At 39.6% G+C, this 249108-nt stretch overlaps 2 protein-coding genes and 1 pseudogene across 10 annotated transcripts; 2 read left to right on the top strand and 1 right to left on the bottom strand.

Moving 5' to 3' along the window:
- Window positions 1-56232: 56232 nt before the first annotated feature.
- SEH1L (SEH1 like nucleoporin) lies at window positions 56233-83149 on the top strand. Of its 2 annotated transcripts, none has more exons than XM_055323544.1 (9): window positions 56233-56519; window positions 60089-60139; window positions 62178-62324; window positions 69002-69213; window positions 74455-74553; window positions 76662-76802; window positions 77723-77880; window positions 79413-79563; window positions 82235-83149. In XM_055323544.1, the coding sequence occupies exons 1-9, from the start codon at window positions 56409-56411 to the stop codon at window positions 82425-82427; spliced, it is 1263 nt and encodes a 420-aa protein (XP_055179519.1). In that variant the 5' UTR covers window positions 56233-56408; the 3' UTR covers window positions 82428-83149. The 2 variants fall into 2 exon arrangements, with proteins under 2 accessions (XP_055179519.1, XP_055179520.1); XM_055323545.1 differs by lacking the exon at window positions 82235-83149 and adding an exon at window positions 80625-81106 and having other exon boundaries at window positions 56236-56519.
- A 3316-nt stretch (window positions 83150-86465) lies between these two features.
- CEP192 (centrosomal protein 192) lies at window positions 86466-242848 on the top strand. Of its 8 annotated transcripts, XM_055323540.1 has the most exons (47): window positions 86466-86548; window positions 87215-87385; window positions 93920-94087; window positions 95031-95156; window positions 103426-103601; window positions 106860-106912; window positions 108894-109014; window positions 124476-124624; window positions 125902-126046; window positions 126481-126614; window positions 141000-141360; window positions 141959-142102; window positions 148355-148419; window positions 148850-149059; window positions 151751-151877; window positions 153461-153579; window positions 166106-166934; window positions 167018-167135; window positions 175181-175349; window positions 177688-177778; window positions 178505-178582; window positions 179911-180059; window positions 181406-181636; window positions 191541-191666; window positions 191857-192000; window positions 192124-192187; window positions 192808-192947; window positions 193043-193135; window positions 193672-193790; window positions 194681-194857; window positions 198802-198892; window positions 199045-199221; window positions 203353-203613; window positions 203861-203976; window positions 205487-205596; window positions 209060-209210; window positions 214339-214517; window positions 215114-215237; window positions 217355-217460; window positions 217925-218129; window positions 227787-227866; window positions 228801-228896; window positions 233271-233390; window positions 234041-234159; window positions 236583-236712; window positions 237415-237473; window positions 242439-242848. In XM_055323540.1, exons 2-47 carry the CDS (start codon window positions 87276-87278, stop codon window positions 242578-242580), a joined length of 7002 nt encoding a protein of 2333 aa, XP_055179515.1. In that variant the 5' UTR covers window positions 86466-86548; window positions 87215-87275; the 3' UTR covers window positions 242581-242848. The 8 variants fall into 8 exon arrangements, with proteins under 8 accessions (XP_055179515.1, XP_055179510.1, XP_055179512.1 ...); XM_055323535.1 differs by having other exon boundaries at window positions 177688-178582; XM_055323537.1 differs by having other exon boundaries at window positions 177688-178582; window positions 236586-236712.
- On the bottom strand, window positions 133249-134136 carry LOC129508995 (U1 small nuclear ribonucleoprotein A-like; annotated as a pseudogene).
- Window positions 242849-249108: the final 6260 nt, after the last annotated feature.

The raw sequence follows: 249108 nt of genomic DNA on the forward strand, positions 1-249108 counted from the left end.
AACTTGTCTTCTATGTCACTCACTCGTTCTTCCACCTCGTTAACCCTCGTCGTTAGGACTTGTAGTTTGGATTGCATCTCATTCAATTGATTTTTAATTTCTGCCTGACTGGATCTAAATTCTGCAGTCATGAAGTCTCGTGAGTCCTTAATGCTTTTTTCTAGAGCCACCAGTAGCTGTAGAATAGTGCTTCTGAATTGGCTTTCTGACATTGAAGTGTAATCCAGATTTTGTAACTCTGTGGGAGAGAGGACTGTTTCTGATTCTTTCTTTTGAGGTGAGGTTTTCCTTCTAGTCATTTTGCTCAGTGCAGAGTGGCCAAAAACAAGTTGTATTGGAACACGGGGGAGTATCACAGGTCCGTCCAGCTGGTCTTCTGGGGGAGGGGCCTGCTGTGCTGATTTTCAGGTGTTAGCACTTGGGGGAGCTGCTCTGCCCCTGCCTGCTGCAGGGCTCAGCGGGGGTTGTTTACCCCGTGGGGCCCCAGGAGGAACAGCCGCAGTTGCTATGGCAACTCTGGAAGCCTGGATTCAGCCTCCGCAGGAACTACGGGGCTCGGGGCTCTCGGTTCTCCGTCTGCAGGGCCTGGAGGCTCCGGGGCGGGGCCGCTGATCTGCTCAGCTCGGGGCAGGAGCGTCCTCGCTGTCCTGGGCCCTCCCGGCCTCTGCCTGTCCCGGGGGAGGCCGGATCCTGGGCTGTGTCCCGGCGCCCTGTGCTCCGGGGCCTGCGCTGTTGGATTCGCGCTCCCGCCCCGCAGCCCCCTCCGCGGAGCCGCCGCCCGAGCCCCTCCGAGCTGCTCCGGCCCCGCCGTGCGCGCTGCAGCCCTTAGGGAGCTCGGCGCACTCTCCCGGGGCGCAGGTGTCTGTTAGTGTCCCCGGGAGCCCGAGGGCATCCCCGCCCTCCCGGGTCCTGCTCTAACTCCCTGCGAGCCCCTTTCCCCCGGGAAGGTTGGTGCAGCTCCTGCTCCTCCGGGACGGGGCTCTCCTGTCCTGGGGACACTCGCCCCGGCCTCAGCCCGGCTCCTCGCGGGGCCCCTCCCCCTTGGAGGCCTTTTGTTTCTTTATTTCTTTTTCCCCGTCTTCCTACCTCGATAGAAGCGCGGACTCTTCTCACTGTAGCATTCCAGCTGGTCTCTCTTTAAATCTCAGGCCGAATTCGTAGATTTTCAGGATGGTTTGAAGGTTATCTAGGTAATTTGGTGGGGACAGGTGATTTGGGGACCCTGCTCTTCCGCCATCTTGCCCCTCCCAAGTCCTCCTTTTCAAAAGAGTTTTAATCAGTCTTTGGCCCTTCCAGACCTCTCCTGGTTCAGCGACTAGCAGTTCCCGGCTCCTCCGGGCAGCCTTGGCCTTGCCAATCGTCGGTTCCCGGTACCCAGAGCCTATTTTGACCTCCGCGGGGTCCGTCTCGCGCACCGCCCTCGGGCCCCTCCGGATTCCCCGCCTCTTATATCTTTATAATACGTTGTAATTACTGGTGGGCCAAAACCTCCCTTCTTTTTTAAAAAAACTTGTACCAAATATTTAACATTTTATGATCTAGATGTACTTGAGAATAAAATTTAAAGGCCCACAAAAATCTTATTGGTGTTTGGTTGAAACTGTTTTAAATACATGGATTATTTTGAGGGGAAAAATGACTTTACAATATTGAATCTTCTCATATAGAAAAACAGTATTTCTTTCCATTTTTTCTTTTTTTTTTTTTAATTTTTATTTATTTATGATAGTCACACACAGAGAGAGAGAGAGGCAGAGACACAGGCAGAGGGAGAAGCAGGCTCCATGCACCGGGAGCCCAACGTGGGATTCGATCCCGGGTCTCCAGGATCGCGCCCTGGGCCAAAGACCGGCGCTAAACCGCTGCGCCACCCAGGGATCCCTCTTTCCATTTTTTCAATTCACTTGTGTAGAGTGCAGCACTTCAGTAAAGTTTAGAACTCTTATTATGTAAATCCTGCATATTTTTTCTTCTTAATTAACAGTGAATATTTATTGACTTCCTACTACTTTAAATGTATTCACATAATTTAATGCACACAGTCATATAGAGAGGTACATTTACTACCATTATTCCTAAATAATTTATATTTTATTGTATTTATTGTTATGCTGAATGAGATGATTTCCTTTTGCATTTTCCAGCACCTTAAATATAGGAAAGCTATTAATTTTTATAGATATACTTTGTAACTGGGGCATGTCTGGTTTTTAAAAAATAAGTTAAAGTAATTACCAGCCTGATTTAAGAATGCTGCTCTATGATAAATAACATGATTATGCACACCCACATTCACAGAACTTTAGTAAACTTTAAGGATTTATCATTAATCATATTTAACAATAAGAATTATAATTCTCAGGGCACCTGGGTGGTTCAGTTGGTTACGTGTCTGCCTTTGGTTGAGGTCATGATCCTGTAGTCCTTGGATTGAGCCCTGACTCAATCTCCCTTCTTAGCAGGGAGTCTGCTCATGCTCGCTCTCTCTCTTGAAATAAACAAAGTCTTAAAAAAAATAAACAAAAAAGAATTACTACTATATAAGAAGATCCCATTATGTGACAAACACTATGTTTAATAATTTACATATGTGAGCTCTTCTAATCCTTGGCTATAATAAGAAGTATTATAATAAGTAATAGTAAGAAGTATTATACCCATTTTACAGATGAGAAAACTGAGACTCAGAGAGATTAAGTAATTTCTCCTAGTTCACATATTTCTACTCTGCTGCTTTAAATTTAACTTATACATATAACAACTGTTTTGATTTTTAAAAGTTAAATGTTTAAAACTGGGTCACTGGAGTGGCTTAGTTGGGTGAGTATCAGGCTCTTGGATGCAGCTTAGGTCATGACCTCCAGGTCCTGGGATTGAGCCCTATTTTGGGCTCCATGCCCAGTGGGAAGTCTGTTTGAGGTTCTCTCTCCCTCTGCTCCTATCCCCTGTTCATGCATGCATACTCTCTCTCAAATGAATAAATAAGTACTTTTTAAGTTAATTATATAAAACTATAATTAGATTTTGATAGTATAAGATAAATATAAATGTGAAGAGTCAAATATGGTATGAATTTCTGCACTCTTAAAATTTTTATTTTGGGGATCCCTGGGTGGCTCAGTGGTTTAGTGCCTGCCTTTGGCCCAGGGTGCGATCCTGGAGTTCCTGGATCGAGTCCCGCATCGGGCTTCGGCATGGAGCCTGCTTCTCCCTCCTCCTGTGTCTCTGCCTCTCTCTCTCTCTCTCGCTCTCTCTCTCTCTCTATGTCTATCATGAATAAATAAATAAATCTTTAAAAAAATTTTATTTTGGAGTAAAGGTGTTTATCTCTTTATGCAATTTTACTACACTTTGGGAGGGAGATGTGATGCTATTTGAAGGTAGCTTCTGATTTCATACTCCTATGAATGTTTTGTTTCTCAAAAAGCTTTAATTTCTCAGAGTAGTGAGAAAAAAAACCTCAAAAGAAAATTATGTGTAATAAGATACCAAGGAATAAACTTAACCAAAGAGGTGAAAGACCTGTATACTGAAAACAATAAAACATTGATGAAAGAAATTAAAGAGGACACAAAGAAATGGAAAGACATTCCTTGCTCATGGACTGGAAGAACAAATAATGTTAAGATGTCTGTACTACCCAAAGCAATCTACAGATTTAATGCATTCGCTATCAAAATACCAACAGAACTTTTCACAGACCTAGAACAAAAAAATCCTAAAATTTATATATCCACAAAAGACCCTAAATAGCCAAAGCAATTTTGAAAAAGAAAAACAAAGCTGGAAGTATTACAATTCCAGACTTCAAGTTATATTACAAAGCTGTGTAATCAAAACAGTATGGGACTGGCATAAAAATAGACACATAAATAACCAGAAATAAACCCAGAAATAAACTCGTAATTATACGGTCAATTAATCTTTGACAAAGCAAGAAAGAATATCCAATGGAAAAAAGACTCATCAACAAATGGCAGTGGGAAAATGACTCAGCTACATGCAAAAGAATTAAACTGGACCACTTTCTTACACCATACACAATAAATAAATTCAAGATGGATGAAAGACCTAAATGTGAGAACTAAAACCATAAAAATCCTAGAAGAGAGCACAGGCAGTAATATCTCTGATGTGGGCTGTAGCAACATTTTTCTAGATATGTCTCATGAAGCAAGGGAAACAAAAGCAAAAATGAGCTATTGGGATCATCAAGATAAAAAGCTTCTGTACAGTGAAGGAAATAATGAACGAAACTAAAAGACGTGATACAGAAACAGAATAGGAGAAGATATTTGCAAATGACATATTGAATAAAGGGTTAGTAACCAAAATATATAAAGAACTTATAAAACTCAAGGCCCCTAAAACAAATACTCCAACTTAAAAAATGGGCAGAATACATAAACAGACATTTCTCCAAAGAAAACATACAGACACATGAAAAGATGCTCAATATCACTTATCATCAAGGAAATGCAGACCAAAAGTGCAGTGAGATTACCTAGTCACTCACATCTGTTAGAATGGCTAAAATAAAAAACACAAGAAAAATAAATGTTAGCGAGGATATGGAGAAAAAGGAACCCTCTTGTACTGTGGGTGGGAATGCAAACTGGTGCAGCCGCTCTGGAAAACAGTGTGGAGGTTCCTCAAAAAGTTAAAAATAAAACTACCCTAAGATCCAGTAATTACACTACCGAGTGTAATTACAAATACAAAAACACTAATTCAGCAGGATATATGTACCCCTATGTTTATGGCATCATTATTTACAATAAGGCAAATTGTGGATGCAGCCCATGTCCATCGATGGATGGATAAAGAAGATTATATAATATATATGTTTTATATATATATTTATATGTTTGTGTGTATATATATATATATACACACAAACACACACAAGGGAATATCATTTAGCCACGAAAAGACTGAAATCTTGCCATTTGCAACAACATGGATGGAGCTAGAAATATTATGCTAAGCAAAATAAGTCAGAGAAAGACGAATACCATATGATTTCAATCATATATGGAATTTAAGAAACAAAAACAAGCAAAGGGGGAAAAAGAAAGAGGCAAAGCAAGAAAGAGACTCATCTATACAGGACAAAAAAAAAATGGTTTAAATAGGTGATGGGAATTAAGGAGTGCACTTGTGATGAGAGCACCAGGTGATGTATGGAAGTGTTGAATCACTCTATTGTACACCTGAAAGCAATATAACATTAATAACTATACTGGAATTTAAAATAAAATTTAATTTAATTTAAAAAAGAGAAAAGTCTGTGGCTAACTCCCCAGCCCCAGAAGTGTTTGCCTTTACTCTCAAAGTCTATTTTAAGCTATAGGAAGGCTTTATTTCAAGCTGTCTCATACACTTTACTTTTCTCCTCCATTTTAAATTTTGCTCAATTTGAATTAATTCACTAAGACCATTATCACTGTCACTATTAAGTTCTTCCATTCTCTTGAACCTGCCAGCACTCAGGCAGAAATTATGACAAATCTGTAAGGTTGTGCTATTTCTGGTACATAATGCTTAGTGCTTCTTTTTCTCTCTATCCAACACTTTTAGAAATTTTATCATATAGGAAATCTATCATTTTATCATTTTGCTTATAATGGAATACTCAACTCCCATTTTTCATAGCATTCCATGTATGGAACCAAAAAAAAAATCCTTTTCTTCTGCTTAGAAACTATAATCTCTTTCTTTAAGAAAACTCTAGGGGCACCTAGGGTAGCTCAGTCAGTTAAATGTCCCACTCTTGGTTTTGGCTCAGGTCATAATTTCAGGGTTGTGGGATTGAGCCCAATGTCAGGCTCCCTGCTCAGCAAGAAATCTGCTTATCTCCCTCTCCCTGTGCCCCTCCTCCTACTCTCTCCCTCTCCCTCTCTAAAGTAAATAAATAATCTTTAAAAAAAGAAAACTCTATGTCACAGGATTATTTTATAATTTACATATTTTCATGACAGTCTCAACGAAAAGCTGTCTTTACTGGCAAAATAGATGTAGAACACTACTAATCACTAGGGAAATGCAAATTATAACTGTACTGAGACACTGCCTCACACCCTTTAGGGTTATTACTATATTAAAAAACAGAAAACAAGTACTGGTAAGGATGTGGAGAAACTGTCTTTTGCACTATTGGTGGCAATGTAAAATGCTATAGCCACTGTGGGAAACAGTATAGAAGTTCCTCAAAAGACTAAAAATAATGTTACTATATGACCCAGAAATTCCACTTCTGGGTATATACCCAAAAGAATTGAAAGCAGGTCTTGATTAGATGACTAAAACATGGTTGCAACCCGTGTCCATCGACTACTGAATGGATTACCAAAATGTACTGTATTCATACAACTCAATATTATTCAGTCCTAAAAAGGGAGGAAATTCTGCAATATGTTACAATATGAATGAATCTTGAGGACAACACTGAGTGAAATAAACCAGTCACAAAAAGTCAAATACCATATGATTCTACTTACATGAAATACTTAAGTAGTCAAAATCATAAAGGAGTAATTTTGGTTGCCAGGTCTGGGGAGGAAGGGAGAATGAGGCGTTATTATTTAACCAATATAGAGTTTCAGATTTACAAGATGAAAAGAGTTACGGGGTTAGATAGTAGTGGTAGTTGCACAAGAATATAAATGTATTATGAATACATTTATTGTATTATGAATATAAATGTATAAATGTAACCACTGAACTGGGGGCACCTGGGTGGCTCAGTCAGCTGAGTGGCTGACTCTTGGTTTCAGCTCAGGTCATGATCTCATGGGTCGCAGAGTTGAGTGCCACATGGAGCTCTGCACTCTATGGGGAGTCTGCTTGAAGATGCTCTCCATCCGCCCCTCCCCCTGCTCATGCATGCACACACACTCTCTCTCTCTCAATTAAACAAATAAATCTTAAAGACAACAGCACTGAACTATTAAAAATGGTTAAGATAAGCAAGCAGAGTGAGGCACTGGAAGCATGCTGGGCCCATAACCCAGAGGTCAATGGATTGAAAAATGGCTAAAATGGTAAGTGATGTTATGTATATTTTAAAAATTAAAATTAAAAATTGAAATAAAGGGGATCCCTGGGTGGCGCAGCGGTTTGGCGCCTGTCTTTGGCCCAGGGCGCGATCCTGGAGACCCGGGATCGAGTCCCACGTCGGGCTCCCGGTGCATGGAGCCTGCTTTTCCCTCTGCCTGTGTCTCTGCCTCTCTCTCTCTCTCTCTCTCTCTCTCTCTCTGTGACTATCATAAGTAAATAAAAAAAAAAAGAAGAAAAGCTTTGTTTTTAAAAAAAAATTGAAATAAAGAATTAGAGTCCATCAGTCATCTAAGTTATTTGCCTTTCTGTAGATAATTAGGAAAGGCTGATTTTACTGAACCCAGGCAGGCCGTTTCGTGTGGATAGAATGCCTAAATCTAGCCAATGATAACTTCCATTCCACCTTTGCTGAGAATTAGTTAATAGCCTTCAGCATGATTTATTTATATAGCTAAATAAATTTGACTCCTTGGTATTGGAAACTCACAGACACGTTACTAGTATAGAGAAAAGAACAATGAGCTATGGTTTTGTAAAATGTCACATTAAAGAAGCATTATTTTATTAATTTAATGGCTTTTTGTGAAAGCTCCTGAGATCACTCAGACTCCTTCATAATGAAAGAGGTGTTGTGTCCCTCATTCCCATCTGCAAGCTTTGTGCCAAACTAAATGTTAAGAAGAACCGTAAAGGAAAGTTTCACTGCCAAACCACAAACTATGCTCTGAAAGTGCAAAAGAGCAAAGAAGTAAAAAGTCAAACAAAAACAAACAAGCTTAGGGTCCTATGCAGCCAGAATAAACCACAGAACATAGAAAAACACTTTCCCTTCCACGGCCTCACTATCATCATAGTAGAGGAGCATAGTGAGCAGGGATTTTTGGGTCCAGCCAACCACCATCTTGGGGCCTCAAACCTATCCATCATTTCCCCTCTCAGTGGGGAAGATAGAAGTTAAGTGAAGATAGAGTGTATTCATGGCTGTGAGTGGTCATTGTTGCTTCTCCTTCCACGATGGCATCCAGAGTCTTCCTGTTGGCTATCATCGTCTCTGAATTGTTCAGAAAGAACATCAAAGGAACTACCTCCTCAAGCAACTCAAATGAATCACAAGTTTGCATAACAAGTTGGTTATTTTCCAGCTGGGTAGCATTGATTAGGAAAGGAGTAAAAGACTCCATTTGTACCATCAAGTTGCTCCTTTCAGAATAATCTCTTAAACATTTTAATAGCAAAATAGATAGCTATTTACCAAAAAGCTCCTATATGCACATAAAATTCCACATTTTAGTGGCTTAAGAAAAAGACATTTATCCATGGGACACTTACATGAACAATAAATATTTTGTTTTAATTAATAGTTTCTATCATTGAAAGGAATAAAGTTTGGCATTAAGCAGCTCAGGATCATATTCAAAGATCTATAATAAATTTTCCTCTAATGATGAGACGCCTGGGTGGCTCAGCGGTTGAGTTTCTGCCTTCTGCTCAGGGCGTGATCCTGAGACCCAGGAGCCTGACTCTCTCTCTCTGCCTGTGTTTCTGCCTCTCTCTGTGTCTCTCATGAATAAATAAAAATTTTTTAAAAATTTCCTCTAATGAGAAACAGTATGTCAGTAAGCTTAGTAAAGAAGCATGCATTGACAAAAAAAATACACATCTAGAAAATAAATTTAAAAAAAAAAATTCTGACTCATCATTCAGGAAATATAAACTTTGTTCTTTTACCTAAAGTAGGGTGTAACTCAAAACATAATAGACGTAAAAATGAGATCTAAGGAAACACCACACAGTCCAGAAAACAGGTGGGATATTTCAACTGTAGTTGGGAACAAACTCCAGGTGTTTGGCAAAATATTTGTCAAATATTTCAAACATATTTATCAAACATTTGGCATGCCTCATTGGATGAAAGCACCTTATTTGATCAAATTTATTGGTTTACTCTCCTGGTGGGCCAATGTTCATATTCATATCTTCACTCATCTCTCAAAAGTGAGAAATGAGACAATGGTGAAGCCAGGTCAATGTAAACCCATTGCCAAGGGCAAAATAGTAACACAGGGAGTTCCAGCTGTACACACAAGTGATCCATGTCATCACATTTGCATATGAACACCAAATTGTTATTGAAAACTGCTAAATTGCTAGCATTCTACCCGGGTTTGTGGACAGGAGAGAATGAAAAGTCCCATCTTTCTCTTAAATTGTGGATAGTCTGGCATCAAGTAAATCAAATGCATGTGAAACAATATGAGGAGAAACTACAAATCAATGGATCAGCAACTGAAAAATGATAGAATGCAAATTTATGAGTATCATAAATCCCAAGAGTGATGGAATCTATGGTCCAGTGGTCCAGATACTTTATTTTCCAGCAAAGCCAACTGAGACCCAAAAAGGGCCAACATGTAATAGCCAGAACTCTAACTCATAGAGACACATAAACAGATGCAGGGGAGTAGGGGAAAAGGTTATTTTAACAGGTATTGTTACCAACTAGACCCCATGACCTGCTCTTTACTCCCTACCCGCTGTTCCCACTGATTTTTGTCCCACAATTATCCTTAAGCTCTTCTTTCTAGTTTATCTGAACTGAGGCAAAAGAACCAAGGGGCATACCATCCCATGATGGAAACTGAAACTACTCCTCAAGCAATACCACTGCCCATATGAAGAGCTCAGATCAGTTTGAACTCAACCCCTGACTCACACCTGTGCACATGGGCCATGTAATGACTAACCTTTACCTCCTTGTAATACTAAAATCTCCACTCAAGGAGGAGCTTCAGCCTCATTTACATAACATACAATGTACATTTAGGCGTGTTCCCTTAAGGCACATGTGTGACCTTATGCCTACCTCTACATACCATGACAAGGCTTCCCTATCTAAATATTCATCCTGTTCCTAAATAAAAGGAACCCACTTACCCTCTTTCTGGGAATCATGGCTTTGGAGTTCTTCCCTGCAATCTCTTTATTTGCTGAAAAGGAAGTTTCCTTTCTGTGAAAACTCTAGTTTCTATCTGTGACTCACCAAAGAGCAAACTTTTGTTAGTTTGACTACTGTGCACCAAAAAGCCTTTGGGGTAAAGGTGAGACCTAAATGCATGGTCTATAGGAGGGAGCAGAACAAAGTAGCTAGATGGTCTCTAAAGAAGTTAACAGGAGTTTCACAAACAAAACTTTATTTTAGAATAGTTCCAGATTTGCAAAATAATTGGTAAGGTAATGCCAGAAGTTCCCACATGCCACATACCCAGCTTTCCCTCTATTATTAACATCTTAACGTTTGTATTGTGCATTGGTCACAGCTAATGAGTCAATATTGACTCATTATTAAAGTTCATATTTTACTCGGATTTCCTCAGTTTTGTTTAAAAAAATAACAACAACACAAAATTCAACTGAGTAAACTGAAGATCTTAGTGGCTTTATTCAGTGATTTATAAATCAGGCACCATCTTACCTTGTAGATAGAAAGGTCAGAAGACCTGAGCAAAATGGAGACTACTAGAGGCAGAAGGGGGCAAGGACAAAGAAGGAGAAATTTACCTTCTCTTTCTCTGGGGTCAGAAAGGGTCCATCAGGTGGGTTCCCTCGCAAGTACTGACTAGGTGATTCCAGATTGACTGGTTAGAGGTAACATACCTGGGAAAATGCAAATAGGTTACTTATCAAGTCTTGGTTTGTTAATGTGGTGCTTAGCACAAGTGACTTCATTTTGGGTCTGTTGTCTCTCTTTTTTCTAAAAACAGTTTTTTTCTAATATCATTTTTCTGCTTCAGGATCCCATCCAAGAAACTACATCACATTTGGTCATCATGTCTCCCTAGGTTCTTTGGGACAATATCTCAGACTTTCCGTGCTTTTAATGAACCTACCAACCAGTTTTGAGGGATAAAAGGAGGTATTCTGTGGAATGTCCTTCTCTTGGGGCTTATCTTTTTTTTTTTTTTAAGATTCTATTTATTTATTCATGAGAGACCCAGAGAGAGAGAGGCAGAGACACAGGCAGAGGGAGAAGCAGGCCCCATGCAGGGAGCCTGATGTGGGATTCGATCCTGGGTCTCCAGGATCACACCCTGGGCTTAAGGCAGCGCTAAACCGCCAAGCCACCCAGGCTGCCCAGGGCTTCTTTTTCTCATGAGTAGACTGGGGTTATGTGTTGCTGGATGGATAGAGGAGACCACAGAGATAAAGTGCCGTTTTCATCACATTGGAACAAGGGAACACACTGTCAATATGATTTATCACTGTTGATGCTAACCTTGATCACCTGGCTGAGCCTTGTCTGTCAGGGTTCTCTGGTATTAAATTAGTTTTTTTTCCTCCTGGATATACTGTTCTCTTTTAAAGAATTCACTATGTACAGTCCACAATTATGGATTGGAGAGCAATGCCCCACCTCTTTAAGGATGGAGTACCTACATAAATTATTTGGAATTCTTCAGCATGGGAGAGTTGTCTATATTCTTTCTTGTTTATTTATTTTTCAATTATTTATTAATATTGGGATAGATGCATGGATTTTATACTTTGAGTTATAATCTAATACTACTTTACTTACTTTATTGCTCCAATTTTTCCATTGTTGGCCACGGGAGTTCCTTCAGCTAGCTGTTGTGTCCTTTGAACTGATACTAGACCAAGATGTGGATGCTATATCTGCTTATTGCTCCTGGGCTGTTGCTGCCTTTAGGTGGCAGAACAAGAAAATACATATGTGTATGCTGATATCTAGAAATATTTCTATGTGTAACTATTTGTATCTATATTAAGCTAAAGAGGTGTCCATACTGGTGTCTCCATCTCTATTTCATTATCATATGAATCATTGTAGCCTCTTCCTTTTTCTTATCTGAGACCTCCTACTTCAACAGAGAGAGACCTGTTTCACACCATATATCATCCAGTTATTAAATTGTTTAAAACATGTTTAATATATGTTTAATTATTAACCCCTACCCCCTGAAAGGAATTTTGAGGTAGACTTGAGCAACTAGAGAAAGAAGGGAAGGTTTGGGAAGAGCCAAAAGGGCCACAATGTGGTAGAAGTTGTAAGTAGGCATGAGGGACCCAGGAAAGTTTCTGGTGACAATGCCAGATTTATAAGAGCAAAGAGTTCTCCAACAAATGTGGAGAGATGTACAACCTCACTTAAAAATAGAGAAATGCAGAGTTAAACAATAAGGACATTGTTACTTATCATATGGGGATAAAACAGAAAAGCAAGATGACATCCCACTATTGTCTGGTGGCATGGGGAGGCAGTTGCCAAGACTATGAACTGGCGTGAGCACTGAGAGAGATAATCTGTCAGTGCCATCATTTATGATGTATGTGCCCTTTGGTCCAGCAGTTTCACACTATGTTCATAATTGCACTGTATATAATAGCAACAAACTAGAATTAAACATCCATCCATAGGAGACTGGTTAAAATGCCTGGCACATAGCAAACACTCACTAAATGTTTATTGGATGAATGAGTGCATATGTAAATATATAAAATGCAACATATATAGCAGCTTATATACATACATATATACGCATATACACATACACACATATATACATGTACATAAAGAAGGCCAAGATAAATGAGTAAAAAGAGCAAATCACAAAATAATTTTATTCATAATAGGAGCCAACTTTTGAAAATAATGTTTATATATGCATAACAAATTTCTGGAAGGATACATAAAAATCAATTCTGACACTTTCTGGAGAGTAGAAATGGTAGGAAAAAGTGCTAAAGGTATATCTACCTTTCCTTTTTTTTTTTGAATTTTTAAATCACATGTGTTGATTACTTTTACAATAAAAAGAACAAACAATCTTGGAGCTCCTGAGTGGCTCAGTCAGTTAAGTGATTAAGTATCCAACTCTTTATTTCATTTCAGGTCATGGGATTGATCCCTGCATCAGGCTCTGCACTCAGTGGGGAGTCTGCTTGAGTTTCTTTCTCCCTCTCCCTCTGCCCAACCCCCAGATGCTCTCTCTCATTGAAATAAATAAATAAATCATTAAAAAAAAGAACAAACAGGGGATCCCTGGGTGGCTCAACGGTTTGGCGCCTGCCTTTGGCCCAGGGCATGATCCTGGAGTCTCGGGATCGAGTCCCAAGTTGGGCTCCCGGCATGGAGCCTGCTTCTCCCTCCTCCTGTGTCTCTGACTCTCTCTCTCTCTCTACGTCTATCATAAATAAATAAATAAATAAATAAATAAATAAATAAATAAATAAATCTTTTTTTAAAAAAAAGAACAACAATCTCATTTCTACATCACTTCCTTTGTGTTTGTATGGCTCTTCGTATTCAAACTGTTTATATAAAGGTTACACAAGAAAAAATAGGTTTGCTATTTAATTTTAAGTGGTATTTTCATGACGTAAATGTTCTCTGTAACCCCAAATCTTAGTTGAACTCGGCCAGTCACTTAAATGCTTTGTGTGCATTTATTTTAGGGAAACCAAGGAAAAAGGGCTGTGCTTTCATCAACATAGCAAAGAACAGAACACAGCACAGGAAGTGGGTGTGAGAGAGGTTGAGGGTCCTGGGCAGTGACCCTTGGAAAAAAGGCGACTATAAGAAATGTTGGCTTGTGGGAACACTGAAACATGAAAGAAGCAGTTTTAGCTGTATCAGCCATACTAAACGGGGTCCTAGTTTGAGCCATATTTTACTCACATCCAAAAGAAAGGATGGGCCCAGCTGAGATTTAGGTTGCAAGTTAAAACACATAGGTTGGGCCAGGGGCCATGTTAGAGATGTACACCAAGGCTTCTGAGAGCACCCAGGAGCACGTGGCTGGCACCTTTCTCCACACAGTGAAGAGAACTTCACAAAGGATGGGGCATTGAGGCTCAATGGTGAGAAGTGGATGGGAAAGTCTGGTAGGGAGAGGGGTGTCAGGGGCACTTCAAGAATAGGAGCCATCATGTGGTGGTGGACATTAATAGTGCTCACTGACTGCTGGTGACAGTGCATCCTGGCAACCTTGCAGTTAGTCGGTGATCAGTCATTTTCAATGGACCATGAAAGAAAGTGAGGTGTTTCAGCTGCAGACTGAGGTAATGAAAAGTCCCTATACAGCCCGCTAGCTTTCTCCTATCCTGTGAGGGCTGCCTGGAAACCATGTGTTGGTGTGACGGAGCCACAGGGCATAAGTGTACTGAATCCCTGAGTTCTTACATGGAAACAGCTGTCATGGAAAGCCGAGGAAGACTGAATAAACAAAAAATGTAGACTATAAAGTTCATTTGCTGATATTTCAGGGTTAAAATGTGGCTTTAGGGTAATTTGGGCTACCCTGGTTAATAGACATATGCTGTTGTTCCAGGGTTTGACTCCTCATTGTCTAGCATCCAGCCGAAGCATCTTTGTGTAGACAAGATCACTCCTATGGTGTGCTCTTTGCTACCATCTCTGTTGCCTTCAAAAGTCTGTTGGTTCCCATCTATCTTCCAAGTCAGATCCTCCACCTCCTGTTGATTCTGTGAGCCCCGATACCTCTTCAACAAATTTTCCCCATGTTTAAGATTGCAACCAAGAAATCTAATGGATCTGTACATTAAATATGGTAAAACAAACAAATTCGCTGTATACCAGATTCCACTTACAGCAAGCAGTATTCTATTTCAGTTCTAGTATAATTGTAGAGGTATAGCTTTTGAAATACTTTGGTTATTTCCTAATAGACCAAACAAATCACATCAGCCCATAAGTGGTTTGGGAATGAAATGAGATCTCATCACTTGATATGGATGTCAGAATGGAGCTTGGTAATTAGAAAGGCTTCTCGAAGATCAGAGGCTTCAGCTGAGAGAGATATCCCAGGTATTTCACAAATGAATAAAGGTACGTCAATAATAAGATGCTCAAAGTTGCTAGTAGGCCTATTGATTTAGTTGCAGTGGATCAGCTAAGGAGGACAGTAAATCAAGGAAATTACAGAAACACAAGGAAATTACAAAAGCAAGTGGAGGGTAATTCTTCTCCATGGGGCTTAACATAATAAGCACTAGGGAAACCCAAGCGATTGTGCTATTCAAAATCAGACCTGAAGAAGAGAAAATGCAGGAGAATAATTATACACAGTGACATTACACTCCACAAAACACTATCATCTAAGTAATTGTATTTATTTACTGTTGTATTTTAAGACATATTTATTGAGAGAGAGAGAGCACACACGTGTGAGCAGGGGGAGAGGCACGGGGAGAGGGAGACGGGGAGAATCCTAGGCAGACTCAGAACTGAACATAGAGCTGGCTTGGGGCTCCATCTCACCATGAAATCATGCCCTGAGCCAAAACCAGGAGTCAGATGCTTAACTGACAGCCACCCAGGCGCCCCAGTAATCTGTATTTAATCTTCAGTGTAACTCTGTGACCTAGGTATTATGCATTTTGAAAATGAGGAAAGCAAGCCTCAATCAAAGGAATATATTTGTTTTTACCTGGAAGGCATAAAAAGCAAGCCCTGTGGTGAAGGCTAAGTGCTCTATGTATTAAGAAGTGCAGTTATGAAGAGCAGGAGTAAAGGCCTGGGGGAACCTTTACTCAGAGGGGTCGATCTGGGATAATGGTTAAGTTGGCCCTGCTGAATGCAGGTCGTGGTCTGTGGGGACAGTCCTGTGAGCTGCTGCACGACTAAATATAGGAAAGCAGGGGGAGCAAATGTCCACAGTTCCTGTGTCCTATTGGATGAAACTTCACCTTACAGGGAGTTAATGCCCCCACACGTCTGGGTTGTGCACATGTGGGCACAGAGGGGTGGGTTCACTCTTTCCACGCCTCATCATCAACTGAGAACCTGGGCAGGAGGCAAGAGGGACAGAGAGAGAGAGAGAGAGGAAAAGTGCTCTAAGGATGCACTTGCTGGAGCTCAGCTGGAGCCATGTGGAACTGATCCTGCAGAGGACACTGGAGCCAGAGACAAGCATATAGAGAAGACCAGGGGTGTTGGGCAGCTGTCGAGAGGGATCTTGCTTGTTCCCAATCTTCCATTATATCCAGAGAATGGGTGCATATGCAAAAATAGAGGAGGTGGTGGCCAAGTTAAATCCTAGGCCATAGGTAGTTTAAGATCCTAGAGGGCTTATATCATTTATGAGAATCCCAGGATTAGCTTTGGTATGATGTAGGACTTTCCATTTGTCTTAAAGTCTCTGTCTTAGTCAGAAACTGGATAAATTGTAGACATATATGAGTGCAATAAAAAATTTTAGCATAAAAGAGCATAGAAAGCTTTCACTCATTTATGATTTGAACAAATACATTTCCAAAATGTATTAATCATAAGTTCCAGTTGGATGAAACTACAATCTGGGTACTGCGAGTATTGAAAAACTTTGGCAGAATTTGCCTTCATGTTTCCGAGGGATAAGTAAATTGTTTCTAGGTGGGAGTTCCTGATTACAAACCTCTCCTCTGGAAGTAAACTTCAGTGGAGTATAAAAATCTTCCTTCTCACCTCCATCTTACACTCATAGGATAAATAGGGGTCCCACGTTAAAAACGCTTTTGATGTAATGGGAGAAACGGAATCAATATGCCGATGGATGAGTCACAAAAATATGTGTAGCCTGAGGTTTATTTTTAATTGAATTTCATCACTATTGCAGATTATTCAATGAAGATTGAGTTATTATTAGCAAGTTCTATCAGTTGCCTGGAAAACATCCATCACCAGGGATAACAGGCACTAACGGGCAGACTTAGATGCTGTGCAGAAGAACCCATTACACTCTCCCACGTCACCGGAGAAAAATGACTGGTGATTCACGGCAAAGGCCTGCACTCTACAAGGACTTTATAAATACAATGTCAGCATATTCATTCATCACATATAGTGGCTAATATGTATTATTTCATGCAATTTTCTAAGAATTAGAATTTACTCAGATAGAAAAATATCTGTCATTTGTTTTTGTTAGCATTCTAGTTTATAATCATGAAAACCAATGATTTAATTTGAATTTCCTTGCCCTTCTTACCATCATCTAAATCATTATTAAATGAAACCAAATGATATGCTTCACTTTATCTCTAAGTGGAACTGCACATTCAATTTATTTTAAAACATTTAGCAAAGCAACATCACTTTCGGAAAGCACTTAATAATTGCCTGGCAAATTATTCCTGATGGTGCAGCGCTATTCTTGTCATATCCAGGAGCATCTTGATGCAGGAAAACCTCAGGGGACTGAATAAGCAACAGCCTCCCTGCTCTAAGGTTGGGCTGGAGGGAAAGAAGCCCAGAGTCCTTGCTTTCTCCATAAACTTAAACGTTAAATTAGCTGCGCTTCTGCTGCCTGGCTCCCTCTGCTCCCGTCTCTCTGTTGCACACGAACCCATCCCTGCAGCATAGATACAGCCACAGAGAGGTGGCTGGGGTGCGGGCATCCTAGTTTCCAGTACTGCCTGCAAACTTGTGTTCAACACAAGTTCTACACAGGAGCTGCTTGCATGCCTTCTGTGTCTGCAATGCAGGGGAGATGGTAAGAAATACGGAAGGGCCAGGACAGCAGGGGCACTGACAAACAGGACAGATGTGCCCCAGCGGGCTGCACCAGGGCCTCCTGGCTATGGTCAGCCCTGCTCAAACCCCCGACTTGCCTCCTGAGCACTCCATCCACCTGGCCCCCAGACGATGTTTCTAGGTACAAAAGAGGAGCCAGAGAACTTTAGCGGACATGGCCTTGGGAAAGAAACATGGGAGTAGTGTTCTAATCTGGACAGATAACGGTAGGCGCCTCAAGGAAGATGGCAGGAGAAAAGAGAAATGACAGAGAAAGGAGAATAAAGAAGAGAGACAAGGACACACACGCACAGAGCAGTGGGACAGGTGCTGAGGGAGGCCCAGGATCTGCTCTGGGTCCTGCCAGGTAGCTGGGAGTTAGACTTTGCCTCCCCCAGCCAGTGGTGAAGGGGCAGGAAGAGCTGGGCTATTCTGCACCCCTGTAACTGGCAGGCACAGTCTCTGGGAACAGTTAGAAGGGGTGAAGCGGATATGAAGCCCCCTCCGAATGTCCAAGGGTCTGCTTCCCGTGCTTGACAATACTGTCCTCCACAGGGAGTTTTTAGTTGGCCGCAGGGTGTCCCCAGGAGGATTTGGGGGAGAACCTTCATGTACAGCTGGGAGGAGGTCACCTTATTTTTCCCTCTGTGTAGTCTTTTCAGTGCAGAAAAGTTTGATTTTCAGAGAAATCTGATGCCTTTTTACGTTGTTTGCATTTTTTGGTCAATTTTGTATGTTGTGACACCAATAGAGCATTCACACATTTGTGGGTAGATCCCAGAATAAGAATGGTAATCTATAGGCCATAGCAGTGCCCTACCTGAAGCCAGAAATCACATTTCTCCAGCATTTCATGTTTCTTTCTGTGAGGAATCAGGCCTACTCACTGCCAGAGTTCTTGACAAAGGTTAGGAGATTTTTCTGATACCAGGACCTTTTTATCACCTGAAGAATTCTTCTTCTGTTTTCCCCTAGTTGGTCTCAGGAAAGGAGGAATAGTCTAAGGAAGTCAACCAAGGATTGGCTAATTAGTGAGGCTTACTCTTTGAGGGTGCACCTGGCCCGAAAGCCAACGTGTACTTGATTTTTGTTCAGAGGTCAGCTGTGTATGGTGATGATGATGACAGTGAGGATGGAGCCCTGTGGCTAGTTGATTCACTAGAACGTGTGGTGTAGTGCCTGGCCACTGAGTGTGGCCCATGGGTCAGTATCAGTATCACCTGGAAGCTCAACCTTCTTAAATACAAGAACTTGGCCCCTACAAAACCTACTAAATCAGAATCTGCATTTAATAGCTTCCCGCTCACTCCCCACCCCCACCAGGTGATGCAGACCCAAGTTTGAGATGCCCTGTGTAGTGAGTAGGGTCCTGGACTTGGACCTGGAAAATTTGACTTCCGGTGACATTTCCGAGCTTTTCCAATTGTGTATGCTCTGAGGCCCAGCTATATCATCCACAAACTGGAGAAGATGGTCCTTTCTACTCCTGCCTCACAAGATTATTATAAGGTAAGTCCACCTAAAATAAATATATAAAAGCACCTATAAACTATACATCACTTTGACTAAAGCACAATGAAAATAAGGCCATGCTGCTTTTAACATTCAATGTTGACTAAACTCATTATGATCACTTTGCAACATACATATATGAAATAACTCTTATATACCTCAAACTTTGTATGTTATACGATTATATCTCAATAAAATGGAGAAAATTAAATTAAATTGAAAATTTTTAAATAAAATAACATAAAAATTTATTACCTCAAATATGGGTTCAATTCCTATATTGATCTGTTACCTACATCTGTGTGTCATCATTCTTAGCCAGTTGTCATGCAGACATAAGCCTTGATCCCAAAAGAAGCCAGGTATGAGAGTGACCTGGTTTAGCACTATTGAATAGTTGACATACCTAGTGCCAATTTTAGTTGAAACTGCATTTGGAAAACCTGCAGTGCCAGATTCTGTGTCACTGTCCGCCAATGCTGACCATCCTACATCTCCTCCCTCCTTTCCCTTCCCTTATTTACTGGAAACAATCTAAAGCACAAGGAGTTTAAAAAACAAACACCTAGTGGAGATATTATTTTTAAGGATTTCCTTATATATCTATTTTTTTAAGATTTTATTTATTTATTCATGAGAGACACAGAGAGGCAGAGACACAGGCAGAGGGAGAAGCAGGCTCCATGCCAGGAGCCCGATGTGGGACTTGATCCCGGGACTCCAGGATCATGCCCTGGGCGGAAGGCAGGTGCCAAACCACTGAACCACCCAGGCATCCCAATTTCCTTATATATCTAAAGTATTACAACCATCCCCTCCTCCCACACTAGTCTTTTATACAGGGCACACTATTTATTAATGGCCTGAAAACTTTGCCTAACATAGAATATTGTCTGTAATTATGGGAAATTTTAAAATGGAAGCTTGCTATTGTCCTGGAGATCCATATGTTAGATCCAAGATGCCATAGTCCATGCATGTGGTGTCAGTTACTAACAGTTCTGCATTTGATCTCCTTTAATCATTATGGCCCTCTTCATGGGTCTATTATTAACTCCATTTTAGAGATAAGAAAATGAGGTACACAGCTGTGAAGTGACTGGCAAAATAATTAAGCAAGGAGGCCATTAGACTGGGGTGGCTCCAATGCCTTGGCAGCCCACATAAATAAACCAAAACCAAAGCCAGAGTCAATGAACTCTAATCCAAGAAAATGAGACTTCTGAACAACCAATCACAGACAACTGGACTTTCCCAAATAGGGCAACTGTTTAAGCTACAGTCAGTCAAATCATTTCCTCACTTTGCTTCAGTGTCTTCACTATAAAAACCTCTCCCCTGACTCCTGTGGTGGAGCATTCCTACCCAGCTTCCTTTGTGCTGCTCCTTTTGGATTGCTGTACAAACTATTGAAAAAAATTTTTTTTAAGATTTTGTTTATTTATTTATGAGAGGCACACGGCGGGGCGGGGTGCAGAGACACAAGCAAGCTCCACGCAGGGAGCCTGATGTGGGACTCGATCCTGGGACTCCAGGACCATGCCCTGAGCTGAAGGCAGGCGCTTAACCGCTGAGTCACTCAGGCATCGCAATCCTGAAATTTTCATGTGTCTCATTTTCTCTTTTAACATGACTCACCAAAGGTCACGCAGCAGGTGATTATGAAAGCCATGTCAACACCACGCAGTCTGACTCCAAACCCTGCATGGTGAGCCCCAATTTTGCCTTCCAAAGAAAAGGAAGTAAGTGCTAGATCAGTGGTCTCAACCTTCGCTACATCGTGGAATCATCTTGGAATCATGCAAATGTCACACAGACCAGGAAAAAATATTCAGTTTATCTGACAAAAGCATTATATCCAAAATATACAAAGAATTCTCATAAATGAACAATAAAAAGATGAGCAAACTAGTGTTTAAAAATAGACGAAAGATTTGAACAGATGTTTCACAAAAGTAGGTGTGTGAATGGTCAATAAGCACATGAAAAGGTTTCCAATATTATTAGTAACAGAAGGACTGAAAATAAAACAAGAGTGAGATGCCTTGTCACACCCAGCAGGGCGGTTACCATCAAAAAGAAGGATAACACCAAGTGTTGGCAAATATGTAGAGCAACTGAAACTCTTGGTTGGGTGTGTAAACTAATACAACCACATTGGAGAACTGTAGCAAAATGTGGGATTAAAGAAAAAACACATTTAATCTTTAACCTAGCAATTCTATCTGACATACTTAATGGACAGAAAAGAATGAATAGTTTCCCAAGACAGACTTCTCCAAGAATGCTCATGGTAGCACTATGCTAGTTATTCAGTACAACTAAAACATCACCCCAAAGTTGATGACATACAGCCACCATTTTTCATAACCAATTCTGTGGTCAGGGATAGAGTAGGTACACAGTGGACCGGCTCCTCTGTGCCCCAACATGGACAATATCTGACACACCATTCCCAGATGGCTCTCCACTCACTCATATCCAACTTGGCTGGAATGGTTGAAGTCTGGGCTTAGCTGGGACTTTCTTTTTTTTTTTTTTTAATTTTTATTTATGATAGTCACAGAGAGAGAGAGAGAGAGAGAGAGAGAGAGAGAGAGAGAGGCAGAGACACAGGCAGAGGGAGAAGCAGGCTCCATGCACCGGGAGCCCAACATGGGACTCGATCCCGGGTCTCCAGGATCGCGCCCTGGGCCAAAGGCAGGCGCCAAACCGCTGCGCCACCCAGGGATCCCCTTAGCTGGGACTTTCAACCAGAGTGTCTATAGTAGCCTTTTAGCATGGGGGTCTCAGGGTAGCCAGGCTTCTTCTATGGCAGCTCAAGGCTTTCAAATAGGTGTTCCCAGAGAACTTCCCGGTTTTGGGAAGCTGCATGACCTTTTACATATTTTTTAAAAGATTTTATGTATTTTTTTGACAGAGAGAGAGCACACAAGTAAGGGGAGTGGCAGAGGGAGAGGGGGAAGCAGGTTCCCTGTTGAGCAGGGAGCCTGACATGGGACTTGATCCCAGAACCCTGAGATCATGACCTGAGCCAAAAACAGAGGCTTACCCAACTAAGCCACCCAGGTGCCCCATGACCTTTTACTTTAAAGTCTCAGAAATAAAGTCTGTATTAGTCTGCTAGGGTTGCCATAACCGTAAAGGTGCCAAATACTGCAGTCTTAAACAAGAGACATTTATTTTCTCATAGTTCCAGAAGCTGGAAAGTCCAAGATTGAGGGTTGGTGTTTGGTGAGGCCTCTCTTTTCCTGGCTTGCAGGTGGTCACCTTCTCACTGTGTCCTCACAAGGCCTTTCTATCAGATTAGGGCCATGGGATGCCTGGGTGGCTCAGTGGTTGAGCGCCTGCCTTCCACCCAGGGCATGATCCTGGAGTCCCAGGATTGAGTCCCACATCAGGCTCCCTGCATGGAGCCTGCTTTTCTCTCTGCCTCTCTCTCTCTCTCTCTCTCTCTGTCTCCCAAGAATAAATAAATAAAATATTAAAACAAAAGATTAGAGCCCTAGCCTTTTGATCTCATTTAACCTTAATGACCTCCCTACAGGCCCCATCTCCAAATCACACTGGGGTTTAGGGCTTCCACAAAGGACTTTCGGGGCCACAGTTTAAGTCTAGAACAACATTGCTTCCACTGTTCTCTACTAGTAGAAGTAGTCACAAGCCTGCCCAGCTTCAGCAGGAGGGGATAAGAAGACCATTTCTCATGTTTTAAAATCACTATATAACCTTACTCATAACAACCCAGAACTGTAAACAGCTACAAAATCCAACAACTTCAAAATAATTAAATAAATTGCAATGTATTTGTATAACCAAATACTAATCAGCAATCGAAAGGAATGTACAAGCACATGGATGAATACCAAAAACATCATTTTGAAGAAATCAAACCTATCCAAAAATATGTATTCTATTTACATGAAGTCCAAGAACAGGCAAAACTCACCTGTGGTAATAAAAGTTGGGAAGTGGCTTCCTCTTGGAGGTGGGAGGTGGTCAGAATTCACTGTAATGAGACATATAACTTTCTCTTGCAGTAGAAATATTCTATATAGGGGCAGCCCATGTGGCTCAGCGGTTTAGCACCGCCTTCAGTCCAGGGTGTGATCCCGGAGAGCCAGGATTGAGTACCACATCGGGCTTCCTGCATGGAGCCTGCTTCTCCCTCTGCCTGTGTCTCTGCCTCTCTTTCTCTGTGTCTCTCATGAATAAATAAATAAAATCTTTAAAAAAAGAAAAAGAAATATTCTATATATTGTTCTGGGCAGTGGTTGCACAGGTGTATACAACTGTGAAAACCCTTTGAACTGAAGACCCAAGACATGGACATTTTATTGTCAGGTGGACTGTTTCTCTATTTTCTCTATTTTCTCTATTTTTGTTTCTCTATTTCTTATATTTACATATATATAATGTATATATATATACTTATGTATGTATATATATACATACACAAATAAATATAATATACAAATAAATATATTACAAATATACAAATAAATATATATATTACAAATATATATATATACTATATTTATATATAATGATAATGCCTGGGTGCTACTCCCAGGGATTCTGATTCAATTACTCTGAATTATATCCTTGGTAAAAGGAGCTTCAAAAGTTCACTATGAGATTCCAATGTGAAGAAAAGGTCAAGGCCCTCTGCATCAGGCCAGTATAAGTTTCTTAGTGGAGGGAGAAGCCTGTGTAATAAAAGAACCCAGTGTTTGCTGTGTGTATGTGTTCCTACTGCTGCTGTAACAAATTATAACAAATTAAATTGCTTAAAATAACCTAAGTTTATTCTTCTGCAGTTCTGGATGTCAGTACTTCAAAATGAGTCTTAAGGGGCTAAAATCTGGGCTATGTCCCTCAGAGACATTCCAGGAGGGATATGTGCCTCACCTCTCACAGTCTCCAGAGACTGTCCACATTCCTTGGCTCCAATCTCTGTTTCTCATCACATCACCTTTTCCTGTGACTCTGGTCCTCCTACAACCTTCTCATAAGGACTGCTATCATGAGATCAGACCCACCTGCATCATCTGGGGTCATCTCCCCATCTCAAGACCCTTACCTTAATTCCATCTGCCCAGCTCCTTTACTATGTGAGGCAACCTATTCCCAGGTCTCGGGGATTGGGACAAGGACATATCTGGGGGCCTACTACTCTGCTATTCATAATACAGTTTTTCAAGGCCACTTGGCTGGCTCAGTTGGTGGATCATGCAACTCTTGATCTCAGGGTCTTGAGTTCAAGGCCCACATTGGGGGCAGAGATTACTTTTACAAATTTTTTTTTTCTAAATGCAGTTTTTCAGATATCAGAGAGAGGACTGACTCCTCACTTAGAATGTTAGGACTCAAAGGGCTGAAGAAGGTCCCATAGCCATCTCAAACTATTTTTAAAAACTGACCTGCAAAAATTTTCATTTTCTCTCTAGACTATATAGCATTGCACGTCAGCTGTCCCAAATAACCAGGCCCTGGGGTAGTGATCGAATTAGGAGAAAACTCAATTTCCTTTTTCAGGTCCCAAGACAACAAGCCCCATTACAGTGTGAAAACTTGAGAAGAATAACTGCCCTCTATTGTGAGGAAAGAGAAAGTGCAAACATTAGTTAAAAGTGCAGTAAGAAGGGGCACCTGGGTGGCTGAGTGGTTGTGTGCCTTCCTTTTGGTTCAGGTCGTGATCCCAGGGTCCTGAGATCGAGTCCCTCTGCCTGTGTCTCTGCCTCTCTCTGTGTGTCTCTCATGAAGTTCAGTGAGGAATATTTGTAGAGGCATATATATTCCCCCCTAAACTGTGATGGTAGATTCTTAGAAAGCTGACTCTTAGAACAATGTATGTTGGTAGAACCAAGTGTGAGACCTTCATTCTCTCTCTCCCCAAATGTTTTTGAGGGCTTGCCATGTGCCAAGTGACAAATAGGAAGAAGTGGCTCTTCCTTCTCCCCTCTCATTCTTCCAGTTCCCTCAAGAGGCATGATCATTCCTAGGACACATTTTTCTATGTTGTTTCCCTGCTGGTGGAGCACTGGTAGCTCTCTCCTGCCTAGGGGATGAAGACTTTGGTCTCTGTCTGATGTTTGGAGTCCTGTCCTGACTACCTAATATTCTCCCCCAAGACTCACAAAATGAACTTCACACTCCAGCAGAATCTATCTAGAGATACTGAACTCTTTTCTATTTTGTCACTTAAAGTCTTGACCTAAAATATCATAAAGGATCCTTCCTGTGTGTTACAGTGAAGGATATCAAGGCTGCTGGATTCCACCACTGCAGCGTGTGGCTATTTCCAGACACTCACAGTGCATGATGCCTCATCCCTTATCCTGCTCAAGGCCACTACCTCCCACCTGGACACACCAGCCAACCCAGGCACACCAGGATACACCAATCTCTTCTTGTTCAAACTCCTATCTATTCTATTTGATCCCCAGTCAAAAGGTGAACATCCAGAGGGCCAAATGAGTAATGCTAGGAGAGGGTTGGACCCCTGCAACCTATCCATAATGGTCTGAGGAGCCCTAGAACCTCAGTTAAAAAATTCTTGGAGAAGGCCATCTCTGAGGTCCTTTCTACTAATAAAATCTGTTGTCCTCTAATGTTACTCTTATTGTGTCCTTTTAATAAATAATACAAATTATAGTGTAAGTATAGATCCTAGAGAAGTGACCATGGAAAACCTGTGCTGCCCACAATCACAGGCATCCTTGTCCTGAAACACAGACCCTTGTTGGCAGTTCAATTCCCTCTGAACCCTTTTCAGGAAAGAGATTGAATGCTCAAATGGGGAGAGAGGCTAGACTAGCAAGTTTCCCTCTAAAACCTAGCCAATGTTCTGGAAACAGTCTCTATTCTCACTAACCCGTTGTTGGACCTACATAGGAAGGTGACCTTCCTGGGTTCCTACCATCTTCCTCTGCCTTTCTTAGCATGACTGCTGCCTCTGCTGCAGCCACAAATTACCACCTTCTCTCTCTTCCCTAGCCCAAATCAGAAAGGAAAACATGTCCCCTAGCTCTCTACACCCAGTTTAGACAGGCTATCCCTTCCAAAAGTCAGAAGAAGAGCAGCAAAGGAAGTCTGCATGCCTGGATTCTCCATAACCCATTGAAGGGAGATAAGAGGGAGATGCCACCTTCTTGAATCCTCAGGAGGAAAACACCATGAGAGGCCACACACCTTTTACCCCGAGGACCAATGTCAGTGCTCAGAAGCCATCTTCTTATTTCTAGAGGTGCACCTCTTTCTCCTTCGCCAAATCTTCCAGCTGGAGAGGACCTCCCTTGCCCTCTGCAATCCTTGCATGTTTTACAAGCAAGATGCTGGTTTTTCTTTGCTCTGGATTATCTTTTCAAGAACATTTGTGTAGTGAACAGCCCTTTTCCAGAGCAAGGGGAGATTTGTTTGCACCATTAGTATGTAGAATGTCTTCCTCTGAAACAAAGGGATAGGCAGGTTTACTGCCCATTATCACATATTCAGAGTCCCTATGCTCAGAATTCCTTCTGAATTGCAGCCCCTTGAGTGTGCTAGTGTCACCTGGCTCAGGGAAATGATGCAACAGAATGTAGGTGCTGGGGCGATTTCTTCTGTCGTAAGTAATAACATGGCTTCTGCCAGTCTCCATGAGACTGAGACAGCCTCACTTGTTTTCTTGCAAGTAGGGTAAAATCTCAGTCCCTTTCCAGATGTGGACACTCCCTAGTGCTGGATTAAGATCAAACCCCTGCCCCGGCTTCGTGCCTTTTCTGTCAAGGCCTTTAAGTCTTGAGCACTTCAAGTTGATTGAGTCAGTTAGCAGTGAATTTAGGAACATAAAGATTTTATTTCCAATTTCATGATATGCTGTTTGTCTGTTGTAGACTACGGAAAATTTGGGACTTTGCCTACACCTAAGAATCTGCAGTTACAGGGCATTTCAAAGTTTGCCCTTCAAACATAAGTTGTTTTAGTGCCACCTACAGGCTACTGTCTAGTGAGGAGCTCTAGACAACCAAGTGGCCTACTTCTGCAGTCTAACCACAATGGGATGGAGGGACCTATGCAAAGTAGCAATGAATCTCACAAATGTAACACAGAGTGAAAGAAGCTAGATAGAAAAAAAAATGTATATTGTACCATTAACAGAAAATACAAAAGCATGTGAAACTAAATGTGTCAGTTTTTCAGAGAAACAGAACCAATAGAATATATATAGTACTTAAATTCCTTCAATCTTCTTTATATAAAATTAGTGATATATAATAATTTATATAAACTAAACCCATATATAAGCAGGGAGATAAGAAGGATAATACCGATATTTATATTAGGGATTTATTTTGAGGAATTGGCTCATGTGATTGCAGGGGATTGGCAAGTCTGAAATTTTTAAGTCAGGCTGACAGGCTGGAAATTCAGGCAGGATTTCTGTGTTACAATATTGAGGTTTCCCTGTGAAACCTGTCTTTGCTGGTAAATCTTTCATCTGAATAGACATGCCCCATCTACGTTATCAAGGGTAATCTTTACTTAAAGCAAGTGATTATAGATTTAATCATATATACCAAATACCTTCACAACAACATCTAGACTGGTATTTTACCTTACAACTAGACACTATAGTCTAGCCAAGTTGACACATAAAATTAACCATTGCAGTCAACCAATTGTCAACTTGGTACCATAATTAATTTCCAAATAAAGATAATAACAAGGCCATAATTCTGCCTAGCATGATACAACTATCCTGCATGCAAGCAATCCCTCCCCCAAGAGAGGACACCAAGTATTTGAGTGGCATTTACTCCTCTCTTTAAGTATTATGATATAAAAGTCTAAATACTATAATGTAAAGTTAATACATTTTATGTTACACCAAAGGGAATAGGAGGGGAAGATGACAAAGGTATTTTATACACATGCACAAACACACATATTTTAACCAAATAGGGAAGAAATACTCATTATAATCACCATCCCCATTTCTGCAACTGATAATGTGGTGATAGCTGTTATTTGTAACTATCTTCCTCCACTGCTCATTCTGCATTTCCTTTGCCTTTAGAAAGTATCTCAGCTGGTCATGATTCTTTGCCTGGTGGGGTGACCCAAACCTTCATGCTTGCTCTGCCTGAATTGCATTATTGAAGTTTTCCACTGATCTTAATCTAGGGCATGATAATACTAAGAGGCACCCTAAGGGGTCTCCAGCATTTCAAACATAACTCTTTCCTACCTCCACTGTAGAGTAGCAGCTCAATTTTCCCTTAGTAGTCATGACCAATCACCCAGTCAGCACAGTAATCCCTTCTTTGTCCACCGCATTAGAGACATGAGGAGCCCCCCTCATTAAGGCAGTAGTCTTAATTTCCAGTTCAATGGAATCATTTCTGCGTCTCTGGGTGGAAGCACTCCTTCCTCTGAAACTAAGATTTCTAAACAAGCAGAGAGTAAAAATTTCTTAGTGGGTCACTATGGGCAATGGCAAGTGATGCCCCTCTCATTCCCACCCCTTGACTCCTGGTTATGGGAAAAATAGCACCATGTATTGGATACTGACTCAGAACAATACAGCCTCCTAGAGAACATTGCCCCTGCCCTGCCAGGTTTTCCTGCCTAGCTCACTACCTAGTCACTGACTGTAACGGAGTCTTTAAAGGCCGTGTCACCATTCTATGACTGCTGCTTCTGGATGTTTTTTTTTTTTTTTTTTTTTTTATAAATTAATTTTTATTGGTGTTCAATTTACCAACATACAGAATAACACCCAGTGCTCATCCCGTCAAGTGTACCCCTCAGTGCCCGTCACCCATTCACCCCCACCCCCCACCCTCCTCCCCCTCCACCACCCCCAGTTCATTTCCCAGAGTTAGGAGTCTCTATGTTCTGTCTCCCTTTCTGATATTTCTCACACATTTCTTCTCCCTTCCCTTATATTCCCTTTCGCTATTATTCATATTCCCCAAATGAATGAGAACATACACTGTTTGTCCTTCTCCGGTTACTGTGGCCAAGTTAAAAAAGGGTGTTGCCTGAGTTCTTCTCTGGGATTTTGATGGAATCTTGTCTCACATTTAGATCTTTCATCTATTTTGAGTTTATCTTTGTGTATGGTGCAAGAGAGTGGTCCAGTTTCATTCTTCTGCATGTGGATGTCCAATTTTCCCAGCACCATTTATTGAAGAGACTGTCTTTCTTCTAGTGGATCGTCTTTCCTCCTTTATCGTATATTAGTTGAGCATAAAGTTCAGGGTCCACTTCTGGGTTCTCTGTTCTGTTCCATTGATCTATGTGTCTGTTTTTGTGCCAGTACCACACTGTCTTGATGAACACAGCTTTGTAGTACAACCTGAAATCTGGCATTGTGATGCCCCCAGATATGGTTTTCTTTTTTTAAAATTCCCCTGGCTGTTTGGGGTCTTTTCTGATTCCACACAAATCTTAAAATAATTTGTTCTAAGTCTCTGAAGAAAGTCCATGGTATTTTGATAGGGATTGCATTATACGTGTAAATTGCCCTGGGTAACATTGACATTTTCACAATATTAATTCTGCCAATCCATGAGCATGGAATATTTTTCCAACTCTTTGTGTCTTCCTCAATTTCTTTCAGAAGTGTTCTGTAGTTTTTAGGGTATATTTTGAGAACCATTTGAATGGTAAATGGTTCTCCAACCTTTTATTTTCAGGTTGTAGGTGTCCTTCTGTCTAAAATGAGTCTCTTGTAGACAGCAAATAGATGGGTCCTGTTTTTTTATCCAGTCTGAAACTCTGCGCCTTTTGATGGGGTCATTAAGCCCATTCATGTTCAGAGTTACTTGAACTTCTTCTTAAAGGGGAGTTTTAAGAGTCCCCCTTAAAATTTCTTGCAGAGCTGGTTTGGAGGTCACATATTCTTTCAGTTCCTGCCTGTCTTGGAAGCTCTTTATCTCTCCTTCCATTTTGAATGAGAGCCTTGCTGGATAAAGTATTCTTGGTTGCATGTTCTTCTCATTTAGGACCCTGAATATATCCTGCCAGCCCTTTCTGGCCTGCCAGGTCTCTGTGGAGAGGTCTGCTGTTACCCTAATATTCCTCCCCATGAAAGTCAGGGACTTCTTGTCTCTTGCTGCTTTAAGGATCTTCTCTTTATCTTTGGAATTTGCAAGCTTCACTATTAGATGTCGAGGTGTTGAACGGTTTTTATTGATTTTAGGGGGGGATCTCTCTATTTCCTGGATCTGAATGCCTGTTTCCCTTCCCAGATTGGGAAAGTTTTCAGCTAGGATTTGTTCAAATACATATTCTGGCCCTCTGTCCCTTTCGGCGCCCTCGGGAACCCCAATTAAACGTAGGTTTTTCTTCCTTAGAGTGTCATTTATTTGCCTTAATCTGTCTTCATGGTTCTTTAATTGTTTATCTCTTTTTTCCTCAGTTTCCCTCTTTGCCATTAACTTGTCTTCTATGTCACTCACTCGTTCTTCCACCTCGTTAACCCTCGTCGTTAGGACTTCTAGTTTGGATTGCATCTCATTCAATTGATTTTTAATTTCTGCCTGATTGGATCTAAATTCTGCAGTCATGAAGTCTCGTGAGGCCTTAATGCTTTTTTCTAGAGCCACCAGTAGCTGTAGAATAGTGCTTCTGAATTGGCTTTCTGACATTGAAGTGTAATCCAGATTTTGTAACTCTGTGGGAGAGAGGGCTGTTTCTGATTCTTTCTTTTGAAGTGAGGTTTTCCTTCTAGTCATTTTGCTCAGTGCAGAGTGGCCAAAAACAAGTTGTATTGGAACACGGGGGAGTATCACTGGTCCCTCTAGCTGGTCTTCTGGGGGAGGGGCCTGTTGCGCTGATTCTCAGGTGTTAGCACTTGGGGGAGCTGCTCTGCCCCTGCCTGCTGCAGGGCTCAGCGGGGGTTGTTTACCCCGTGAGGTCTCAGGAGGAACAGTTGCAGTTGCTATGGCAACTCTGGAAGCCTGGATTCAGCCTCCGCAGGAACTACGGGCTCGGGGCTCTCGGCTCTCCGTCCGCAGGGCCTGGAGGCTCCGGGGCGGGGCCGCTGATCTGCTCAGCTCCGGGCAGGAGCGTCCTTGCTGTCCTGGGCCCTCCCGGCCTCTGCCTGTCCCGGGGGGAGGCCGGATCCTGGGCTGTGTCCCGGCGCCCTGTGCTCCGGGCCTGTGTTGTTGGATTTGCGCTCCCGCCCCGCAGCTCCCTCCCTGGAGCCGCTCCCGAGCCCCTCCGAACTGCTCCGGTGCGTGCTGCAGCCCTTAGGGAGCTCGGAGCACTCTCCTGCGCTCGCAGGTGTCTGTTAGTGTCCCAGGGAGCCTGAGGGCATCCCCGCTCTCCTGGGTCCTGCTCCAACTCCCTGCGGGCCCCTTTCCGCCCGCCCGGGAAGGTTGGTGCAGCTCCTGCTCCTCCGGGACGGGGCTCTCCTGTCCTGGGGACACTCGCCCCGGCCTCAGCCCGGCTCCTCGCGGGGCCCCTCCCCCTCGGAGGCCTTTTGTTCCTTTATTTCTTTTTCCCCGTCTTCCTACCTTGATAGAAGCGCGGACTTTTCTCACTGTAGCATTCCAGCTGGTCTCTCTTTACATCTCAGGCCGAATTCGTAAATTTTCAGGATGGTTTGAAGGTTATCTAGGTAATTTGGTGGGGACAGGTGATTTGGGGACCCTGCTCTTCCGCCATCTTGCCCCTCCCTAATGTGGAAATTGTTAAAGTAAATTATGGGTTTCAAGCAGAGCTCTCTCTCTCTCTACCTGTGTTAATGAAATACATGTTTGCATCATGAAATAAATCCAGTACTCTAGAACTCACCTTTTCCACACTCTAGTTTCACAGCATCAGGGTCTATGTCCCCAAAATAAGTTTTCTGACTCATTCATCTGTGTTTCCGTATACATAAATAGAGTACAATCCTGGAAATGGATTTTCTCTTCCTTGTTTTTCTTAATAACATTTTCTTTTCTATGGCTGACTTTAAGGTCTGCACATGGCATTGTAGAGGCCCAGGGCCGCTGCTTCTGGATGTTACAGAACATAGTAAGACCAGTCAGTTCCATGAGCACAGGCCTATTGCCACCCTTCATTTGCTATTAAGTGAATTCCTAAATCCGAAGAAATGCTGTGTGAAATGTCATTATGATGAATAAGACATTCTATAACTTCACAGATAGTAGTTTTGGCAGAAGCATGGTGTGCAAGGAAGGCAAATCCATATCCAGAATGTCTCTTCCAGTAAGAATAAAACACTGACTCTTCCATGGTGAAAGTAGTCCATCGTAATCAACTTGTCACTAGATAGTTGGCCAATTACCCAGGGGAATGATGCCAAATAAGGGACTCAACATTGGTCTCTGCTGTTGACAGATTGGGCATTCAGCAGTGGCTATATGCAGGGCATCCTTGTTGAGTGGCAACCCATGTTTATGAGTCCCTGCATAATCTCCATCCCTGCCACTTTAGGAATATTCATGAGCCCACTGGGCAATGACAGGGTGGCTAGGACAAAAAGCTGACTGGTGTCCACAGAACATGTCATCCTATCCACTTGAATATTAAAATTCTTCTCCGCTGAGGTCACCATTTGGTGACATAGGACACAAATATCTTCATGACTTTTTTTCCCATGCAGAGAGGTCTATCCATACATCTTTTCACCAAGTTTCCTTGTCACCAGTTTTCCTATCATGTTTCTTCATATCTCTGACCTTCAAGCCACAGATTATGAACTGGTATAAAATTGTATTCCTGGCCATTTCTCTTTCCAAGCAAAAGGAACAATCAGATGTATTGCTGGAAGTTCTGCACACTGGGAGGATATACCTTCTCCATTGTCCTTCGGGGATGTGCCAGAAGGGAGCAGTAGTCCTGTAGCAGTCCGCTTTTGACTGATGCCTGCTTTTTAGGCAGAACCTCTGTATACATGGCTCAACTTTTCTCTTTCTCAGTCAGTTGGTTATACGCAACTCCCCATGAGTTCACCAGTGGTGGTTGCAACAAGAAAGTAATGTAACAAGAGTGGGAACCAAGGGGTCCACTCAATAATAGCTACTTTTGGGGTCTTTCAGTAAATAGGCTAGAGTGATATACCCACATGAAGAATATATTGCCTCCAAAGTCCATCCAAAAAAGCTCACTACACCTTATACCTCTTTTTCAGTTGTAGGTGGAGGAAGATGCAACAATTTATCCTTGATCATATAAGGGATAACTATGAATGTCCCACTCCACTGGACTCCTGGAAATTTTTTCTTTTTTAAGTTCATTTGCCAACATATAGTATAACATCCATTGCTCAACCCATCAAGTGCCCCCCTCAGTGCTCATCACCCAGTCACCCCATCCCCCCGCCCACCTCCCCTTCCACTACCTCTTGTTCGTTTCCCAGAGTTAGGAGTCTCTCATGTTTTGTCACCCTCTCTAATTTGTCCCCACTCAGTTCCCCTCCTTTCCCTTATAATCCCTTTCACTATTTCTATATTCCACATATGAGTGAAACCATATAATGTTTGGCCTTCTACAAATGACTTACTTCACTCAGCATCATACCCTCCAGTTCCATCCACATCAAAGCAAATGGTGGGTATTCGTCATTGCTAATGGCTGAGTAATATTTCATTGTACATATAGACCACATCTTCTTTATCCATTCATCTTTTGATGGACACCAAGGCTCCTTCCACAGTTTGGCTACTGTGGACATTGCTGCTATGAACATTGGGGTGCAGGTGTTTTGGTGTTTCACTGCTTCTGTATCTTTGGGGTAAATCCCCAACAGTGCAATTGCTGGGTCGTAGGGCAGATATATTTTTAACTCTTTGAGGAACCTCCACACTGTTTTCCAGAATGGCTGCACCAGTTCACATTCCCACCAACAGTGGAAGAGGGTTCTCCTTTCTCCACATCCTCTTCAACAGTTGTTGTTTCCTGTCTTGTTAACTTTCACCATTCTCACTGGTGTGAGGTGGGATCTCGTTGTGGTTTTCATTCGTATTTACCTGATGGCAAGGATGAGGAGTATTTTTTCATGTGCTTGTTAGCCATGTGTCTGTCTTCTTTGGTGAAATCTCTGTTCATGCTTTCTGCCTATGTCATGATTGGATTTTTTTGTTTCTTGGGTGTTGAGTTTAATAAGTTCTTTATAGATCTTGGATACTATCTGATTTGTCATTTGCAAATATCTTCTCCCATTCTGTAGGTTGTCTTTTAGTTTTGTTGACTGTTTCTTTTGCTGTGCAGAAGCTTTTTATCTAACTTAAGTCCCATAGTTCATTTTTGCTTTTGTTTCCCTTAACTTCATAGATGTATCCTGCAAGAAGTTGCTGTGGCCAAAATAAAAAAGGGTGTTGCCTGTGTTTTCCTCTAGGATTTTGATGGATTCTTGTTTCACATTAAGATCTTTCAACCATTTTGAGTTTCTTTTTGTGTCTGGTGTAAGAGAATGGTCTAGTTTCATTCTTCTGCACGTGACTGTCCAATTTTCCCAGCCCCATTTATTGAAGAGACTGTCCTTTTTCCTGTGGATATTCTTTCCTGTTTTATTGAATATTAGTTGACCATAGAGTTGAGGGCCCATTCTCTATTCTGTTCCATTGATCTATGTGTCTGTTTTTGTGCCGGTACCACACTGTCTTGATGATCACAGCTTTGTAGTACAGCTTGAAATCTGGCATTGTGATGCTCTAGGCATTGGTTTTCTTTTTCAATATTCCCCTGGCTATTTGGGGTCTTTCTGACTCCACACAAATCTTAAGATGATTTGTTCCAACTCTCTGAAGAAAGTCCATGGTATTTTGATAGGGATTGCATTGAAGGTATAAGTTGCCCTGGGTTGCATAGACATTTTCACAATATTAATTCTTCCAATCCATGAGCATGGAGTGTTTTTCCATCTCTTTGTGTCTTCCTCAATTTCTTTCAGAAGTGTTCTGTAGCTTTTAGGGTATAGATCCTTTACCTCCTTATGGTTTTGGGTGCAGTTATAAATGGGATTCATTCCTTAATTTCTCTTTCTTCAGTCTTCTTGTCAGTGTATAGAAATGCCACTGATTTCTGGGCATTGAATTTGTAACCTGCCACATTGCTGAATTGCTGTATGAGTTCTAGCAATCTTGGGGTGGAATCTTTTGGGTTTTCTATATACAGTATCATGTCATCTGTGAAGAGAGGGAGTTTAACTTCTTCTTGGCCAATTTAAATGCCTTTCATTTCTTTTTGTTGTCTGATTGCTGAGGCTAGGACTTCTAATACTATGTTGACTAACAATGGTGAGAGTGGACATCCCTGTCTTGTTCCTGAACTTAGGGGAAAGGCTCCCAGTGTTTCCCCATTGAGAATGATATCACTGTGGGCTTTTCATAGATGGCTTTTAAGGTATTGAGGAAAGTCCCTCTATCCCTACATTCTGAAGAGTTTTGATCAGGAATGGATGCTGTATTTTGTCAAATGCTTTCTCTTTATCTATTGAGAGGATCATAGGTTCTTGCTTTTTCTCTTGTTGATGTGCTCTATCACGTTGATTGTTTTAGGAGTATTGAGCCCACCTTGCATCCTGGGGATAAATCCCACTTGGTCGTGGTGAATAATCTTCTTAATGTACTGTTGGATCCTATTGGCTAGTATCTTGGTGAGAATTTTTGCATCTGTGTTCATCGGGGATATTGGTCTATAATTCTCCTTTTTGGTGGGGTTTTTGTCTGGTTTTGGAATCAAGCTGATGCTGGCCTATTAAAATGAGTTTGGAAGTATTGCATCCCTTTCTATCCTGTGGACAGCTTTAGTAGAATAGGTATTATTTCTTCTTCTTTTCTTAAAGATTTGATTTATTTATTCATGAGAGACAGAGAGAGAGAGAGAGAGAGAGAAGCAGAGACACAGGCAGAGGGAAAAAAGGCTCCATGCAGGGAGCCCAACATGGGACTCGATCGCGGGACTCCAGGATCACGCCCTGGGCCAAAGGGCAGGCACCAAACCGCCAAGGCACCCAGGGATCCCGGTATTATTTCTTCTTTAAACATTTGGCAGAATTCCCCCAGGAAGCCATCTGGCCTTGGACTTTGGTGTGTTGGGAGGTTTTTGAGGACTGCTTCAATTTCCTCCCGGGTTATCAGCCTGTTCAAGTTTTCTATTTCTTCCTGTTCTAGTTTTGGTAATTTGTGGTCTTCCAGAAATGCATCCATATTTTGTAGATTGCCTAATTTGTTGGCATATAACTGCTCATAGTATGTTTCTAAAATCATTTGTATTTCCTTGGTATTGGTTGTGATCTCTCCTTTTTCATTCGTGATTTTATTAATTTGAGTATTTTTTCTTTTTAATAAGACTGGCTAGGGGTTTGTCTATCTTATTAATTCTTTCAAAGAACCTCTTCCTGGTTTTGTTGATCTGTTCTACAGTTCTTCTGGTCTCTATTTCATTGAGTTCTGTTCAAATCTTTCTTATCTCCCTTCTGCCTTGTGTAGGTTTTATTTCCTGTTCTTTCTTCAATTTCTTTAGGTGCAAGGTTAGCTTGTGTATTTGAGTCTTTTCCAATTTTTTGAGGGAGCCTTGTATTGCAATATATTTCCCTCTTAGGACTGCTTTTGCTGTATCCCAAAGATTTTGAATGGTTGTTTCTTCATTTTCATTAATTTCCATGAATCTTCTTAATTCTTCTCTAATTTCCTGGTTGACCCATTCATCTTTTAGTAGGATGCTCTTTAATCTCCACATGTTTGAGTTTCTTCCAAAATTCTTCTTGTGATTGCATTCTAGTTTTAAAGCATTGTGGTCTGAGAATAAGCAGAGGACAATCCTAATCTTTTGGTATCCATTGAGACTAAATTTGTGACACAACATGTGGTCTATTCTGGAGAAAGTTCCATGTGCATTTGAGAAGAATGTGTATTCATTTGCATTCAGATGGAAAGTTCTGTATATATCTGTGAAATCCATCTGGTACAGTGTATCATTTAAGGCTCTTGTTTCTTTGGTGATGTTGTGTTTAGAATATCTGTCTTTTCCTGAAAGTGCCATGTTGAAGTCTCCCACTATTAGTGTATTATTATCTAAGTATTTCTTTACTTTGGTTATTAATTGATTGACATACTGGGCAGCGCTCATATTAGGGGCATAAATATTCATGATTGTTAGGTTGTCTTGTTGGATAGACCCTTTAAGTATGACATAGTGTCCCTCTTCATCTCTTACTACAGTCTTTGGGATAAACTTTAATTTATCTGATATGAAGATTGCTACTCCAGCATTCCTTTGAGGACCATTTGAATGGTAACTGGTTCTCCACCCTTTCTTTTTCAGGCTGGAGGTGTCCTTAGGTCTAGAATGAGTCTCTTTTAGACAGCAAATAGATGGGTCTTGCTCTTTTATCCAGTCCAATACCCTGCATCTTTTAATGGGATCATTTAGCCCATTCGTGTTCAGAGTAACCATTGAAAGATGTGAATTTAGTGTCATTGTAATACCTATTCAGTTCCTGTTTTGTGGATTATTTCTTTGGGCTTCCTCTTTGTTTTATAGGGTCCCCCTTAATTTTTCTTGCAGAGCTGGTTTGCTGGTCATATATTCTTTCAGTTTCTGCCTATCCTGGAAGCTCTTTATCTCTCCTTCTATTCTGAATGACAGCCCTGCTGGATATAGTATTCTTGGTGGCATTTGGTGGCATGTTCTTCTCACTTAGTACCCCAAATAGAACATGCCAGCTCTTTCTGGCCTGTCAGTTCTCTGTGGAGAGGTCTGTATAATCTAATATTTCTCCCCACGTAAGTTAAGAATCTCTTGTCTTGAGTTTCTTTAAATATTTTCTCTTTATCTTTGGAATTTGCAAGTTTCACTATTAAATGTTGAAGTGTTCAACGGTTTTTATTGATTTTCGGGGGGGGGGTCCTCTCTATCTCTTGGATCTGAATGCCTGTTTCCTTCCCCAGATTTGGGAAGTTCTCAGCTATGATTTGTTCAAATATACTTTGTGGCCCTCTATCCTTCTCGGCCTCTTCTGGAATCACAATTAAATGTATATTCTTCCTTCTGAGGCTGTTATTTTTTTTTCCCTCAGCCTTTCCTCGTGGTCTCTTGATTGTTTTTCTCTTTTTTTCCTCAGCTTCCTTCCTTTTCATCAAGTTGCCTTCTATGTCACTCACTCTTTCTTCCACCTCATTAACCCTAGCAGTTAGGACATCCAGTTTGGATTGCATCTCATTTAATTGATTTTTAATTTCGGCCTGATTAGATCTCAATTCTGCAGTAATGAAGTCTCTAGAGTCTTTTATGTTTTTTTCCAGAGCCCCCAGTAGCTTTATTTTTTTAAATTTTTATTTATTTATGATAGTCACAGAGAGAGAGAGAGAGAGAGGCAGAGACACAGGCAGAGGGAAAGCAGGCCCCATGCACCGGGAACCCGACGTGGGACTCGATCCCGGGTCTCCAGGATCACGCCCTGAACCAAAGGCAGGCGCCAAACTGCTGTGCCACCCAGGGATCCCCCCCAGTAGCTTTATAATTGTGCTTCAGAACTGGCTTTTTCACATGGAATAAAATCCATATTCTGTAACTGTGGCAGAGTACTGCTTCTGATTCTTTCTTTTGCGGTGAATTTTTCCTTCTAGTCATTTTGTCCAGTGCAGAGTGGCTGTATGAGTAGGATGAGTCAAAATTATCAGCCACAACCTAAGTAAACTCCATTCTAGATGATTCTGATGAGGTCAGAGACCCGAAAATGAAAAAGAAGATCAGAGGACCACTAAAGTGAAAAACAATTTTTAAAACAAAGTATCAAAAAATAAAAGGCCAAAAATCCCAAAGAAGAAGAAAAAAGAGAAAGAAAAGAAGAAGAAGAAAAAGAAGTAAAGAGGAAAAAGAGAAAAAAGAAAAAAGTGGGGGGCTGAGGGCTGGTGGTGGTGAAGAAGTTGTAGTGGAGAGAGAATGTAGTCTACCTGAGAGGTCCTAGAGGGTGATCCTTTTGGTTCTGAGTGTATTTTGTTCTGTAAGAAGATGCTCAATCCCAAATTTATACAAATCAGCAATACTTGTAGAAAGCCCTAACATTGACCATCAAAACATAAACGAGATAAAAGAGGGGGGAAGAATGGGAATGAAGGGAGAATATAATCTCACAGAATGAACCAGCACGATATTCCCCTTGGTTCTGGGTGCACACTGGTCATGTTTTAGAAGATATTAACTTCCACCATTGTAGAACAAAACAAGGCAGAGAAAACAAAACAAAACAAAAAAACAAACAAAAACCCATATCTCATATATCTCCCAAAAGTAAATTGAATATGTTGAAGGGAATCCAGAAGTGAAAAATGTATCTAAGACATGTAATTGTAGAAACATGAAAGGCAAAAGGAAAACTCAACAATGCAGAGCTGGTAAAATATTGTAGTTACGGTGGAAAAGGAGAAAAGATATTGCAAATTTTTAGTCTGATATAAAGAAGAGTTGTAATGGAAAAAGGAAAAGAAATTTTAAAAAGGGGAGGACCTTCTCATTCTATATACTATATTCCCTGATTTTCCCTCAGTCCTGAACTTTCTAGTGCTGCTTGGTCCAGAACTTGCTCTTCCCCTGTCCTTCCAGCTGGTCCTCTGGGAGAGGGGCCTACTGTGCTGATTCTTACGTGTGTGTACCTGGGGGAGATGTCTTGCCCCCTGCCAGGTGCCGGGCTCAGTGGGAGCTGTTTACCCCATGAGGCCCCTGTCCCCCAGGCAGCTCCGCCCCTTGCAGGCACAGGGTGACTCCAGGAGGAACAACAACACTGGCAGCGCCCAGATCTCCAGTTCTGGAGTCAGCTCTCCGCGGGTAACTACCCACAGCCTCCCAGTCCACACTGGCCTAGGTGCTCTGGGGTGGTGGGGGAGGGGTGCTGATCTTCACAGCTTGGGGGTGCCAGGCAGCAGGAGAGTCCTTGCTGTCCCGTGCCCTCCCCGATTCTGCCTTTCCCCAAGGGGAGTGCAGGACTGTGGGCTGTGTCTTCTCGGGGCCCCTGAGATCCAGGGACCTGCTCTGCTGAAATCATGCTCTTAGGGTCTGCCTCTCCCGAAGGAAATGGGGTTCAGCTGCCTCCGACCGGAGCCACCAGACTAACTGACTGGCTTCTCCCAAATGTCCTGAGAGCTGCGGTGCTCCAGCCCTTTATGGAGATAAGACCGTGGTTTGCAGTGCGCTCTCCCCTGGGCACCCCTCCTCTATTAGTGACTCCAGGAATCTGGAGGCTTCACTGTCCCTCCTGCGATTCTGCACGATTTCCCTGCTGAGCACTTTTCCATCAGGGAAAACTCTGTCATGGATTTTTAAAGTTCTGCTGCTCCAGGGCTGGGCTCTCCCGACCGGAGGCTCTGCTTTAGCCTGGCTCCTTGCGGGGCCCCTCTCCACTTGATTCTTTTGTATTTATTTATTTATTCTACCTTCCAACCTTGCTAGAAGTGAAAACCCTTCTCTCTGTAGCATTCTGGCTGTTCTCTCTTTAAATCTCAGGTCGAATTCGTAGGTGTTCAGGATGTTTTGAAAGTTACCTAGGTAAGTTGGTGGGACAGGGTGAGTTGAGGACCCCTACTCTTCCGCCATCTTGCCCCTCCCCTAGAAATTTCACTAAGGTGGAAATCTCCTGAATTTTTGTCAGATTTATTTCCTCTGACATAAAATGTCTTACCAATAAGTCTACAGTAGCTGCTTCTTGTCACTCACTGGGTCCAATCAGCATAATATCATCAATTTAATGAGTGAGTGTGATATTTAATGGAAGAGAAAGGTAATTAAGATCCTGGTGAGCTCAAACTTCCCAAAATAAACATGTCTCCAGCACCAGGAATCTTTTTTTTTTTTTTAAGATTTTATTTATTTATTCATAGAGACAGAGAGAGAGGCAGAGACACAGGCAGAAGGAGAAGCAGGCACCATACAGAGAGCCCGATGTGGGACTTGATCCCGGGTCTTCAGGATCACGCCCCAGGCTGCAGGCGGCACTAAACCGCTGTGCCACCAGGGCTGCCCACCAGGAATCTTTTCTAAGTGAACTTTGGCAAGATAGTTAAGACGTACAGTGCATGTAGGAAATGTGGTTTGTTTAGAAAATCTCAAAATAAGATATTTGATTAGCTTTACTGCATTTTAGTTGTTATTATAGCCAAGAACTATAGATTATAATAAAGTTACTTAATTTAAAAATATATTTTATTTATTTGAGAGAGAGAGAGAGAAAGGATAGAGAAGGAGCAGGGGAAGGGCAAAGGGAATGGGAGAAGCAGACTCCCCACTGATCAGGGAGCCCAACATGCCGCTCTGTCCCAGGACTCCAGGATCATGACCTGAGCTTTTGAAAGGCAGATGCCCAACTGACTGAGCCACCCAAGTGCACCATAAAATTACTTTATTAAAAGAAATCCCTGTGAACTAGGAGTGCCTGGCTGGCTCAGTCAGTGTAGTATGCAACTCTTAATCTCAGGATCATGAGTTCAAGCTCCATGTGGGGTGTAGAGATTACAAAGAAAAGAAAAGAAAAAATCCCTGTGAACTAAAACATGCCATAAAGCTGGAGAGCTAATATACTCCTGAGGTAGGATTGTAAAGGTGTATTGCTGGTCTTGCCAGGTGAAAGCAAATTGCTTCTGGTAGTCTCTTTTGACAGATATAGAGAAAAAGCATTTGTCAGATCAATAGCTTCATGCTAGGTATCAGGGGATGTATTAATTTGCTCAAGCAATGAAGTCATATCTGGTATTGCAGCTGCAAGTGGAACTACCAATGCACCGGGGGTTGGGGCTACAACATATAAGTTATAGGGACTTGATATGACTGTGTTTGGAGATTGGGTCTATAGGGAAGTAATTAAGGTTAAATAGGGTCATAGAAATGGGACCTAATCTAATAAGACTGGGATTCTTATATGAAGAAGAAGAGACACCAAAGATATCCCTGTGTTTTCATGCACATAGAGGAAAGATCAGGTAAGGACAGAGTGAGAGGGTGGATGTCTGAAAGGAAGACAAGCTCTTACTAGAAATTCAATTTTCTTATATCTTGATCTGAGACTTCTAACCTCCAGGCAGAACTGTAAGAGAATAACTTACACTTATAACTTAACTTTAAGGGATCCCTGGGTGGCGCAGCGGTTTGGCGCCTGCCTTTGGCCCAGGGCGCGATCCTGGAGACCCGGGATCGAATCCCACGTCGGGCTCCTGGTGCATGGAGCCTGCTTCTCCCTCTGCCTGTGTCTCTGCCTCTCTCTCTCTCTGTATGACTATCGTAAATAAAAAAAAAAAAAAAAAAAAAATAACTTAACTTTAAGCCACACTTATAACTTAACTTTAAGCCACACAATCTGGGATATTTTATTGTGGCCAACTAGGCAGACTTACACAATAGTGAAGGTTCATTATTGGTCTTGTTGGCTGAAGGCAAGTTGTTTCTAAAGGAAGTATTCTTAGGGACGCCTGGGTGGCTCAGCAGTTGAGTGTGTCTGCCTTTGGCTCAGGGTGTGATCCCGGGTGCAGGATCGAGTCCCACATCAGGCTCCCAAAAGGGAGCCTGCTTCTCCCTCTGCCTATGTCTCTGCCTCTCTCTGTGTATATCTTATGAATAAATAAAATCTTTTAAAAAAATAAAGGAAATATTTTTAATAAGTATTGAGGAAAAAGCAATTGCTTGATCAATAGCTGCAAATCAGGTACCAGTGATGTGCTAATTTCCTCAAGCAATGAAAACACATCTGTAACAGTAACTTCAAATGTACTGACTGCCCAGGTAAGTTTATGATAATCCCCTGTCGTTCTCCAGGATCCCTTTGTTTTCTGTACCGGCTAAATAGGTGAGTTGAAGGGGGATGTGGTAGGAATCACCACTCCTCATTCTTCAAGTGCCTGATGGTGGCACTAATCTCTGCAATCCCAGGAATACAGTATTGCCTTTGCTGTTCTGTTTTCCTAGGTAGAGTCAGGTCTGTGGCTTCCACTGTACTCCCTCTACTGGTCAGAACACCCACGTGAAGATTCTCTATGTCTATTCCAATATGCATTCCAGAACTGGGGAAGTAACCATGGAATGGGCTTGGGGACCCACTGTGAGATAAACCCCAGCCTAAAACTCCTCTGATTTCCCTAAACCCCTACTCTGACTGGTGGGCCAGTGATGTTTTGGGTCTCCTGGAATTAGTGTCAGTTCAGAGCTAGTGTTTAGCAATTCCTGTAAAGTCTACTTATTTCCTTTTCCCCAATGCATAATCACTATGGTAAAAGGCCATAGGTCCCTGAGGGAAGGCTGAGAGGAAGATTAACAGTACATATTTCTGGCAGTGCAGCACGGTCCTTCCTCAAGGGGATCTGGCCTCCCTTTTAATTCAAGGGTTTGTAGGTCTGTAAAGTGGGTCAAGTCAGGAATGGATTGAAAGTCTGTGACTCTTGGTTTTACGATATAAATTAGGCTTTTGTGCACTTGACCTAGAACTCTTCCACTTTTACAGAACAAGGAAGAATTTGATAGAATACCTATTTTCTTCCAGGGACACCATGATCTTCTAGCCAATGCCATAGGTCTCTGCCAGTGAGACTATTCTGATTACTACTTTGAATCTGTTGTCAATTATGGTAACTAGTCTCACTTTGTCTTTGGCAATTATCTCTATATCCTGGGATTCAATTATTCCCGTTGCATATAGGGATCCTAGTTTGGAGACAGCAGTTCCCAAGTGTTGTTTCTTTTTTCTTTTTTTAGTTTTTATTCAAATTTCAGTTAGTTAACATACAGTGTAATATTAGTTTCAGGTGTACAATTTAGTGATTCAACACCAGGTGCTCATCACAACAAATACCCTACTTAAGTCCTGTCATCTGTTTAACCCACCCACCCATCCCCACCTCTCCTCTGGTGGTCATTGGTTTGTTCTCTATAATTAAGAATCTGTTTATTGGTTTGCCTCTTTTTTTTTCTTGCCCCTATGATCGATCATCTGTTTAGTTTCCTAAATTCCACATGTAAGTGAAATCATATGGTATTTGTTTTTTTTTTGACTTATTTCACTCTTTCCAGCTCCATTCAGATCATTGCAAATGGCAAGATGTCACTCTTTTTGAGAATAGCTGAGTAATGTATATATTAGCCATGAAACCTGAAACCACCCCTCAGGTGAAGCCCTGACAAGACCTCCTGCTGGCCAGACCACTCAGACCTAGTTGAGTTAAACCCCTGACTCCCACCTGTGCAGATTGACCCTGGAGTGACCCCTTGAATGATTGGCAATTGCCTTTACCTCCTTATAATACTAAAATCTCCACTCAAGGAGGAGCCTCAGCCTCATTACATAACATAGAATGTATGTATAGGTATGTTTCCTTAAGGCACATGTGTGACCTTATGCTGGCCTCTGTGTACAATGACAAGGCTTCCCCATCTAAATTTTCATCCTAACCCTGAACAAAAGGAACCCATTCACCCTCTTGGTGAGTCATGGCTTTGGAAGCTATTTCCTGTGATCTCTTTATTTGCTTCAAATAAAGTTTACTTTGTGTGACAACTCCTGGTGTATTTGTGACTCACCAAGGAGAGAACTCAAGTTGGTTTGATTACAGTGATAAGAGATAAAACGTTCTTTCAGGGCCAGATATAGACACTTGCCAGTTATGTGGTGCTTGAGCTGGGAATTTAAAGCCTCGAACTCATCTTTTCTTTTCCCTATTTTTCCAGCACAGAGAAGAGCAAACAGCCAATGTCATTATACTCGTTAGTTTAACAAAAAGATTCTAAGATATCAAATATATGGTAAACCTCAGAACTTTGTTTCTCATACGTATTTGAGTAGGAGTGTCCAATCTTGGTATTCTGGGCAACTGTTTTATAACATCATGCCATGGAAAACTGATGTCCCCTTCCCCTCTGGAAATAAAGTGATTATAGCCTTTAAATTGATTTGGATTAGATAACCAATTCAGAAATTCATCTTTAAGATTCTCTTCCTTTATTAGAACCACTCTTGGTATTAAAATCTATATTATGGGATCCCTGGGTGGCTCAGTGGTTTAGCGCCTGCCTTCAGCCCAGAGCATGATCCTGGAGTCCCGGGATCGAGTCCCACATCAGGCTCCCTACTTGGGGCCTGCTTCTGTCTCTGCCTCTCTCTCTCTGTGTCTCTCATGAATAAATAAATAAAATCTTTTAATAAAATCTATATTAGAGTTCTTCAGATATATATTTTCTATCAGTTCTGATCTCTGTATATTTTAGGGAATTGGCTTATGTGATTGTGGGGGTTGGCAAGTCTGAAATCCATAGAACAGGGAGGCAAACTGGGAGCTCAGGTAGGGTTTGTGCATTATAGTCTCAAGGCAAACATCCTTATTTTCCCATGGGAAACTTTGGTCTTTGCTGATGAGCTTTTCAACTGAATGGATGAAGCACATTCACATTATTGATGGCAATCTCTTCTACTTAAAGTCAACTGAGATGTTAATCACATCTACAAAATACCCTCACAGCAACATCTAGACTAGTGTTTGAACAAACAACTGGGTGCCATAGCTTAGCCAAGTTGACACATAAAATTAACCATATTAACTTAGACTTTTGGAAATGAGGATGGTGGTTACCCTTGGGGCAAGGGTATAAGGACCAGAAGGGAGCATAAGTAAGCCTTCTGGAGTGCTGGTCATGTACTATTTCTCAATCTAATAATGATTGCATGGATGTGTTCAGTTTAGAAAATTCAGCAAGCTGTACACTTATGATTATGTGTACATTTTGGAATATATATTTTACTTCATTAAAAAGAGTAAAATGTCAAGAAAAAAGACAATAGAAACAAGAAAAAAGCATTACATCAATAATGTTTTTTTAATTATAAGAAATTACCAGATGTAACTTTATATTGATACATTTAAATATCTTGGTGAAATGATTAATTTTTAAAGGAAAATAATATTCAAAATAGATTTGGAATGGTGGAAAATCTAGAGACCAATATTTTTTTTAAAAAAGATTTTATTTATTTATTCATGAGAGACAGAGAGAGATGCAGAGACACAGGCAGAGGGAGAAAGAGGCTCCATGCAGGGAGCCCAATGTGGGACTCGATCCCGGGACTCCAGGATCATGCCCTGGGCCAAAGGTAGGCGCCAAACTGCTGAGCCACCCAGGGATCCCCAAGACCAATAATTTAAAAAAAATTTATTTTATTTTTTTTTTAAATTTTTTATTTATTCATGATAGACATAGAGAGAGAGAGAGAGGCAGAGACACAGGCAGAGGAAGAAGCAGGCTCCATGCCGGGAGCCCGACGTGGGACTCGATCCCAGGACTCCAGGACCGCACCCTGGGCCAAAGGCAGGCGCTAAACCGCTGAGCCACCCAGGGATCCCCCTTAAAAAATTTTTAAAGATAATTAAAATCAACCACTCCCTCACTACCATAAGTGTCAGGCCTATATAATTTTGTGCATGTCATCTACAAAATCTTTGCAGAATAGCAGTTCCTATGTTTTTGTTTTTTTGTTTTGCCAAACAATAGAGCTTTATTGATAAAAGGTTACCTTCAATGGATACAAAATTGCTGTGTAAAATAAGTTTTCAAAATACATTTCTATAGGTAAAGATCTCTTAGTAAAACCAATTATCTATAAGTAAAAGTATTTCTTTAGATTTGGACTGCAAAACAAAGGCGGATTTAGAAGTGGGACAGTGTGGGTCCACCACCCCTGCAGAACCCTTATCAGGTGGCAGCTGGGCCTAGTAGTTTTACTCGAGCGTACACAGACCCTGCATTCAACACTTGCATATGTGCCCCCAGCTCCACATTTTAGACAGCTTTTACTAGGGTAGTTAATGACACAACAACCCAAATAATTGGCCTTGCATCGAGGTTCTCTAATGTCATTGAACATTTTCTCTTAATAAGAACTTTGTACACCTGCGTGTAAACCTAAGGCCTGTGATTCGTCACCATTATGGGACAGTGAGAAGACCAAGTTCTTGAGATATTGATTATTGTCTGTAGCCCACCTCTGTGACTAATATGTTTTAACCATGTCACTTTATTTGGTCTGGCCCAAACAAAAAGTCTTCCCATCTTCAAGGGAGGTGTTTTCTGCATCTCAATCCCTCTTGTTAGAGCAAAACGAAAACACTGAGCCAGTACCTGCTCCCTGTGGCTCTCCTTTCACCCATCACTTTCTGGCGACTACTTTCCTGATATCAGTATAAATGCTGAAAAAAGCAAGCCTGGGAACCTCAGCACCCCTTGGAGGAAGGGAAGGGCTACTGTCACAGAGCACAGGAAACTGATCTACTGATGGTGTCTAGGGTCAGACCACGGTGCAGATATGAAATCTCATTCAGTCTCACCCGATACACAGGGAAGTTTGTAGGACACATAACAAAGGACATGATGGTGGCTGAAAATGGCCAAGTCTGCACATAAAAAAAAAAATTGCTTGGGATCCCTGGGTGGCGCAGCGGTTTGGTGCCTGCCTTTGGCCCAGGGCGCGATCCTGGAGACCCGGGATCGAATCCCACATCGGGCTTCCGGTGCATGGAGCCTGCTTCTCCCTCTGCCTGTGTCTCTGCCTCTCTCTCTCTCTGTGACTATCATAAATAAATAAAAATTTTAAAAAAAAATTGCTGCTATTTGCCTCCTTTCAGAAAACTATTAAAAATTTTAAAGAACGAGTCACCTGGGTGGCTCAGTGGTTGAGTGTCTACCCAAGCCAAAGGTCCTGGGACGGAGTCCTCCATTGGGCTCCCCACAGGGAACCTGCTTCTCCCTCTATGTCTCTGCCTTTCTCTGTGTCTTTCATAAACAAATAAAATCTTTTAAAAAATTAAGGAACTAGTTAAAGGAAAGCCAAATCAGGAAAACCTGGTCAACATTCAGGCATCATGGGCCATGGGCCTCACATCGGTCTGGGTTCACAGGGCTACCACCAAAGTACCCTGATTCTCTCCCCTCAGGCACATCTCATACACCTGTATTAGGAGAGCACATTAAAATGCTAGATACAAGTATAAAAAGTCTAGCTTCTATTTTTTTTCTTTCTTTTTTTTGGAGTTCAATTTGCCAACATATAGCATAACAGTGCTCATCCTGTCAAGTGCCCCCCTCAGTGCCCGTCACCCAGTCACCCCAACACCCCTGCCCACCTCCCCTTCCACTACCCCTTGTTTGTTTCCCAGAGTTAGGAGTTTCTCATGGTTTGTCACCTTCTCTGATTTTCTGATTTTTCCCACTCATTTTCTCTCCTTTCCCTTATAATCCCTTTCACTATTTCTTATATTCGCCGTATGAGTGAAACCACATAATGTTTGTCCCCCGATTGACTTACTTCACCCAGCATAATACCCTCCAGTTCCATCCATGTTGAAGCAAATGGTGGGTATTCGTCGTTTCTAATGGCTGAGTAATATTCCATTGTATACATAGACCACATCTTCTTTATCCATCATCTTTCGATGGACACCGAGGCTCCTTCCACAGTTTGGCTGTTGTGGACATTGCTGCTATAAACATTGGGGTGCAGGTGTCTTGGCATTTCACTGTTTCTGTATCTTTGGGGTAAATCCCCAGCAGTGCAATTGCTGGGTTGTAGGGAAGCTCTAATTTTAACTCTTTGAGGAACTTCCACACAGTTTTCCAGAGTGGCTGCACCAGTTCACATTCCCACCAACAGTGGAAGAGGGCTGAGCCACCTGGGCTGCCCTTGTCGATTGTTTTAAAGTGTTGAACCAACCTTGCATCCTGGGGATAAATCCCACTTGGTCGTGGTGCATAATCTTCTTAATGTACTGTTGGATTCTATTGGCTAGTATCTTGGTGAGAATTTTTGCATCCATGTTCATCAAGGATATTGGTCTATAATTTCCTTCTTTGTTGGGTCTTTGCCTGGTTTTAGAATCAAGGTGATGCTGGCTTCATAGAATGAGTTTGGAAGTATTCCATCCCTTTCTATCCTTCAAAACAGCTTGGATAGAGTAGGTATTATTTCTTCTTCAAACATTTGATAGAATTCCCCTAGGAAGCCATCTAGCCCTGGACTTTATGTCTTGGGAGGTTTTTGATGACTGCTTCAATTTACTTGCTGGTTATTGCCTGTTCAGGTTTTCTATTTCTTCCTGTTCCAGTTTTGGTAATTTGTGGTCTTCCAGAATTGCATCCATATTTTCTAGATAGCCTAATTTCTTGGCATATAGATGCTCATAATACATTTTTTAAATCATTTGTATTTCCTTGGTATTGGTTGTGATCTCTCCTCTTTCATTCGTGGTTTTATTGATTTTAGTCTTTTTCTTTTTAATAAGACTGGCTAGGGGTTTGTCTATCTTATTAATTCTTTCAAAGAACCTCTTCCTGGTTTTGTTGATCTGTTCTACAGTTCTTCTGGTCTCTATTTCATTGAGTTCTGTTCAAATCTTTCTTATCTCCCTTCTGCCTGGTGTAGGTTTTATTTCCTGTTCTTTCTCAAATTCCTTTAGGTGCAAGGTTAGCTTGTGTATTTGAGTCTTTTCCAATTTTTTGAGGGAGCCTTGTATTGTGATGTATTTCCCTCTTAGGACTGCTTTTGCTGTATCCCAAAGATTTTGAATGGTTGTATCTTCATTTTCATTAGTTTCCATGAATCTTTTTAATTCTTCTCTAATTTCCTGGTTTACCTATTCATCTTCTGGTAAATGCTCTTTAACCTCGACGTATTTGAGTTTTTTCCAAATTTCTTCTTGTGATTGAGTTCAAGTTTCAAAGCATTGTGGTCTGAAAATATGCAGGGGACAATCCTAATCTTTTGGTAGCAGTTGAGACCAGATTTGTGACATAGCATGTGGTCTATTCTGGAGAAAGTTCCATGTGCACTTGAGAAGAATGTGTATTCATTTGCATTCAAATGGAAAGTTCTGCATATATCTGTGAAATCCATCATTCAAGGCCCTTGTTTCTTTGGTGATGTTCTGCTTAATAGATCTGTCTTTTGCTGAAAGTGCCGTATTGAAGTGTATTACACTAGGGTATTACTAATACACTATTAGTGTATTAGTATCTAGGGTGAGATAAAGTAAAAGCAGCAGTCCACCCTGTTATAGATGATGTGCTGCCTGTTCGTGCAGACACCATTCAAATGTACATCAATGTAGGAGATAATTTTCTTAAAACAATCCCTGTAGTGAATGGCATCCCCATAGCTGGGTGTGTCTACCACTGTCAGGTGCAGCTTGACCCCTTGATCCTCAGTTTCCACAGACAAAGCCTCAATCTGGACAGTTCTTTAAATTTTCTCTGTGGCTCCAGGTATGATTCATTCCATGTAAAGATCAGTCAGGAAAAGGCTGTTTATGAGAGTTGATCTTCCTAGACCTGATTCACCAACCACCATTAGTGTGAACTTAAAACCTTTCTTCACTGTTTTTTTTTTTTTTTTTTTTTTTTAGATTTCATTATTTATTCATGAGAGACACAGAGAGAAAGAGGCAGAGACACATGCAGAGGGAGAAGCAAGCTCCATGCAGGGAGCCCGATGTGGGACTTGATCCCCGGTTGGGGATCACACCCTGAGCTGAAGGCAGATGCTCAACCAGTGATGGTCGGCTCTATTTTCTCCTTCATATTTCCTGCTCTAAGAGTGAGAACAGTTTCCTACAGTTATTAATCTCTGGGTTCCCTTTTTGCTCTTAATTTATGCTTCCAAGATATTTATAACCATTTTCCTGTGTTGAGTTCCCTTTTCAAATACCTTGAATGGATACTGTTTTTGTGATTGAATACTGATACAAAGTATCTATACCTCAGTATTTGCACTTATATGATTTTTTTTAACCTATGTACCCAAGAAATTCAATGTAGAAGCTAATTGAACTAGAGGCCCAATAAGAGAATACAAAATAAGCATACAAAATTTAGGTGTGCCTAGGTGGTTTAGTTGATGGGGCATCTGACTCTTGGTTTTGGCTCAGGTCCTGATCTCATGGAACCCTGCATCAGGATCTGTGCTCAGTGGAAGTCCGCTTGGATATTTTCTCTCTATGCCCCTTTCTCCACTCTCTCTGTCAAATAAGTGAATAAATCTTTCAAAAAGTAATCATATAGAATTAAATAGCTTTCTTATAAACAATATAGAAAAGAAGAGTTCTCTCTGCCAAAAAAAAAAAAAAACCCATTCACAACAGTTTCTTAAAACTGTTAAGGGGTCCTTGGGTGGCTCAGTAGACTAAGCATTGCCTCTGGCTCAGGTTGTGATCCCAGGGTACTGGGATCAGGCCCCACATTGAGTCTCACAGCAGACTCCCTGCTCAGTGGGAAGCCTTCTTCTCCCTCTCCTCCCCACTCCTGCTCTCTCTCACTATCTCTGTTGCTATCTCTCTTTCTCAAATAAATAAATAAAATCTTAAAAAAAAGGAAACTGTGAAAAGATTTAATATACTTAATGAGAAACATGTACAATTATATGAAGAAAAACTTTGGAACTATAAATCAGCACATATAATTAAACTTACATGAACTTGCTATGGCGATCTTCACATGTTAGTACATTAGCAGGAAAATGGTTAAATAAACCACAATTCATCCATGTTTTGGACTGCAAAGGTAACAAGACTGAAAAAATGAACTGGGGCCATGTAGAAAGATCTCCAAGACATATTGGATATTTTTTAAAATGCAAAAAATGGTATAGTATTTGTAAATTTATTTTCAAAACCCCAAACTTTCTGATACTAGGTACATATATATATATTTTATGTTCTGTAAATCTATAGAAAATGTGTGAAAAGGTAACAGAGTAACAATCCCATTCTTTGGGCAGGAAGATTAGATTGTGGGGTAAAAGGGAACTTTTTTTTTTTTTTTTGTAACAGTGAACTTTAACTTTTTACTCTATATAAACTTGTATTTTCAAATATTTCTTGTAATAAATAGTCTCATAATAATCATGTAAGAAATGGCCAACAGAGTGAGAAGTCACAAAATGGGAGAACATATTTGCAAAAGAGACATCTGATAAAGTACTATTACTAAAATATACAAAGAATTCTTAAAACTCAGAAATAAAACAAAAACCTGGCGTAGAAGAGGAGGCAAAAGCCTTGGGCACTTCATCAAAGATATACAGGCAGCAAATAAGAAAAGATGCTCCATATTGTATGTCATCAGGAAATGGAAATTAAAACAATAATGAGATACCACTACACACCTATTCAAATGATGAAAATCTAAAACACAACACCAAATGCTGGTGATGATGTGGAACAATAAGAACTCTTATTCACTACTGGCGTGGATGCAAAATGTTATAGCCAGTTTGAAAGACAGTTTGGTGGTTTCTTATAAAACTAAACATACAGGAAGCCCGGGTGGCTTGGCAATTTAGCGCCACCTTCAGCCCAGGGCGTGATCCTGGAGACCTAGGATTGAGTCCTATGTCAGGCTCCCTGCATGAGGCCTGCTTCTTCCTCTGCCTGTGTCTCTCCTCTCTCTCTGTGTGTGTCTGAGTAAATAAATAAAATCTTAAAAAAAAAAAAATAAATAAACATACTTTTACCATATAACACCTCAATCACAGTCCTTGGTATATATCCAAAGACTTGAAAATTTATGTCCACATAAAACTTGGACATGGATATTTCCAGCAGCTTAATTTATACTTGCCAAAACTTGGACACAAGCAAGATGCCCTTCAATAGGTGAATGGATTGATAAACTTCAGTATATCTAGACAATGGAATTCAGCACTTCAACGATACTTCAAAAATTTTTTAAAACGTCTGCTATACATCAATAAAAAAATACTATTTGGTGCTAAAAAAATGAGCTATCAAGCCCTGAAAAGACAGGGAGGAAACCTAAATGTGTATTACTAAGTGAAAAAAGATGATCTGAAAAAGCTATATATGATTCCAACTTTACAACATTCTGGAAAAGAAAATATTTGGTAACAATGAATGGCAGGTGGTTGTAAGGGATGGGGGAGGGGGCGGAAAGTGGGATGAATAGGCAAAGCACAGAGAATTTGTAAGTCAGTGAAACTATTCTGTATGATACTAAAGTTGTGGGTCTATGTCACCATGCATTTGTCAAAGCCCATAGAGTGTACAATACCCAGCATTAACCCCAAAGTAAACTATAGACTCTGGGTGATAGGATGATGAGTCAACACAGGTTCATCAGCTGCAAAAACTATACCACTGTGTTGCTAGCAATTGATAGTGGGGGATGCTGTGTGTGGGCTAGAGGAGGCTTGTATATGAGAACTCTTTATTTCCTGCTCAATTTTACTGTGAACCTAAAACTGCTCTAACAAAGTATTGAAAAAAAAATCCTATTCAACCTTCACCTATTCAGCCCTCCACCTGGAAAATCTCTGGCAAATATTAATCTGTTTACTGTCTCTGAACTTTATTTTTTTTTTAAGATTTTATTTATTCACGAGAGACACACAGAGAGGGAGAGATATAGAAAAAGGGAGAAGCATGCTCCCTGCAGGGAGCTGATTGCAGGACTCCATTCCAGGACCCTGGGATCATGCCCTGAGCCAAAGGTAGACGCTCAACCACTGAGCCACCCGGGTAATCCTGTCCTCTGAACTTTAAAAAGTTCTTTTAATTTAAAACATATTTTAAAGTTTTAGAGCTTTTAGGGGCACTTGGCTGGCTCCTACAACTCCTGATCTTGGAGTAGTGAATTTGAGCCCCACACTGAGTGCAGAGCTTATTTACAAAAAAGTTAAAAAAATAAAGTTTTAGAGCTTTTCTAAATTGGAATTTGTAGAAAGTGAGTATGTTTTTTGGAAATAAGTGTCTTTTACCTTAAAGCAGTTACAGTTGTTATTCATAATCACACTTGCAACTCAAAGATTTGGGGCCTGTCAAAGTACCAATTGTATCTCTTTCTCTCTTTTTTAGAGACGGGGGGGTTGTGGGGGAAGAAGGGCAGAGAGAGAATCTTAAGCAGGCTCCATGCTCAGCACTGAGCCCTACATGGGGCTCGATCTCACAGATCATTATCTGAGCCAAAAACAAGCTGGACGCTTAACCAATGGAGCCACCTGAGCATCCAACGTCTTACCATTTGTAGTTTAAAAAAAAAAAAAAGGCAAGTAATGAAATTTCCAGAAAGGCTAAGTCATTTCTCCACCTACTTTTGCAGGTTTCTGTGCAATTCATCAGGGGATAGCCGGGACTAATTATTTTGAAAACTTTCTAGCCTGCTAATTTCACCATGCCCCACATTCTTGTCATTTCTCATTCCTGGCCATAATCCAAAATATAAAACGTTTTTGGAGGTTTATTTATTTTTTTTTCTATTTTCATTCCCTTGACCTAATATTCCACCCTTTCCCATCCTAATTTTGTCACTAAACCCTCTGGAACGCCTGTAACCCGAAATACCCTGAATCTCTAAACTCTGCAGAATACTGGTATCCCTTGTTTTTCTAAAGTTCATGTTACACCACCTTGCTTTTATGCAAGACCTACATCAGTACTCGTTTTTGCTAACAGAAAAAAAAATACAGATTTTTACTGTTACAGAAAGATGTGAAAAGTGAAAATAGCATTCCGTGTGTGTTCTGCAGCTAGCTGTTACAGACGCAGCAGTAACCCTGGGCATCAGTTGCACCGCAGTGCTCCTTTCCTGGGAAATATAAGGCATCTGAACATCAAGCCCTCAGGGCTCTGACCCCTGTGAGCATCTGCACCTTAGGTTATTTTGTGCATCCATTAACATGAAGGTATCAAAAAAGCTTAAGAGAATTTATTTGTTGGGTCTGGGGCAGCTCAGAAAAAGTTTCCATGGAAACTTACGGTAATTGATTCTTTTATGCCATTTGAGCTTAGGAAAGGTTTTATCGGAACCTCTACTTTCTGACAGGCCAGGGAAACCTGTACCCCTCCACTTCCCGGGCCTGACAGAACCTTTGATTGGAGGGCTCTTCTCCACTGGCTGCTTCCCAGGGTTCTGGGTGTTTGACTTACTTCTTACTGAGAACTCTGGCTCCGTACTCCGGAGTTTTCCAGTTCATTCTGGATCCTGCCATTCTCCTGGGTGACTTTCTTATTCACAAAGAACTTTTTTTTTTTTTTTAAGATTTATTTATTTATTCATGGAAGACACAGAGAAAGAGAGGGTCAGAGACACAGGCAGAGGGAGAAGCAGGCTCCACGCAGGGGGCCGCGCGGGACTCGATCCCAGGTCTCCAGGATCACGCCCTGGGCTGAAGGCGGCGCTCAACCGCTGAGCTACCCCGGCTGCCCAAGAACTTTCTCATTTCTAGAGTCCCAGCGCTCCTTATGTTGACGCCCCAAGCCTTCTGACGACTTTGGGTCCTTCTCTGTTGTCCGCGCACCTGCCCCTCGACCTTTGCACCGCCTAGGTTTCCCGTCCCCGCCGTCCCCCGGTTTTCACTCCCGGCCGAGCCTGCACCCCTCAGGCATACCTCCCCCCACCCTTCCTCGCTCCTGTCCCAGCAAAGCTCCCTTCCGTTTTCTTTTTCTTTCTTTTCTTTTTCTTTCTCTCTTTCTTTCTCTCTCTTTTTCTTTTTCTTTTCTTTTCTTTTTTCTTTTCTTTCTTCATTCAGAGAGAGAGAGAGAGAGGCAGAGACACAGGCAGAGGGAGAAGCAGGCTCCATGCAGGGAGCCTGACGGGGGGCACGATCCCGGGCCTCCAGGATCACACCCCGGGCTGCAGGCGGCGCTAAACCTCTGCGCCACCGGGGCTGCCCTCCCTTCCGTTTTCAAGCCCGCCAATGTCCCTGGGTGGGGGTTGGACATTGACCTATCCTGACTTGGGGCCCAGGAACTGTGGATGGTTTCTCCGTTTTTCTCGCTTTCCCGGTTATATTTCTTTTTTTTTTAAACCTTTAAAGATTTTATTTATTTATTCATGATAGTCACAGAGAGAGAGAGAGAGAGAGGCAGAGACACAGGCAGAAGGAAAAGCAGGCTCCATGCCGGGAGCCCGACGCGGGACTCGATCTCCGGACTCCAGGATCACGCCCTGGGCCAAAGGCAGGCGCCAAACCGCTGAGCTGCTGAGCCACCCAGGGCTTCCCCTCCCGGTTATATTTCAACAACAAATTCTCCTCGTCTTCATTACAGCAACAGCAACGCCCACGCAGCCGAGAGCCGGGCCCTCCCGCGGCGACGCGCTCCCGGGAAGCGCATGCGCAGTCGCCGTCACCTCTCCGGGCGTGAAGGGCAGAGGGGCGGGGCGAGCGCGGCGGCGCGCGGGCAGCTGGCGCGTGTGCAGTGCGCGCCCTGGCAGCCGCGGGGTCCGGGTGGGCTGCGGTCCGGACGCCGCCGCCGCCGCCGCCGCCGCCGCCGCCGCGTCCGCCCTCTTCGGAGGTGGGCGGGGCCGGCGAAAGGGACGGGCCCTGTCGGAAGCCATGTTTGTGGCGCGCAGCATTGCGGCGGACCATAAAGATCTCATCCACGATGTCTCTTTCGACTTCCATGGGCGACGGATGGCTACCTGCTCCAGCGACCAGAGCGTCAAGGTGTGCGCGAGGCTTTGGGCGGGGCGGAGCTCGGAAGGGGGGTTGGGAGAGCGTGCACACCTGGCGGTTAGAGCGGAGGGAGCGGCGCTTGGAGAGGGGACTCCTCCCTTCCCCATTTTGAGGTGCGCCGCTGGGCACGACGTCTGGAGCCCAAGGCGGGCGGGCGGGCGGCGGCGTCGCCCGCCATCCTTGTCCGCGTATTGTGGGGTCACAGACACCCCGGGGCGAAGGCACGTGGCCCCGCGCCTGCGCGGAGGGGGAGGGCGGGCGTCGTCGCCACGTGCGCGCCGCCGCCGCTGGGGCCTTGGGCACCTCGTTCCGGGCGCAGGCTCGGCTTCCGGAGGGCGGGAGCCCCTCGGCGTCGTCAGACGGCGCGGTCCGGCCGAGCCCTCTCCCGCGCGCCGCTTGGGCTGGCGGACCTTGCCCGGCGGACCTTGCCCTGCGGCCCGCCGTGCGGTTAGCTCGCCTGGTCCCTGTTTGGGGGATGGTCGTCTTGTGCTTAGGGAGGAAGCTCAGCTCTCTTCGCGATGGAAGGAACATGAACCCATGTACCTCCGGTGACGGTCTCCCCTCGCGATTGAGAAAGTGGAGTGTCGGTGTCTGTACCCTGCTCTGACTTTCTGGATGTAGGAACTGCAGATAGTGTGGAAAATGGTAATGGACTTGAAGACGGAAGCCGGAGTGTGGATGACGTGCGGCCTCGAGGACTTGGAGATCACACGATCTGAAGGACGGTTTAGACCGCCTGTGTCTCACTCACAGACGAGTCGGATAGCACTGATTCCCGCGGAGAGCCTTACTACCAACAGGAGCTTTCCGGGGCCTGGGCGGCTCGGGCGGAGCGCGGCACCCCGCATCTCAGCTCTCGGGGTCCTGACCCGAGGCGCCCCGCCCCCGCCCCCGCCCCGCCCCCCTCGCTCCGCCCCGCTGCCCTTGGGCGTCAGTGCTTTGGCTCATTCTCTCCCTAAGTAAAGAAGCATCGTCCGCTGTTTTCTTCTGAAAAATAGTGTCGCCAAATCTATGGAATAACTGTAGCGTTGTGATTCTTTCTAAAAGGTGTAAAGTCACTTAAATCTTTTGAAATTGTGGTAAACTAGTCATCTCAATACGCCATAGTTAGCACAGCATCACGTTGTGCTGTCATCGCCACTGTACATCTCTGGAACTTAAACTAAAACTCCTTCCCCACAACCCCCAGCCGCTAGTCACTTCTCATCCTCTTTCTTTATAAATTTCACTGCTTGGTAGCTCATATAAATGTAACCATCCAATATTTATTCTTTTGTTAGTGGTTCATTACATTTATCAAGATGTTTTCAAGGTTCATCCATATTTGTAGCATGTACCTTAATTTCATTAAGATTGAATATTTTGTATGTGTGCACATTTTGTTTATATATTCATTTAATTGTCGAATATTGCATTAATGTCTGTGAAGTGAATAAGCCAAACATTTTTTTCCTTATCCATTTATTATGGAGTCTTTTAATCTTTCGATTTGTAGGTTTTGTCCGTCTGAAGTAGCATTGCACCGAAAATCTTCATTATTTTAGGTTTTCATGTGTTTTGAAGGATTTCTTTAACCTCGTTCAAGTAGAGAAATTAGTGAATATTTTAAAAGCTTTTGTGAATAATTGCCAGATTGCCTTTTCCAAGGTTATACTATTTTACACTGCCAGTTAATAGGGTCATTATCCATGTTAGCCATTATTAACATTTTTTTCTTTAATTTTGTGGTAAAGGGGATCCCTGGGTGGCTCAGCGGTTCAGTGCCTGCCTTTGGCCGGGGGCGTGATCCTGGAGTCCTGGGATCGAGTGCCCCCGGTCAGGCTCCCTCCATGGAGCCTGCTTCTCCTTCTGCCTGTCTCTGCCTCTCTTTCTCTCTCTCTCTCTCTATATATATATGTATATCATGAATAAATAAAATCTTAAAATAATTTTGTAGTAAAATACACACAATTTACTATCATGACCATGTTTAAGTGTATAGTTAAGTGGTATTGAGTACATTCATGTCTGTGCAACTATCGCCACCATTCTATGGACAGGACCTTTTCGTTTTGCAAGACTGACTCTGTACCCATTCTCCCTGTCATCACCCCCTGGCAACCACCATCCTTCTTTCAGTCTCTATAAATTTGACTACACTAGGGAATCTCATGTAAGTCGAATCATACAATAGTTGTCTTTCTTTGTGGCTGGCTTATTTCACTTAGCATGGGGTCTTTGAAGTTTGCACATGTTGAAACGTGTTAGAATTTTCTTCCTTTTTAAGGCTGAATATTCCATTATATGTATTATAAATACTTTTTAAATTTTGCTTATATGTCAGTGGACTTGGGTTGGTTCTAGGTTTTTTTTTTTTTTGTTTATTTTGTTTTGTTTTAATTGAAGTCGATTTGCCAACATACAGTATTATAACACCCAGTACTTACCCCATGAAGTTGCCCTCCTCAGTGCCTGTCACCCAGTTAGCCCTCCCACCCCGCCTTGCTTCTAGGTTTTTGGTATTATGGGTAATTTTGCTAAGACTGTGAGCGTACAAATACTTCTTTGAGACCCTGCTTTCAACTCTCTTGGATATATACCCAGAAGTGGAATTGCTGGATCATGTGGTAATCCTATTTTTAGTTTTTTGAGGAGTTTATCACTACATTCTTTAAGAAGTTAAAATGTCTCATTATTTTAATGTATATTTTTTGTTGGTGGTTAAGATTCTATTTTGCTTTTGTTTATTACATATACAGTTGGTCCTCATTATCAGCAAATTCTGTATTTGTGAATTTACCTGCACTCTACAATTTATTTATAACCTCAAAATCAGTTCTCACAGTTATTTGTTGACATGAGCAGAGTAGCAAAAAATTGAGGTTGCCTGATGTACATTTTCCAAGCTGAGGTTAAACAGAGTGATGCTGCTTTCTTATTTGGGCTTTCATTCTGTAAACAAGTATCCTTTTCATTGTCTATTTTGTGCTGCATTTTTCACATTTTTATTTGTTGATTTCACCGTCTAAAATTGTCCCCAAGTTAGTGCTGCTTAGTGTTCTTATGTGCAAGAAGGCTGTGATATGCTTCACGGGGAAAATGTATGTGTTAGGAAAACTTCATTCGGACAGGAGTTGCTGTTATTCCAGCGTTAATGAATCTGTAATGTACACTTAAAAGGTGTCTTTAAACAGGTACATTGATTGACAAATATCTTGTGACCATAGGCTCCTATGAATCTCACCTTGTATTTTTCCCTTGGCTGGGAGCAGTGGTTCCTTACTTGCTGATTCAATTTTTACAGCAACATTGTAAAACACTACTTCTACAATAAGAAGACTTGACTGCAACTGTATTTGTCTTTGTTACCTATTAGAGCAGAGATCCTTGATGCCCTCAATGCTTGGCCTGATTTCTGGCACTCACCAGGTTCTCAAGTCTCTGAATGAATGAATATTTACTTACTGGATGTGTTGTTTTGTGAATTTATGTTCACTTCTTTTGCCCTAATACTGATTCCATATTAATTTTTTCATGTTTGTAGGAATATTTTGTATAAAATATATCTTATTTTCTTATAGGTCTGGGATAAAAGTGAAAGTGGGGATTGGCATTGTACTGCTAGCTGGAAGGTTAGTATTTTTACAGTACTTTTTTTAAAAAATTGAGATGTTCACTATTTGATGGCATCATTGACTTGCTCTTCATCTCTGAGAAAATTATAAAATGAATACTTCTTTTCCTAAAATATTTTTTAACTATTAAAGTAACAAAAATATACTTAAGAAAATTTGAGAGTAGGAAAATGTGCGGTTCTCTAGCATTCTAATATAACTATTTTTAGTATCTTGGTATTATTTTTTTTCTTTGAACATGTATATATTTTTTAAGCCCCAACACAGGGCTTGAATTCACTTTCCTGAGATAAAGATCTGAGTTGAGATCAAGAGTAAGACTCTTAACTGACTGAGCTATTCTGCATATTTTTAATAGTTGTGATGTTTTGTGCAGGTTCTATTTCTTTTTTAAAAACTGCTTTACTCAGGTAGAATTTTACCTAGCCCTAGGCACCACTGAACTATTTTCTTTCTCTGTAGTTTTGCCTTTTCTAGACATTGTATATAAGTGGAATTCTACAATGTGTAGTTCTTTATGCTTGGCTACTTTCCTTTTCCTTGAGGTTCCTTTATGTTGTGGTGTGTATCAGTAGTTTGATCTTTTATAAACAATTAATAGCACTTACTACATTACAGTGTTTACCACCAACTCTATTCCAAAACTACATCACTCTGAAAGGAAACCCCTATTTCTTGCTTTTCAGTTTAGCAGCTTATTTCAGAAATACTTTTTTTTTTAAGATTTTTAAAATTTATTTATTCATGAGAGGCAACACAGAGAGAGACAGACACACAGGAAGAGGGAGGAGAAGCAGGCTCCATGCAGAGAGCCTGATTTGGGACTCGATCCCGGAACCCCGGGATTACACCCATAGCCAAAGGCAGACGCTCAACTGCTGAGCCACCCAGGTGTCCCCAGAAATACTTTGGTAGATTTTAAAGTCTCTTAAAAAAACATGAGTATAGCAGTAAAACATAAGTATACCAGTCAATATGCCCTGTTCTGTTCAACTGATAACAGATTTCCTTTTTATTTTGATGAACATCTCTGTGTAATCTTTATGTCTTTAGTTAGATTGCGCTTTATTGGAAATCTAATAATTAACAAAATCGCGCCACTCTAGTGCATTTTTTTACCTAATAGCCTGTATAAGAATTAAAAGTGAAACAAAAAAGACTAGACAAAATAGAGGATAAAAAATAAGGGTACAAAGTTTGCCTTTGGATGACATAATTTACCATGTAGAAATTACACGATTATGAAAGTGTCCTGAGATTGTTGAGTGTAAAAGTGTTAGATATATGATAGTGTAAAACAAACTTTACCAACATTATTGATGGGCTGATGCTATCTATTGTCATGTTGTGTCTTTACTGGAAAGTACAAATGAAATTCTGTGGATGTGAATTGCTTTAAGACCTATCTGTTCTTTGCTTTTTTGGTCAACATGAAGAGTTGAATAGTAATTTGACAGTTTTCAAATAAAGGTAATGGTACTGAGCTTTAAAATATTTTCTCAGAATACCAGAATTTGGGCTTTTCTAAGTTTGATCATTCATTGCCTCTTTTCCTAGAGTAGTCCATTGTGTAGCCAAGTATCAGAATCATTGTTTCATTGCTACAGGTTCTATTTATATGTTAGGCTTTTAAAGCAAATAATTTTGATTAGTCTTATTTATTTTATCAGGTGGCTGTTTCCTATCGAGAGAATTTGCAAGTAAAAACAAAAATGATGAACTGGTAGATCTTCTTTTTAAACCCTGGTTAGGATAAACTCTGAAGAAGTTACCCTGTTAGTGTTGGAAGAGGTCAGCTTTATCCAGCTGGATTTTTCTTCATTAGTAAAATGTTAGAAGAATTTGACTCTAGAAGGGCCACAATCCTATCTAAAAGTTAAAAATTTCTGGAACTTAACCTTTTTATTTAAACGTGAAATTGAATAGCTTTCTGTTCTTATTGAAGTAAAAATATCTGTACTGTTTACTCAAGTAAAACTTTATATGTGTGAAATGTAAAGTCAGGTTTGTTTGGTTTTTTTTTATAATTCCTCAGACACATAGTGGATCTGTGTGGCGTGTGACGTGGGCCCATCCTGAATTTGGACAGGTTTTGGCTTCTTGTTCTTTTGACCGAACAGCTGCTGTATGGGAAGAAATAGTAGGAGAATCAAATGATAAACTGCGAGGACAGAGTCATTGGGTGAGACATTTGTTGGTTTTCTGGGGTTGGGAGGGTAGAGTGGGGGAGAGGAGTGCATGATGAACATCCCAGGAGCATCACTTTCCAAGAATGCTTCAGGCACTTGATGAGAAGAGTGGTAACATCTTTATATTTACTAGTTCCATTTTTTCTCTTCTGTGTTTTTCTCCTACTTGTTTATTTAATTTTTTAAAAAAGATTTTATTTATTTATTCATGAGAGACACAGAGAGAGAGAGGCAGAGACATAGGCAGAGGGAGAAGCAGGCTCCCTGAAGGGGACCTGATGTGGGACTGGATCCCAGGACCAGGGATTATGCCCTGAGCCAAAGGCAGACTCTAAACCACTGACTGAGCCACTCAGGCGTCCCATGTAAATTTAATTTTGTCTTGGGCCTGAAATGGTACTCAGGAGTACTCATGGCATTGTTTAATTATAACTTTTATGATGAATCTGCAGTATTTGCTTTGTCATACAGTGAGTGCCTTTTTTTTTTTTAATAAAGATTTTATTTATTCATGATAGAGAGAGAGGCAGAGACACAGGCAGAGGGAGAAGCAGGCTCCATGCAGGGAGCCCGATGTGGGACTTGATCCCTGGTCTCCAGGATCGCGTCCTGGGCCAAAGGCAGGTGCTAAACTGCTGCGCCACGCAGGGATCCCCCAGTGAGTCCTTTCTGAAAAGCCATTAAAAATTTGCTTTTTCTCTTTTGTGGTTACCTTTGCTTTCTTATATACTCTTTGCTTCTGCTGTTCTAGCTCTCTCCTAATTGGATGTTTGAATTTTAACAAGAGTGTAGTGTATGTATTAGTCATGTTCCTTGTTTATAAAGTGAGAGAATTGAATTAGATTATCTTTAAGACTCATTCCAATGTTTTCTTTTTTTTCCCTCTTTGTTAGAATAGGTGCAAGGTATGAAATGCAGAAGGTGCAAATGAATGTATACGGTGATAACTTCCTCCCTTTGGCCTCACAATTTGCTTTCTAGAGGCAACCACTATTAGGAATTTTTTCTGTATTCTAGATATATTCTCTGCTTTTTGAAGGGTATAAATACACCTTTTTTAAGGGTATTTTCTTCTCTGTTCCTAATAGTCCTCTCCTCCTTTCTCCCAATACTAAAGCTTGCATGTTGTCAATACTACTATTTTTTTTTGCTGCATTTTAGAAAATGTAGAATGTACATATTTATTGTGTAACTGCAAGTGTACAGTTGAGAGGCATTCATAACATTCACAATGCTGTCACCAATATCTATATCAAAACTTTTCATCATTCCCAACAGAAGCTCTTTACCATTAAATAGTACCTCCTCCTTCCATTCCCCCAATACCTGGTAACCTCTATTCTACTTTCTCTATCAGTTTGACTGCTCTAGGTACCTCATAGGTGGAATCATACAGTATTTGTTCTTGTGTATTTGGCTTATTTCACTAGGCAAAATGTTTTCAAGGTCTATCCATGTTGTTACATATACCAATTTCATTCCTACTGTGGCTGAATAACATTCCATTATGTGTATATCCCACATTTTGTTTAGCCATTTATTTGTAGATAGACTGTTGGATTGTTCCTACTTTTTAGCTATTGTAAATAATGCTGTAACTGAATTCAAGGGATTTGTCACTTAGGGTGCATCAAATTGAACACAACACAAGAAGTATTGAAAACAAAAAGCTTTTTATTATTTATCATAAGTAAGTAGACAAAGAGATAGCTTCCAAAGCACTGTCTCGTATGGGGTTAGTACAGGAAACTTTTATTCATTGCATTGGGGGCAGGGGCAGGGAACTTGCATAAACACTTGAGTTGCACATGCCTAGCATGTCAGCATGCTAGTGCATACATCCATGTTCAAAAAATGGTGCAGGGGCACCTGTGTGGCTCAGTGGTTGAACATGTCTGCCTTCTCAGGTTGTGATCCTGGGGTCCTGGGCTTGAGTCCTGCATCAGGCTCACCACAAGGAGCCTGCTTAAGTCTCTCTCTCTCTCTCTCTCTCTGTCTCATGAATAAATAATTAAGATCTTAAAAAAAAAATGGTGGAAAACTCTGCCCATAGAAGATCTTAATATAGGGATCCCTGGGTGGCGCAGCGGTTTAGCGCCTGTCTTTGGCCCAGGGTGCGATCCTGGAGACCCGGGATCGAATCCCATGTCGGGCTCCCGGTGCATGGAGCCTGCTTCTCCCTCTGCCTGTGTCTCTGCCTCTCTCTCTCTCTCTCTGTGACTATCATAAATAAAATAAATAAATAAATAAATAAAAAAGATCTTAATATAATGAGCTAAAGGTCAGGGGCTTCTCTGAAGCTCCAATCCAGCTCAGACTGGCTTACGTTAGGGGCTATCAGGTGAGGCACACTTAGTAAAGGACTATCAGGTGAAACACTTAGCTGAATATCTCTTTGGCTGGAACTGTTGGTTCTCCAAAACAAAATATATTCCTTCGCTGCTTTTCTCCCTTCCCCTCTCCCTTCTGTTGATGGCTTTCAGATTTTGTTTTTGTTTTGTTTTGTTTTGCTTTGCTTTCAGCCTAGTTATTTGTGTAAATTCCCATTGCATCCTAGCTAATATTGCTATTGTGAACATTATCATATAGATACCTGTCTGAGACCTTGCATTCAATCCTTTTGGGTGTGTGCCCAGGAGTAGGATTGCTGGCTTATATGGTAGTTCTGTGGTTAACTTCTGCGAAACTACTAAATTATTTTTCAGAATGGCTGTACCACTTTACATTCTCATTAGCAATGCACGAGTGTTCCGGTTTCTCCAGGTCCTTGTCAGTGTTTGCGGTTTTTTGTGTTTTCATTATAGCTATCCTAGTAGGTGTCAAATGATGTCTTTTTGTTGAGGTTTGGTGTTTTTTGTTTTTTTGTGTTTTTTTTTTGCATTTCTCTAATGGTTTGTGATGTCGAACATCTTTTTATGTGCTAATTGGCCATTTGTATATCTTTTTTGCAATGTTTTGATTTATAAGAAATCTGTTTTTTAAAAACACAGAGATACAGGCAGAGGGAGAAGAAGGCTCCCTGTAAGGACCCTGATGTGGGTCTTGGTCCCAGACCCTGGAATCACGCCCTGAGCTGAAGGCAGACACTCCAACTGCTGAGCCACCTGGTGTCCCTATGAGAAAATTTTTCAGATACTTTTGGTCTTCCTAACACAGTTCCTGACTTACAGCTCCCAGAACCCTTGGAATTTTTTGAGTGTTGAAAGTGATAAGAGATCTCTTTTGTTATGTTAATGAGGTAACTTTGGAAAAGGCCCGAGGTTGGGGACTGGTTGTCTTTGTAGCTAACCATGTGATTAGAGGCCTGGAACTTTCAGTGCCATCCCCTGACCTCTGGGGATGGCAGAGGGGCTAGAGGTTGAAAACAATTACCAATGGTCAATATGTTAATCAAATCATGCCTCTGTAATGAAGTCTCCTTAAAAACCCCAAAGAACATGGGTTTAGAGTTTTTTGGGTTGATGAACGGGTGGAGATGTGAGAAGAGTGGTAAGCCTGAAGAGGGCATAGCACTCCTCATGCTTTTTGTTACCTTACTCTATGCATCTCTTCCACTTGGCTGTTTCTGAGTTATATTGTTTTGTAATACATTGGTAATAAGCAGACTATCTGCCTGAGTTTTGAGAGCTTCTCAGGTTTCTGAAGTGCAGGCAGTCTTACAGAATTGAACCCTTTACTGGTGGAATCTGATGTTATTTCTGGGTAAATAGTGTCAGAATTGAGTTGAATTCTTGGACAGCCTGCTATTCGAGAATTATTTGTTGGGGGGGATACGCCCTCTCCTTCATCCCCTGAATTGGTATTGGGACCAGAATCCTTTACTTTTTTAGGGAAATGTCTGTTCAAATCCTTTGCCCATTTTTAAAATTTGGGTGTTTTTTTTTTTTTTTTTTTTGCTGTTGAATTGCAGTTCTTTATATTCTGGATATTAGTGCTTTCTCAGGTATATGATTTGCAAATATTTTCTCCCATTCTCTCTTGACTGTGTCCTTTAATGCACAAAATTTAAAAATTGTCATGAAGTCCAATTTATTTTTTGCTTCTTTCCTGTGTTTTTGGTGTCATATTCAAGAAATCATGGCCAAATCCAATGTCATAAAGACTTCCCCCAAAGTTTTATATTGAGTATTAAAATTTTAGCTCTTACTTTAAGGTCTTTTGTTCATTTTTACTTAACTTTTGTATATGGTGTAAGTTAAGTGTGCAACTTTTTTTAAAGTATTCTCTACCCACCACGTGGGCCGAAACTCATGACCTTGAGATCGAGTCACAGTCTACCAATTGAGCGAGCCAGGAGCCTCCAACTTTATTCTTTTGTATGTTAATACCTAGTTTTCCCATTATCTTTTATTGGAATGACTGCTGTAGGTAGAGATTGCTTTCAGACCATAGGCTTGAGCAATGGAATGTAAAGCAAGGCAAAAGGGCCCACTTAAAATCCCTCGCTGAATACAAACAGGCCCAGAGAGGCCACTTACCTCAAAATATCCACAGGCTCTAACTAACCAATGGGCTACCTAAAACCAAGTCAGTTACCCAATAAGGAAGGATTCCAAATGTCTCCATACCTCCTTAGCCTTCCTTAAATGCAGCTCCCACCCACTGCAGCTGAGCAGGCAACCTCTACTTTGCTATCCTGCCCCCCACATCTACCTCCTTTGTTCTGGCTCTGGTGAATCCTTTTACTGCCCGTGCCTTAGACTTCCACCCAGTCGGTTTACGCCACGTTTGGGGACTCCCACCCAATTGGGAGAGATGCCACCGGTTCCCCTTTGAATGGTCTTGGCATCATCATTGAAAATCAGTTGACCATATATAGAGAGAAGGTTTATTTCTGGACTATATTCTCTTCCATTGGTCTATGTCTCTTAATGCCTTTATCATACTCTTTTTAATTAGGTTTATAGTTTGCATGCTATTCACAGTTTTACAAAGTTTTTTAAAGATTCATTTAAGTAATCTCTACACCAAACTTGGGGCTTGAAGTCATGGCCCCTGAGATCAAGAGTCCACAGCCACATGCCCCTACAATTTTTTATTATTGGGTGGGATTGGTCTCATTGCCTTCCCTCACACCTAAGGCAAACAGCTGCTTGAGGGGAGGGGAGAAGAGAAACGTATGTAGTTGGAGGGATTTTTCTTTTAAAGGTTTTATTTATTCATGAGAGATAGAGGCAGAGACCTAGGCCGAGGGAGAAGCAGGCTTCCTGCGGGGAGCCCGATGTAGAAGTCTGTACCAGAACCCCAGGATCACACCCTGAGCCAAAGGCAGACACTCAACCACTGAGCCACCCAGGCGTCCCTGAAGGGATTTTTCTAATAGAGGTGAGTCAGTTAGTATACTGTAGGTTGGGTTGAGGAGTAGTGGCATATAAAGGCTTTTTATTTGAACTTAAACATTAAAGATTTCCCCCATTATATGAAAGAGCATTCTTAAGACAACTTGCATAAGCTGAAATGGCATAAAGTAGAGAATCAGTTACCACTAACTTAATGGAAACATTTTTGAGTATTCCCGAGCCAAAAAATAACCTCTTTTAGGCTTTTCTGATGCCTTAGGACACACTTTGCTAATGTTTGCACTACATAAATCAAGATAAAGCATAGATGCTCAAAGACTCAGTTCAAAGTTATTGAGGCTTGATGCTGAGATGCTGTGTATTCCCATGGAAGGAGCTAGGCAGGGCCAACATTGCATATAAGGGTGTGTGCTGCCTCTATGACGACTTGGAAAATGGACAATGCATGCTATTTTCATTTGTTACAAAAGCAAAAACCCTCTTCAGATTTCTTTTGGTTAGGAAAGGTACTAAAGTAGATTTTTTTGTAAAATGCAAAGTGATATAACATACACCTTTGAAAGCCGGAGGATATCTGCATATTTATTTGTATTTAGTTAAATCAACTGTCATTAATACATTTAATAGTTCAGCTATTGTCTTGATATTGATTATTCATTGGTGTTTATAGACAAAAGTTTGCAAGGATGCGATCTTTGGAGTTTATGTGATATTTTTTTAATATTGAGACTCCTTCAAATGTTATTTTAGTATCCATAGACAGTAAAATGTTGATTTCTATGTTTTGTTGATATTTTCAGTCAGAAGTCTAGATGCCAGAAAGTGGCTTGTACATGCTCTGTTGGCTTTCTGTAACTATCACAATGCCAGCTTCGTGCCATTCTCTTGGTCTCCAATAAACACCTTTTCTTGTGAGTAGATGGTAGGAATCTAAGTAGGGCTAACTAGCATTTATGCTTGAAGGAACAAGTTACATGCTTTCCATTTTACTGCTAAAGAATCTTAATTCCTTTAATTTACTGCTTGCAACATACTTTGTAAGACAAAAACCACCTAAGTGAAAATTTGAACATTTTTCTAGTTTAGTGACTGGTCAGCTCAAGGGAGAGTACTTAATCAAGTTATACTTCTAAGGCCAACTTTTTTTTCTACCTTAAAAGGAATAATTGATTATAGGTCACTAATTTGTTACGGATTGTGACTTGTGTATGTGTGGTATTTTGCTGTGGAGGAAATTGAGACCTAGGTGGTTTTTAAATAACTTATTCAAGGTTATATACCAAGTAAAATAGCAGTGTAATTCCAGTGTTCTCCTCACTGTATCGTCCTTTCTTTTTGTATATAAATAATCTTCTTCCCCCCCCCCCCAGGTTAAAAGGACAACTCTAGTGGATAGCAGAACATCTGTTACCGATGTGAAATTTGCTCCTAAGCATATGGGTCTTATGTTAGCAACCTGTTCAGCAGATGGTATTGTAAGAATATATGAAGCGCCAGATGTTATGAATCTCAGCCAGTGGTCTCTGCAACATGAGATTTCATGTAAGCTAAGCTGTAGTTGTATTTCTTGGAACCCTTCAAGGTAAGCTTACCCAGCAAACCTGACAATAAAATCCTTGTAAAACAAGTTAGTAATTTTTAAGCCAAGTATTTGATGGTTTAATTTCCTTAAAATGCTTTCCTTAAGAAGTCATGTTTATTATTTTTAAAAATATGTCTCGTAGAATCAAGATTCTCCTAATCTACTCTTACCCTGTCATGTCTCTTGTACCCTATTTTTATTCCTTAGAAGAAGCTAACTATTGTAAATATTTAGGTGTGCAACTTCTGGGCTTATTCTGTGTAAATACAAATACTTAATGTTGTTTATAAATACACAAATATATACCAATACACATTTATACTATCGTGTAAAGTTAGACACAAAACACACAGATGTATATAAACATACATTCTCCTTACTTGAAATTTGCCTTTTTCATTTACAAATACACTGTGGTTATTTTCCAGTGCATTAGTATATTTTGTCCTACCTTATTTTTTTAACTTCTGTATAGAGTGTGACAATATCATACTTGCTTTTTATGAAATTATTTCTTAAAAATTGAAAGAATAATGAATCACTTGGTAAAGAAAGAAATTTCAGGGGCACCTGGATATCTCGGTTAAGCGTCTGCCTTTGGCTTGGGTCATGATCCCAGGACCCTGGGATGGAGGTGTCCTGTGTACCCCCGAAGTCCCCACCCCCGTGTTGGGCTCCCTGCTCAATAGGGAGTCTACTTGTCCTTCTTCCTCTGCCTCTCCTCCCCCACTTCGTGCTCTCGCTTTCTCTCTCTGAAATAAAATCTTTAAAAAGAATTCAGATAATCTAAAAGGATAGAAAATAAAAAGTAAAAGTTCCCCTATGTGCTAAAAATGCTCTTAATAGTTTAGATTTTAGATTTTAATTTTGCTAATTGCTATTTTTATTTATTTATTTATTTATTTATTTATTTATTTATATTTTTTAAGGGTTTAAATTTTTAAGTAATCTCTATACTCAGCATGGGGCTTGAATCCACAGCCCCAAAATCAAAGGTCACGTGCCCTTCCAACTGAGCCAGCCAGACACCCCAGTTGCTATTATATTTTTTAATGATTTACTTAGGCCTCTACTTTGTGTTATGTTAGCTTTAAACGGTTTTTATACTCACTATACAAAAGGTGAATTTAGCACACTTCCAAAGCTTTCCACCTCCCAAAGTAAGACTAGATATCTTTTTTTTTTTTTTTGGAAGAATTTATTTTTAAGTAATCTCTACCTCTAATTTGGGGCTTGAAGTTACAGCCCTGAGGTCAAGAGTTGCATGCTCTACCGACTGAGCCAGCCAGATCTCTTATTTGTGGAAATGTTGATGGTTTTTTAGTTATATTGGTAATTATCATAATTTCAAATGATATATTCATTTTCTATATAATTTTTCAAGTTTTGGATTACATATGGCCTCACCTCTTTAAGAAGAAAAGGAAATTGGTTAATTTTGCTTCTACCTCCCATTCACCTATTTTCTAATATTTTTTTACATTGCTTATAACTGTTAACGGGACAACTATTTCACTCCTTGAGGAGAAGTGGGGGCCTTTGATCACATTTTTGTCATCTGATAAATACTTAACCTTGTTTTATGAGTGTTTTTTTTTTTAAGATTTTATTTATTTATTTATTTATTTATGAGAGAGACAGAGAGAGAGAGAGAGAGAGAGGGGCAAAGACACAGGCAGAGGGAGAAACAATCTTCATGTAGGGAGCCCAATGTGGGACTCAATCCTGGGACTCCAGGATCAGGCCCTGGGTCAAAGGCAGGCGCTAAACTGCTGAGCCACCCAGGGAATCCCGAGTGTTTATGTTTAAAGGTACTTTTTTTTTTTTTAAGATTTTATTTATTTTTATTTATTTGAGAGAGAGACACAGAATGCACGCATGAGGGGGCAGGGGAGGAGCAAAGGGAGAAGTAGATTCTCTGACATGGGGCTCCCATCTCAGGGCTCCAGGATGATGACCTGAGTGGAAGGCAGATGCATAACTGCTTAACCCACTGAGCCTCTCAGGCACCCTTAAAGATACCTTATTTAGCATATGTTGCTGATTCATTAACCTTGAACTCCGCCAACGGCATTAAAACTCATACCTGAACACAGCTTATCTAACACAGTATTTTCTCCGTAAGGCACATCATAGCCTTCTTGCTAAGCTTAGAAACACTAGGCCGCACTTTAGTACACCATGTTTGGGGACCATTTTAAGCAGTGAAATCACCAACACAAGCACAAAAATGCAAAAATCAAGGTGGTAAATAGAGTGCAACACTTGTTTTCAGTGTGAGACCTGAAACAGGCAGCAGAGCCTCACCTGGTTTGACCTCAGCATGGAATGTGTGGGGTCAGAAGACTCAGCGTTTTTATAGAGCTGCTCCCGGCATATTCATGAGTGACCATGAAAGCCTGAAGTATTGGATTTTGGGGGTTACAAATTTTAGTAAGCAGTCCAATTTAGAAATAAAGAACCTGCAAACAATGAGGATCGGCTGTGTCTGCTTTCTCAGAGATCCATTTGTATACCTCGGTGTTTATTTTCATGCATCTTGTTCTCCTTACGTGTTAGTCTTTGCTTAATCTTTTTGTAGTTCCGATTATATTGGTATTTTTCTCCTGTTCTATTTTCTTAGTAGCTCACTCTCTTACCTAGGGCTTGGCTGAGTTTCATCTGAGTAGGTGGAGTGAGTGCATTGGCAGAATTTCCTTATAGGGAGTATAGTATATATATATATATGTGTGTGGCCAAAGCGAGCACTACTTGTAGGGAGTACAGACAAAAGGAACCGGCAGGCTGGGGTACCCCCAGATTGACTCAGTCAAAAGGACTTGATTTTGAGGATGGAGCCCCTTAACATATTTGTTCCTTCTTGTCCCTCTCCCTGCTAGTTTTAAGATATTTGTTCCTTCTTGTCCCTCTCCCTGCTAGTTTTAAGAGTGCTGTTTTACTTCAGGTTCTTACCTGTCCTCAAGTTCTGATCATCTTACTAGGGTCCTTTCTCAGACTGTCTAGCCAGAGCAGAGTCAGCTGCCAGCCAAAGAGTCTTCTTTTTATTTTTTATTTTTGGAGTTTTTTTTCTATGTATATATTTTTTAATTGAAGTTTGGTTTTTGCCAACACATAGTGTAACACCCAGTGTTTATCCTGTCAAGTGTCCCCCTCAGTGCCCGTCACCTAGTCACGCCATGTCCCCTCCCACCTCCCCTTCCACTACCCCTTGTTTGTTTCCCAGAGTTAGAAGTCTCTCATGTTCTGTCACCCTCTCTAATTTTTCCTACCTAATTTTTCCTACTCCTTTTCCCTCCTTTCCCCTATAATCCCTTTCACTATTTCTTATATTCCCAAGGAGTCTTCTGATTGCAATTCTTTAAATGAGTCACTTCATGATTACCCCATTACTCATTCCTATTTGCCTTTTTTTCTCCTATTTACATTTATAGATTGGAGGTTGGAGCTTGTGGATTTTACCCTTGCTGATACCAATAGGACTCTTTTCTTATCCCCTTGAGCATATTCTCTGTCTTCTCTCTGCTTCCTATTTTCCTGGAATTCCTTTAAATTTCTTAATTTCTGATGGCACACCAATTTCTAGCACTGTTACAGTGTTATTCTTTCATCATTTCCATGGAGTCTTAGGAGGGAGAAGAAAGAGGTTTAAGTGATCAATCTACTTCAACTGGAGAACTGGATGGTTTGTCTCACTTTTAATTGTGAGTCATATTTGAGACACTGTTAAAATGTGAACAGCTTATTTCTGGATGTACAAATGAGGTAATCCTCAATTCAAGTTGTTACCTAGATGTTTTATAATTCCGTTTAAAATTGCTTTTTTAAAAGATTTATATTTTCAATAATTTTAGAATATGTTATTATAAATGTATCTTGTACCTTGCTCAAATATTTAACATTGAAAAAAACAAAGTTACATTTGAACACTGAAAAAAGGAAGTTTGTGAGATACAGAAACTACTTGGAATTTATATGTCTTTGGTCAAGATTTATTGTAACTTGTGGTTTATTTTATTACTGCAGCATTTTGTAGTTTACTAGGTATTTTTCTCTTATTAGACTTGATCTCATTTATCAGAAGCTTTAGTAGTAAAGCTTTAGCAATAAAGAACTAAACCTTTTTTTAAAATTACTATATTCTGTGTTCAGCTTAATGAGGTTGCCATATGACAACAGTATCAAGATCAGAGGTTAAACAAGGGGTCACTACTTAATCTGGATGAAGGAGGCAAAGGAAATCAATATTGATGTAATTAGGCATAGAAATAAAAAAAAATTTATTTAACCTAGAACTCACTTCAGTAGAGTTCATTCTCTTCTTACTTATCCTTTGCCTTTTTAAAAATGAAGTTGACCACAAATGAGAAGAGAATGACATGTAGGGAACATGCCTTCTTGAGGTCTTTTTTTTACTTTTTGTCCCTCTATCAGGGTTTCTTCATTTTGTACAAAGCACTTAAAATCCTTTTGCCATGAATTGGTCACGATAGTATTACTTTTTATTTCATAGTTAATAACCATATCTTTCAGGAAGAAAAATTCTAAGAGCTCTTAGCTGTCTCTCTATATATGTATTTATTTTTTAAAAAGATTTTATTATTCATGAGAGACACAAAGAGGCACACATAGGCAGAAGGAGAAGCAAGCTCTCTGTGGGGAGCCTGATGTGGGACTCCATCCCAGGACCCTGGGATCACATCCTGAGCAGAAGGCAGACAGACGCTCAACTGCTGAGTCACCCAGGCATTCCCCCCCCCTTTTTTTTAATCTGCTGAATGCTTGAAATCATTTGGGAAAAGAGCTACTTTTTTTTTTTAAGATTTTTTTTAATCTATTTATTTTAGAGAGAGAGTGCATGATCTGGGAGAGGGGCAGAGGGAGGAGGAAAGAGAGAATGTCAAGCAGACTCTGTGCTGAATGCGGAGCCTGACATAGGGCTCACCCTCACTACCTGAACCAAAATCATGAGTTGGATGCTTAACCGACTTAATCACTCAGGCACCTCAAGAGCTACTTTCTATCAGCAAATAGTGATATCATTTGTCCCCATGTTGAGCATTCTCAAGGACATACCCGCCCAAGGTGTGGCTGTGTCAGATGGATGGCAAGGCTCTAGTCATGGTAGTGGCATGCTTTTTTGTGAAGTTGTAGAGTTACTTGATACCAGGTTTTTCTAATTCTCTGAATTAGATGTATATAAATTTATAATTGTGTAAAACAGTTTTTACTTTTCATTTCTAGCTCTCGTGCTCATTCCCCCATGATAGCTGTAGGAAGTGATGACAGTAGTCCAAATGCAATGGCCAAGGTTCAGATTTTTGAATATAATGAAAATACCAGGTTAGTACTACTTTGGTTTTAATTATTGTTCCAAATTGCATTTAATTTTTAAAAATGTTATTTCTTTATTCATTGAATTATGCATGATTAATTACATATTTAATAATTTCCTATGATATGCTAAGTTCTGTGCTAGGCTCTGATAATACAAAGTTGAATTATACAGAGGAGAAGATGACTGATTTCCCAGTATGTACCTTTTCACAGGGAAAACAAAAATATTAAAAAGTGGTGATGAGTTTTATATTTATAAACTGGGAGAATCAGGATGTGAAGGGTTTACTACACCTAAGGGGAGAGGGCCAGGAAGGTTTACTCCAGACAAGATTTATAAGATGAGTAAAAGTTAGCTGAAGAGGCAAAATGTTCCAAATGGAGAAAACTATAGATGGTAAGGTATGTGAACAAGAGAGAACCGATACGTTTTCATTCTAGTTGAAACTGTATAGGCGAAAGGGAGTGTAGTGAGAAATACAGGTCTGTAAGACCTTGTGTTCTATGTGTAGATTTTATTTTATGGGTAATGTGAAGCCATTGAAAGATTTTAAGTTGGGGAATGATAGCCTTGAATGGTAGTTTAACTATTCCATAGGTATGGAAAGTATTTTGGAGGGCAACAGTCCAGGTGGAAGATTGGGATAGAGTAGTGGCAATGGGGATTGAGAGAAGTGGACAATTTGAAAATAATTTAAGAAATATTATCAATGCTGACTGATGACTGCATGTGGAAGGTGAAGGACAGGGGGAGCTATTGAAATGATATTCAAAGTCTGGTTTAATAGTTGAATGAATGGTATGTAATTTCTTGATAAGGACATCTGGAAACAGGACAGATTTGGATAGAATAGCAGCATGTGAAGGAAAATTTATGTTGCATCATGTTGAGATACCTGCAACACCTCTGAGAACTATAAGCTCTGTGTCAGAGGTGTACTCCGAGTTTTATAGGAGAAAAGAGCACCCATCCATTGATCAGGTGGGCTTCACATGTGCTGGACACCATCTTGGATGTAGGAGTCAGATATTGGATAGGGCCAGAAGCAGAAGAGAACTAGAGTTGTCACCCTTATCTGCAGGGGATATGTTCGAAGACCTCCAGTGGTTGCCTGAAACCTAAAAATAGTTTCAAGCTGTGTATATACTGTTTTTTTTTTGCTGTGTGTATATATACACCTATGGTAAAGTTTATAAATTCAGCAGAGTATGAGGTGAACTACAGTAGCTAGTGATAGAAGAATTAAAATAATACATAAAAGTTACACAAATGCAGTCTTCTCTCTCTCAAAATATCTTACTTTTTCCTCCTGTGATGTGAGTCGATAAAATCTCTATGTGATGAGATGAAGTGAGGTGAGTGATGTAGGTATGTGACATATAGTGTTAGGCTACTGCTAACCTTTTGACAGCACATCAGGAGGATTGTCTTCTAGATGGCAGTTTGATCGTGGGTAACAAACCGTGGGAAGCAAGACCGGCTAAGGGGAGGGGACCGCTGTATTTTAATTCCTGTGGGCTCTGCAATTCAGAGTGTTACTAGGGTGTTTGAGGGGTTCTTCGATCAGCCCTCTACCTTCCCAAATTCTCAATTTCTTCAGAGAGGCTCTGTCTACAGCAGTGCTGTCCAGTAGAACTTGCTGTACTGATGGAAATGCCCCATACCTGTGCCAACTAAGAACTGCAGTTGTTCATTTTTACAAATTGAAATTTAGGCACATGTGGCAAGTGGCTGCAGTATTGGCCAGCATAGTTCTAGAATATAGGAGCCTTCCTCTAGAACTTTTTGAGGCTTTTGTAACCTTTTCAGCTATTAAAGCTATGAACCACCTGAATAGCACGTTGTTGTTTTTTATTGTTTTTCTTATAAACTTTTTTTTTTAAAGATTTATTTATTGGGGGGATCCCTGAGTGGCTTAGCGGTTCAGCGCCTGCCTTTGGCCCAGGGTGTGATCCTGGAGTCCCAGGATCGAGTCCCGCGTTGGGCTCCCAGCATGGAGCCTGCTTCTCCCTCTGCCTATGTCTCTGCCTCTCTCTCTCTTTCTGTGTGACTATAATTAATTAATTAATTAATTAATTAATAAAATTTTGAACGTCAATTGTTTTTCCATTAGGAAATATGCAAAAGCTGAAACCCTCATGACCGTCACAGATCCTGTACATGATATTGCCTTTGCTCCAAACTTGGGAAGGTCTTTCCATATTCTAGCCATAGCAACCAAAGATGTGAGAATTTTTACATTAAAGCCTGTGAGGTGAGTTTTTGAAGCAATCACTAATTAAAAATGCTCTTAACTCATGATTATTTTCGTTTGTGGAGGAGAGTGAAGAGGCAACTGTGATCTAAAGAATGGATTCTTTATTGAACATTTTATCTATAAATATATGAGTGTTGGGACTGGGGAATGAATAAAGACAGGAGATTTGTGTTTTCTTACTTGCATTTTTTTAGGCTGATATGAATTTGTTCCTCTGAATATGATTGGTACTCTGTAAATGTCTGAACAATTGAGAAGTGGCAGTTTACTTAGAGACAGTTAAATTAGGACCGAGACATTGTTGCGAATAGCCTGTTCAAGTTTTAATTTTGGAATTGTGAGTTTCAGTTCTTTTCCCTTCTTCCTTCCTTCTCCCCCTCTATTCTTCCCCTCTTATTGCTTTCCTTTTAAAATTAATTGTTACGTATTTTATTTCTCAGTCTTGTTTGAAGGAATACAATCCTCTTTTGTTCTTTCTTTCTTTAGAGAGTTGGGGGGCAGGGAGGGGCAGAGGGAGAGAGAATCTTAAGCAGGCTCCATGTCTAGCATAGAGCCCAACGCAGGGCTCGATTTCACAACCCTGAGATCATGACCTGAGCCGAAATCAAGAGTTGGACACTTAACTGACTGAGTCACCAGGTGCCCCTGTTGTTTCTTTCTTCCATGAACTAATTGCTGAATAATTTTTACATGGTAGGATTATGCCAGGTACTGGTGAGTTAAATGAAAGTGACATGGCCCAGTTCTCAATGAGTAAAGGTGACGGTGTGTGGAAGGGAAGGTGGTGGCTATGGATATGCGCGTTTTTATAAAATAATATGGTAAATATGTGAGACTGTATTATTTTTTATTTAGAACTGTGTGTGTGTATATGAAATCTGTTCTCAGAATTTCTCAAGAAAATTTTTTATTGATAGGAAAGAACTTACTTCCTCTGGTGGACCAACAAAATTTGAAATCCATATAGTGGCTCAGTTTGATAATCATAATTCCCAGGTTTGGCGAGTGAGTTGGAATATAACAGGAACAGTGCTAGCATCTTCAGGAGATGATGGCTGTGTAAGATTGTGGAAAGGTAAGATTTTAATGAAGGAATTGTTACTCTATGTTGCTACGTCAGAATTGTCACTTAGAAATGTAAATTCAGAAATCTTTTGGGGAAAGTTATCTTTCTACAGTTACTTTAAAACTAATGTCTTACGTTAATTTGTGTAATTTTGAACCTCCATCAGTTTATCTAGTTCATAGCAGTGATGACTGATGGAATTTTATAAGTTTCCATGTGGAACAAAGCAACTTTTATTTTTTATTCTTTTATTTTTTTTAATTTAAAAAAATTATTTATTCATGAGAGACACAGATAGAGGCAGGCTCCCCACAGGGAGCCCGATGCAGGACTCGATCCCAGGACCAGGATCCTGCCCTGAGCCAAAGGCAGAAGCTCAACCGCTGAGCCACCCAGGCATCCCACAAAGCAACTTTTAAAACTAAAAGTAATTGTGAAAATGTGCATTATGTCGGAAAGGTACAGATTACTATTTGTGTAACCTGTGTAATTGCTCTACAAACTTAGAATAAGACCACAGACATCTCTTACTAAATAATTGCTTTAGCCAACCTGTCCTTAATAGAAAATCCAGTATCTTCCCTACTTCCTCCCTGCAACTTTCAGAAGGTCAAGAATGTTCTGGTTACTGATTGTGAAAGTTTCCTGTAAGTGCCGTGCTGATTGAGAATTGTGTCTAATAACTTGATGCTGACTGTGTTTGTTGTGGCATGGCGTCTTCACTTGTCCATGGACGTTTATTCACTGGCTGAGGTGTCCTTGGCCCTTGGGCCACTCTAATCAGTGGTGTCCCACACTTACGATCCAAACTTAAATAGCTTGGTTTGTGTACCCCAAGCAATTATTCTTTCTCAAAATGCAGTTTGGCTGAGTCTCCCTAGGTCAGTTTTAGGCTGTGGTAGAACCAGCCCAGACCTCAATTTCCACAGTGTCTTTTGATATCAAGGGCTTTGCTTCCTTTTCTTGTCTCTGGGCTTTAGTCAGGACCACCCAATTTCGCCCCAGCACGCTCACTCACTTGGGCTTCGGGACCCAGTGTCTCCAGTGACCTATTTTGCATTTGAAGAATTAGGCCATGTTGGGTAAGCCACTCAAACCCCAACCTTACTTATGTCATCTCTGACGACATTAGATTCCCCCATGACTTACACTTGTGTAAAAAGAAGACACCTCCATTACCCCACATATGCACATAATTGAAATCTATTTTCATGAAGATATTTATTTTGATACTAATGTTAATGTGGCAAATTAGAGAACTTTGTTAATACTTATCTTGTAAGGAAGAGAAATGGTAAAAACTTTGTTTTATAAATTAATAATTCTTATAAAACTTAAAAATAATTGTTAAAATTGAGATATATGTATTTCATTTTATTTTATTATTTTGTTTTTTATTTCATCTTAAATGTCTATAACATTTATCTTGAGAGAAATGTAGTCTTCTGTTTTCTTAATTGTAGTTTAAGGACTTGACCACAAATTTATGCCCTTGAACACAGCTATTGGTCATGTTAATGTATTTGACCATTTCTTTTCAGCTAATTATATGGACAATTGGAAGTGTACTGGTATTTTGAAAGGTAATGGGAGCCCTGTCAATGGGAATTCTCAGCAGGGAAACTCAAATCCTTCCCTAGGTCCAAGTATCCCAAATCTTCAAAATTCATTAAATGGATCTTCTTCTAGCAGGTAGGCTGTTTTGTGGGAAAACTAGAAATTGTCTCCTTTTTAAATCATTTGGTAGGCGTACTAAATGTGTGTGATTTCATGGGTTTTAAGATTGAATGAAGAATTTCATACATAATTATGATAGTAGAAATTACTTTGTTAACTCTAGCTTATCTGGTCATAATATTTATAGGTAGATTATTAAGTCCTCAAACTAAATTATATTCTGAATATATATATATCTATATATATCTGAATTATAGTCTGTCAGAAATGTTTATGACTTTAAGATTTTACTTTGCTTTTAAAGTGAGATGAAGAGGAATTCTAGGATAATGCTAATTCATCCTAGATGAGCATTAGTATGTTAGTGGTAGCTGTGCAGCCTTTGAATTCAGGTCAAGCTGAAATTTTAAATAATGTACGTTAACTAAGGCTTCATAGGAGAGAGTGAGTTAGGTGTGTTTTGTGTGTATGTTTAAAACTTTAATAGAGATTGTAAGAGGAAATGCTAAATTCTGATTTCTTGATTTTTAGAATCTTTAACATATTTTAGATTCCTGTTTATCTCAATAAACATGTTTGATGTGATATCAAGAGTCATCCTTTGTTTTCATAATCAAATTTCAAATACATGAATTTGTAAGATAAACTTATTTTAGTATGGCTTTGTGAATAATTTGGAATACAATTCAGGAAACTTCAAAGCACAGCCTTAGCAAATTGTTCTGTGGTTATCCTGTTGTCATCTTAAATAACAGAATTCTATTTAAAATTTCAACTATTTTTATATTGTTATATTTTTATTTGAAAATTCCTGCTATTTGATTTTGAGGTTTAAGTATTTGTATGAAAACAATTTCAGGTTACCACAAAAGATAGCAGATGATAAAGATGATTTCATGAAACAAAGGATACTACTGTTAATCAGAAAAAAATAATCTAGTTTTTGTTGTTGCCTATATTGCATATATTGTAAAGAGCTTTGAAGTTTTGATCTGTATTCTTATTGTGCCAATAACCATGCGTGTTAGATCTGTGATGCATTTTCCCTTCTCCATTTGTATTATGTCCTTTAACAGAAAGCACAGCTGAGTACCAGCTAACTGGAGTAACTTTGCTGTTTTGCTGCTTGTTGCATGCACACAGGAATGGAAAGCGAGCTCCTTTTCCCCTTCCCCAGCGCCGTTTGACCTCTCCCAAGATACACCAGCAGCCTGCTTACTACTAAACGCAATCCAAAGGCCTTTAAAAATACAGTGTATATCATTTTTTTTTGTACTAGCCAGTTTATTGACACTATTTGAAGCTTTTGAAATATAAATGGAGAGGCTTTTTGTTGAGACGTTGTCACCAAAACAATTTTTTGAAATGTTCCTGAAACTAACATGGGTTTTAAAATTAAAAGGATTGTTACTATCCTTATAAATAGTTGGGAGGAGGGAAAATATCACTTTATTCCACTTGGAGAATATAGGTTTAGTTCTTTTGTTTTCTGAAACATCTACAATGATGAATTTTTATAATTTTAATTTGAAGGTTGAATAAATATTTTTCATAAAGATTGTTTTGAGTGCTAATTTGTTTACCTTTTGTAGAATTGGTTTATACATGATATTATTTAGTACAACTCTGTCATTTCTTTGTAATACTTAAAAAATATCAGTAAAGGAGTGAGAGAAGTAGTCGTAGAATTAAAGTGATTTTGATTGTACAGTTTGTGGCCAAATTAAACATTTGGTAGTGCTTCATTTTATAATTTGGTAGTAAAATGAAGATATCTGTAAATTTTCAATTCATATTTACTAAAGAGCTAAACGTTTCTAATATGTGCTTGTATATTTTTTATGGTATGATTCCATGGCTTAAGTTTTCCTTCAAAATTTGGAAACCTACTGTAAGAGGAGCAGTTAAAAACTTGCTAAAATTGTGCATGCATATTAACCTCCACATTCCAAGGCTCAGGAATTTAATTTAGTTGACTGCTTCATTTAGTTCATATTCTGTAGAACTTTGACTTTGATGATAAAGCTGTAAGTCTTTGCTAAAATGCTTAAGTATTACGGGTAAGTTATAAAATGGCAAAAGAATAACAGTAAGACATGTTCTTTGAGCTCTTTTATCAAAATTTTGTACTATTTAAGGTTTTTGCAGAAAAGCAGTTAAGTATTTTCAAAGACTGTAATTCTTCAGAAGTACATTGCAATAGTTGGCCATACTTAATTGAAAGTATATTTCAGTTGGTTCTCAGTGTCATGTATGCACTAAAAAACATGTGCCTGCTGCTACTACAAATGAAGCATTGCTCAAATAAAAAGCTTATTAGATTTGTAAATTTACAGGATAGCATCACATATGTTCCCGAAAGTTTAGAAAATGTTTTAAATTATGTCTTTTTTTGTAACATTCATACTGATAATTTTTTTAACATTTTAAGTTTAACAGATTGTATTTCTTTCTTTAAAGTTTCTATACTTGCTTAAGCAAGCCTGATTTGAGTAAGGGTCTTGATTTTTGCAATTATGTTCTGTTAGTTTTGGCATGAATATACTAAAGCTTTTTTTTTCAGCATGTGTTTTCTCTTTGGTTCTCTTTGTATTTACTACTTTTCTCTTTTTCTTCTGTTTTTTCTTTTTTTTTTCTGTTGTTTTTGTTTTGTTTTGGTGTTTTGTTCCTGTCTTCATTGTTTCAGGTATTTCTTTCCCCCTCTGGATTCCCCACGGGCTGGATCGAGATGGTCCAGTTATGCCCAGCTCCTTCCTCCTCCTCCTCCTCTGGTAGAGCACTCTTGCGATGCTGACACTGCCAACCTCCAGTATCCTCACCCTCGCAGACGATCTCTCTCTCGGCCTCTTAATCCCTTACCTGAGAATGAAGGGGTTTAAAACACTGATTTAACACTTAAAGGCCTTATTCAAGTGCTTGTAAATGCTTTCATTCCTGGCTGCTTTTCGTTTTTCTTCATTTTCTTTTAGAAGATTTTTCTAATTTAGGGTCTGTCTTGCATGTATTACAACCAGAACACAGTGTTTGGAACCTAAATGTGTTTGTGCTTCTGCATCAAAGGAACATTTGCCTCACTGGTTGATAACCTTTGATGAATGAGATAAGTACAAGTAACACAAATTGTGAGTTACAGTAGCTGATTTCAATTTCAAAGTGCCTATTCTATAAGTTTTATTTTGAATTGTTACGGAGTTAATTTTATTATGGTTTGTCATTCTGGTTAATGTGAAAGGATTATCATCAAGTTCACTTTGCCTTTGAGACATATTAAGAAATGTTTTACATTTGACAGGCTAATGTTGCAACTGACTAGTTTGTAAAATAAATCATTCCTGTGTATAAAGCAGCAAAACATAATAATGGACTGTTTGGTCTTTTTTTTTTTTTAAGGAAATTTTAAACTACTTGGAATTACTGTTTAAAGCTTTTGTAATTATTCTCCAAGTAGATTATTTAATAAAATATATTTTAAAAGATATGAATCTCTTGCCTTACGAAAACAGAATGTACAGCTGGCCCTTGAACAACATCTGTTTGAATTGCACTGGTCCACTTATACATAGATTTCTTTTTTTTTCAATAAATGCAGTACAATAATGGAGTTTCTTTTCGTTCTGACTTTCTTAATAACCTTGTCTCTAGCATGCATTATTGTAAAAACATCGTAATTTGTATAACATACAAAATAGGTGTTAATTGACTATTACTGGTAAAGCTTCTAGTCAAGGACAGGCTATCAAGTTTTTGGGGAGTCTAAAGTTAGACTCAGATTTTTAACTGCAAGTATATTGGTACCACCTAACCCCTCAGTTGTTCAAGGGTCAACTATATTCTATTTGAGAGATGGTAAAGCTTATATCCCCTTATAATATGTTGCAAAAAAAACCCCAAACAATAAAAAATTAGGAGATGAGTGGGACGTTTATTTAAAAGGTAGACAAATCAGTATGTAGTCTAACATCTACAACTGACAGATACTGACTTCCAACCTAATTACACATTATATTATACTTTTAAAATTTGAAATCAGAAAATGACAATAATTATGGTAAAGTGATTATGAGACTAGCAATATTCTTTTTGGTTCAGTTTTCTCAAGAATTGCCAAGGATTTAATATTCTTTAGGACTAGAGAAGATATAATTTGAGCAGCATTTCATATGTGTCTCAGTTAATCGCATGTACATAATTGTTATAACCATATAATTTATAATTAATTTTCAAAGACACCTTCCCTCTGTATAGTGTCATATCCTTGAAACTTCTTAACATGCAAAGGATAAAAAGCTGGGAAGAAATTAACTTTTCTTGAGATTAATTAAAACATTTTGCCTGTAAAGTTAGCATTTTAGCATTCCAATCTATGAAGAAAAATCTTTTCCAAGTAATTCTCAAGTCTTCTGTTAAAGGACTTGTTTTAGACTTGCTGGTTTATTTAGGTTCAAAGCAAGGGATCTAACTTCAGGCTGAATCTAGCTCGGAATTAAGAATTCACGTCTTTGAGATTTCGATCACTGTAGGGGTGCTTGGGATTAGAATGGGATGATGAAATGAGACAGATTCTCCAATTAACGAATATTGAACATCTTCTATGTGCCAGATACTGTACTAAACACTCTGGGCTGTGTAAGAAATAGGTAGTCTATAGTGGGAGAAGGCATTTAGAAATTACAGAATTTGCAAAAGATAATGAGGATTTAGTTTCATAATAAAGGTTGAAACAGTGATTTATTTGATTTGCTCAGGTGTGGAAGCAATGTGGGATTTCTACAGATAGTGGAGTAGTTGAAGTGGAGGAGGATAGGAGTTCCAGGGTGATGGCCCAGAGGTAAGAGGACGGGGGTGTGTTCAGGCAGCAGGATATAAATATTAGACTGATGTAAGGTTCATTTGGGGAGCTGGTGGAAGATAAATCTAGACTCAAACTTTGTGTCACATTGTATATGGCTTTGGATATCTGCAGCTGAGGTTTGCCACTTGAAGCAGTTGGTAAAGGGAAACTGGGAGATGACTGCCCTTTTTTTTTTTAACTGGATAGACATTACTTCTCTAATTAATTCCCTGGGAAGCATCCCTAGCCTTGGGACTTCTCCAAGATCTACGCAATATCTAAGGAGATTTGAAATTCATTGGGAGCTCTATGCCTCCTTTTCAGATGGCAAGTGAGTTTGGATATTTGTACTTGTTGAGTACACCCATGTGCCAGTGCTCTCCTAGATACTAAATGTAAATTAGCTAGTTAATCCTTGCATTAAACGTCTGAGGCAAATGTTCCAATTACTCCTATTATACATGTGAGGAAATCGGCAGGTTAAAGCTACTTGCCCAAGGCTGCACAGCTAGGAATTGAGAGCCAGGATTGAGGTTTTGGCAGTCTGGCTTCAGTCTATGCTGTCCTGCCTGCAGATATTTTGGATTATAGGTCATTAGTGTCCCAGCAAGTTTCTAGGTGTCATGGGGAGAGCTCTGGTTACTTGATTTTTATGGAGGAAGGACATTTTATTGACTTGGGTAAAAGGATACAGGGTGACTGAATAGATACATTCCAGTAGTTCACCTTCAATGTATGATCATGGTGTAGATAGTTAAGATACTTTGTGAAACAGGATTGCTCATTACACTCAAATAGCATCCTTTCAGTTCTAAAGCTAATAGGTTTATTTTTCAGGATTCAGAAAATCTTGAGATTTTCTCCACTTACGTTTGTTCATGGAGTGTAGACAAAGGTAGAATTGGGATATTTATAGTTTGCAATTGCCACGGTTGGAAGGTTTCAAGAAAAAAATGCCACGAGAATTGTAGAGACATCAACTGAATTTGACAGGAGACTAGTCCACATAAAGTGTTAGAATAGTACCAGGAAAAAAAAAAATAGTACGCAGGACCAAAGCAGATACCATCGGATGAATGACAATAAGGTGTGAAGGTGGAGGTAGTTAAGGGAAGGAGAAACAATCAAGGAAGGCTGAGTTGGTTTAGGTTTTGAGGGGAAAGATGCAGCATTTCTAATGGCAGGAATCAGTAGAGAAGGTATCCAGGTTGCGCAGTGGTTTAGAGGATGCAGAAAAGTAAAGAGAGGGGATAAACAGATGTCCTTCCCCAACAGGCTAAATTAGGAGCAGCTGTTAAACTCTACTCCCAGGTTTGCTGATGGGCCTTAATGCAAGAACTTGCATGAATGAAGTTAGTTAGCTTTGTGGAAGAAATTTTGACATGAAGGTGAGAGGCAGAGTTGAAGTATCCCAATGGTTTCAGTAAAGTCGTAAAGTCGTTCTAAGCAGATGTCAGTGGTGGTATCGGTGGCCTTGAGAACAGAAGAACGGATTACGGGCGAATTAGGTCTCCTCAGCTCTTTCCACCCCGGGTCAACCTTACTCCGGCACAGAGGCGGTTAAGGTGGAGCGAACTATCCCGAAGCTCGGATCTCGAGACATGATGTCCTCGTTGAAGCGTTACTGCAGTGTGTAACAAGGCGAACGAGGACACATTTCAGCGTCTGCTGAGCAGCAAAACGTCTGAAGACGGATTGACAAACAGTACTAAAGTCAACGTAGTGTCTGGAAATATTGTATGAGGTGACCGACGACATTTTGGGGTTGTAGACCGAAACGGTAGGCGTTTTGTGTTTTTTTCCAAGTCGGCAAAGGCTCTCACCGCGTTGCCCTCGGTTCGGCTGCAGCGGGAAGCTACCTCACTGAGCTCCACCTGCGGGGTGCGGCTTCCGCGCTTCAAATTCGGGGACTGCCCGTTCTCGCCCAGTCATCGGCCTCCTTTCCGCCCCGCCCCTTGGCGCTGTCCAATCCGAGGCCAGCTGAGGCCCCGCCCCGTTGCTCGTGCCGCGAACGGACGTAAAACCCAGGGCGCGCGGCGCGGCCAGTCTAGGTAGCCGCGGGTGCAGCGGAGGATTTGCGCACGCGCGTTTGCTGCGCTACCAGGCCGCGGTCGGCCTCCGGGCATTTGCGTACAACTCTGGGCTCCCGCTGCTCGAGTGGCGGGCCTGGTGAGGAGGGGTTTCCTGTGTCCGGAGTGCGGTTCGGACGGGGGCATGCGGGCTCGCTTTCCGCACGCATTCCGGCTAGCGGGCCGCTTGGGCAGTGGTTGTTGGGCGGGGGCCGGGGCTGGGGCCGGGCGCGGGCTGGGGGCGGGGGCCGGAGGCCGGGGGGTGGGGTGGGAGTGGGCGTGAGGGGCCGGCCGGCCGGCTCCGTCGGCTCCTCGGTACCAGCCGGGCTGCCGCGCCGCGCTCTGCGTGGTGAGTGCAACCCCGCGCCTCTGAGAGATTGGCTCTTACAGCGATGGACTTGGAGTTTGGGGGTCACGTCCTCGTATTCTCCCCCCCGCCCGGCTTCCCACGGATGCGCTTCGGTGTGGAGGTTCCTCTCTGCGAAGCGCTCTGGGCCGGCGGCGTTGGCTCCGTGTGCGTCGGCACAGGGTTCTGTTTCTCCGTTTGGTCCCAAGCTGACCCGCGAAGGAGCTTCGTCAGCTAAACGTAGAGGCTCCGCCCGAGGCACCCGGTGCTTCGCTTCTCGTTTTGGTTGCTGCTCGGCCCTTCCCATTTACCCCCGTACCTTCCTTGCCTTCCTTGCATCTGATTTCTTTATGGACAAACAAGACCTAAGAGAAGACACTGTTTAATGTCACTTGTACTTTTGATTTCTCTTCATTACAGACTCTGTTTAATAAAACATGAGGTCCCTTTCGAGGCAGTCGTTTGGAGGACAGCTGTTTTTATGAAAGTATTTCCATTTGCTGTTACCAATTTGAGGTCGTTCGACTGGAGTTTTTACTGCTCCAAAATCAGTCTTTTCACCGAATTTCCGTTTTGTGATCAAAGTTTACGGTAAGCATACGGTAATATGTTAAATGCCTATCTAATTATAGATTATTTCGTAGCACGCTGAGAGTTAATGATGAATGTTAGGGGAGCTTAACAGCCTGTGCTTTTGAATGTGGTTAATTATATGTGTAGACAATTAATGACTAAGGTAAATGATACTTTATACATCCAGGAATGTAACTAAAGCAGTTAAATACTAGTAAGTTCAAGTGTAAAATTTTGAGGTTACTGCTTTAAGGAAATAGCAAGAGAAATCCTGGACATGGCTCTTGAGTTCAGATATAGTAAAAGAAAAGATCATGTTATCTTCTTTTCACTTTAGGAGGAGGGGTGGGAATTGCAATATAGAGGGAATTTAGGGAATTTTTCCTTCTAGGAGAACTTTAGGAATGTGGTATGTCCATGGATGGTTTGTTTATTTATATTTATTTTTTTCCATGGATGGTTTAAAAAAGTGTAATCCTCATTGGAAATGAGAGACTAGGTGTTGGATGACTATCTTCCACTGGCTTGTATTGCTACTGCACCTATGGCCAAGCTCCATTTCAGCTCTTAATACTGTCATAATTAACAGGGATTGTAATTGATAAGGGTCATCTGCTCCCTGAAGGGCGCTGCTTTATATTTGCATTTTCAGTGATAAGTAGAATGTGTTTCATGGTTTGTGTTTGGTAAAGATTGTGTGAATATTTGCTTACTATCTGAATTTTCTAGGATTTCACTCTAAACAGGAATAAATCCTTGAAAATTTGATGCATGTTTTAATGTGGTTTACGTGTCTGTAAATGAATAAATAATTACCGGATTGGACGTGGGAAGGCTAGTTGGAAGACTTGTGTAATAGGTGAGATTAAAAAGTGATAGGTGGTAGGCATTGGCAGTATAGAAGTGGATCTCAGCTCCAGAGGATCTATTTGGAGTTAGAGGCATTAGAATTTGATAACTAGGGGCACCTGGATGGCTTAGTTGGTTAAATGTCTGTCTTTGGCTTGGGTCATAATCCTGAAGTCCTGGGATCGAGCCCCACATTGGGCTCCCTGCTCAGCGGAGAGCCTGCATCTTCACCCTCTGCCCCTCACCCTGCTTGTGCTCTCTCTTTTTCTCTCTAATAAAGAAGTAAAATCTTAAAGAACTATTTTTTTATTTTTATTTATTTATGATAGTCACACAGAGAGAGAGAGAGAGAGAGAGAGAGGCAGAGACACAGGCAGAGGGAGAAGCAGGCTCCATGCACCGGGAGCCCGACGTGGGATTCGATCCCGGGTCTCCGGGATTGCGCCCTGGGCCAAAGGCAGGCGCTAAACCGCTGCGCCATCCAGGGATCCCAAGAAGTAAAATCTTAAAAAAAAAAAAAAATTTGATAACTAATGGAGAGAACAAGAGAAATGGTAAATGGTCCTAAGTGCCTGGCTTGCGTAACAAGAGAATAGGGATAACATAGGTCAAACTAAAGAGCCGGTAGAGAAAAGCTAATGAGTTTGGTTTTATATTTGTTAGCTTTGCATCACTTGAGAGTGTGTTGGGGTAGGGTAGATGTCAGAGAGCCATTTGGAAATCGTCCAGAGCTCAGAGGTCTGAGCTGAAGTTGATTTGAAAAAGAGGAAGATGGCATTGGTGCAGAGGAAAGACTACTCTGGGGCAGACTTGCCTGGCCATAAATTCTCTGCGTCCACATGTGCTGTGTGGCCTGGAAATTTTCTCATAATTCCCTCTCTTGGCCTCAGTTTCTTCAATAGTGAAGATAATAGCTACCTTGCAGATTTGATGGAGGGATTAGAGAAATGTATATAAAATGCTTAGTGCATTACTTGATAATAGTGTAGACACCATAGGTCAACTAGATAGCTAGGGAGTATAGATTATTTCTTTCAACTCCTTTTTTTTGTTCAATTCATATTCCCAGTTCTGTATCAGCTACTGGGAATATATGGGTGAACAAGTTTGAAATGTCTCCAAGGTATGGATATTCTAAAGTCAAAAGATGTTGGGGCACCTTGTGACTCATTTAGTTAAGTGTCTGACTCTTGATCTCAGCCCAGATACTGATCTCAGGTTCATGAGTTCAAGCCCCTCCACACCCAGTGTGGAGCCTACTTAAAAAAGAGAGAAATAAACCAATGTCATAAAGTCAAAGATGTTGAAGATGCTGTCAGTCATTCATAAATATTTCATAAATATGTGCTAGGCATTACAAGTGTTGGGTAAGAGTGATGGACAGATAGGCAAGGCCTGTGCTCTCAGGGAGCAATCTTTTCAGTGGGGGAAGAAAAATACAAAAATAGTGATTTGCTGGAAGAAATTAAAACAATTGTGGGACTATATTTGATTAATGATGAAGAATCACCTATCTTAAAAGGTAACATTTAAATTAAGGTGAATGTTAGGAAGGAGCTAGCTGGTGCTGAGATCTAACAAAGTACTCTAGGCCCCACGGTAGGAATGAGGCTTGGATGTTACAGGAACAGAGACACCAGTATGTGGTGAGTCACGAGCCTCAAGGATGTGTTTGGAATATCGACCTGTTTTGCCCTCTGGACCAGGCTCTACTAGTAGATCTGTTTGATTTGGTGTTTCTTACCGAATTGAAATGTGTTCAGGTGGGGTCTGTAACTTCCAGTTGCTTTCCACTTAACAGTCCTGTTGTCTGACAGTCTTTGTGCCTGAAAGCATTTGAGTTTGAGATCTGTACTTAAGAGAGTGTAAGATGTATGGTACATGACAGAAGGTCTGAGATCAGAATCCTGGGTATCCCTACTATGTAAGGAACACATAGAGGAAAAAGATATCAAGTAAGATATAGAAGTCCTAGTTTGGATTCTTCTAAGACACTTGGCTGTGAAGGGGAGGCGAGAAAGTGGTGGCAGGAAGTATAACTGAAGGATGGGAACAGGTTTCCTACTCCTCCATCTTAATATGGGATGGTTTTGAACATATTTATAGAAATCCAGAAAATGAAATAGAAATACTAAAAAGAAAATGCTGGGATATGATCTGAGAGAAGGGTGCTTATATGATAGTTGGTGCTAAATTTGCTGTGTATTATACATAGTTTGGAGACATTCAGGAAATTTATTGAGAATCTACTCTGGACAAGTCCCTGCTTAGGTAGAAATTCAGTGGTAAAATAGGCCAAGGCCTTGCCCTCATGAAGCTTACATTCTAATATGGAGAAAAAACAGTTAGACAGTTGAATTATATAGCATACTGGATGGTGGTCAGCACCACAGAAGAAAGAAAACAGGGTAAGGAAGTAGGAGTCGATGAGGAGGTTGGTGAGGGAGACCAGACAGGTAAGTGGACTTTTATCAAGACCTGAAAAAAGTGAAGGGGCAAGGTGTGAGGCTATCTGGGGCATCAGTTAGCCCCAGAGGTTAGAGCCAGGGCACAGTCCCTTCAGGCCGGTGCTCTGGCACGTTGTGGGGATAGCAGAGAGGTGAGAATGGAGAGGATGGAGCAAGCAAGGGACAAGGGCAGTAGGAGATGAGATCGGATTATTCATCCCCTTGTTGGCTATTGGAAGCATTGACTTTTAGTCTGAACGAGGTGGGAAACCCGTGGAGGGTTTTGAGCTAAGGGGTGACAATATTTGACTTATTTAACAGGGATAATTTTAGTGTGTGCAGAATAGACTAGGGGAGGAAGAGTGGAGGTGTGGAGATAGTTGTAAGTCTCTTGTAGTGAGTATCCAGGCAGGAGGTGGTGGTGGCTTGACCAAGGCGGTAGCAGTGGAAGTAGTGAGAAAGTACAGGTTCTGCTTATATTATCAGGTACAGACATATCAGGATTTGCTTAGGGATTGCTTTTAGTGTGTGTTTGGGGGAAGGGTGGTAGTTAGTAATCTATGGTTTTTGGTTTTAGCAACTAGAGAATGGAATTGTCATTTTCTCTGTGGAGAACTCTGAAAATCAAGCAGGCTTTCTTGAAGGGGTTGGAATGAGATCACATCAAAATTCAGGTGTAGGAGTCTATTAGATATCTAAGTGAAAATGTCTAGGTAGTTGCATATCTGAGGTTCAGGGGAGAGGCCCAGACTGGAGATAGAGGTTTCATGTTGTATTTAAAACTGAAGCTGAGGGATCCCTGGGTGGCGCAACGGTTTGGCGCCTGCCTTTGGCCCGGGGCGCGATCCTGGAGACCCGGGATCGAATCCCACATCGGGCTCCCGGTGCATGGAGCCTGCTTCTCCCTCTGCCTATGTCTCTGCGCCTGCCCCTCCCCCCCCCTCTCTCTCTGACTATCATAAATAAAAAAAAAAAAAAAAAAACTGAAGCTGAGGGCAATCACCCAGAGAGGGAGAGTCAGTCGAAGGGATCCAGGAGCATGCCCTGAAACCCTCACTGTGTGGAGGTCTAGGAGATGAGGAACCAGTCAAGGAGAAGGAAAAGAAGCAGCTGGGGAGGTTGGAGAACCCAGACAGTTGTGTCTTGGAAAACAGTGAAGAAAGTAGCTCTTTGAGGAAGGAGTACAAATTCCATATGGGCATGTGCTCTCTCTCTCTGTCTCTCTGTCTCTCTCTCATGAATAAATGAATAAAATCTTTAAAAAATTCCATATGGTTAGGTCAAAGAAAACGGGACTGAAAATTGACTGTGGATTATGGGGTTTGGCAATAGGGAGCTCAGTGGTGATGGTGACAAGCATTTGGATGGGGTGGTGGGACAAGAGCCAGCTTGGAGTGGGCCCAGGAGATGACAGGAGTGGACTTAGATGCCTATAGTGATTCCTTTTGGTATCCCTTTTGGTAAAGGGAGTGTAGAGAGAATGAGGAACAGGGAATGAGAGAGGGGAAGGCTTTTTAAGAGATGAGGAACTACTGCATGCTGATGGAAGTGGCTGCACAGAGATTTGACAGTAGTTAGGAGGAGGGCCAGTTGCTGGAATGGATGTCGCTGCAGTGGTGACAGGGTGGGATCAATTGGAGGTGGAGAGGGGAGCTTCCAATGGGAGCATGGATATTTCAGAGTCAAATAAGATTTATAGCTCTCTGTTGTCTTACAACATTTTCTACTTTATAGAGTAATTAAGTTAGCCCAGTTCCCCCAAAACCTATACTTGGGAGCATCTGTCATTGGCCCCAGCCTAGTCCATCATTGTCCTCTATTTCACCAGTTGTGGTAGCTCTTTGAATATCCTTCCAGGTGTTAGTCCCTCTCCCTTTCTCTGCTAGGGTCAGTCCTTCCCTGGGTTGTAGAATACAGTCCGTACTTCCTAACATACCTTTTAAGGTCTTTAGAATCAGACTCCATGGTGTCATTCACCGTGTTATTTTGTACACCCAACCATACTGCCAGAACACGTTGGAGCACTTGGCTATTGCCACCACACACTTAGTGCTTAGAGCGGATTTTGGAATCAGACCTGGGTGTGAATTTTACTAATTGTGCAATATTGGGTAAATTTAGCTAATTTAGTCTGTTTGTTTCTTCCTTCATAAAATGGGATAAATGAGTTAAGGTAGTGGGTATGCAATAAATCTTAATTCTCTTCTACCTTTGCTCATGTTTACTTGTCATTGTTAAAAGGCCTCTCATGTCATACTTGGCCTATAAAAGTTCTCTCTCTTTTTTTGTTTTTAAGATTTTATTTATTCACAGACACGGAGAGAGAGGCAGAGACACAGGCAGAGGGAGAAGCAGGCTCCATGCACGGAGCCTGACATGGGACTTGATCCCGGGTCTCCAGGATCACACCCTGGGCTGAAGGCAGCGCTAAACTGCTGGGCCACCAGGGCCGCCCAGTTCTACTCATTTTTGAATGAGCAAGGCCAATACCCATTTATTGAGCCTTTTATAATTAAATTTTTTTACTGAGTTCCATATAGCCCTTACGTGATAAACACTCTGAAACATTTCAGAGATTACATATCCTAAGTACTGTGATCAGGGTTAAGTAGAACCAATGTAGGCTGGGGGAATCTCTCAATAATACAGATTCAGTGCCGGTGTTTTCTAGAGTTAGTCCTTTGTATACCACGCTGACCATTTTTGCCTGGTCTGTGTGCCAGCTATACTTTATTTAATTTACATTTTTCCTTCTTTCCTTCAGTGGACTTCTTTTTAAACTAATATTTACTCATCCTTAACAATATCTGAAATCAGGAGCTAAATTTTGCTGGTTCACTTTTTTTTTCTATTCTGTGTTAGAATGAGTACCTCATTCTAGGTAGACTTTTAAATTCATCCTGAAATCATCTGTATGTTCTTCAGTGTTGGGTCTTCTTTGTTTCTTTACTACGTAAGTGTGGCAATTGATATTCTTTACTATAGCAAACCAGGAGCAAATTAAGCTGTGTTGTATTTTGTTATGTTTATTTTAATTATAAAAAGATAGTTTGGCATTTATAGTCTCAGCTATGAAGTAGCAAAGTATTCTGGAAATTACCTCTCAAGGCTTGCTGATTTTATCCCCTTTGTGCTGTTCAAAAAAAAATGATTTTCCCCTAAGATTTATTAGCTTTCTAAGATTTATGAAACTTTTAATCATTTGAAAAGGTTTTGTAGTAATATTTGATTTTTTTAAAAAAACTTACTATTTCAGTGAGATGGAAAATTTTCGAGGAATAGCCGAAGAGTCAATTCCAAGCTTTTTAACCAACTCATTACTTGGTAATAGTGAGATTTTGGAAAATGTCACTCTTTCTTCAAATCTTGGCTTGCCTGTTGCCGTTTCAACACTTGCTAGGAATAGATCCGGCACTGACAACAGGTAAGAATTGCTTGAACAGATGGCTTTTTGATAAAATCTAGAAAGCCTGTAACATTGATACTTCCGTAAAAATTTCTCAGGTAAGGGGTGCCTGGGTGGCTCGATTGGTTAAGTGTCCAACTTTTGGTTTCAGCTCAGGTCGTGATCTCAGGATCCTGGGATTGAGCCCCGTGTTGGGCTCCACACTCAGTGGGGAGTCGTCTTAGGGATTCTCTCCTTTTCCCCTTCACCCCTGCTTGCTTGCACGGGTACATGTGTGTATATTCTCTCTCTCTCTTTCTCTCAAATAAGTGAATTTAAAAAAATTTGTCCGCCAAGCTTGAGCTTTTGCTTTATGTGTGTTGTATATATATGATCTCTCTATATACATGTATATCATTATATTCGTGTGTATAGTTATTGTAAAAGATTTCATGTTTCCCTATTCCATTGCTTTAATCTGTAGTGGGTGGGTGGATTTGGAACTGAGTACCAGTGACCTTTTGGTCTGCTAATTGTTTTCTCTGTTCATAGTGTTTGGATTTTGTATTAGTTCAGTCTTATTGGTGGCTAGTAATTTGAGTTGCATCTCCATATATGATGTGCACAGTTCATCCATCTTGTATGATGTGTAAAGTTTGCTCATACTTAAATAATCTAACTATTTTTCTGTCTTCCTTTCAACCTAAACATTTGGTAAGAAGCATTGTCTTTATCTTTGGAATGAAGGAGTTAACTCTAAAAACTTTTAGCTCTGAGGTTTCTGTGACTTTTGTTTAATACATATACATTTCATTCCTGATACATAGATTTTCAGTGCTTTGCACATGAGATGATGGTTTTGAACACTGAGGGCCCTATGTTTTTATCCACTAGTAGTTGGCTTTATAGTCATGTAGCCCTAATGTCATAGTGAATTTTAAATATGTATTATTTAATCATTAACAAATTTTTTTGTGTGTAGGTATCCTGATACAGAGGCTTCTTATTTAGTAGAAGGGAGGTTTTCTGTTCCATCTGAGTCCTCTCCCAGTAGCCAGAGTGAAGCTGAACCAAGAGAGAAGTTACACCTTAGCTTTCAGGATGATGAGTAAGTTCATATCTTGTTTTGTTTTTACCATGTTAAAAGTAGGTCTTAATCTTGCGGGAAATGAAAGTGTGACTGTGTCTCTGAATAATTCTAAATATAAGAATCTTGAAGAGTTTTCTTTATATGATCTTGATCAAAAACCTTTTTTAGCTTTTCAAAATATTTTTCTCATTCCAAAAGTAATAGAAGCTCATTTTATTTTTATTTTTATTTTTTTAGAAGCTCATTTTAAAAAGCAGAAAATACAGAGAACTATCAGGAAGACAATAAGTCTGTAATCTTATTAACTAGAAAATAGTCTTCAGGCACCTGACTGGCTTAGTCCGTAGAGCATGCAACTCTTGATCTCAGGGTTTTGAGGCCCATGTTGGGTGTAGAGATTACTTAAATATAAGATCTTAAAAAATGAGAGAATAGTCATTGATTATCTATAGTCCCAGTCTGCTTTCTTTCTTTCTTTTTTTTTTTTAAGATTTTATTTTATTAGAGTGAAAACAGGAGCAGGAGAGGGGCAGAGCGACAAGAAACAGATGCCCTGCTCAGCGCCAGGCCTGAAATGGGTTCATGATCCCATGAACTTTATGCTCCCACTAAAAGATGTACATGAGCATGCCTACTTCTTGGAGCCCTCCCTAGCATTTGGTGGTATTTTTATTCCTTGCTTTTAGGAGTAAAAAAAATTGATACACATGCATAAATGCATAGAAGAAAATCTGGAAGGCTGTACACTAAAATGTAAATAAATGGTAGTTATCTCTTGCTGGTGGTATTTTAGGCATTCTAAAGTTTTCTTTGTTTGAATTCATAATGGAGTGTTTATGGAATTGAACATACTTTAATGTTTATTCATTACCTACAGTTTTGTTGTGAATTTGCTTCTTGGTAACGTTTGGATGCTTTCTGTATATTAAAGATGTTAACTCTTTGAAAACTCATTGATTCCATGTGTATTTTTGACCGAGTACCTACTGTGTGCTGGTACTTCTCTAAGTACGTGAGAAATACTGGAACAGATGTTAAACAAAAAGACATTAAAAATGTATCCGTTTTATAGTATACTTGAAGGGAAAAGTGCTAGAAAAGAACATGATAAGGAGGATAATTCGGTGAGCTGAAGGGAGTGGTCAGTATGGGCCTCATTGAGGAGGTGTAAAATATGTGTTAGTGTAGGTTAGGTTGTTGGTAATCCTGACAAGTGGTTTTGGTGGAAGGAGGAAGAGGCATAGTAGTGTAGGAGAGTGAGTTTAGGAGCGAATGGGGGTGAGTATTCGAGATGGTGAGTTTGCTGCCAAATGGGTCTTTTGTGATGGGAGAAGTTACTGCATGTTTACATGGTCATAGGAATGATCTGGAAAAGGAAAATCTGATTATGTAAAAGAAGGGAATTGGTGGAGCAACACCTTTACAAAAATAGGAGAAGCGGGGATCCAATGTGCTGTGGAAGGAGATGACTGTAGAGGGAGGACTGTGGATAATTTCTCTATGTTAGCAGGTGGGAAGGCAGAGTGTGGGTGCATGTGGTGCTAAGAAGCTGGGAAAGTTGCCTTTTCAGGGTTCAGGGTCTCAGTGCAGTAGGAGCCATGACATGGCTCAGGGTCTCAGGGTAGAGGAGAAGGGAGGTGTAGATGGTCATGGGCCTGTAGAAGAGTGAGCGGAGAGGGAAATAGTGGCATGTCAGCATGAGGAGTCAGTCCCACTTGAGGGTCGTGTCATGGGTCTAGTGTGATTGTGATGTTTTCTCCAACCCCATTCAGCTGTAGGGGTTGCTGGCAAGGTATGAGGAGAGAGCTGGCTTTAACTAGGCTTGTGGTTTGATGAAAGCAGTGAGGGATGAGGAAGTTGAGGGTGTGGGAAGATCGGCCATGAGGTTTAGGTTAAGGAAGAGGCGAGGATAGCAGAAGGGCGAGGGAGTGTGAGATATGGTTGTAGGAGTGGATTGGGGGCTTGGGTTGCATCAAAGGATTACAGAGTTGAGGTATTAAGGCAGATGACATAAGGGGGTCGTAGGTGACTCCCAATCTAGGGGGCTTTAGTAAAGGTGATCTGGAAGTTGTACTGAGGGGACATGCTGATGGAGACCCATATTCCATCTCCATGCCCAGTGATTCCAAGGCTGTGGGAGAGATGGACAGTCTCCATTTGCCAGTGTTTAAGGGGGTCATTGTCCTCCTAGGACATCCTAATTTTTCCTGGAGAGATGAAGTGAAAGGGACTTCAAATGTCAGCAGTAAGGAGTCCTGGGCTTGGTGAAGGGCATCATGAAGTTGGTCCCACCAAACTGATGTTGGCAATGAGACAGGAGACATGGGGGAGACAGGAGGAGAATATTGGAAGTAACCTCTTCACTCTTTGCGGACTAGGAGATCTGGGACGTGGTCTTGTTTCTTGCTGTTAATGGAAGATAAGAGACCTGGTAGGGTGGCCTAGATGCTCTGTACTGGTGGCCTCACTCTAGACTTTCATTGGGTAGAGGCAAGTGCTTTGGGGCTATTCCTTGCCTGCATTGAGTAGTCTGAAGATCGGGGTTGTTAAGTCTGAGAGCCAGGACTTCCTGTGGCTGCTGTCATGGTGGGTGCACAGCCTGCAGAGGCATGTTCTTAGTCCCTATGTAAAGGATGGCTTCTGTGGCTCCTCCTGGGGGAGGCTGGAATTTATGTTTTAATAATACCCTTATTCTAACTTTGGAATCCATGAATATTTTAGCTGAGGATAGGATTCAAAGATGAAAGTAACTTTCACAAAAATAAAAAAACTTTCACAAAATTTTGAAGGCATTGTTACATAGTGTGAGAAGCCTGATGTCATTTTGGTACTTGACCATTTGTAAATGAATTTTTTTCTCCCTGGAAATTCTCAGAATCTTTCTGAGTCTGGGTGGTTATGCCCCACCTCAACTAAATGCTAATTGGCATCAATCCTGATACATATAGGGATCCCTGGGTGGCACAGTGGTTTGGCGCCTGTCTTTGGCCTAGGGCGCGATCCTGGAGACCCGGGATCGAATCCCACGTCAGGCTCCCGGTGCATGGAGCCTGCTTCTCCCTCTGCCTGTGTCTCTGCCTCTCTCTCTCTCTCTCTCTCTCTCTCTCTCTCTCTGTGACTGTCATAAATAAATAAAAATTAAAAAAAAATCCTGATACATATATTTTAAGATTTTATTTATTCACGAGAGACCCAGAGAGAGAGGCAGAGACACAGGCAGAGGGAGAAGCAGGCTCCTCTCAGGGAGCCCAATGTGGGATCGATCCAGGATCCCAGGATCACGACCTGAACCGAAGGCAGAGCTTAATCACTGAGCCAGTCAGGCTTCCCCAATCTAGAGATTTGTGTCCTTTCATTCTAGATAATTATTATTACTTTGGTAATTTTTTATTTTTCTTTATGAGATTATGGTTTTGGATTGCATGGGTTGGTCTATTTCTATTGTTTTTTTTCCCTTTTTTTGTTACTTTATTTTTTAAAATATATATATTTTTTATTGAAGTTTGATTTGCCAACATATAACACCCAGTGCTCATCCCATCTAGTGCCCCCCTCACTGCCCGTTATCCCATCCCCCTTTCTACCTCCCCTTCCACTACCCCTTGTTTGTTTCCCAGAGTTAGGAGTCTCTCATGTTTTGTCACCCTAATTTTTCCCCACTCATTTTGTCTTTCCTGTATAATCCCTTTCACTATTTTTTATATTCCCCGTATGAATGAAACCACATAATGATTGGTTTTGTTTTGTTTCGGTGCAAATAGACAATGTTCTAAATAAAGTTCCTAATTTTTTTTTCCCTAACCTTCTATTAAATCATTTAGCAGTCATAATTTTGAGAGCTCTTTTTTCTGGTCTTTTTTTTTTTTATTATTTTAATTTTATTTTTTATAATGGCTCCTTTTTGTGGGTGTAATAGCTACTTCAATGTTTTCTGAGAATTCTAATTGAGATTTTTTTAAATTTTTTTAAATTTTTATTTATTATTATTTATGATAGTCACAGAGAGAGAAAGAGAGAGAGGCAGAGACATAGGCAGAGGGAGAAGCAGGCTCCATGCACCGGGAGCCCGACGTGGGCTTCGATCCCGGGTCTCCAGGATCGCGCCCTGGGCCAAAGGCAGGCGCCAAACCGCTGTGCCACCCAGGGATCCCCGCCACCCAGAGATTCCTAATTGAGATTTTTTGAAGTTCTATAAATTATTATTGTCTCTGGGATTGTTTACTTTGTTCATCTTTATTTTTATCCTCCAAGCTGCTGCTTCTCCGTCATTTGATTTATGGCTGTCTCTTAGGTTGCTAGTGCAGGCTCGCAGGTATCCGGGTCTCATTTCTGTTAGGTCCTCATGTGAGCTGGGCAATTTTCCTGGATGGCTTCGTCTTAAGGTGAGCAGGCTGAGGAGCCTTCCATTCATGCTAGGTCTTTAATGCTGTTATCACCACCATAGTTTCACTCTGCACAGCCAGTTCTATGCTTTTTCTGGCAAAGAACCTTCCTGGGTGTGTAGCATCATGTTGACTCTGCTGTTTTGTTTGTATGGGTTGGGGAGCAGGAGTGGAATATTGCCCAGCATGGGCATCTGACAGACTTAAACTCAACCTCTCCCTCTGGACTCCCTTCTGCCTTCTCTTCTACTGTAGTCAGGAAACATTTCTGCAGTTCTTCCTAGCAAATTTGTTTTCTGCTTCCAGGCCCTTTTGTTCTTGTTCTGGGCCACAACTTTCATTTCTTCTACATACCCCATCTGCTTTTCAGATTTTAGAATCTGAGGTAAGCTTAGCTAGGATTGGTGGCTCTCATCCAGATTGCTTCACTTTTATAGATGTCCTTACTGTCATTTTCATGCACTCCTAGAAGTTACTTTTGTCACTTTTTTTTTTTTAAGATTTTATTTATTCATTCTTGAGAGAGACAGAGAGAGGCAGAGGGAGAAGCAGGCTCCCTGCAGGGAGCCTGATGTGGGACTCAGTCTTGGGACTCCGGGATCATGCCCTGAGCCAAAGGCAGACTTTCAACCGCTGAGCCACCCAGGCATCCCACTTTTGTCACTTTTACTTGAAGGTTATTTTACCTAATATTTGACTTAGTTTGAAGAATTTTGATGAGCTAATGAAAATAAGTGATAGATATATATAGTTTTGAGGAAGTGGATTTAGGGGGAGGTGGTTAATATAACTGGCTGTGTTATCATAAAGTTCTAATGGTCACACTACAGTTGACCCTTGAACTGCATGGGTCCACTTACATGCAGATCTGTTTCAATAAATATGTTGTACTATAAATGTATTTTCTTTATAATTTTCTTAATACATTTTCTTTTCTCTAACTTTATTATAAGAATATTGTATATAATACATATACAAAGTGTGGGTTAATTGCATATATTACATGTAAGGCTTCTAGTTAACAGTAGTTGAATTCAGTAGTTAAGTTTTGGGGGAGTCAAAAGTTAGACATGGATTTCTAATTATGCAGGTTGGTGTTCCTAACCCCCATCTTGTTCAAGGGTAAAGCGCACATGCTCTTCTTGGAGTGAGGGGGCCTTTAAAATATAAAATTAACCTAAATGTCATGACTTGTTTTTTTATTTCATGTCACCATCTTGCCTTCCCCACCACCTTTTTTTTTTTTCGTATGACACATAGGGATTTTTATCTTTCTTTTCCCCTTCAGATTCTTTTTTTTTATTTGAAATATAATTGATATATAACCTTGTTAGTTTTAGTTGTACAGTGTAATGATTAAATATTTGTATATACTATGAAATGATCAACACAAGTCCAGTTAATATCTGTCACCTTACATAATTACAGAAATTTTTTTTTCTTGTGATGAGAACTCTTTAGATTTACTCTCTTAAGAACTTTCAAATTTGCAATACAGTGTTATTACCTGAGGTCACCATGCTATACATTATATCCACGTGACTTAGTTATATCTGAAAGTTTGTACCTTTGACTCTCTTTACCCATTTCTCCTGCCCCTGGTCCCCAACCTCTGGGAACCATTAATCTATTTTCTGTAGCTATAAGCTTAGCTTTTTGTTTTTATTTTTAGGTTTTACATATAAATGAGATTATGTGGTATTTGTCTTTCTCTTATTGTAACACCCTTAAAATCCATCCATGTTATTACAAATGGCAAGACTCCCTTCTTTTTTTTTTTATGGCTGAATAGTACCCCATTATGTATATATACAGCATTTTTTTCATTCATCTATCAGTGGACACTTAGGTTGTTTCCAACTTGATTATTGTAAATAATGCTGCAGTGTGGGGATCCCTGGGTGGCTCAGCGGTTTAGCGCCTGCCTTTGGCCCACAGCGCAACCCTGGAGTCCCGCGTCGGGCTCCCGGCATGGAGCCTCTTCTCCCTCCTCCTGTGTCTCTGCCTCTCTCTCTCTATGTCTATCATATGTAAATAAATAAATAAATAAATAAATAAATCTTTAAAAAAAAATAATGCTGCAGTGAACATGGGTACCATATATCTTTTTGAGTTAGTATTTTAGTTTTCTTTGGATAAATACCCTAAAGTGGGATTGCTGGATCATGTGGTAGTTTTATTTTTAATTTTTAAAGAACCTCCATTTGTTTTCCATAGTGACTGCAACAGTTTACATTCCCAGTGTACATTTCCCCCAGCAGTGCACATCCTCACCAACACTTGTTATTTCTTTTTTTCGTTTTTTAAAGATTTTATTTATTTGTTCATGAGAGAGACAGTGACACAGAGACACAGGCAGAGGGAGAAGCAGGCTCCCTCTGAGGAACCCGATGCGGGACTCCATCCCAGGACTCTGGGATCACGACCTGAGCCAAAGGCAGACGCTCAACCACTGAGCCACCCAGGTGTCTCTATTTCTTGTCTTTTAATAATAGTTATTACAGGGTGTCTGGTTGGCTCAGTTAAGCATCTGTCTTCTGCTCGGGTCATGACCCTGGGGCCTTAGAATTGAGCCTCCACGTCATTGTGCTCTCTGCTGAGTGGGGAGCCTGCTTCTTCTCCCTCTGCCTGCCACTCTGCCTGCTTGTGTTCCCTCTTTCAGTTAAATAAAATATTAAAAAAGAAAGTTATTATAACAGGTACTAGGTGATGTCTCATTGTGGTACTGATTTGCATTTCCTTGATGATTAGTGATGCTGAAGATCTTTTCCTGTACCTGTTGGTTATCTGTATGTCTTTGGAAAAATATTTTCAAATCCACCCATTTTTAATCATATTGTTTGCTTTTGTTGTTGTTGTTGTTTTAGTTGTTGAGTTGTAGGAGTTCTTTATATATTTTGGATATTATCCCTTTATTAGATATGGTTTACAGATCTTTTCTCCCATGCTGTAGATTACCCTTTCATTTTGTCAGTTTCTTTGTTGTACATACCCCCCCCACACACCTCTTTTTCTCTCTTCTCTATCATACAACTTTGTATCCATTTATAGTCTTTCCACCTATCCCTACCTTCTGTTTTACTCAGCTTCTGTTTGGGATGAAACTTTTCTTTATCCACCTGTGAATGCACCTTTGGATTGAGCTGTTGGTGGTGGCTTTCTGTGTATTACAGTCCCAATACAGAGATGGAGAAACTGGGAGGTAAATTAGAGTGGGGAGTTGCCTCAGCACAGAGGGTTAGCACTTGGAATATGTGGGAGGACTGTCTTCTTTTCATCCATCATAGTCAGATTTAAGCCTGGCCCTAGGTATCAGTGTGTCAGATGATGAATTTATTACATCTAGAGGGCTTTCTTTAAAAAGCTTATCATACTCCTCCTCTTGCTGGTCAAAGGCTTTGGAGCTGCATTAGACCCAAAAGCTTTTGCAGAAGTTTGGGAGGAAAATTGCCTTTAAGGAAAAACATTGTCATCCATATATAAAACAACAAAGATACAAAAATGGGGACAGGCCAGTGGCAGGGGCTAAAAGTAAAACTTTTAAAGCATTTAGTAATTCAGAGAATCCGCTTTTTGGCAAATATGCTCATATCCTTTTAAGTCTATTGTTTTTAGGAAGCTGAGTTTTTCTCCACGTGTGATAGATTCAGAGATACTTAGGAAAGAAAAAAACCTTTTTATCACTTGAAAGGCAGAATAGCAATGTGATGATGTATTTGATTTTGGTAGACCATGTATCTCTGGATCCAAAATGGTGTGCAGTTCCCAGGGCCCCTGCAGTGGAGCCAATTTCAGTTTCTGGGTGGTCCTAGAAATTTTTCTTTTCACTGTAATCATTTTTTTTTCTTTTTCAGAGGTTAAATACATAACTGGCTAATCAATATTTTATTCTATTTTCTGATAAGTTCTATCTCTAAGAAAAAAAATCCTATAGAAGGTCAACACTTGTCAGATGCTGGTCTTGGAGAGTCTTCTTTGCAAAGTGATATAACAAGAACAGGAGAGGAGCAAGCTACAACTGCAAAACCCTTGCAGAGCCAAGATCCTTATGATAGGATTTCACCACTGGAACAAGTGCAAGGTACTGAACTTGCAGAAATTACTTCCTAATGTATATATTTAAATTTCCTTTCTCATTTGTCTATTTTTGGTGTTTATCTTAAGCTATGATATGGTAAACTGAAAACACTTATTGTTTGGCAATTACCTGTTAATATTTTTACAGGAAAAGGTCTCTTGGGTAATCTTCTAATTGTCTTCACTGATTAAGCTGAAAGCTCCTTTCCTTTGGAAACCATGCTGTCAGGTGGCCACAGCACACATCACGTTCAAGACATATCTTTCACATCCTCACCCCACCAATCAATTTATATTACTACTAGTCATTTTTGTTCCTAAATTTAATTTTATATAAGTTGGTGAATTATAAATTCTAAAAAAAATTGTGTATAAGAAAACCAAGTTGAATGCTTTGGAGTCATTTGAACAATTGCTATCAAATTGGATCTGGCAAAGAAACTATAAAAATAGGGACTCCTGGATGGCTCAGTGGTTGAGCATCTGCCTTTGGCTCAGGGCGTGATCCTGGAGTTCCAGGATCGAGTCCCACATTGGGCTTCCTGCATGGAGCCTGCTTCTCCCTCTGCCTATGTCTCTGCCTCTCTCATGAATAAATAAATAAATAAAATCTTAAAAAAAAAGAAAGATTTTTTTTAAATTTTTTTTTTTAAAGATTTTATTTTATTTATTCATGAGAGACACAGACAGAGAGAGAGAGAGGCAGAGACACAGGCAGAGAGAGAAGCAGGCTCCATGCAAGGAGCCCGATGTGGGACTTGATCCTGGGTCTCCAGGATCACACCCCAGGCTGCAGGCGGCGCCAAACCGCTGCGCCACCGGGGCTGCCCAAAAGAAAGATTTTTAACAAACTTACAAAAGTACCTTCCACTCATCAATCCTATAATATGGGCTTAAGTACTGAACCACAAAGTTTGGAATGACATGCTATCTTCACTACATAAAAATACAATACATAGTTTAAAATACCTAGCTTTAATTTCTCTAACAAAGAGAACACAGAGTACTTAGAAGCAATCAGAAAGCAGATTTTTTTTTTTTTTTTTACAATTTACAGGCATCCCTGTTTGTTAAAAATCTTAATGGGTGTTTGTATTTCTCTTGATGAAAAGTGTCAAATATGTATGAACATAGTGAGAATGGCATTAATTCCTCACACTTAAAAACAACAAAAGAAAAAATTGTTAATTGGACTTCATTGAAATTAAACTCTTGTGCCTCAAAAGACTCAAAAACAGTGAAGAGGCAGCACAAAGATGGAAGAGAATATTTGCAAATCACATATATGGTAAGGGACTGGCATCCAGAATACGTGTCTTACAATTCAATAAAACAAAAAGACCAAAAACCAATACTGTATAATGGACAAAGGATTTCAATGGACATTTGTCTAAAGAAGTTGTAAAATGGCCAATGAACACATGAAATGATTTTAACATCTTTAGTCATCAGGGAAATACACATCAAAACCATGAGATAATTACTTTGCACCTACTATAATAGGGATAATCAAAGAGATGGAAAATAGCAAGTGTTGGTGAGGATATGGAGAAATTAAAACTCTCATCTGGTGCTGGTGGGCATGTAAAATGATGTAGTTGCTTTGAAAGTAGTCTGACAGTTCTTCAAAACGTTAAATGTAGCACTATCATATTAGCCAGCAGTTCTAGTACTAGGTGTATACCCAAGAGAAATGGGAAATATGTCCAACCAAATCCTTGAACATGAATATTCATCGCAGCAGTAATCACAATAGCAAAAGAGTGGGAACAACTCAAATTTCCATCAACTGATGACTGGATAAACCATATATAGTGTGTCCATACAGTGGAGTATTACTGAGCCATAAAAAGGAATGAAGTATTGATATGTACTGTAATATGGATGAATTTTGAAAACATTAAGCTAAGTGAAGGAAGACAGATACAAAAGGCCATGTGTTGGGCAGCCCCAGTGGCGCAGCGGTTTAGCTCTGCCTACAGCTTGGGGTGTGATCTTGGAGACCCGGGATCGAGTCCCACATCGGGCTTCCTGCGTGGAACCTGCTTCTCCCTCTGCTTGTCTCTGCCTCTCTCTCTCTCTCTCAATAAATGAATAAATGAACAAACAAATAAATAAATCTTTAAAAAAAAAAGCCATGTGTTGTAAGACTCATTCACAGACATCTGTAGACTGAATCAACAAAATCCATAGAGTCAGTAGATTAGTGGTCCCCAGGGGAAGGGGAGAGTGGGGAGTGACTGCTAGTGGTACAGTGTTTCTTTCTGGAGTAATGAAAATACAACCTTGAGAATATACTAAAAACCACTGATTTGTATGCTTTAGGGGGTGGTGATTTCACGCTAGGCAAATTTTATTTCTTTAAAAAAAACTCCTACTTACCCACAGTGTCAGTTAGTATAAGATTTACTTCATACTTGCTTTATCCCTTCTGGTTTTTTTTATTACTTTTTTCTGGTATTTTAAAATTCCTAATTCATTTTATTCCTAGATATTTTAGTATGCACCTCTAAAAATACAGACATTTGCTTATATAACCACAGTTATTTTTTTTTTTTAAGAATTTATTTATTCATGACAGACACAGAGAAAGAGGCAGAAACACAGGCAGAGGGAGAAGCAGGCTACATGCCAGGAACTTGATGTGGGACTCGATCCCGGGTCTCCAGGATAACACCCCAGGCTGAAGGCGGCGCTAAACCACTGAGCCACTGGGGCTGCCCCCACAGTTCCGTTAATATTGCTAACATACTTAACAGTTCTTTTATTATCATATAGCACTCTAGTCCATATTCATTTTACTAATTATCTGGGTTGGTTTGCTTGAATTGGAGTCCAGAGAAGATTATCTTATGGTATATTATTTATTGTATGTCCTAAGTCAGTGCCTGTGAAAAAAGCTTGGTCAGTCACCTGTAGATTGTCTCATGATTTGTCATCCTGTAAATTGTCCCATGATTTGGATTTGTCTATATGCTTAGGCATGGCTGTCATTTTTCTTGTTTTTCTTTTCCCTCTATAAAGCAAAAGTTAGCTTTAAAGTCTTGATTCATAGTCAAGTTTTTTTGGAGGGGAGGGGGGCACATGTATAATTTTTCATACTTCCCAACCCTGACAGTTTAACTGACCAGTGGTAAGTTCCTATACTGTCATTTAAAAGTGCTCTATTCTGCTTAACGGGAAAATATGTTTAGTTCATTAATTTGATATTTTTAGGGATTGTTGGGTATTTAGTTGATAAAATAATCTTTTTCTCAAACAGATTCACCTGTTGATGTTTGTTTACAATCATGGTTGAAGAATAAGGACAACAAGGTAATCTTTCATATGTTATCAATTTCTGGAGTGTTACTGAGAGAGTACAAGGTCCTGTTTCACAGATGCAGGTGTTAGATAGTAGTAATAATAGTTAAAGTCTTGTACTTTAAATAGCAGAAATCCTGGCTACTGCTTCAAGTTACCAGGACATGAGAGCAGTCCTGGTCCAGGGTTCCATGTGTCATCAGGACTTTGCCACCTTTGCTCTACTTCACCCCTTGGTGGCTGCCTCTAGAATAATGGCTCTGGGAGGGAAAGGGTTTCTCTCTGTTTCATTTATTTTATCTTGGGTGCCTGGCACATGGTTGGTAGTCAGTAATGATTAAGAGGTATCTTCAATTGTGGGCAATCCAAGTGAAGTAGTCAGTAATTGATTAAGAGGTATCTTCACTTGTGGGCAATTCATCCAAGAATGAATCCAAGCTACATTCTTAATATTCGTGATAAAAAAAGAAGACTGTGATCTTCCTTTGAGAGTAAATTTAAAAAAAGAAAAGGATGACAACTATAATGAGCTCACTAGGGTCCTATGTTTTTCTCTATGTAAGTCACTGTTCCAAGGGATAAGTTGGAATAAAATACTGTTTGTTGAGCCTGGACTCAGGCTGCTTCTGTGTGTGTTTACATACAGATTGGAGTGCAGCTGACAACCCCCCCAGGTCCACATGATGTAAAAAGAGATGAGCTCCTCAAAGGAAAAGATGCTTAGCAGAGCAGTAGTTCGTGTCCAACACAAATCGTTGGCAGGAATTTCAAGTCTGGAGTCTTGTATTTATATTTTATAAACAAAAAGGTCTAAAGAGTTATTTCTCTGTGCTACAGGTTGGCAATCTGTACCTTATTGTCCAAATCCGATCTGCCCATTTCTGTAAAGTTTTGTTGGAACACAGCCATACCCATTTGTTTCTGTATTGTTTAGGGCTGCTTTGTGCTATGATAGCCGAGTTGAGAATTTGTGACAGAGACTGTAAGGCAGACAAAACCCGAAATCTTGCTAGCTGACTCTACAGAAAATGTTTGCTGACCCCTGCTCTATACACTTGCTACTTGTATTAACAAACTTTCAAATTTGAGAGGTGCCTTTTAAAGGAAATTCAGGTGTAGTCAAATTGAAATTAAGTCAGAAGCATGATTTCTTGAACACTTAGAATGCCATAGTTTCTCAAGGGAAAGAACATAACTTATCTTCATGGTAGGAAATTTGTTTTTTAGGATGGCTGAAAATTGACTTCCAAAAAAGTATTAAAAGCCACTGATAGTAAGGGAGGGACCATAACACTGGAAAGCAGCAAAGCAAGTATAGAAACATGAGATACTTAATAAAAGGGAGATGATAAAGTAAGAGCAAGAGGGGAAAAAAAATGTTAGAAAACATAGACCAGAGGGAGCTATTACTGCATTTGACTTGTGTGTGTGTATGTGTGTGTGTGTGTGTGTGTGTGTTGGTGAGCATAAATCTAATTTTAAAGATGGCGATGTCTGACATATATTTAATATGATTGTGAAATAAAATTGACACATAGAAGGCAATGTTCTCTTTTATTCTGGGCCTTGAATGCCCTTAATAAACTGCTGTGTGCCCTTGGGTTATGTGGTCCCTGGGTTGAGGAATAGGAAACTCAGCAATGCCATCGTAAGTTGCAGAGTCCAACTTGGCTGTTACCTTCACTTCCTACCCCAAGCCTTGTATTGTTCAAATTCAGTTGGGTATTAGTATACTAACTATATGACTAGGTCTTTTGAGCTTGTGCATACAATATGAGATATTAAATTTTACTAATGTCTCAGTGAGTGGATCAGGAGAGGAAGGTGGCATGGGGTCAAGGAGAGTTACTGATACACATAAAACAGGTAGACCTTTGTTGCCTAAGTTGTGAATTACAAATACTGAGCACATTAGTGGTCCGTTTTGCAACCTTGTACTGTGGTCTTCAGAGTAGTGAGTTTGCTTCTGTTACTTGCATTTTATTTCTTGTAGATTGTTGTTCCTCATGCTGGAAGACCTTTTGAAGACAAGAATCCACACAGTGACTTAAGCCACACTAGTTTATTAGAAAATGAGAAACTTCCATCACTGAGAAGCTTGGAGGATTCTTCTGGTACTGTAAAGTGACTTGTGTTCTCCTAGTCCTTACCTGGCTACGCCACATCTTCCTATGTCTTTGTTTCAGTAGTTACTTTGCCAGCTTTTGATTTCTTTGTTTTCTCCTTTCACTGCTCCCTACCAGCACTCAGATGGCTGCTTCTGTTGAGTGATGGAACTTTTTAAAGTTTATTATGAAACCTGATATGATTATGCTCATCCCTCAGTTTGTTATCATTAGGATACAGAGTATAAAGCACTATATTAAAAAATTGGGGGAACAATGAAATACTTAGCCTTTGAAAGGTCTGCCATTTAAGAACTAACCCTCTGACTACAGTAAGTGTATCTCAACAGTACAAATTGTGCAGGAATCCTAGGAGGGTGACAAGTTCTGATTGAGGAAGGTATCTGTGAAGCTTTATTAAAAGGGGATGCAATTTTTCCTTTTTCTTGAAAATACCCATGATAGACCTTAACATATATTTAGGAAGAGAAGTGTTTTCAGGACTTCAATAAAGGCCCTAGGGTGGAGGCATTTTAGGCCATGATTGGAGAATAGCCAAACTCTTGTGGTTTTGTGTGGCATGTTTAAGTACCTGTAGAAGGCTATTTTGGGAAATAAACTCAGAAGAGTAGGAAGGGACCAAATTAATGACAGGTTTGAAGGCCAGGCTGATGAGCTGAGTGGGATAAATAAAAATTATAAATTCAGGATAGGTTTTGCTACCAAAGTTTTTAGATATATTTGGATTATGGAATTGTGAATAAGGAATCATTAAATTCAGACAGATCTTTGTTTTAGTAGGCTAGGTTTTTAGAGGTGAAATACCTAAGTAAAAAATTATGAGCATTTTTAAGGCTCTTAATGCTGACTGCAAAATTATCCTCTTGAAAAGGCAGTGACAAATTACATTACTGTTACTAGTGCTTGAGAGTCCTAGTATTTATCCTGGCTTTGCTGTACTGGGTGTTAGAACACTAAAAACCACTGCTAGTGTTTTGTTTATTTACAACTTTTTGGTTTTGATGGGAGTTGAGTAATTTTTTTCGTATCTCTTGGTATTCAACTTTGCTATATATTTTTTCCTTAGTTGCTTCTTTCTCAATATCAAGTATTGTTTGAAGTTTCATTTTATACTTAACCATTAACTCACCAAGAATATTTTTTTACTTCTCCTGTTACAGGCTTATCTGTCCCTTTTTGATAGTTACCCACTGGCACACTGTTTTCTAAGGAACCTACGCTTTTCCCACTGATCTTTGATGCCACATTCATTCTAACTTTTGCCATATGCCAGAATTTTTTTCTGTGCTATTCTCTCAAAGAAGATTAAATATTTAGTTTGTATTAGAAGGCTCATAATGATTTATAGACTGAAGTTATGAATAGTTTTTTCATTACGTGGATGTTAAATTTACATGGACTGTTGACCCATGTGTTTTATTGACTTTTTTTTTTTTTTAATTTTAATTCCAGTATAGTTAACATACAGTGTTATATTACTTTCAGGTATGCAATAGAGTGATTTAATCAGTTTTGTGCCTTACTTTGTGTTTATCATGAAAAGTGTGCTCTACATTACCTATTTCATGGCTTCCCACCACCCTTCCCTCTGGTGACCATCAGTTCTCTGGAATTAAAAGTCTGTTTCTCAGTTTGTCCCCCTTTCACTTTGTTTTCCCCTTAGCTTGTTTGTTTTGTTTTTAAATTTCACATAGAAATAGAGTCATATGGTAGTTCTTTCTGTGATTACCTTATTTCACTTAGCATAATAGATTCTAGCTTGATCCATGTTGTTCAAAATGGCAACATTTTATTTTTTTATATTAATTTTTTTTACAAAGGATTTTTATTATTTATTTGGGAGAAAGAGGCAGTGCAAGAAGGGGGAAGGGATAGAGGAAGAAGCAGACTCTCCACTGAGTAGGAGCCCAGTCAGATCATGACCTGAGCTGAAAGCAGGTGCTTAACTACCTAAGCTACCCAGGTGGCCCAGGATTTTATTTTCTTTTATGGGTAGTATTCCTGTGGGTGTGTGGACCACATCTTTGGTATCCATTCATCAATGGATAGACACTTGAGCTGCTTCCATAGTTAGGCTATTGTAAATAATGAGGCAGTAAACATAGGAGTGTGCATATAGCCCTTTGAATTACTGTTTGTAAAAAAAAAAAATGAATTACTATTTGTATATGTTTTGGGGGTTTTTTTTTGATTGGGTTAAAATTTTTGCTTATATTTTTCTCATTTTTTTAATTAAAATTTTTTTAAAAATCCGCTAACTTTCATAGTGTATTATTAGTTTCAGAGGTAGAGTTCCGTGATTTATCAGTCTTCTATAACACCCAGTGCTCATTACATCATGTGCCCTCCTTAATGTTCATTACCCAGTTACCCTATTTCCCCCACCCCCACCCCTCCTCAGTTTGTTTCCTGTGATTGTCTCTTATAGTTTGTCTCCCTCTCTGATTTTGTCTTCATTTTTTCTCTCTTCTCCTATGATCCTCTGTTTTGTTAAATTCCACAAATGAGTGAGATCATATGACAGTTCTTTCTCTAATTGATTTATTTCACTCAGCATAATATCCTCTAGATCCATCCATGTCTTTGCAAATGGCAAGATTTCAATTTTGATGAATGAGAAGGATTCCATTGTATGTACGTGTGTGTGTGTGTGTGTGTGTGTGTACAAACCACATTTTTATACATTCATCTGTCGATGGACATCTGACATCTGGGCTCTTTCCATAGTTTGGCTATTGTGGATACTGCTGCTATAAACATTGGGATGCAGGTGCCTCTTCAGATCACTACACTTTTATATTTGGGGTAAATACCTGGTGGTGCAATGGCAGGGTTTTAGGGTAGCTCTTTTCAACTTTTTGAGGAACCTACACATTGTTTTCCAGAGTGGCTGCACCAGCTTGCATTCTCACCAACAGTGCAAGAGGGTTCCCCTTTCTCCACATCCTTGCCAACCTCTGTTGTTTCCTGACTTGTTAATTTTAGCCATTCTGACTGGTGAAAGGTGGTATCTCATTGTGGTTTTGATTTGTATTTCCCTGATGGCAAGTGATGTTGAGCATTTTTTCACGTGTCTGTTGGCCATGTGTCTGTCTGTCTTTGGAGAAATGCCTGTTCATGTCTTCGCCCATTGCTCAATTGGATTATTCTTTGGGTGTTGAGCTTGATAAGTTCTTCATAGATTTTGGATACTAGCCCTTTATCTGATAGGACATGTGCAAATATCTTTTCCCATTCTGTTGGTTGTCTTTTAATTTTTTATCTTGATGATAGTTCATTTTTGTCTTTGTTTCCCTTCCCTTTGGAGATGTATCTAGCAAAAAGTTGCAGTGGCCGGTGTCTGTAGGAGTTGCTGCCTATATGTCCTTTAGTATTTTGATGGATTTTTGTCTTTTTTTCATCAATTTTGAGTATTTTTTTGTACAGTGTAAGAAAGTGGTCCAGTGTCGTTCTTCTGCATGTGGCTGCCCAACTTTCCTAGCACCATTTGTTGAAGAGACTTTTTTCCATTAGATATTTTTTGCTGCTTTGTTGAAGATGATTGACCATAGAATTGAGGCTCCATTTCTGTGTTTTCTGTTCTGGTCCATTGATCTTTGTGTCTGTGGTTGTGCCAGTACCATACTGTCTTGATGAGAGCTCTGTAATACAGCTTGAAGTCTGGAATTGTGATGCCACCAGCTTTGGTTTTCTTTTTCAACATTCCTTTGGCTATTTGGGGTCTTTTCTATTTCCATACAAATTTTAGGATTGTTTGTTCCAGCTCTGTGAAAAAAGTTGAAGGTAATTTGATAGGTATTGCATTGAATGTATAGATTATTCTAAGTAGCATAGACATTTTAACAATTTTTGTTCTCCAATCCATGAGCATGGAATGTTTTTCCTTTGTGTCTTCCTCAATTTCTTTCATGAGTGTTCTATAGTTTCCTGCATACAGGTCCTTTGCTTCTTTGGTTAGGTTTACTCGTAGGTATCTTATGGTTTTGGGTGCAATTGTAAATGGGATCAACTCTTTAATTTTTCTTCTGTCTAATGATATGTATAGAAATGCCACTGATTTCTGTGCATTGATTTTTGTATCCTGCCACTTTGCTGAATTCCTGAATGATTTCTAGCAATTTGGAGGTGGAGTCTTTGGGGGTTTCCATGTAGAATGTTAAGTCATATGCAAAGAGTGACGACTTTGCCGATTTGGGTGCCTTTTATTTCTTTTTGTTGTCTGATGCTGAGGCTAGGACATCTAGTACTACATTGAACAACAGTGGTGAGAGTGGACATTTCTGTCGTGTTCCTGCCTTAGGGGAAAGGCTCTCAGTTTTTCCCCATTGAGAATGATATTCGCTGTGGACTTTCCCTTGATGGCTTTTAAGATATTGCAGTATTTTCCCTCTATCCCTACACTGTGGAGTATATTTTTTTATTGTATATTTTTTGTATATTTTTATTTTTTGGTATTTTTTTAATTGGAGTTCAGTTTGCCAACATATACCATAACACCCAGTGCTCATCCCGTCAAGTGCCCCACTCAGTGCCCGTCACCCAGTCACCCCATCCCCCCACCCACCTCTCCTTCCACTATCCCTTGTTCGTTTCCCAGAGTTAGGAGTCTCTCATGTTCTGTCACCCTCACTGATATTTCTCACTCATTTTCTCTCCTTTCCCCTTTATTCCTTTACACTATTTTTTATATTCCCCAAATGAATGAGACCATATAATGTTTGTCCTTCTTCGATTGACTTACTTCACTCAGCATCATACCCTCCAGTTCTATCCACGTTAAAGGTGGGTATTCATCGTTGCTAATGGCTGAGTAATATTCCATTGTACATATAGACCACATCTTCTTTATCCATTCATCTTTCGATGGACACTGAGGCTCCTTCCACAGTTTGGCTATTGTGGACATTGTTGCTATAAACATTGGGGTGCGGTGTCCTGCCGTTTCACTGCTTCTGTATCTTTGGGGTAAATCCCCAGCAGTGCAATTGCTGGGTCATAGGGTAGCTCCAGTTTTAACTCTTTGAGGAACCTCACACAGTTTTCTAGAGTGGCTGCACCAGTTCACATTCCCACCAACAGTGGAAGAGGGTTCCCCTTTCTGCACATCTCTCCAACATTTGTGGTTTCTTGTCTTGTTAATTTTCCCCATTCTCACTGGTGTGAGGTGGGATCTCATTGTGGTTTTGATTTGTATTTCCCTGATGGCAAGTGATGCGGAGCATTTTCTCATGTGCTTGTTGGCCATGTCTGTCTTCCTCTGTGAGATTTCTCTTCATGTCATTTGCCTATTTCATGATTGGATTTTTTGTTTCTTTGCTGTTGAATTCAGTAAGTTCTTTATAGATCTTGGGTACTAGCCCTTTATCTGATCTGTCATTTGCAGATATCTTCTCCCATTCTGTAGGTTGTCTTTTAGTTTTGTTGACCGTTTATTTTGCTGTGCAGAAGCTTTTTATCTTAAGTCCTAATAATTCATTTTTGCTTTTGTTTCCTTTGTCTTCATAGATGTATCTTGCAAGAAGTCGCTGTGGCCAAATTCAAAATGGTACTGCCTGTGTTCTCCTCTAGGATTTTGATGGATTCTTGTCTCACATTTAGATCTTGCATCAATTTTGAGTTTCTCTTTGTGTCTGGTGTAAGAGAATGGTCTAGTTTCATTCTTCCACATGTGGCTGTCCAATTTTCCCAGCACCATTTATTGAAGAGACTGTCCTTTTTCCAGTGGATATTCTGTCCTGTTTTGTCAAATATTCGTTGACCATAGAGTTGGGGGCCCATTTCTGGGTTCTCTGTTCCATTGATCTGTGTGTCTGTTTTTGTGCCAGTACCATACTGTCTTGATGATCACAGCTTTGTAGTACAGCTTGAAATCTGGCATTGTGATTCTCTTGGCATTGGTTTTCTTTTTCAGTATTCCCCTGGACATTAGGGGTCTTTTCTGATTCCATACAAATCTCAAGATGATTTGTTCCAACTCTGTGAAGAAAGTCCATGGTATTTTGATAGGGATTGCATTGAAGGTGTAAGTTGCCCTGGGTAGCATAGACATTTCCACAATATTAATTCTTCCAATCCATGAGCATGGAATTTTTTTCCATCTCTATGTCTTCCTCAATTTCTTTCAGAAGTGTTCTGTAGTTTTTAGGGTATAGATCCTTAGCCTCTTTGGTTAGGTTTATTCCTAGGTATCTTATGCTTTTGGGTGCAGTTGTAAATGGGATTGACTCCTTAATTTCTCTTTCTTCAGTCTCCTTGTCAGTGTATAGAAATGCCACTGATTTCTGGCTATTGATTTTGTATCCTGCCACACTGTCGAATTGCTGTATGAGTTCTAGCAATCTTGGGGTGGAGTCTTTTGGGTTTTCTATGTGCAATGTCCTGTCATCTGCAAAGAGGGAGAGTTTGACTTTTTCTTTGCCAATTTGAATGCCTTTTATTTATTTTTGTTGCCTGATTCCTGAGGCTAGGACTTCTAGTACTATGTTGAGAAGCAGTGGTGAGAGTGGACATCCCTATTGTGTTCCTGATCTTAGGGGAAAGGCTCCCAGTGTTTCCCCATTGAGAATGATAATTGCTGTGGGCTTTTCGTAGATGGCTTTTAAGTTGCTGAGGAATGTTCCCTCTCTCCCTACACTCTGAAGAGTTTTGATCAGGAATGGATGCTGTATTTTGTCAAATGCTTTCTCTGCATCTATTGAGAGGATCATATGGTTGTTGTTTTGTCTCTTGTTGATATGATCTATCACATTGATTGTTTTATGAGTGTTGAACCAGCCTTGCATCCCGGGGATAAATCTGGGTCATTAAAGTCATTAAACTGGTCATTAAACTGTGGAGTTTTAATCAAGAAAGGATGCTGTACTTTGTTACATGCTTTTTCTGCATCTATTGAGAGGATCATATGGTTCCTGTCCTTTTATTGATGCGATGTATCACATTGATTGATTTGCAGATGTTGAACAACTCTTGCAGCCGAGGAATAAATCCCACTTGGTCATGGTGAATAATCCTTTTAATATACTGTTGGATCCTGTTGGCTAGTTGTTTGGTGAGAAATTCTGCATCCATGTTCATCAGGGATATTGGTCTATAATTCTCTTTTTTGTGGGATTTTTCTGGTTTTGGGATCAAGGTAATGCTGGTTTTAGAGAAAGAGTTTGGAACTTGTCCTTCCATCTCTATTTTTTTGAAACATTCAGAAGAATATGTATTATTTCTTCTTTAGATGTTTGGTAGAATTCCCCTGGGAAGCCATCTGGCCCTAGACTCTTGTTCTTTATTTTTTGATGACTGCTTCAATTTCTTTGCTGATTATGGGTCTATTCAGGTATTCTGTTTCTTCTGTTTCAGTTGTGGTAGTTATGTTTCTAGGAATGCATCCATTTCTTCCAGATTGCCTACTTTGTTGGCATTTAGTTGCTCATAATATGTTCTTAGAATTGTATTTCTTTGGTGTTTTCCTCTCTCATTCGTGATTTTACTTATTTAGGTCCTTTTCTTTTTGGTCTTTTTGATCAGAAGGTTATCCATCTTTATTCTTTTCAAGCTCCCAGTCTTGTGATCTTGTCTACAGTTCTTTTGGTTTCTGTTTCATTGATTTTTGCTCTAATTTATTATTTCTCTTCTCCTGCTGGGTTTAGGCTTTATTTGCTGTTCTTTCTCTACCTCCTTTAGGTATAAGGTTAGGTTGTATATTTGAGACCTTCTTGTTTCTTGAGAAAGGCTTGTATTACCTCCTTCTTAGGACTGCCTTTTCTGCATCCTGAAGGTATTGAATAGTTGTGTTATTTTCATTTGCTTCCATGAGTTTTTAAAATTCTTTAATTTCCTGGTTGACCCTTTCATTCTTTAGTAAGATGCTCCCTAGCCTCCATGTATTTGAGTTCTTTCCAAATTTCCTCTTCTGATTGAGTTGTTTCAAAGCACTGTGGTCTGAAAATATGCAGGGATTGATACTAATCTTTTGGTACTAGTTGAGACCTGATTTTGACCCAGTATGTGCTCTATTCTGGAGAACGTTCTGTGTGCACTCACAAAGAATGTGTATTCTGTTGCTTTATGATAGAATGCTCTGAACAGGGACACCTGGGTGGCTCAGTGATTGAGCATCTGCCTTCAACTCAGGGCGTGATCCCGGAGTCCTGGAATTGAGTCCTACATCAGGCTCCTCGCAGGGAGCCTGCATCTCCCTCTGCCTGTGTCTCTGCCAGTCTCTCTCTCTCTCTCTCTGATGAATAAATAAAATCTTAAAAAAAAAATGCTCTGAATGTGTCTATGAAGTCCATCTGGTCCAGTGTGTCATTCAAAGCCCTTGTTTATCTTCTTAGGTGACCTGTCCATTGAAGAGAGAGTGGGGTGTTAAGGTCTCCTACTTTTGTATTATTATCGATGTATTTCTTTAATTTTGTTATTAATTGGTTTATATATTTGGCTGCTCCCATGTTAGTGGCATAAATATTTGCAATTGTTAGAACTTTGTGTTGGATGGACCCTTTAATTATGATATAGCATCTTTCCTCATCACTTATTACAGTCTTAGGTTTAAAATCTAATTTGTCTGATATAAGGATTGCTACTCTAGGTTTCTTTTGATGTCTCTTAGCATGATAAATGGTTTTCCACTCTCTCTACCTTCCAATCTGGAGGTGTCTTTCAATATCAAATGAGTCTCTTATAAGCAGCCTATCAGTGGGTCTTGCTTTTTTATCCAGTCTGGTATCCTTTGTGTGTTGATTGGGGCATGTAATCTGTTTACCTTGAATATTGAAAGATACGAATTTAGGGGTGCTTGATGAGCTCAGTTTAGTTAAGCTTCTGCTTCAGCTCAGGTCATGGTCTTGGAATCCTGGGATCAGGCCCTTTATTGGGCTCCCTGCTCAGTAGGGACTCTATTCCTCCCTCTTTTGTGGGCACTTTCTCTCTCTCTCTCTCTCAAATAAATAGGATATTTTTTTTTTTAAGATATGAATTTAGTACCATTGTATTACTTGTAAAGTCACTGTCTCTGTTCCTTTCTTGTCTTTGTTACTCTTCGGATCTCCCTTTGCTTAAAGGATCTCCTTTAATATCTCTAGCAGGGCTTATTTAGTGATCCCAAATTCTTTTAGTTTCTGTTTGTCCTGGAAGCTTTTTATCTCTACTTCTGTTTTGAATTACAGCCTTGCTGGATGAAGTGTTCTTGGCTGCATATTTTTCTCAAACATCAATACTCAGTATTTCTTGTTGGTTTCTTGTGGTTTTTGACTTTAGCTATTCTGACAGTATGAAGTGACATCTCATTGTGGTTTTGATTTGTGTTTACCTGATGATTGATGTTGAGCATCTTTTCATGTGTCTGTTGGCCATCATATGTCTTTTTTGCAGAAATGTATGTTCATGTCATCTTGCCCATTTTAAAAAATTGGATTATTTTGTTTTTTGGTGTTAGAGTAGTTCTTCATATACTTTAGATAGGAACCCTTTATCAGACATTTTGTTGATTGTTTCTTTTGCTGTTCAAAAGCTTTTTATTCTGATATAGTCCCAGTAGTTTATTTTTGCTTTTATTTCCCTTGACTCAGGAGACATTGGTACAAAAATGTTATGGCCGATATCAGAGTTACTGCCTTTGTTCTCTTCTACTATTTTTAATGGTTTCAGGTCTCACATTAGGTCCTTAATCCATTTTGAGTTTTTTTTTTGTGTGTGTTTGGTGTAAGAAAGCGGTTCAGTTTCATTGTTTTGCATGTTGCTATCCAGTTTTCCTAACACCATTTGGTGAAGAGATCTTTTCCATTGTGTATTTTTAGCTCATATGTTGAAGAATAATTGACCATATAATTATGGGTTTGTTTCTGGGCTTTCTTTTCTGTTCTCTTGATCTGTGTGTTTATTTTTGTGCCAGTACCATTTTATTTTGATTACAACAGCTTTGTTGTATGTATTGAAATCTGGTTATGATACCTCTGGTTTTGTTATTTTTCAAGATTGCTTTGGCTCTTGGGGGACTTTTGTAGTTCCTTACAAATTTTAGGATTGTTTATCCTTACCTCTGTGAAAAGTACTGTTGGTATTTTGATTTTTCATAGGGATTGCATTAAATCTATACATTGCTTTTGCTCATGTACACATGTTAACAATGTTTGTTCTTCAAGTTCATGAGTATGAATATCTTTCCATTTGCTTGTGTTGTCTTCAATTTCTTTCATCAGTCTCTTAGTTTTCGGAATACAAGTCATTTACCTCCTTGGCTACATTATTCCCTGGTATTTTGTTATTTTTGCTGCAATTGTAAATGGGATTTTTAATTTTTCTTTCTGCTACTTCATTATTAGTGTATAGATACGCGATGGATTTCTGACATCGATTTTTTTATTCTGTAGTCTTACTGAATTTACCAATTCTAGTAGGTTTTGTTTTTTATTTGTTGTGGGTTTATTATTATTATTTTTTAGAGTCTTTAGGATAGCCTATATATGGCATCATGTCATCTGCAAATAGTAAAAGTTTTACTTCTTCCTTACCAATTTGGGTTCCTTTTATTTCTTTTTTTTGTCTAATTGCCGTGGCTAGGACTTTTAGTACTATGTTGAGTAGAAGTGGTGAGTGGACATTTTGTCTTGTTCCTGACCTTGGGGGATAGCTCTTAATAGTTTTCCCCCATTGAGTATGATGTTTGCTTTCTGCTTTTCATATTTGGCCTTTATTATGTTGAGGTAGGTTCCCTCTAAACCTACTTTGTGGAGGGTTTTTACCATGAATGGATGCTGTATTTTGTCACATGCTTTTTCTGCATCTATTGAAGTGTTCATATGGTTTTTATCCTTTTTCTTGTTAATGTGATGTTTCATGTTGTTTTGTGAATTTCAACTCACTCTTGCATCCCAGGAATAAACCTCATTTGATTGTGATGAGTGATTTTTTTTTTTTAATGTATTGTTGGGTTCAGTTTGCTCATATTTTGTTGAGGATTTTTGCATCTCTGTTCATCAGACATGTTGACCTGTAGTTCTTTTTTTGTAGTGTTTTTATTTGATTTTGGTGTCAGGGTAATGATAGAATGAATTTGGAAGCTTTCTTTCCCATTTTAATTTTTGAAATAGTTTGAGAAGAATAGATACTAACTTTTCTTTAAATTTTGGTAGAATTCACCTGTGAAGCTGTCTGGTCCTAAAGTTTGGTTGGGTGCTTTTTGATTACTGATTCAATTTCTTTGCTGGTAATCAGTATGTTCAGATTTCCTTTTTTTTTTCCTCCCTGATTGACTTTTGGGAGGTTATGTTTCTATGAATTTACCCATTTCTTCTTGGTTGTCGCAGTTTTTTGGCATGTCATAATATTCTCTTATAATCCTTTGTATTTCTTTCAGTTTTTCTTTTTTTCATTCCTGATTTTGTGTGTTCTCTCTCTTTCCCTCTCTCTCAAATGAATACTGCTAAAGATTTATCAATTCTATTGATCTTTTCAAAGAATCAGCTTCTGGTTTCTTTGTTCTATTGTTTTTTTTAGTTTCTATTTCCTTTATTTCTACTCTATTATTTCTCTCCTTCTGCTGGTCCTGGGTTTTGTTTGTTCTCCTTTTCTAGCTCCTTAATTTGTAAGGTTAGGTTGTTTATTTGAGATTTTTCTTCTTGAGATAGGTCTGTGTTGTTATAAAGTTGTTACTCCTTAGAACAGCTTTTGCTGCATCCCAAAGATTTTGGACTGTTGTGTTGTCATTTTCATTTGTTCATGTATGTTTTTATTTCCTTTTTGATTTCTTGGTTGACCCTTTCATTTCTTAGTATCATTTTATTTAACTTCTGTGTATTTGTGTTCTTTCCAGATGGTTTCTTGTGTTTGATTTCTAGTTTCATACATAGCCTTGTGGTCAGAAAAGATGCATTCAGCCTTTTTTAATTTGTTAAGACTAGTTTTGTGACCTAAAATGTTATCTCTTCTGGAGAACATTTTGTGCTTACAAAGTATTAAGATGTTTTAAGGTGGAATGTTCTAAATTTATCCATAGATCCATTTGGTCCAGTGTGTCATTCAAAGTAACGGTTGATTTGTCCATTGCTATAAGTGGGGTGTTAAAGTCTCTTATTGTTACTGTGTTATTCTTCATTAGATTTTGCATATTATCAGTTGATTGCTGTATTTGGTTCTTCCCATGGTGGGTGCGTATATATTTGTTAAATCTGTTGGATTATCTCCTTTATGTAGTGTCCATTGTCTGTTGTTACACTTCTTGTTTTATAGTTACTCCTACATATCTTCTTAAAGAATTGCCTTTTAACGTTTCTTTTAGGGCTAGTTTAGTGGTCTTGAAGTCCTTTATATTTTGTTTGAGAAAACTGTGTGTGTGTGTGTGTGTGTGTGTGTGTGTGTGTGTTTCTTTTAAAAAATTTTTTTTTAATTTTTATTTATTTATGATAGTCACACAGAGAGAGAGAGAGAGAGAGAAAGAGAGAGAGAGAGAGGCAGAGACATAGGCAGAGGGAGAAGCAGGCTCCACGCACCGGGAGCCCGATGTGGGATTCGATCCCGGGTCTCCAGGATCGCGCCCTGGGCCAAAGGCAGGCGCCAAACTGCTCCGCCACCCAGGGATCCCTCTTTCTCTCTTTTTAAAGATTTTATTTATTCATGAGAGACAGAGAGGCAGAGACATAAAGGGAGAAGCAGGCACCCTGTGGGGAGCCCAGTGTGGGACTCAGTCCCAGGACCCTGAGATCATGCCCTGAGCCAAAGGCAGATACTCAACCACTGAGCCACCCAGGTGCCCCTTTGTCTCTCTTTCTATTCTGAATGATAGCCTTGCTGGATAGAGTATTCTCTACATTTTTTTTCCTTTCAGCACATTGGATATATCATGCCAGTCCCTTTGGCCTGCAAAATTCTGCTGAAAAATCAAATAGCTTTTTAGGGTTTTCCTTGTATGTAACTGTTTTTGCTTGCTGCTTTTTATTTTTATTTTATATTTATTTAAGGCATGGAGCCCAACATGAGGCTTAAACTCATGGCCCTGAAATTGAGAACTGAGCTGAGATAGGAGATCAAGAGTTGGATGCTTAACAGACTGAGCCACCCGGGCACCCCAACACTCTTGCTGCTTTTAGAATTCTCTATCACTTTTTTTTTTTTTTTTTTTTTTTTTGCCATTTTGATTGCTATGTGTCTTGGCACATACCTCCTTGGTTTGATTTTGTTGGGGCCTCTCTGTGCCTTCTGGATCTGGATTTCTGTTTCCTTCCCCAGATTTGGAGTGTTTTCAGCTATTATGTCTTCAAATAGATTGTCTGCCCCCTCTTCTCTCTTTTTCCCCTTTTGGGATTCCTGTAATGTGAATATTAATACATTTGATGGTGTTGCTGTGTTCTCTAAATCTATTTTCACTTTTTTTTTTAAAGATTTTATTTATTTATTTGAGGGTGTGAAAGAAGCAGGCTCCCTTCTAAGTAGGGAGTCTGAATTGGGGCTGGATCCTGGGACTCTGGGATCATGACCTGAACTGAAGGCAGACACTTAACCAACTAACTGAGCCACTCAGCTGCTCCTATTTTCACTTTTCTATTACTAATTTTTCTCTTATGTTCAGCTTGATTGTTTTCTATTACCCTGCCTTCCAGGTTGCTAATCCATTCCTCTGCTTTATCTTGTCTATGTATTCCATCTATTCATTCAATATATTTTTGATTTTAGTCATTAAATTGTTTATCTTTGGCTCTTCTTTTATGTTTTCTATCTCCTTGTTAAGGGTTTCCTGATGTCTGTTACTCTTTAGTCTACTGCATATCTTTATGACCATTACTTTAAATTCTTTATAGGAATTCTGTTGCTTTGAGTTTGTTCTTTCATTTGGGACATATTCCTCTGTCGTCTTTTGTCTGACTCTGTTTCTATGTGGTATGACAGTCAGCTACGTCTCCTGCTCTTAAAGTGGTGGCCTTAGGAAGAAGAGGTCTTGTAGTGCCCTTCTGTGCAACTTCTCCTGTTTTCCAGAACCTGGTGCTTAAGAGGTATCTTGTGTGTGTTGCGTGTGCCCTGCTGTTGTGGCTGAACTGCTTTTGCCTTCGGTGCAGTCATCTGCAGAGTTTCTCTTTTTCTGTTGTGGACAGGATATGGTCCTTGTGTTGTAATGGGGCAGTCTGGGGCTGCTTGGGCTTAAGTTGAGTCAGACCAGATGTTTACCAGAGCTATTGTAGGCACTTTCTGTGTGTTGTCCCGAGAAGGTTTCACTGGTGGGTGAGGTCTGCAATCAGATCAGCTATCTGGGGCAGCCCTGGTGGCCCAGAGGTTTAGCGCTGCCTTCAGCCCAGGGTGTGATCCTGGAGACCCAGGATTGAGTCCTGCATCGGGCTCCCTGCATAGAGCCCGCTTCTCCCTCTGCCTGTGTCTCTGCCTCTCTCTCTCTCCTTCTGTGTCTCTCATGAATAAATAAATAAAATCTTTAACAACAACAACAAAAAATTACTTAAAAAAAATCAGCTATCTGTCCTCAGTCTACTGCTGGAACCACAGTCTTGATATGTGTGTGGTGATCTTTCTCCCTCTTTGGAGCAAAAGTCACTTTGGAGTGGTGCTGGACCTTGTCAGGACTGCTTGCATAGTGCTAGGCTTGTGGCACTATTTTGGATCAGTTCTGACCAGGAGCATATTGGAAGGGGTGTGTCTGTAGCAGAATGTGTGGCAGTGTGCACTGTTAGCAGGTTACCTACTGAGTGTCTTTGCCCTACTGGTCCCCAGAGGTGTTTGTGTATTTAGGCTGGGGGTTAGGGAAGGGAAATGGTACCTGCCAGCTCCTTTGTTCCTGAAGTCTCCCAGAGATCCCTGCTCCTCTAGCACATGCCCCAAAATTAGATAACAAATCTCCCTCCCACATACCTTCAGTGGTTTTCAAACTGCTACTTCTATGTTGTATCTCTGGGGTTGTTTGTTGTGTTGTCTCTTTAAAGATAAGGACTCCATTTCCTCTTGCCCTTTCAGCTCTGCCAGAGCCAAGCCCACTGATTTTTTTTTTTTTTTTTTAAGTTCCAGGTGTTATGCCCGAGTAATTGTAAGAATTTGTGAAATTTGGCCCCTCTGGTTTTCAAAGCCAAATGTCATGGGGGTTTGTCTTCCTTGTGTCTAGGGTGCCTGGTCTGAGGGTCTGTTTCCCCTCTCTTGACCCTTGGAGTCCCTCCCTTTTGCAGACTATCCTATGGTTTCATTTAGCTTCTGACCGTGTCTCTGCCCTTCCTAATCTCCTTGATGTGGCCTTTTTTCCACGTTTAGCTGTGGAGTGTTTGTTCTGCCAGTCTTTGATCCTTTTCTGGGTTATTCACACTTACATGTGAGTGTTATCTAGGTGTATCCCTATAGTGAGGTGAGCTTAGGGACCTCCTGTTCTGTTTTCTTCCTCAGAAGGCTTTTATCAACATTTTGGTTAAATAACGTTTATTGAGTCAGTACTTTAAAATGTTTCCTTTTTTTTTTTTTTTCCATTTTACTAGTAGATGATGATATTGATGATGAAGAGTTTTATGATGAACATTTAGAGGCTTATTTTGAGCAACTAGCTATTCCAGGAATGATATATGAAGACCTAGGACAGGAACCTCCAGAAAATGATTTTAAATTACCTACAAGTGATTCATGTCAGGTATGTTCCAATTTTATGGTTTTTCAGAAATTTGACTTTAGAAAACTATTACTGGTCTCATTAGATATTACCATAAAACATAAACTTTTGGTTTTCTTTGATCTGTTTTTCAAGATAGAAAGTGATAAGAAATACCTTACCCATCCTTTCTTGCTGCTTCTTACTTTTCCTTCCTCTGCAGAAATATTGAAGAATATCACAGTGAATGTGTGTATGCCCCTCATCCAGATTAACCAGTTGTTAACAATTGACCATCTTTGTTTTCTTTGTCCTTCCATGAATACTTTTTTTGTGTATCATTTAAGAGGAATTTGCAAGTATTTTGACATTGCACTCTGATACTTTGACATTTTCTCCTGCAAATAAAGCTATTTTCCTGTATAATCTCAATTGTATTACTAAATTTGATATAGTAACGTAAATGAATATACAGTCTATATTCACGTTTATCCGATTGTCTCCAAAATGTCCTTTACTTTTATTGTTTTTGATCTAGGATTTAATCAAGGATTACAGTTGCATCTGGTTGTCCTGTCTCTTTAGTATTTCAATTTAGAGTAGTTCTTCATGTCATTAAAGTTTTTGTAAAATGGCCAGTAAGCTAGGTGTATCTCATTGCTTTTTTCCCCTTCTAATTAAAGATTTTGGCAAGAATTCAGATAAAGCATTTTTATTACAAACAGATAAAAGTAAAGGACATTTTGGAGACAATCGGATAAATGTGAATACAGACTGTATATTCATTTACGTTACTATATCAAATTTAGTAATACAATTGAGATTATACAGGAAAATAGCTTTATTTTCAGGAGAAAATGTCAAAGTATCAGAGTGAAATGTCAAAATACTTGCAATACTTATCCTTATTAAAGATAAGGATATTGTGTGCTTTTGTCTAGACAGATCTAGACATCTGTTCGTCCCGCTATTGATGAAGTTGTATTTGATAATCTTGGTTAATGTGGTATTGGGTAGATATCTCTTTGTGTAGGTGCCTTTCTTTTTTCCTTTGTTATCAATGAGTAATCTGGGGAATGGTGCATTAAGGCCATGTGATCTTTCTGTTCCCGAAGAACCTTTCACAAACTGGATTTAGTATCATTGCTGAAGCCTTCTAGAAACAGTTATTTCTATGGTGGTTATAATGGTGATATTTCCAATTCTTTCTACATTAATTGCCTGGCATCGTTTTGTCAAGAAGTCATTCTCTGTTTCTTATGTTTCTCCCCTAAAAATGATTATAATTTAAAAAATCAATACATCTATTTTTTCAACAGGCAAATGAAAATGGTAGTTTAAACTATAAGTCTCAAGCAGAAAATAACAGCTCTCCGATTTCTGATGGCTCACACTCTTTGGGAAGTTCTGAAACAACCCACAAAGAGTCTGAAGTAGGCCATGTTGCTTGTCTGCCTGGGATCAGTAAGTATTGAAATATGACTTGATTCTGTTCTTAAATTCTGTTTGATTTTGCCTTTTCTTTTTAATTAATTAATTTAATTAAAGAATTAACTTCTTTGGTATAATGTAACCTGTATTAACCATTGTATTCCTTCAGATTTTTAAACAGTTTAAAACTTTTCAAAAGAATACATTAGTAGTATTAGACATACTGTACTGTATATTGCATGCGTTGCTTATTACGAATGAGTGTGTTTTATTCAGACATTTGAGAATTAAAAATTCTCTGTGTGGTCGAAGTTTGTTGCACTTACTGATGGTTACTTTTTCTTATATGCAAATTGGTGTATTTGTCATATGATTGCTAAGTACTAGGTTTGCATAAACTTGAGTGGCAAGAAGCAGTTATATTACTGAGACTTTGACATTGCTCTGTTTTTCTTTTTTTTTTTCAGGTAATTTTATAGATACTGGAGATAGTAGAAGGCACGTAGGTGGTGTATTATCACTTTCTTCTAGTACTCGGGGAATTGAACAAGAGAACGAAAGGGAAGACAGTTTGAAGGGCATTGTCCCACATCATGGCAGAGTAAGTTTATATGCATTTTCTTCAAATTTTCTATGAAAAGGATAAAGTCTTTTGTGTCAGTTTTTTTTTTTTTTTTCCAAAGCAACAACTGTTGATTCTGGAAAATGTATAAAAAGTATTAAAGCTTCCCTACTGATAATAGTTTCTATGTGTGTGTATGTATCTTTGAGATCACTAAGATTATATTAAATATACAATTATGTACTTTTTTTAAAAGATTTTATTTATTCATTCATGAGAGACAGAGAGAGAGAGAAAGAGGCAGAGACACAGGTAGAGGGAGAAGCGGACTCCATGCAGGGAGCCTGACATGGGACTGGATCCTAGGTCTCCAGGATCCCACCCTGGGTTGAAGGCGGCGCCAAACCGCTGAGCCACTGGGGCTGCCCTATATACATTTTCTTAAATTTAAGTGTTTCTTGACCTGCATTTAGATCATTCATTTGAAAAGTTCTTCAGCTTGGTATCAGAACATTAAATAAAAAGGCAAACTGTTCATCTTTAACTTTGCTCAAGCATGTTTTCCATTCTTGGTTTTCTGTCTGTTATTCCTACACTTCAAACTTGGTAGTTATTTCTGACTCTCACCAATTCTTCATCACTTTTTCAAAAGTAAATATATGTCTTAGGATTCCATGATGACTTTTAATTTAGAGAGTCTGTCTGTGTTGGTATATGTAGAAATAGTTACTCCTCTTCATAGTAATCCTTTGAGTGATTAAGGCAGTAAATGATGGGATTGTCAATTTAAAGACAGTGAAGCTCAAAAAACCGAAATTTCTTCTTTTTTCTTTTTTTTGTTTAATATTTTTAATTTATTTATTCATGAGAGACAGAGAGGCAGAGACACAGGCAGAGGGAGAAGCAGGCTCCATGCAGGAAGCCTGACTTGGGACTCGATCCCAGGTCTCCAGGATCACACCCTGGGCTGAAGGCGGTGCTAAACCGCTGAGCCACCCGGGCTGCCCAAAAAAACGAAATTTCTTTCAGTGTGTTCTCAGGAATGTGTCTTCAGTTTATTGTTTCCTGTTTGTTTCCTTTACTATTGTTCAAGTTCAAGATGCTTTACTATCTCATGTGTGATTTATGGTGCCATCTCAAGTATTTTTACTATTCTGTTATATTTGTCAACACCAGGTTAATCTTGTTACGATAGCCTTTAATGTATATAATATATATAAATATTCTCTATGCCTTATTGTTTCAAGTTAATAATCCTTAAGATGCTTTATAACTTGGCCTCATATTAATCTGTTTTTCTCTTATATTTCTACAAATTTCTATTTCTACAAATTTCTACAAATCCCTATTCCTATTTTGTTTTCTTTCTTCCTTGATCCAGATTATGATCATCTTTCCAATCTTTCATGAAGTCCCTGATTACTTTTTAGTAACTCTAGACTACATTTATTTTTCTGAATTCTTATTACACAGATTGTATTCTACAGTATAGTACTTTATTATATATAGGAATATTTTACTTATCCAGAAAGTTGCCTAGTCAGCAGCTTCAAAAATTTCTTTACTCATCCAAAGAAACAGTTATGTACAAGTACAGGGCAAAGCCTCTTGCCTCAGGTAACTGGAACAAGTGTTCAGAGTCCATGGATTCTAGAACAGTGCTATGGACACCTCGTCTTATGTATAGTCCTCTCTGACAGTGAGGAGTTATAATTCTAATATATTTAGTTAATAGTCCAGCCCTCAGCTGATTAGAGGAAACCATTGAGAAAAAAGGAGACAGTGTTTGTTAATCTTGACTTTGTCAAAATGTGATATTTGATAAATTTTATGTCTGTCCATGGATATTTAATCTTAGGCTAATGACCTTGTTCTGTTAGAATTATTTTTCTAATTAGCAATTACTTGTTAAAAACCAATAGTTTTAATATTGTTGAATATTCACAACTTACAAATTGCTTGGTATCTTGGTCAGGCCATTTTAACAAAAAATCCTTGGTACCTTCTTGGTGATAGGTATATGGTACTTGGTATTGTAGGTCACACAAAGATAATCTTCCTTCATGAAACATAACAGAAATAGCCAGATTCTGGAGGAACATTCAGGCCCCAGGAACACAAAGCCCTGAAGCCTTTAGCTGTGCTTGAAGGAAGGCATTGAGTATGGAGGGATGGTGAGAACTGGCCTCTGTCTGCTGAGCTTCCAGACAGTGTGGAATAAACACTTCCATTAAAGCTTTCTTGCTTGGATGAGGGGGAATTCCTACCTGTGGGTCAGCCGTAATGTGTGTTACATTATTTCATGAACAGTCTTATTTTTCCCATATGATAAGGTCATGTAGTTTGTGTTACCATGAGGTGACAACATTCTGTCCTTTTGGCAAGATTAGCAGCCCATTTTCCTTAATTACATCTAAGGAATTCAAAAATTATAAGTTACTAATTTTCAGTTCCCAAAATTTAACTACTGTAATAGTAATATAGTATAATAGTAATAGTCTACTATTGACTGGAAGCTTTACTGATAACATAAGTAGTGATAAACAAATCTTTTGTATGTTATATATGTTATATATTTACAGTAAAGAAAGCAAAGAATGTTATTAAGGGAATCATAAGAGAAATACATTTACAATTCTGTACAGTATAAAAACAAAGATCCACATATAAATGGAAAAAAAACGAAAAAACAAACTTCCTAGCTTTTATCTGGGGAAAAAATTATCTTAATTTTTCCCTCATTCCCCCCCCCCCCGCTAGAGAGAGTATACACATGTCCTTGCGCCAGTAAAGGAGGAGGGGTGTAGAGAGAGAGAATCTCAAGTAGGCTTCATGCCCAACATGGAGCCCAACACAGGGCTTGATCTCACAACCCTGAGATCATAACCTGAGCCAAAATCAAGAGTCAAATGTTCTACTGACTGAGCCACCTGAGAACTCCCTTTCCCTCATTTTTAAAGGACAGTTTAACCAAATGTAAGATTCTTGGTAAGTATTTTTCCCTCTCAGCACTTTGAACGTATCAGCCCATTCATTGCCTTCTGGCCTGAAAGGTTTCTGTTGTGAAATTTGCTGGTTATCTTTCTGAAGATTCCTTGCATGTGACAAGGAGCTTCTCTTGCTCTTTTCAAGATTTTCTTGTCTGTCTTTTGACAGTTTGATCATACTGTCTCGGTATGGGTTTCTTCAGATTCATCCCACTTGGAGTTTGCTGAACTTTGATGTTCAAATTCCTGTCTTTCGTCAAATTTGGATAGGTTTTCAGCCATAATTTCTTTGCCTTTTATCTCTCTTCTGTGTTTTCCAGAAAGTGCTGTTGGTCCCCAGTGTGTTGATGATATTCCATATGTCCCTTAGACTCTGTTCCTTTTTTCTGAAGCTTTGTAATTTCAGTTGTCCTATCTTCAGGTTTGCTGTATCTTCATCCTGCTAGTGCACGTCTGTTTTTTAACCCCTCCAGTGCATTTTTCACTTCAGTTATTGTACCTTTCAGTTCCAGTATTTCTTTATGGCTCTTTTAAAAATAAACTCTTTATTGTTACACATTCTATGCATTGATCATTTTCTTGCTTGTCCATATCTTCTTTTAGCTCTTTTAAAATAACGGTCTTAAAAATGCTCAAAGTCTTTTATCTCATAAGTCTGATGTACAGGTTTCCTCATGTATGTTCTCTGTTGATTTATTTTTTTCTTTTGAATGGAGCATGCTTTCTTATTTCTTTGTTTGCCTTGTGTTTTTTTCTTTGTCGCATACTGGACATTCCAATCTTATGTGATAACTCTGGAAATCACAATCTCCCTTTTCTCTAGGGTTTGCTCTTTAATTTTTGTATCATATGTCTATGCAGGGATGAGGATATGGTGAAAATTAAGATTTTACAGGTCTTTTCTTAGCCTGTATTTTTTTCCTGGACATGTGCAGTAAGTCTCTTAACTTTCTCTATCCATGGTTGTTTTAGAATACTTAAAGAAATAGCTATGATCCCTTTAAATATGGTGGAGGTCACTTTAGCTGGTGGGGGTTGAATCACTGGTGACCAGGCTCCGTGCCTTCAGCTCTGCAGTCAGAAGCTGCAGTCTATAGTCAGAACACAGAAACCTGATAATTGGAGACAAAATCCTTACTGCTTCTCTGGCTCCAGCAAACCATACTAAAAACAGGGGTTGCCCTCCCAATGTCGTCTGCCTTGGAGTTCAGGGTGGGTAGCCATGATCATTCTGAAGCCTGAGTGACGGACATTATTTGCAATTTGCCAGTCAGGCTTTTCTCTGGTAGCTCTAATTGTTCAAATAGATTCCAGAGTTCCAAAATAGTTACTTCAGAAGTTTTTGCCAGTACAGTACAGTGCTTGTCTGGTGGAAAGGCAGATTCTTGGTGCTTTCTCCTCTGCCATCTTTTCTGATGTTACTTCTTGTTATTTCTAACTTTATAGGCTTATTATAATCCGTATCTGGTCTGAAAAATCTAACCCTTCTAAATGTTTTGAGTAAAAGTGTATATTTATATGTGTGTTTCATGGACATAAGAAAAATGAAAACTAAATGTGCTTTTTTGAAGAATCTTTAGTTTTAAGTTATTAGGATACATTATTCAAAATCTCTATGATCTCTATGATCACTTTTATTTATTTTTAAGATATTTATTCATTCAACAGAAAGAACACAAGCAGGGGGAGAGGCAGAGGGAGAGGGAGAAGCAGGCTCTCAACTGAGCAGGGAGCCAACACAGGGCTCAACCCTGGGATCTTTACCTGATCCAAAACCTAGAATTCGCTAATCAACTGAGCCACCCATGCATCCCATATGATCACTTTAACTTTTATGTACTAGATGTATCAATTGCAGAAAATATGAAACAAAGTTTCCAATATTTTTTAAAAGATTTTTTTTAACTTAATTATTCATGAGAGACATAGAGACACAGGCAGAGGGAGAAGCAGGCTCCCTTGCAGGGAACCTGATACGGGACTCAATCCAGGACCCCGGGTCACGACCTGAGCCAAAGGCAGATGCTCAACCTTTGAGCCACCCAAGAGTCCCTTAGAGTTTCCAGTTGTTGTTGTTTTAAAGATTTTATTTACATATTCATGAGAGACACAGAGAGATGGAGACACAGGCAGAGAGAGAAGCAGGCTCCACGCAGGGAGCCTGATGTGGAACTCGATCTCATGACTCCGGGATCCCACCCTGAGTCAAAGGCAGATGGTCAATTGCAGAGCCACCCAGGTGCCCCAAAGTCTCCAGTTTTAATTGAATTTTTACCAAGTTATTTTTGCACCTCTGATTTTTTTCTTTATGTACTTCTCTGCTCTGTGTACTGATTTTTTTATGTACTTCTCTGCACTGTTTACTGAGTATGAGATTATAGAATCATAACCTCATTAATAAGAGTACTTTGTTAGTAATACTGCCCTTTTTTTTTTCCTGTTTAGTGGCTTCTAATCTTAAATCTTAAATTCTCCTTTGTATGTTAGTTTTTTTTTTTTAATTTTTTTTTTTTTTAATTTATGATAGTCACACAGAGAGATAGAGAGGCAGAGACATAGGCAGAGGGAGAAAGAAGCAGGCTCCACGCACCGGGAGCCCGACGTGGGATTTGATCCCGGGTCTCCAGGATCGCGCCCTGAGCCAAAGGCAGGCGCTAAACCGCTGCGCCACCCAGGGATCCCTGTATGTTAGTTTGATACCCTTGCTTTTTGTATTTTATGTATGCTTGTTATCTTCTTTTGCATCCCCTTTACATTTTTCTTTATCATTTGTTTAGAGGGTTTCTAATAAATAGTGTGTGGCTAGATTTTACTTTTTAAAAATATTTATTTGAAAGAGAGTGTGTGCCAGCCCACACAAGTGGTGGTAGGGGAAGCCGTTGGGGAGGAGCAGAGGGAGAAGGACAAGCTGACTCCATGGTGAGCATGGAACCTGATGTGGGGCCCCATCTCATGACTCTGAGAGCATGACCTGAGCCAAAATCAAGAGTGGGACGCTCAACAGACTGAGTCACCCAAGGGTCCATAGGTTTTACTTTTTAATGTAATCTGGTCATTTGTTTTTTGGATGAACTAGTTAATCCTTTAACACTTAGTGTAATGGTTAATAATCTTGATTTTTTAAAAAATATTTACTTCATTTAATATTTACATTATTTTTATCATGTTTAAAAAAATTTTTTTAAAGATGTTAGGTGTTGGAGTGAGAGAGCACCAGAGAGAGCACAGGAGCAGAGAGGAGGGGTAGAGGCAGAAGCAGTCTCCTCACTAAGCCAGGAGCCTGATGTTGGCCTCAATCCCAGCACCCTGGGATCATGACCTGAGCCGAAAGCAGATGCTTAACTGACTAAACTGCACACGCGCCCCCTTCAAAAATTTATTTATTTATTTATTTATTTATTTATTTATTTATTTATTTATTTATTTATTTATTTATTCATTCATTCATTCATTCATTCATTCATTCATTCATTTTTAGACCAAACCTCAAAGAGAACACTTTAATTCTGGCCTAACAGCGCCAGGTGCAATGTCTGGGGACAGACTCTGGGTACAATGCTGTGTGGCGACCACTCACTCACATACGGCTCTGAGAAGGCCCCTGAGCGGGACTTACCTTCAGGGAGCTGAGCCAAGGAGGGAAGGGGTGGCCCCAGAGCAGGGGGCAGGGGCAGGCAGGGGGGAAAAGTGCTACTTCTTGGCAAAAGAGATCTTCATGGCATTGTTCTGGGTGATCTTGAAGCCCTGCAGTGCGTCGCGAGCGGCCCCTGCCTGTACCTCATTGTCAAACTCCACAAAGGTAATGTCGTGCCACCCAGGGTCCAGTCGTACCTTCTTGAAGCCAGGGAACTGGTTGAAAAGCATGGACAGCATGAGCTCATTGGTCTCCTTGGGCAGGTTGGTGAGGAATAAGAAGTGATTTGGTGGATTTTCTGAAAGAGGCTGGGCTGGTGGCATCTGCCCTGGCATAAAGCTGCTGTGGGGGCATGGCCCCTGGCGGGATCTGTCCAGGTGCCAGGCCTGGAGGCGGTATCATGCTGGGAGGCGGCATGTAGGGAGGCTGGCCTGGCATGTGATGCATGAGTCATTGGGGGCCTACCCGGGACAGGGCCTGGGACAGGGCCCTGGACAGCCCCCACCACAGGGGTGGCGGCCCCACCCTGCACTGCCTTCTTGGCTGCTGGGGTCTCCTGGCTCTTAGGCTTCCTCTTCTCCCACTTGCAGTCCTGCTCCACGAAGGTACCCTTCATCTTGGCAATAATATCCGAGTCAGTCTTGGCATACTGAATGCTCATGGGCTTGTCGTAGAAGGGAAAACCCTGCATGGAGCGCAGGGCATTGGTGGCACAGCTGACCTCCTTGAAGATGACAAAGGCCTGGCCCCTCATCTTCAAGCTTCAAGATACCAGGATATCCAGGATCTGGCCAAACTGGGAGAAGATGGCGTAGAGGGACTTCTTCAGCTCATCCTTCTTGATCTTCTCGTTGAGGTTGTTGATATAAATGGTGTGATTGGGGCGGGTCTCGGGAACTGCCACGGAGAGAGGTGCCGAGGTAGAGCTGAAAGAAGGGGGAAAAGGTTAACTTCAGCCCCGGGTTTCTTCAAATCCTCTGCCCTAAAGCAGGCTTAAGGGGCTGCTCAGGGATGTTCCTTCCAGGAGGAAGTATGTGGAGAGGAAGGAAGGAGGTACAGCTAGGAAACAAAGCGAAAGCAGGATACCCCCCTTCAAAATTTTTATTATACTATTTAGCCTGCTGTCCCCTCCCCCTTCCATCTTCCTTCCTTAAGCATTTAGAATGTCTTTGATTTTTAAAAAATTTATTAGAAGACGTATATTTTTCAATTTTAACACTTCTGAAATCAATATGTGTTACTATATGTCATAGTTTAATGTTCTCTCTTGGCACATACAATAATGGCATCTTAAAATCAGTGTTTGGATTCTATGAGGGAGGCTGGTTTTCCGTTATCTGAAGGGCATTTTTTCTCTTCCTTAATTCATTCTCAGACATGTTTTTCAGCCATTATTTGAGATGACATCAGCATGTTTCCACCAGGGCACTTTGTTGCCTTTTTGTTTCTCTTAGATGCCAATAAGATGGGACTTTCAAATTTTTAAAATTTTCAAATAAACCTATTTATTTGAGAGAGAGCATGAGAGAGAGAGAGAGAGAGAGAGAGAATGAGAATGAGAATGCAGGGGAAGACCTGCAGAGGGAGAAGGAGAAGCAGACTCTGCTCACTATGCAGCCTGACGTGGGGCTCGATCCCAGGACCCCAGGATCATGACCTAAGCCGAAGGCAGATGCTGAACCACTGAACCACCCTGGCTCCCTCAAATAATTTCATTATCTCCTTTCAAAACCCCACCTCCTAAGAGAACTTTGGGTTGCTTTTCCTTTTTCTTTCTCCTCCCATTTCTTAGCTCAAGTGTTGACTGGGAGAGTTACACTGTCAGAATATAAACAAAAACGTATTTTGTGTTTAGATTTAAAAACTATCAAAGCGGGCAGCCCCGGTGGTGCAGCGGTTTAGCGCCGCCTGCAGCCCAGGGCGTGATCCTGGAGACCCGAGATCGAGTCCCACATCAGGCTCCCAGCATGGTGCCTGCTTCTCCCTCTGCCTGTGTTTCTGCCTCTCTCTCTCTCTAGCTATGTCTCTATGAATAAATAAATAAAATCTTTAAAAAAAAAAACTCTCAAAGCAGTTGTACTTGTCTTTATGTTATTTATTATTATTTATTAGATCACAGCAAGGAAGCTCCTCTGTTATGGAGGGAACCCCAGCTCAGAAGTGGGTCATCTATGAAAGGGTTTAGTACCAGGTTCCCCAGTGACAGTACATGTGTGTGGGTTTGCCGGGCATGACTGCTGAGTGACATGTCGCCTCATGTCACTGTGTTGTCATTTAGCCTGGGTGGGATTCTGACATAGAGGCTTGCAATCATAATCCCACAGATGCTAGCTTGGCCCCATTAGCTCCTCAGCCAAGCACATAAAGGATTCACATGCATTCCATCAGCAAGCAAAGGGACTCTGGAGACTATTACCTGGCTGCATTCTTTATTCAAGACTGTTTTAAGTAGCTTTACTGAGGAGATCGCTAGTTGGCAGCATTCTGATATTTCTTTTATTTTTAAATTGAAGTATAGCATATATACAAGATTATATTGATTTCAGGAGTACAACATCATGATTTGACGATTATGTATGCCATGATATGCTCACCTTGATAAGTGTAATTACCCTCTGTCACCAAAGTTAGTATGATATTACTGTATTCTCTGTGCAGTACTTTTTATCCGTGTGACTTAATTATTTTATACCTGGAAGTCTGTACCTCTTAAATCTCTTCACGTGTTTACCCAACATCCCTTTACCCTCTTCCCTTCTGGCAATTACCAGTTTATTCTCTGTATTTATGGGTCTGTTTCTATTTTGTTTTTTAGATTCCACAAAGAAGTGAAATCATATGGTATTTGCCTTTTTCTGACTTTACTTAGCACAATACCCTCTGGGTCTATCTATATTGTCACAAATGGCAGAATCTTTCTACAACTGAGTAATAATCCTGTGTGTAAGTGTGTAAATCACATCTTCATTATCCATTCATCTATTGATGGACACTTGAGTTGCTCCTGTACCTTGGCTATTGTAAATAATGTTGCAGTAAACATGGAGGGTGGATATATCTTTTTGAATTAGTATTTTCATTTTCTTTGAATAAATACCCAGCTTTGGGATGGCTGAATCGCATGGTATTTCTTTTTACTTTTTGAGGAAGTTTCATATTATTTTCCATAGGGCCTATACCAATTTACATTCCCACTCAACAGTGCACAAGTGTTCCCTTTGCTCCACATCCTCACCAACACTTGTTTCTTGTGTTTTTTATTTTAGCCATTCTGACAGGTATGAGGTGATACCTCATTGTGGTTTTGATTTGCATTTCCCTAATGAGGATTGATGTTGAACATCTTTTCATTTGTCTCTTGGTTATCTGTAGGTCATTTTTGGCTATTGTGGACATTGCTGCTATAAATATTGGGATGCAGGTGCCCCTTCGGATCACGATACTTTTATTTTTGGGGTAAATACCTAGTAATGCAATGGCTGGGTCATAGGGTAGCTGTCTTCAACTTTTTGAGGAACCTCCACATTGTTTTCCAGAGTGGCTGCACCAGCTTGCATTCCCACCAACAGTGTAAGAGGGTTCCACTTTCTCCACATCCTTGCCAACCTCTGTTGTTTCCTGACTTGTTAATTTTAGCCATTCTGACTGGTGTGAGGTGGTATCTCATTGTGGTATTTTCCCTGAAACCAAGTGATGTTGAACATTTTTCCATGTGTCTGTGGGCCATTTGTCGTCTTTGGAGAAATATCTGTTCATGTCTTCAGCCCATTTCTCAATTGGATTATTTGGGTGTTGAGTTTGATAAGTTTTGTATAGATTTTGGGTACTAGTTCTTTATCTAATAAGAGACATTTGCAAATATCTTCTCACATTCTGTCGGTTGTCTTTTGGTTTTGTTGACTGTTTACTTTGCAAAAGCTTTTTATCTTGATGAATTCCCAATAGTTCATTTTTGCCTTTGTTTCTCTTGCCTTTAGAGACGTGTCTAGCAAGAAGTTGCTGCCTTTGTTCTCTAGGATTTTGATGGATTCCTGTCTCACATTCATCCATTTCCAGCTATGTTCTTTGTCATGATTGCTTTGGCTATTTGGAGTCTTGTGGTTTTATATAAATTTTAGGATTGTTTCTTCTAGTTCTGTGAAAAATATTATTGGCATTTTGATAGGTCTTGCATTAAGTCTGTGGATTTCTTTGGGTAGTATGGAAATTTTAACAGTATTATCCCAGTCCATGAACATGGTTTTATCTTCCCATTTATCTGGGTTGTCTTCAGTTTCTTTCATTAGTGTCTTAGAGTTTTCAAAGTGTAGATCCTTTACTTTCTTGGTTAAATTTATTCCTCAGTATTCTTTTTGATGATATAAATAAGATTTTTAAAAATCTTTTTGCTGCATTGTTATTAGTGTACAGAAACACAACAGATTTCTGTATATTAATTATGTATCCTGCATCTTTACTCAGTTTATTAGTCTTAATAGTTCTTGGTGGAATCTTAGGGTTTTCTATTTGTAGTATTATGTTATGTGCAAGTAGCAATGGTTTTCCTTCTCTTTTAACTTGGAATACGTTTATTTCATTTCTTGCCTGATTGCTGAGCTAGGCCTTCCAGTACTATGTCAAATAAAAGTGGTGAGAATGGATATCCTTGTCTTGTTCTGCTCTTAGAGGAAAGGCTTCCAGCTTTTCACCATTGAGTAGGATTCAGTTGGGGGTTTGTCATATACGGCCTTTATTATGTTGAGGTATGTTTCCTCTACACCCTCTTTTGGAGAGGTTTTTATCATGAATGGATATTGAGATATGTAAAATATTTTTTCTGCATTTGTTGAGATGATTGTCTGATTTTTATAATTTACTTTGGCAATTACCTTGTTTTTGGTAATTACTTTGATTTATAAATATTGAACTACCCTTCCATATCTGGAACAAATCCCATTTGATCATAGTAGATGATCATTTTAATGTGTTGTTGAATTTCATTTGCTTATATTTAGTGATTTTTGTATATATTTTTATCGGGAAATGGATCTATAATTTTGGTGTCAGGTTAATGTTGGTCGTGTGGAATGAATTTGGAAACATTACTTCTAGTTTTTTGAAATACTTTAGGAAGAACAAATGTTAACTTTTTCTTTTTTTTATGTTAACTTTTTCTTAAGTATTTGGTAGAATTCACTAGTGAAGTCAACTGGTCTTGTATTTTTGTTTGTTGGGAGTTTTTTGGTTACTGATTTACTGGTTAGTATTAATCAGTCTACTTAGATTTTCTATGTCTTTGTGATTCAGTCTTGGAAGATTGTATGTTTCTTGAAATCATTCCTTCCAGGTTGTCTAATTTGTTGGCTTATAATTTTTCTTAATATTCTCTTATAATCCTTTATATTTCTGTGGTGTGCATTGTATTCTTTCATTTCTGGTTTTATTTATTTGATTCTCTATCTTGATAAACTGAAAAAACTTTAGAAAGGCTTATCTTTTCAGAGAACCAACTCTTAGTTTCATTGATTTTTTTTTTTTTAATTCAAATTCAGTTTGCCAACATACAATCTTTTGTTTTTTAAATCTCTATTTCATTCTGGTTCTTTTTAATTTTTGCTAGTATTATATATCAAAAATAGATGCCTGTTTTTAAATGGCATTTCTTTGTTGTCTTTTTTTTTTTCTTTTGGAATACTCATAATTTAAGCATTGATTTTGTAAACTTTCTTTGTCAAGAGATATTTTGATTCTTACACAGTTTTATTTATTTGGCTCAAACTATAGAAATTTATTTTCTCTTTTCTAGAAAAGTCTGAGATTAAAGTTTCAGCAGGGTTGGTTTCTCTTTATGCTTCTCTCCTTGCCTTATAAATGGCCTTTTTCGGGATCCCTGGGTGGCGCAGCGGTTTGGCGCCTGCCTTTGGCCCAGGGCACGATCCTGGGGACCCGGGATCGAATCCCACATCGGGCTCCCAGTGCATGGAGCCTGCTTCTCCCTCTGCCTGTGTCTCTGCCTCTCTCTCTCTCTGTGTGTGACTATCATGAATAAATTAAAAAAATAAAAAAAAATAAATGGCCTTTTTCCCGTGTCTTCAGATGGCTTTCCCTCACTGTCATTAGGCATTTTAGGTTTTATTTATTTATTTTTAAAGATTTTATTTATTCATGAGCGAGAAAGGCAGAGACATAGGCAGAGGAGGAAGCAGGCTCTCTGCAGGGAGCCTGATGCGGAACTTGATTCTGGGACCCTGGAATCACAACCTGAGCTGAAGGCAGACTGTCAACCACTGAGCCAACCAGATACCCCGCATTATGTTTTAATGTTTGTATTTGTTTCTTAGGGCTGCTGGAACAAATTACCAAAATTTGGTAGCTTACAACAATTGGAATTTATTCTCCAAGTTCTAGAGGTCAAAGTTGGAAATCAAAGTATTAGAAGAGCTAAATTCCCTCCAAAGGCTCCTTTCTTGCCTCTTTCAGCATCTGGTGGCTCCTGGTTTTCCTTAGCTTGTGGCGGTTTCACTTGACTATTTGCCTCCGTCTTCACGTGGCCTTTTTCTCAGGGTCCCTGTGTCCTACTTAATCTTTTTTCTCTCATAAGGACATTGCTAATTGAGTTAAAGGCCCATTCTAAATCCAGGATGATTTTTATTTCATGATCTTTAACTTCAGCTTCTTATCTGAATGAAATCCCAATAGTTCATTTTTGCTGTTTCCCTTGCCACCAATGATGTGACTAGTGAGAAGTTGTTATGGCTGGAGTCAGAGATGTTGCTGCCTGTGTTCTCTAGGATTTTGATGGATTCCTGTTTCACATTTAGGTCTTTCATCCTTCTTGAACTTATTTTTGGGAATGGTGTAAGAGAGTGGCCCAGTTTCATGCTTCTGCATGTTGCTGCCCAGTTTTCTCAACATCATCTGTTGAAGAGACTGTCTTTTTTCCATTGGATATTCTTTCCTGCTTTGTCAAAGATGAGTTGACCAGATAGTTGTGGGTCCATTTCTGGGTTTTCTGTTATGTCCCATTGATCTAGGTGTCTGTTTTTGTGCCAGTACTATACTTGATGCCTACAACTTTGTAATAGAGCTTGAAGTCTGCTATTGTGATGCTTCCAGCTTTGCTTTTCTTTTTCAGGATTATTTTGGCTATTTGGGGTCTTTTGTGGTTCCATATAAATTTTCGGGTTGTTTTTTCTAGTTCTTTGAGAAATCCTGGGGATATTTTGATAGGGATTGCATTGAGTAGTAGACATTTTAACAATGTTTGTTCTTCCAGCCCATGAGCATGGAATGCCATTCTGTTTCCTTGTGTCCTCTTCAATTTCTTTCATAAGTGCTCTGTAGTTATCAGAGTACAAATCTTTTACCTCTTTGGTTATGTTTATTCCTAGGTATCTTATGATTTTTGGTGTAATTTTAAATAGGATTAATTCTAAGAGGTATCCATATATGTTTTCAAGGGCTGTTAATTATATTAATTTTATGAGTTTGGTTATATTAATGGGCTTGCTATCTTTGCAGAGAGTTTAAGTGGTAATTAGAAAAGTTAAACTGCATTTCTTATATATCCTGTAATATAATGAACATGTCGGACCCACTTTTGATATCTGAATCTATTGATAAATGGTTTGCAATGACCACATTGTAAATTTTGGTTTTGGTATATTGGTTAAAATTGGTTCATATATAGTTTAAAAGAATACAGTGAGTACTGTATAGTCTGGTTCATATAATCATTTATGTCTACTACATAATTTTTTCCCATAGAGTTTGGAATAAGTTAAAAAACAAAACTTATGGCTCCTCTGTTATGCATTTTTAAAGGAAATCTCAAGAGAAGAAGTTCCTGTGAAGACTATCCAAGCTGCTAATGCAAAACTTAACCCTGTTTATTTTCATGACACAAATGCCAATAAAGGTGAATTTGACTTAGTGGACCTTTTGAAGCTGGATGCCGTCTCTCTTCATGAAGATAAGCATTTGGCATCTAATTCAGAAATAATTTTGCCTATGGATAAACGTTTGGACACTGAAACTCCTAAAGTGTCTATTCAAAAATATGTGGACAAAGCATCTTTGAAGCCTGTTAGTGACAATGGAATTATTTCCCCTAATAGTCTACGATCACCAACTATTGAAAGGCGAATATATGAATGTTACAAGTCCATTGAAAAGAGTAAAGAACGTAAGTAGATTTTTTAAAAAATGAAAGTAAAATGTATAAAATGCTTATACATTTTGAATAGGATATATTTTTAAGTGGAACTTGCCTAATCTTTTGAGTCAAAATATTAAATATTTTGTGGATTAGAAATTGTATCTTTATTCACAGATCTAGTGAAAATGTACTACTCTTAGTTTTCTTTTTCTTATTCCTCTGGTTCTCCATTATGGATTTTTACTGGATTAAGACTGGCTTCCCGGGATCCCTGGGTGGCACAGCAGTTTGGCGCCTGCCTTTGGCCCAGGGCGGGATCCTGGAGACTCGGGATCGAATCCCACATTGGGCTCCCGGTGCATGGAGCCTGCTTCTCCCTCTGCCTGTGTCTCTGCCTCTCTCTCTCTCTCTCTGTGACTATCATAAATAAATAAAAATTAAAAAAAAAAAAAAACTGGCTTCCCCATCAGGAGAGAACTCTTCTTTTGTGGAAATGGGTTTCTTTTTTCCTTTAGTTTTGGGCAGATTTTAGTATTGTTGATATATAAGTCAACTAAGTAAAATTATTTAAGAATATTATATCATTTTGTTTCATATGTCATTGGATATTCTTGGAATTTTTTAGAAACAGATCTATCACCGAGTGTGGTCTATCAAAATGAAGAAGGCAGATGGGTCACTGACCTTGCGTATTACACATCTTTTAATAAAGAGCAAGTTTTAAATATGTCTCTAGCTGACGAGATGAATGAAGACTTCAGATCTGGTTGTAAGTTTATTGATAACCACTCTGTTGTAACATTTTCATTGTTTTTGATGGTGTGAGATTACTCTGTATATATTGGTTAGCCACATCAAATCACTTGTAGAGTATGCATTTGAACCTTGAACAATGGTAATTAGAAAAGGGGGATTAAAAAAAAGGGGATTAAGGGACACCGACTCCTTGTGTATTTTAAAATTTGCATGTAACTTTTGACTTCCCAAAATCTTAACTACTGACAGCCTGCTGTTCATGTTATTGCTTAAGGCTTCTGGTAAACAGTAAATTATCACCTATTTTGTATGTTACATGTATTATATACTGTATTCTTACAGTAGGGTAAGCTAGAGAGAAGAAGTTAAGAAAATCCTATGGGAGAGGGGATCCCTGGGTGGCTCAGCGGTTTGGCGCCTGCCTTTGGCCAGGGCACGATCCTGGAGACCCGGGATCGAGTCCCACGTCGGGCTCCCTGCATGGAGCCTGCTTCTCCCTCTGCCTGTGTTTCTGCCTCTCTCTCTCTCTCTCTTCTCTCTCTCTCTCTCTCTCTCTCTCTGTGTGTGTGTGTGTGTGTGTGTCTCTCATGGATAAATAAAAATCTTAAAAAAAAATCAAAATGTATCTAATAAAAAAATCCTATGGGAGAGAAAATACATTTATAGCACCATACTATATTTATAAAAAAATAAATCTGTGTTTAAGTAACCCTGTGCAGTTCAAACCTGTGTTGTTCAAGGGTCAGCTGAAATACTGAGCTTATCAGTATGAAGAAAGGCTTGAATTGATCCGTGGTAATCATTGGCAGAGTGCACTGAGCCTTTTCCTTAAGCAAGGACAGTGAGTCAGGCTCTCATTCTTTTACATTAGTTTAGAACATTCATATTGCAGAGTTGGAAGGGGACCTTAGGCTTTATGTTTTCACTTTTAAAATTCTGTCTTGAATGAAAAAAAAATATTCTGGTGAATGAACAATTCAGAATCCAATCCATTTTGGATAAAACCTAAGAAATATGGAGATGATGGGAGAAAAGTGACAGAAGAGATAAATCTCAAAGTGAGAGAGCATTAGGAGTATCAGCTAGGTTTGTTGATTAGCAGAATCTGTGAAGTAAAAAACTGGTTCAAGACTGCAGAACACATGGCCTTTGAACCTTAGTCTGTGGAGATGCTGTGCCACGGAGGTCCCCAGTGCCTGAGCATCTCTGAACCTGCAATAAGGATTCAGTGGCCTGGTAAGCCTAGTCTTATTTTTAACAGGCTCATAACATGCCACAGGGAGAAATGATTCTAATGACTGCACTAAGTTCCCCTTAAACATCTAACAATCTGGAAGGTAGAGATAAATAAGGTATTTTTCCAGCCTCTAAGAAATTGTCCATCACCTGAGAGGGATAAGACAAGAGTATAAAACAACAATCAGCATCCTAAGAGACACAAACTAAATGATTTTGGAATTTAGAGGAAAAATAACTTTTGCATGAGTGGGTAACAGGGATTTCACATACAAAGTGGCTTTTGAAGTGAGAGTTTCAACTGGTAAAAGTTTGGGGACTTGAGAAATTGCAAATGGAGGGCATCCCGGGTGGCTCAGTGGTTTAGCACTTGCCTTTGGCCCAAGATGTGATCCTGGAGTCCCGGGATCGAGTCCCACATCGGGCTCCCTGCATGGAGCTTGCTTCTCCCTCTGCCTGTGTCTCTGCCTCTCTCTCTCTCTCTCTCTCTCTGTCAAGAAAAAATAAATATTTTTTAAAAAATTACAAATGGATAGAAAACTCAATGAAAGAGAATTAACTGAGGATGCCTGGATATGTTTTGAGGATGGTAAATAGTCCACTGTAGCTAGCACTTATGACAAGATATGGAAAGAAGAGAATAATAAAAGGTGAAAAGGTGAAGTGTAGAGGTAAAGTAGGGCCAGAGAGTGGGTTTGGATTTGACTACCATGTCAGGGTTGAGGCTTGTGTGGTAAGCAATAGGGAGCCACAAACTTCCTTTGTGAGTTGTCTTTTTGCATGATTGTCAGTTGATTGGGAGATTCCTTAGGATGCTATGGAAATATAGGTGTCACATTGAGAATGAAAAGCAAATAGATAATGAAAGAAATGGAAATAAAACTATTAGAATTTGGTGACTGGATTTCAGTAGGTAGTAGAGAGGCAAGAAAAGATTTGTGGTCTGATTTACTTGGGAAAATGGCAATACCGTGAACTGAGATGGGACAATCAGAAGAAATTGTATAATTTTGAGCGATTGCGGTTTGAGGTGGAGATATACAGTAGTTGGAAGTGTGAGTCAGAAAGTGGAAGTTAAGTTACAGTTAGAGCTTGCTCAACAATATGTTGATTTAGAAAGAACAAGGGGTACAGACTGGACAGTGGATATTGACTGTGTCACTTAAAAAGTCAAAGGTCATGGAATTCTCGTGTAACTAGTGGGAGTGTAAAGTGGTAGAACCATTTCGGAAACTTCTCTAGCAGGAGCTTTTGGGGGTGAACTTTATGAACTTCATACTTTCAGACCCAGCAGTTCTGCCCCAGAATATGTACCCAGTGTATAGATATACTCTTCACCAAAAGACTAAAATATTTATAGCAGCACTATATGATTAACTCCAAATTAGAAACTCCCAAATTCTCATTAATGATAGAATGGATTGTGTTTATTCATACATTGGAATGCTATGTAGCAAAGGGAATGAATGATGTGTAGCGACTCGTAGCAGCAGGGATGAATTTCACAAGTATGTTGAAAGAAATAAGGCAGACTAAGAATACTTGATATATAAATCTATTTGTGTGTTTCAAATGTACCGTGCTCTATGGAGTAACAAGTAAGATAGTGGTTATCCTCTGGGCATGTAGTGATGGGAAGAAAACTTGATTGGCCTTTGGTGATACTAGCAGAGTTTTCTTTCTTCATTTAAGGTGTTGATCTAGCCACACAAATGTGCTCATTGAGTGGTACACTTAAATATACTTTTTATATGTATATTATGCTTTGGTAAACAATTTTTAAAAATTAGCAATCAAACTGAGAAATATTTGCAATATATGTTATGGGTTAAGGGCTTATTTTCCTAATGTGTAAGCAATTCTAATAAACAATAAGAAAAAGACCAGCTCAGTGTAGAATTGGGCAAAAGATATAAACAGTTTAGAGAAAAGGAAATGAAAATGGTTGTTAAATGTTTAAAAAAAAGTTCATGGAACTTATTCATGGAAAGAAACCACTCCATAATAGTATTTTTCAGTTATTTCACTGGCAGTGATCCTAAAGTCTGGTAATGAAGGAAACAAACAAGTATTGTAGTACTTTATGGCAGAGTGTCTAGGTAGAGCAGTAGTATAGCATCTAGCAAAATTACAGATGTACATACCCTGTAACCAAGGGGTTATGCTGGGAATTTATTTTTCAGATATGCTTGCAAAAATGGTGTGTGATATACGTGTGAGGCTAGTTCTTGTACATTGTTTATTAATAACATAAGTCAAAAGCAATTTGGATGTACAAAATAGAGGACTAATTAAATAAAGTACAAGAAATATACTGTGGCCATTAGAAAAAGGGAAAGAGGCTCTTTAGGTACTAATATGGAATAATGATTAAAATTATTTAAGTTCTAAGACATAGAAAAACATAAATTATTCTGAGATTTGTGTAAAAAGGTGAAAGCAGGGAGGACACACTTATATTTATAAATACATACGGTGGAAAGATATTTTAAGAAAGAAATGGATTGCAGGAATTCCTAGCTACTGATCTCAAAAATCAAATAGATTCAATTAGAGATTTCAGGGGTCCTTTATATATTAGCTTGCTTTTGGAGATGTGGGACATAGGGTCAGGGGTGAGAGGGAGCCTTTGCAGTATCATATTCTCTTTTATGTCTTTGGTTAACTTCTAAAAACTCCTTGTTGAAGCATAATATACATATATGTACCTTTGCATTTTGAAGTAGGTTGGTGTGTTAGTATTAAAGGAAAAATAAAATAGATAAAAGGAGAAGTTTAATGAAACCATCCTTGTGGTTAGGGAATGAACAATGGCTAGGTTGGACAGGATGAGTGGTGAAGAAATAGAGAAAGTGATTATGGAATACTGTGAGGGGAAAATAGTGTAATAGAAGGAAAGAAAGAATGAACTAGGTCAAGGGAAATCAGGGCCAGGGGAACATGCATGCAGGGGAAGCATTTTTTATAGGAAAGGGAAGGAAATTCTTAAAATGTAAGAGGAGATAATTCCTCAGAAGAGGAAGGTAGACCAAGGCATAATTTCATAATGTCAGAGTCGTTCAAAATGAAAATTTATCTACTTAACCAACTTTATTAAAAAAATAAGAGATATGATGCCCTCTTCCCCATTTCTGCCTTGCCTCTCTCTCTCTGACAGGACCATGCATCTGAGTCACTACCTCACTTGGGCTTATGGCCTAGGATTTAAACATGATTAGGAGGTTGGGATATATGATCTGCTTCAAAATTTAACAAATAAAACATCAGGGACATTTGAGAGGACTGTTTTAGATTCTTATAGGACATAGATTCATATAAAAAATGAAGTTCTTTTTTCTCATAATTGCTGATTTTTGATAATCATACAAGGTAGCAATATTACTATAGATTTTTCTTTAAGATTCTTCAATTAAAGTTTAGAGAAAAAGCACTTAGAATATTAAAAATAGCAGTTGGAACTGTTTACTTAATGATGTGAAAAAATTTGATATTTAACTAATTGAAGTAAACTTAAGTTTTTCTGGGTTAGTTTCTTTAGTGATCTGATTTCCCACTTCCCCTCCCTTGGCTGTTAGATTTGCTTGGTTGATGCTTTCACATTTTAGGGAAATGGTTTTTACCATACTTTGCATCATGGGCCCCATAGAGAATCTTTACGGAAAAATTTTTATGTGAAAGATTGTATTTTTCATGTGATTTTTGAGAGTTTCATGATTCTCGATGCCTATTCGTAGACTGCTAGGTTAAGAATGTGTTTATATAAGAAATGATGGGTTTACAAGGTAAAGAACCAACACTACCCTAACATGTAAGGATCTGAGCTATCTCTCGTGTTCTGTTTTTCTGATTGGAAATATTCTCCCATTTCTATTCTAATGTTGTCTCTCAAGATATAATATTGAGCTGTCAGACTTTCCAAAAGGGCAGTTTCTATCTGATTACCCCTGGTGGATTAATAAGAATGGGGGACATCTCTCCTGTTTGGGCTCCAGTAGACTCTCTCCGGGTTGCATGAAACTTCCATTGCAGTCAGTCTCCTGGAGTACCAGGCAGAGGTCTGGAGTGGACAGCAAGCAGGCAGAGAACCTGGGACTTTTTGATTAGGCAACATGTTTAAAATCCTTTTTGATTGTAATGCCTTGAGCAGGATCATGTGCTTTCTAGTTTATCACTGCCCCACTATTCCCTATTGTCACACCTTGTCCTCTGACCTCTGAGGCATTGTAGTTTGTAGCTTTGGTTTATTTTTTTTTATTTTTAAAGATTTTATTTATTCATTAGAGAGAGAGGCGGAGACACAGGCAGAGGGAGAAGTAGGCTCCGTGCAGGAGCCTGATGTGGGACTCGATCCCGGGACTCCAGGATCACATCCTGGGCCAAAGGCAGGCACTAAACTGCTGAGCCACCCAGGAATCCCCTGTAGCTTTGGTTTAAAGATTAAAGGTGTCTAGGCCCATTCATTTCCCTAAGGTGAACTGAGTTGCTCAATAGGAACTTTGAAGGCAGCTGGTGTGTGACCACTTGTTTTAGTTTGCGTAGGCTATGAGGCTTGCTGGGATGTGGAACTTTCTAAAACTGAGACAGTGCTGGGCAAACAGGTGGTTGGGTACCCCAGCAGACCTCTTCACAATTAGTTTACAGAGTGATTTATTGTTGTGATGGTTTCAGATAAAATTTCACATGTATTCATGGGGAGTACCTTAAATCAGGTGTGCCAAAACCTTCAAAAGCTAAAATTTTTGTGAATCTTTCACAAATGAAAAGCTTACATTTTAAGGCCTTTTAGTAAGTCAGGACAGGTTAGTAACTGATAAAATCAGTAACAGTAGAGTGTTCATTACCAGAAGTTTGAGAACTATAGACTTACATACTTAATACAGATGTGTTGGTTGTGCAATGAGAGCTTTCATACACTTTTTTCAGTGTTTTCTTTATTTCATTTTCCTAACTAGTTAAGTTTTATATATATCTGCTAGTTTTTAATTAGGCATTAGTATAATTTAATTATATAAACCAATTCTTTTTTAAGCTGAGGCACTGGATTTGATTGATCAAGATGAAGAAGAATTTAATAAAGAGCATCAATTTATGCAGGTTTGTATTTTACTGGCATTAACCGAAGTTTAAAATTTACCTGTATTCTTTCTGGATAGATATAGTTTGTATGGAATATATCTTGTTTTCTTATGTTTATATCATTTCTGCTTTTTCTTTCATATTCTCTATTATTAATTGAAAAATAGCTGGCATACTAAAGTAATATTTAATTCACCTAGAATCACCTAAATAGGCTATAAAGTTTTTCCATAGTTTTTAACCATGTTTTAAAATGAAGTAATGCTATTTAAACAAATAGAACATGTTCATTGCCTTATTAATAGCTGCTTAAGCTTGAATTCGTCCTAATTTTTTAAGACTTAAAATGTTTAAATTTTCTTAGTTAAATTTTCTTATTTTCGCATGTTAGAAAAACAGAAAGAAGCCTTTCTAGGGAAATAAAATGAAACAATAACTTTCTCCCTAGGAAGAAAATATAGATGCCCGGAACACTTCAGCTGCACTAGGTGATACGTCTTGGGGAACTTCAATTAATTACAGTTTGTTGAGGAAATCACTTAGCACATCAGATTTGGACAAAGATGATGCCAGTTATTTACGCCTATCATTAGGAGAGTTCTTCGCTCAAAGATCTGAAGCTCTTGGCTCCCTTGGTGGTGGTTACAATGTGAAAAGAGTAAGTATGATATGTGCTAGAAGTGGTTGAATTCACAAGCCCTTACATTTTGAATGTTCTGATGGTATTACCTACAGCATAGTATCTTTACAGCAGGGACAGAATAGGGAACAGGATAGAGTTGTGGTAGTCAGACTGAGACTCCAGTCCTACTTCTATCTTTCAACTAATTCTGTGACAGGGATTAAGTTAACTCATCTGTGCCTTGATTTTCCAATTTTTATTTATTTTTTAAAGATTTTATTTATATATGTGACAGAGCACACACAAGCAGGGGGAGTGGCAGGGAGAGGGAGAAGTAGGCTTCCCACAGAGCAGGGAACTGAATGCAGGGCTCCACCACAGAACCCTGAGATAATGACCCAAGCTGAAGGCAGATGCTTAACCGACTGAGCCACCCAGGCATCCCAATTTTCCAGTTTTTACAATGGAGTGCTATATAGGGTTTTATAAAAATTAAATGTGATGGGACATATAAAGTATTTAGCACCATGACTAACTTGCAGTAAATATTCAATACCTGTTAGTTGATATTGCTATTGTTACATCATTGGTTGATGGAAAGAAAACGATTTTTTTTAACCTCTTTTCTGAAAACATGTTTTGAAATACAAGAAAGGTTTGGTTTGAAATATAGGAAAGTTGTAATACATGTAAACATTTGAAAATTCAAGCAATGCATTTCAATGTGGTAAGTTCAAGCAATGTGGTAAGTTCTATGAAGAATGGCAAGAAGGAATTGTTTTAGTTGCAGTGATCAGGGCGACCTCTGAGGAGATGGCATTGAACTGAGACCTACATTATGGGAAGGAGGAAGCTGCCAAAAGATCTGGAGACAGGATGTTCTCAGGAAAGGGAGACTATGTATGGGAGGCTTGGAGGTAAAACCGGAGTGGCATATGGAGGACAGAAAGCAGGCTGGGGGCGCTAATGTAAATGGGGGGAAGGATGGTTCATTCAATGGTAGAAGAAATCCAGGGCCAGATCACGAGGGGTCCTTGTAGGATGGGTTCATCTGAAATTAATTGGAAAGAGGGGCATGGAGGCAGGGAGCAACTTTGTCGTGGTGCCAACCCCATCTCCATGTGTAACATGATACTACTGTATTTGGAGCCTGGGTAGAGAGGGGCAGTGAACCAAAAGAATAGCAGCAGATAGAGGCTTAGTGCATCGGAAGAGTTGTAGTAAAGGCCGAGGTCTAAGAATGATTGTACAGATCCAGAAAAAAATCAAGGATTCAAGACTGCTTTTGGATATAGAGTCATAGGGAGTTGGGTTATTGGAGGGAGACATATTAAACTGCATTTCACTAAACTATAGTTTGAAATAATAGCCATGGTATTAGCAAAGTCGATTTACAGAACTTAAATTTGAGACTGAACTGATTTTGATACCTTCAGTTTCTTTGTCCTGATTGCACCTCAGAGTAGTGTTGAAGAGAAATGATGTTGGGGCTCCGACAAATCATATCCCTATACATTCCTATTTGTGCAGTGCATTAATTAAAAAAATGAAAAGAAGTGCTTCAGAGAGACTGATTTTCCATCTAGATTGATTGAGATTTTTGACATTATGAGACAAGTTGAAGAGTAAATGAATTTCTTACAAAATTCAAAACAAAGCACAAAACAAAGCACTGGCTCATGGAAAAATAGATCTGTCATTTAGAATTTCTGTTTTGGTTTTAGTTTATAAGATGTTATTTGCATTCAAGTTGCTTGTTCAAGGGAAGAAATTTCCACATGAAGATAGCCAAAAATCAAGTGCATTTAATGAATTTACATTTCAGGTCTATCAGGTGAAAGTTGTGTGAGAAAGACAAGTGGGAATTCCCTGCTCCTTAACACTTTCATCCAAGTGCTAGGAAGATACCTAATCTTAATACAGATTTTTGAGGATATAGTATATAAAAGTAGTATATAAAATAAATACCCTTATGCTATAAGTTTGTTTTGGGTTTTTTTTGTTGTTGTTTTTTGTTTGTTTTTTATGCTGTAAGTTTGAAGAAGGCAGGACATTTTCTTTTTTTTCTCATTAATATGTCACACTGATGATTAACAGTTCTGGACATAGTAGGTCCTCAGTAATTACTGAAGAAATGTCATTTCTGGGCTATTTGAATTTGGATTTCTTAGTAAGAGCAGCTTATTTGACAGTATTAGTTTTGATGATTAAAGACAGCAGTAAGGAAATAAAACTAGACTTTTAAAGTACATCTCTAGTTACTTGAGTTTAAATAAAAAGAAAATTATTTGTTGAAGTAATTTAGCTACGTTACCCATAGTAAGATAAAATAGAATTCCTCAGGGACGCTTGGGTTGCTCAGCGGTGATCCTGGAGTCCTGGGATCGAGTCCCACATCGGGTTCCCTATATGGAGCCTGCTTATCCCTCTGCCTGTGTCTCTCCCTCTCTCTCTGTCTCTCATGAATAAGTAAATTTTTTTTTAAAGATTTATTTATTTATTCATTCAGAGAGAGCGAAGAGAGAGGCAGACACACAGGCAGAGGGAGAAGCAGGCTCCATGCAGGAAGCCCGATGTGGGACTCGATCCCGGGTCTCCAGGATCACACCCTGGGCTGCAGGCGGCGCTGAACCGCTGCGCCACCGGGGCTGCCCTAAATTTTTAAAAAATAGAATTTCTTGAGAACAGTTGAAAATTAAGGAAATAATTCACGTGTTTATTTTGTAGCCATCGTTTGGTTATTTTATTAGATCACCAGAGAAGAGAGAACCTGTTGCTCTAATAAGAAAATCTGATGTATCCAGAAGTAATTTGGAAAAAGAAATGACTCTTGTTAACCATGATATATTTTCAGGTAATGGATTAAATGAAGGAATTTTTGTAACTTTTTTTTAACCTATAAGTTAGTGGTTATGTGGTCATGTTCTTATGAGTGAAAATGTATATATTGTTTTGAATTTTTTCATTATTAGTTAGAAATTTTATTTTTATATAACCCACATTACCTTTTTAGCTGGGAACAAGTCAGCCAAAATCCACTTAAATCCTTTTGTAAAAAGCCAAACCAAACAAAATATAATTTGTTCAAATGGGCTAGTTAATTTTGGTCTATTAAACTACTGAGACAGTGAACTCTAGCTGTTATTTTTTTTTTTAAAGATTTTATTTATTTATTCATGAGTATACACAGAGAGGAGAGAGAGAGAGAGAGGCAGAGACACAGGCAGAGGGAGAAGCAGGCTCCACGCAGGGAGCCTGACGTGGGACTCGATCCAGGGTCTCCAGGATCACACCCCGGGCTGCAGACAGCACTAAACCGCTGAGCCACTGGGGCTGCCCCCTCTAGCTGTTATATTTAGGTAGCCTTTGGTTAAAAAAGTATTCTGAGATTTGGACTATGATAGTCTATGATAAATATCTATGATCTTTTTAAAAAAAAAAAAGATTTATTTCTTTGTCTTAGTGGAGTGGGAAGGAGAGAAGGGGAGAGAGAATCTCCTGCAGACTGCTGAGTGTGGAGCACAGTGCAGGGCTTGATCTCATAACCCTGAGATCATGAGCTGAGCTGAAATCAAGAGTCAGATGCTTAATTGAGCCACCCAGGCACCCTTCCATGATAAATATTTAAAATCAGACTTTTTTGATAATAACATTTAATTATTGAACAATCGCTTTTTTGCTAGTACAATGCTTGGTGCTATGTATCTTATAGAATTGTACAAGATATGCTCCAGTCCTTACAGAGCCTATATCTAGTGGAGGAGTTGGTTGGGATAAAGAGGCTATATAGGTAATTAGTTGATGTTCTACGATTGTAAAGAAGTACTCATTTTTATTTATTTATATTTAAAGCATGTGTGCACATGCACAAGCAGTGGGGAGGAACAGAGACAGAAAGAGAGAATCTCAAATAGGGTCCACACTCAGTGGGGAACCTGACACGGGGCTTGATCTCACAACCCTGAGATCATGCATGACCTGAGCTAAAAACAAGAATCAGACACTCAGCTGAGCCACCCAAGTGTCCCCAGAAGTTCTCATTTTTAAATTCAGCTTACTGTATATTTGTGAAAATTTAAAGCTGAAAGTATTAAGTGAATTTGTCAGTATTTGCAAGGGAAGATTAAAACCAACGATCTTCTTCAAAGTTTAAACTTGGCAAAATCAAATTAATAGTGCTCTGATCCAGGAACGTCTGGGTGGCTCAGCGGTTGAGCGTCTGTCTTTGGCCCAGGGTATGGTCCTAGAGTCCTTTGTCCTAGTGACAAAGGATATTTAAAGTATATTTAAATAGTTTTTGTGAAGATGACTGATACGGAGGTCCAAAGACTCTTCCCTGGCAATTTATCATGTTGAGTGGTCCTTATCCCGTAGATTGTTTCTCTGAGGAAATGTATATGTATATATTAAAGTTGAGTTATTGTATATTTTCTACAGGAGACTTAAAAACACAGCCAAACGAAGGATCAGTTACACTTCAGGCTGAAGAACTGGAGAGCATTTCACAAATGAATGAAAGTGATAAGACATTAACTGTCAATAACAGCAAAACAGAGGTATCTTGAGCTTTCCATAGAGAAACTAAAACTGCATTGTCATTCTTGTTTAAGATCAACATAAGGTCAGGTGAAAAACATATGCAGTATAACATTGGTTTGGATTTTTTGGATTCAAAATTTATTATAAATGTCCTTCAAATTTTCAGAAACATATGAATCAATGTATAAATACACATGCTAAGTACATACCTATATAGAAAGCATAAGCATACATACATTTGTTTATAAAAAAACTTATAATCAGTTATCACAGCTTACTCATGTATACCCCCAGGTCAAGAAAGAAAATATCACTAGTTTTCTGGAAACCATTATTTTGCCCCTTCGGAACACTACTCCTCCTATCTAATCTCTAACACTTAGTTTTCCTTGTTTTGGAACTTCATGAGAAATCAAATACCATGTATTCTTTTTCTTTAATTTTTTTTTCACTTTTGTTTACTAAATGCAATTATGTTGTTAGGTATAAAAGAAGCAGAGACATCTGGGTGGCTCAGTGGTTGAGCATCTGCCTTTGGCTTAGGTCGTGATCCCAGGGTCCTGGGATTGAGTCCCACATTGGACTCTCTGTAGGGAGCCTGTTTCTCCCTCTATGTCCCTGCCTCTCTCATGAATCTCATGAATAAATAAAATATTTTTAAAAAGCATAAAAGAAGCATATTTTCATTATTGTATATAGTATTCTATTGTATGAATACCCTGCATTTGCTGTGCACATTAGATCTGTCTGTTGGACATTTGGAGTCTATCTTACGTCAATATGACACTGTTAAAATACTGTGGCTTTATATGTCTTGATACCTTATTTTTCTTGTAAAGTATCTTGGCTATTCTCAGGCCTTTGCATTTCCATATATATTTTTATTTGTTTTTGTTTTAAAGATTTTATTTATTTATTCATAGAGACAGAGAGAGAGGCAAAGACACAGGCAGAGGAAGAAGCAGGCTCCATGCAGGGAGCACAATGTGGGACTCGATCCCAGGTCTCCAGGATCACGCCCCAGGCTGCAGGCAGCACCAAACCACTGCACCACTGGGGCTGCCCATATATATTTTTAAAATCAAATTGCTGCCTTCAGCAAACCAGCCAACCAGTTAGCACGGTTAGGCTTTTAACTGGGTTCCACTGAACTTGTAGAACCGTCAAAATGACATCTTTATAGTACTGAATCTTATAATTCATGAAAATTATATATCCTTTCACTTAGGTTTTAAATTTTGTCTATATATTATGATTTTTCTGTGTGTGTGTGCAGGGATTATTGCACATCTTTTGTTAGATTTCTTCCTAACTTGTTGAAACAATGTTTGTTTGTTTTTAAGATTTTTATTTATTTGAGAGAGCATGAGCAGGGGGAAGGGCAAAGAGAGAGAGAGAAGCAGACTCCCCTCTGAGCATGGAGACCAGTGTAGGGCTGGAGCCCAATGCAGGGCTCAATCCCAGGACCCTGAGATCATGACTTGAGCTGAAGGCAAACACTTAATGACCAAGCCACCCAGGTGCCCTGAAACAATGTTTTAATACCTTTCTTAGCTTCACTCTTATTTTCTGTGGCTAAACAGAAATACATGTTTTTAAAAAATACTCAACTTGTATCTAACAGCTATGCTAAATTTACCAATAACTAATATCTGTAGATTCTTTGGAATTTTCTATATATACAGTTTTATCATTTGAGAATAACAATACTTTTGTTCCTTTCTGATTTTAATACCTTCAGTTTCTTTAACTGGCCTTACCTGACTGCCTCAGAGCAGTATTGAAGAGAAGTGATGATGCTGGGGCTCCCTGACAGGGTGGGAAAGCTCTTCAGTATTTTATTTTTAAATTGGTTGTGTGCTACTGTGTGGTCATCTCCTCTTCGACAAAGCAGGAAAGACTATCCAATGGAAAAAAGACAGTCTCTTCAACAAATTATGTTGAGAAAACTGGGCAGCAACATGCAAAAGAATGAAACTGGACCACTTCTTACACCATACACAAAAATAAATTCAAGAAGGATGAAAGACCTACATGTGTGAGACAAGAATCCATCAAAATCCTGGAAGAGAACACAGGCAGCAACATCTCTGACCCCGACCATAGTAACTTCTTGTTAGACACATCAGCGGAGGCAAGGGAAACAATAGCAAAAAATGAACTTTTGGGACTTCAGATAAAAAGTTTCTGGACAGTGAAGGAAACAATCCACAAAACTAAAAGACCACCTACTGAATGGGAGAGAGATTTGCAAACGATGTCTCTGATAAAGGGCTAGTATCCAAAATAAAGAACTTAATAACAACACTGAAAAAAAAAAAAAAAACCCCAGTTAAGAAATGGGCAGAAGACATGAATAGACATTTCTCCAAAGAAGATATCCAGATGACTAAGAGACACATGAAAAGATGTTCAATAACACTCATACAACCAAATCAAAACATCACAAACCAAGATCACAATGAGATACCACCTCTCACCTGTCAGAATGGCTAAAAATAACACAGAAAGCAACAGATGTTGATGAGGATGTGGAGAAAGGAGAACCCTCTTACACTGTTGGTGGGAATGCAGGCTGCTGCAGCCACTCTAGAAAACAGTATGGAGATTCCTCAGAGTTAAAAATAGAACTACCCTACAACCTCATAATTGCACTACGAGGTATTTACCCAAAAGATTAAAAATACAGATTCGAAGGGATACATGCACCCTGATGTTTATAGCAGCATTATCAACAGTAGCCAAACAACTATGGAAAGAGCCCAAGGGTCCACTGACTGATGAATGGATAAAGATGTGGCATATATACACAGTAGAATGTTACTCAACCATCACAAAGACTAAAATCTTGCCATTTCAATGATGTAAATGGAGCCTAGAGTATATTATACTAAGCAAATTATGGTAGAGAAAGACAAATACCATGTGATTTCACTGATGTAGAATTTCAGAAACAAAACAGATGAACATAGGGAAAGAAAAGAGAGAACACAAGAGCCTCTTAACTATAGAGAACAAACAGTTGCTGGAGGGGACTTGAGTAGGGGGATGGGCTAAATGGGTGATGGGCATTAACGGAGGGCACTTGTTAGGATGAACACTGGGTATTATATGTAAGTGGTGAATCATTACATTCTACTCCTGAAACCAGTGTTGCACTATATTAACTAACTACAATTTTAAAATTTGGAGGAAAAACATAAATTGGATGTGTGCTGTAGGTTTTTATTTATCATCAATTTTTAAAATTCCATTCTGATATTTGTCTTCTAGTTTGTTTTTAACTTGTAAGGACGTTGAATCCTGTCAAATGCTTTTTTGCATCTGTCAAGGTAAACATAAGCTTTCTTTTTTTCTGGTAATGTGGTAAATCATAAATAGTTTTTGACTATTATACTGTTCTATAGTTGGAATAAACCTATCCTTTTTACAGATCATTGGATTTGCTTTGCTTATGGTCTTTTTAGAAGTATGCATCTGTGTGAGTGAGAGGAACATCTTTTTGGTTTTGGGATCAAGGTTTTGATGGTCTCGTTTTTGTCTATTTTTCTGAAAGAGTGTGTGTAAAAATAGTGCTGTTTTATTTAAGATGGGTGCTGTTAGATTTGGGTAGAATACATTGATGAAATCTTCTGAATCTGGAGTTTTCTTTAATACTTTTTAATTGCTGAATCTATGTCTTTTAAGATTTTATTTGTGGGGGAGAGAGAGAGCATGTGAGCACAGCAGGGTGAAGGGTAAAAGGGAAAGGAACAAGCAGACTCCCCACTGAGCAGGGAACCTAACTTAGGGCTCAATCCCAGGATCCCAAGATCATGACCTGAGCTGAAGTCAGATGCTTCACCAGCTGAGCCACTCAAGTACCCTTCAATTTCTTTAATAGTTATAGGACTATTCTGATGTTGGAAACTTGTGTCAGTTTTAGTAAATTGTGGTTTCCTAGGAATTACATCTTTTATCTAAACTTGAAAATATATCACTCCATATAAATTGATAAATATTGAACATAATATCCTCTTGTGACTGATTAATATTTTAGGTTTTTTTTTTAACCTTTTATTTATTCATGAGAGACACAGAGAGAGAGGCAGAGACTCAGGCAGAGGGAGAAGCATGTTCCCTGCAGGCAGCCTGATGGCGGGACTTGATCCCAGGACCCCAGGATCACGACCTAAACCAAAGGCAGACATTCAACCACTGAGTCACCCAGGTGTCCCTAATTTAATTTTAAGTTCTTTTTTTTTTTTTTAATTTTAAGTTCTTAAGGGACATCTTTTTTTTTAATTTTATTTATTTATTTATTTATTTATTTATTTATTTATTTATTTATTTATTTATTTATTTATTTATGATAGTTACACACACACAGAGAGAGAGAGAGAGGCAGAGACATAGGCAGAGGGAGAAGCAGGCTCCATGCACCGGGAGCCCGATGTGGGATTCGATCCTGGGTCTCCAGGATCGCGCCCTGGGCCAAAGGCAGGCGCCAAACCGCTGCGCCACCCAGGGATCCCTTAAGGGACATCTTTACTGTTATGTATTAGCTTTTTTCCCCTCCCTTTTTTCTAAGTCATTCTTTCCAGGTATTTCTCAATTTTATTAGTTCATTAATTTTATTTATTCTCTGTTTTCTATTCATATCTTTTGGTGCTTATTTCCTTCCATATATTTTCTGTGGATTTAATTTGTAGCTTTTCTAACTTATGGAGATAACTGTTCAGCTTAACTTTTCTGCCTTTCTGCTTTTCTTATATAAACATCTGATGGTACAAATCTCCCTTAAAGGAAGGATTTTTTTGTGTCCCATACAATTTTTTACATCATATGTGTCTAGATATGTCATACTATCTTTATTCCATTTAATGTATTTCCCAATATCTCTAGTCTATTGTGTATAACAGGTGTATTGCATAGTTTCCAAACATTTGGGGATTTTCCAAAATTTTAAATACTGATTCTAGGCCTGTTGTACTGCAGTCAGAGAAACCTTGGTTTTAGTCCTTTGAAATTTTTTGAAACATAAATAGCTCAGGATTTGTTCCATTTTTTATTTTTTATTTTTATTTTTTTTGAACTAATTTATTCATGAGAGACACAGAGAAGAGAGAGAAGCAGAGACACAGGCAGAGGGAGAATCAGGCTCAATGCAGGGAGCCTGATGTGGGACTCGATCCCGGGACTCCAGGATCACGCCCTGGCTGAAGGCAGGTGCTAAACCGCAGAGCGACCCAAGGATCCCCTGTTCCATTTTTTAAAAATATTTTCTATGCATGTGACAGGAATGCCTGTGGTGTGATCCTTGGTTGCTTTCTTCTCTATATTTTATTCAGGTAAAACTTACTAAATCAGAGTGTTGAAACTATCTTTAAAATTATTTTTTTAAACTTTATTTTTTTTTTATTTTTATTTATGATAGTCACAGAGAGAGAGAGGGAGGCAGAGACACAGGCAGAGGGAGAAGCAGGCTCCAGGCACCGGGAGCCTGACGTGGGATTCAATCCCGGGTCTCCAAGATTGTGCCCTGGGCCAAAGGCAGGCGCTAAACCACTGCACCACCCAGGGTTCCCTCTTTAAAATTATTGTACTTGTTCTTTGGGTTACTTAGATATTAAACTGTCACACTGTCATTATGAATTTGTGTGATAGTCACTTTTATTCTGGTAGTATTTACTTTAAAAAATTTTGAAGCTATGTTTTTTAGGTACATGCAAATTAGAATTGTTGTCTCTCTGAAGAGGGACACTATATCATACTTAAAGGGTCTATCCAACAACAGGACCTAAAAAATCCTCTTAATGTGGCATTTCATTGGTATTGGTTGTGATCTCTCACAACCCTTAATGTGGGAGCCCTTAATGTGGGAGCTGCCAAGTATATCAATCAATTAATAACTAAATAAAGACCTACTTAGATAATAATACACTAATAGTAGGAGACTTCACGGCACTTTCTGCAAATGATAGATATTCTAAGCACAACATCTCCAAAGAAACAAGAGCTTTAAATGATACACTGGTCCAGATGGATTTCACAGATATATACGGAACTTTGCATCCAAACTCAACTGCATAAACATTCTTCTCAAAAGCACATGGAACTTTCTCCAGAATAGACCACATACTGGTCACAAATCAGGTCTCAACCGATACCAAAAGATTGGAATATTCCCCTGCATATTTTCAGACCATAGTGCTTTGAAACTTGAACTCAATCACAAGAAGAAATTTGGAAGAAACTCAAAACACGTGGAGGTTAAGAGCATCCTGCTAAAAGATGAATCAGTCAACCAATAAATTAGAGAAGAATTAAAAAGATTCATGGAAACTAATGAAAATGAAGATACAACCGTTCAGAATCTTTGGGATACAGCAAAAGCAGCCCTAAGAGGGAAATACATTCCAATACAAGCATTCCTCAAAAAATTGGAAAAGACTTAAATACATAAGCTAAGTTCGCACCTAAAGGAACTGGAGAAAGAACAGCAAATAAAACCTACAACAAGCAGAAGAGAGTTAATAAAGATTTGAGCAGAACTCAATGAAATAGAGACCAGAAGAACTGTAGAACAGATCAACAAAATCAGGAGTTGGTTCTTTGAAAGAATTAATAAGAGATAAATCATTGGCCAGCCTTATTAAAAAAAAAAGACAAAAATTAATAAAATCACAAATGAAAAAGGAGAGATCACAACCAATACCAAGGAAATACAAACGATTTTAGAAACAGATTATGAGCAGCTATACACCAATAAATTAGGCAATCTGGAAGAAATGGACCCATTTCTGGAAAACCACAAATTACCAAAACTGGAACAGGAAGAAATAGAAAACCTGAACAGGCCAGTAAACCAGGGAGGAAATTGAAGCAGTCACCAAAAACCTCCCAAGACACAAAAGTCCAGGGCCAGATGGCTTCTCAGGGGAATTCTATCAAACATTTAAAGAAGAAACAATACCTATTCTACTCAAGATGTTCCGAAGGACAGAAACGGCCACAATACTTCCAAACTCGTTTTATGAGGCCAGCATCACCTTAATTCCAAAACCAAAGACTCCACCAAAAAAGGAGAATTATAGACCAATATCCCTGATGAACAGAGATGCAAAACTTCTCACCAAGATACTTGCCAATAGGATCCAACAATACATTAAGAAGATTATTCATCATGACCAAGTGGGATTTATCCCCGGGATGCAAGGCTGGTTTAACACTCGTAAAGCAATCAGTGTGATAGGTCATGTCAACAAGACAAAAAACAAGAACCATATGATCCTCTCAATAGATGCAGAGAAAGCATCCATGCCTGATCAAAACTCTTCAGAGTATAGAGACAGAGGGACTTTCCTCAGAATCTTAAAAGCCATCTACGAAAAGCCCACAGCAAATATTCTCAATGGGAAAAAACACTGAGAGCCTTTCCCCCTAAGATCAGGAACACGACAGGGATGTCCACTTTCACCACTGCTATTCAGTAAGGTCCTAGAAGTCCTAGCCTCAGCAATCAGACAACAAAAAGAAATAAAAGGCATTCAAATTGGCAAAGAGAAGTCAAACTCTCCCTCTTCGCAGATGACATGATACTGTACATAGAAAACCAAAAAGACTCCACTCCAAGATTGCTAGAACTCATACAGTGATTCGGCAAAGTGTCAGGATACAAAAATCAATGCCCAGAAATTAGTGGCATTTCTTTACACTGACAAGGAGACTGAAGAAAGAAATTAAGGAATCAGTCCTGTTACAATTGCACCCAAAAGCATAAGATACCTAGGAATAAACCTAACCAAAGAGGTGAAGGATCTATACCCTAAAAACTACAGAACATTTCTGAAAGAAATTAAGACACAAAGAGACGGAAAAACATTCCATGCTCATGGATTATAAGAATTAATATTATGAAAATGTCTATGCTACCCAGGGCAAGTTACATGTTCAGTGCAATCCCTAACAAAATACCATGGACTTTCTTCACAGAGTTGGAACTAATAATTTTAAGATTTGTGTGGAATCTGAAAAGACCCCAAATGGCCAGGGGAATATTTAAAAAGAAAACCAGAGCCGGGGCCATTACAATGCTGGATATCAAGTTGTACTACAAAGCTGTGATGATCAAGACAATGTGGTACCATCACAAAAACAGACACATAGGTCAGTGGAACAGAATAGAGAACCCAGAAATGGGGCCCCAAAACTAATATTCAACAAAGGAAAGACTATCCACTGGAAAAAGGACAGTCTCTTCAATAAATTGGGGGAAATTGGACAGCCATGGGCAGAAGAATGAAACTAGACCATTCTCTTACACCACACACAAGAGAAACTGTAAATGGATGAAAGCTCTAAATGTGAGACAATAATCCATCAAAATCCTAGATGAGAACACAGGCAACTTTTTTAACCTGGCCACAGCAACTTCTTGCAAGATACATCTATGAAGGCATGGGAAATAAAAGCAAAAATGAATTATTTGGACTTAAGATAAAAAGCTTCACAGCAAAAGAAACAGTCAACAAAACTAACAACCCTAACAACCTACAAAATAGGAGAAGATATTTGCAAACGTCTGGTATCCAAGATCTATAAAGAACTTCTTAAACTCCATACCCAGAAACTAACAATCCAATCATGAAATGGGCAAATGACATGAACAGAAATTTCACCAAGAAGACCTACACATGGCCAACAAGCACATGAGAAAATGCTCTGCATCACTTGCCATCAGGGAAATAGAAATCAAACCACAATGAGATACCACCTCACACCAGTGAGAATGGGGAAAATTAACAATAGAGGAAACAACAAATGTTGGAGAGGATGTGGAGAAAGGGGCACTGTTGGTGGGAATGTGAACTGGTGCAGCCACTCTGGAAAACTGTGTGGAAGTTCCTCAAAGAGTTCAAAATAGAACTGCCCTACGATCCAGCAGTCACACTGCTGGGATTTACCCCAAAGATACAGATGCAGTGAAACGCCAGGACATCTGCACCCCAGTGTTCATAGCAGCAATGTCCACAATAGCCAAACTGTGGAAGTAGTTTCAGTGTCCATCGACAGATGAATGGATCAAGAAGATGTGGTCTCTATATACAATGGAATATTACTCAACCATGAGAAAGGATGCATACCTACCATTTGCTTTTACATGGATGAAACTGGAGGGTATTATGCTTTGTGAAGTAAGTCAATCAGAGAAGGACAAACATTATATGGTCTCATTCATTCGGGGGAATACAAAAAATGATAGGGATTAAAGGAGAAAGGAGAGAAAATGAGTGGAAAATATCAGTGAGGGTGACAGAACATGAGAGACTCCTAACTCTGGGAAACCAACCAGGGTAGTGGAAGGGGAGATGGGTGGGGGGGGGGTTGGGGTGACTGTGTGACGGGCACTTGATGGGATGGGCACTGGGTGTTATGCTATGTTGGCAAATAGAACTCCAATTAAAAAAATATAAAGAAAAGAAAATAGAATTACTATCTCTGGTGAATCAAACCTTCTGTCCTTGTGTGTGACTGCGTTTGTCTGCAGTTATACTTAATAATCTTAGGTCTAGTCTAATAATCTTAGGTCTAGTCTTATATTAACGTCGGTAACAGTAGCTTTCTTTAGTGTCTAGTTATTTAGTGCTTGCATGTTCTATCTTTTTCTATTTTGGTTTTAACCTTTCTAAATCTTTTAGATATTTCTCTTCTAAGTACATAGCACTGAATTTTATTTTTCAAGTAGTTGCACAGTCTATTTGTATTTAGTGGAATTACCAATATATGAGCATTTGAATCTGGTCTCTATTCATTTTCATTCTTTTTCTTTTGTACATTCTGTGGTTTTTAAAAATTATATTATTCAGTTTCTTCCATTTATTAATTTGGTGATTATTTATGCTTTCCCTGTTATTTTAGTAATTACCCAAGAAATTATAACTTGTTTTCTTCACTGACTAATGTTAAATAAAAATTGGGTGGTGGTTGTTTTGTCTTTTTTTGCCTTACTAAACATTACAAGGACCATAAAACACTCAATTTTTTCTGCTTCAGTCTTAAAAGATACCCCAAAGATAATAAAAAATATACTTAAAAGATACCCTTGTTTCTACTTTGTTTTATATTTTAATTCTCTTTTTAAACTCCATAAGCCATTATGATGATGGTGATGGTAATTACTATTATTATAGAAATTCAGTATGCATCTCTAATTTTCCATCTGAGATTAGTTTTCTTTTGCTTGAAAAATATCCTTATAATTATCCTTATAATTTCTTTTAGTAAGGGTCTGCTTGTAATGAATTTTCTGTTTTTGTCTCTAAAAATGTCTTTATTTCACTTTTATTTTTGAAGCATATGTTTAGTACAGAGTTCCATGTTAGAAAGAGCTCAGCAATTTGAATAGATCATTTCCCATTTCATTTTAAAAGTTCTCAATCTTATTGTTAACTTTACTAAAGATAATGTATTTTACTATCTCTGGCCGCTCTAAAAAATTTTATCTTTGATTTTTATCTATTTTACTGTGATGTGCTTAGATATCTTTTGTTTTATCCTGCTTAGTGTTTGTAGACCTCCTAAAATCTTGGATTGTTGACTTTCACAAATTTAAGAAAATTCTTAGCCAGTGTATCTTCCAAGAAACCATTTGTTCCATTTTCTGTCCTTTTTCTTTTGAGAGTTCAGGTACAAGTATGTTAGATTTTCTCAGAGTAGCCCCTTTTTCTGTTCCTACTGTTCTGTTGTGTATTTTCTGTTACTTTCTCTTTCATAGTTCATTCTGAATTTTTTTCTCATACTTCTAAGTCTCATTCTTTTTTCAATTGAATCCAATTTGTTATGAAATCCATCCACTGAATTCTTAATTTGTTACTGTATTTTTATTATATGATTTACATTTAATTCTTTTTAATAATTTCTAGTCCTCTGATTCTCAGTATTGTCTTTTATTTCCTTAAGTATGAGTTAGAGTTTATGTTTTAGATACTTAAATTTACTTGTGTTTTGGATTCTGATAACCTCATTGCTGTATATTCCTCATGAGTCTGTTTCTCTGTGATTTGGGCCGCATTATCTTGGAACATCATGTGTCATTCATTAATGGAAGGGTGGACTTTTACATTAAATATCACTGAAATAATTTGAGGCCATGGGAGGTACAATATTCCTGGTAGGATTTGTTTGCTTCTAACATGAATGAGGAATATTAGCAGTCTCAGATCACTTCAGTCCAGTTACTGAGATTGAGCTGATTGGAGCTGGCCCTGAGTCCTTATGAGAGCCAGCCTAATTTTGGTTTTCCTTTTCTCCGAAGGTGTGTAGCCCTTTGTGGTCTCATCTGAAAGCATGGGTGTTTACTACTACTACTCCCTACCCCTAATCATTGTTGGGCACGGAACTCTGTTTTTATACCCTCACTCCCATAAGAATAGCTTTACTGAGTTTCTTCTTAAAGTGTTATCTCCAGCATCATCTGGAAGCAACAGATCCCCTACAGGGAAGAACCTCCTCAGTACTGGTATTGATTCTTGTCTTGGATTTTGGTCCAGTAGTTTCTTGTTCATTTTTTAGCTCTCCAGTGCCTTCTGAGAGATGCTTCTGGATATGCTATCCACCTCTAATTGCTCTCAGCCAGAGTTGTTTGCATTGCTTAGTTTGCCATTACTGGAGGTAGAAGTCTTAACTTGGATTTTTAAGTAATTACGTAGGTTTGTGTTTCTTTGCTTTTGGTTCCATTTCAGTTGTTTGCCTATGGTTCCTATTTATGTCTTGTTTATAAACAACTGTTAACAATTGAATGAAATTGGGATCCCTGGGTGGCGCAGCGGTTTGGCGCCTGCCTTTGGCCCAGGGCGCGATCCTGGAGATCCGGGATCGAATCCCACGTCGGGCTCCCGGTACATGGAGCCTGCTTCTCCCTCTGCCTGTGTCTCTGTCTCTGTCTCTCTCTCTCTCTCTCTCTCTATCATAAATAAATAAAAAAAAATTTAAAAAAAAAACAATTGAATGAAATTACCAAGAATTATAGTTGGAATCACAATGGCCCAATGGTTTCTCAATCTCAGTATCTTAATTTTTTGTTTTATTTTTTAAAGCGTTTATTTGTTTTTTGACAGAGAGAGAGAGAAAGGGCCCAACCAGGGGAAGAGGACGAGGGAGAAGCAGATTCCTCCCTGAGCAGGGAGCTCAATGCAAGGCTCTATCCTAGGACCCTGGGATTATGACTTGAGCTGAAGGTGGACACTTAACCAATCGAGCTACCCAGGCGCCCCAATTTTTTGCTTTAAATTATTGTCTGGTTCAGTCTTAAAACCTTTTTAGCATCTCTTTAACTCCTGAATATTTTTATGTAATTGATAATCCAAGTCTGTGAGTAACCCAATACTCTATAGTTAAAGTTGATAACAAGTGTCTTTTTTTTTTTTAAATTAGGGTGTTTAATCGGTATACCATTAACTGCTAGCTGCTGTTAAATTTTAGGTAATATCTAAAGATTAAACTAGTATGTACGTGTCCATGGAACTGAGTAAATTTATCTGATGTGAATTTTCTTCTTTCTAGGACAATTTCTTCATGAGTAGTAAACCCCAAAGAGACAAAAGCAAGATACCTACTGGTGGTGATTCTGTACTTAGGATAAGCACCATTGCTTCAGCCATTGCAGATGCGTCAGTGAGTACTGATCCTTCCCAACTTGCTGCCATGATCAAGGCACTTTCAAATAAAACCAGAGAGAAGACTTTTAAGAAGGATAATAAACAAAAGGACTATTCCACTCTGTCTCATTTCTTACCTAGTGATACAGAAAAAAGTAGTGGCTCCAGCATGTTTGATATGGAGAAATACCTTAAAAAAACAGAAGTTAGTAGATATGAAGGTGGACTGGAAAACTTTTCAAGAGCTAGTACGTCTGATATTTGGGATTTATCTTTGCCCAAAGAACAGACTACACAAGACATCCATACAGTGGACTTAGGTGCTACTAATAAAAATATAAGGGAACCAGAAGAAAATACAGTATATACTTTTTATGGTGAAAATGGAAAGAGTGAGAATCAAGAATCATGTAGAACAAACTTTCCACATTCAATTCTTACAAATAGAAAAGAGAGTGAAAATACGGTAGTTGATGTGAAGACCTGTCCTATTGACAACAAATTACCAGACATTGGCAACTGTGAAACAGCTCCATCAGTATCCACTCCAAAATCTGATAGTTATTCATTAGTAAGGAATCCCAGGATAGCATCTGTTTGGCTGTCAGAAGAGTGTGAAGAAATACCAAATAATGGAGAAAATCAGAGGCAAAATGAATGTGCTAGTGAAGCAAGCAACAGTGAAAAACATGTGACTTTTGGAAAACATTGCATAGTTGCACCTAAAAATGTTGGTAAGTGTTGAAGTAACTGGTCATGTTCACAGAATTATAAGTGATTTTGTTGTTCTCATTGAAAAATAACACCTTTCTGATAGATTTGCAAAATTACTCTCCTGGACATGGCTCAGAGGATGACCAGGATAGCTTCAGACCTTCCTCTTCTCCACTGAATCATTCTTCTCCTAGTGAAACTTCTGGAACAAGTTTATCAGGGTAGGTGCTTACCTTTTTTTTTTTTCTTTAATAAAAATACATGTTCAGTATAAGAAAATTGGAAAAAGTGTAGAGAAGAAAAATGTCATAGGTTCATTTCTCAAAGGTAGCCATTGCAAATATTTTTTGAATTTGTTTCAAGCCATTTTTCTGTGCAAATTTATATACTTTGTTGTTTTCACTTATAATGATTCTTTGTATTTAAGAGAAAATTAGTAATGTTACAGTCTACACAGTGAATCAGTCATGGGTTATTTGATGCCTCTGGTGGATAATGGTAGATACTATATTTTACTATGTTTTGCCATTTTATTTTATTTTTTGTCTGTTTTGCCATTTGAGATGAACAACTTTGCCTATAAAATTTTTTTTGGTTTTGTCTGACTTCATAAGGCTAGATATTTAGAAGTGAAACTATTAGATTATTTTCTAAATAGGTCTTAAAGACTCATGTTCTCACCTCAGTGTATGATGAGAATATCAATCTCACTGTTTTCTTAACAGCATTTGAAATAGCTTAAAGGTTTGGATTTTTTTTATCTTGTAGTATTAATTTGATTTTTTAAGACTTGAGATTGGTAAATACTAGAAAAAGAATACTGATACTTCATAGATTTTAACTGAAGCTGTAAACTAATTTAACCATCAAATTATAAGGACTTTTTAAAACATAATTTTTAAAAATGCCATAATTTGCATTATTCAAAAACTGCATACATATATAGGTATATGTGTGTATAACTTTTGAACAATGTAAATTCATTGCTTTATGAAATGTATACATGTGTATTTATGTGTAGATGCACTCATGCACATGTGTTGTATTTTCCTTCATTACTGTGTTCCTTGTCTGCTTGTTCCTGACTCCCTTCCCACCACGGAACTGCTGTATTAGTTTCTTAGGTATTCTAGAGTTTCTTTATGCATGCATTACAAAATATAAATAAATATTCTTACTGTCCTCCCTTTTTATACTCAATATCGGGTCCTTTTCACATGTATGTTTGACTATAGAAGTCTTCATTTGTATTATAGTCACTTTGGTCATGTAAAATTGATTTATAGGGTAATTTCTCAGAAATGAGCTTCTTGGATCAAAGAGTATTTGTATGCATATTCATAGTTAGTACAACCACTCCATAAGGGTACTGATTTAGTTTTCCTACCAACAGTTTAAGAGAGAGCCTGTTTTCCCATACCCTCATCAACAGAATGTTTATAAAACTTTTTGATGGTTGACATTTTGATAGGCAAAAGAAATTAGTATCTCAGTATAACTTTAATTCATATTTTTGAGGTGTGATGGTGAGCATCATTTCCTCTGTATTTGCTATGACTATCCATGTTTGTTGCTCCTTTTTTTCATGGATTTTTAGTCTTTTTGTGGTCTCCATTTCTAGGAACGCTTGATGTATTAGGGAGAATGAATAGCCCTTTGTAAAGAAGGAGTTATAGTTCCAAGTCTTTAGAAGTATTTTTTTTTTTGTTTTACTTTGCTTGTAGTTTTTTGCCATACAGAAAGTTGATTATTAAATTTACAAATTTTGTCTTTTATGGCTTTTTTTTTTCTTTTTTGAAGAAGGCAGGGAGGGAGAGAGAATCTTAAGCAGTCTCTATGCCCAGCGTAGAGCTTGATGTGGGGCTCAGTCTCACAACCCTGAGATCATGACCTGAACCAAAATCAAGAGTCAGACACTGACTGAATTACCTAGGTGCCCCTCTTATGGCTTTATAAAAGATTTTTATATGTTTCCCTATTGCAAGATTTTAATTAATAGAAAAACTTACCTAAACAGTGAAATTACCAAAAATGTTCAGTAATTAGAAACAGGTTGAAATTAAATCTGATTTCAAAGTTACCTTGTAAGTTTTTCCCTATTTGCCATTGGAGTTTTGCATATTTATCTGAAGTGGTACAGGTAAGCTAGAACTATTAGTAGAGGGCTAAAATTCTTTCCTGTTTCAGTGACACTTAACACTTTTTCATATGCACAGCCTCCACTTAACAGTTTATGTGTGTAAGACATTAGAAATCATCTAGCCCAACCAAATTTGAAGGTTATCTGTCCTTGACTTGTCATGACTGCTGTCATCTACTGGTTTTTCTTCGTCTCCCCTCTAATAATTGTAAAGTTATCTGAGCATTTATTTTTGTACTGTTTAAATATGCTTCTGCTTCTGACACTTGCTTTGCCAGTTTTTAAATGATATTCTTTGAGTCCCATTTTATTAGTTTCCCATGGCTGCCATAACAAAGTGTCACAAACTGGGTGGCTTAACACAACAGAAAGTTATTGCCTCACACTCTGTAGGCTGGAAATTCAGGCCATGTTCTCCCTGAAGCTTTTAGGGAAGGGGATACCTGGCTGGTTCAGTTGGTAGAGCCCGTAATTCTTGATTTGAGGGTTGTCAAGTCTAGCCCCTTGTTGGGTGTAGAGATTACTTACGAATAAATCCTTTCAACTGAAGCTTTTACAGGAGAAACCTTCCTTACATCTTCCAGCTTCTGGTAGTCGTAGGCATCCATTGGTTTGTAGACAAACTAATCTGTCTCTGTATTCCCATTGGATTAAGGGCCCAGTCTATTCCACTTTGATCTTATTTTAACTAATTACATCTGCAGTGACCCCATTTCCAAATAAGGTCCGTTTACCTTAATACCATTCTGAAGTATCGGGTCTTAATACTTAAACATTTTTTTGGGAAATACTCAACCCATAATAGCATCTTTGGCCAATGACACAATTAAGGAGCTCATTCTCATGTTCTTTCCCTTTCCACCTTTTTCTTTTTTAGTTATGTAATTTCTACATTGGCATTTCATTTACTTTTTGATTCATCACCATATCCTACACTTGTTTAATTTCTATTCTGTAGTTAAATATATTCTTTTCTAGCCATCAGGTGTTCCCCCCCCCCCCCCCCCGCCCCAACTGACTAAAGTTTGTACTGTGGTCGTTTACTCAGAGGACGGAGGGAACGGTACTCACTAGGCTCTTTTATGTTCCACGGTTAAACTGTGGCTTTTATAATGAAAGCATAGCAGGCTGTGTTTCAAATTGTTTGCTTCTGCTTTCATCCCATATATATATATTTTTTTGTTTTGTTTTGTTTGTTTGTTTTTTGTAGGGATTGTTTTCCTGTTTCTTTGGAATGTAAGAGGGAAATCTGAGGCACCCCAGTTCTTCTTGCCTCACAATTGACTTGATTTTTTTTTTTTTGTAAGCTTCTGCCAAAGATGCTCTCTTTCAAGTCTAGTTTAATTTGATTAGGCTGTATTTCTTGTTGACTCTTAATGATTACTCTTCAATATATGGATTTGAGCATTTATTTATTAAGGAAAATTTGCTCCAGCCCCCAGACTCCAGTGATGCATATGTGGGATCTGTTTTGCTTGACTTCGGCATTTATTGTCTCTTTAATCTGTTAAGAACTACTATTTTGGAAAAATTATAGATCCACAGGACGTTACAAAGATCTTACAGAGGGGTTACCATTTCCCCTAGCAGTTACGTCTCCCATCATTAATGGTGTCTGCACCAGGAACTTGTCCTGGGTACAGTGTCATGTTATCACAGATGTGAATTCATGTAACTGCCACCCAAAAATCAGAGATACAGAACTTCAGCATCACCACAGTGATCTGCCTCTTTATTGGTTTCATCTTGTTTGCATTTCACATTTTAATCTCTTCATTCCTTACAGTGTTTTCTGCAGTGTTCTTTCCTCCTGCGTACTTTCCAGTTTTATCTTGTTTTCTGTGGTTTTGGTATTTCTTAAATTGTATATGAAGGCATTTAATAAAAACTCTGAAGTACTCTTATCTAAAGCCTTCCATTATTACTGTTTTCCTTCACACTGCTCTTAGAGGCAGAATGCTGGCTGGCTGGTCTTACTCTTGGACCCACCTGATTTTGTGTGTATGTGTGTGTGTGTGCGTGTGTGTGTGCACTTCTAAGAAAATTATCTATTATGTGTAAGAAAGAGACCTTAGGGAGATACTGAAGTTTCTCATGAACTTGGTATATGTTCAGATATTTTTAATGAGGGCATGATGTTTAACCTCTCTGGAGTGACCATGGAATTGATTAACTAGCCAGGAACCTGCACCCCCAACTCTTAGTGTGGGGCAAAACCACAGGACATAATGGGAAAAGGCCAATTTAGAAGAGCATAAGTGTGCTCTGAATTAAAATCACCGAGGAAGATGAAACGAGAGTGATGAGATGTTGCTGAGTTTCTCAGCATACGTGTTTTGCTACTATAGCCACTAAAGCAAATAAATACCATTGGAGATCTCTCCATCAGTCTCTGGCCTGTAGATTAACCCATGAATCATTTTGGGGTGTGGTTTAGTCTACTAGCATGCTTACTGTCAGGTTTCTGGCTCATTCCTAACCTAATTTTAGGCTTTCACATTATGCATTGTTAGGTTTTTACTGATGTATAATTAACATACAGTGAAATACACAGATCTTTGGGGTTTCATTCAGTGTTTCTGGACACTTACATACCTGTTTAAAACCACCACCTAAGGGATCCCTGGGTGGCGCAGCGGTTTGGCGCCTGCCTTTGGCCCAGGGCGCGATCCTGGAGACCCGGGATCGAATCCCACGTCAGGCTCCCGGTGCACGGAGCCTGCTTCTCCATCTACCTATGTCTCTGCCTCTCTCTCTTTCTCTCTCTGTGACTATCATAAATAAAAAAAAAAAAAAAAAAAAAAAAAAAAAAACACCACCTAAGATATATAGGACATATACGTCCCCCGCCATTCACAGTCCTTTGCTATTTTCATGTCAGTTGTTCCTCCTTCCCCACCCCCACTCAACCACTCACTTTTTTTTTTTTTTTAACCACTCACTTTCTGGTTTGTATCATCATAATTTAGTTTTGGCTCTTACTACATTTAAATGGAATCGTACATTTTTCTGTGTCTAGCTTCCTCTGCTTAACATATTTCTGAGATTCATCCTTGGTTACCTGTACCAGTAGCTCCTGGTGCTCATTGCTGTTGGAGCACACTGTCAAGTGACTGTGGCTGTGCTGTGTATCTGTTCTCCTGTTGCACAACATGCATTGTCATGTAAGCCTCATTTCCAGGCCTGTTTATTTAGGTTCCTATTGCAGCTTTCTCTCCTTTTTCCCTTATCACCTTGAAATGCCTCTGTCAGTTTCTTAGTTGGTTTTCCAGGATTATAATAAACTGTATACACAGTTAATTTCTTCAGCTGAGGAAGTTTTTTGTTTTCTGTTACTTTTGGTAATTGGCTGGGTTCCACCTATTCTTTCTTCCTTTTGAGAACCCTGGTTTCCCATTAGTTAACATTCCCTTCTCTGGTCATTTATGACTGTTTTCCCTAATTTTCATTTTTTATACATTCACTCTACTGTGGGTTAGCTGCTCAAGAGTTTATTCTCTGTATCACTGATTTTTCTGTAGCATCAATTGCACTTTTTATTGCTGCCAGCATAGACTTTGATTTTGTATTTATTTTAATTGAAGTCCTCCTTTACTTTTTAATTATGGTAAAATGAGTGTGATTTATTTTTTTGAGTGTGATAATTTTATTCTTTTTCTCTGGTTTCTGCCAACTGGTATTCTTGAGTGTTGTGTGTGTTTTAGATTATTGATTTGAGATAGAGAAGTGCACAGATGGGGTTGGAGTGGGGAGGGGAGGGGCAAACAGAGAGGGAGAAACAGATTCCCCACTGAGCAGGAAGCCTGACTCGGGGGCTTGGTGCCAGGACCCTAAGATCATGACCTGAGCTGAAGGCAGATGCTAAACTAACGGAATCACCCAGGCTCCCCTAAGTAGTAGTTGTTTATATTCACAATATACTGTTGGTCAAAATTTTCATCTCTTCAGTGGCAACATTTTTATGGTAAATGTACTTTATCTGATAAGTTTTGCTGCTCATTAGCATTCCTTTTAACTAGCTGGTCTTCCAGCTGGTTTCCAGCAGGTGCATAGAGGCGACATAGGCCTTCAAGTTCCAGAAACACCTTGGTATCTGTGTGGCTGACACCTTGGCAGTTGTGAATTCCTTTGAAGTTTGACATCTCAACTAAAATTTCTCTTTATTTCCATGTTCGTTTGTTTTTTTTTTTTTCAGCAGGGGAAAGGCAGAGGGAGAGGGAAAGAATCTTAAGCAGGCTCTATACCCACGCAGAGCCTGATGTGAAGCTTGATCTCACAATCCTGAGGTCATGACCTGAGCTAAAAACAGGAGTTGGATGCTTAACTGACTGAGCCACTCAGGAACCTCTATTTCCAAGTGTTCTGACGGTGCACTTCTCATTACTTGAAATAATACACCCAAAATGCATTTGTTCCTTTCAGTCAAAGGAACTAGACTAGCACCTAGGTGGCTCAATTGGTTAAGCATCTGCCTTTAGCTCATGTCGTGATCCTGGGGTCCTGGGATCCAGCCCCGCTTCTCCCTCTCCCTCTGCCCCACTCATGTTCTCTCTCCTCTCTCTTATTCATTATTCTCTTTCTCTCAAGTAAATAAATAAATAACTTTTAAAAAATAACTAGACTAATATACCACATTACCCCAATAACTTAGAATTTTTTGTATCGTGTGTGTGTGTGTGTGTGTGTGTGTGCGCGCACACATCTGTGTGCATATGGGAACCCATGTGGATACATGTCATGCAGAAGCTAAAATAGGCCTGAAGCAATTTGGTTAATATTCTGTCTCCGTTGGTTAGAAATTAACTAACTAGATTTTGTCAATACCACTGTGTTGATTTGGGGCTTTTTAAAAATCCAGAATTCAGAATGAGACTTTCTTTGTGTTTGTTGCCCAGCTTAGTATTATGAACTTTGTGCAAAAGAAGGGTTTTGGTAAAATTCTGTCCAATAAGGGCTGAATTGAAACTAAATGGCAGAGTGTACATGCAGCAGGTGCAGCAGCTGACATCGGCTGCAGTGCTTCCTGTCTGTTGGGACTGTGCCATTCTCTTCAGGTGGTGCTGCCTCTTTCCTCTCCTTGCGTCGGGCTGGGTTGACCCTGTGCTGGGGATTGGCTCACAGAAGGTGGTGTGTATATGAGATAGATGTGGGATCTAACTATATTTGTTGTTTTCTAATCTTTTTTTTTTTTAATGTCCTAAACATCTTTCGGAGTCAAGGGATAGTACTCAACAGCATAATTTAAAATAGCTGAATAGTGTTTTATTGCATGTTTGTGCCATAATAGCCTAATTTCTCTTACATGTTAATACCTATCCTTTTGGCAAAATCTTTATGGTTAGCATTGATTTCCCCTAATTAATTTTAGGATTAATTCCTAGACTTAGAATGTCGGAGTCAAAGTGGCTTTGATATGCATTGCTTAATTGCTCAGTCAGAAGTTGTCCCACTTCATATTCCACTCAGCAATGTACAACTGATTTCATTTCTTTGCACTTAAGTACGTGATTCTTTGTTTTCATCTGTGCTCTTTGAGGTCAGGAACTTTTGAATGCTTGACTTGATGCTTTATATCAGGTATTCAATAAGTGTTTATCAAATGAATAGCTAACATTGTTAGGCAACTATATATGAGGTTTATTAATGAAAATGCCACAGCCTTGGGACGCCTGGGTGGCTGAGTGGCTGAGTATCTGCCTTTGGTTTGGTGTGTGATCCCAGAGTCCCACATCAGGCTTCCTATATGGAGCCTGCTTCTCCCTCTGCCCATGTCTCTACCTCTCTCTCCCTGTATCTTTCATGAATAAATAAATAAAAATATTTTTTAAAAATGCCACCAAAATAAATAAATAAATAAATAAATAAATAAATAAATAAATAAAAATTTAAAAATGCCACAGCCTTTTTCTTTTATTATAGTTTACCAAGTACTTCATTCAATAGGAATATGATTTAGAATTTAAGATAATTAAGACTGAAAATCTATGGTTGAGTTATCATATATGGCAGCTAGAGCAGAGACTAAGATTAACAAGCCCATTGGGCAGGCAGAAATGGCTTTTTGTTAGTGTAGATAAAGTTAGATAAGGGAATGGAAAACTAATCATGAGATGTTCGCCCTTTCAGGTGTGCTTTAGAGTCTTTTGGTTCAGCAGCTCCTCAGAAGCCCCCCTGTGAGAGTGAGTCATCTCCATTGGTGTGTCCACAAGCCAGTGTGAGTAGGCTGACTTACGTGTCTGAACAAGAGAGCACCTGTCCCACTACAGCCTCAGATCATGGCCTTGAGGATCGCAAGGTGGGCAGCATTTCTGTTATTTCTTTAGGAAGGCTTCTGGCTTTAAAGTGATACCGATGTAGCAGTCAGACTGCAGTTTAGGCCTGTGTAATTTCTGTTGCTTGTTTTACCTTTAAAACGTGTGTGTGTGTGTGTGTGTGTGTGTGTGTGTGTTTTGATCAAATAACTACTCATGCTAATAGGCAGTAGAAGTGCAGCTCTTTCGTATCTGCTCTCTAAAATCTTTCAGTCTGGTGGAGGGTACTTGCCAGGCACACTGGAATGAAGTATACTGTGATCCACCTATGCTGTGGGATTTAGAGGGAGGTAACTACAAATCTGACTGGACCTGATGATGGTTCAACAGAGCTTTATGGAGGGATAAGTAATGTATTGAAGCTGTATTTTGTAAGACTACTTGGCAGGGAGGAAGTAGACAAACAAATGGGGGAAGGTATGGAGTTGTAAAATAAACACTGCGTTTGAAGGACCCCCCGGAAGTTTGGAATGTCTGCAGTGAATTGTACATGGTGAAAGGAGGAAAGGCCAAATGTGAAGAGTCTTGTATGTAAAATTTGGGAGTTCGAAGGCATAAGCAGGACACTGATGTGATCTGTGTTGATGTTTAATTTTTTATTTTTATGTTTTGAAGACTTTATTCGAGAGTAAGGGAGTGCAAGCATGTGCATGAGTGACTGCAGGAGCCAATGTAGGGGAAGGGAAGAGGCAGAGGGAGAGGAAGAAGCAGGCTCCCCCCTCAGCAGCTCTACCCCAGGACCCTGGGATCATGACCGGAGCTGAAGGCGTGTGATTAACCGACTGAGCCACCCAGGCACCTCTGTGTTGATGTTTTAAAAGCTCATGGCACTGGCACTGTGGAGGAGGCATTAAGCAGGGGCAAGATTACAATCAGGAGACTTTGACACGAGGCTGCTATAGTCAGGCAAGACGTGGTGTGAGCATGGATTAAAGTAGTGGCAGTGGGGTTGGGAGAGAAGCAGGTAGATCTGAAAGATATATGTGTGAGAAACTAGACATTTACTTATTTTTATTTTTTAAAGATTTTATTTATTTGAAAGAGGGAGAGAGAGAGAACATGAGCAGGGAGAGGAAGAGGGAGACACAGGCTCCCCGCTGAGCAGGGAGCCCGATGCAGGGCTCAATCCCAAGACCTTGGGATCATGACCTGAGCTGGAAGCAGACACTTGACCAACAAAGCCACCCAGACACCCCGAAGCTAGACTTTTATTATCTATGTGTCTGTTTGTGAATATGACAGTATTCAATTTTTTAGTGGGCTGAATATGAATATGGTATGCAACATAGCTCTACTCCACCGAGCCCTTACTAAATATATCCAGTAAAGTTACTATATGTATGGTGTCATGTTGGACAAATCATTGAAAGCCATCTTTTTGATGATGCTGTTGAGCGTTGGGTCTCTGTATTCTTAGCTTGTGGTTTTATAGGCTGAGTTGTAGTTACATGGACTCTGCTACTTTCTGAGATAAACTGTAACTTCACCAAGCTTGTTTCTTCATCTATGAGGAGGGACAGTGATATGATAACAGGGCTTGGTACCAGGAAGTTACACTGAATACATGCTGGTGGTTATTTATTTTTATTGATTGGTTGATGATATCTGGCAAATAATCTCAGCTTTGTTTATTAATGTCTCTATGTGGTCTAAAAGAAATTTTCAAACCAAGTGCAGAGAATAGTCTGTTAGTTGCATCTTACATGTCAATTCCAGTTGGTCTACCCTGCAGCCTGTAGACTTCACTCCTAAGGTGATGCATTATAATGAAATAAGTATATGAACGTTGACTGTGGCTATTCCTTCTTATCTAAGAAGACAGAAGAACCACATAATCTTAGGCACTGGAACAGACTTAGTGCTCATAGAAATTAGCATCTTCCAGTGTAACAGCAGCATAGACAAAAAATGGGAGTGGGGAAGCTTATGAGCTCTATTGATTTTTCCTGAGCTCGTGTCAGCTTCATTTGAAAGCTTGCTCAGCCTCCACTCCTGTGTTACTAATTTATTTAGATTTTTATTATATATTTTCCAGGAAAACAGCCCCTAAATTTGAATGAAAGTAATTATCTCGTCCTTTGTCTATATAAATTTGTCAGAGATATAATTGCTATGTATCTCCTCTATAGTCTCCTCATAATTATTTCTGTGAAACAATAACTGCACTTTCTGAATCTAGAATTTCACAGCTGCAAAAAGTTGGCCTTTTTTTTTGTCAGAGTTTATGTCCTGTAGATCTCTTCTTTATTTGAGATTATATCAGGATGCTTTGAATTTGTGATAGTTCATGGATTATTTAACTTTTTTTTTTGTCACACACAGAGTGATGTCACCAGTGAATTGACCAGCACAATTATTCAAGCCAGTCCAGTTCCATCAGAGGAACGGGCTATGGAAAAGCAGAGAGAAAAAGGTCTGTTTCAAAGTAGAAGTAAAGTAGCACTGTCCTATAATCAGAAAAACGCAGATACAGACAATGTGACTGAAACGACTTCTCTGAGTAGCAGACCTGAAGATGTAAAGCCTTACTTCAGGTTGGATAAAGGTCTTTCCTCCAAAAGTGGAGACCTATCAGAAACTGGTGCAGTAGGGTTGACCTCTAAACCCAGTGAATTGGACCAGATCAGCCTGGGTCTACTGAGCAAGTCAGGTCTCACCCACCCAGTTGTGTCAACGATGCCACACCTCCCTATTTCACACCAGGCGTTTGTGAACAAAGATGAAAGAGTAGCCTCTGAAGATATGTTAACTGCTGGAAGTGCAGTAAGTGGCCAGATTCCTCATTGGATGGCCCCTGGAAACCAGGGCGCCCCTGTTCCCAGCACTATGCCTTGTAGCTCTGCTCCTGAGATGGAGAACATGCTCACTGCAGTTCCTACACTCTTGACTCAGCATTCTTTTACCACAGCTCCCTTAGCCCAGCAGTATTTGGGAACACTGCCTCAGTGCCAGGCTGGCAGTGCCACCGTCTGTGGATTCTCAGGAAGCTGTCCATATCCTGCTGTTGCAGGAGAACATGTTCAGAACTCTGTGGCCATGGGAATTTGTCTAGGACAAAATATCGGCTCTGGATTGATGGGTGCCTCTTCCCTTTACAACCCATATTCTAACACCTTAAATCAGAATCTTCTAAGTACAGCAAAACCTTTTCCTATGCATCCTGTTGGTACAAATTGTGGAATTGAACCATGGGATTCAGGAATACTGTCAGGATTTGGTAAGATGTTTTTTCTTGGTTATTGCTTATTGTTGCTTGCTATTATTTAAAAATTGAGTTTTGTCGGGCTCCCTGCATGGAGCCTGCTTCTCCGTTTGCCTGTCTCTCTCTCTCTCTCTCTCTCTCTCTCTCTCTCTCTCTCTCTCTCTCTTTCTCTCTCTGTGTCTCTCATGAATAAATAAATGAAATCTTTAAAAAATAAAATAAATAAAAATAAAAACTGAGTTTTCTCAAACGAGACCACAAAATGAGTTTGTTTCAAGAAGATACTGGTTGGTCTGAATTTCTCTTAATTTTATTCTTTGTCCTAAATTGAGAACACAGACCATAATATATTTCTGTGCAAGGGTCCCTAACATGGCCTTAGAAAAACACAAACACTTAATACAAGTGAGACTCTCAGTGCTTTTGTCTTCCTGTCTCTCCTGTACTCTGTACTTAGATTTCTGTTACTCTTTCGACTAGGAACGGTCCAGTTTAGAATTGACTCCCTGGAGAAGTGAGTCTCTTCCCACTTTTTAAAGGCTTTGGGGGATGACAGTTGTGAGAGGCAGCACCCTTCCACACTTGTCTGCAGTGGCTGAAATCCCCCCTGGATTCTTCTGCTAGGGACAGCTGCTCTAAGCGGAGCTGGGTGCTATGCTTTCACACAGTGCACATGACCACTGGTATTCTGTCCTCGTCTCTACCCCCATTTTCTTCTCAAGGAAATTCCGGTTATTGCATAAGAGTGGAGAAAAGATTGGTCTTATTAAAAATCTGGCTAGATGTAGACCTTCAAAATTAGAGCTCTCTGTAGTTTCTTTTTTTTTTTTTAATTTTTATTTATTTATGATAGTCAGAGAGAGAGAGAGGCAGAGACACAGGCAGAGGGAGAAGCAGGCTCCATGCACCGGGAGCCCGATGTGGGATTCGATCCCGGGTCTCCAGGATCGCGCCCTGGGCCAAAGGCAGGCGCCAAACTGCTGTGCCACCCAGGGATCCCCTCTCCGTAGTTTCTTAACAGGTTAAGTGTAGTGGCTTATATTCGTGGTAGAAAAAAGGGAGAGATTACTAATAGGCAATAACATCGAAGAATTGATTGGCTGTAAATTGTGGTTTGATCAGTTGTACTTGTTCTTCCTGGGCTGGATATAATGGGAAAAAAATTGTTGGCCTATGCTGAGGCTTATACAAGGTCAAGGACTCCTACAGCGGCAGGGCACTTGATATCATAGCTCTTGGGTGTCAACAGGTAGTCTCATGTAAAAATTTCCATCCATCCAGTTGTGCTTTTAATCAGGTGTTTTGCTATAACCTGCATTTGACCATGCTTTATCTTTACCCAGGGAAGGTAAGAGTACCTGAAGAACTGAAGTTTCCTCATGCTTGCTGTGTTGGCATTGCTTCACAGACCTACCTTAGTGTACTTAATCCAGCTGACCGCTGGCTACAGGTCAGCATTGGGGTTCTCACCATTAGTATCAATGGTGAAAAGGTAAGCTTTCTGCGTTTTTCGCCTTTGAATTAGTAATTGCGTTATGATTAATGCTGGATTTCTCTCTAGTACTACCTTTCATAAGGGTGGGGGGAGGTCCTGTTCTCCTATCCTTGTATGCCTTGCACAGAATCATTGCAGTGGTGTATAGAAGAATAACATATCTTTTTCTTAACCCTCTCCTTTTGTTGTAGTACGTTCAGAATTGAAATCTGAATTTGTTTCTCATTTTTCTATTGGTTACTTCTTATATTTGGTTATTTATTCATCAGACCATGTAAATGTTCTTTTAGTGCTATTTAAACCACTGAAAGGTATGATTTCTGTTATTTGTCGGTTTTGTTAAATATGATTGAATATAAGTTACCATCACTTACCAAAAAAAGTTACTCTTGGGATCAGTTGACTTCATACAGTAAATGGAGTCTTTTTGACATTTATCTGATCACGTTCTTACATGATCTTCTTAATTACCTGGAAATACAATTTTAACATTAACTCTTAAAGCAAGGGTCACTCACATGATTAGCTAGAGGTGCTAAAGTACAATATTCTAAATCTCCTTTCACGATTAGAGTGACACGTGTGGACATGGTAGGTGGGGATGTGGCAGATGGTCAGCAACTCCTGTTTTAGAATGTCCTGGTTTTGTGACTGCTGCTTGCAGATGAGTGTTGGTGGCTGAGTTTATTTTTTCCCTCTTACCTCCCAGTAATAACCCTTATTTACCTGGCAAAATGAGATGGTGTCTACTCACCATCTTCCCTTTTCCTGGTCTGTCTTCTCTAGTCCTGAGCTCAGATGGAAAGTGTGTGATTGGAGGAAAATGGTAAGGGTGAAAGGTGAAGCTGCAGGCCCTTTTCGAGGTGTGTAAGAATTAGTGTTGCCTCTGAGTGTGGGCAGAAAGAATGCTCTTGTGTACAGTGAGGAGGGAGGGTTTGCAGCAAGTTGTAATCATGCCCTTAGAGGCCTGATGAAAACCTCGGAGGTCAGTCTAATCCCCCTGATTGTACAGCTGCAGACACCAGCTCTGGATGACGTGTGGGGCCTGGAGTACTGCTGTTTCCAGGAGCTTTTGCAGTGTAAGTGAGGGTATAGACCTTGTGTTTACTTTAAAACAGATGAGGGAACACATTCAACTCATCTTCCTAAGTCTTCGTGATTTTAGCTAATTGTGCTTTACAGATAATGAGTTACAGGACTTGGATATTTTGGAAGAGGTCATAAATTTTCGGATTTGGTAGTTTGAGTGGGGAAAAAAGGGATCTTAAACTCGTTGATTCTAATTCTTGATTCTCCTTGTGAAGCCATTTCTTTATGAACTGTGTGGCTCTTTTTTTTTAAAGGTGGATCTTTCAGCATATCCTTGTTTAGTCTTCAAGAATAAAGTCATCATAAGACCTCATGCCACGGAAGAGATAAAAGTACTTTTCATACCATCTGATTCTGGGATTTTCAGATGTATATTCAGTGTTGCTTCTTGGCCATTTTCAGCAGATGCTGAGACCATAGCACAAGCAGAAGCCTTGGCAAGCCGAGTCATTCTCACGGCTGTTGCGGAGACCCCTGTGATCGAGGTAACTACTTGTAAGCAGGTCTCTGTCATACCTGGCATTTGAATGACGGCTGTTTAATCTTAGAAGTAATATTTGGGAAAATTGAATATGTGGGTAAATACCACCACAATATTATTTTCAAGCTAACCATTGGTTCTTAATATCTTCTTATTTTAGAATTTAAAATTATTTATTTTGCAGAAACAAAATATACTTGCTAGATGTATTAGTTTGGAGTATTCTGAAAAGTCACTAGACATATTGGGTTATTTTATTTTATTTTTTAACTTTTTTTTTTTTTTAAGATTTTATTTATCCATGAGAGAGAGAGAGAAAGGCAGAGGGAAAAGCAGGCTCCACGCAGGAAGCCCAATGTGGGACTCAATCCCGGGACCCTGGAATCAAGCCCTGAGCTAAAGGCAGATGCTCAACTGCTGAGCCATCCAGGCGTCCTGGGTTATTTGTTTTAAAGGAGACTAAGAAATGTAACCAGTGATATCCCTCATGCTATATGTAAACATTAGATGTTCTGTGTTAGCTTTTTATTTTTAATTTTTTATTTTGTTTAAAGATTTATTTAAGTAATCTCTGTAACCAATTTGGGGCTCAGATTCACAACACCTGAGATCAAGTTCCCTGCTCCAGTGACTAAGTCAGCCAGGTGCCCCTTATTAGCCTTTTAAATATCACTTTAAGAAACAACACAGTAAGTGGTTAGGGAAAAATCTTGAATATATGTATATAGAGAAAATAAGAACAGCTGCCCTGTGTTACATGAATGCATGTTCTAACTTGTAATGTTTAGTGAATCACATCATATAGGGATTTTAAAAAGTGTTGTCATGTCAATTTGGATGGACATGAGGACTAAGCTTTGTCTCTAGTGATGAAGTCACCAGTGTTGATGATCTTCCAGAGTTTGAGTACAGTTGTTTTCTCCCTGGAGTACTTCTCCCATACACTCTCTCACTTTTTCTAGATATCACCTCATACTGTTGATAGAATGGCAGTTCCCCTCTGGCCCCTCATCCCCACACACTTACCTCCTCCCTTTGGCTCACTTTACTTCTCTGCTTAGCATTTTCAGCGGTGATATACTAAATACTTACCTGTTTATTGTCTGATCCTCCTTGCCCCCACTAGAGTGTAAGCTGTTTGGGGATCAGGACATGTGTCTCTTTTGTTCCCTTCCAGAATAGTGCTTGGCACATAGTAGGGGCTCAAATAATAGTTGCTGAACTGTTTTTGGACAGAAGGTGGAAATAGCAATACTTCTAAATGTATATGGTTTTTGAAATATTGTATTACATATTACATATATGTGTACCAAGACCAGGGAATATAGTCAGCGGTTTCATCCATATTGTTAAAGATGTATGTATTAAGTCTGGAAGGAAGACATTATGGATTGTCTCTAGGGGAAATTGGATCGTTACATGTTTTAATGTATATTTATAGTTTGGGGTATTTTTTTGAGATTTTATTTTGAGAAAAAGCACGTTTGCACGAGTGGAGGCAGGGGCAAAGGAAGAGGGAGAGAATGTCAGGCAGATTCTGTGCTGAGTGCAGAGCCTGACATGGTGCTTGATCTTACAACCCGGAGATCATGACGTGAGCTGAAACCAAGAGTTGGACACTTAACTGTCAGAACGACCCAGGTACCCCAAAAGTACATTTATAGTTTCCAAATTTTTTAGGGATGTTGCAGCTGCCTCTCCTCTTCACACTCCCCACATTGGAGTCAGAATATGGGTTGGGGGGGAGGAGAGAGATTACATGGCGTAGTATGTGTTGGATTTATGTTAGTATTTGTGTGCTTGAAAAGAATGGCTTCTGAGTGCAGAATTCTTTCATATGTCCTTTAGCTCTGATTTGGTACTGTGTGGTTCCAGTCTTCTATATCATTATTAATATTTCTGTGTACTTACTCTTTTGGCCTCTGAGCGATGTGTTTGTGGATTTGTCTATTTCTCCTTATAATTCCATTGATGTTTGTCTTGGGTATTCTGAGATCTGAGGTTTTGTGTATTTAGACTCTAGATATTTTTATCTTCTAAGTGAAATCATTCCATTTATTTTATGTTTTTAAATATTTATTCATTCATTCATTCATTCATTCATGATAGACATAGAGAGAGAGAGAGAGAGAGAGAGGCAGAGACAGGCAGAGGGAGAAGCAGGCTCCATGCCGGGAGCCTGACGCATGACTCAATCCCGAGACTACAGGATCGCGCTCTGGGTCAAAGACAGATGCTAAACTGCTGAGCCACCCAGGGATCCCTGAAATCATTCCTTTTTAAAATAGCAGTTCTCTTTCATCTTTCTTTTGCATCTGTATTAGTTTCGAAGTTACACATTTCTGTTCCCTTTTTATTCAAACTGGTTATTCAGTCTAAAATTAATTAACAGCTCTGTTCTAGCCCAAACAACACAAAAAGCTACAGTTATTTTAATGCTGATCTTTTCTTTCTGTAATATCTTTCATTAATATTTTAGTCCCAAATGGTTTCAAAATCCCAACATTGAACTTTTTTTAACAGACTGATCAAGCACATTATATTCTTTTTAAATGGTTTTAAAATCCCAACATTGAACTTTTTTTAACAGACTGATCAAGCTCATTATATTCTTTTTGTGCTCAACATTGTGTCTTGAATCTTCTGTTTTTATCTTTTTCATAGACTCTATTATCTGTATTTAAAATATACTTACAATTCAGATTATTTGTAGTTCCTCAGGTGCTGATTCTTCTGCTAGTTTTGCCAGGTCTTCCCGATTACTTTCTTCATGTAGTTCTATTTTTTTTTTAATTTTTTTTTTAGGTTTTTTTTTTTTTTAGTTCTAATTTTTGAATTGATATTTAAATTTTTAAAATGTGAGTTCACCTCACGGAGGCTGCTCATTACTATAGAAATCCCACATGTCTTCGTTTTTTGAAGTGTCTGTAGAGCGGTTTGTATAACTTTGGTGGGTACTAAAGGTCTCAGTGATTTTCTTTCTTTCCTTTTTTATTATTTTATTGAAGTTCAATTTCCCAACATATACTAGAACACCAACTACTCATCCCATCAAGTGCCCTCCTCAGTGCCCGTCACCCCAACCCACTGCCCACCTCCCGTCCCACTACCCTTTGTTTGTTTCCCAGAGTTAGGAATCTCTCATGGTTTGTCACCCTCTCTATTTTCCCCACTCAATTTCCCTCCTTTCCCTTATAATCCGTGTCACTGTTTCTTATATTCCCCGTATGAGTGAAACCATATGATGATTGTCCTTCTCCAATTGACTTATTTCACTCAGCATAATACCCTCCAGTTAAATCCACGTTGAGGCAAATAGTGGGTATTCGTCCTTTCTGATGGCTGAGTAATATTCCATTGTACATATAGACCACATCTTCCTTATCCATTCATCTGTCGATGGACACCGAGGCTCCTTCTACAGTTGGTCTATTGTGGACATTGCTGCTATAAACATTAGGGTGCAGGTGTCCTGCCATTACACTGCATCTATATCTTTGGGGTAAATCCCCAGGAGTGCAATTGCTGGGTCGTAGGGTAGCTCTAGTTTTAACTCTTGAGGAACCTTCACATTGCTTTCCAGGATGGCTGTACCAGCGTGCATTCCCACCAACAGTGCAAGAGGGTTCCCCCTTCACATCCTCTCCAACATTTGTGGTTTCCTGCCTTGTTAATTTTCCCCATTCTCAGTGGTGTGAAGTGGTATCTTATTGTGGTTTTCATTTGTATTTCCCTGATGGCAGGTGATGTGGTGCATTTTCTCATATGCTTGTTGTCCATGTGAATGTCTTCTTTGAAGAAATTTCTGTTCATGTCTTCTGCCCATTTGATGATTGGATTTTTTGTTTCTTGGGTGTTGAGTTTAATAAGATCTTTATAGATGTTGGATACCAGCCCTTTATCTGCTATGTCATTTGCAAATATCTGTAGGCTTTTAGTTTTGTTGACTGTTTCTTTTGCTGTGCAGAAGCTTTTTATCTTGATTACGTCCCAATAGTTCATTTTTGCTTTTGTTTCCCTTGCATTCCTAGATGTATCTTGCAAGAAGTTGCTGTGGCCAAGTTCAAAGAGTGTTGCCTGTGTTCTCCTCTAGGATTTTGATGGATTCTTGTCTCACATTTAGATCTTTCATCCATTTTGAGTTTATCTTTGTGTCTGGTATAAGAGAATGGTCTAGTTTCATTCTTCTGCCCATGGCTGTCCATTTTTCCCAGCCCCATTTATTGAAGAGACTGTCCTTTTTCCAGTGGATAGTCTTTCCTGCTTTGTTGAATATTAGTTGACCATAGAGTTGGGGGCCCATTTCTGGGTTCTCACTTCTGTTCCATTGATCTGTGTGTCTGTTTTTGTGACAGTACCACACTGTCTTGAAGATCACAGCTTTGTAGTACAGGTTCAAATCGGCATTGTGATGCCCCCCAGCTCTGGTTTTCTTTTCAATATTCCCCTGGCTATTCGGGGTCTTTTCTGATTCCACACAAATCTTAAGATTATTGGTTCCAACTCTGGGAAGAAAGTCTATGGTATTTTGATAGGGATTTAATTGAACATGGAAATTGCCCTGGGTAGCATAGACATTTTCAGAATATTCTTCCATTCCATAGGCATGGAATGTTTTTCCATTTCTTTGTGTCTTACTCAATTTCTTTCAGAAGTCTTCTGTAGTTTTTAGGGTACAGATCCCTTACCTCTTTGGTTAGGTTTATTCCTGGGTATCTTATGCTTTGGGGTGCAATTGTAAATGGGACTGACTCCCTTAATTTCTCTTTCTTCAATCTCATTGTTAGTGTATAGATATGCCACTGATTTCTGGGCATTGATTTTGTATCCTGCCACTTTGCCGAATTGCTGTATGAGTTCTAGCAATCTTGGGGTGGAGTCTTTTGGGTTTTCTATGTACAGTATCATGTCATCCGCGAAGAGAGAGAGTTTGACTTCTTGGCCAATTTGAATATCTTTTATTTCTCTTTGTTGTCTGATTGCTGAGGCTAGGACTTCTAGGACCTTGTTGAATAACCGTGGTGAGAGTGGACATCCCTGTCGTATTCCTGATCTTAGGGGAAAGGCTCTCAGTGTTTCCCCATTGAGTATGATATTCACTGTGGACTTTTCATAGATGGCTTTTAAGATACTGAGGAAAGTCCCTGTATCCCTACACTCTGAAGAGTTTTGGTCAGGAATAGATGCTGTATTTTGTCAAATGCTTTTTCTGCATCTATTGAGAGGATCATATGGTTCTTGTTTTTTCTCTTATTGATGTGATCTATCACGTTGATTGTTTTACAAGTGTTTAACCAACCTTGCATCCCGGGGATAAATCCCACTTGGTCATGGTAAATAATCTTAATGTACTGTTGGGTCCTGTTGGCTAGTATCTTAGTGAGAATTTTTGCATCCATGTTCATAAGGGATATTGGTCTATAATTCTCCTTTTTGGTGGAGTCTTTGTCTGGTTTTGAAATTAAGGTGATGCTGGCCTCATAAAACGAGTTTGGAAGTATTATGGCCGTTTCTATCCTTCGAAACAGCTTTAGTAGAATAGGTATTATTTCTTCTTGAAACCTATGATAGAATTCCCCTGGGAAGCCATCTGGCCCTGGAGATGACTGCTTCAATTGCCTTGCTGGTTATTGGCCTGTTCAGGTTTTCTATTTCTTCCTGTTCCAGTTTTGGTAATTTGTGGTTTTCCAGAAATGGGTCCATTTCTTCCAGATTGCCTAATTTGTTGGCATATTGCTGCGCATAATACGTTTTTTAAATCGTTTGTATTTCCTTGGTATTGGTTGTAATCTCTCCTCTTTCATTTGTGGTTTTATTAATTTGAGTCTTCTTTCTTTTTAATAAGGCTGGCTAATGATTTATCTATCTTATTAATTCTTTTAAAGAACCAATTCCAGCTTTGTTGATCTGTTCTACAGTTCTTCTGGTCTCTATTTCATTGAGTTCTACTCAAATCATTATCTTCCTTCTGCCTGGTGTAGGTTTTTCTTAATTTTAATTTTAATTAATTAATTAATTTATTTTCTGGTGCAGGTTTTACTTGCTGTTCTTTCTCCAGTTCCTTTAGGCGCAAACTTATTAGTTTGTGTATTTGAGTCTTTTCTGATTTTTTGAGGGATTACAATACAAGCGTATTGTGATGTATTTCCCTCTTAGAACTGCTTTTTCTGTATCCCAAAGATTTTGAACATCTGTATCTTCATTTTCATTATTTTCCATGAATCTTTTTAATTCTTCTCAAATTTCCTGGTTGACCCATTCATCTTTTAGCAGGATGCTCTTTAACTTCCATGTGTTTGAGTTTCTTCCAAATTTCTTCTTGTGATTGAGTTCAAGTTTCAAAGCATTATGGTGTGAAAATATGAAAAAGATTGGGACAATCCCAATCTTTTGGTATCAGTTGAGACCTGATTTGTGACCCAGTATGTTTTCTATCCTGGGGAAAGTTCCACTCGTGCTGGAGAAGAACGTGTATTCAGATGGAAAGTTCTGTATGTATCTGTGAAATCCATCTGGGTCCAGTGTATAATTTAAGCCCCTTGTTTCTTTTGTGACGTTGTGCTTAGATCTGTCATTTGTAGAAAGTGCTGTGTTGAAGTCCCCTACTATTAGTGTATTATTATCTAAATGTGTTTTTACTTTGGTTATTAATTGATATACTTGGCAGCTCCCACATTAGGGCCATAAATATTCATGATTTTTAGGTCTTCTTGTTTGATAGGCCTTTCAAGTATGATATAGTGCTCCTCTTCATCTCTTTTTTTTTTTTTTTTTCCTCTTCATCTCTTACTACAGCCTTTGGGATAAACTGTAATTTATCTGATGTGAGGATTGCTACCCAAGCTTTCTTTTGAGGACCATTTGAATGGTAAATGGTTTTCCACCCCTTCATTTTCAGGCAGGAGGTGTCCTTAGGTCTAAAATAAGTCTCTTGTAGACAACAAATAGATGGGTCTTGCTTTTTTATCCAGTTTGAAACCCTGCGTCTTTTGATGGGGTCATTTAGCCCATTCACGTTCAGAGTAACTATTTAAAGATGTGAATTTCATGTCATCTTAATACCTGTTCAGTCCCTGTTTTTGTGGATTGTTTCTTTGGGCTCCCTCTTTTTCTTTTACAGGGTTCCCCTTAATATTTCTTGCAGAGCTGGTTTGCTGGTCACATGTTCTTTCAGTTTCTGCCTATCCTGGAAGCTCTTTATCTCTGCTTCTATTCTGAATGACAGCCTTGCTGGATAAAATATCCTTGGTGGCATGTTTTTCTCATTTAGTACCCCGAATAGATCATGCCAGCCCCATCTGGCCTGCCAGGTCTCTGTGGAGAGATCTGCTGTTAATCTGATATTTCTCCCCATATAAATTAAGAATTTTTTGTCTTGAGCTGCTTTAAGAATTTTCTCTTTATCTTTGGAATTTGCAAGTTTCACTACTAAATGTTGAAGTGTTCAACGGTTTTTATTGATTTTTTTTTTTTTTTTTTGGCAGGGGCGGGGGTCTCTTCTCTATCTTGGATCTGAATGCCTGTATCCTTCCTCAGACTTGGGAAGTTCTCAGCTATGATTTGTTCAAATATACTTTGTGGCCCTCTCTACCTTTAGGCCTCTTCTGGAATCACAATTAGATGTATATTCTTCTTTCTGAGGCTATCATTTATTTCCCTAAGCCTTTCCTCATGGGCTCTTAATTGTTTTTTTTCCTCAGCTTCCTTCCTTTCCATCAACTTGCCCTCTATGTCAGTCACTCTTTCTTCTGCCTCATTAACCCTTGCAGTTTAGGACCTCCAGTTTGGATTGCATCTCATTTAATTGATTTTTAATTTCAGCCTTATTAGATCTCAATTCTGCGGTAACGAAGTCTCTAGAGTCCTTTATGCTTTTTTCCAGAGTCCCCAGTAGCTTTAAAATTGTGCTTCTAGGGATCCCTGGGTGGCGCAGTGGTTTGGCGCCTGCCTTTGGCCCAGGGCACGATCCTGGAGACCCGGGATCGAATCCCACATCGGGCTCCCGGTGCATGGAGCCTGTTTCTCCCTCTGCCTGTGTCTCTGCCTCTCTCTCTCTATCTGTGTGACTATCATAAATAAAAAAAAAAAAATTAAAATTGTGCTTCTGTATTGGCTTTATGACATGGAATAAAATCCATATTCTGTAACTCTTGACAGAGAGTACTGTTTCTGATTCATTCTTTTATAGTGAATTCTTCCTTCTACTCGTTTTTTCCAGTGCAGAGTGGCTATATGAGTAGGATTAGTCAAAAGTATCAGCCACAACCTAAGTGAATTCCACTCTGGATGATTCTGATGAGGTCAGAGACCAGAAAATTAAAAAGATCAGAAGAAAATAAAACAAAAAGACCACTAAAGTGACAAACAAATTCTAAAAGTAGTAAAAAATAAAAGGCCAAAGACCCTAAAGAACCGCGCTCCCGAGGACCACCTCTCCCAAAGGGAATGGGGCTCAGCCACCTCCATCTGGATCCGCCCCTGTAACCAACTGGCTTCTCCCAAATGCAGTGAGGGCTGTGGTGCTCCAGCCCTTTGTGGAGATCACCGGGTTTTGCGGTGTGCTCTCCCCGGGGTGCCCCTCCTCTACTAGTGACTCCGGGAATCTAGAGGCTTCACTGCCCCCTGCGATTCTGCCTGATTTCCCTGCTGAGCAGTTTTCTGTCCCAGAAAACTCTGGTGCAGAATTTTAAAGTTCCCACTTCCTGAGGCTGGGCTTTCCTGGCCCAGAGGCTGTTGCTGCTCTGCTTTAGCCCCGCTCCTTGTGGGGCCCTTCCCCCACTTGATTCTTTATTTTTTTCTGCCTTCCTACCTTATTAGAAACGAAAACTCTTCTCTCTATAGTGTTCCAGCTGTCCTCTCCTTAAATGTCAGGTCGGATTTGTAGGTGTTCGGGATGTTTTGAAAACTTCCTAGGTAAGTTGGTGGGACCAGGTGAATTGAGGACCCCCTACTCTTCTGCCATCTTGCCCCACCTCCCCCTCAGTGATTTCCAACTTGGAGTTCCCATGCCTCATGTGGTATAGGCTTGAGGTTTTACTTTCTTGCAAAATGATCTCCAGACAATCTTCCCTGTTATCTCCTCAGCCATGGAAACAGTTTTTCCAGGTCCCTTTTCATAAAAAGGGCACTTCTTTGAATTTCTGCATTTGACATTGGGAGTTTAAATTCCATTCCAAAGCCTTGCCCTGCTCCCGTCAAGCTCAGGGTCCTGCCATCTGTTCTCAGGCAGGTGTTGAAACTCAACTACCTTGGGAGTGGATTGATCAGACCTTCATGGTCCACCATGGAAGTCAGCTCCCATTTGCCAGTCTGTTTTTTACTTTTATATTCAACCAGGCTAAAGAAATGTATGTGTATTTTAAATATTATCCAACATTTCTACATGTATGGGTGTGAGGGTCTGTGTTAAGTTGTTCTCCAGTGTTTAAAGAAGTCATCTGCTGTGATGACAGGCCCTCATTCTAAATTTTGATGTCCGTTTTGATATATTTTTAAACACTTTCAGTTTTGTCAGAAATTTGGACTTAATCTGAAAATGCCAATGTACATTTTGAAGGGAATTGAAAAGTCAAAATTGTATAATAGAGCTCATAGCTCAATGAAGGGAAGCTTATATATGTTATAAAATGGTCTTTCTTAATATCTAACAGTCTTTTCAAAGTAGCAACAACAAATATATTGCTTTGTCCTATAGTATATATCTGGGTACAAGGACTACCTCAAAAACAAAGAATTTAACATTATTTTTGTAGAAAATAGCAGTTGTAAAATTGCCTAGGGAAACTTAGATAAGTTCACATTTCATGACAACTATTTGTGGCTGTAAAGAGTGGTGATAAGAATATAAGCTGTGAAGTTTATTAATACATTGCTTTTTAGAAACCGGTCTTTTTTTTTTTCATAATTAGGTAGATATAGAAAAGAAAGATGTTCTTGATTTTGGTGACTTGACTTACGGAAGCTGGAAAGCTCTGCCATTAAAATTGATAAACAAGACTCATGCCACTGTGCCAATCAGACTTGTTATTAATGCTGTAAGTACTAACATACAGTAAGAAAACTTTACAGAGCACATTGATTTGGAATTGTAGACACTGCTAATATCATTCTTGATTAATTTTTCTTATGGAAATAATTTTTTTTAAGGATTCTGTCCACAAATTTAACATCACACCAACATTGTCCTAGTGGCTTTATTGAAACTGATTCTCGATTTCTGAACAGAATGCCGCAGCCTGGCGCTGCTTCACATTTTCCAAGGCACCCATCCATGCCTCTTGGAAAGAGACTCCATATGCCGATGTGATTGCTCAGCTTGCAGCTCCTTCTGTGGTCAACCACGTGATGCCTGCTAGTTATGATGGACAGGTAAGATGGGGGATTAAAGAACTGCCTTAGATTTAAAGAGGAAGTTAAGTTTCCAAACAACTTACCTTTCTTTAAGGTTTAAATCTTAATGCTAGTGTAAATTTATTTTATTTTGTTTTACAGGATCCAGAGTTTCTGATAATTTGGGTTCTTTTCCATAGTCCAAAGAAACGGATCACTTCTTCAGGTAGCATGTGTATATTTTTTGGAAATTGCTTTACTTTGTAGATAAATACGCCACAAAATTGAGGAGTAGTTCCTCCATCAGTAAATGTGAATACTTTGAGTAATTTGTCAAATATTTTATGTTGTTTTAAAGATGGGGCAGAGACCATGCTGTTTTGGGTCAAACTCCTGTGTAGGTAACCCCAGCAAGTACTGCTGAAGACCTGTTGGGATCTTACTGTTCACTGATTTTGTCACATCTACCAGTTGGATATTTTCTTTTTCTCCTTCCCCTCTACTCATTTGTTTCCTCTTTGAATTCATTAAAAAGTCATCTTGCTTAGGATTTCTTGTGACCCCTGAGGGCATAGTGTTGGACCACATGAGGCATTTAGAACTGAATAACTCTCAGGCACCTGGATGACTCAGAGGTTGAATATCTGCCTTCAGTTCAGGTCATGATCCCTAGATCTTGGGATTGAGTCCCACATGGGGCTCCCAGCAGGGAGTGTGCTTCTCTCTCTGCCTGTGTCTCTGTCTCTCTCTTTCTGTCTCTCATGAATAAATAAATAAAACTTCAAAAAAAAAAAAAAAGAATTGAACAACTCTCAGGTCTGTAACTAAAAAAATGAACTTTTACAGAGATCTTGGACTCAGCAGAAGAGTTCTTGGCAAGAGTGGATATAGAAGTTGATAGCCCAAACCCTACACCAGTCATTAAAAGTGTTCGTCTCCAAGCAAGAACAGGAATAGCTAGGATACATGCTCCAAAAGACTTACAGGTATCCACACTTCTCTTTGCCGTGATTTTATGTTAAGGTTGATTTCATTCTTGTTGTGATATTGTTTTAAATGTCGGTTTTACCCCATCCTCTAGACTATGCACTTGTTTGCCAGTGTGGCTTCCTCAACAAAGCAGCACTTACCTTTGAAAAATGCAGGGAATATTGACGTTTACTTGGATATCAGGGTAAGAATTTGTGTCAGAATGCTATGACATGGTATTTTCTTAGACTGTGAAATGGAAGTATATCCTCATATTGTGGAGGTTGCTCAGCTGCCACCTTGGCAGAGTGCCATGGGGGTCAAATGCAAGAACCTGTGTGTGGGCTTTAAAAGCTGGTGGTTAAACTAGTATGAAATAGATGGTAGGGCACTTGAACTTTGACATCTGATGTTTTACAAGTAAAAACCAAGTTCTTAGATTAGTTCCCGGAAACTGTGTGTGTTGTCCTATAGACAGGTGGAATTGGAGGAGAGTGATCACGTACGGAGGCATTATTTCTGAGACATGTGGGTGAGCTAAAGGATATTAGGAGTAGGGTGGGAGATGAAGTTTGTTATGGAAGAGGAAGTGCCCTTTCCAGGAGAGTAAGACGAGGCAGGGCAGTGACAGACAGGCACAAGGGAAAAGTCACCTGTCAGAGTAAGTGAAGAACGAGAGGAGCGGACTAGAAGCCCCTTTTGCAGACGTTGGCATTTAGTTATAATTGTGTAAATATTTAGATTCCAGATCAAGGAAGTCACTTTTCAGTGGATCCAGAGAATCTATTCCTTAAACCTGGAGAAGAACGAGAAGTTACAGTTACATTTACTCCAGAGGACCCCAAGACCTGTGAGGAAAGGTAATATAAAATTATTTATAATGGCAAGCTTTAACTTTTTGCTCAAAACAGCTGCTTATAGACCTGTGCTTCATTCCACAGCCTGAATGAGTACATGTTTTCTCTCACCTAATAATGTAGCTCCATTTAACCTCTTTTAGCCTCAGATTTTCTTTTTTGTTTACTAAAACTCTCCTTTTAAACCACCTGACTAGAAATTAAGAAATTACTATTTTCAAGAATATTCTGACAAAAGTAAATAATAAAACATCAGTCTTAATGTTTCTCATGAACTTTTCCTCGCTCTCCGAGGAAACCATCGCTAGATGTTAAAGACACTTCCCTTACTCCCATCCCTTCTCCAAGCTTGTGACATTTTGGTGCCCAGATCCTCAGTGAGTATTACCTGGCAGTGGTCAGAGCACCATCATCATTAGTATTTGAACTTGCTTGGTAAACAGAGCTTAGAAGCATGCTCTCCTGAGACATATGTGGTCTGGCCTCCACCTGGGTTATAGATACCCTAGTGTGCTCAGTCTGTTACATGATCTTTCAGAGAGGGGCTAGCCTGCACAGATGTGGATACTTTTGCCTGGTGCGCATGCCTGCAACTTCACCGAGTTAATTCTCTCATCTGGGAAGCTTTCCTCGGCTCTTGCCAAATTCCTCATAAAGAGTAGTCGCTAATATTCCTATGGCCCTCTGAACTTGCCCGCTCCCATTAAGTAGATGATATTATGATCGTCTCTTTCCTTGTCTGTATTCTTCTCTGGAATATAAGCTGTAAGGGTGGGAATGTAATTGTTTTCTCAGCACTCAGTCCAATCTCTTGGGACAAAGGAAGCTTGTGGGGAATAGATGCCAATAGAAGTGAACTTTGGACGTTAAATTTAGATGGTTTTCTTTGTTAGGATCTTGAAAATATTTGTGCAGCCCTTTGGACCTCAATATGAAGTGGTGTTAAAAGGTGAAGTCGTTTCTTCAGGAAATAAACCTCTGACACCTGGCTCTTGCTGCTCAGATGTTCCATCGATTTTGTCCAACAAGCAGTTTCTGGCCTGGGGAGGTGTTCCTCTTGGTAGAACACAGTAAGTATGCATGTAGCAGCTTCTGAACGTGAAGATTCTGCTGTCTTCCCATAGTGTTATTCTCTGCTTTGATAATTATGACCATGTTAATGTTTTTAGAGTTGAAATAAGGCTGTCTTACGTTCCTTAATCTTCAGATCATGAATGCAGATGTTTTAATTAAAATTTTCACCTCTGCAGTCCAAAAAACTAAGTTTACACTTTCTTAAGCTTTTTTTCTCTGCTGATTACCAAGTTCAGGCAATTAAGAGTTTCTTTCTTCCTTCTCTGGAAAGCCCTATGGAAGGGTAGGAAGAAAAAATACTCGAAAACCTTGCATTCTGCTAAAGGAGTTTACAAAGTCACTAGTGACTACTTGGTATTTTAAAGAGTATAAGACATATTTAACAGAGCAGATATATTTTGTCCTGTTTAATGTGAATTACATCTGGAATCTTATTTTTATATGTGTTTTGATCATACATTTTGAATATGAACTCTGAGTAGATTGACCTATAATGTATAGTATAATATTTTTCCCTTTGTAAGCTTAGCAATATAGCTAAATTTTTATCAACCTCAAATATACTAATTAATAACCTAGTAATTATTAAACCTCAGTGTCTCCTCTTTCATATTTTGCATTTTTGTATATGACCTGAATGTTTTATCAATACATTTCTGTGGTCCCTGAGAGATAAGAACCTCCTGGCTAAATCTATACTATAGGGTACTTCTTTAAAATTATAGTTTTGTCTGTGCAAAAAGGATCTAATTGAACCTCCTTACTTTACAGAGGTCATACATCTGCTTAACTATTCATGTAGTCATCTGTATCTTGTCTTGTTCCAAAATTAACTTTCAAAAAGACACAGTAAGATCAAAACAGTTGAGGGCTAACTGCTGTGGGGAAAAGGGACATCAGCACCATAGGTAGTGCCCAAAGGCTCACCTGCAGACCCTGTACACTTGAGGTGGGTCTTGTCCTGGGTTCTAACTCTTCTCCCGGGTTCTGACTCGTCTCCCATCATCCTGAAATAAGTTAGTGTTCAGAAGTTTAAGAACAAACCATTGCTGTGTGAGAGAGGATAGGCTGTTCCTTCTACAGACTTTAGAAAGATGCTTCTTCCAGGGGTCCTTTTAGAGAGAGATCCATACAATATAGTGAATCTCAAAGTAAAACAACTTCATATTAAATACTCCCATCAGGATGCTTCCCCTTTGAGGTGCTCAGTCCAGCATGGACGTGTCACATGTGAATACTCAGCTCGCAGCATTTCCTGGGTACTGAAGCATGTGGTGGCTTGATGGAGACAGCTGAGGCACCTAGAAAAATGGTGGGCTGTGTGTGCTCTTGAAGCAGCTCCCAGTAAACATTCTCTCAGCTAGATCTTCAAAAAATCCTGAAGGGCAGGGAGTTTGAGGTATTGTGCCCTCAATCATTTGCAGCAAATTATTAATAGAGTAGAGATGGCTGCTCTTAAAATCTAGCTGCTCCAGATGCCATGACATCCTGAAATCTTACAGTTCATCTGAAACAAAATTAATGTGTGCTAAACTTTTTATTTTTATAAGATTTTATTTATGAGATACAGAGAGACAGACACAGAGGGAGAAGCAGTCTCCTCACAGGGAGCCCGGTGTGGGACTTGATTTCCAGGCCCAGGATCATGCCCTGAGCTGAAGGCAGATGCTCAGCCACTAAGCCACTGAGGCATCCTCCCTGCCCTTTTATTTTAAATAAGAAATTACATGAGTTAAGTTGGAAATGGGGGCACTGTCTTGTGCATACTTCTGGACTTGTCAGTGGTATATCCTCCCCCCTGCCCCTGTCCTCTCCTGAGGGAGGGGCCGTCATGCTGTTCTCCTTTATTTCTTGACTTGCCTTCCTCGTGAAGATTCATGGCTGCCTTCGATTCCAGCAGATGGAAGTATAATCCCTGTGCCACCCCAGGGAATTGACCTGAGGAGCTTCATGTCTCCTGTTTATAGTTGGTTAGATATTTTAACTCAGCCTGGAGGAGCTTGCCAGTCACGTGAGAAGGATAATACCTTAGTCCGTGGATTCTACGCCCCATGATGGCTAAAAGTGGGCTTGTTGAAGGCAATAGATCCATGGGAAACATGTATGTACAGTTTTGAGTGCAGCACTTGCCTAGCTAGACTATGAACCTATGTTTCTGTAATCCCCTTACCTCTGTGATAGTGTCCTACACAGAACGATTATTTTTCCCATCCCAGTCATCTTCGCAACTCCTTTAAGGATGTTGCAGCAGAATTTATGATAAAGTGGTACACTGTCTGCCTAGAAAGAGATCTTCCTATTTTCTGTCCATTAGGAATGTCCTAGGAGGTAGTTGGGCTGTGACCCAATGGGTTCTGGGAGAGGACGCAGAAACAGAGGGTGAGGGATGCTGGTGCCCTTCCGGGTGGCACTTGCTTCTCCCTGCCTGCCTTTGTGGAAAAAGGTGCTTAGTGCAAAATGCAGATTTGAAATGAGTTGTTCTTTGAGAGTAAAGAGAAAAAAATTCATATATAATGTGGGGGGGCAGTGTTCTCATCAAGTAATGGGTTATGCCTCAGTAAAGATAGAAATGATAACTAATAAATTAAAATTTTATTTTCTAAGGGTAAGTTATCCAAATGGTATTTCATTCCAATGTTTTTGGATTTTTTAAATGTTTTTGAAGCATTTTTCCATATATTCATTCATTCCAGTTTCTCTCTCGTAAGTCTGCATATGTACTTTGACTATTTGTTGGTTAGGATTTAGTATTTTTTTCTAATTAATTTGTGTGGATCTTATATAATAAAAAAGTTAACCCTTTTTGTATAGGTCCATTTTTTAAACAATTTTTTTAAAAGATTTTATTATTTATTCATGAGAGAAACAGAGAGAGGCAGAGACACAGGCAGAGGGAGAAGCAGGCTCCATGCAGGAAGCCCGATGTGGGACTCCATCCCGGGTCTCCAGGATCCCGCCCTGGGCTGAAGGTGGTGTGTGCTAAACCACTGATCCACCCAGGCTGCCTGTATAGTTCCTTTTTAAAATTAGAAACTGAACCCCCCCCCCAATTGATAACTCTTCTACTTGAAAATGACAACCAATTATAAAAATAAATAATAAATAAATAAATAAATAAATAAATACTTTTGAAGCATTTTTTTTTTTTTTTTTAGTAAGTCTTACCCTGTGTTCCTGTGAATGCTTTTCTCAGATATGCTGATAACTGAAGGTCTTAGATTTTATTCTGAGGTTAAGCACAGCAACCTTCTCCTTTAACCCAGAGTGGACAAGGCATAGACCACAGTTTAAATAATTTAACTGCCATCGTTCAAAATTTGAATAAATGGAGATTTATTCATGATTTTCTATCCTCCCAATGAAGAGAGGATTTTTAAATTTTCAGATTGAAGGATTATTTTTTATTTTTACCAGCAGCCAGCTATTATTCATAAGTCTATTTTAGCTGCATATTCTAACTTTCTAAAAGTATGGTTAATTCAGTGTACTCTTTAAAAGACTACTTTGTGCAGACTACTGAGAGTCAAAAAAATCTAAGCAATGTGCTAGGGACTCCTTGTTCCCATGAAAACTAGAAATTCAAGCTAAGCATGGTGTTGACTCAGTGATTTAATGAATTTGTTACTCTGGATTTTCATTGATTGCTTTAACAAGACAGGTAAGACTTACATGGATAGTATAAATAGTAAGGTCGGCTAAGTAGCTATAACAGGAGACTGATTAAACCAGAATTTCTCTGACAAGATGAATACGTTGTGAGGATGTTTTCAAAAATGTAGAATCCTAGGACATTGGAGACCCCTCCTGGGCTGCTAATACAGTGGCGTGCATAATCCAGTTCGTCTCTTGACATTGCAGTCAAGTGTAATTGGCTTTGGTTTTATACTTGTAGCAATGTTCGTGGAGGAAAACTGCATTTACAATGTGTAATTGTTTCTAGGCTTCAGAAGCTGGCTTTAAGAAATAATTGTACAGCTACAACTCAGCATCTGCGACTCCTCATTAGAGGACAAGACCAGGACTGCTTTCAGGTTTGTACAGTACGTGGTGCTGTTTCGTCTTCTTTCAGACCATTTACATGCACAGACCCTCATATGGTGCTTCAGCTTTGAAAATTTGGGTTGATGGTAGTTGTATTTGTGCTCCTGCTATGTTGTATGCAGTAATTGTTTTTAAATTGTAGCTTCAACACACTTTTGGTTCTGAAGAACGACTAACCAGTAACTGTGAGATTAGAATGTGTCCAAAAGAAGATGTTCACATCTCTGTGTTATTTGCACCTACTCGATTATCTTGCATGTTGGCTAAACTAGAAATTAAACAACTGGGAATTCGATCGCAACCAGGGATTAAGTTCACGGTAAGATGATTTTATTGCTTTTTTTCCTCCCATGGAGTTTCTGACATGTTATAATTATTAGTTCAATATTGGTAAACTGTGTATATTCTGTTTTTTTATAAGTCAGAATAGATATTTGCCTCGCTTTACAAATAAGTTAGGGAGTACGTATGTGCTTTGTACAAGTGTAATGTTCTAAAAGTAGCCGCCATATTATTCTTGTGGGAAACCATCTCTCATGCCTCTAAGTTTCATTTCAGCTGGAGCATTTTGAAATGTACCCAACTTTACAGGAACACACTTTTTGGTAAATTCAGATCAAACTTTAAGAATATTGACTTTCCAAGTAAATTGTACTTTCTCTATTCAGTAAAATACCCACTGACACCATTTACTAGACTCTGTTCCAGAACTAGAGATACAAAAACAAGAGCTTTTATATTTTGTTCCTTCCCAGTGTAATTTTTAGAAAGGATTTTAACTCATTTCTTTAGATATAGTCAGAGCAGTGAGAAATAAAGGTGGTAAATCATTGAGAAAAACAAAGAAAAGAATAATCAAATGAAACACACATTCTATAAATGTGCATACCTTAAAGCTACACAGTTTTTGGCTGTGGGGCTGAACTAAAATTTTGGTCCATTTTCTAGTGTCAAAGAGGGAATGCAATGAGTTACGAGATTAACAGTACCAAAAGCTTGAAATTATTTTGTTTTGAGAGAGAAACAAGAGTGAACAGGGTGGGGGCAGAGGGGGAGGGAGAAAGAATCTTAAGCAGGCTCCATACCCAGTGAGGATCCTGACATGGGGCTTGATCTCACGACTCTGAGGTCATGACCTGAGCCAAAATCAAGAGTTGGGCACTTAACCAACTGAGTCACCCAGGAACCGCCAGTTTTTTTAAAAAACAGTACATCTGGAATGCCTGGGTGGCTCAGCAGTTGAGCATCTGCCTTTGGCTCAGGGCTTGGTCCTGGGGTCCCGGGATCAAGTCCCACATCGGCCTCCCTGCATGGAGCCTGTTTCTCCCTCTGCCTGTGTCTCTGCCTCTCTCTCTCTTTCTGTGTGTGTCTCTCATGAATAAATAAATAGAATCTAATTAATTAATTAAATAGTACATCTTTATGGCAAACGTAGCTTTTTTTGTTGCTGAAGCTTGACATATTCTCTGTGGAGCTCTTCCTTTGGCTACATGAGCTGTGGTGGGCAAAGCTGTTTAAAGATGTAAGTAGTTGGGCTGGCTGGCTCAGTCAACACAGCAGGTGACTCTTGATCTCAGGATTGTGAGTTTCAGCCCCATGTTGGGGGATGGGTTTACTTAATTAAAAAAAAAGAAAAAGATGTAAGTCGTTGTCTCTAGGAACAACAGTCTTTTGTGTGAGTTGAGGACACAATGCCAAAGTACCACATATCCTGATGATCTGGTTTCAAGTAAGAAATCAAGTGGTTTGTGGAGAGAACTGGAAGGGACTATCCTGAATAGATTTCTATAAGTTCCGTGTTTACTAGCCAAGATGTTAAGATTATTCTTAAGAATTTCTGGAGAACTAATAATTCCCTGATTGTTTAGGGCAGGACCATTTGATTTGACAGTCACCGAACAGAAGTACAGGCTGATGTTCTCTTAAGACAAACCAGAACCCTAGTGGGAGTCCTGCCTATGTAAATGCCACCTGTTCTCTCAGAGGTGAACTAAATGGGACCTGAAGTGCACAGATGAATATGACTTTTATTTCACAAGAAGACTTGGACTACCAGCACTAATGTATTTTTGTGGAGATAAAGAACCTGGTACAGTGGTGCAAGAGCACTTCACTGTAGCGATGAGACATTGGGAATAGCTTTGCCTCTGTTCTTCACACTCACTCTGGATAGTCTCCACTTGCTCATGCTTCACTCACTTATCTTCTTGGTTTGGTTCTGAGAAATAAGTGAAATTATGCCTTGTGTACCATAAAGCATTGTGGGACTGCAATAAAAATATATTGATTGGATGCTGAGTATATGCCAGGCCCTACTCTTAATTGTCACTACATGGAATACCACACTTTATCTTTAAAAGGAACTACCTAGTTCATTCTACTGTCTCTATTCTACACATAGGGAAACAAACCTAGACAGATGCTTGGGATGGTGGTGCATCTCACACAGCAGTAAGTGGTCCAGGGTTCACATTCAGACTACCTGGCAGCAAAGCTCATTTTTATCTATTGCATGGGCTCTGAGTGTTCATCCTGCCTCTGTTTTCCAGTCCTGTGGAGCAGCAGTTTTCAACCAGAGACTGTTTTACCCTCCAGGGGACATTTGGCAATATGTGGACATATTTTTGGTTGTCGTAACTGAGGGTAGGAAAAGGGTGCTGCTGGCACCTAGTAAGTAGAAGCCAGGGATGTAGCTAACCTCCCTGTAAGGCGCAGGCTGGCCCCACCACAAGGAATGATGGAGCTCAGGGTGTCCATAGTGTGAGGTTAAGAAACCCTTCCCTGGAACAGTAGTTTTTCCTCTTGAATCTTTGGATTCTATTAGCCTTGGTCAGATTTTTTTTATTTAATCATACTTTTTCTTTCTTAACTGTTTACTCAGCAGTTAATTTGTGATTCCTTAGGCTTTGAAAAATACAGGAAAAATACTTCTGTTGAGTGTTTTCAAAGGCTGACTTACCCATTATTTTCTAGTTGCATACGTAAAATCTACTGCAAGTTTCTGTGGGAAGAGAAATTAGAAACACTTGGCTTTCAAAACTACCAAGAGCTCACTCTGAATGAGGAGGGATTTGTAGGAGCTTCAGATCTGAAGCATTTTAAAATGCTACCAATCTGTACTCATTTTGGCAAGCCAGTACCAATTTATGAGGTCCCTAAATTTGATTTTTTAAATGTTATTTTGAGTGCATAACACAACTCAGAATAAGCTGTTGATATTTTCAAGTTTGCAAGGTATACTTTGGAACACATTTGTTTTAAAGATTTTATTTGTTTGAGAGAGAGAGAACATGAGTGGTAGGAAATGTGGGGTAGAGGGAGAAGGAGACTCCCCACAGAGCAAGGAGCCTGACAGTGGGGCTCAATCCCAGGACCCTGGTATCATGACCTGAGCCAAAGGTAGACGCTTAACCAGCTGAGCCACCCAGGTGCCCCCGGAATACATTTTAATAGTTAGCAGTGATCATTTTTAAAAGAATACCTTTTTATCTTTTTTTAAAGACTTACTTATTTTAGAGAGATAGCATGCATGCATGATCTGGGGGAGGGAGCAGGGGAGAGAGAGAGAGAATCTCAAGCAGACTCATCACTGAACGAGGAGCTCAATCCCAGGATCCTGAGATCATGAGCTGAGCCAAATGCATCAAGAGTCGGATGCTTAACCAACTGAGCCACCCAGGCGCCTCTTAAAGGAGTACGTTTTAAAGGATATGGAAAGTTTGTTTCCCAGCAGCATACCTATCTTCCTGTATTTTTATTTAAAGACTTTATTCTCTGAATCCTTGTTCCTGTGGTAGCAGCCTGGCTTAGAGACAGCACCGGTTGGCACCTAACGCCTGCCTTCAGTCTGCACTCTGGCTAGGATTCTGTCCTCTGAGAGCTGTTTGAGTTCTTGGCTTCTATTTGGTCCCTCTAGCACACTTCTTTCTCACTCTGGAAGATGAAAAGCTAATAGGATTATAGAATAATAGATGTTTTTTTCACCAACACATTTCACTTTCAAAATTGAGAATTACTAGGAAGTTGGAAGAACTGTATAGTGAACCCTCACATACTCTACTACTTACATTCCATATTTACTTTATCCCATATCCAGCCATTCATCTCCTTTTTTTATGCATTTAAAAGTAAATCACAAACATCAGTATGTTTCACCCTAAACACTTCCTAAGCAAGTTTATCCATACTAATTTTTTTATTCCTTTATCATCTAAGCTTGCTTTTATAACAATGAAATAATTTAGCATATGGGAAGGTAAATAATTTTGCAACTCTTTGTTTTTGTTCTAAAGTTCTTTAATGCTGGACTGGAAGTGGGGTAACTACTAGCTAAAGTACACAAATAATAATTATAATCTTAATTATATTTGGGGGGTTTTTGCCTATAATTTAATCTTTGCTTTCTGCTTACATAAAAATAATTCTGGATATATATTTTTTCTGCTTTTAGATACCTTTGTCTGGATATGGAGGAACAAGTAATCTTATTTTGGAAGATGTTAAGAAGTTATCTGACAGTTACATGGTAACAGTGAATGACTTAATACCTGGCAAAGAAAGTAGAATTGTTTTTTCTGTTCATAACACCGGCTCTCGGGCAGCTTTTGTTAAAGCAATAGGTTTTAAGGATTCTCAGAAAAAAGTTTTGCTGGATCCTAAAGTACTACGGATTTTTCCAGATAAATTTGTGCTCAAAGAAAAAACACGAGAAGTAAGTATGTCTCAGCACTAAAAATACGAACTCATTTTTAAGTGAAATTAGAATTATGTATTTTATGGCTAAAAAATAGTATTTGAAAGTAATAAAGGGGTGGAAATACTTACCTGATCTTAGAAGTGCTATCATATGCACCCATGTCTACTGATTGTGTAGGCTCATATTAGAGTTAATTCACAATGAAGTGACTCAAGGAAAATATTTAATATTCACTCCTGATTTTTTTTTTTCTTGGCATCAGGATGTTACTATAATATATAATCCATTAGACAGAAAGAACAATTACACAACCACAACAGAACTGTCAACTATATACTTCTTTGGTGGTGATGAAATTTCGAGGCAGCAGTATCGAAGGTAGGTTATTTAGATGGTTTGGGAAACTGTTCAGTAGAAATAGTGAAGGCTTAAAAACGATTTGGAATTTGAAAGTTACAGAACATGGTCAGCTACTTATTAGTGAACCGGTGGATGAAAAGCTTGATAAAATTTGTATAGCTGGTAGTCCGACATGATGTGAGGAAGAAATGCCTGTAGGGAACTCATCTGCTATATTTGTAATGTGCCTTCTTTTCTAGACATATGTATTGTATTGTGCCTCTTTTCCTGTATGCAAATAGGCACCTCAGACTTCTTATAATAGGACAATCTTCCTAATGATGGTAGGTCAATTTTAGAAAAGATTTAAGAACTATTGAAAGAATATTTTGTGTATAAACACACCTGACTCACTTGTAGTATTTCTGGGAATGTTGTGAATTATTTGAAAGGATCAAGTTGTATTTAGAAATGTGTAGGGTGTTTAACTTGGCTAGCTTGATGCATGTGCTTCTAGGAAATTTGGTACCTCTAAATATCGTTTAATATACAAAAATCTTGTCAAACTTAGACATTTAGATTTAGTTGTGATTTAAACATAGGTAACTTTTTTATATGTTGAATTCAGAGTTCTTGTATGATAAAATTTTGTTGCCTTAGCATAGAGGGCCTGAATATACTAAAATGAGTGAGGCTCACAACGTTTCATGTGTTGATTAGCTCCTAGTAGGGAAGGGTTATATGCTTATACCAGCATTTCCTTCTTCTAACCCTTTGTGCTCTGCTATATTTTATTCTGATACATAATTTAGGGAATTGTTTTATTTTTGATCTGTTGAGTGAGGGGTTGTTGGGACGTTTAAAAAGAGACTTGAATGACAGGCTGCTACATAATGTTAGAATAGACCCAATATAAAGAGCTCAATTTTGAATCTGGTTTTGTTTCTCACTTAAGTATTTTAGATATGGAAACAGACATTTGGAGAAATTAGATGACCAGGTTTGGGCTCCCTCCCCCCCTCATAAAAACCTCTTTGCCACATGTATATAGCAATGAGGTTTCTTTGGTTTGTGGACATCTGAGTATTAGAAATTTACATTTCAGTTCTCTCACCTCAAAGATTCTTTAGAAGGGGCCAGGTAAATATAGTTATATGGTGATTTAAATATCTCTCTCTGACATCTAACTTATATTATGTTCTTGGCATATTCTTTTTTTCTTGAGACAAATTCCTAACTATGATCAAATTCTTAGAAATGAAAATGTAAGACCTGAAGAGAATCTAATTTTACTCTTCTCTCTACTTCTATATTAGGGAGCTCTCGTTTTGATGTTCATATTTAACTGAAAGCAGTGACTATGCTACCATGTATAACTTTCAAGGAAATTTCCAAAACAAATTTTCTTTTAAAAATACCTATATTAGGATTTAAGACATGAGATCTATATACTAATGCATTATGCATGCTATTTGTGAGATTTGCCACGTACACTAAGGAAAATCTAATTTATGTAAAATCATTTTTGAATAAAATCCTCTATTGGCAGAGCCCTTTTGCATAAACCAGGGATTATAGAACAAGTGCTTCCAGAACATAGTGTGCTGCAGAACGTTGATTTTGCTGAGACATTTCAGGATGAGTTACTAGTAACTGAAGGTAAGAATTTCAGCATGTCTTAATACTACCAATGACCCAGAAGATGTATCTGGATCCAGGGATGTGTTATAAAGAAGATGAGTATTAGTTTAGATTATGGAATCAGGCTGAGTTTGAGCCACACATCTGCTGTATGACTTTGGATGTCACTGAGATTGTTTTCTTTTTCGTAAATGAGAGTTATAATATCTAACTTCTCATCCATACACAACTGTGAAGATAACATGAGAGAGCTTTGCTATGTAAATGTTAGATGTAATCACATACTATGGCACCTATTCTTTGGGTAGACTTGTAAATAGGAGGAGAATGGTCATTATTGAATTCAAAGTAATTACTATTTAAGATTTAGTGATTGCAGGGGCTGTCCTGGTGACTCAGCGGTTTAGCACCTGCCTTCAGCCCAGGGCGTGATCCTGGAGACCCTGTATCGAGTCCCACGTCAGGCTCTCTGCATGGAGCCTGCTTCTCCCTCTGCCTGTATCTCTGCCTCTCTCTCTATCTCTATCTCTCTGTCTCTCATGAATAAATAAATAAAATATTTAAAAAAAAAAAGGATTTGGTGATTGCAGACTCAAACTCAGTTTGAGATTTCTGTGTCTGTTGTACAATTTATGGAGGATATAATTAATGTTGGAAATAAAAATCCAAAAAAGACAGCAGTGGAATAATTCCACCCTAGATATTTAATTCTATTTGAGCTGAGTTGTTTAAGCATCTAATGGTGTTTATTACTGATGTAAAAAGTATGTATTGAGACATACAAATTATGTAAAAATAGGGATCCCTGGGTGGCACAGCGGTTTAGCGCCTGCCTTTGGCCCAGGGCACGATCCTGAAGACCCGGGATCGAATCCCACATCGGGCTCCTGGTGCATGGAGCCTGCTTCTCCCTCTGCCTGCTCTGCTCTCTCTGTCTCTCTCCTCTCTCTCTCTCTCTCTCTCTCTGTGACTATCATAAATAAGTAAATAAATAAATTAATTAAAATAAATAAATAAATAAAATGGACAGATTTTCACCACAGTATTGTTTATAACAGAAAGAAGTTAAAAGTAACCTAAATGTCCAAGAATAAGGCATTGTTTAATTATGTAATAGAATATGTTGAAGCAATTAAAGCAATGATATGATTCTATAGTAAATGACATGAGAAAGCTCTTCATTAATAAAAATTATTTTAAAGTTTACATACTAAGATCTCCTGATAAAAATAATTTAATGTGTCTATATACAGCTACATAGATAAAATTGCAGGAGTATACACATCAAATATGGTGTGGTTATGTTCTGGTAGTAGAATTTCAGGTGGTAGTGTTTTTTTCCCCCATTTTCGTTTTCTCGTTTTTTAATGGTGAAAGATCTATAACTTGTAAAATATGAAATGATAAAAGGATATTTATGCCTGTGTAGAGGTGATGTAGAATAGTTCATGATCTTTTTGGTAATTAGGCTAGATCATCTACTCAAAGGGACAGTAGGGAGGGGTGAGTTAAAAATAGTGAAAAGATTTGAAAATTGATCTTGTCAGCAATGTGTTAAGGGAGCAGAGTATGGAAAGACCTTGGATTTGGAATTGAAACAATTCAAGACCCATCTGCCATTTAATCTCTCAGCTTTATCTTCTTTATCTCTTCTTCGTAAGAAAGATCCCCCAAAATAAAGGAGTTAAACTGAATTATGCTTTGTAGATGAAAGCACTTAGTAACACACCACAACAATCCTGAAAATGTGATTAAAAGTAGGTAGCATGAGTTCATAGTGGTTTAGAACTTGACACAGTTGCATGATTCAGCAACATTTCATTTATTGATTGTAGAAGTGAAAGATGCAGTCCTTGCCCTTTAGGTTCCTCCAGACTAAGGGGAAGACAAGTGATTAAAATAGGATATGCAAAGGGCCATGATGAGCTGTGTTTAGGAATCTGGAGAAAAAAAAAAAAGGAATCTGGAGAATACAGAAAAAGGGTACCCCATTTAAAACGAAATGACTTTTGAGGTATCTTGAAGAATGAGGAGTTGACAAGATAGGCTGGGGACCAGCATGGGGAAGGATATTCCAAGGAAAGGGAGCTGCGTGTACAGAAATTCAAGAAATGCGTTCTATTAAGGGTTGTGTTGACATACCTAACTAAGAGCTCAAGTAACCCATCAAGACCACCTATCTAAGATGGGGTTGAGTTGGGACTTCAGGTAGGTCTTTGAGACACCAGAATACTAGATTCCTTGAGATGGTGTAGTTATTGTCCAGAGGAAGGGAAGAACCATTCCCACTTTGTGTTGCATTGGTTTGTATAGTAGATCACCTATGGAAATGTTGCAGTTGAACTTTTTTACATGATTATTTTGAATAGCATTTGTTTGAGCACATTGCTATTACAGGTCTTTATAATCTTGCTTTTTTGGAAATGTGTGATTTGTGGCAAATATTTTCACACTTGATTTAAACGATATCTTTGTTATTATAAATTTCAATTTATGCTTACTATATTCTTTTAACAATTTTTAATTTAAAAAGTCTAATTCTTGGGCACCTGAGTGGCTCAGTGGGTTGGGCACCTGCCTTCAGCTTCGGTCATGGTCCCGGGGTCCTGGGATCGAATCCCCTGTCGGGCTCCCTGCTTGGTCGAGAGCCTGCTTCTTCTTCTCCCCCTGCTCATGCATTCTCTCTCTCTCTCTCAAATAAATAAAATCTTTTTTAAAAGTCTAATTCTTAATGTCTAATTTACTATTTTTTTTTAAGTAGGCTCCACATCCAGCATGGGGCTTGAACTCATGACCCTGAGATCAAGAGTCAGATAGATGCTTAACTGACTGAGCCACCCAGGCACCCCTCTTAATGTCTAATTTAAGTGTAGAATACAAGTACCTTCTATAAAATTTCTTGTATATAAAAATTCAGGTGGACTAATATAGAGATTTTCAACTTTAGAACTATTTTATTAATTTGCAGTATTTAGTTATATTATTGCCTGGTTTCTCGATTTGCTAAAGTTAATGTCTGTGAGACCACCACTTATAAATTGTGAATCCTTAACCTCTTTGTGCTTCAGATTCCTCATCCTTGAAGTGGAGATAATATATACCTACCCCCAAAGAGTTGTGAAAGCTAACTAGATTAATATACATGAAGGAACTAGAACAGTACCTGGCCCACAGTCAGCTTCTTGTATATGTAGCTTTAAACACATTGTACTTCAATGCTCAGGACAACCCCTGAGAAAGATTGTTACTTGATATTATCTTTGGGGAGACTAGAGTTTAGAGAAGTGAAGTTACCACATCCAAGGCCAGGGCCTGAGCTGCCTATAATTTCATGCTAGTCAATGGCAGTAAACCTCAAATGTCACCCACCCTCAACCTAAGAAAATAATATTCTGTGGCTGTAGATGTATAAGTTTATCTGTTACTTTGTGGTGTGATTATGTGAAGACTCATGTATTTCAAACATTATTTTCTGTTTCAGTGTATGATCTTCCCCAACGACCAAATGATATTCAGCTCTTCTATGGAAATATGCGCAAAATTATACTTTCAGTAATTGGAGAATTCAGAGATTCTGTGTCTAGCAGTGAATTCCTTCAGCCTTCTTCCAAACTTAGCTTAGAATCTAAAAGGTAAAACAGACAAAACATCTCACCAGATTTCAAGATAATTTAATTCATAGTAGAGTTCATTTTTTCTCTACTTTTTTTTGCCTCAACGTGTTTATTATTTCATCTTTATATTTTAGTTTAAGTTGAAATAATTTCAAATTTACAGAAAAGTTTAAAAATGGTAGATATGCTTCTTTCATTGAGATTTCTCAGTTGCTAACATTTTACCACATTTACCGTACTGTCTTTCATGTATATATAACTTATTTCTGAATCACTTAAGAGTAAGTTGCCGGCATGATGACCAGTTTGTCCTAAGGTTCCTAAAAACACAGACCCTCTCCTAAATAGCTATAGTAAGCCCATCAAAATTAGGACCTTAATATTGTTAAAGTACTGACATCTAGTCCACAGATTGCATGCAAATTCCCCAGTTCACTAATAAAGTCCTTTAACAATTAAAGAAATAAGAAGCTTCCTCTTTCCTCTTCGGCCCAGAATCTAATCTGAGATCACACATTACGTTTATTGAGCCTATCTTCTTTTACCATCTCTTTCTTTTAAATTTTTTTAATTTTTAAATTATATTTTATTTATTTTAAAAATGATTGTATTTATTCATGAGAGACGCACAGAGAGAGGCGGAGACATAGACATAGGCAGAGGGAGAAGCAGGCACCTCAAAGGGAGCCTGATGCGGGACTCGATCCCTGGACCCTGGGATCACATCCTAAGCAGATGCTCAACCACTAAGCTACCCAGGCATCCCTAATTCTTTTTTATTTAAATCCAATTTACCAACACTCAGTGCTCATCTGATGTGTCCTCCTCATGCTCTTCACCCAGTCACCCTATCCCCACCCACCTTACCTTACCCTCTTTCAATATAGAGCACTTCCCCCATCTGTCCTCTTTCATGACGGAACACAGAGGGTTGGATCATCAGATCAGAGCCACAAAATCAAAGATACTACCCAAAACTAAGTTTTAGTAATAATTTTAGATGAAACATGAGGAAATCAGGATTGCTAATGATGCTTCCTAGGCCCTTTTTGCAACATTAATACTCTACTCTGGTTCAAATTTAACCTGAGGTCTCTGAGTTGCACATGTGATACATTGCTCACACAAAAGGGGGAGCTGTTTCAATTGCGAAAGCTCTGTTTTATACTTGTATAATTACATACCTTATGTAATACTTTTTCAAACAGCTATGCTGCATAAATTCATAAATTTCAGATTTCTTTACCATAACCAATTCTAGACAGACCAGGAACATTCTGTTATAAGCATTCCATAGAAAAGTAAATTAGTAGGTTTGCTGGGAGATGTCACTAGGAAGATCACAAGGGGCTTTGACCAAATGAGCTTTCTTTCTTCCTGGGCATTCCCTAGAAAAAAAATGAGAAAATAGGTACAGGCCAGCTGCTTGCCCTTTTCTCATCAGTGACCTTGATGTTTTTGTAGAATATAGACCAGTTACTCTATAAAATGTTGCTCACACCACAGAAGTGATGCTGTTTTCTCCGTGTATCTTCTGTCAACTTCATTAAAATGGTGTTTGCCAGGTTTCTCCACTGTAGCTAACTAATGTCTTAAAGGGAGATCCTTAGAGATGATGAGTTATCTTGCTCCTTATCACACTTGTAGTACCCCGTGATGATTATTATGTGAATCGCGTTAGTAGTCTTATTTACCAAATGGTGATTTTTCTGATTCTGTCTACGTTTACTAGTTGTCATTCCACAATAAGGAAAAGATTTACTTTACTCCCTTTTGTGTATTTATATCCAGATGGACTGATGGATTCAGTATTAATCCTTTACTGTCATCATTTGGTCACTTAACCTGGCTCATTATTCACTGGCACAATGGATATTCTAGGTTTGACGTACACTTTCCCCATCCTAGCCCTGGAATAGAAGTTCTGGTTCCTTTTAATGGAGAGAATAGTATTAGACACTGGGGTGTAAATAGTAAGTGTCCTACTGCTTTTCAGGTGTTACTATTTCTAGGCCCCCTCATTGGATAGAGCTAGGAAATATATATGCATTTATATATAAATCCATGTGTATCCAAACCTGTTAATAAATATCTTGAAATCCTGAGCTTACACTGATATTTCCAATACTGAGAATCCTGGCTTCATTATCCTCAGTATATTTGCATTTACTCAATCCTCCTGTTTTTAACCAGTCTTCTTATCATATGGGCTGTTACCTTGACACAGTGTTGCCAACTCATACTGGCTGAGAGTTTTATGCAAATCCCAGCCACCAAATGAGAGCTCACACACCCACATGGGGCATCCCAACTCATCCTAGCTTGCCCTCTTCCCTATAGTTAAAAACAATATATTAGAGTATAACTCACAATATCCTATTAGTTTCAGATGTACATCATAGTGATTGGATATTTTTATACATTATGAAATGGTCCCCACACTAAGTCTAGTTACCCTCTGTTACCATACAAAGTTTCTGCACTATTATTGACTATATTCCCTTTGCTGTATATTACATCTTCATAATTTATTTATAACTAGAAGTTTGAACCACTTAATCCCTTTCACCTGTTTCACTCACACCCAGCTGCTCTCCCTGCCTCCTGTAACCAACAGCTTACTATATCTAAGAGTGTTACTGTTTTGTTTTGTCTGTTCATTGGTTTTGTTTTTTAGATTCCACATGTAAATGAAATCATTACTTGTCTTCCTCTGTCTGACGTATTTCACTTAGCATAATACCCTCTAGGTGCGTGTTGTCACAAATGGGGTTAGATTTCATTCTTTCTTATGACTAATACCCAGTGGGTAGGTAAATCACATTTTTATCCATTCATTTATCATGGACATAGGTGCTTTGATATCTTGACTATTTTAAATAATGCTGCAGTGAACATCAGGATTCAAGGCTCTCTTCAGATTGGTATTTTCATTTTCTTTGGATAAATACCTAGAGTAGAATTGCTGGGTCAAATATGCTAGGTTTATTTTTATTTTTTGAGGAACCTCCATACTATTTTCCACAGGGACTGCACCAGTTTGCATTCTAAATCCTCTGCTCATAGCCTGCTTTTAATCAGGCTATTATTTTTTTTGATACTGAGTTGTAGAAGTTATTTATCATTTGGATATTAACCTCTTATCAGATACTTGATTTGCAAGTATCCCCTCCCTTTCAGTAGGTTGCCTTTTTATTTTGATGATTTTCTTCACTGTACTAAAGCTAGTATCTGTCCTTCTCAAATTATTCCAAAAAATTAAAGAGGAAGGAAGGCTTCTAAACTCATTTTATGAGGCCAACATTATCCTGATATGGAAACCAGGCAAAAACACTGTAAAAAAGAAAATTACAGGTCAATATCCTTGATGAACACAGATGCAAAAATCCTCAACAAAATATTAGCAACCTGAGTTCAATAATATATTAAAATTAAAAGAATCCATATACTTTAAATGATAGTTCTTTTCTAAGATATTCAATCAAAGAATTAAAGGTCATAGTTACAGATGTTAAAAATTATCTTGAAAACCACTTAAATTGTGAGGAACTAGTTCTTAGAAAACTAAACAGCCAAGGAAGTAGCTTTATAATTTTTTTTATAAATTAATTTTTATTGGTGTTCAATTTACCAACATACAGAATAACACCCAGTGCTCATCCCGTCAAGTGTACCCCAGTGCCCGTCACCCATTCACCCCCATCCCCCGCCCTCCTCCCCCTCCACCACCCCTAGTTCATTTCCCAGAGTTAGAAGTCTTTATGTTCTGTCTCCCTTTCTGATATTTCTCACACCTTTCTTCTCCCTTCCCTTATATTCCCTTTCACTATTATTCATATTCCCCAAATGAATGAGAACATACACTGTTTGACCTTCTTCGGTTACTGTGGCCAAGTTCAAAAAGGGTGTTGCCTGAGTTCTCCTCTGGGATTTTGATGGAATCTTGTCTCACATTTAGATCTTTCATCTATTTTGAGTTTATCTTTGTGTATGGTGCAAGAGAGTGGTCCAGTTTCATTCTTCTGCATGTGGATGTCCAATTTTCCCAGCACCATTTATTGAAGAGTGTCTTTCTTCCAGTGGATCGTCTTTCCTCCTTTATCGTATATTAGTTGACCATAAAGTTCAGGGTCCACTTCTGGGTTCTCTGTTCTGTTCCATTGATCTATATGTCTGTTTTTGTGCCAGTACCACACTGTCTTGATGAACACAGCTTTGTAGTACAACCTGAAATCTGGCATTGTGATGCCCCCAGATATTTCAGGTTGTACTACAAAGCTTTATAATTTTTTTAAAATTGTTTCTCACTTTTGTTTGTTGCCTCCATTGTATCTCTGTTCCTGGGGCAGTCTGATTGGAAAAGGAGCAGATAAGAGGGTGAGGAGAAGATTCCTCTGTTTGCTAAATGACTACTTTAAACAAAGATGGGAGTTCTGCTATATAGTAGGAAAATTTGGGCAATGCCCCAATGAACTTTAGTTAAATCATGTGCTTCTGTGATTATAAATTTCATTTGAATTACCAGTTTGTTTGGTTTTTTTTTAATTTTTTTTTAATTTTTATTTACTTATGATAGTCACAGAGAGAGAGAGAGAGAGAGGCAGAGACACAGGCAGAGGGAGAAGCAGGCTCCATGCACCGGGAGCCCGACGTGGGATTCGATCCCCGGTCTCCAGGATCACGCCCTGGGCCAAAGGCAGGCGCCAAACCGCTGCACCACCCAGGGATCCCCAATATTAAGAATTTTTTAAAAACAAACTTTTTTTTTTGCCATGCTAAGTCTTTTACTTATTTATTTTACATTTTTTTAATTGGAGTTCAATTTGCCAACATATAGCATAACACCCAGTGCTCATCCCATCAAGTGCCCCCCCCCAGTGCCCATCACCCAGTCACCCCCAACCCCCGCCCACCTCCCTTTCTACCACCCCTTGTTCATTTCCCAGAGTTAGGAGTCTCTCATGTTCTGTCTCCCTTTCTGATATTAGTAAATATCAGAAAAAAGTAAAAACCTCACAGTAAAATGTTGGTGAGAAACCATGGTATTTCATTTTCAGTGTTTGGCAAATAGTTAACATCCTTAGTCATAAGCTTTTTATCATTTTTTATTTTTTTCATCTCCCCCTTTCTCTTTCTGTCTCTACAGTGAATCTGACAGTTCTGGGAAACATGGTGGCAATGTTTCTTTGGATGTTTTACCAGTTAAAGGTCCTCAAGGTTCTCCACTTCTTTCACAAGCCGCTTGCCCACCTCAAGATAAATCATCCTCCAGGGAAATGTGGACTGTCCAACCTGAACACTTGATTTTGATGGCCCCTTCTCCTTGTGAGTATATCAACAATACCACAACAGCAGTGCACTTTGGAAACCAAGGATGTACTCACTCTGATCCCATTGCTCATCTAGGAAATATACTTGAACTATATGCAAATGTGACCTACGGCTTATGCAGGTCCTCCCCTCCCCTACTGAGACCCACCTCACATTCATCCTGAGCACTGTCCAGCATAAGGCCATTGTCCTCGTACCAAGCTCCCAGTTCTGTATGGCAGGGCTGCTCATCCATGGGCCCTTCCTCCCACCTCATCCCTCACTCCAAAGAACTCATTTGGTACTTGATGTCTTTTGCTCTTAACATTGACACAGTTGGTTCAGAGTAGGAACAAATCTAGTATGAGTGTATGTGCCCAAGATAAGACCAGTGGTAACAATTTCCAGATGTCCTTTTTTTTTCTCTTTGTTCAGTGTCTTTGTAGTTTAAAAATAAAATGGTCTTATTTTATAGGGATTTGAAATTCATATAAAGCAAAATTAAGTTGGTAGACTAGGATTTGTTTTTACTGCTTATTAACACATGGAGTGTTCTGGCTTTTTTCTCTCCACTAATACTAAACATAAGTTACATTCTATTTATCTGATAGGTGGTCTGGCAAAAACTGCACGTTTCCAGATTTTAAATAATTCCATTAGGTTACTAAAATTTGAGTTATACTGGCCGGCACATTGCCTTACAGTAACACCACAACATGGATTTATCCCACCAGAGTAAGTATGATTTCCCTTTCCTCCAGGTAGTATTCAGATGTTAGCATGGTGACTTTTGAAGGATCAAATATTTGCCATTTTAATTTATTCAGTAGAATTTTATCATATGCTCCCTGTGCAGAGCTCCATGTGGTTTTGTGGGACTACAGTGTCATTCAAGGCTCATGCTCCTTAGCAGAGTAGAGCCCATGTCCACAGAACTTATGGTGTATACAGCCTAAAAGAGTTAAGGGACATGAATGAGGTGGGAAAGATTTCCTGGAATGGAAAACATCAGATTGTGCGGATATATTACTCTCTGTAGCAAATTACAAAGCAAGGGATATGACTGAGCAGATAATGAAGGATGGTGGTTTTTAAGGCCCAGATGGTTCTGTCCTTCATTGCCCTGGGTTTGGCTCAACTTATTCTGCTGGTTTTGTCTAAAGGACATTTTATAGACAAAGCTTCCTGACTTTTAATGTGTCTGAATCTTACCTAGCTTGCTATGTTTTACAAATAGTATTCTAAGAAGGAAGTGTTGGGGACCAAATACTGATAAGCAGCTGTCCTCTCTGTGCAGCTTAATTACTGATAGGAGCTACAGTTCTGCAGCTTTCCAGGGGCTTCATCTGGGTTGGCACAGAGCATTCACATCTGAAAGTTACTTCCTATTTGGGAATGGCAACTTTGCAGAAGAGCAACATGAAGTTTATTTACTTTTGCAAAGTGATGAAGTGTCCATTTAAGGAGAGTTCAGTTGGTTAATACTGACTTAAGGTATGGTTAGGCATAGTCCGGGGAAATATTCCTAGGAGCAATCTATTAAACATTTACTAATTAATGGTTGAAAAGATAGGGAAATGATAGAACAGATTGTTCCACAAATTATATCACCCCACATACTTAGCTATTAGCAAAGGAAAATACTCTTGCTCTGCCATTTTCTAAAGATTTTATTTATTTGAAAGAGAGAGCGAGAGAGCGAGCATGAACAGCGCAAGAGTAGCAGAGGAAGAGGGAGAAGCTGGGCTGAGCCAGGAGCCCAACATGGGGCTCAGTCAAGAACCCTGAGACCATGACCTGAGCCAAAGGCAAATGCTTAACCATCCAAGCCACTCAGGTGCCCTTGCTCTGCCATTTTTGACATGTGTGCCAAAGTGTCTTTTGTAACTAGTTGTTTCTTCTGAGTCACAAATCTGATTATGTTGTCCACATTTAAAAGTCTTCTTTGAACTTCTAACTCTGGGAAATGAACTAGGGGTGGTGGAAGGGGTTGAGGGCGGGGGGTGGGGGTGAATGGGTGACGGGCACGGAGGGGGACACTTGACGGGATGAGCACTGGGTGTTATTCTGTATGTTGGTAAATTGAACACCAATAAAAATTAATTTATAAAAAAAAAAAAAAAAAAAAAAGTCTTCTTTGAGGGCAGCCCAGGTGGCTCAGGGGTTTAGCGCCGCCTTCGGCCCAGGGTGTGATCCTGGAGACCTGGGATCAAGTCCCACATTGGGCTCCCTGCATGGAGCCTGCTTTTCCCTCTGCCTGTGTCTCTGCCTCTCTCTCTCTCTCTCTCTCTCTCTCTCTCTCTCTCTCTCTCTCTCTCATGAATAAATAAATTTTAAAAAAAATCTTTAAAAAAAAAAAGTTTTCTTTAACATTCCATAGCTCTTGAGGAGAACGATGAGCGTGGAAAGTTTTAGCAATTGGGTAAAAAAGTCTTTATTCTTTTCTTTTCCACCCCACTTTTTCATCCAGTTTCCTTTCCAGCTCTTTCATTCTCTTTGTACTGTGATTGTATCATTCTTTATTATCAAGTGGCTCAGAGCTTTTGTATATTGGTCTTTCGCTCCAGAAATTTTTTTTCTGAATTGCTTTTAAATGATATTTCTATGGTATGGTCTGTTTTCACATGAGTTTTCCCCTTAGGTTCATGGTTTTATGCCATTCGACTTTTTGTTAGTCACTGAGTTTAGGGGTGATGTAGAAGCAGACATGTATGGGATCTCACCTCTTGTCTGTTCTTTATTAGCAACAAGGAAAGAGTTGTTCATTGATAAAACGTATTTATAATACTTGTGGTTATTGCTATTAAAGTATGGGGTATTCTTGTTTTTTATTACTGAATTCTTTTTTTTAGGAGTAAGCTACAAATTCTTGTGAGTCCTAATTCCTCTTTATCCACAAAACATTCAATGTTTCCATGGAGTGGTTTCATCTATATACATTGTGACAATGGACAGAAGGTACTTTGTTTTTTTAAGCAACATTCTTCCTATTTTGCAGCTTAAGTGTCATGATCCTTACTGGCCCTAGTATTTCAGACATGAAATGAAGGGGCCTGTTCTTTCAGCCCAGCTAGACTTATTCAGATGGAGAAGTTAGCACAGGGTTTTCCTGTTAGTGATCTGAACAATTCTCCTGGGTAGGGGCAGGAATAGAAAGTGGAGCCTAGAAACCATTATTAATTTGCAAAATCTGCTTTAAAAAAGAAGAGAGTTGGGAGAGAGAGGTGAGAGTCACAGATTTACTTTGAGGTTTTTTGTTTTTGTTTTTGTTTTTTTTTACTTTGAGATCTAAATAAACTTCCTCTTCCTCCATGTTTCATTTGTTTGGCATTACTTTTCTCCACCATGTTTCAAAAATCAGAATTGTTTCTTTAAATGATAGCTCCACTTGTGTCTTATCTCCTTTATTTGGCTCCTTTCAGAAAGTTGTGAAAGTTCAAATTCGAGAAGACTTGACCCAGAAAGAACTTACTCATTTGGCCTCCAGCTCTTTTGGAATCCTTTCCCCAGAAACTGATCCTTCTGTTAGTCATCTGGTGAAGCCGATGACAAAACCACCTTCCACAAAAGTTGAAATAAGAAATAAGACTGTTACTTTTCCTGCAACAGAACCTGGTGAAACTTCAGGTGTGGTATCACAAGGATATACAGTTCAAATGGCCACTGATCTGTTGACTCTAACACTCTGTTCTTAGTGACCCTTATTGGGATAAATAAGGGATAGGGATCAAATTGTCCCCTCTTTCGGGAGAGACTCAGGTGGTCCTTGGCAGTCATTTCAGTGACAGGCCAGATTTGGGGCAGTCTAAAAATTGAAAAATGTTTAAGAACTGTTTATGTTCCAGGAGTCTCAGATTCTCACTGGTCAGAACCATCCCTCCCCAGCTCTCACTAGGTCTTTTACCAGAGCTGCTAGTAAGTTAGCAGAAGAAAAGAAGAAAGAGGGGAAAACTTGGTTCTCCCCCTCACTAGTGAGACTTGAGGCGCTACAGAGGCTAAATGGATAGACTCAGTTTCCCCATTTGCAAAATGTCCATCATAATTGACTCGTCTCACAGAGGGCTTTGAGGGATAAATGAAATAATACATATAAAGCACTTGGCATAGTGTGTGTCACCTAGTATTGCTAGTACTCCCCCAGCGTCTGGAGAATACTGCTTTTGCATTTCCTCCCTCCCACCTCCCTCCCTGTGATGGCTCAGTCTGCATGACTGGGATTGGAAAGGGTTTATGCCTTCTGTCACCTGGCCCTCACTCCATGCCTCTCCCGCTGGCTGTCTTGCACTCATGCTCAGTTTCCGCTGCCTGTCAAGCCTGTCCATTGCGGGTTATCACCCATCCCCTCCATTGTCCCCACTCACATCCACTGAGTTCCAGCGGCTCTCTGGCCTCAGTCAGACATCCAGGCCACTCTACAGCACCCCAGCCTGGGCTGCCTGGGCTTGAATTCTGTGGTCTGTCTCTGAAATCACTGCCTTAGGAGCATTCTTAACTGCCGTGTGCCCTTCCCTCTGCATTCCTGCCTGGTGAGGTTCCAGGACTTATTAGACCAGCCATCTACCAGCTTCGGGTCTGTACTGGAGCAGCACAGCACTGCTGCAGGAAACTCTGCCTGTGCCCACAAATTTGTCATCAGATGCCACTCAGCACCAATCTTTACTAGCAGCCCTCTTTGTTTGCTAGACTCGTTTGACAGCGTCTCTCCTTTTTTTTTTTTTGTTTAATATATGTATATATTTTTATTGGAGTTCAATTTGCCAACGTATAGTATAACACCCATTGCTCAACCTGTCAAGTGCCCCTCTCAGTGCCCGTCACCCAGTCACCCCATCCCCCCATCCCCCCACCCACCTCCCCTTCCACTACCCCTTCTTAGGAGTCTTATCCCAGAGTTAGGAGTCTAACCCTCTGATTTTTCCCACTCATTTTCTCTCTTTTCCCCTATAATCCCAATCACTATTTTTTATATTCTCTGTATGAGTGAAACCATATAATGTTTGTCCTTCTCTGATTGACTTACTTCACTCAGCATATTACCCTCCAGAACCATCCACATCAAAGCAAATAGTGGGTATGCGTCCTTTCTGATGGCTGAGTAATATTCCATTCTATACATAGACCACAGCTTCTTTATCCATTCATCTGTCAGTGGACACCGAGGCTCTTTCCACAGTTTGGCTCATGTGGACATTGCTGCTGTGAACACTGGGGTGCAGGTGTCCTACCGTTTCACTGCATCTATATCTTTGGGGTAAATCCCCAGCAGTGCAATTGCTTGGTCGTAGGATAGCTCTAATTTTAACTCTTTGAGGAACTTCCACATAGTTTTCTAGGGTGGCTGCACCTATTCACATTCCCACCAACAGTGCAAGAGGGTTCCCCTTTCTCCACATCCTCTCCAGCATTTGTTGTTTCCTGTCTTGTTAATTTTCCCCATTCTCACTGGTGTGAGGTGGGATCTCATTGTGGTTTTCATTTGTATTTCCCTGATGGCAAGTGATGCGCAGAGCATTTTCTCATGTGCTTGTTGGCCATGTCTATGTCGTCTTTGGTGAAATTTCTGTTCCTCTCTTTTGCCCATTTCATGATTGGATTTTTTGTTTCTTGGGTGTTGAGTTTAATAAGTTCTTTATAGATGTTGGATACCAGCCCTTTATCTGATCTGTCATTTGCAAATATCTACTCCCAATCTGTAGGCTTTTAGTTTTGTTGACTGTTTCTTTTGCTGTGCAGAAGCTTTTTATCTTAAGTCCCAGTAGTTCATTTTTGCTTTAGTTTCCCTTGCCTTCATAGATGTATCCTGCAAGAAGTTGCTGTGACCAAGTTCAAAAAGGGTGCTGCCTGTGTTCTCCTCTAAGATTTTGATGGAATCTTGTCTCAAATTTAGATCTCGCATCCATTTTGAGTTTCTCTTTGTGTCTGGTGTAAGAGAATGGTCTAGTTTCATTTTTCCACATGTGGCTGTCCATTTTTCCCAGCCCCATTTATTGAAGAGACTGTCCTTTTTCCAGTGGATAGTCTTTCCTGATTTGTCGAATATTAGTTGACCATAGAGTTGAGGGCCCATTTCTGGGTTCTCTGTTCCATTGATCTGTGTGTCTGTTTTTGTGCCAGTACACACGGTCTTGATGATCACAGCTTTGTAGAACTTGATATCCAGTATTGTGATGGCCCCGGCTCTGGTTTTCTTTTTCAATATCCCATGGCTATTCGGGGTCTTTTCTGATTCCACACAAATCTTAACATTATTTGTTCCAACTCTGTGAAGAAAGTCCATGGTATTTTGATAGGGATTGCATTGAATGCGTAAGTTGCCCTGGGTAGCATAGACACTATCACAATATTCTTCTAATCCGTGAGCATGGTATATTTTTCCATCTCTTTGTGTCTTCCTCAATTTCTTTCAGAAGTGTTCTGTAGTTTTTAGGGTATAGATCCTTTACCTCTTTGGTTAGGTTTATTCCTAGGTATCTTCTGCTTTTGGGTGTAATTAGAAATGTAATTGACTCCTTAATTTCTTTCTTTAGTCTCATTGTTAGTGTATAGATACGCCACTGATTTCTGGGCATTGATTTTGTAACCTGCCACACTGCTGACTCGCTATAAGAGTTCTAGCAATCTTGGGGTGGAGTCTTTTGGATTTTGTATGTACAGTATCATGTCACCTGTGAAGAGGAAGAATTTGACTTTTTCTTGGCCAATTTAAATGCCTTTTATTTCTTTTTGTTGTCTGATTGCTGAGGCTAGGATTTCTAGTACTGTTGAATGAGTGAGAGTGGACATCCCTGTTGTGTTCCTGATCTTAGGGGAAAAGGCTCTCAGTGTTTCACCCTTGAGAATGATACTCCCTTTGGACTTTTCATAGATGGCTTTTAAGATACTGAGGAAAGTCCCTCTATCCCTACACTCTGAAGAGTTTTGATCAGGAATGGAGGCTGTATTTTGTCAAATGCTTTTTCTGCATCTATTGAGAGGATCACACGGTTCTTTTCTTTTCTCTTGTTGATATGATCTATCACATCAATTGTTTTTATGAGTGTTGAACCACCCTTGCATTCTGGGAATAAATCCCACTTGGTCATGGTGAATAATCTTCTTAATGTATTGTTGGATCCTATTGGCTAGTCTCTTGTGAGAATTTTTGCATCTGTGTTCATCAGGGTTATTGGTCTATAATTTCTCTTTTTGGTGGGGTCTTTGTCTGGTTTTAGAATTAAGGTGATGCTGGCCTCATAAAATGAGTTTGGAAGTATTGTGTCCCTTTCTACTCTGTGGAACAGCTTTAGTAGAATAGGTATTGTTTCTTCTTGAAACATTTGATAGAATTCCCCTGGGAAGCAGTCTGGCTCTGGACTTTTGTGTCTTGGGAGGTTTTTGATGACTGCTTCAATTTCCTCCTTGGTTATTGGCCTGTTCAAGTTTTCTACTTCTTCCTGATCCAGTTTTGGTAATTTGTGGTTTTCCAGAAATGAATCCATTTTTTCTGAATTGCCTAATTTATTGGTGTTTAGCTGCTCATAATACTTTTTTCTTTTTTAAAAGATTTTATTTATTTATTCATGAGAGACAGAGAGAGAGAGGCAGAGACACAGACAGAGGGAGCAGGCTCTACGCAGGGAGCCCCATGTGGGACTCTATCCCAGGTCCCCAGGATCAGGCCCTGGACTGAAGGTGGCACTAAACTGCTGGACCACCTGGGCTGCCCTCATAATACTTCTTAAAAATCATTTGTATTTCCTTGGTATTGGTTGTGATCTCTCCCTTTCATTCATGATTTTATTAATTTGTGTCTTTTTTCTTTTTAATAAGGGTGGCTAATGGTTTATCTTATGAATTTTTTCAAAGAACTAACTCCTGGTTTTATTGATCTGTTCTACAGTTCTTCTGGTCTCTATTTCATTGAGTTCTGCTCAAATCATTATTATCTCCCTTCTTCTGCTTGGTATAGGTTTTATTTACTGTTCTTTCTCCAGTTCCTATAGGTGTGAGGTTAGCTTGTATATTTGAGTCTTTTCCAATTTTTTGAGGAATGCTTGTATTGTGATGTATTTCCCTCTTAGGACTGCTTTTGCTGTATCCCAAAGATTTTGAACAGCTGTATCTTCATTTTCATTAGTTTCCATGAATCTTTCTAATTCCTCTCTAATTTCCTGGTTGACCCATTCATCTTTTAGTAGGATGCTCTTTAGCCTCCACGCGTTGAGTTTCTTCCAAATTTCTTCTTGTGATTGAGTTCAAGTTTCAAAGCATTGTGGTCTGAAAATCTGCAGAGGACAATCCCAATCTTTCGGTATCAGTTGAGACCTGATTTGTGACCCAGTATGTGTTCTATCCTAGGGAAAGTTCCATGTGCACTTGAGAAGAATGTGAATTCAGTTGCATTTGGATGGAAAGTTCTGTATATACCTGTGAAATCCATCTGATCCAGTGTATCATTTAAGCCCCTTGTTTCTTTGGTGATATTGTGCTTAGAAACTCTGTCAATGGGCAGCCCTGGTGGCGCAGTGGTTTAGCGCCGCCTGCAGCCTAGGGCGTGATCCTGGAGACCCTGGATCAAGTCCCACGTCAGGCTCCTGCATGGAGCCTGGTTCTCCCTCTGCCTGTGTCTCTGCCCCCCCCTCTGTGTGTGTGTGTGTGTGTGTGTGTGTGTGTATGTGTGTCTATGAATAAATAAATTATCTTTAAAAAAAATTTTAAAAAAATCTGTCACTTGGAGAAAGCACCATGTTGAAGTCTCCTACTCCAGTGTATTATTATCTGAGTATGTCTTTACTTTGGTTATTAATTGATATACTGGGCAGCTCCCACATTAGTGGCATAAATATTCATGATTGTTAGGTCTTCTTGTTTGATAGGCCCTTTAAATATGATATAGTGTCCCTCTTCATCTCTTACTACAGTCTTTGGGATAAAATTTAATTTATCTGATATGAGGACTACTACCCCAGCTTTCTTTTGAGGACCATTTGAATGGTAAATGGTTCTCCAACTTTTCAATTTCTGGCTGGAGGTGTCCTTAGGTCTCAAATGAGTCTCTTGTAGACAGCAAACAGATGGGTCTTGCTTTTTTATCCAGTTTGAAACCCTGCATCTTTTGATGGGATCATTTAGCCCATTCACGTTCAGAGCAACTATTGAAAGATATGAATTTAGTGTCATTGTAATACTTACTCAGTCCCTGTTTTTGTGGATTGTTTCTTTGGGCTCCCTCCTTTTTTTACAGGGTTCCCCTTAATATTTCTTGCAGAACCGGTTCGTGGTCACATATTCTTTCAGTTTCTGCCTATCCTGGAAGCTCTTTATCTCTTGTTCTATTCCGAATGACAGCTGGATAAAGTATCCTTGGTGGCATGTTCTTCTCATTTAGTACCCTGAATATATCATGCCACCACTTCTGGCCTGCCAGGCCTCTGTGGAGAGGTCTGCTATAATTTGATACTTCTCCCCATATTAGTTAAGCATCTCTTGTCTATCACTTCTTTAAGGGTTTTCTCTTTATCTTTGGAATTTCTAAGTTTCACTATTAAATGTTGAAGTGTTCAATGGTTTTTATTGATTGGGGGGGGGGGCTCTGTCTCCTGGATCTGAGTGCCTGTTTCCTTCCCCAGATTTGGGAAGTTCTCAGCTATGATTTGTTCAAATATGCTTTCGACCCTCTGTCCCTCTCAGCCTCTTTTGTATCCCTAATTATATGTAAATTCTTCCTCTTTAAGCCATCATTTATTTCCCTTAACCTTTCTTCATGGGCTCTTGTTTTTCTCTTTTTCCTCAGTTTCCTTCCTTGCCATCAACTTGTCTTCTGTGTTGCTTACTCTGTCTTCCACCTCATTAACCCTAGTAGTTAGGACATCCAGTGTGGATTGCAAATCATTTAATTTTTAATTTCGGCCTGATTAGATCTAAATTCTGTAATCCTGAAGTCTCTAGAATCCTTTATTATTTTTTCCAGAGCCATCAGTAGCTTTATAATTGTGCTTCTAAATTGGCTTTCTGACATCGAATTGTAATCCATATGTTGTAGCTCTGTGACAGAGATTACTGTTTCTGATTCTTACTTTTGTGGGAAGTTCTTCCTTCTAGTCATTTTGCTCCGTGCGAAGTGACTGTATGAGCAGGCTGAGTCAAGAATATCAACGATGACCTAAGTAAATTTCATCCTAGATGATTCTGACAAGATCAAAGACTAGAAAATGATTAAGATCAGAACAAAATAAAAAGGACTACTAAAGTGATAAATTTTAAAACAAGTAGTGAAAAGTAAAAGGCCAAGAATCCCCAAAAAAAGAAAAAAAGAGCAGAAAGCACAAGTAAAGAGGGAGAAAAAAGGAAAAAGGATACAGGAATAAATGAATGAATGAATGAATGAATGAATGAATGAATGAATGGGGTCTGGGTGATGGTGGTGGTGAAGAAGTGGTAGTGGAGGGAGAATGTAGTCTACCTGAGGGGTCCTAGAGGGTGATCCTCTTGGTTCTGAGTATATTTTGTTCTCTATGGTAGAGGATGCTCAGTCCCAAATTTAAATAAACCAATACTTGTAGAAGGCCCCAACATTGACCACCAAAACATAAACAAGATAAAAGAGGGGGGCAGAATAGGAATGAAGAGAGAATATAATCTCACCAAATGAACCAGCCCGGTATACCATTTGGTTCTGGGTGCATGTTGGTCATGTTTTAGAAGGTATTAACTTCTACCATTGTAATACAAAATGAGGCAGATAAAAACAAACAACAAAAAAAAACAAAACAGAAAACAAAAACCTGTATCTTGTATATCTCCCAAAATTAAGTTGAGTATGTTGAAGGGAATGTAGAAGTGGAAAATATATCTATGACATATAATTGTGTAGAAATATGAAAGTCCAAAAGGAAGAAACTTAAAAATGAAGAGGTGGTAAAATATTACAGTTAAGGTTGGAAAAGAGAAAAAATACTGGAAATTTTTAGTCTGATATAAAAACGAGTTGTACTGGGAAAAGGGAAAAAAAGGAAGGGTACCCTCTTAGTTCTATATACTGTAAATCCCTCGACTCCCCCTGGAGCTTTCCAGCGCTGCTCAGTCTAGGACTTGCTCTTCCTCGTCCTTCCAGCTGGTCTCTGGGGGAGGGGCTTACTGTGCTGATTCTCAGGTGTGTGCACCTGGGCGAGATCCCCGCCCCCCCCCCCAATCGGGTGCCGGCTCAGTGGGAGCTGTTTACCCAGTGAGGCCCCTGTCCCCTGGCAGCCCCGCCCCTCCCAGGCACAGGGTGACACCGGGAGGAACCACCACACTGGCAGCAGCCAGGTCCTGACCTGGAGTCAGCTCCCCGCGGGTAACTACCCTAGTCTCCCAGTCCACACTGGCCTGGATGCTCCGGTGGTGGGGGTCGCTGACCTGCACCGCTTAGGGGCGCCCAGCGGCAGGAGAGTCCTCCCTGTCCTATGCACTCCCCCTTCTACCTGTCCCGGGGGGAGCACAGGATGGTGGGCTGTGTCCAGGCGCCCTGGGACCCGGGGCCTGTGCTGCTGGAATCGTGCTCCCGGGGCCTCCGAATGCAACAGGGTGCAGCTTGTTTGATTAGCTGCCCACCTAATCGATTGGCTTCTCCAGATGCCCCGAGGGGTTTGGTCCAGTTTGTGGTGCATTTCTCTCCCCCACCCCCCTCAGGCACACTTCCTCTGTGAGTGACTCAGGAAACTGGTGGCTTCACTGCCACTCCTTCGATTCTGCCCAATTTTTCTGATACGTGCTTTTTCTTCTGGGAAGAATCTGGTGTGGATTTTTAAAGTTCCTGCATCTCAGGACTGGGCTTTCCTGTCCTGGAGGCTTTTGCCGCCCGGCCCTTAGCCCGGCTCCTCACGGGGCCCCTCTCCGACTTGATTCTTTTTTTTATTTTTTTCCCTTCCTTCCTACCTTGTTAGAAGCGAAAACCCTTCTCTCTGTAGCGTTCCGGGTGCTCTCTCTTTAAATCTCAGGTCGAATTCATAGGTATTCAGGATGGCTTGAGATTTATCTAGGTAGTTGGTGGGGCCAGGTTAGTTGAGGACCCCTCCTCTTCTGCCATCTTGCCCCCTATTTGACAGCTTCTCTCTTCTCAGTGCCCCTCCCCTACTCCTACTCTCGCTCTTGCGAGCTCTTCAACTCTGCCTCACACATCATTGCAAATATAAAGGCCATTAGGCTAAATCCAAGGCTTCCGCTTCCATCTCTGGCAAACCCTTCTGCTTGGAATCCAGGCCCATCTCTTCATGCCTTCTTGGGCCCTTCCTCCTCGCCTTCTCTCTCCGGTGTCCTCAGTTTCCTCCCTCTGTTGATGCCTTTCCATTGGCACACAATTCCCTCTGCTATCACCTGTTTAAGGAATGCCTTCCTCGACCCCATGACTCCTTGCTGCTCTCCCTGCTTCCTCGACACCCCTCCCTCGTGGAAAGATTGTGCTCCCTGCTTTTATTTCCTCAGGCCGTAACTGAGCTGGTGCTACCACCTCGCCCTTACTTGCTATCGGGGTCACTGAAAAGGGAGTGTCTCTTCTGTGGGCCTTTGTTAATTTGACCTCTCAACACTGGTGGCGGCTCCTTCCTCCTTGGACTGTTTGCTCCTTGCGCCTCTCCTGGTTTTCCCTGCCTCACTTGCTCCTTCTCAGATTTCCTTGATGACTCTTCTTCCTGGGCCTGCCTGTGTCCTCTTCTTTCTCTCTGGTCTGCACCCTGCCCAGCTTCTGCGTGTTGGCATCTCACAAAAAGAATTCATTTTACCCATGAAACCTGCCTCTCCTCCAGCCCACCCTATGTGATCAAGTCGCACCACTGTCTGTCTGTTAAGCCAAATCCCTGGAAGTTATTCACTCTTTCCTCCCCTCCTCTTCCCATATAGTCCACTAGCAAGTCCTTTGCGGTCTGTTTTCTCAATGGATCCCCTGTCTACCTGCTGTTTTTCCTCCCACTGTAATGATTCAGGCCTGCTGCAGACCACCCCACATGCCCCCTTTCAACCCAACTGCTGCTGTGGCGTCTTACCAGGGCTCCTCATCCATTCCAACCCCCTAGCAGTGTCTCTTCTCCACAGCAGCCAGTAACTCTTTAAACATGTAAATCATCTTATAGCTCCCTTTTCATAAGCCCTTCATTTTTTATTCTGTTAGAAAATATTGTAAATTTCCATTGGGCTCCTCTGGGGATCTCATGAGTGTATTTTTCCTCTATGATGAGGTAATTACTCATTGTTACACATTATCATAGTAATCTGCTTGTTTACTTCCCTCTCCAAGAATTGTTTGAATTGTGACATGTGTATTCCTTGTAGAAAATTGTCTGGAACTTGAGAATCATGGTAATGCAGAAGTGAAGTGGCATCTGTCATCTTTAGCTCCACCTTATGTCAAGGTCAGTAATAATTGCCTTAAACATATTCATTTCAATGTTTAAACTTTATTCAGGGTGTTTTTTATACTGAATTACGAACATAGGTTGGGATTATTGGGTTTTTGTCCTACTAATTTACTTCCTTGATTTCCTCTATAGATGGAGCTAATAAATGCCCCATCTTTTGCACAAGGTGGTTTTTAGAGTCAAATTAAAGAGTGTGTGTGAAAATATGTGCTAGCTCATTTAACAGTACCTCCTACAGTTTTAATTTTTATCTGAAATAACTTTATTTTGAAAAAAATATACAAAAATTTTATTATGGAACATTGTGTGTGTGCACACGTATGCATTTTTCTTTCCCACATTCTGAATACTGATGTGTGTTTTTAGCCAGGAGGAGTCAGTGTAAGAGACAGAATGGAATGTTCTTTGTCTGTGAGTCCTAGCCTATTCTGTACTGTAAATAGTCTCCACCATTGGGCTCTACCTAAATAGAGCATGTTGTCACGTATGTGGTTTGGAATACTCTGGCCTTTCTGCCATGTATTTCATATGAGACTAGAAGCTTTGAGCCCTAATACTATCAAAATGTGTGCAAAAGATAGTGCTGTACCCACTGACAAAAAATAACTCCTATTGCATGTGATGTTAAAATGCACATTCAGCAGGGTCTTTGAGGAGAAGGCAGTCCTTCCACATCATGAGCACCATTCTGAAGATAACTGTAGCCAAAGAGGAGTGGCTGGTGATGGAGAGGAGAGTAGTGGGAGGTCTTGTGTGAGCAGAGTTAAGTAGCGCTCCCACTCTAAGGCAAGCATTGAGCTCTCCTATCCCCTGCAAAAAAAAGGGGGGGGGGGTTGTGTGTCCTTGGTAACCATAAAGGTAATGGTCTTGCTTTGAATTGATCTACTGATTTTGTTGTTTGTTTGTTTGCTTGTTTAAATGATTATAGGGAGTTGATGACAGTGGAGATGTTTTTAGAGCTACCTATGCAGCATTCAGATGTTCTCCTATTTCTGGTATACTGGAAAGCCGAGGAATTCAGAAGGTGAGTCTTGACATTTTTTTCATAGCCATTGGCAAGAACATGATGTTGATTGACCAGGAGTGCCTCATTTGTTGCCACCCAGAGCAATTGCTTCCCCTAGACCAGTACTGCTAACAACCAGCTTGCCACAGGAAAGGAGGCCTGCCTCAGTGCACGTCAGTGTTCTGCTTCCTACAGCAGAGGTCTTGCTTTCTAAACAGCTAAACAAAATGCCATGCTTAGTGGTAGGATTGATTTACATTCTGATATAAGGATTTCATGTGGCCACAGACTACCAGTACTTAGAAAACACTCTGAGTAGCTCTGATCTAGGCAATAGTTTTGTCCACCAGCCATAATAGAAAAATCTGCCACTACTCAAAAACAACTCCGTGTTCATGTCATAATAAACAATATATTTTCATGGGCCAGTGGTGATGAATCTTTTTAGCACCATGATCCTCTTAAGTTCTAATTCACTTGTGGACCTGATACAGCTTTTTCAAATATCTCTTAGGGGCAGTCATCATTCACTTGGCCTCAATATTCTTTTTTCACGCTAACAGCTGAAACTCATTTAAACTATAGCATTTATAGGATATTGGTCTATTTATTCAGAGATTCAGACTTTTTTTTTCTTTTTGAGATTCAGACTTATAATCAGTTCTAGATTATAGTTGTGAACTCATTACTGACTGTACAAGAATCTTTGAGCATTGATAGTCACAAACCCTGTGTACTTTACTAGGTCTGTATAAACAGGCTTCCAGAGGGTTTCTGACCTTTTTGGAAAGACATGCTGTACTACAGCATAGTTGATTTCATTTCCCAGCCCACAGTAGGGGCAAAGCAGCATAATAGGGAACAGACACATTACTTAACAAAAGTTCAACATTTAGGGCAAAGGCAGTGGGGAAAGGGTTCCCAAAAAAGCCAGCGGGAAAGACATCCCATGGTCATCAATCAGAAGATCTAATATTACTAAAATAGCAGTACTCCCTAAATTGATGTACAGATTCAATATAATCTCAATCAAAAAATCTCAGCTGTTGTTTGGGTTTATTGTTTTTCTTAAATTGACATGCTGATCCTAAAATTCATGTAGACCTGCACAAGAACCAGAATAACCAAAGCAATCTTGAAAAAGATCAAAGTTGTAGGATTCACTTTCCATTTTCAAAACTTACAGTAATCAAAACTATAGTATTGACATAAGAATAGACATGTAGAATATGTGGACTTGAGAGTCCCCAGATAAACCTCCCTATTTATGATCAGTTTATTTATTTTATTTATTTATTTTAATAAGAGTACTGAGACCATTCAATAAAGAAAGAATATTTTCAGCAAATGGTGCCAGGACAACTGATATCCACATGCAAAAGAATTAGTTGGATCCTTACTTCATACTGTATCCAAAAAGAAACTTGAAGAAGACCATAGACCTAAATGTTAAGAGCTAAAACTATAGAATTTTTGGAAGATAACATAGTAAACATTCATGGCCTTGGGTTGAAGCCTTGATTTCTTAGATATGACACCTGTAAAACACAAGTGACAAAAGAAAAAAATAGCTGAATTATCAAAATATAAAATTCGAGTGCATCAGAGGATACCATTAAGAAATGAAAAGTCTGGAATGCCTGGGGGGCTTAGCAGTTGAGCGTCTGCCTTTGGCTCAAGGGTGTGATCCAGAGTCCCAGGATCGAGTCCCACATTGGGCTCCCTGCATGGAGCCTGCTTTTCCCTCTGCCTCTCTCTCTCTCTGTCTCTTATGAATAAAATCTTTAAAAAAAAAAAAGGTAAGAAAGTGAAAAGTCTGGGGCACCTAGGTAGCTCAGCTGGTTAAGCGTCTGCCTTCGGCTCGGATCATGATCCTAGGATCAAGCCTAGTATGGGGCTCCCTGCTCAGTGGGGATTCTGTTTCTCCCTCTGCTCCAACCCCCACCCTGGCTCATATTCTTTCTCTCAAATAAATAAATAAAAATCTTAAAAAAAAAAAAAGTGAAAAGGCATCCCAGATTATGGGAGAAAATGTTTAGAAATCATATATTTAATGAAGGATTTGTATCCAGAATGTATAACAAACTCTTACAACTAGACAATACAGAGACAAATAACCAGTTTAAAAAATGGGTCAAAGATCTGAATAGACATTTCTCTAACAAAAAAGATACACGGACAATAAATACATGACAGCATATTTAGAATCACTGTTCATTAGGGAAATGCAAAACAAAATCACAGTGAGTTATCACTTTACACTCTTAGGATGACTGAGTTTTTGATCAGACAGTAACAAGTTTTGGTGAGGATATAGAGAAATTAAGCCTTCCTACACTGCTGGTGGGAATAGTAAATGGTACCACTGCTGTTGGAAAACAGTTTGACAGTTCTTCAAGTTAGATGTAGAATTACTGTATGACCCAGGAACTCCACTTCTGGATATATACCCCAAGGCGTTGAAAATCAGTATTCAAACAAAAACTTCTATACAGATATTTGTAGCAGCCTTATTCAAGATAGCCAGAAAGGATAGAAATAACCCAAATGTCCATCAGCTGATAGAGTGATAAAGTATATATCCATACAATGAAAGATTACTTGGCAATAAAAAGAAATGAAGTACTAATAACATGCTACCACATGAACCTTGACAGCATGCTAAGTGAAGCAATCCAGACACATAGTTATATGACTCAATTTGTGTGACATGTGAAATAGGTCAATCTGTAGAGTCAGAAAGTAGATACATGGTTGTTCGGGCTGGGAGTGAAGGTGGAGAGTGGGGAATGGCTGCTGATGGTATAGGGTGTTTGGGTTTTTTTTTTGATTGTTGAAAATACTTTAAAATCAGATTACACTGGTGGTTACATAGTTCTGGAAATATACTAAAAACCCTGACTATGCTTGAAGTGGGTGAATTGTATGGTATATGAATTCTATCTCAGTGAGGCTTTGAAAATAGAAAAACAAGGATACAGGACTAGGTTGTCTCCTGGGAATTTCTCCTTTTACACAGTACCTAACATAAAAAGGAAACCTCAATGAGATCTTTGATTTGTGTCCATCACTGCATATCTTGGACTAAACTATTTGCTTAGCACACTGTCAGGTCACATTTGTCAACTGAACTCCAGGTCTGGGTACTTAATTTATGTTAAGGGAAAAGAAAGCAAGGTAATATCATACTGGAACCGTTTAGGGAAGTACTCCCCAAAACAACAACTATTGACATAGTGATCCAGAAGGAAGAAAAAATTAGTTACCTATTTGAATGGGATTAAAGTTCCTATTATGTGTCTTAATGTGTGTCACATAGAATAATACTAGGTTTTCTCCTCCTCTTTATTTTTGGTGTTGGAAGGCAATGTTAGGTGAGATTTGTAGAGTCCATGGTACTCTAGTGCCCAGTGATTCCAGATAATTTGTACATATTCACCGTTTAGGACATGGTTGTTTTCATTCTTCTGTGATCTTCTCAGCGTCCACATCCTCTTTAATGGTGTAATTCCCTGATACTGATAATAGCCTCTCCTCCATCAGTATCTCGCCTTTGCCTCCACACTCTAAGACTTGCTGGCTGCGTTGTTTCTTATGTTTTGTATTAACAAATTGGGTCGCTTAACAGTTTTAATGTTAAGTCCAGACTCAAATACACTGATTAGTGGTTAACCTAACCAATAGTACTTTTTTTTTTTTTTTTTTTTTACCAATAGTACTTTTAACACTAATTTTTTTTTTTTAAGATTTTATTTATTTACTTATGAGAGACACAGAGAGAGGCAGAGACACAGGCAGGAGAAGCAGGCCCGGTGCAGGGAGCCTGATGTGGGACTCGATCCCTAGTCTCCAGGATCACGCCCCGGGCCAAAGGCGACGCTAAACTGCTGAGCCACCCAGGCTGCCCAACACTAAATTTTTTAATAAAGGAAGCACTTAACACTGGTAAACTTTATAAAAGTCTGTTTTTAAATCTTACAACTTTCTCATTACTGAGCTTTTACAGGTTGTATGCATATAGATCGTATGTATAACTTTGAGGTGTGTAGTTGAAGTAACTGTTTCTAGGCCTTAGGCCTTTACTGTGTGGCCAGCAAGAGGGTTCCATAAGCATTGCAGTGAAAGACTGGATTGTGTTACTGGGGTTAACTATCTTGATTTAGGTCTTGTAGTTGACAGCTCTAGAAATTTTTGATAATGTAAATAACATTTACATTTTGAGGAATATATTACATAGAACCTGAAAGAAAAGTGTATTTTGGATATGGTGTAATTTTCTACCAAAAGTAGAATTGTTCAATTTCCTTTTCAATTAGTGGCAAAACCATATAGCAACTACATGCATATGAGGCTCAGGATCTAAATTTCTCCCCTGGATGTGTTATTTTGTAGGTCTCCATCACGTTTTTGCCCAGAGATAGAGGGGATTATGCTCAGTTTTGGGATGTTGAGTGTAACCCCCTTAAGGAGCCTCATAGGAAACATACCTTGAGATTTCAACTCTCTGGGCAAGTGAGTATTACACTGAATTTAAGTAAATTATTGTGTGTGTATATTAAAAACATTAAGTGAAACTGACATGGAAAACTGTCCTGAAAATGCAAACTGTATTCCTGGTGGTATTCTAATTTCATTAATCCTGTTGTCTGGCTCTGTAATCTTAATTTTCTCATTTGCCTTTATTGATGGGTATGTTTGAGGTCTGGGTTTGGCTCTATGAAATTTGTTTGACTTGATTAGGTAAGATTGTGTGTGTGTATATATATATAAAAGAGGCTGAACAGTAAAAAATACAGGAATTACAATTCAGGGCATTTACAAATCTTAAATTTTCTTTTAAAAGGGAAATAGGGATCCCTGGGTGGCGCAGCGGTTTAGCGCCTGCCTTTGGCCCAGGGCGCGATCCTGGAGACCCGGGATCGAATCCCACGTCGGGCTCCCGGTGCATGGAGCCTGCTTCTCCCTCTGCCTGTGTCTCTGCCTCTCTTTCTGTCTCTCTGTGACTATCGTAAATAAATAAAAATTAAAAAAAATTTTAAAAAAAAAAAATAAATAAATAAAAAAATAAAAGGGAAATAGTAGAATTCAGATAGGTAAATGTCCATATATTTTTCCAAGAGTATTTATTTCTCCTTTCTCACCCTTCATTTTCTTTTTTATAGAGTGTCAAAGCAGAAAATGAGCCTGAAGGTTCACAAATTTCCACAAACTCCCTCATTAAACTGGATAATTTAGTTATGCCCCGAAGACAAGGTGTATCAGAGACTGCTCTCATACCCAGGTATGTTGTTTTTACCATTCTTTTGACATTTTCTCCAGTACTTTGAGATATAATTACATTCAGTAAAGTGCTCAGTGAGCTTACCTATGAGCTTTCATGCATTGCTACAACTCTAATGAAGATAGAGAAGAATATTTCTCTCACCTGAAAAGCTCTCACACATCCCTTTGCAGTCAGCCCCACCCTCAACCCAGTATCCATTCTGGTCTATGGCCATAGGTTGGTATTGTTGAATTTCATACACATACACACTCCTTGAGTTCTGGCTGCTTTCACCACACATAATGTTTTTGGGATTCATTTGTGTTGTAGAGCATATATGTAGTTTGTCCCTTTTCATTGTCAAGTATTGCTTTATGTGAACATATCACAGTTAATTCATTTTCCTGGTGACATTTGAGTGCTCCATATTTGGGGCCATTATAAGTGAAGGTGCTATGAGCATTATTGTATGTGTATTTTTGTGGATGTACCTTTTAATTTCCTTTGGGTAAAAACACCTGAAGAATAGAACTGCTGGGTCATATTGTACACATGTGCTTAACTTTAAAACAAACTGCCAGGTAGTTTAAACAAAATGACCATACCATTTTATGTTCCCTGGAACACTGTGTAAAAGTTGATTCTTTAAAAACTTCTTTTTTTATTTTTATTTAATAGTTTATTATATTTCTTAGTAATCTCTACACCCAACTCATGACACCAAGATCAAGAGTTGTATGTTCCTCTAACTGAGCCAGCCAGGCGCCCCTTAAAAACTTTCTAAAAAAAATTTTTTTCCAGGAGCTTATACAGCTCTAATGATAGTATTTAAGTATTTTACCTAATAAACATGTTTTCTTACAATCCTTAATTAACTAATGTTTAGGTCTAACTTTGTTCTGGAGGAAGATGCTTGTGAGAAAAATTAAATGTTAAATACCTGCTAAATTTAATATACATGTTGTCATTTATTTTCTAATGGAAGTAAATAATGCAGTTTTTAAGAAATTAGGCTCCTTTGAAGAATATGCATTCTTACCACACTCTTTTGATGCCATTTACTCATTTGTTCATCTCATCTTTACGGAGTGCTGCCATGTAGTGGAAGCAGAACTGCCCTGGTCCTTGCTCCAGGGACTTCATCTCCTGGAGAAGGAGCCCCATCACAAATAATCTCACTTACCATCCATGGAAAGGACTGAAAGGAAATAAATGAGAAACATGACAGAGGGAGCTTGATATGTGATACCTGGGAAGAGCCTCCCTGAAATTGGACCTTTGAGTTGAGGAGGATGAGTAGAAATGATGGAGGTGTAAGGACTGGGTGGTGGTTGTTGGCCCTTGCAGAACCAAAGGCCTAGAACCCAGAGGGAGAGAGAGTATTGTGAACTGAGGCCAGAGGGCTGGTGGGGAGAAGCAGACCACACAGGGCCTCACCTGTCAGATGTTAATTTGGGGTTTATCTAGGAAGCTGTTGGAAGCCATTGAATGACATCAGATTCCAGTATTTGTAGAAAAATCCTCTGGCTGTGGTATAGTCTGATTAGAAGGAGGCAAGAGTAGATAGGGTAAAATGAGTCAGAAGCTATTTTTTTAAGTAGTCCAGAACTAAAGTAGTGTCAAGAAAGATGAAGAGAAATGGACAGATAGGAGAAGTCTATAGAAGGAAATTCAAAGGACTCAGTAAATGGGTTTGAGTAAAGGGGCTTGAAAGAGAACAGTGGTCAAAGTTGGCTCCCAAACAGAAATAAACTCGAAGGTCAGGTTTGAGAAGATCCCAGGTTTAATCTGTATTTGTGGAGACAGATCACTGTATGGTGATAGGCGTGTTGCCTAGAGGCTCAGTCTAGGCTGAGATACAGACCTGGGAGTCACATGAGGGTGGGGTTGCTGGATCACCGCGCCGGAATTGCCTAGGGAGACTGTGCGAGAGCGTAGGGATGTCCAGGATCCAGCCCCAGAGGACAGTAGCATTGGTGGTGAGGGAGTGGGAATGAGCTTGCACAGACGGCCTGGCATCTAGGTCACTGCATCAAATGCTGTCGAGAGACTAGAGCTTGAGTCCTACCATCAGGGTAGTGTGTCAGGAAAAATGAAGGTCATCCAGTGGACTGCATGGTGAGTGGTATGGGTAACATGAACTAAGGTAACAGGAGCACCTGCATGCACATGGGGTGTGAGGCGAGCAGAGAGGCTTTCTCCGGGGAGAGAGGAGCTGTCCTGTCCCACGTAGCAGCTGACCCTACAGCTTGTCAGACTGCTGTGGTGGTGTTCGATCTTCACACACAGTAATGAAGCTGCCATTACAGAACTAGTTTCCAGCTGAGTTGTGAGAGAAAATACAAATCAAAACACAAAACACTTCCTAACTGCATATAGACAAGTAGTTTAAATTACTTACCTGGATTTTAAATAGTTGATTTTTCAATCTGTTTCCAAAGCAGGCAGCTTGACTTGACTCACCGTGGGGTTTATGCCTCAGAAGATGTGTATCGGTTTCTGCCAACTAGGGTAGGGGAATCCAGGACGTTGAAGGTCAATTTGCGAAATAATTCTTTCATTATGCACTCTGTAAGTTGGAAATAGTATTGTGGGTTTTGGGAAAGTGGATGTGTTCAACTATTTGATAAATATTTTCCTAATAGAGGGAGACAGAACATGAGAGACTCCTAACTCTGGGAAACAAACTAGGGGTGGTGGAAGGGGAGGTGGGCAGGGGGTGGAGGTGACTGGGTGACGGGCACTGAGGGGGACAGTTGATGGGATAAGCACTGGGTGTTATTCTATATGTTGGCAAATTGAACACTGATAAAAAATAAATTTATAAAAAATATATATATATAATTTCCTGATAATTTAGGAGCTCGTTCTATAGTTTATACTTGAGTTATAATAATGAGTTGATTTTTTTTCTTTTAATGCTTTATACTGTGTTTGAAAACAGACTCCTGGGAAATTCATGAGTTTTTATCTCAAAATCAGAAATATTTAGCATTTGTTTTCATATTTTCATTTTAAAATTTTTCCTTGTTTTCTTTTTCTTCTGTACCGTCACACCAACATATTTCTGGATAACATTTACTCTAATTAGAACTAGAGTAAATTCATATTAAATTATTTTAAGTGCATTTTCATGAGCATTTATTGTCTTAATTTTGTGATTATACTGAAATTTACTAGACACCTTTAATTAAAGAAATGCATGGCATGTTTTAAGTGTGCTCAAATATCTAACTTGCATAACTTAATAAAGTGTTTCATCTTAAATTCCAGCTGAAATTTTTAAGTCCCAGAGAGCCTTTCTACGTCAAACATTCAAAATACTCTCTGAGGTGAGTTTATCATAAATCAAAATGTTCTCATCCTAGTGCAGGACTTTGTTTTCAGGACTTTAGGATTTCTCCTGGGGGTTGGGACTTGTGAGCTCTCCCCATTCCACGATAGCTCGTCATCACCATCACCAACCCCACAGAGCATTCCTTATGTTTTTGAAAAAAAAAAGCTGAGGAACCTGCAGGGAAAGCATTTCATGACTGCCTTTCATGACTGCATATAAGTGTGCTTTACTATCTAGCAACCCAAACTTTGTGAGATGGTTTGGATTTAGCATGTGATTCCTGCTACCTGGTCTTTTGCTCGTCACATAAATATATAAAATATTAATTATCTTATGATTTAGAATAAATCCTGCTTTAAATGTTATTTTTACTATGCTGAGGATCAGGGAGTTAAATTTTCAATAATTGGGACAAAAACCTTCCCAGATTAACTGGGAAAACTTTTACTATATTTGTCCTTCTTCAAATACCCTATACTTCTTAAACTAGGGCCTCATTTTCTTGTCATCCTTACTACTCTTTGTTTTCCATATGGTCTATATTTAGATTGAAATCTCAAACTGGGTTGTTACTGTTATATAGAATTTTAACAGTAGGGTTCTGTTGGACTTACCACTGAAGAATAATTTTATCTCTTTGAATCTTTAATTAAGCTATTTAATTATAAGATATTTTATTTTAGTGTTAGATGATTCCAAAAACATGTTATGTTCCATTGAAAACTTGGAGCACCCTGTAAACATTCAAGGACTGCCTCTGAAGCACCAAGACTAGCACCAGGACCAGCCCCATGGATTGTGATGGAACAACACGTTTTCACGTCCCTTCTTTTCTTATAATCCCTTAAAAAGCTACATGGAAGAGAAAGGTCTAAGTTTAAAACACCATGACTACACATTTTCTAGCTTCTGCACTCTGAGTCCTTGACTTCCAGCAGCCTGCAGGCCTCCAGTTAAGGAGGCTTTCTTTGCCCTACTGATCTAGGATGGGTGGTGTTAGATTGTGTTAACAGTGGGTGGGCACTACTGAGTACGTGAGGAAGAAGACGACCAAGTGAAGTCAACCCCAAGTCATTGAAATCCTCTCTCATGACCCTTCCATAGGCTGAAATTTTACATTTTAAAGTAAGAATGACTTCTTTCATCTTTGGAGAAGAAGCAAAACTTTGCTATGGTATCTCACTTGAAAATTTTACCATAAAACTGAAATAATAGTGCCTGTTCTTATTGTAAGTGTTGAGTGCTTTTGTGCTCATGAAATATAAATGCTGGTTGAGAGCAACGTCTAGTTTGCTTTGGCAGGTGGAAGAAACCTATTCTGAGGGTCTGAGAGGGAGTTGCCAGCTTTTCATTAGTGATGTTTTTGTTAATTAGACCTCTCTCTGCTCTATGACACCATTAACTCCAGCCAGAGTAATAACATGACTCTTTAGTCATCTATAGAGTACATGAGGTAATCCGTGCCTTACTCCTAACAGGCACCTTCCCCATGGCACTCATGAGGCCTGACGGGGCTGTTCTCCTGCTGAAACGTGAAAGCTGCCCAAGGCCTTTGGGACATAAACTGACTGCAACATAGTCAGGAGAGCTTCCCCCAGAGGCCACAGGACTTTTGCCTAGTTCAGAGGTGGGGAGCATGAATGTATGTGGGGGATGTAGCCCCCTTGAAGCGATAGATTGTAAAGAATGTAACAGGGAAAGATAAACCCTGATTATCACTTATTTGGTAAAGTTTGTTTTGAGGACTTGAGGTGATCATTTCTGTCATAGCTGTGTAAAAAGAATTCATTCATGTTCCACTTAACCCTGAAAAGCATTCTTCTGTTAACCTATTGTTTTATTCAAGTCTAATCTGCTTAGACAGTAGAGTAACTCATTTCTCCCCTCCTGTGCCCACGTCTGCCTGCACCCAGCATCCTGGCAGGCTCCTGCTGCAGAGCTACCCAGCTCTGCTATGTCATTCCAGAGGATAGGACGGTTCTCACACTAAGTCACACTGGGGACAGCACTGTCGTTACTTCTTACCAACACACAGGAACCAAGGAGTTTTACTTCATTTTCTTTGATAATGATAGTACCTTGGCTATGCTAAAAGGCTACTTTTTTCCTGCACAGAGTATTCCTTTTCAATTAAAAAGAGAAAGAAAAATTATGGTTTATATAATTTGTAGGTTCTGTAGATGGGGACATATAGTTAAGGAGGTGGTTTAGAGTGCTTTTCCACAGCTACTGCTTCACTCTCTTATGCCTCTTTGGTCTTTGTGTGCCTTTGCTGTAATGTTGGTCCTCAGCTAGTTAAGGGATTTTGAACTAGACGTCTCCTCTGGGTCTTACGTGTGTGTGTGTGTGTGTGGTGTGTGTCTGTAGAAGACAGAGATCAAAGCAGTTTTTAATAATAGTACAAGGTTAAATATATCCATCTTGTAGTGTTTTAGAGCTGCGTTCAATTTCACAGTCCTTTCTAAATTACATTCTAGTTTATTCAGAGTATCTATAAATCTAAAGCAAACAATATATGTTTATCATAATACATTCTTAAAACATTCTCAGTTGAATATAGAACATTTCTGTTCCATATTAAAATTTGTTAATGATGGATCTCTCAGTTTTATTTCAGGAATTTTATTACTTTCAGTAACTTATAAGGTATAAAGCCTCTTAAGTTAGCAAACTGTACTACATTATTCTGGGTGCTGAAATGCTAACGTGAGGGACGCCCCAGGTGGCTCAGAGGTTGAGCGCCTGCCTTCAGCCCGGGGCGTGATCCTGGAGACCCAGGATCGAATACCACGTCCAGCTCCCTGTACATGGAGCCTGCTTCTCCCTCTGCCTATGTCTCTGCCTCTCTCTCTCTCTCTCTCTCTCTCTCTCTCTCTCTGTGACTATCATAAATAAATAAATAAATAAATTTTAAAAATAAATAAATAAATAATTTAAAAAAAGAAAGAAATGCTAATGTGAAAGATAAAATGATAGTTTGTCAGTGCCAAGGACTAGGTACCATTTTTCTTAAAGTCACATTGCTTTGATACAGGAAATTAGAGTACAATGCATTTGGGGAAAATAACCCAGATGTGTGTGTGGTGTATGTGTGTGTGTGTACACATACATATACATATATTTTTTAAATTCTGCCCTGCCAGTTATATCCAGGAAAGGGGCTCTGAAATACTAAAACTGTTCTCCAAAATACTAAAATACCCAAAAGCCAACACTGTACTGAGTTTTATCAGGAAACATAATTCCAACATATATTGGAAACAAAAGCATATAACCATTCTGATTGCTGAACTTTAAAACATGTAGTTCAGAGATGAGACTCAAGGATGAAGTACCTTCCCTCTGAGGAAAGTCTAAAAGCTATAAATTTTCACTTAAAACAATTAAGACTAAACGTCAGTGACATCACATAGGTTGTGATAAAGTATATGTGGTTTCCGTCACCATAGGAATAAAGGGGTTTTTTTTTTTGTTGTTTTTTTTTGAAGCTCTTGGGATCGAGTTTTATGAACAGAAACCTCCTAACATGATACTTTTTAAAAATGATTTTTTAGAGAAAGAGAATGAACACATGCAAGCAGGGGGAGGGACACAGGGAGAGGGGGAGAATCTCAAGCAGTATCCCTGCTGAGTGTAGGGCCTGACAGGGGCTTGATCTCATGACCCTAAGATCATGACCAGAGCTGAAACCAAGGGGTAGATGCTCAGCCCAACTGAGCCACCCAGGGACCCCAAACATAATAGTTTTAGAGACAGGGCACTCATTTACTCCCTCTGTATACAATTACCCTTGAACAATGCAACGGTTAGGGCTGCCAACCTCCATGCAGTAGAAAATCTGTGTATAACTTTTGACTCCCCCCAAATTTAACTTTTAATGGTCTGTGGACCAGAAGCCTGACCAATATTAGCATTTTTGTATATGTCTTATATACCATATTCTTACAATAAAGTAAGTTAGAGAAAAGAAAATGTGATCAAGAAAATCATGAGAAAATACATTTTATTTTAAAGATTTTATTCATGAGACACGCAGAGACACAGGCAGAGGGAGAAGCAGGCTCCCTGTGGGGAGCCCGATGGTGGGACTTGATCCCAGGATCCTGGGATCTCAACCTAGCCAAAGGCAGATGCTCAACCACTGAGCCGCCCAGGTGCTCCAAGAAAATACATTTATAGTACTATACTTTTCCGGGGGGGTGGGGGGGAAATCAACACATAAATGGACCTACTTATTTGAAACCTGTATTGTTTGAGGGCCAAATATAATCTGAAAATAAATTTTCAAGAAAGTTTTTTATAACAGTTGATAATACTGAGCAAACTCTGCACAGACCTGTTGATGATGAGCATGGGGCAGGTTGGTTTAATATCCTTCCCAGGGGCTCCTGGGTGGCTCAGTTGGTTAGGTGTCTGCCTTTGGCTCAGGTCGTGGTCCTGGAGTCCCAGGATCAAGTCCCACATCGGGCTCCCTGCTCTGCAGGAAGTCTGCTTCTCCCTCTCCCTCTGCCTGCTGCTCCCCCGACTTGTGCTCTCTCTGTCAAATAAAAATCTAAAATCTATATATTATATGTATTTCTGCTGGAGGTTGAGTATGCTGCTGGAGGAGGATGGTCAGGATATGTCAGGTGTTCTCTCACTCTTAGGCAGGCCATTCTCTGCCTCTGCAAACAACACAAAGTTCCATACACAATAGCACAGACCTCTTGTTTCCCTTTTCCTATTTTTGTTGAATAGCCAGGAATATATATGCAATACTCTTTGAATCAGATTTTACATGGCCCTCTCCTCCGTGCCAGTTTCTTATTAAATAGCATCAAAGAAATGAGAACTAAACTTAAACTGAATGTAACTCTACTAAATTCTTTCATGAAAATCCGATTGTGCTCTCAGTGATATATTTCCGTGATGCACTTGCTGCTGTAGCATCAGGCTGATGACCTTTCCTTTCTCTTCACAGAGCCCAGCATTACATCAACATGCCTGTGCAGTTCAGACCCAAGTCAGTGGGCAAATTTGAAGCTTTGCTTGTTGTTCAAACAGATGAAGGCAAGAGTGTTGCTATTCGACTAATGGGTGAAGCTCTTGAAAAAATCAACTAGATATATTTTGTGTAAAGTAAATTACAAAAGTTATGTTTTGGTAACTTTTTCTTACACTACAATATTCTTTTGTATATATTTTGTAAGATTTTTGTTTGTCTTGAGAAGCTTATACTGAAGACCTAAGATATCATGTATGTAGCCTATATTATTATACTTAACATTTTTAAGGGGAGAATTCTATTTTTGCATTGATTATGATACTCTGAATAAATATGGCATATATTTTACTGTGGTGTATCCAGAAATAAACTTAATTTCCACTGAACCTTTTTTATATGATGTCTTACAGAAATCAGAATATTGCTTTTTTCTGCTATTTTTTTTCAAGCTGCTGTGGTTTTTTTTTTTTTTCCCCCTCTGTTACACTGTTTGTTTTTCTCTCTAAGAAATTCCTTCTCTGGTCCTTCTGTCTCTTAGCTAATTGCCCAGACTAGAAAGGAAGTGTACTTTTAAAGAAATTGTTTTTCTCTAGAGTAGGAGAATTCATATTCTGTGCAAATACATTGGAGAGGTTGATGTATTTTAAAACAGATTTATTGTGATGAAAGCTAAATGGGACAGCTGCTCCAGAACACTGCATAGAAGGAATGCTCCTCAAGCAGGTGCTGGGGAGGGGAGAGGGGGTATGGGGGGTGAGTCCCTGTGGGAGGATAAATGCCCAATGCTGCATCTTGAGCTGTGAGGTAGAAAAGGTGTGACACAGTTACCTGGTTTTACCCAGGAAGAATATGATTATTAATTGCTTCTCTACCAATACTATTAAGTCCCCTGATAAAGTTTTCTGAGCCCCAGCTAACAGCCTTGTTTGGAGCAGCAAAGTCCCAGATTGTGAGCAGTTGTGTAGTGGCTTGGGATGATCACAATTGGATATTATTGATGGAGCAGAAAGACCACAGAACATGCAAAAAGCTTCCTGGATGGCTCAAATCTGCAACAGTTTGGAACCAGTGATGGTGAGCTGGATCTAGAAAAACAAATTTCTTCTCTCTTTAAAGTAAAGAAATCTTTAGAAAAGGGAGGGGGCACCTGGGCGGCTCACTTGGTTAGGTGTTCAACTCTTTGTTTCAGCTCAGGTCATGATGTCAGGGTCGTGAGATCAAACACCACATCAGGTATGCTCAGCAGGAAGTCTGCTTAAGATTCTCTGTCCCTCTGCCCCTCCCCCCACTCATACACTCTTTCTCTAAAAAATAAATCTTTAAAAAAAGAAAACCATGGAATTTTTTCTTTTCTACCTTATTTTCTCTTGCTTAGAAAGTCTTTCTTAGAAATCAAATTTATGAACACATTTTTCACAAGTTAAGCAGTTGTTTCTGTTACTGATAGTGCCCTACTCCAATCCAGATTTCGTATATCAAATGTGGATCACTTCATGCTTGAATGTGTATTTATTTGGTAACATTCAGCCTCAAAAATCTTGAAATAGTGGTATTGCTTTTTAAAAATGCTCCTCAGTGGGGCAGCCCGGGTGGCTCAGCAGTTTAGCGCCACCTTCAGCCCAGGGTGTGATCCTGGAGACCTGGGATCGAGTCCCGTGTCAGGCTCCCTGCATGGAGCCTGCTTCTCCCTCTGCCTGTGTCTCTGCCTCTCTCTGTCTCATTCTGTGTCTCTCATAAATAAATAAAATCTTTATTTAAAAAAAAAAAACAAAAAACGTTCCTCAGTGTTACTACATTTCTGTTTAACCATCACTTTGCCTTGTAGGTTTTACTTAGGAGGTCAAAAAAGGGGCGGGGGGAGGGGATTAAGCAAACAAAAAGCTTTAAGAGTGACTTTTTTTCCATAGACTGCTTTTATGGATGTGCATTTCTTCTGTGCCTCTGTGTTCTGGAAACCTGGTGCTTGGACTTTCCAGAGGAGTTGGATGTGAACCAGTGAATGCAGCCAGTCATCACTGTAAAGTGGCTATGACCACTGGCTCTCTTCACTGTGATCTGCAGCGTGGAGGAGCATCTAATAGGCAGTTACCATATATGTTTTCCCTAATTAGCTTTCCATCTAGAAGCTGGTTCTCCTCTCCCATCCCTTCCCAGATTGATATCTTAACCTCTCCTCTGAGCTTCAAACTCAGCCAGCCATAGGCAGGCGTCTCAAACTTTGGATTCCCTCCCTACTTCAAACATGTTTCTCTCTAGTTTTCCTCATCGGCATAGATGTCCCCACTGTCCATCCAATTTGTTAGCTAAAACCCTGGGTTTGGGTGTTTTACCCTCATGCCCATCAACTCTACTGAACGTGTCTCACAGAAGTCCTTGTCTGTGTCCAGGGGTGGCCACCATCCTCACTGGCAGATGGTGGCGGTAGTCTCCTTGCTATACCGCTGCTGGTGCTCCTTTCTCCACCAGCAGGCAGAGTTGCATTTATAAAAATGTAGGCCAGAGCCGAGCCTCCCCTGCTTAAATATATAATTACAATATACATGGTCTGAGCCCACACTCACTCCTCCGTTGGCCTAGGAGGCTATTGGTCATCTGGCCTCTGCCTCCATCTGCAGCCTCATCCGTTCTCCAACCACTTGCACCAGCCCCAAGACCTTTGTTCTCTGGCTCAGTCACTAAGGCCTTCTCATTTGGTGGACCTTTGGCTTTAAAGCTCTTCCCTAGATCTTGGCTTGTTCCACCCCCTCCCCAGGGGGGCCTTTTCTGACCTCTGTGTCCAGGGGAGCCCCTGACTATCTCACATCACACTGCTTGCTTTTTATATACTTGTTAACTAGTTACTTGTTTCCCTCTAGAATGTAAGTTCTGTGTAGCCACAGGCCTGGATTCCCCTCCTGACCACTACATCCCCAGACCTGGCCTGCCCCATGTATATATGATATGACTGACCACATTCGTTGTTCTGTAAGGTTCTCTGCACACTGCCCTGACCCAAAAGCCCAGCCATGCTTCTCACCAGCCCTAGGAAACCTCATTCCAGGCTTCCCCCAAGATTTCTTATCTAGTTTCTCACCATAATAGGTCAACAATTATTGAGTGCTTCCTATGTGGCAGGTAGGGTCTCAAGTGCCCTATATGCACTGTCACCCTTAATTCCCATCGGCTTTATAGAGACAGACCCTTTCTTGGCAGAGAGGCCTGTGGGAGAGAGGGTTAGGAGCCTGCCTTCTGCTGCAGCCTCCAGGCCCCTGGGAGCATGTCTGGGAACAGATCGGTGGACGGTGTTGAGCCTCAGGAGCACAGGATAGCCCGATGGCCTGGTGTGGATTAGCAAACTCAGGCTCAGACTATAGGCCAGGGCTGGGATCCAAGCCTTGGTCTTTCTGACTTGGGTGCCTAGTTGCAGATAATAGAAACTCTTCTTGCAGTAATTAGAAAAATTGTAACGCCAGTATGTGTCTGCTTTTTAAAAGTTAGAGTCCCTTTGGTTGTAAAGCAACCCTAAGATCACAGATTAGCCTGTCTGATGCACAGTCCTGCTTCTCAGCCAGGCAAGATATTTAGCAGGCAAGACCTAAAGTTCTGTAGAATTCAGGGCGGATTAATGTGCGTCATAACTGATTTAATTAGGTCAGGAATGAGACAGGGTAAGAGGGCATCTGTTTTCAGTCTTCAGTTAAACTCAGGGATGATTTTATACTTATGACATACATGTTTTATGGGACATGGATCTCTGTAGAATTAAATTGGGCTGTTTCTCACAAATACAAACTTGTTCTCTTAAGTGGTTTTCCTCCCTTTTCAATTCAGTGTTAGTTTTTTAAAATTTTATATTTAACATGGGAGATACTTGATATTTTATAGGGGTTTGATGAAAACCTTGTTCTGAAGTGGGAATCTACTTCCCAGCATCTCGCGTTTAGTGGGAACTACTGCGTTGGTCCTCTTAGAGATGCATCCTTGCCTGCTGCATGTGCTAGCTGCCCAGACTGTGAGGACCTAAAGGTGTCCTGTTGACAGAGCAACTACCCATCCACCAATCTGTCCCCAGACACGCTCCTAGGGGCCTGGAGGCTGCAGCAGGAGGAAGGCCTCTCTGCCAAGAAAGGGTCTGTCTCTATAAAGCCGATGAAAATTAGGGAGACAGTACATATAGGGCCCTTGAGACCCTACCTGCCACATAGGAAGCACTCAATAATTTTGACCTATTATGGTGAGAAACTAGATAAATCTTGAGGGAAGCCTGGAAGTGATTGTGTTTAATTCAAAGCAGGCTTAGCATACACAGCTTAAGGCAACTTTCTTCTTACTATGACTTCAGGTGGGACAGGAAACTCTGCGCTGCTTGCTTCAGCCAGATTCTCCTTATATTGTGGTTGACTCACAAAACAGCCCTTGTGTAGGAATCAGGGCAAGGAAATCCAGTCTTCTGTTTTGCTATACATAAGGTTTGGGCCCTGAGAAGTTTTGAGGCTGGGCCAGAAACACCGTCATCATCTCAACGGCTCATAACACGCATTGTCCAAATTCGTGTTGGATGGGGTAGGACTGCTGGAGGGGAAAATGGGGGAGGGCACAATGCGGCGGGGCTACTGCACGGCTCCGCAGAGGTCACCTCTCTCAGCAGAGCACCACATCCTCAGTCTTGGAAGTCGGTTCTTCAGCAACTTCTTTGGGAACTGTCTTTTAAAAAAGGGGGGGGGATCCCTGGGTGGCTCAGCGGTTTAGCACCTGCCTTTGGCCCAGGGCGCGATCCTGGAGTCCCAGGATCGAGTCCCACGTCGGGCTCCTGGCATGCAGCCTGCTTCTCCCCCTGCCTGTGTCTCTGCCTCTCTCTCTCTTTCTCTATGTTTATCATGAATAAATTAATTAATTAATTAATTAATTAATAAACAACATGAGTTCTTTTAGTAAGAGATTTTTTTTCCTGCCAACATTCAGTAAACTTGATGGAAGGTATCACTTAATAATTAAAGTATTTGGGCCAATTTATTGGGCAACCAAACGTTACCTACGTAGTCTGTTTCAGGAGGCTTTTTTTTTTTTTTAAGATTTTATTTACTTGAGAGAGAGAATGGGCATGAGCAGGGGAAGGGACAGAGAGGGAGAAGCAGGCTCCTCCTTGAGCAGGGAGCCCAATAGGGGGCTCGATCCCAGGACCCTGGAATCATAACCTGAGCTGAAGACAGACACTCAACCAACTAAGCCACCCAGGCGCCGCCCCCTGAAGGCATTTGAAGTGACACTTCCCAGTAAAATTCTAGATGGATTCTTTCCTTCTGAAGAACTTGTGCTTCAGATCCTCACTATTCTCCCAGAAGTCTCTGCTGAACCACAGAAGCTGGAGTCCCTCTCCAGGGCCCAAGGTGGGAATTTGCAGGCAGTAGAAGTAACCAGGTAGCTGGACGCTCATCAGTCTACTTACCTAGTGTTTCAGTCTGGTGTTCATGGCGAGAAACAGGCTTACAGAGCAGGGTGGCTTGGTTCACCCTGGCCGTTCACCTTGGAGAGCCTCTGGTGATAGACTGCAGAGTGTCTAAGAGATCTCGAAATATATCGTGATTATTCTCAATTGCAGGGCTGCTCCCCAACCTGATCTGCCTTTGGAAGGTGGCACTTTAACCAGGCCTGGATACCCTTGGTGACGGTGCTTCTGGTTTCTCAGAATTCAGTGCAGCACATTTACAGAAAAGTGCCTCCACACCTCCTGTTGAGAAGGTTCTAACTCCCTTATCTGAGAGGCTACTGGAAAGCTGCATTCAAGGAATGCTTGTTTCTCACAGTTATGCCCAGCATATTGCCAATCTGCCTCCGTAGCTGCTTTTTGAGAGATGTTCTAACTCCCTTATGTGAGGGACTAACCAAAAGCTGCATTCAGGGGAGGGGAGGCTGGGGCAGGATGGTGGGGGAGGAGAGTCCCCAAGTCACCCGGCCCCCCCAACTTACCTAGGTGACTCAAACCATCCTGAACACCTACGAATTCCACCTGAGATTTAAAGCAAGAACACCTGGGGATGCCTGGGTGGCTCAGCGGTTGAGCATCTGCCCCTGGCTCAGGGCATGATCCGCTGTCGCAGGATCGAGTCCCACATCAGGTTCCCTGCCTGGAGCCTGCTTCTCCCTCTGACTACATCTCTGCCTTTCTCTCTGTCTTTCATGAATAAATAAAATAAAATATTTAAAAAAAAAAAAAAAGCATGAACACCTGGAACGCTACAGACAGAAGGGTTTTCCCTTCTAACAAGGCAGGAAGGCGGAAAAATAAATTAAATAAATAAAAAATAATCAAGTAGAGAGGGGCCCCGCGTGGAGCCAGGCTAAAGCAGAGCCTCCAGGACGGGAGAGCCCAGCCCAGGAGCAGCAGAACTTTAAAAATCCACAACACGGTTTCCCTGATGGAAAAGTGCTCAGCAGGGAAATTGGGCAGAACCGCAGGAGGGGCAGTGGGGCCTCCAGATTCCCGGGGTCGGGGATCCCTGGGTGGGGCAGCGGTTTAGCGCCTGCCTTTGGCCCAGGGCGCGATCCTGGAGACCCGGGATCGAGTCCCACGTCGGGCTCCCGGTGCGTGGAGCCTGCTTCTCCCTCTGCCTGTGTCTCTGCCTCTCTCTCTCACTGTGTGCCTATCATAAATAAATAAATTAATTAA

This window comes from Nyctereutes procyonoides, unplaced genomic scaffold (genome assembly GCF_905146905.1).
Source record: "Nyctereutes procyonoides isolate TBG_1078 unplaced genomic scaffold, NYPRO_anot_genome, whole genome shotgun sequence".
Lineage (NCBI taxonomy): Eukaryota > Metazoa > Chordata > Mammalia > Carnivora > Canidae > Nyctereutes > Nyctereutes procyonoides.

Coding starts and splice junctions, on each gene's coding strand:
- CEP192 (XM_055323535.1), top strand. CDS start 87,276: ATGAAAGTATTTCCATTTGCTGTTACCAATTTGAGGTCGTTCGACTGG. Junction 148,420..148,849: donor AAGAGCATCAATTTATGCAG/GTTTGTATTTTA, acceptor CTTTCTCCCTAG/GAAGAAAATATAGATGCCCG. Junction 175,350..177,687: donor ATGGCCTTGAGGATCGCAAG/GTGGGCAGCATT, acceptor TGTCACACACAG/AGTGATGTCACCAGTGAATT.
- SEH1L (XM_055323544.1), top strand. CDS start 56,409: ATGTTTGTGGCGCGCAGCATTGCGGCGGACCATAAAGATCTCATCCAC. Junction 69,214..74,454: donor ATTTCTTGGAACCCTTCAAG/GTAAGCTTACCC, acceptor TTTCATTTCTAG/CTCTCGTGCTCATTCCCCCA. Junction 76,803..77,722: donor TTTACATTAAAGCCTGTGAG/GTGAGTTTTTGA, acceptor TTTTATTGATAG/GAAAGAACTTACTTCCTCTG.